The following is a 288,358-nucleotide window of genomic DNA, read 5'->3' as shown; positions in this document are numbered from 1 at the left end:
TCCCCATTTTTGCATAATGGACAAGCCACTTCAAAATATAAGTTTTTTTAATCAGTGACAACTACTGATAGGGATTCTGAGATTCCATGGCAATACTATTACCAGAATATAATAGGAATATAATTTTTTTTCCTAAAGAGTGAATTAAAAATAACTAACCTTATTTTTCAAAAGGAGGTAAAGACAAGTGATAGAAAGAAAATTATCTTCAGAGCCTTATTTGGCACACCATTAACAAGTATTCACAGTGAATCTAGGCAGTCAGTTTTGAATTGAAGGACATTTTTAAAAGGCTATCGTTTGAATGACAAAATGAGTTTTCAGCACTCCACCACCACCACCACACATCTTTCCCCCTGAATACTGGTATAGGTGTAGAAAGAGATGTTTTGAAGTGTAACTTAAGTTTATAAGAGACAAAAACCACATAACCTTAATTAGGTACAAGATTCTTAGTAAAAGAGGGAAAGAAAGGAAGAGACAAAAAGAGAGGGGGGAATGGGGAGGGAGGAAGAAAGAAAGGGGGAAAGAAAGAGAGAGAAAGAGGGGAAGGGAGGGACGGAGGACAGGAGGAAGGAAGAAGGAAGGAAGAAGAGAGAAGGAAGGTAGGTAAGAATGTGCATTTTCATCAGTTTCTCCAGGTGGTCTGTAGCACAGTACAGTGTGAGCAGCGCTGAGTTCCGGGGGCTGGCAGGGTCTCAGCTACACTGTCCTCCACAATAGGACCTGGTGCCCCAGCTGGAAGAAGAGGAGACAGCCCCGTCCAGACATCAGGCTCAGGAGGCAAGGATGTCAACAGAGCTCAGAGATGACACAGGCTCAGGGCCCAGACTAGGCACTGTGGCCATGTGGAAGGCCTGCCCGGAGGCACAGGCCTTGGGACTGCGGCTTGTGCCCAAGGATGTGGCTAGAAACCAATCCTAAATCCTTGCCACCCTGAGGACTCTGTGTCGTTACAAATCACCTCTGGAAGCCCCAGGTAGGTCAGTGGTAAAGAATCTGCCTGCAATGCAGAAGACATGGGTTCGATCCCTGGGTCAGGAAGATCCCCTGGAGAAGGAAATGGCAACCCACTCTAGTATTCTTACCTGGGAAATCCCGTGGACAGAGGAACCTGGTGGGCTACAGTCCATGGGGTCACAAAGAGTTGGACACGACTTAGAGACAGAGCACAAGCAGAAACAAACTCACACGATAGGGTTTTGTGAAGTTACTCTTGAAAGTGTCAGGTGAACTTTTAGAAATGAAAATAAAGCCAGTTGACAAAGGAAGCTTTGCTGAAGTAATAGAGATTTTAGGAAGGAGTGACTTAGAGGGTTCTAGACTACTTGGGAAGCAGACTGTCATCAAGGAATAGGTGACTCATTATCAAGGACAGATACGTACTGCCTACTTCAAGGGGCGCATCTACCAAAACACCTCAAACTCATGAAAGCCCATTAGTGAATGCCTTCTTCCACAGCTCCATGACAGGGAGACACCGTGAAGAACAACCAATAAGCCTTCCCTTCCTCCTGACAAAACAGGTGTGTGCTTAGTTGCTCAGTTGTGTCCAACTCTTTGCGACTCCATGGACTGTAGCCCACCAGGTTCTTCTGTCCATGGGATTCTCTGGGCAAGAACACTGGAATGGGTTGCCATGCCCTCCTCCAGGGGATCATTCTCACTCCAGCATTTCTGACATCCACCAAGATAAATAAACTGAAGTTCTATTAAACATGGAAGGATGTTGATATAGTCTAAACTCATTTGTTCTACAGAAAATATCAAATTCTCCCTTTTCTGAAGAGTCTTGGAGCCTCTCACCAAGAGAACACAAGCCCAAAGCCATGTATTCAGGAATTCTCTGAGCAGTGTAACTTCAGCTCCATTGCCAGAATCATCAAACCTGTGGAATGGGACATCTTTGGTTTGCCTTCGTCCAAGGTCAGGTCTCTCTTCATAGTTAGAAAAAGTGGCTTTTGCGTATTATAGAATGTTATGCAAGAGCTAGAATGGCTGGGATCTTAGAGCAAGATCCTTTGCAACAACCAGAGTGCACCGCAAGTTCTTGGAACCTGCTGCTCCCTTCATATTTGGCATTAACCAACTAATTGTCCTTGTCTAGACAAGTGCTATGGGCTGGGTAAACACTGAATTGCTACATAAAGCCTCTATTCATCCAGAGTGAAAATGTGTCAACATGTAGCCTCTAAAGTCCAAGAGGGGCCTTTGTTCAGAGAAAGGACTCTTCACAGTTCCTTTAGTTTTAAATTAAGATTTACTTATTAACATTACAAAATTTAAAGCCTAATCCCCTTACATTTTAAGTGCAACTTATGAGTCATGTTCTTTGATTTATAGTTCTGATAAGAATATTTTTATTCATTCTTTTATTATTTGATTAAGTCAAACTAAACAAGCTAAATTCCTTTTAATAATCATTCCCCTTTACCAGTTCCCCAAGTTCTTTAGTCATTTCCTTTAGTATTTTAACTACATTTGCAAATATCACATATTGACTGTTCTCTTCTAAGACTTCAAATGCCTGACAAAGTAAACTAAATAATCTTTACAAACAAAACAATTCATGAGCTAATTTAATACTAATTTAGTGAATCTCAAGTTATCCTAAAAATTTAAGAATGATTCATAAAATTAGCCAAATTATTATGTGTATCAATTTAAAATTATAAGTCTGAAATCAATAATCTGAGTAAATCTGAAAGCACATGGATGATATGTCAGATTCTTTAAGCATTACACTTAAAATAACAAATATAGTAGATTATCCCAATGATTACTTACTCCTATACTTTACACCAAAGTATTATTTGTGGGCTGGACAAATTTATTATATTTAAATTTAATACTAAAACTCAACATGGTTGGAAGGACACTTAGCTGCACAGAAGTGAAGTTGGAACATCCAGGCAAATTGAAGTGACTGCTGATCGTTAGACCTGAGACGGCTGCTTATCTTATGAATTCCAGGCAGGACACTACTTTGAGGATACTTACTTGCAGAGAGCAGCTTGTTCCCTGGGTTTATTTTACCTTTTTGTTTTTTCAGCTTTATTATTTTACAATTATTTTTAATTTGGATTATTAAAAAAAATTTTTTTAATTTATTTGGCTGCACCGGGTCTTAGTTGAGGCATGGAGGATCTTTGATTTTCGTTATGGCATGCAGGGTTTTTTTTAGTGTCAGCACCCAAACTCTTAGTTGCGGCATGTGCCATCTAGTTCCCTGACGAGGGATCAAACCCAGGCCCCTTGCATTGGAAGCATGGAGTCTTGGTCACCCAACCACCAGGGAAGACCTCTATTTTTATTTGTTATACCTTGATTTTGGTAGATGGAATTCTACAAACCATTTTCCACCCTCCTTTTGTTAACCCTAATTGAATTAAACTGACCCCTTTATTGCATGATTGAATTTACATTCTTTTAGATCTTTCTCAGACAACAGCTTTCCAGCCCCTTAATGTCATCTCATGGATCAGGAATTCTCTCAGTCCTCTGTCTAGCTCTGTGGCTACAAATCTGAAAGTCATAAAATGGTAAAATGTGACACAAATCATTTGTATACTCCAAACAGAATCTCTGAAAACCTGTAGGCAGGCTATTAGGCTAAGAGAGTTGATCTACACCATTTACTAGCTAAATGAACTTGGGATGTGTCACGGATTAATGGACAATAACAGATTAATGACCAATAACAATATTATTATGTTGTTAATAATAATAATAATTAATAACAATGTTGCTGCTGCTGCTGCGTCACTTCAGTCATGTCCGACTCTGTGTGACCCCATAGACGGCAGCCCACCAGGCTCCCCGTCCCTGGGATTCTCCAGGCAAGAACACTGGAGTGGGTTGCCATTTCCTTCTCCAATGCTTGAAAGTGAAAAGTGAAAGTGAAGTCGCTCAGTCGTGTCTGACCCTCAGCGACCCCATGGAATGTCCAATAACAATAATGGACAATAACAGATTAATGACCCAAAAGCCATTTGTATTCTTTCCCCTTGTCTTTTTTAAACTACAGAGGCTAAGATATTGCTTTCAGACTCTTTTGAAGATAACTGTGGTCATGAAAACAGTTCTTGTCAATGAAGAGAAAGTGGAATTTACAAGGAAGATATTCTGGGGGAAGTTTTTTGTTGTTGCTGCTATTACTAGCCAGAATGGTACTTTTTTTTTTTTTTTTTTTGCCAAAGATGAACCCATATTGACACATCATAATCACTCAAAAATCATAGTTTATCTTAACGTTTATTCTTGGTGTTATACATTCTACTAGTTTGGACAAATGTACAATGACTTATATCCATCATTATGATACCATACAGAGCAGTTTCACTGCTCCAGAAATCCTGTATGCTCTGCCTATTTACCTCCCCATCCTTACCCACCCAACCCTGGAAACCACTGATCTTTTTGCTGTCTTCATAGCTTTGCATTCTCTAGAATGTCTCATAGTTGCAGTCACACAGTATGCAGCCTTTTCAGATTGGTTTCTGTCACTAGTGATATGCACTTAAGATTCCTTCTCCCTGTCTTCTCATGGCTTGATAGCTCATTTCTTTTTCGCTCTAAGTAATATTCCATTCTCTGGATGTACAAAAGTTTATCCATCCACCTACTGAAGGATCTCTTGGTTCCAAGCTATGAGTAAAGCTATGAAAAATATCCTTGTGCAGGTTTTTGTGTGATACAAGTTTTCAGCTCCTTTGGTTACATACCAAAGAGCACCATTGCTAGATCATATGGTAAGAACATGTTTAGTTTTATAAGAAATCACCAAACTGTCTTCCAAAGTGGCTATACCATTTTGTATTCCCATGAGTGATATATGAGAATTCCTATTACTTCACATCCTCACCAGCATTTGATGTTGTCAGTGTTCTAGATTTTGGCCGTTGTAACAGTTGCATAATTACATACCATTGTTGTTTTGATTTGCACTTCCCTGATGATAATTCATTGTGAGGCATCTTTTCATATGTCTGTTAGCCATTTTTATACCTTCTTTGATAAGGTGTCTGTTAAGGTCTTTGGCCCATTTTTTTCAATTGGGTTATTTGTTTTCTTATTGTTGAGTTTAAAGAGTTAGTGTATTCTGGATAATAGTCTTTTATCCGGAGAAGGCAATGGCACCCCACTCCAGTACTCTTGCCTGGAAAATCCCATGGATGGAGGAGCCTGGTAGGCTGCAGTCCATGGGGTCACTAAGAGTCGGACACGACTTAGAGACTTCCCTTTCACTTTTCACTTTCATGCATTGGAGAAGGAAATTGCAACCCACTCCAGTGTGCTTGCCTGGAGAATCCCAGGGACAGGGAAGCTTGGTGGGCTGCCGTCTATGGGGTCACACAGAGTCGGACATGACTGAAGCGACTTAGCAGCAGCAGCAGCAGTCCTTTATCAGATGTGTCCTTTGTAAGTATTTTCTCCCAGTCTGTGTCTTATCTTCTCATTCTCCTAACATTTTTTAATGTTAATGAGGTCTAGCTTATCAATTATTTCTTTCATGGATTGTGCCTTTGGTATTCTTTCTTAAAAAGACATCACGTACCTCCAAATTATCTGGGTTTTCTCTTCCATATTATCATCTAGGAGTTTTCTAGTTTTGCATTTTACATTTAGGTCTATTATCCATTTTGAGTTAGTTTTTGCAAAAAATATAAAATTTGTGTTTAGACTCTTTTTTTTCTTGTGGGTGTCTACTTCCACCTTTTAAAAAGGTATTAAATTATATAAAATAATAATAGCTGTATTATTGAATTTGTAATATATATAGATATAAAATAATAATAGCACAAAGGGTGGGAAAGAAGGGCTACAGTTAAATAGGAGTGACATTGCTGTATCTCAGTGGAATAGTTAGTGTAAATCTATAATAGATTATGATAAGATGCATATGATAAGTCCTAGAGCAACTACTAAGAAAATAACTCAAAAAATTGTGAAAAAATTAAATAAATTAAAATCTTACAGTAGAAAATATTCACTTAATGCAAAAGAAAGCAGGAAAGGAAAAATAGAGGGACAAAAAAGGCTTAAGACATAAAGAAAACAAAAAGTGAAATGGCACACATAAATTCATCCATATCAGTGATAACATTAAATGTGACTGGATTAAATATAATCCAACCTAAAGGCAGAGATTATGAAACTAGGTTTACAAAACCAGATCCAACTTTTTGCTGCCTATAGCACACTTTAGATTCAAATGTGTTGAAAGTGAAAGACTGGAAAAAGATATATCAATGGGTCAAAGAAAATTCATCAGGGAAATAACAAAATTCAATGAGATGAATGAAAAAGAACTATGGAATAACTATGGAATGAAAATTCCTGTAGAGTAACAGGAATTCTTGTATATCACTCATGGGAATACAAAATGGTATGGCCATTTTGGAAGATAGTTTGGTCAATTCAGTTCAGTTGTTCAGTCATATCTGACTCTTTGCAACCCCATGGACTGTAGCACACCAGGCTTCCCTGTCCATCACCAACTTCTGGAGCTTGCTCAAACTTATGTCCATTGAGTCAGTGATGCCATCCAACCATCTTATCCTCTGTCATCCCCTTCTCCTCCTGCCTTTAATCTTTCCCAGCATCAGGGCCTTTTCCAATGAGTCAGTTCTTTGCATCAAGTGGCCAAAGTATTGGTGTTCCAGCTTCAGCATCAGTCTTTCCAATGAATATTCAGGACTGATTTCCTTTAGACTGACTGGTTGGATCTCCTTGCAGTCCAAGGGACCCTCAAGAGTCTTCTCCAACATCACAGTTCAAAAGCATCAGTTATTCAGTGCTCAGCTTTCTTTATAGTTAACATCAGGTTTCTTATAAAACTAAACTGTTCTTATATGATCTAACAATGGTACTCTTTGGTATCTTGAGTTGTGAAGCATAACTCAAGGGATGCTGCTAAAGAGTGCTTAGAGGGAAATTTACAGCTATAAATTCCTAGATTCAAAAAGAAGAAAAATCTCAAGTCATTATCTAAACTTCTACATTAAGACTCTGGAAAAAGAACAAACTAAATGCAAAACAAACTAATTAAAGAATAAAAATTAGAGCAAAAAAATGACGAAATAGAGAATAGAAAGGCAATAGAAGCAAAAGGCTGGTTATGTCTACAAAATTGACAAATCTTTAGCAAGATAGACCAATAAAAAAGTAAAGACTCAAATGATTAATACTAGAAGCAGAAATGAAAGGCGGGACAATACTACTAACCATAGAGAGATAAAATGGATTATAAAAAAAATATTATGAATGAGACTGAACATCAAATAAGATGAAATGGAAAATTTTCTAGAAAAATACAAACTACTAAGACTAACTCATGAAGTAATAGATAACCTGAATAGGCCTTTAACAAGTAAAAGATTAAATCAAAATTGCCCAGAAAGGATCCAGACCCTGACTTCACTGCTGAATTCTATCAATGAAAAACTGATACCAGTTCTTCATGAACTCTTCCCCAAAATTAATTACCTCCTTTGAACAATTATATTTTTTTCACTTTAAATGTGATAAATAACGTTATAATAAGCACCCTTATGCTTAAAGGATGAAAAGATCCTTATCATTTCTGATGCTTTTCTCAGGATAAAAATCTGCTGAGGAAATATTTTGTAATATTAACAATCTTATCTCTGAGTGGGGAAATTATGGGTAATTTTTATTTTTTCTACTTTTCTCTACTTTCTATACTGTATTATTTTTATAATCAGAAGAAAACTAAAGGACTTCCCTGGTGGTCCCCTGGCTAAGACTCTGAGCTCCCAATGCAGGGGACCCTGGCCAGTGACCTAGATACCACATGCCACAACTGAAAGATCCTGCGTGCTATAACTAAGACGCAGCACAGCCAAATAAATAGATATTTTATTTAAAAAAAGAAGAAAATTGAAAGTATAGCCTTTATATTACTTACATTTACATGGACTTGGAAAGAATTAGCTAGTTGAATACAGTATATATCCCAAAATAAATGATCCTAATAAGAAATGTTAAAGTCTTCCACTATTGATGTGAAGTAAGAATCTACATTAATGCAGAGAACACTGAAAGATACCAAAGCAGCAAATGAAAAAGGAAGCCATGATGATTAAGTTCCTGCTATGCCCCAGGTTCTGTGCTGAAAAAGAAAGTGAAAGTGAAGTCGCTCAGTCGTGTCCGACTCTTTGCAACCCCGTGTACTGCAGCCCACCAGGCTCCTCTGTCCATGGGATTCTCCAGGTAAGAATACTGGAGTGGGTTGCCATTTTCTTCTCCAGGGGATCTTCCTGACCAGGAATCGAACCCAGGTCTCCCACATTACAGGCAGACGCTTTAACCTCTGAGCCACCAGGTAGCCCAGGCTCTGTGCTGAGTGTCACAAAACATATGAATGTCTGATAAAAGGACCAACACCTAGCAGGAGCTTTTTACTTCAGCAATTTATAATTGAAATATAGAAAGAAAAATAAGAAACAAATAAAAATGTATACAAAACCATCTCAGATGGCACCTGGTTAGATTACATATTGCTTGAGGTCTTGAACAATACCTGATACTTCTTTGTATCTCCCATAGCACTTAGGAGGTGCTCAATCATGTTTATTGATGTTTTATCAAGTGTTTAATAGCACATAGGCTCAAAGTCTTCTACCAGCATAAAGATTGTAATGCACTGTGATGAAAAGAGACTTTAATATCATAATTCATTGTAACTGTAACATACTTATATAAATATATCCATGACCATTAATTATTTAATGATCCCATTGCATGTCAGTCTCTGGTAATGAAATGAGAAATTGCTCCACATTCCAAGGAATACCAGTGTATAAACACTGCTTCTATAAACGTCTCTAGATTTTTGTTCCATCTTCTGATTCTTCCAGAGACAGTCAGCAGGTTGTTATTCTCCCTAACAATTCTTTCATGTTGCCACTCTTCTTTCACTCGTACTTTGCTGTGTCTAGAATTCTCTCCACTTTGCTCCCTCTTCTTTGTTTCTCTTCTTTGACAGCAAGATGCTCAACAATCTTTAAATTTTGACTGAAGACTCCCCTCTCTCAAATCCTCCTACATTCTACCAAAGTATTCATTTCTCTTCTGGGCCTCCAAAGCATTTATTTATTACTTTTGTCCTCTTTTCATAAAAAAAAAAATAGCTATAGTACAACTATAATGGAAAGATCCCCTGGAGGAGGGCATGGCAACCTACTCCAGTATTCTTGCCTGGAGAATCCCACAGAGAAGCCTGGCAGGCTACAGTCCATGGGGCTGTCGAGTCGGACATGACTGAAGTGACTTAGCAAGCACAACTGTGAAGGAGGCATGAGGACTCAGAAGAGAGAGGCTCAAAGATCTTCTTTCAGCACAGTGTAAAGGAAGACACTATGCTTAAATAGTAAACTGAAAACAGCTAAAGATGGAGAGAGGAACTTCTCTGGAAGTCCAGTGGCTAAGACTCCAAGCTCCCAATGCAGGAAGCCCCAGATTGATCCCTGGACAGGGAACTAGATCCCACGTGCCACAACTAAGAGTTCACATGCTGCAACTAAGCCCCAACACAGCCAAACAAATATATAAAAAAGCAAGTATATAAACAAAAAGAAATTTTAATAAGTCAGATGGGGAGAATGAATTTTCTGCAATTTGGTATAAAGTCCTAATTACTTCCTTCTTAAAGACATTTCCAGTGCCGCCTTCTCACACAGAGAACAAGAAGCAGAAACTCATATTTCATCTTTGATCTAGGAAACATCTGTAACCCCAAACCACATTATACTAGGAAGGAAATCAGATGGAGGAATGATAAATAACTTAGCAGAACCCAGGGAGCGAAAATCTAAGTGCCTGCAGAGCTGATACTGGTTAGAAGCAAGCCAGTTTGACTCACAGGATATGCCAGTATGGCTCAGAAAGCGGAGACACCAGCTCCCTGAAAGACAAGGATATTAATAAGAAGCGTTAATAAGAAGAAGGTCATTGAGAAGTTTGTAAAAGGAAAAATTGGATGCTCACATCTTCATTCCCACCTGTCTCAGCCTGGGGATCATCCCTCTGGAGAAATTTGAACTAGAAAGGAGACTAACAAAGAGAATGGTCAGGTGAACAAGAGTAAAACCTGGATTATAAGCAAAAGTCTGCATATCAAAGCTTAAGAACCCTACCAGCACCTTCCTCCTGCCCCCATCATTTGCCCATTCTAAACCTGAGCATCCAGGCTTTTACTTTCCCCTAGGGAACTAGTAAAGGACAGGAGCCTGGAGTGCTGCAGCCCATGGGGTCACAACGAGTCAGACACAACTTAGTGACTGAACAACACCAAAGGGGACTAGAAGATTCTTCCCTGAAGAAACTGACCACACACACCAGAGGAAAATCCTTCAGCTGTTGACATAGGGAGTCCACAATGAGAAAGCATGCTGGCCTTGCCCCTACACCAGGATTTCTTAAGCACTGTTGACATATTGGACCAGATAATTCTTTGTTGGCGGTATGGGCAGGTAACAGGGGAGGCTGCTGTCAAATGTCCCTGGGTAGTCAGGGGGGTGGGCAAGGAGAAAGGCTGGTGGAGAAACTACTGGCCAACAATGAGGCTTATCAGTCTGCAAGCCACTCCCTGCACAGAGATCCGAATCTTCTTCCTAGGGTATCTCCAGTTCTTTGAGCATAGCCTCTGACACAAAAGATAGAGACCAAAACAAATCATCTTGTTGATGTTTAGTCACTCAGTAATGTCCAATTCTTTGTGAGCCCACGGACTGTAGCCCACCAAGTTCCTCTGTCCATGGGATTACCCAGGCAAGAGTACTGGAGCAGGCTGCTATGTCCTTCTCCAGGGGATCTTCCCAACCCAGGGATCAAACTCACATCTTCTGCTTGGCAGACGGTTTCTTCACCACCAAGCCATTTGGCCAGGAAAACCCAAAACAAATCATAAACTGTAATTAATATCCCCAGAGAGATAAGAGATGTTTCATATTTAAACAAGAATGATATGTTATATGAATGAACAGCAAATAAGAAAGAATTCCTTTTGTTTGGTTAGTGGTTTTTTTTTTTTTTTTTGGCTGCTCTGTGTGGCCAGAAGGATCTTAGTTCCCTGACCAGGGACTGAACTCCAAGTCCTCAGCAGTGAAAACATAAAGTCCCAACCACTGGACTGCCAAGGAATTCTCAGAAAGAACTCTTGAAAATAAAAATATCATTAAGAAATGTATTTAATTGATTAGAAATGTTAGAAGGAAAAGTTAAACAAATCTCACTAAAAATAAAAGAAGACAAAGATTGAGCATAAAACATAAGAATATTAGTGAACCAGTCATAGAAAACTGGTACCACATCTAACTAATAAGCATTCCAGGAGAAAAAGGAACACTAAGGGGGGAAGGTTATCAAATAATTTAAGACAATTGTCTAAACCTGAAGGACAAGAATTTCCAGATATTGGTGGCTAAATGCCTAGTAAAGTAGATTTTAAGAAAACACTCATATCAACTTCACTATATTGAATTGTAAGGGAAAAAAAGAAAATCCTAAAACCTTCCAGAGAAAGGAAAAACAGAGACATACAAAAGATTTGGAATCAAAATGACATCAACTTTTCTATAGCAGCATTAAAATAAGAACACAATGGATCAATGCATTTAAAAATCTTTTGGTAAATGATTTGTATCCCTGAATTTTATATCCAATTAAGTTATCAGTCAAGATATTTAGGATAGGTATGGCACAGAAAGATTAGTCATAGATTTTTTAAAAATTGAGTTGATTATCAACTGGAAAAATAGATAAGGAAAGGTAGTCTTAGTCTCTTTTTCTAATTCAGCATTGAATGATTTTACAGTCAAAGCAGGAAGACATTGAATATATAAGCAAAACAATGCTAAACTAAACTGAAAACCCTTGTGTTGTACAAAACTCCTGTGTTATACAAAACCAAGAGGATAGAGGGTAGAAAGGAAAAGGGTATAAGAAAGATAGAAATTCTCACCTGCCACACACACACACACACAGAAGTAACAGAGAGCTTCCGTCTGTGGTGATACGGTGGTTGTATGCTGAAAAGTTTACCTGGATAAAAGGTAAAACATCATCTTTTTAAAAGACTTAATCCCAGGTGGCACTAGAGGTAAAGAACCTGCCTGCCAAAACATTAGATACGAGAGATGTGGATTTGATCCCTGGGTTGGGAAGATCCCCTGGAGAAAGTCATGTCAACCCATGCCAGTATTCTTGCCTGGAGAATCCCATGGACAGGGGAGCCTAGTGGGCTACAGTCCATAGAGTTGCAAACAGTCAGACGTGACTTAAAGTGACTTAACATACATGCACATGAGCTGATAAAAGAATTCTCAGGCCAAGTTGAGACTTCAAAAGTCTACATCCCCCAGAGCATGGGTGAGCAGTAAATAAATCTTCACTCTCCTTCCCCCACAGATTGTGAGGAGAATCTCACAGGAGAATGGGCATATATCCCTCAGATTCCGGTGGGAAACAGGGCCCCTCAACTAAGTAATTAATGAGAATTAATAATTAGTCTGTTTATAGAGGTGTGAGCAGGGTTTAGGGAAACTAACAAAAGATGGGGAAGAGCCCTGGTGCTAGCAACTGCAGCCATCTGGTGCTAGCAACCTGTAGTCACGGAGGGCAGAGTTGCCAGAATCCAGAGAAAACAGTACTTGAAGAGGGTTGCCAGAGAACACAGCCAATCAGAGCCCCCCACAGGAAGGAGCAGGCCAGTGTCTCACTTTCTTGTCACCCTCTGATGCCCTACAGGTTTTTCTCTGTACAGTCCTGAGACTTCCACGCTGAGCGTTTAAAAAAAAATATTCATTTATTTGGCTGCATCAGATCTTAGGTGCGGCACATGGGACCTTTGTTGCGGTATGCAGGATCTTTGTTGTTGTTGTTCTGACATGTGGGATCTAATTCCCAGTTGTTCAGTCACTAAGTTATGTTTGACTCTTTGCGACCTCATGGACTGCATGCAGCACGCCAGGCTTAACTGTCCATCACCAACTCCCGGAGTTTGCTCAAACTCATTGTCCTTTGAGTCGGTGATGCCACCCAACCATCTTGTCCTCTGTTGTCCCCTTCTCCTCCTGCCTTCAATCTTTCCCAGCATCAGGGTCTTTCCAGTGAGCTGGCTCTTTGTATCAGGTGGCCAAAATATTGGTGCTTCAGCTTCAGCATCAGTCCTTTCAACGAATATTCAGGGTTGATTTCCTTTAGGATGGACTGTTTTGATCTCCTTGCAGTCCAACAGACTCTCAAGAACCTTCTCCAATACCACAGTTCATAAGCATCAATTTTTAGTGCTCAGTCTTCTTTATGGTCCAACTCTCACATCTGTTTATGACTACTGGAAAAACCATAGCTTTGACTATACAGACCTTTGCAAGCCAAGTCATGTCTCTAGGGATAGAAATGGGCCCCCTGTACTGGGAGCGCAGAGTCCTAGCCTCTGAACCAAAGGGAAGTTCACACTGTGAGCATTTTTAAGGCATATTCTGACCTCCAGTGAAGCAGGATTCTTTATTTCTCTGCGTCTGCATCCTGAAACCTTTTCTCTTGTACAGGCATACAGCTCACAGAAAAAGTTCTCTCTGGAGTCTGCTGTCTCCAGGTCCAGAATGAAATTCAGCACACCTTTTAACTTCAAACCTTATCATTCCTTTTGGGAAGTTACTACCTGAAACATGCTTGTAACATGCAGCTCTTTTGTAGAGAAGAGATCATTAATACATTGAAATTGAAAATGATCAGTTCTGGTTTTCAGATTTGTCCTTTTACCTAGAATTTCTTTGCTTATGGCTGATTCACTTTGCTGTGCAATAGAAACGAACACAACATTGTAAAGCAACTATACTCCAATAAAATTGATTAAAAATAGTAATAGTAAAAAATAAAGGTCATCCTCAAAAAAAAAGTGGTCTAACAATAGGCTGTCTACAAGAAACTCACCTCAAAACCTCAAATACAAGTACATAAATAGGTTGGAGGTAAAAGGAGGGGAAAGATGCTTATACCACATAAGAATTATTAAAAAAAAAAAAAAAAAAAAAGCAGTAGTAGCTACTTTAATATCAAGTAGATTTTGGAGAAAAGAAAATGCTTGAAGACAAAGAGAGACATTTTATAATGATAAAAGGATCAATCTTCCAGGAAGACATAATCATTCCAAATGTAACAGCACCAAAAACAGGGCATCAAAATACATAAAACAAAGTTATCCCAGTTGTCCTGTACCCACCCCAGGAAAGGGGCTGGATGCTGGTCTAGAATAACTTGTGTAATTACAGTGACTTTAGGCCAAAGTCTTATGTGCCTTATCACAGCTGCCATGCAGGGACCAGAAGACAAGTAAAGATACCACACTCGAGAGAGCTCCAAGGACCAGAGCCAAAGGTACATGTCTAGAGTAGTGGCCACAGGAAGAAAGGCTTTAGAGAAGGAAGTCAAAGACTCAGAGAGCTGGGAACATAGAGCATAGACCTGTAGGTTGACGGATACAAGCAGTCGCACGAGAGATTTCTTGCTATAGCCGAGCAAGTGCCATGCTCAGATTGCATGTTGCATGAAATCCATGGATACTTTTAAAGAGGCTAGGACACCGTTAAAGCTTGCATATTATTGAATTATGACATAAACTTTCCCTGAAATAATAAAAAAAAGTAATTAACATTGATTGAGCCCTTACTGTTGGTCAGGCAGTAGCAGCATACTTGCATTCTCATAATTTTCCCAGTGGCCCTATTGTATTAGGTTTTTAAAAAATATTTATTTGGATCCACTGGGTCTTAGTAGCAGCACACAGGATCTTCATTCACTGTGGTGTGTGGGTTCAGTATTTGTAGCCCATGGGCTTAGTTGCCCTGTGTCATGTGGGATCTTAGTTCCCTGACCAGGAGTCAAACCTGAGTCCCTGCATTGCAAGGTGGATTCTTATCTACTGGACCACTAGGGAAGTCTCCTGTATTAGTTTTTGCTGCTGCAACAATTTACCGCAACCTCGATTGCTTACAAGAACACAACTTTATTATCTTCCAGTTTTGTAGGTCAAAAGTGCAACACTAGAATAAATTTAAGGCATTGGCCAGGCTGTGTTCCTTCCTGTACACTCTTGGTAGGGTCCATTTTCTTTGCCTTGCCGAGCGTCTAGAGGCCACCCATATTCCTCGGTTTGTAGACCTCTACCTGTCTTCCAAGCTGTCAAAGGCCAACTCACAGTCCTTCTCACATCATATCACTCAGACCTCTTCTGCTTCACCCTTTCACTTACAAGGACACTTGTGATTATATTGGGTTCCCCCGGATAATCCAGAATAATTTCCCAATTTTAAGATCACCTGATTAGCAACTATAGTTCCATCTGCAACTGTAACTCCCCTTTACTGTGTAAGGTAACATCATCATAGGCTCCAAGCCTTAGGATATGGACATCTTCAGAGGCTATTATTCTGCCTACCATACCTATGAGGTGGGTTCTATAATTCACAATTTAACATCTGAGGCAATGATTTCCAAGCAGGGGTGATGTGCAATGTCTGGAGACATTTTTGATTGTCATGATTAGGGGGAACTTCTACTGGTCTCCAATGGGTAGATATGCAAATCATCTTACAATGCCTGGAATATTCCCCCACAATAAAGAGTTATCAAAATGGTAATGGCCACCACTGTTGAGAAACCCTGGTCGAAAGAAACTGAGGCTTGGAGAGCATAAGTATCTTCAGTTCAGTTCAGTTCAGTCGCTCAGTCGTGTCTGACTCTTTTCGACCCCATGAATTGCAGCACGCCAGCACAGCTAAGATTCAGAGCCATGATCTAAACCCAGGTCCACTGAGATGGTTAGATAGCATCACTGACACAACAAACATGAATCTGAGCAAACTCTGGGAGATAATGAAGGACAGAGGAACCTGGCATGCTGCAGTCCATGGGATCACAGAGTCAGACACCACTGAGCAACTGAACAACCAGCACCACCACCTGACTTTGAATCTCAGACACTTTCCACCTTTGCCACGTGCAGCACTATACCATCAATTGTCCTGTGACAAGCAAAGCTGAATGGCCCCTTCATGGATGTACTCATACACAATGAAAAGGGGACTTCTTTAGTCTCTCTCTCTTTTTCGATATTTATTTATTTGGCTGTGCCTGGACTTAGCTGTGGCATGAGGGATCTTCTGTTGAGGCATTTGTACTCTTAGTTGCAGCCTGTGGGATCCAGTTCGACCAGAGACTGAACCCTGGCCCCCTGCACTGGGAGCTCCAAGTCTTAGCCACTGGACCAGAAGGGAAGTCCCTCTTTAATCTCATAACTCTGAACACACAAATGTCCAGCGCAAAGTGACCAGTGCCTTGGTGAACTGGACAATGCAGTCTTGATTGTTAGTTGAAGCAGTGTAGTTGTTTTATGGAAACATTCACTGAATGTAATCCACTCAGGTCTTAGAGTAATAAAACCAATATGAGGCACAACATGCTTTCTCAGTGCTAGAGGCAGGAAAGGAATTGGTCCTGTAAGATGAAATATCACGTCAACCTTTTGCTTCTTTTTACCCATCTCCTCCCTTACCAGAATGTCAGTTGCTGACAACATTCAGAAATGTGTTTCTCTGAGGATAGATGGGCTTCCCAGGGGGCATTAATGATAAAGAACCTGCCCACCAATGCAGGAGACAGAAGAGACTCAGGTTTCATCCCTGGGTCAGGAAGATCCCCTGGAGTGGGGCATGGCAACCCACTCCAGTATTCATGCCTGAAGAATCCCCGTGGACAGAGGAGCCTGGCAGGCTATAGTTCATAGAGTCCCAAAGAGTCGGACACAACTGAAATGACTTAGCATGCATGCATGAGGATGGATGAATACCAGAGTCTGTGTGTTCTAAGTACACAGTAAGTGTATGTAAAGTCCTATCCCAGCATATTTATATAAATATACTATGTAAGAAAGTAATGTGTGATATTTATCATCCAACATGTGAAAAAAAAATCACATTAGCATAACATAACAAAAATTAGGTAGTCACAGATTTTCTAAATGATGACATATTTAACTTTTCATTAATCACATCATTAACAATCTGTTGCATTTGAACTTACCATTGCATAAGCCATGACATCATTAAATATACACTGAAAATAATTATGGCAAGATTATTATTTTCTACAGCCACATGTTCCCTGAAGAATTCATTTGAACCCAATTATGGCATTTCAACTGTACAAATATCAGCATGAATTGAAAAGACTTTAATTAGAGAACACCTTTAGCTTTCCTTGGGTAAACAGTTACATTCCAACATCAGTCACAGCAATTTACATAATTACATATTTGTGTACAAGGTTTAGTTGGTCTAAATTATTTAACAATTTCAATCAATTTTGCTGGCTTGTAGAGTTTCAAATGCAGATTATCACAGTACCACCAAATAAGAAAACATCAGCTAAATGTTATTTGACATGTATGTGAAGGAAGTTGCAAATCTTTAAGAAATGGTCGCTCATGATCTAGGCTCCTGAAAAATCAATCACCCTCTGCCTACCCTGAGTTGTACTAATTAGAAAATTAATCCATCTTCTAACTAGCTCCAAGAAGCTAGTCACTCAGCTCCCCAAATCAGGTCCAAGACCAACCCTCAGGTCTTCCAATTCCAAGTTCCTTGGTTTTATATCACATCTTCCTCAGTCCTGTTGACTGAGGGACTTACTCAGTGTCTGGCACAGAGTTAGTTATCTATTGAAATGAATTCTCAGTCTAATACTCACCACGCAAGTGTCTTGTTTTATGTGCAGAGCTGGTGTTCAGCTGAATTCCCAGGCTATCCGAACCTACATCCACAACCCCAGGTCCAGCCAGTAATGCAAGAGCTAAATGGAATTTACTGGACTTCTAGACCCTGCAGGGCTATAGACAATGTCCATTCTGATTGTTAGGTCTCCTTGCCATAACTACTGTTAGAGGCTATGAAAATCACCCTGGTTTATGTTAATAAGTTACTAACTTCTTCTCTCATCTTAAAAGGAGAGTGAAAATAATAATGGTTCTGTTCTTAGGATTGTGAGGATTATATGAGATCATTTGCATAACGTACTTACACAGTGCTTGGCATACAATAAACTCTTTAAAATGTTAACTATTAATATTTTGCTAGCAAAAAATTATTTTATTTAAATGACAGAAGCCAGTGCACAGCTATTTAGGATGCTCAAAATGCCCAGATTCAATATTCAAGATTTAAAACATTTAACATGTTAAATGATTTTTTTATATAATAAGAGTAAGAATAATTATAACTGTACAATTACTCTTGAGTAGAGAAGAAATCAAAGAAGGTGATGGCACCCCACTCCAGTACTCTTGCCTGGAAAATCCCATGGATGGAGGAGCCTGGTAGGCTGCAGTCCATGGGGTTGCTGAGAGTCAGACACGACTGAGCGACTTCACTTTCACTTTTCACTTTCATGCATTGGAGAAGGAAATGGCAACCCACTCCAGTGTTCTTGCCTGGAGAATCCCAGGGACGGGGGAGCCTGGTGGGCTGCTGTCTATGGGGTTGCACAGAGTCAGATACGACTGAAGTGACTTAGCAGCAGCAGCAGAGAAGAAATGGCAAACTACTCCAGTACGTTTGCTTGGAGAATCCCATGGACAGAAGAGCCTGGAGGGCTACAGTCCATGGTGTTGCAAAAAGTCAGACATGACTGAGGGACAGAGCGCAAAACCTTTACTAAATAATGTTGACAAAGTGCTTTCTTACACATTATTAAATTAATACCATGAACTAAAAAATAGTGGCTAGACTTAGATATCCTGTGTTAAAGATTACCTTCTCTTAGAAGAGGAGTTATATATGATTTTAATTTGAGGAACACTAAAGAAAGCTTTAGTGAGATTGATGATAAATAATAAATTTATATATGTTAAATTAACTGTAATACATTTTCTTTTATTTTAATAGCTGAGTCTAACTGGTCAATCTTAGGTTTTATAGAGGGGCTTCCCTGGTGGCTCAGACGATAATCTGCCTATAATGTGGAGACCCAGGTTCAATCCCTGAGTCGGGAAGATCCCTGGAGGAGGAAATGGCAACCCGCTCCAGTATTCTTGCCTTGAGAATTCCACGGACAGAGGAGCCAGGTAGGCTATAGTCCATGGGGTCACCAAGAGTCAGATATGACTGAAGTAAACACACACACGCATCAGTTCAGTGCAGTCGCTCGGACGTGTCCGACTCTTTGCGACCCCATGGACTGCAGCACGCCAGGCCTACTATCTATCACCAAGTCCCGGAGTTTACCCAAACTCATGTCCACGAGTCGGTGATGCCATCCAGCCATCTCATCCTCTGTCGTCCCCTTCTCCTCCTGCCCCCAATCCCTCCCAGCATCAGGGTCTTTTCCAATGAATCAACTCTTCGCATCAGGTGGCCAAAGTACTGGAGTTTCAGCTTCAGCATCAGTCCCTCCAATGAACACCCAGGACTGATCTCCTTTAGGATGGACTGGTTGGATCTTCTTGCAGTCCAAGGGACTCTCAAGAGTCTTTTTCAACACCACAGTTCAAAAGCATCAATTCTTTGGCACTGAGCTTAAAGAAGGCTTAATGCACAGTGTATTTCTCCAGTGCAAATGGCACAGTGTCTATATTCCATTACTGTAGTAAAGATAATAGCTTTATTTTTGCCAGCTCCTCCTTTAAAATGCCCTTACTTTTTGAACTGCTGATAACTCATGCTAAAGAGGTTTTCTATCATGCCTATAGCCCCAAAGGACTCTGGGCTTCTTAATACAATGTAAAATAGGACAGTGGGAAATAAATACAGAACAGAAGTCATTTAAAAAGAGCAGAAAAGTAAAGAATGCCAGACTTTGAAGAGTTAAATTTGGGCACTGGATTCATTTTACCAGCTTGGCAACTATGACAGAAGTTGGAAGCATCTTGTGTACACGATCTACATTTTCTGACCAAAAAAACCCAAACACATTTGTCTGCAAACACATACTTTCTGCAGCCCATCAGGCTCCTCTGTCCATGGGATTTCCCAGGCAAGGATACTGGAGCAGGGACCTCCCTGGTGGTCTGGTGATTAAGACTCTGCAAATAAATAAATAAATATTAAAAAAAAAAAAAAAAGAACACTGGACCAGGTTGCTGTTTCCTCCTCCAGGGTATCTTCCCAACCAAAGGATGGAATCTGAGTCTCCTGTGGCTCCTGACAGTGCTCCTTCTTTACCACAGAATCACCTGGGAAGCCCCCATTTAAAACCATAAGATTGACCAAAGTTAGACTCAAGTATTAAAATAAGAGAAAATATATTAGTTAATTTAACATATACAAATTTATTATTTATCATAATCACACTAGAATATAAATTTTAAGTAGAGTACAAATAATGATTTGTAATAACACCATGTTTATAAAACTTTATAGTGTACAAAAATATTTTCACAGACATTATTAACATCCATTAATTAAATCAACAAATATTTATTGGAAATTATATTTTAGGTATTTGTGCCTGGAGAGGACAGTATAAAATACAACATGGTTCTTATATTCTCAGAATTCACCATTTAGTGGACGAAGTTAATACATTAGAGAATTTATTAAGAAATAATTAATAAATTCCACTTGTGATAAGTGCCACGATGGGGCTTCCCTAGTAAAGAATTTGCCTGCAGGAGCACCCAGCTCTGATCCCTGGGTCAGGAAGATCCCCTGGAGAAGGGAATGGCTGCCCACACCAGTATTCTTGCTTGGAGAATTCCATGGATAGAGGAGCCTGGCAAGCTGCAGTCCATGGGGTTGCAAGGAGTTGGACACGAGTGACTAACACTTTCACACTTTCAAGTGTCATGGTGGAGTCTCCAGCAGGGAAACCTGACCTGTACTAGAGGTTTGCAGAAAGTTTCCCCGAGGAAGTGACAGGAAGGTTGAGACCTGAAGAATGAATGAGTCGGTGTTAGCAAAGAGGAGCATGAGCTCTAGAAGCCAGGGAAATAGCTGGGTAAGCATGCGAGTTTGGAAGGGGTGCCGACTGTCCTAGGAAGTGATGAGAGGACAGTAGGGTGGCCGGGCATCCAGGCCCCAGAGACAAGTCATGTAAGGCAAGAACAGGCCCGGAGACTAGTGCTCACAACATGCTGAGTTTGGAAGACTACCAGATCCTGAGAATTTGATCACAGGACCTCGTAAATTAATACAGACTGGCGGATAGTGCAGAGCCAAGCCAGGCTCTAATGACAGGTGGGTTCCCTGTGGTTTCATTTAGTCACATTAAGGAAAGCTGAATGTCCCATGTCACCCCAGCTGGCTACAGACCACAGCAGCTAACAGCTGTAGAAGAGTTACCTTGGCTCTCTGAGTATCTAAATGACCTCAGAGAGGAGACAGGGTATCGATGGTTAACAGTCAAGCTTTCTCACCTTAATTCCAATTCTGACTCACAGCTTTATGACTGTGGACAAACCTCTAGTTACTCTGAGCTTCTGCTCTTTTGTTTACAGAATGAAGATCATGTTTCCCTCACCTCATTATTGTGAGGATTAATAAAGGAGAGCACTTCACAATGATAAAATAAATGCTCAATGTTTATAGCTTTACGATTCTGACTTATGCCATGTTTTCCTTAGTGAAAGTCTTAAGTAATATTTTATTCTGAAAGGTTTTAGAATGCTTCAAAGGCAGCTTGGTGTAATAGAACACCTGAAGTCAAATGCCAGTCCTGGTGCTTTCTAGCTGGGTGACAATGTGAAGACTGAGCCTCAGTTTTTTCATCTGCTAATTGGGGGCAGTACTTTATACCTCTGTTGTTATTTTATGTGTTACATGATATAACACTGGTGACTCTGTGTAGTGCCTATTACATAGCACATCTGCAGTTAATGATTGTGCCCTTCTTCTAGCTCCAAGGAGAAAAAAAAATTTCTGTGCTGCATTTAAGAAGGCAGGATAGACTAGTGCTTCACAGACATCATGCATGCACAGGAAACACTTGGGGAATTTCTAAGATGCAGACTTTTATTTGGTAGGTCTCGGGCGATACCCAAGAATAAGCATTTCTATTGATAACAAGCTCCCAGATGATGCTGTGCCAGCTCGTGCATAGCCCACAGTGTAAATGTCAAGAGTCTAGAAGATCTTCCTAGTTTACTAACATCATCAAACTGCTATCCCCATCAGAATACATTAGCTAATACTGGGATGTATCCTGGTAGGTCTCCATGCTTCCTAAAAAAGAAAGTAACATTTTAGGACTTCCTATTGTTTGATTGTGATGGACAGGAAAGCCTGGCGTGCTGCAGTCCATGGGGTCTCAAAGAATCGGACTCGACTGAGCGGCTGAACTGATGATTGTTTGATTTCATTTACATGTCTTGCTCCAGAAGTAAGAAACATACGCCTACAAAATCTAAGATAAAAATATCGAGCAAGAATCACCCTTTTATTTTTTTAAAAAATGTTTTTTATATGGACCATTAAGCCTCTTTATCGAATCTGTTACAATATTGCTGCTGTTTTAGGTTCTGGTTTTCTGGTTGTGAGGCATGTGGGATCTTAGCTCCCCTACCAGGTATTGAACCCACGCCCTCTGTGTTGGAAGGCAAAGTCCACCAGGGAGTCCCAGAATCATTCTTAATATACAGGTTTCCTGGTCACTCATTTGGCAAGTCTCTCAGGAATGCTTCCCAGGTGGTTTCCCAATGGTAAAGAACCTGCCTACCAATGCAGCATATGCAGGTTTGATCCCTGGGATAGAAAGATCCCCTGGAGAAGGAAGTGGCAACTCATGCCAGTATTCTTGCCTGCAGAATTCCATGGACAGAGGAGACTGGTGGGCTACAGCCCAAGAGGTGCCAAAAGAGTCAGGCACAACTTAGCAACTATTATGGAAGCCAAGAAATTAAATATGGCAGAGAAGGCAACAAAGGACAAAATTCCTCTTCTTTTGTATTTTGGTAAAATATAGGTAACTTAAAATTTACCATTTTAATAATTTTAAAGTAGACTTTCCCTGGCATTCAGTATATTCACTTTACCATGCAGCCATCATCACTCTTTATCTCCAGAAGTTTTTTATCATCCCAAACAGAAACTGCACTCATGAAATAATAACTCCCCACGCTCCCTCTGTTAGCCCGGACAACCACTGTTCTACTTTCTGACTCCATAAATTTGACTATTTGGGGTTCCTCATAAAGGTGGAATCATACTATATTTATCTTTTTGTGTCTGGTAGCTCAGCTGGTCGGAGAAGGCAATGGCACCCCACTCCAGTACTCCTGCCTGGAAAATCCCATGGGCGGAGGAGCCTGGTAGACTGCAGTCCATGGGGTCGCTAAGAGTCAGACACGACTGAGTGACTTCACTTTCACTTTTCACTTTCATGCATTGGAGAAGGAAATGGCAACCCACTCCAGTGTTCTTGCCTGGAGAATCCCAAGGATGGCGGAGCCTGGTGGGCTGCCGTCTATGGGGTCTCACAGAGTCGGACACAACTGAAGCGACTTAGCAGCAGCAGTTCAGCTCGTAAAGAATCTGCCTGCAATATGGGAGACCTGGGTTGGGAAGATCCCCTGGAGAAGGGAACAGCTACCCACTCCAGTGGCTAGCTGAATTCTCTGGCCTGGAGAATTCCATGGACTATAGTCCATGGGGTTGCAAAGAATCAGACACAACTGAGTGACTCACTTTATTTCATTTATCATGAAGTCTAAGGTTCATCATGTTGTAGCGTGTATCAGAATTTTATTTCTCTTTAAAGCTGAATAGCATCCCATTTGCCTGTATGTATTTGCCACATTTTTGTGTATTCCTTTCACCCACTAATGAACTTTGGGGTTATTTCTACCTTTTGGCTATTGTGTATAATGTTGCTATGAGCACTGACGTACAGATATCTTTTTGAGTCCAGTTTTTAATTCTGATGGGTATATACCCAGAATGGAATTTCTGGGTCGTATAGTAATTCTATGTCTAATTTTCTGAGGAACCACCAGACCGTTTTCCACATTGGCTGCACCATTTTCCATCAGGAATGCCTGTCATATCTGAAAAGAAGAAAAATCATGTTTTTCAATAAGAAATCATTTTTTAAAAGGTGCCATGGGACCATAACTCCCTCCTAAAATGTACCACCTTTTAGAGTGTCTGATAAAATTGGAGCTGATTTTACTGAGCTATTATTTGCTGCATATTTTCCCCAAAACTTTATTTTCTTTTTGTTGCTCCTGATTCTTCAAAGGATATCCTTTTGACAAGGAAGAGAGTGTACTGTAGCAGAAAGAAAAAGGCATTTTCAGTGCTGTATCAGAAAGAACAGAGATTTGGGGCTGTATACTGTGGGTTCTAATCCTGACTCTGCCCTGACTCTGCCCCATCCTGCGTGTGTGATTTTTTAATGTCACATAGCCACTCTACACCAGTTTCCTCAAATGTAAACTAGAACAATAAAAATGCCTCCCCCAGGAAGTAGACGGCTTCCCTGGTGGCTCAGTGGTAAAGAATCTGCCTGCCAATGCAGGAGACACGGATTCCACCCCTAGATAGGGAAGATGCTCTGGAGGAGGAAATGGCAATCCACTCCAGTATTCTTGCATGGGAAATCCCATGGACAGAGGAGCCTGGTGGGCTGAAGTCCATGGGATCACAAAAGAGTCAGACACAACAACTAAACAATAACACTGATAAGGAGGCCAAATGAGATCAGGCATATCTTTGATTTTCATAGAAGAAACTGAACCCGAAGGCAACACCTCCCAACTCACACACCACAGAGTAACCTTCAGTAGAGCAACTCCCCTTCTATTTGTTTTACGTATTAGGTTTCCCTGTGAGACTGGCTGAAGGAATTAGCTCTAACAGAAATTGAAAACCATCAAAATATGTGGACCTTGCTTTCTCTCTCATTTTTTTCTTGTTAAGTACTTTTAACTGTTTTTGCTTTCTCCTGACATCTTCATACATGCCCATCTCCTCTCTCATGGAAAGAAAGTGGAACAAGGCAACTCTTCATTTAACCCCTCCTGCTTCCCCCAGATAATTTGCTGTTTTTCTATTTTCTTTCATTGCCAAATTTTCATAGACACTAATCCTACTTTCTGCTCCTATTTTTCTCCACTGATCTCCTTTTAGTCCCTTATTATATGAATTCTGGCCTGAGGACTCCACTGCAACTATGTACTTAAACTCAACCTCTCACTAAATTCCATTCCCATTCTCTTAGCAGCTTTTGAAATACTCCCCACTTTCTTCCTTGAAACCCCTTTCTTCCTGGTGTTAAGAGAAACAATGAAATTCTGGCGTACCCCCTTCTTTTCTGGCAGCTGCTTCCTGAACATCTCCAGTCCCAAGACAGTGGCGCGTCCCCAAGGAGCAGCTGTCGGCCGCCGGCTCCATCCCCCGCCCCAACCGTCCCTCTGAAATCTTGTCCATCTTCATGGCTTCAGCTCTCACGCTATGATGACCCAGTGTGTAACTAGGACCACTTCTCGCTCCAGTTCCCTGGCTTCAGTGACCTGTTGGACATTTCATGTCACATGTCTGGCCACCAGTGATATTAATTGAATCATGAACCTGGTCCTCAAGTGCCTCCCCCTCCAGACTTCCTATTTATCTTATGGCATCAGCAGTCTCACTGCTCTGAGATTTAACATCCCCCTCATGTGTGCATGCATGCTAAGTCACTTCAGTTGTGTCCGACTCTTTTGAGACGCTATGGAACTATAGCCCGCCAGGCTCCTCTGTCCATGGGATTTCCCAGGCAAGAATACTAGAGTGGGTTGTCTTGCCCTCCTCCAGGGGATCTTCCCAACCCAGGGATTGAACCCATGTCTCCTTCACTGTAAGTGAATTCTCTACCTCTGAGCTGCTGGGGAAGCCCCTAACACCCCTCTCATGCTTGATAATTCCTTGTCCTCATCTCTGTTCTCCCATATCTGATCAGCCACAAACTTCCATTGACTCTTATACCTCAGTGCCTTAGAAACATCTTCCTCCTTCTTCACTCTGTCCACTAACATTCTAGTCTAAAAGTTTACTCCTCGAAGAGGTCCTCGAAGACTTACCTTCAGTGTCTGTCTTCCATCAGCTCCTCCCATGCACCATTTCTCTACTTTTGTCGATCTCCTTTTCCAAACCTTTCATTTCTCCTTTCACCTCTAAAATACAGTCCACGCTCCTTAATCTGACTGTGTGCCTTCTATAATCTGACCTCAACTTACTTTTCCAAACTTCTTCTCTGTCTCCCTGAAGTTGTAACTTACTTTAGTAAAATATATACCCTCACAGAGTTCTAAGAAGAGAGAGAGCTGTAAGTTTATTTTGAATTAAGAAGCCTAACTGGTGTATTTGGCTACTGTGTAGGAGTCAGGGTCACGCTCAGGTCTGCCTTCTCTGAGTGTGAATAGAGGAGTTTCCTCCACTGGAAGTACAGGCAAGGAGAAGGTTATTTCTGATACTAAGAAAATTGCTAAGCCAGTGCCTCTTCCAAGAAAAGGATGGGGGAACGGCTTTACCCCCTTCCCCGATCTGCCCTAATTTTCATACGTCTTTCTGTAATGTATATGGACCTAAATGGTCACTTGAAGCCTCCTCAATCTTTTGCAAACATAGTCTCTAGTCTCCTCCCTCACCTCCATCGGGTGCAGATCAGAAGCCCCTGCCTTCTGAGATGTCCTGGAGCAATCGCTGAAGGTCTGTATAGAGATGGTTCCTGTGCTGGACATTTGCCTTGGCCAAATGACAACTAAATTAAATTTATTTTCAGGCTTAAAAATATAATAATTATATTATATTAGAAATAATTATATAATACTAGAAACTAAAAATTGATATCCTTTACCAATAGGACCAGTCCAATATTTTGACTCTCTGATCAATTATTAGGATGAATAAAGGACCCTACTGTGTATACAAAGCCAAAAGAACACTAGTTACGACAACTCACTTTTACTTTCCTGTTGACTGAGATATTTTGTATTCTATGTTGTCCTAAGTAAAAGCTCATTAAGTCTATATGAAAAACTATTTTAAGAGAATGGGAGAAATGGAGTGAATCCAATAAACAGGTAAAGAACTTGATACTGAAATTGATTTGTCAACAAATAAGAAAGAACATGGAAGTGTCTTCGTGTTGTGTAAGAGAGAAATTCTGTTATCTAAAGATATGTTGTAGAGCAACAAAGTTAAACTTCCACACTTTTCTTTTTTATGGCTTTATTGAGATATACTTTGTATATCAGTACCATAAAATTTACCCAAAGTTTATAGCTCAGTGGTTTTTAGTGTAGTCACATAGGTGTGCAACCATTGCCAGAATGTAATTATAAAACATTTCTGTGGGCTGGCAGAAGCCTGATACCCTAGCCCCTGACACCATTAATCTACTTTCTGTCTCTGATATGCCTCTTCTAGACATTTCTCATACATGGAATCATATGTTTTTAAGTTTCATCCATGTTATAGCTCATGTCAGTATCTTATTTCTTTTTATGGTTGAATAATGCTCCATTGTGTGGACATGCTACATTGTATTTATCCAGTTGATGGACATTTAGGTTGCTTCTACTTCTTGGCAATGATTAACAAAGCAGCTAAGAACATTCATTTTGGTGTAGACATAGGTTTTCATTTCTCTTATATGTACACCCTTGTAGAATTACCAGGTCATAAACTAACATATATTAAATGCTGTATGATATACATAAATATATATAAAGGATATATTAAAAAAACTGTACCTAAGATCTATTAAATATATTAACTCTATGTTTAATATTTTTAGGAACTGCTATTTTTCAAAATGGCTGCACTATTTTACATTCCCATCAGTAGTTACTAGGTTTCCAGTTTCTCTACATTCTTGCCAACACTCGTTATTGCCTGTCTTTTTTAACAGTCCTAGTGAGTTTAATGTAGTATCTCATTGTAGTTTTGAATCATCCTTATTTTTACAAGAGGAAACTGAAGTCTTGAATCTCATACTTTGTTTCCCAGCTAGTCATGGGCAAAATCGGATCTACAGAGCTGTGTTGTCTTGGAGAAAGGTATGAGAAAACACCTAGCTAATTGTTAGTCTTAGTTACTAGAAGGCAGCGATTTAGGAAAAGAAGCACGGAAAGACCATTAACATTTTTCTCTATGTTCATCTATTGTTAAAATGAGCATTTTAGGTATAAGTATTACTTTAATAATTAAAACTATAAGAAAACAAACATAGTCAAAGCTATGGTTTTTCTGTACATCATAGTCATGAACAGATGTGAAAGTTGGAATGTAAAGAAGGCTGAGTGCCAAAGAATTGATGCTTTTGAATTGTGGCACTTGAGAAAAATCTTGAGAGTCCCTTGGACTGCAAGGAGATCAACCTGCAAGGAGATCCTAAAGGAAATCAACTCTGAATATTCATTGGAAGGACTGATGCTGAAGCTGAAAGTCCAATACTTTGGCCACCTGATGCAAAGAGCTGACTTACTGGAAAAGACCCTCATGCTGGGAAAGATTGGAGGCAAAGGAGAAGGGAGTGACAGAGGATGGGATGGTTGGGTGGCATCACCAACTCAATGGACATGAGTTTGAGCAAACTCTGGGAGATAGTGAAGGACAGGGAAGCTTGGCATGCTTTCCTTGCAGTCCATGAGGTCTCAGAATTGGACACGACTTAGTGTCTAAACAGCACCAACATAAGAAAACAAAATGAGATAACCCATGACTTCTGATTTCCAGTTCTTTTAATTCTCTGGAGGTTTCAGTTAAAGTCTTTTTGTGCACAATATACATATATAAATCATATGATATTGAGATCAGATAATACATTTAATAATAGACACATATAAAAACTTACCTAAAATGCTGGCAAGGTCACATTTGGCCAATTAGAACCTGAGTATTCTGTGGCAAGTGTTAACACGGTGGCTAATGGTTTGCTGGAATATTTGAATGAAAGTGTTACACTGTTAGTATTTTCAGATTATGGAGCATTTGCCTGAAAGAAATTTGTATTTTGTGGGTGATTAAAACGCAGTAGGGAGACAATGGGTCATATTCTCCTCTCAATTCTTGAACACAGTCTAATAAACAGAAAAGACTCTTGACTTGATCAGCTCGAGTCAGCGCCAGGTTGTGCTGTTTGGCAGGCTGCCGCCATCCTTCTGGAGGCTGATCTTTCTGACCCGGTACAACAATCTCCAGAAAATCACTCATACTGGCTTAGCAGTTCACAAACTTCTGTTGAGTCATTCTTCCAACACAAAGAACACAATATGTGTGTTCACTCACTAGGTCATGTCCAATTCTGTAGCCCTGCAGGCTGCTCTGTCCATGGGATTTCCCAGGCAAGAATACTGATTGCCATTTCCTCCTCCAAGGGACCTTCCCGATGCAGGGATTGAAGACACATCTCCTGTATTGGCAGGCAGATTCTTTACCACTGAGCAACCAGGGAAAAACACAGCCGTTTTAATTAATTTCAAATACTTAATGGCAATAAAAACAACATGTGGATTAAATATAGCTCCTCAAGTGGATAAAATTTGTGAAAAAAAAATTTTAAATGAAGTCTAATGCAACTTCTGTATATCCTCTGGAAACTTTTTTGATATTTTTTATATATCCATGTTGTTTTAGGGTATGAAGAAAACATGACAGATGCAATCTGTTTCCCATCACTGGATTTTCTAAGTGCTTCGTTGTGCTCCTCCACAGTTTGAGTAAAACTGTCTAGTTGTGTTTTGTTTTTTAAGCAGAGTTCAAGCAAAAGAGAGAAGCAGCCAGAGCAGGATTCTAGCAGTGTCTCAACCCAGTTATTATCATTAATCAACTACATCCTACCTGTAAGATTCGTACTGGAGAACGAAAACCTGATAGTAAATACTCCAGAAAAAAATGGATTTAATTCCAGAATGAAAAGATAAAAATTGAAGCAGCGGTGGACGTAGAAGAGAGTTTCTTCAAGCCTTTCCCGCAACAGCATTACCCTTCATTATGAAGGTCAGTCAATCAGAAACCCAGAGTGAAGAGCACTGTTGAGGGCTCTGGGCAGGTATTTGGGAGATAGGATCAGAAACTCCCAGATCTCAGAAGGATAACAAGGAATGTAAATTCCAGAGGCAAGAATCTACCGCCAACAATGTGCCTTTGCTTGCCCCGGAAATTCAGACCTTTGGAACGAAGAGTAAGGATTAACTAATCATCCTAACAAGAATTTATAGAGGCAGCACCAAGAAAACTGGCTCCAGGACACTGTAATAATCTACGGCTTGACATGTCACTAACTCTAGTTTCACTTTCCAAGGAGCTGAATTTGTACATAAATTGGAGATGAAGAGTAGGCTCCCCTGGACAGAAGCCTGCTTATGAGGGTAGGAAAGACAATTCAATTCAATAATCCATTGAATACCTCAGGTATATGTTTTGGATTTGTGTCAATTTAGAGAAAATTCCTCTACTATAAATGGAAGAATTAAAAAAAAAAATTCTGGTGGCAAAAAACCCTTAAAAGTAAGTTTTAAAAAATGTTTAACATTAATATCCCTCCAACGTGCTGTGTTCAGTTGTGTCCGACTCTGCAACTCCATGAACTATAGCCCACCAGACTCCTCTGTCCTTGAAATTCTCCAGGCTAGAGTACTGGAGTAGGTTGCCGTTTCCTTCTCCGGGGGGTCTTCCTGACCCAGGGATCAAACCCACGTCTCCTGCATTGCAAGAAGATTCTTTACCATCTAAGCCACCAGGGAAACCCCTTCCCATATGTAATCTCATCTAAACCATCATATTCACTGACAGAAAATATGTTTTTATTTTTTGTAAAAGATATATCTTATTCCTTGCCTAGCTTATAGCACCTTGGCTATTTTTACCCTTTCTTACTAAGTTCCTTTTTATTTGACTAGCCTATTGTGTCAGATGCCATGGATCAACTTGACTCAGATCATCTCATTTCATTTAGATGCAGGTACAAGTTTTGTACAGATGAAAGCTTACTTAATTGGGGGCCCTTCTTTAAAGAAAAGGATAGAAAATTATGACTGTAAAAGTAGGTTAAAAGTTAGAATGATAATAGAAATTACAATAAGTTAAAAACATTCTAATGCTGATGAATACTGTAAATAATAAAAACTCAGAAAAATTACATGATATTTTTAATAATTAACTGCATAACATACTATTATCGTACTTTTCTTCTACTTGTTTTGGCTTAATGCTTTTCAGTATCTTCTTTATGCCAACAGCTATTTTGTAATAGCATCTTCTGTAAAGAAAATATAAAAGTAATTCAGTCTTTCTTGCAGTAGTTGATCAAAATTTGTTTCACATTTTGAGACTAGGGAATGTCTAGTCTAGAGACTAAGGGCTAGGGACTAGAGACTAGGGAATCTTCACAACCTCATACACAGACATACTTGCTGTTTTTGATACTGCTACAAGTTTGTGCCTTAAAATCTAAAGAATCTTGATCAATTCTGTTTCACACAATTCCCATCGCAAAAGAAAGACCTGTATGATGTGTTGATAATTGTATGTGCTACCTCATCATATATGTTCCAACTGGAAAGCCATGGTTTTGCCTAGACTTGGAGGCAAACTGAATCTTCCACTTGCGGATTTGTACACCTGATGACTGGAAGAATTTCCCATATGCTAGCTTAGGACATTTCAAACATGTTTCTCCACCACTTATACAATCTTGGTCAGAGGTGTGATAGGACCCATTCATGTTGTATAAACCTTGGCTTTGCAGCTTTATGTCATGGCGCCAGGTGGGTTACAAGCTTTTCTGGAAGCTGCTCCTTCACCAGGACACCTGGCTATAACTTAACTTGTCACAAAAATGACTGCAAACTACGTAAAGATACCCTCTGAGACTTTAACTGTATTACTAACTTGACTTCCGCTTACCAGGATCCTATACTATCCGTAGCTACTCTAACACACCACACAGGGACAAACCTTCACAGGGTAAGTCAAAGGAGCAAGAGAGTCCTGTTAACTGAGAGTAGCTTAAATATCTCTCATTTCACAAATTTTACAAAAACATGTGGCACATGAATACATTGCTTAATCCTTTCCCAAAGCCTTGGAAAGAGCTACACGAAGAGAAGACCTGAACCTTCAGCGTCCCCTACTTTAGTCCATCTACTCCCGAGTCCACTTTATCTCACGTATGGAATGCTCACCCTGTGAGCCACACATGGAAAGGCACATCACCACTCAGAAGTAAATCATGATTTAAAGGAAGTTAGTCTGCTTCTCTCGGAGAAGCCAATGGCAACCCACTGCAGTACTCTTGCCTGGAAAATCCCGTGGATGGAGGGGCCTGGTGGGCTGCAGTCCATGGGGTCGCTAGGAGTTGGACAGGACTGAGCGACTTCACTTTCACTTTTCACTTTCATACATTGGAGAAGGAAATGGCAACCCACTCCAGTGTTCTTGCCTGGAGAATCCCAGGGACAGGGGAGCCTGGTGGGCTGCCGTCTATGGGGTCACACAGAGTCGGACATGACTGAAGCAACTTAGCAGCAGCAGCAGCAGTCTGCTTCTCTGGAGGAAAAAAATTTCCTTCCTATATCATAGTAAATAAACTTTACAACTAATTGAAGCCATATTCCTCTGAGACTTCAGGGATTTCCAACAGAATTTTCTGGGGACAGTAAAGGGAAATTACCTACTTGAGAGAAGAACGAACGAATATTAATGGAAACAAAGCCCAGGTGCAATCAGGGAGAATCTTCTTCTGAGTGCCAGCTCAGTCATCCTGCCTGCAGCGCTGGCCCAGGGCTGTTATTACAGGTGTGTGACAGGCAAGGCGCCAGGTGGGGCCTGGAAGAAAAGAGGCCCCAACAGGGAAAATGGGAAATATGAAAGATGAACTGTGATATCTCTGGAGTTAATACCTGGGGCAGGTTTACCTGGCGCCCGAAAAGAAATCCAGAAGCAGACTCGGAGGCCATCCCAGCAGGTTGACACCACCAGAAGGAAAACAGGCAACGTTTAGAAAAGTGTTTTAGCTCCCTACAATAAAATTTTCCCCTCCGGATTAGATCAAGACTTATTTGTACCCGAAGGCAGGAGTGATGAGATGACTTCTTAGGGCATTCATCATCAATCTATGACATCATATGAAAGAAGGATGAAAATTTATTCTCAGAGAAAGATGAATGACAGACATGTAGATTTGAAAACTATCCTTTTAATGTTCTCTATAAATCGTATAGGCTATTATTAACCTTTCAGTATAACTTTCCCACTTGAGAAAACAGAAAAGAAGCAGTGAGATGGTTTTAAATGTGCCTTAAAAATACCATAGAAAAATCACCAAAACTTTATCTTCTAATGTATTTTCTTTAGGTTCTTCTCAATTAATTTTTCCATTTCTATTTGAATAGGAATCTAACAGATTTTTTCCAAGTATGCTTAATAATAGATAACATTTGAATTCATAAGAGACAATTAACCTAGGAAAACCAACACTTCTTTCACAGCAGTCTCTCTAGATAAAAATTACGTCTTTAATGATCCTTAGAACACTAAATTAGAAAAATCATGGGACTTCAACTGTACCTAATACTTTCATTTCCTAGGAGATTTGACCTCCTGGCAAGTTCAAGCTTTTTTTCCTTTTTATTTCTCCTTTGTAACTGTAACACTCTTGACAATTTTCTCACGTTCATTGTCCTGATGATGTCACATCTTCCATGGCAACGCTTTGTCAGTCTGTTGTAAATAAGCTACAAAATTCTTGTCTGCCTTTAAAAAAGTTTAATATGCTTCCTTAAAATGTCAGATATTATATCTATTTATTCTCCCACAAAATTGAATGAAATATTGGGGGCAGGATACCTTAAAATATGAGCAGAAGACAAAATTGAGGCCAAACTGGGAAGGTCAGATAACATGCTAGAGATTTCAGTAATCAGCGCTAAGATTATGTAATGACAATGCTCTCTTCTCCAGCCCTTCATACTTGATGTTTATGAACACCAGCTTAGTTAAATGTCAGCCACAGATGCAAACAGCAACAGTGGCTTTTGGAAAATGAGCTTTTAAATAATGCCATTATCTTAATAAAGGGGATCCGAAATTGCAGCTACATATATATTTATATGTATAGGTATTATAGGTATATGTATAGGTAAATATATATTTACCTATCAACAAGACTGGAGAGTAATGTAAAAATGGAAAGAATTGGAATGCTTCAGGGGCGAGAGTGTAATTTTTTTTTTTTTTTTGAAGAGAGGAAATTTAATATAATGAATACTGGAGTGGGTTGCCATGCCCTTCTTCTGGAGACCTTCCTGACCCAAGGATCGAACCCATGTTTCTTAACCTTTCCTGCCTTGGCAAGTGAGTTCTTTACCACTAGTGGCACCTGGGAAGCCCCAGTGAATAATTAACTGGGTACAAAGTAGTCAGTCGGGTAACTGGAAGGATAGGGAGAAAACTCTATGGTATGAAGACAGCGAATCGTGAAAGGACTTACCATCCCTGGTGCGAGAGAGTAATTTTTTTTCAAAAAAGTTTTAAATTTCATTGTTCACTCAGCATCTCCATAATGATGACTAGAATAAGGGACACACCAGTTGGTTAGTAAAAAAGAGTCTATAGTCTGGCTCTGCTGGCTGGAACTTCTCAGTGCTGGAGGCCAAAAAGACAGTAAGTGCTATCAAAAGAAAGACTAAATCTGAGAATTTATTTCCATACTTCAGTGTGAAGGAAGCAGTAACAGAAATCATTGTATTAGCATAACATCTCTCAAGACGAAGAGCTAGACATAAGCAGCTGAGTCCTCTCCTTCTGCCTGCTCCAGAGGTTTCTTTTCACTTGTTAGCTCTGAACGCTCTGCCCTCCTAGTGACAGTTTTCTGTGGCAGAGGCTGTGCTGTGTGCTGCGCTTAGTCACTCAGTCATGTCCAACTCTTTGTGACCCTTTTGGACTGTAGCCCGCCAGGCTCCTCTGTCTATGGGATTCTCCAGGCAAGAATACTGGAGTGGGTTGCCATTTTTTCCTCCAGGGGATTGTCCCAACCCAAGGATCGAAACTGTGACTCCGGTGTCTCATGACAGAGGCCGTATGGGCCTTAATTCCAAATTTTAGAGAGTCATCTGCAAACTCAAGGCTTTTGTGAGACTTGGTAGATTTACAAGAGAAGATGGACACCTGGTATATATGATTAACTTCCAGGGATAACTCTGTATAGCTTCAGTGCAAATGATGTGCATAAACTTATGTAAATTTCTGAATGGGTTCCCTGGTGGTAAAGAATCCACCTGCCAAGTAGGAGACACAGGTTCGATCCCTGGGGCAGGAAGATTCCCTGGTGAAGGAAATGGCAACCCTCTCCAGTATTCTTGCCTGGGAAATCCCGTGGACAGAGGAGTCTGGCGGGCTACAATCCATAAGGTCGCAAAAGAGTTGGATATGACTTAAGGACTAAATACACAAAACACTTTAGGGTAATTATCAGATGCTCCCCCAAAATACTAAACAGTAAGGAATTTGCTAGAATTAAAAAAATATGAATGTAAGCAAGTTTACAGGGAAAAAAGCTAGTAAATCTTAAATTCACTTTTTATTCAAATTAAGTCCTAATATTTGTCAATTTATAAAATGCATTTGTTATGGTTATAATGCATTTACACACTGTTTACAATATTATCTTTCCCCTAAATTTTTTTCATGTGTTGATTTGCATGAATCAACCTAATCTGTATACTTTTCCGTTTTAGTGATTATATAATCTATTGTATTGTAAGAGCATCATGTGTTTATCTTCTTATTGTTTTCAGTTTTCCACTATAGTTGAAAGTGCTAATATAAACACTTTTGTTTAAATATTGCCCCAACCTTTGAAGTTATTTCCTTGTAGCTTATTCTCCAGTATAGAATTATCAAGTCAAAAAAATATGCTTCTTCTCCAGTATAGAATTATCAGGTCAAAAAAATATGAGCAATGATAGGTATTGTAAGTTATATTTTCTCTGTGTGCTGGACACTGTTTTAGGTATTTCGGATATTACCAGATTTATCCTAAAGATGACCCTATGAGATAGTTATTATTTTTATTATATTTTACCTACAGGCAGACTGGACTGAAAAAACTTGAGTGACTTACCCATGGTAATAGAGAAAACAAGTGAAAAAATAGAAAAAAATAGAGCCAGAATTGAATCATTTCCACATGGCTCCAAAGACCATGCTTATTCCAAAACACTTAGCAGTTCTCAAATGTTGACCCCTTTCTACACTCTTAAAAAATCTTGCGTATTGTTACTCAAGTTAACTTGACTAATTGTGGTGATTGTTTTGCAATGAACCCAAATTCCCTGACCAAGTTGAATACCTTGAGACTATGCCCAAAGGTACTGTGGGTAGGTGGTGTGGGCTTGTGCATACAAGCTCGGAGATCAAACATGGCTGGACATGACCCCTGCCTCGCCTTAGGAAATAAATGCCACTCAGAGATGTGACCTGGTTGGAGTCCAAGATCACCAGATGTGAGGGGCAGATAAAGGGATGTTGTACATGTGAAACTAATATGATGTAACATGTCAATTATATCTCATTTTTTTTTTAATTATTGAAGGGGGAGAAAAAAAGAAAAAAAATTTCCAAATGGTGGAACATTTCATTATGTAATATTTAAAAAATACATCCATTATGCTTATGTGGATCTCTTTAGGATTAAATGTTATTTTCTTTCATGTCTCATAATGAAACAAGCTGACAATCACCCTTGATTTACACTACAGAACAGGATTAGTTTATATGGTATTGAGAAATTTTAAAAGCTTGAGTTAAGAAATGTAAAGGTTTTACTGCTATGTGGAAACATAAACATCTTAAATAAAAATAAACAGCTTATGACAAATATTCATGTAAATGCAGGCATATGTGTGTGTGTGTGCTCAGTTGTGACCCACTCTTTGCAACCCCATGGACTGTAGCCCACCAGGCTCCTCTGTCCATGGTATTTCCTGGGCAGGGATACTGGAGTGGGTTGCCATATCCTACTCCAGGGGGTCTTCCCCATTTGGGGATGGAACCCAAGTAAGTCTTTGGCATCTCCTCCATTAGCAGGCAGATTCTTTACCACTGTGTCACCTGGGAAGCCCACATATAGACATACGTCAGAGATATTGTGGGTTAGGGTTTCAGACCACCTTAGAAATAAAGTGACTATCACAGCAAAGCAAGTGACACAAATTTTTGGCTTCCCAGCACACATAAAAGTTATGTTTAAACTGTAATGTAGTGTATGAAGTGTGCAATAGCATTATGTCTAAAAAAACAAAGTACATACCCTAATTAGAAACACTTTATTGCTCAAGGATATATTGTATAATGCAGAGAATACAGCCAATATTTTATAACAACTATAACTTTTAAAAATTGCACCTTTAAATATTGCTCACCTGTAACATATAATTGTTGGTGTTGTTTAGTCGCTCAGTCGTGTTCAACTCTTTTGCGACCTCATGGACTGTAGCCTGCCAGGCTCCTCTGTCCCTGGGATTTCCTAGGCAAGAATGCTGGGGTGGGTTGCCATTTCTTTCTCCAGGGGATCTTCCTGCCCAGAGGTCAAACTCACATCTCCTGCACTGCAGGCAGATTCTTTACTGTGAGCCACTAGGGAAACCCCAACTTATATAATATTGTACATCAACTACACTTTAATATATATACTTATTGCTGAAAAATAAAAATACATTCATTAATATCACCATGGATCTCATTTTTAAAATTTTTACAGAGGAATTCCCTGACGATTCAACGGTTAGGACTTGGTGCTCTCACTGCCGCCACCCTGGGTTCACTCCCTGGTCAAGGAACTGAGATCCCACAAGTTGTGCAATGTGGCCAAAAAGAAAAAGAAAAAAAAAAAAATCTTTCAGGATTAGCTCATGATGGTGGACAAAATTTTTCAAAATTCTAATACTCACTTGAAAGTTTGAAATTTATCATTGACAACAAACACTGTCTGTTGTTTTCCTTGAAGAAAGATGGCCACTGGGCATGGCCACCACACAGGGTAGTAGACATTTGTTACTCTATTTTGTTGCCCAGCATCTGAATCCTCTTATAAATATAGGTGTTCTTTCATTTTATGAGTCTTTTGGAGAGGCAATCTTGCCACCTCCTATGAAAGTCAAGGAACAAGTACCCTGTGACCTTGAACCCTGCATATAATCTGGGAATAGCCAAATGTACATGCCTACCTGAGACTTTAGACCTTGAGCAAGTAACTTAAGATGAAGAGGTTGTATTGGCTTGTTAGTTCAGCGGCAGTGGAGTATAGTGATAAAAAAGGTGGTGGCATCCATGCCAAATGCTTCTGTCTAGCCTGTAGGTTACCCTGCCCATTTCCAGGCTCTGCTCCATTTTGTACATCTCCATCTCATCATTTGAAAAATTGTTTTTGTTGTCCTCTTTAAAATAGTCAAATTTGCTTGAAAAGAATCATGACTGATTCAGAAGTCTGAAATCTGACCTTTGCCCTCTGATATAGCAATTGCCTTGTACAGTGAAGATACTGACTATGGGGTACAAGGACACTTCAAGAGAAGAGAATTGCATGAGCAAAGGTGTTGGGGTGGGAAATTCACTCGTTTAATCTTTCAGTGTGTATTTGATGATTTTCCACTTTAGGTAAGACACCATTCGAGATACTGTGGATACAGTAGTGGACGACATGAGACATTAATAGTTGGTTAGGGAAAGGGAAAGGGGGTGAGAAAAAAGGGTTGAAATGACAATCATATTACAGAAATGAAATTGGCAAGGCTTTGTTACCGACTGGATCTAGACAGTGAGGATAGCGGAGGGTTTTGCACCCAAATGACCAGGAAGACAGTGGTGTCTTTAGCATGAGGAGAACAGAGGAAGAAAGTTGGGTGGGGAAGATGACCATTTCCACTGTAGATTTAGTGAGTTTAAGGTTAAAAGGGGCAACTTGATGCAGAAATCTCAGAGGCAGTCAGAAACAAGGGGCTGAAACTTGAGAGACCCATAGGACGGAAGATGGGAGTAGAGATTTTGGAGTCATGTTCATAGAGGTAAGAGACAGCAAAGCAGTGGAGAAATGGCCATGGTGGAGGGATACTTGTTGTCTGAGTGTGTGAGGATACCGTATAGACTGACAAGAGAAAAGGGTCCAGCAGAGATCTTTGCAGAACATCTGCATTTAGGAATCCAGAGAGATTATTTATGTACATAAATAAACATCGCATCATGCACAAATGGGAGTGCCTTAAGAGAAGCACCAGAGAAGGCAATGGCACCCCACTCCAGTACTCTTGCCTGGAAAATCCCATGGATAGAGGAGCCTGGTGGGCTGCAGTCCATGGGATCGCTAAGAGTCAGACACGACTGAGCGACTTCACTTTCACTTTTCACTTTCATGCATTGGAGAAGGAAACGGCAACCCACTCCAGTGTTCTTGCCTGGAGAATCCCAGGGACTGGGGAGCCTGGTGGGCTGCCGTCTATGGGGTCGCACAGAGTCGGACACGACTGAAATGACTTAGCAGTAGCAGTAAGAGAAGCACGGATGGTCGTACAGGACCTTGTAAGAGAGAGATTGCTTCCAGCTGAGAAGTTCAGGAAAGGCTTCATTGAAGATGGACATGTAAACTGTATCATCTGATACGTAGGATTCGTACTTGGGGAGCCTTCAAACTTCCAGCCACTGGGTGGGAGGGAATGGGTGCCCAGTTCAGAGGGAATATTGTGAGTGAAGATGTGGAGAAGAAAGGGCAAGGTGCTTGTGGGAAGAGCAGTCTAGAATACTAGAATGAGGACTCTGAGGGTACCAGTCACTCCAAAGTCCTGTGTCCTGTGAGTTTCACAGAAGCTGGAGCATTCTCTCCTCTCACTGACATTTCTAGTCACTTACTTTCCAGAACAATTGGTATTTTCTTTTCTGATAGCTTTTATTCATGCCTATGCAAAACATTTTTTATTTCTACTTCTTTGAGAATTTTCATCATTGCTGCATTTATTATAAGCCTGAAGAGTGTGATTTCCTTTAAACGTGATGGATGAGGAGGGGCATCTTAGTTTTATTTGGCAAGTGAAACTCTCCACAGATTAAGGAAAACATTCCTTCCAACTGAGGAAGACTTTCTCAGAGGAAGTCTTTCTTCATGAGGAAGACTTTCATGAAACTGAACTTTGTCTAACTTAAGAGCAACCTGTTTCTTGTGGCTTTGCTCCAGGGTTTTGTTTTTTTTTGACCTTTGGTTGTTTTTACTTTTGTTTTTGTTTTGGGAGGTGTTTTTTTGTTTTTTTTTTTGGTTTTTTTTTTTGGTAAAGTGCTCCTTTGGTTTAAAACTTTTATTAATATTTTGCTTGGCTTTACAAATAATTGGTTCCTTTGTCTTCCCACGTGTATGCGGACTGCAGTCTACTCGTGCTGACTTGTGGACTGTATGTTTTATCATAATTGCCAGTAGGGACATTTTGTTGTCGTTCAGAGGCTCAGTAGCGTCCAACTCTTTTGCAACTGCAGGGACTATAGCCTGCCAGGCTCCTTCTGTCCAAAGGATTTCCCAGGCAAGGATACTGGAGTGGCTTGCCATTTCCTTCTCCAGAGGATCTTCCCAACCCAGGGGTTGAACCCGCATCTCCTGTATTGTAGGTGGATTCTTTACCATTGAGCTACCAGAGAAGCCCAGTAGGGACATTGCAATTATAGTCTTTTGCCTGCTGGCAAATACATTTCATTTTCTAGAGTCAATGACCATTATTTCTAATTATATTCACTTATTCCCAAATGAACAGATGTCTCTTTAAAATTAGCAGAATTTTGAATACTGACTCCTTTTACTCTAAGAATTGTGAAGTTTTACTAATTCTTAGATAATATGAGATTTCTAAATACTATAAGTAGGATAATTATTTCTGTCGCATTTTAAAAATTGATACTGCTAACATATATAACATTTTGCTATACCTTATAACAACTTAATTATATAAGTTGCTTACCTAAAAAAATTAATCCTGAGATTTTTCAATAGCAATTTCATTCCTCAACTTTAGAGCTATTTTAGGATTTGAGCTATGAATAAGATGTTCTAAATGGATGTTAACTAGTTGATTCAGAAACTCCGGCTGGTATCTGCTCTCAAAAAGTTCGGGGGAGGAGGGATTCCCTGGTGGTCCAGTTGTTAGAAGTTTGCTGCCATGGGCCCAGGTTTGATCCCTGGTCAAGGAACTAAGACCCCACAAGCTGCATGGCATGGCCAAAAAAAAAAGTTCAGGGGATGTGAAAGAACCCCATGATTGTATGATATTTAACTTGCAAAGGGGATGGCATTTTTTAGGCTTAGATGGTTATCTATAAATTTGCTTTACATAAATTTGCATAACAACACCTCCAAAGATGCTCAAAGGCACCACCATCTTTCTTTTGGGCTTTTTAAAAAGCTGTTTAATCTGTCTCCTTGCTTCCACTTTTCATTTAGAAACCATCATCTACAGAGCAGCCAGAGAGATCTTTAAAACACATAAATCAGAGAATATCACCTCTCTGATTAAACAAAACAATAGAACATTCCAATGGCTTCCCATCACACTTAGAATAATATCCAAATCCTTAACCAGGCCTACACTGATGTGGTCTCATCTCCCTTCCCTGCTTCCCAATCACTGTGTTCCCTCTACATTGATTGGCCTTATTCATGTGCTAGGTGTTTATCCTGGTTCCCTCTATCAAGAAAGCTCTCTGTACTCACTAATCCTTGCCTAGCTTACTTCCTGACTTCATTCAAGGCTCAGTTCAAATATCATCTTTTCAAAGATGCCTTTCATAAGTCTCTTTATACCACTTTCTAATACATTCCCTATTTTATTTTTATTCACACACCTAAAACTAGCTTGTTATGTTGTGTTATGTATTTATTTATCACTCTTCTCCATTAGAATTTTCACTTCATTCAGACAGGACCTTTCTCTATCTTATTTTATCTCTATTGACCAGAGGAGGGCTTAACACAAAGTAGTCACCCAACCACTATTTAGTGAATAAACAAATGAATGAAAAAACTAGAACTGAAAACATTTTCAAGGACCCTTTATCCCACCCCAAATATTATAATTTTGATAAAAGCCCTGAATATTTATTTCCTAAAACTGCCACTCAAAGTCTCACAGACTGGGTGGCCAATGGTAAATTTTAAGTTATGCTGTATACACTGGGTGGCTTAAAACAGAAGAAATTTATTCTCTCACAGTTCTGGAGACCAGAAGTCCAGAGTCAAGGTGTCTGCAGAGCTGGTTCCATCTAGTGCTCTGAGGAAGAATCTGTTTCATGTCCCTGTCCTAGGATGTTCCATGTCGTCTACCTAGGAACTCCTGGTGACAGCCAGTGATCCTCGGCATCCTTGACTTGTGGAGGCATCTGTCCAGCCTCTGCCTCCATCTTCACACAGCCTTCTCCATGTACCTGTGTCTTTACATGACTATCTTCTTCTTCTTCTTAATTTTTATATATTTGTCTGCACCAGGTCTTAGATCCAGTATATGAGATCTTCAGTTTGTGGCATGTGGGATTCAGCTCCCCAGCCAGAGATAGAATCCTGGCCCCTGCAGTAGGAGTGCAGAGTTTGAGCCACTGGACCACCAGGGAAGTCCCAACACATGGCCGTTTTCTTATAAAAACAAATGGATTAAGGGCCCATCCTAATTCATTATGACCTCATTTTAATTTAAATTTCACAGTATCTGTGATGACCTCGGGGCTCCTGGGTGGTGCAGTGGTAAAAATCTGTCTGCTAGTGCAGGAGACACAGGAAACACAGATTTGATCCCAGGGTCGGGAAGATCCCTTGGAGGAAGAAATGGCAAGCCATTCCAGTAATCTTGCCTGGAATATTTCATGGACAGAGAAGCCTGGTGGGCTACAGTCTCTGGGGCCACACAGAGTTGGACATGACTGAGCATGTATTGACCTCATTTCCCAATAAGATCACATTTTTGAGTTATTGGAGGTTACGATTCAATGTATTTTTTGAGGGAGGGGGCAAAGAGGAGGGAGGAGCTGGAGAAACATTTTAGTTGGAGAAACATTTAGTAATTAATTTTCAATTCCACTTTAAAAGTTTGTGTGCCCAGTCCCTCAGTCGTGTCCACCTCTTTTGTGACCCCATGGACTGCAGCCTGCCAGCCTGCAGGAAGAGGCTTGCTGGGATTCCCCAGGCAAGAATACAGGAGCGGGTTGCCATTTCCTATTCCAGGAGATCTTCCCAACCCAGGGATTGAACCTGTGTCTCCTGTGTCTCCTCCACTGGCAGGCGGATTCTTTACCACTTGAGTCAACTGGGAAGCCCCCAAAGAGTTTGCTGTTCTGAATAACAGTCACTCCATTCAACATTTTACATTATTATTGTATGGGGTGTGAAGGAAAGGGACCTATTCTTTATAACTATTCTCCTTCAGAGATAGCAAGAGAGAATGGTAATATTTTAAAAAACAGAAAGTTAATCTCAGGGAGGCATACTCTTAAATATTTATATTGTAACTAGAGACCAAAATTTGTGCTTCACATTTGCCAGCGCTCCCACGTCCCTTAATTGAACAGATGGGTTTTATACTGTGCCCTTAAAAAAAAACAAAAAATACAAAAACCCCCAGCTAACTTGATTAGTTTTTTTTTTAATCTCAAGTGTGGACATGAACTTAGAAGAATAGGCCTTCTGTGAAACATCTCCTGCTCCAATTCAGGTACACAGAAGTTGAAGAACACAATTGTATTAGTTTCCTTAGGTTGCGATAAACTGTGTGACAAATTACCGTAAACTGGGTGACTGAGAAAAACAGAAACATATTCTTTCATAGTTTTGGGGGCTTGAAGTTCAAAATCAAGATGTTGGCAAAGCCGTGCTCCCTCTGAAGTCTCTGGAAGAAAATTTGTCTAATTCCTCTCTCTTAGCTTTTGGTGGTCGTGGGCAGTCCTCGATATTTCTTGGCTTGTAGACTTAACACTCCAATCTCCCATCTCTGTCTTCACATGTCTTTTTTCCCTGTGTTTACGTGGGCCTCCAAATCCTCCTCTTCTTATAAGGACACCAGTTGTCAGGAATCTAAGTCACTTCAGTCGTGTCCGACTCTGTGCGACCCCATAGACAGCAGCCCACCAAGCTCCCCCGTCCCTGAGATTCTCCAGGCAAGAACACTGGAGTGGGTTGCCATTTCCTTCTCCAATGCATGAAAGTGAAAAGTGAAAGTGAAGTCGCTCAGTCGTATCCGACTCTTTGCGACCCCATGGACTGCAGCCTACCAGGCTCCTCCATCCATGGGATTTTCCAGGCAAGAGTACTAGAGTGGGGTGCCATTGCCTTCTCCGTGTCAGGAATCAGGCCCACTCTAATTCTGTATGACCTTAACTTGATTACATATGCAAAGACTCTATTTCCAAATAAGGTCATGCATGCTAAGTTGCTTCAGTTCTGTTCAGTTCAGTTGCTCAGTCATGTCTGACTCTTTGCGAACCGAGGGACTGCAGCACGCCAGGCTTCCCTCTCCATCACCAACTCAAACTCGTGTCCATTGAGTTGGTGATGCCATTCAACCATCTCATCCTCTGTCATCCCCTTCTCCTCCCACCTTCAATCTTTCCCAGCATCAGGGTCTTTTCCAATGAGTCATTTCTTTGCATCAGGTGGCCAAAGAATTAGAGTTTCAGCTTCCGCAACCATCCTTCCAGTGAATATTCAGGACTGATTTCCTTTAGGATGGACTGGTTGGTTCTCCTTGCAGTCCAAGGGACTCTCAAGCGTCTTCTCCAACACCACAGTTCAAAAGCAATTCTTCAGCGCACAGTTTTCTTTACAGTCCAACTCTCACATCCATACAGGACTACTGGAAAACACCACAGCTTTGACTAGACAGACCTTTGTTGGCAAAGTAATGTCTCGGCTTTTTAATATGCTGTCTAGGTTGATCATAACTTTTCATCCAAGGAGCAAGCATCTTTTTAATTTCATGGCTACAGTCACCATCTGCAGTGATTTTGGAGACCCCCAAAATAAAATTTGTCACTGTTTCCATTGTTTCCCCATCTATTTGCCATGAAGTGATGGGACTGGATGCCATGATCTTAGTTTTCTGAATGTTGAGTTTTAAGCCAACTTTTTTACTCTTCTCTTTCACTTTCATCAAAAAGCTCTTTAGTTCTTCTTTGCTTTCTGCCGTAAGGGTGTTGTCATCTGCATATCTGAGGTTATTGATATTTCTCCCGGCAGTCTTGATTCCAGCTTGTGCTTTATCCAGCCCAGCATTTCTCATGATGTACTCTGCATATAAGTTAAATGAGCAGGGTGACAGTATACAGCCTTGACGTACTCCTTTTCCTATTTGGAACCAGTCTGTTGTTTTATCGGAGAAGGCAATGGCAACCACTCAAGTATTCTTGCCTGTAAAATCCCATGGACGAAGGAGCCTGGTAGGCTGCCGTCCATGGGGTCATGAAGAGTCAGACACGACTGAGCGACTTCCCTTTCACTTTTCACTTTCATGCATTGGAGAAGGAAATGGCAACCCACTCCAGTGTTCTTGCCTGGAGAATCCCACGGACAGTGGAGCCTGGTAGGCTGCCATCTATGGGGTCGAAAAGAGTTGGACACAACTGAAGCAACTTAGCAGCAGCAGCAGCTGTTGTTCTATGTCCAGTTCTAACTGTTGCTTCTTGACCTGCATATAGATTTCTCAAGAGGCAGGTCAGGTGGTCTGGTATTCGGTAAGTTACTTCAGTTGTGTCTAACACTTTGCTACCCCATGGACTGTAGCCTGCCAGTCTCCTCTGTCCACAAGCTTTCTCAGGCAAGAATACAGAGTGGGCTGCCATTTCCTCCTCCAGGGGATCTTCCCGACCCAGGGATCAAACCTGTGTCTCTTACATCTCCCACGTTGGCTGGCACGTTCTTTACCACTAGCGCCACCTGGGTAGCCCCAGGAAGGCCCTGGCCTGAGTTAGGGCTTCAACATCTCTTTAGGGGAACATAGTTGACTCACTATAATTATTTTAATTTTTAATGAGAAAAATAACACATAGTTTTTAGAGTTAAGTAGTTCTACTATATTATAATAAACCTAGGAGCATATTGTTCCATCTCAGTATTCTACCAGTTTCTGTTCTGCTGAGGCAAGAATGTTTACTGTTTTAAATTGCTCCTTAAATATTAAAATATTATTAAAAAAAATTGAAATATTTTAATATTTTAAATTTGCTCCTTATAGGCTTACCTGGTGGCTCAGACTATAAAGAATCTACCTGCAACGTAGGAGACCCTTGTTCCATCTCTGGGTCAGGAGGATCCCCTGGAGAAGGAAATGATTACCCACTCCATTATTCTTGACTGGAGAATCCGATGGACAGAGAAACCTGGCAGGGTTCATGGGGTCACAAAGAGCCAGACATGACTGAGCGACTGACAGGCACTTACAATATTTAGCTCCCTGTTATTAGCTCACATCTCAATTTTAGATATTGTCTATTAATATTCTACTATGAAAGATGAAAATTTATCTTTCTAATACCACCCAAATAAACACAATTCATCCCCTCCTATCCATCAGTATAGTTATAACACCATATTTTTGTTGTCAGTATTTAGGGCCTATATTATTGTGAATATGTAACTATTATTTATAGAGGAGCCATATAGTATATGATGATTAAATCTATATTCTCATACATTTTTTCCCTTGGTGTTAATAATTGTAGTTTTCTTTTGCTTAGTGTTCTATGTAGTATTAATAAACTTATTCCAGAACTCTGCCAGAGCTTCTCTCATTGTGTTCAGCCTCTTCAGGTCATCTCTTAGTTTCACTTTTATCTCAGAGCCCCCATACTCCCGCTCCTACATGGCCTGGTTTCTCTCTTGGCTTTCTCTTTGGGCTTCCCTGGTGGCTCAGATGGCAAAGAATCTGCCTGCAATGTGGGGAGACCCAGGTTTGATCCCTTGGTCAGGGAGATACCCTGGAGAAGGGCTTGACTACCCACTCCAGTATTCTTGCCTGGAGAATCCCGTGGACAGAGGAGCCTGGCGGGCTACAGACCATGGGGTCACAAAGAGTTGGACACGACTGAGCTACTAACACTTCACTTTCAACACTTTCTCATTGTTGAGATGGTCCTTTGTATGTGACCTGCTTTTATTTTCATTCCCTGGAAGATTTTAAAATTTTATTTTTGTCCCCATTATACAAAATGACACGATATACCTTGGTGTAGGTCTTTATCTGTTCTAGGCACAAATTTGGCTGCTTCCATCTGGAAATTCAGTTCAGGTAGATTTTCCTGAATTATTTCTTCCCTGTAATTTCCTCAATCATTTCTTCCTGACCATTTTTATTTTGGATGCTAAATATCCTGGACTGGGACTTCCATATTAATATCTTTTCTTACATTGTCTATGTCTTTTTTAAAAATGGTATTATTTTGGGCTGTGCTGGGTCTTTGTTGCTGCACTCAGGCTTTCTCTAGTTGTGGTGAGTGGGGGCTACTCTCTCCAGTTGTGCTGCTGAGGGCTTGCCCTTGCTGTGGCTTCCCTTGTTGTGGAGCACAGGCTCCAGGGGCACATAGGCTTTAGTCGTTTTGGCTTGTGGGCTCTAGAACCCGGGTTCATTAGCTGTGGCACACAGGCTCAGTTGCCCTATGGCACGTGGGATCCTCCCGGACCAGGGAGCGAATCAGTATCCCTTGTATTGCAAGGCAGATTCTTAATCACTGGACCACCAGGGAAGCCCCCATTATCCAAATCTTTAATTTTTTGTTTTACTTTTGGGAACCAGTGAAACTGTGAAGTTGCTCAGTCATGTCCAACTCTTTGCGACCCCATGGACTGTAGCCTACCAGGCTCCTCCATCCATGGAATTTTCCAGGCAAGAGTACTGGAGTGGGTTGCCATTTCCTTCTCCAGGGGATCTTCCTGACTCAGGGATCAAATCCAGGTCTCCCGATTTACAGGCAGACGCTTTACCGTCTGAGCCACCAGGGAAGCTACTTTTGGGAAGATATCTTCAAATTTAGTTTCTAAAACATCCATTAAATACTTAATTTTTCCTATCATAGTTTTTAATTTTAAAAATTATTCATTTTTCTTTTAGATCATATTTTTGTACATGATATCCAGTGATATTATTGGGGTTTTTTCTGGAAAAAGGAGTCTCTCTATTGTTTGTTTCCTCTTGTTTGTTTTTTCATTTTTCATTTCATTGTCTCTCATTTTATGGGACTTATTTACATTCTGATTGTGCTTGATTGTTCTTTCATATTTAAGAATGAGACACTGATATGCTATTTCTAACTCTACGTACACAGGAAGGATGATTTATCTTAGATTTATGTGCTGACCTACTTATTTGACTGGAAGACTCCAAACTGACCTGTAAAACTTTTGCCTTCGATAGGTTCACTTTTCTTTTTCTTTAAAAAAAAAAAAAAAAAAAAATTATTTATTTATTTTGGCTGCAGTGGATCTTAGTTGCAGCACTTGGGATCTTTAGCTGTGGCATGCGAACTCTTAGTTGCAGCATGTGGGATCTAGTTCCCTGACCAGGAGTCAAACCAAGTCCCCCTGCATTGGAACACATATTCTGAATCACTAGACCACCAGGGAAGTCCCAGATAGGTCCAGTTTTCTAAAAGAGGAATCTCCCAACCCCTTGCCTCAAAGATATAAACTCAGCTGTCAACAAGTAGGCAGAGTCTCATTTATCCCACCACTTTTCATGTGCCACTCTAACCCCACTCTCAGCTCTGCCTATGAACCCAAGTCCAGAGACTGGTTCAATTTATCTACAAAGGCTGAGATAGTTGGCTGTTATTATTATTGTATACAGATCATGATATACAGATCATGCTGACGGTTTATAACTACACTTTCCACTTCTTATAGGATTTTTTTAGAAAAATTTGGGTCATAGATTTTATTTTTCATTTATTGGCTGTACATGGACTTTCTCTACTACAGCTAGTGAGGGCTACTCTCTAGTTGCAGCGCACGGGCTTTTCAGTGCAGTGACTTCTCTTGTTGCAGAGCATGGGCTCTAGGGCTCACAGGCTTCAGTAGTTGCAGTGTGTGGGCTTAGTGGGACTTTATTTTTATTTTTTTAAATTATAAAAGTATGATAACACATTTACAGGAGACTTGCAAAATGCAGAACAAGGTTGCATATAGTTCCACTATATATTGAAATTATTTTTTAAGTAGATAAATTAAGATTTTTAGTTGGAGTCTCAAAATCAAGCTCTCAAAAATTAATAGAATGAATATACAGAGAAACAGAAGGATATAGTAGACCTGAAAAGCACTGTGAACCAATTCAACATAATTAAGATTTATACAATTTTCACACAACAGTAGGATATAATTTCTATTCAAGTTTCCATAGACTGTAAACTAGGAGACACTGGGACATATCCAGGGACATAAAACAAGGAAGGTGCACATAAATATAAGCTTGTGGGCTGATGGCCATCAGTCCTGTTACTACTATTAATACTTTGCCTCCTGTTTCTCAACTTTCATATAAAGCATCACGGGGAGCCCCCTATCTCCTACTGAGTGATAGAAGAAAAGTATTTTACTTGGGATTGACTTACAAGTAGTTCTACATTCTATGGTGCAGAAACGTGGATAGCTACAGCACTATGATCACTCTTTGGGGGTGGTCCTGAAGGTGGTGAAGAGAAATACTCCCAGTGGGAGAACTTGGGGCAGTGTACCTGGTTCTTTTTTTTTTTTCCCCCTGAAGAGAGAGAGAGCTAGATATACAGATCGTGCTGATGGACAATGTCTGACCAATAGGCTGTATGGTCTGAAATTTAGGAATATAATTAGACAATTGATTACAAAGAGGCCTGGGAAAGGGGGTATGCATATGTGGATGGACTGGATGAGCAGGGTGTGAATATATTTGTGTCTCATGGGCTTCCAAAGAGGAATCTCATCAGAGGATAAGCATAATAATCAGGTGGATGAGATGGTACATTCTGTGTGTCAGTCAGCCTTTTGCTTCATCCATCCCTGTTCCTGCCCAATAGACTCATGAACAACGTGACCGTGGTGGCAGGATGAGGGTTCGATGGGCGTTTAGCAGGATCGATTCCTACTCGACAAGGCCAATCTGGCTACAGCAACTGCTAAGTGCTCCAGTTGCCAACAGCAGAGTGTAAGACTAAGCTTTCATTTCCTGGAGGTATCACTGAGCCATCAAGTACATTGCACTGAGCCATTTCCATTATGGACGATGCAGTCTTTTTTTTTTTTTCTCCCTGAATAGATACTTATTCTGGAAATGAATTTCCTCCCCTGATGGCAATGCTTCTATCAATACTACCACATATGGACTTAACACAATTATGCTATTCCACACAGTATTACTTTTAACCAAGATAACTCACTTTACAGCAAATAAAGCAATGGGTTCATGCTCATAGAATTTAGTGGTCTTAATATGTTACCCTGAGGTAGCTGACTTAACAGGATGATCAAATGGCCTTTCTCTTTATTGTGATAAAATGTACAGTTTTAGCCATTTTAAAATGTACAGTGCAGTGGCAGTAAGCACAGTTACAATGCTCTGCAACTGCCACCACTGTCTAGCTCCAGAACTTTTTCATTACCCGGAAAGGAAACCCTATACCCATTAGTCAGTCTCCCCGTTCCTCCCTCTATCCAGCCCCTGGCAAGTACAAATTAGCTTTCTGTCTCCATGGTTTGCCTGTTCTGGATATCTCATATAAATGAAGTCGTACAATATTTAGCATTTCGTATCTGGCTTCCTTCACTTAGCATGTTTTAAGGTTCACTGGCATGGCCTTTTGAAGACTCAAAAATGGTTCCGACTGGGTGGCAGCACTTCCTGTGGCTAGGATAATATTCTCCAGGTCTTGGCATATGTTCTAAATCAAAATGTATATCCATGGTCCAGGAACCAAAGAGTGGGACTGGGAGTGGGAAGTTACTTTTAAGAAGTTGCTTTTACCCCTAGTGCAAAATTTTGCTTTCCATTCCCGCAACTTTGGGGTCTCCTGGTCCAGAGGTCTTCATTCTCAAGGAAGAATGTTTGCATCAGGGTACACAGCAAGAGTTGAATTAAACTGGAAGTTGAGACTGCCTCTTGGCCATTTGAGGATCCTGGTGCTAGTTAACCAACAGGCGAAGAAACCTCATACTACTGCCTGGGGTGACTGACCCTGACTACTAAGCAGATTTTGAGTTGTTGCTACACAATGGGAAACAGGAGGAATATGGCTGGAACGCAGGAGATTCTTTGCGGTGTCTCTTAGTATTTAGTACTCCAATGCTCTGTGTTATGGCAAGGGAAAACTACAACCCAAGAATACTTTTAGATAGAATTAGAACCTCTGGTGGCCAGATCCTTTAGGAATGAAGGTCTGCTGCTACTGCTGCTAAGTCACTTCAGTCGTGTCCGACTCTGTGCGACCCCATAGACGGCAGCCCACCAGGCTCCTCTGTCCCTGGGATTCTCCAGGCAAGAACACTGGAGTGGGTTGCCATTTCCTTCTCCAATGCATGAAAGGGAAAACTGAAAGTGAAGTCGCTCAGTCGTGTCTGACTCTTAGCGACCCCATGGACTGCAGCCTACCAGGCTCCTCTGCCCAAGGGATTTTCCAGGCAAGAGTACTGGAGTGGGGTGCCATTGCCTTCTCCGAGGAATGAAGGCCAGGAATCATTTTCAGCTGAGATTCTTGCTGAAGGCAAAGGGGATATGAGACAGGTAATGGGAGAAAATAGTTATACATAGTAATTATGATCATGTTGTCAGTTGCAGATACAAGGACTTTAAAAGTTCTGAGCTTTTTTCCTAATTTTGATATGAATTTGTGCATTTATTAACCAATTATTTTCTTTTACTCTTCTCTCATTCCCTTCAGTTCAGTTCAGTTGCTTAGTCATGTCCAACTCTTTGCAACCCCATGGACCACAGCATGCCAGGCCTCCCTGTCCATCACCAAATCCCGGAGTTTACCCAAACTAATATCCATTGAGTCGGTGATGCCATTCAACCATCTCATCCTCTGTCGTCCCTTTCTCCTCCTGCCTTCAATCTTTCCCAGCATCAGGGTCTTTTCAAATGAGTCAGCTCTTTGCATCAGGTGGCTGAAATATTGGTTTCAGCTTCAACATCAGTCCTTCCAATGAACACTCAGGACTGATTTCCCTTAGGATGGACTGGTTGGATCTTCTTGCAGTCCAAGGGACTCTCAAGAGTCTTCTCCAACACCACAGTTTAAAAGCATCAATTCTGTGCTCAGCTTTCTTTATAGTCCAACTCTCACATCCATACATGACTACTGGAAAAACCATAGCCTTGACTAGACGGACCTTTGTTGGTAAAGTAATGTCTCTGCTTTTTAATATGCTGTCTAGGTTGGTCATAACTTTTCTTCCAAGGAGTAAGTGTCTTTATTTCATGGCTGCAGTCACCATCTGCAGTGATTCTGGAGCCCCCCAAAATAAAGTCAGCCACTGTTTCCCCATCTATTTGCCATGAAGTGATGGACTGGATGCCATGATTTTAGTTTTCTGAATGTTGAGCTTTAAGCCAACTTTCTCACTCTCCTCTTTCACTTTCATCAAGAGGCTCTTTAGTTCTTCTTCACTTTCTGTCATAAGGGTGGTGTCATCTGCATATCTGAGGTTATTGATATTTCTCCCGGCAGTCTTGGTTCCAGCTTGTGCTTCATCCAGCCCAGCGTTTCTCATGATGTACTCTGCATAAAAATAAGCAGGGTGACCATATACAGCCTTGACATACTCCTTTTCCTATCTGGAACCAGTCTGTTGTTCCATGTCCAGTTCTAACTATTGCTTCCTGACCTGCATACAGATTTCCCAAGAGGCAAGACAGGTGGTCTGGTATTCCCATCTCTTTCAGAATTTTCCACAGTTTATTGTAATCCACAGTCAAAGGCTTTGGCATAGTCAACAAAGCAGAAATAGATGTTTTTCTGGAACTCTCTTGCTTTTTTGATGATCCAGCGGATGTTGGCAATTTGATATCTGGTTCCTCTGCCTTTTCTAAAACCAACTTGAACATCTGGAAGTTCATTGTTCATGTATTGCTGAAGCCTAGGTTGGAGAATTTTGAGCATTACTTTACTAGTGTGTGAGGTGAGTGCCTTACAGTGTGTTAACAGTAGGTAAACTTGTATCTTAGTATATAAGTTACAGAATAGCCAAGGTATACTGTAACTTGTCAAGAAGAGGAATTAAAATCACTCTAAGGTTCTGTCCTCTTTGAGGGAAGTAGGGAGTTGTTTTGGGTTAGATGAAAGTTACATTATATGGACAGAGGCATGATTTTGCTATCATTTTTATTTGAAAATTAAATATGATTAAAAGAGTGTGTATGGATGTCAAGTTGGTGAGTATTTGGAGTGGAGTGGTTTTGTACTCAGGAATTAGCTAAGCTGGAACTGGATTTCCCAGAATTCTCTTCCTTTTAGTTTTGGTTATAGTTGGCCACAGTAGAAATTTGCAAGAGAATTACAAAGTGGAAGTGAAGCAGCAGCCATTACACTTGAAAGATCTGTGCAGGGTCCCAGACACCACTGTGATTTGGCACATGACCTGCTAACTCTTCTCCCTGACAGCAGAGCCTGCAGCTCCTCCGGCTTCTCTGCCTCCTGGACCAGACACAGGTGTGGCCAATCACTCTCTCTCTCCCTTCCCTATTGGTTCTACTTTTCTGAAGAATACACTCTCCAATAGTCAAGAACACTGAAAACAGCTGAAGTTCTGGTCTCCAAAAAGCACATGGTGTGGTGGCAATGCATGGCTCTGAAATAGTACAGTACCGAGTTAAGTGGCACAAATGATTTATGGTCTCAAACCTGATTCCCCATCTATAGAACTGGGATCAAGTTTTTACTTATGTGGCTGTTGCATAGGGTTAAGTTAAACATTGTATGTAGACTATCTATCATGGTTCGAAGTGGGTGAATAGGAAATGTCAGCTCCCCTCTCTGAAGGGAGATCTGAGTTTTCTCAAATGACTTAATCAAACTTGAGTCTCTTAGATATTACTAAATATGACAGTTATTTTGGCATATACTGTCTGATATCACACCAATATTGCCTTCTGGGTGTTTAGATGAACACAGAATTCAGATGTTATTGGAGGTAAGTTCTGCCACTTATCTGTGGAAGATCTTAGGCAAGTTATGTTTCCCTCAGCCTCGTTTCAATTTAGAAACTATTGCCTCATGGGGTTTTCATCAGAAGTAAGCAAGAGAGTACTCAGCTTAATCACATGCGTATAGAGGGTGCTCAATGCATGTGTGAGATGTTGTGGGAGTAATTAGGGTTTCAAAGATGACTTGGGTTAGTCGTTGTGAAACAGACTGGGACCCGGGACTCTTTGATGCAATCCTTACACCTGAACAGAGGGCTCCTCCAGCAATAAATACAAAGAAACAATAAGGGGCTAGAAATAATACAGGTATGCATGCACAGCTGGGGCAAATTATGAACAAGAAGCGACAAAAAGACCAAAAACCCAACTGCCACTTCTGAGATGTGGGGAGCAAAAGCAGGGTACTGTGTATTATTTCTGCACACAACATCATCAAAGGGCTGGGTAGACTACCTAGGCCACCTCTCCAGCATGACCTCAGGACCCCTACCCTCACTCCATTTAAGGGACAGGCTCATGCCCCTCCCCCCTCTCCCCCAGGGAGCTAGCAAGGGGATCTGTTGCTAGTGTTCACTCCCTCCAGCAGTAGCATGAGGCCCAATAAAGCCTTACTTGAACTTTCCATCTGGCTCCTATCCAAGAGTCCAAGGACATGGGTTGGTAAAAGTTGCGCTCAAGGGAAGCTTCCACTTAGTGAAGACAAAAAAAAATCCATGAAACCACAGTGGAAGTGATGTCTTTTTGAACAGTAGAAAGCGGACAAGTTGAAAAATACCCGCAAAGACGTAGAAAGTATTAAGTGATACACAAGAAACAGATGCGTGGAAAGATAAAAGGTTTTGCAGACTTCTGTTGATTTATGGACTCATGAGCGTATGATATCTGATCTCATCCAAACGGGCTATGCAGTACGTTCAAAGACCTGCCACCTTGCCAGTGGCTGGTCATAGCACGTAAGGGGAAGGGTGGGTCCCCTGAGAGCAGAGCCCAAGCAATTTTGCCAACCGGGGAGAGCTGTTTTAGGCTGATGTCCCAGAGGCTGGAATGCACTTGAAACAAAGAGTTGCAGCTGAAAAGCTTTCATGGTTTGAGGAGAAACGTGACAAAATAAACCTGCAGTCTACAATTCGGGTCAAGAGTTTTCCTCCTGCCTTCTAAAAATCGAAGCCAAGAAAAAAAAACAAGTTTGGTAAAAGGGCGTGCAGTCTCTTTTCCCCCTTTGTCTTCTCATTTTCATTCTTCTCATTTTTTCCAGTGCATACTCTCACTTCTTCTTTCTCAGTCTCGGGTGTTTTCCCTCCAACCCATCGCCCCCTCCTCACGCCCGCTTATCTGGGCTCTGCTCTCCGCCCCTCCACCCGGGACGGCCCCGGGGCCCGCACCTGCCAGGGGAGCGCTCGACCCCGACCCTCCCGGGGTGCTGGCAGTGACGTAGAGGGGAGTCCGGTGGCCGCGCGGCCCGCCGACGTCACTGCCGCAGCGGTCCCCAACGAGCCCCAAGGATGGGAATTCAAGGAGGGAAACACGGCGGTGACCCCGCGGTCAGGGCTGAGCGCTGCGACTGGGCCGCGTGCTTGGGGTTTCCGAAGCGAAAAGGCCTGAATCGCGCCTCTCGCGTAGGCGGAGCCCACCCCACACTCTCAGCGCGCCCCAACGCTAGAGTTTAGCGATAAGGGGGAATATCCCCATACGGTGGGGCCTCGTGCGCACGCGCCTTGGCCAGGGTGGTGGAGTGCTGCAGGGCGAGGATGGGTCGGGGAGGAGGGCAGCGGGAGGGGATGGTGAGTGAGCCCCGAGGTGCGGCCCCGGGGGAGGGCGGCTCAACCTCACCACCGCTAACCCGGCTCCCTAGGCGCTGCGGCGGCGCGGGGCCTGCGGCGCGGCGTCGTGACGTCACGGTGGCGGCGGCCGTGGTTGGCGCAGGGTCCGCGGCTGCAAAGTGTGAATTACGCCGGGCTCGCGCCGGCGGCGGAGTGAAGTCAGGCTCCGGGGGAGGGGAGGGGAGGGGAGGGGGCAGGACCGCGGCCGGAGCTGGTGCCTGCATCCGAGCCCCGCGCGCGTAGGGTCTCGCTGCTGGCTCCAGCTGTGTGTTCTTGCACGGCTTTGCTGTTTTTGCTCCGCTCCTGCTCCGCTGCCCTCCCACCCCCCGCCCCGGACCCTCTCCTCTGGGCCGAACAGCCTGGGGACGCCGGGGTTCCCCCTCCGATTTGGCGGGTGCTGCCTTCGTTTGCACCCCGGGAGCCGGGCGCGAGCTGGTCTTCGTTAACTGTCGCCGCGGCCGCCGCAGCGCCTTCCCGCCGGTGTCCACGGCGGAGTGTTGGGGTGGGGGAGGCGTGAGCGCGGCTTCCCGGCCCGGGGTCGGCGCCCGCCCGCCCTGCCGCCGCCTCGGCCCGGCGCCCCCGAGCCGCGGCCCCTTCCCAGCGCAGGGGCCGGCGGCCGCGGCAGGGCGGGCGCCGCGCGGGGGCAGGGCGGGCGTATTCAATGGAAGTATGTTACCAGCTGCCGGTGCTGCCTCTGGACAGGCCGGTCCCCCAGCACGTCCTCAGCCGCCGAGGAGCCATCAGCTTCAGCTCCAGCTCCGCGCTCTTCGGCTGCCCCAATCCCCGGCAGCTCTCCCAGGTAAACGCCGCCGCCGGGGGCCCCACACTTGGGGGCTGCTCTTTTGTTTACCTCCTTCCACCTGGCTTCACCTCCGCGACCCCTACTCCCCAGTCCTCGTTGTTCACCCCCCCGACCAGCACTACCCGTTGTTTGGGGATGTCTAGGCTGACCCCCCTCGATTCGAGAGGCTTTTCTTTGATCCTCAGGACTCAAACCTCACCCCACCCCCCACCCCGGCCTGCTCGATGCTGGACCCGGGTGGGCTCTGGGAACCTCTTCGTACCCTCCCCAGGCGCGCCCCCCTCTGTGCTCAGCGGCTTAAGGGTCTGGAATGACTTAAGTCGTCTTCCTTTTCTCGACGTCTCAATCTGGAAGTTGGGCCTCTTTCTTTCTTGTGGTCCTGGGCACACCTGGCCACCCCGCACCCCTACACACCTGTGCTGGGTTTGCGCCTCCCGCGCTCCCCGCGGTGCTGGGATAGTCCTACAGTTCTCCGAACAATAGGCCGATTCTCGGTTGCTCGTCTCCCTACTTACTCGATTCTGTGGATGGACCCTAAGTGAGGTCGGAGAAACAAATATTCACAGTGCCTCCTTAAAGCTTCGGTTTCCGGAAAGTTGATAGCCAGGAATCAGTTTTATTTTTAATTTGATAAGAAGATTTTTAAGAGAAAAACTACTGATGGAGCACTCACAGGAAGACTTTGTTTTGAATGGTCCGGTACCAGTTGCTCCTGAGAATTTCGGTTTTTTGTTTTTTTTCCCCGTAGTGATGCTGTTGGCCCAGCCTCTTATTTCTGGCTGATTTTGATTGCCAGATTTAAAATAGGGAGGACAAAAGAATTTTGTTTACATTTGAACTGATTGCCCTCCATTTCTGCTGCCAGAACGTTACATGTTCACGATCACATTTTAAGTCATATATGTTTGTTTTTCCTGTTGATTAATATTAGCTTCTTTTATGGGAGCATATCTCCCCCCCCCCCCCCACAGGTATATTGTAAATAACTTGAACCCGGTCTGTATTTCTTTTTGTTTTTTACTGGTACAGTGGGTAGCACCGATAGAGATTTCTTAGAGAAGATGTGTCCAGTAAATATTTGTCATTTGCTTCTTTGCCTAAATAGTTTGGCGAGAGAGAGCAGAAGCCTATATTTGGGTTTCTCTGAATTGTTTTTATTTAAAATCAGACTTCTTTCACAGGATAAAGTGGTATGCTAAAGAGGTCAGAGTCAACTTGTAAAGATTACTGTAAGTGACATTTAAAAATAATGTTATGTAGTTATTTTGAAAGTTAGGTCCATGATCTGCCCTTACAGTACTGCTTAAAGCATTTTCAGGTTCCAAATTTTAAAAAATTGATACTAATGGATTAAAAAGGTTTTTAATGGTAGTAACTTTTTTTCCTTTCTCATATCAGTAGCACATGACTAATACTCATTTCCGGTTCAGTCTAAATGTTATAATGAAGGCAATCAGTTATCACTTGTAAAATTATAAAAGGTGAATAAGGTTAGTTGTGCTCCCCAAGGAGAAAATGAATGATATCAGAGATTCCAAGGGAATTAATACAAGTAAGGCTGACGCCAGGGGTTTTACCTGATGCCTTAATTAATCCTCAGAGACCAATTTTAAGCCCCATTCCTTCTTAATTCATTTCCTACCTTTACATATAAATGGGTAATGGAATTTTAAAATTGATTGTGGCAGATAAAGCAAATATTGGATAGTCAAACTGTAATGCCATGCCACGCTTAGTCGCTTAGTCGTCTTTGACTCTTTGGCATCCTTTGGCCAGGCTTCTCTGTTCGTAGGATTCTCCAGGCAACAATACTGGAGTGGGTTGCCATTTTCCTTCTCCAGGGGATCTTCCCAACCCAGGATCCAACCTTCGTCTCTTGCATTGCACGCCGATTGTTTTACCTTCTGAATCATTTGGGAAGATGACTATACTTACTCTTAAAACTTAAAAAAAAAAATTGTACCCCAAAGTGACGTGTACAGAAACTTCTGGTTCTCCTGAATTTTCAACTTAGTGATGGCCAACATTAAAATGACATTAAACTTACCATGGTGCTGAGTGGGTATGTTTATCATTTTCAAATTTTTTAATAATCATTTAATACTAAAACATACATCATAGTGATTTGTTTTGGGCCAATGGGAATTTGTAATAGACTGAAAAAGAGACACATCTTGGAACCTTAATCAGAGCTTCTAAAGTAAATATTTGGTTAAATCAAAAGCTTCGTTTACCCTTGCATCTTGAGTTTCTAAGTCTAGAGCTACAGGAATTATAAAAAGTTTAGGTGGTTTTGTAGTTTCATTGAAAAGACTTGAGGAAACCTGTTTTTTGTTTTTTTTCCTCCTTAGGTACTAAGTAGAAGTCATTTTAGAGTACTTCTATTTTAAAATATGTTCACAACTAGCAATCTTTTCATTTTTCAATTTTTACTTTAATATTGGAGCCCAGTTCATAGTAGGGACTTAGTAAATACTGGCTGAATGAGTGAATGGCTAATGAAGTTATCACTGACTGAGCCTCAGTTGAAAATAGGAAATCAACATAAAGACTTTCATCCAGGTCTAGCAGTAACTCATTTATCCAAAACTTGCTTTGGAGTTTGTAACGGTAGACTTTTTAACAGATTCAGGAAATCAGAAGACTCTGAGCAGCCAAAGGAGATTTGGAGATCCTCTGAGTTCTGACAAACTCCTTTTCCAAGTAACGGCACATTTGCAGGGGGCTTGGAGGCTTCTGGAGTCAGGTTTACACTGAGAGCGGCAGAGGTTGACAACTGATGCGCCATAAGCTCAAGACTGCAAGAAACACTCTTCAAAACCAGCAGCTTTTAAAAAGTTTGGCATCTTCAGTGTCTACAGCACAATCATGTTTTTGACATTAGTCAAAATAGTATTTAATAGAATCTTTTTAAAAGTTTAAAGATTGATACTGTTTAAAACAAACAAAACCTCCAGTTTGTGTTGGTGCTTAAATGGGCAAGCATGAGTTATCTGGAAAGTTCATTTATGTGGAGCACCAGCTCTCCCAAGGATGCCAAGTAAATGAGGCATTAACTTTTTGTTTTAAAACAGGTCATGTACTACTTTCTTGAATGGTTGATAATGAGATTTTTAAATTATTTGAAAAATAAGGATAATAGATTTTTTGTGTGTGTGTGGCCATTTTGGGGATTTTCGTTAGGTGAATTTAAACATTTCTCTCGCAGAATACCTTTGTTATTTGGAAAACAAAAATGTGAGACCAGAAATTATCTTGTTCACCACTGTGGCCACAGTGCTTTTCATAGGTAGGTGCTTATTAAGTGTGGAAGTTGAGTTAGTATATTGGTAGCATGCCAAAACACCACTGCTGCTGCTGCTGCTGCTAAGTCGCTTCAGTCGTGTCCAACTCTGTGTGACCCCATAGACGGCAGCCCACCAGGCTCCCCCATCCCTGGGATTCTCCAGGCAAGAACACTGGAGTGGGTTGCCATTTCCTCCTCCAATGCATGAAAGTGAAAAGTGAAAGTGAAGTCGCTCAGTCGTGTTCGACTCTTAGCGACCCCATGGACTGCAGCCTACCAGGCTCCTCTGTCCATGGGATTCTCCAGGCAAAAGTACTGGAGTGGGGTGCCATTCACGTGGGATTATTTCAATCAGATTTTGTATGCACTGGAAGAATCTTATTTGGGTGAGAAATCTGAGGTTTAGTTTTTTTTAAATGATCATAAGTCTATGGTGTGTATTATTGAACAAAATTTGGGGATCTAATGTGCAAACATGTTTTTAGTACTGTAATAAGCTAAATTTGATTTCTGATTTAGCATCTGTATCTTTTTTATAGACTTAATTTTTTTAGAGCAGTTCTATGTTCATGGCACAATTGAGTAGAATATGGAGAGATGTACCCCTCCCCTGTTACCAACATCTCCTACCTGTGAGATATTTTATCATTTGTTACAGTTGTAACATTTGTTACAACTGCTGAACCTACCTCTGCACATCATTATCACCCAGAGGTGCATCCTTTGCCATAGGGTTCATTATTGGTATCTTTTTTTTTTTAATACAGAAACTATTCCACAAATATTTACTGAACACCTTCTGTGAATGTGTTAGGTACTGAGAAAATGCAAAGAATTAGTTAAAAAAAAAATCATTTGTGAGCCTGCCAGCCTAACCAGGTTTTTCTTTTTGAAGCCTTGCCGTCCTTATTCATAAACATTTTTAACTTGTAGTCATAGTGTACATCTGTCATCCTTAGCAGTGTTCTTAGCATAGGAAAGATTATCAGAGTCCTGTGTGTGCCGGAACAGTTCAGAGCCCCTTGGAAAACAGTTGATTCCTCCTTGAAGAAGCTTACAGGATTTTGGTGAGGAAAATGGTATGGTTATATGTGATATACTTGTTTAGTGGCATTATCAAGGTGTCATGAGACTACAAGAGGGTAAGCTTCACTTGGTAGTTCCTTAGGCTAAGGTTAAGAAGATATTTCTAGGTAAATGGGTGCATGTAAGGGAGGAGGAGAGACATGACACAGCTAAGTAGATTAATAGACTATCAGAAGAAGTTTTTCTGATGATGGAAGTGTTTTCTGTAGTATCTAATAGTCACCAGTCATATATCAGGGCCTCCCAGGTGGTGCTAATGGTAAAGAATCCACCTGCCAATGCAGGAGCTGTGGGTTTGATCCCTATGTCGGGAATATCCCCTGGAGAAGGAAATGGCAACCCACTCCAGTATTCTTGCCTGGAAAATGCCAAAAGGAGCCTGGTGGACTATAGTCCATGGGATCACAAAGAGTTGGACATGACTGAGCAGCTGAGCACACGCACACAGCCATGTATATAGATAGCTGGATGAGCATTTGAAGTGTGGCTAGTTTTGACTGTGGGTTTGAATTTTCAGTTGAGTTTTGTTTAAATAGCTGCATGTGGCTATTGGCTCAGGTATTGGCAGATGTGGTGCGTAGTTGTAGTTAATGGTGGTTAGTGGTGATGCGATGTTGATCTGTCAGTAGCTCATTCTCTGGATGCTGAATGTAAGAGCTCCTTTCGGGCTGTTGCTGTTATCTGCAAAACTTCATTTAATACCTTCATGCAAGTTTGATCAGGTCTTTAGAGTGAAATCACTTGATTGGGTCAGGAGGTAGGAAAGCTTTTTGACTTTCTCGAATCTTCACTTTTATGGTTCAAAGATGAATGAGCATATCTCTTTCCAATTGTATAGTATGCAGTCGTGATACTATATGTTAGATAAACATTTAAAATATTTTATAAACACTTATGTAAATGCTTTATTGCTTCCGTAGATGTGCTGTGGTACACTGTTTGTTTTCACTTGCAGTAAGCAAGAGTACACTTTCTGATATGTTTTTGTACATTTGCATTTCCTCTTTTTGACATTTCCTTTGCTTCAGTTCAGTTCAGTCACTCAGTAGTGTCCAACTCTTTGTGACCCCGTAGACTGCAGCACACCAGGCTTCCCTGTCCATCACCAACTCCTGGAGCTTGCTCAAACTCATGTTCATCAAGTCAGTGATGCCATCCAACCATCTCATCCTCTGTCGTCTGCTTCTTCTCCCACCTTCAATCTTTCCCAGCATCAGGGTCTTTTCAGATAAGTCAGCTCTTCACATCAGGTGGCCAAAGTATCGGAGTTTCAGCTTCAGCATCAGTCCTTCCAATGAACACCCAGGATTGATCTCCTTTAGGATGGACTGGTTGGATCTTCTTGCAGTCCAAGGGACTCTCAAGAGTCTTCTCCAACACCACAGTTCAAAAGCATCAATTCTTCCGTGCTCAGCTTTCTTCACAGTCCAGCTCTCACATCCATACATGACTACTGGGAAAACCGTAGCTTTAATTAGATGGACCTTTGTTGGCAAAGTAATGTCTCTGCTTTTGAATATGCTGTCTAGGTTGGTCATAGCTTTTCTTCCAAGGAGGAAGCATCTTTTAATTTCATGGCTGCAGTCACAATCTGCAGTGATTTTGGAGCCCCCCCAAAATAAAGTCCCTCCTTTGCATATCCTGTGCTTATTTATGGCTGCTGTTATCTACCTAATAGATGGTAAAGGTGCACTGTTTCAAATGTTAGCGTAGCTGCAAGGCTCTTCACTAGCCTGTGTTCAGAAGCCAGTGGGGAGGATGGTGGAGGGGGCGGGGAGGGTCGTGTAGCCAGTGGTGAACCAGGGAGTGATTCTGTTTCTGAGACTTTCTTCCTGCCCAGTAGGCACTCCTTTGGTAGGAACCTTGGTTTCATTATTCTGTTTGCAGAAAGGATTCATAATTTGATTTAAATTCAGTGCTCCCATATTTGGGCTTTTACTTCAAAATAAATGTGTGTGTGTGTGTATTGCAAATACCTGCTCCCACATAATATTAATGTAAATTTATAGTGTATTTGGACTGTAGCTTTGATTGAAGATTAGGGTGTTGAAATTGCTGGTTTATACGTTGTCATCAGGAGCATGTGTCGTCTGTGGGATGTGAAAGGTTGAGAGGTTTTAGCCCTTTGTCCAGATTTTGTGGCTTTGTTGCATTGCCTAGAGTTCTGTCAGTTGTATATACTGGATACTCAAAAGTTCTTTTTTAAACACGGAAGCCCTGCTAGAGGTAAAATATTAAACCCTTTACAGGAGTTAGGAAGATCAGGGGGCTCACTTTAGGGGAAAACAGGGAGGGATGTGTGCCGTCCATTCATTTTGAAGCAGTTTGATAAGACTTCTGCTAACACTTCTTCCCTCCTCCTTCCCTCCTTCCCTTCATTCTTTTCAAAAAGGGGTAGAGCAGTTTTAGAGAATTGAATTCTTTTCTGAGGATGGATACAGAGACAAGCTCGGAAGAGGAGACCTGAAGAAAGGGAAATAGACAAAGTTTAGCTTGACTCAATTTTTGTCTAGAATCATTAATAGTTATAGAGACCTTAGGAAATTTTACATGATAAAGATCCCTCACTGCATGCAGATACTCTTAATAAATTTAATTTTTTTTTGTCTGTACTATAGACTGTGTATCACATTTGCTGTGTTTTTGTAAAATCTAATTTTTTTAGAAATCTCTTGACTCATTATCTTTTTTTCACTCCGTATCTTTAGTCAAAGTTTTCTGGACCTTCTTACATTCTCTTTGACCACTCCAGAAAACTTCAACAGTTAATTTTTATTCTTCTAATTAAAAAAGTCAAAACCTGTTTTATTATCGCTATACATTGTTCATATTTTATCATTTGAATTGAGAGAAATTGAGTGTTTATTCTCTTCCACATTTAAATGGTCTGTTCTTGCCTGAAATTAAGGTAAATTTTTACGTTGTTGACAAATACACCTTTCAAAAGATTATTCATGAATGAATGATACTTTTGTATGGTTGCATTTGGGTATAAATGTTCATGTGATCAGGGTATGGGGAAAGGAATAAAAATTATATTTGTAGATGAGCCTTCTAAGCATGCAGGGCTTCATTTTGGCTGCTGGCAGAAAGCCTTCTTAAGGGACCAGTGCCACTGATCTTGTGATGGACACGAATCTCTCCTGCTTCTAATTTTGAATGGGAATTTAGGATTCTTGCTCCATGCCTCCACCTGCTGGTAGGGATTGGCGCTTCGTTTTCAGAAGATGGCTAGAGGGAGAAGGCAAGGACAAAGGCAGGGAGGGCATAGTTTGGGAAAGAAAAATAGTTAATCAGATGGCTAAATTTTGGCCAAACCTACTCTATTTCTCAGAGTTTTGAGTAGACCAAACTCGGGCTCAAGACCATGTAAAGTACTCAGCAAACAGCACTTAATGAAGAGGCAGTAATCTCTCTTTAATATTAATTATAATTATTTGTTTTCACTTATTGAGTACCTCCTATGTGCCAGATACTATAATTGATGTTTTCAATCTTTATAAAAGATTACTTTATGAGATAATAGGCAGTACTCCCATTTTTACTGAGGAGTGAGTAAAAACTGAGCTTAGAGACGTTAGATCCCATTTTTACTAAGGAGTACATAGACTGAGTTTAGTACTTGCAGTTGCCTTGCCTGAAGCATCAGGCAAGATGTTGGAGAAGAGCCTTTGATGTTCCAGAGTCTTACTTTCAAACTGGTCTGCCTCATTGGTGAAGGCGAGTGGAATATAGTTAGACTTCTGGGTTTATGGGTTATAGATTTTGATGACTCACAGATCTGGATAAAGAAAACATTTGATGATTTGAGACAATTATTTGAAATGATAACCTTCACTATGGTCTTCTCAATTCATATCTGGAATATTTTGTCCTAGACGCCATGTTCTAGGGGGACAAGATTTAGCCAATTCATACTGTGAAGACAGTGACTAGGGTGGTGAGGTGATTTGAAGCTGTATTGTTTGATATGTGACGGAGGGAATGGAAGGCATTTAGTCTGGAGAAGAAAAGACTCAGGAAGGGGTGGGAATGGAGGTGGGTAGTGGCTGTTGAGATGTGATGGAGCATTGCTGTCTTCTAGTATTTGAGTGATTGCCATGTGAATGAGAAGAAAAGGATTAATTTAGATTTTGCTTTGGTTGTATGTTCTCAATTGCAGTGCCTTTTTCCTTGTGAGGTCAGTTGATAATATACAGGAGGAGACCCAAGCTTAAAGTTGTCTCTTGTCCAAGGCAACACAGCCAGGTATTGAAAATAAATTCACCTCTGGGTCATTCTGACCCTTAAAGCCCATGCATTCTCTTCTACTTCCTCTTTCTATCTGGGGAAAAAAAGATGTTACCTCAGAGGGTAGATAAGGACCAATAGATAGAAACAATAGAAATAGAAAGGGAGCTCTTGTATTTAACCATACTAGTAATAAAAGAAATGCTTGTTAAAAGAATGATACTGATTTTTGTTTTCACATTGACAGCTTTTTAAAAAGTAAGTGTATAGCTTGAAGATTGTACTCATGTAAGCTGCTAGTAGGAGTCTAAGTCATTTTAAGTTTTCTGAAAATTAATTTGACAATTGAATAAAATTAATACTTTTGCCTGATAATTTCCTTCTGGGAATCTGTACTGAGCAAATAACTAGAAATTTAGATAAAGATTAATGATCTTCAGGGATATTCATCATGTATTTATCACTGAAAAATTAAAAACCTAATTTAGAATTTGTTAAATTATAGTATTCTTCTGAGTATATGATATTCTTTACATTGTGTGACTACTAAAATGCATTGAATTTAAAGTATATATAGTATAGTTTGCAAATGGGTACATAAATTTTAGTATTTCCTGTTATTTCTGTATTACGAACCTACTTAAATAACTTGGAAGAATTTGAAGATTATTTAATTGCATGAAAAATTGCTTATAGCAACGTTAAGCTAGCAAACAAAACCTCGGCGTTTTAAAAAAATTTTTTGTTTAAAAATAAATCACAAAACATAAACATTCACACACATTGAATGCTTGCAAAAGAGGGCTGGGGGCGGGGGGTGTGGAGCCAGTATATATCCCAAAATGCTAATTGAAGCTATCTTTGGATGGTGAAATTATAAGTAACTTAACTTTTTGTTTAGAAGTTTATGTAATTTTACATGTTCTTTTAGCATGAATTTCCTTTTTAAAAATTTATTTTTAATTGAAGGATAGTTGCTTTACAATGTTGTGTTGGTTTCTGCCACATATCAACATGGATCAGCCATGGGTGTGTTTATGTCCCCTCTCTCTTGAACCTCCCTTCCAGGTACCTTCCACCTCCTACCCGGTCCCACCCCATCTAGGTCATCACAGAGCACAGGTTTGAAGTCCCTGCATCATAAAAATCTTTTTTTTAACTACAGTAATCCTAGAAAAAGTTAAATAAGTTGTATTTGGGCTGGATCTATGATCGAGATGTCCAGAGAAGGACACCTCATGAACACTGCCTCGTGAGATTATAAATTCCCAAAAGATACTTGGATGAAGTTCTTGTGTAGGGGTTTCACTCTTCTGGTTCCCACCGACTTCATGATTCTGTGATTCTTTGGTAACTCAGTTGTGTGATTGGCAGGTATATAGCTCTCTGGTAATGATAAAGTGGTTTCACTCTCCATGGGAGGTGTTGGGAAGTACATTTAAGTATAGTTATTGTTTTAAAGAAGAGCTATTTGATGACAGCCTGTGAAGAGATTTTGAGCAGTGGTAGTGGTGGAAGGAATAGAAAGGAGGAGTTAGATCCTAGGAACTGATTTAATTTAAGAGGTTAAAAACAAACCAACAAAAACTTTGCACCTTTTAAATTTGGGAGACCAAGTAGTTATATCACGAGGCTAGTTAACAAAAATACAAAAGAAGAGGCAGATTTTGTTTTTCTTCTTTTCCTCTTTTGTGTATGTGTGTGGAGGCCTGGGCAAGGGTGGTAGAGTGCATTTTATGTTCACATTAAATATGTCGAGTTCAAGTGTTTGGGGAGCCATCCAGGTGAGGATGTCCAATAGGCAGTATCTTAGGATGAAGGTTAAGACTAACAACATATTTTGACTTTTACCACGAAGGTTTTCAAACATTTTTTTGCTCACATCCCTTTGAAAAACTTGAAAAAACAAAAGACTGGCTCCCTTTTTACTCATCTAGAACTTTTCTCCCAAGTGTCAGTATTTGTAAATGATGTAGGTTTTGGTGTATTACTTTAACCGTGGTATGAGCAAGCTCTTAATTTCAAGTCAGAATTTTTATATTCCTGATTTTTCTCTTTGACCTCATTTCTATTTGATTGTTTCTGCTTATCCTTAAAATGCTTTCAAGTATAAAAGAATAACTATCAGTCACAGTATACTTTTCTACAACAAAAGCAAATCCATTCATTAATTTAACAGATGGAAATAGGAAGTATTTTAGCGGTGTCACCATTTCTTCTGAGTTCTATGCAAAAACAATTATAATTTAAAACATTTGAAATTTCCTGTGTTTGTAAGGCTATGTCAAATTTATTTTGGCTTGAGTTGTTGATACAGTGATAGCCAGTAGACATTCAAAATAACATGTGAGTTATAAAATTTATAAGTATTAAATAGTAAAAATTTAATGGAAAATGAATTTTATTTTAATCATTTTATTAATAGATTTTATCTATTTATAAATATTATTAGAAAAGATGAGGTTCTCCATTGATTTTCTTCTTACTTTAATAGTGGAAGTATTGAGAAGTCTCGTTTATAAATTTAGCAAATGGGCTTGATCCTCTTTCCATTTTCATGATAGTAGGAGCTGGTGACCCCTTGACTTGAAAAAAAAAAAAAAATTGATACACAGTCGGGAAAGCGATTAACTTTTTCAACATGAATGCTTTAAACTCTCCTTTGGGCTCCTCAGCTGTTGTCAGGCCCCAGCTACACAGGAAGTTTTAGGAAGTGTTGAGTTACCTCTGGTAGAAGAGGAGAGATTGAAAGGGGAGAGGAGGTAAATGAAAAGTGTCAGTAGAATGGTTCTAGAACATTGTACATTTGGAAGCTGAGAACCTAGAAATCGATGGCCTTGAAACTCTCCATGCCTAGGTGCTCCTCAGGATGCGTGTGCCTGACCCAGTGTGTTAGCCAATGTTTCCTGTATTTCACATTACCTTGTTGCTGTTTTGTATTGTTCTCCATAGGAATGCACAAGCTAATAATTTACTATATCGATAAGTTAGTCAGAAACGAGTTACTGGCATATAGTAGGTATTCAAAATGGTTTATTAAAATGGAATTATAGTCCTGGTTTGATGTATGGAGGAATGCACTACATTGTTAATGGAAAAATGAAGTGAGTTTGGAGGCAGATAGTCTACAAAAAACATTTTGCCCATTTCAGAGCTGAGAAGGTAAGCTTTCTGCTATAATATTTATGACCTGGAATCATAGAACATCAAAGTGAGAGGAGTCTGGGCGAGTCAGCCCCCCAGCATCTAGCTGAGTAACTGGAACCAAGGGGGTTAAGGACATGCTGGGCAATGTGAAGTCTCTTCAGCTGAACACCCTGATTTTGGCTATTCCATTTTTGCTTGAACACGTTTGGAATGAGAAGACTACTGCTTTTTAAGGCAGTCCATTGCAGTGTTAAAAGGTGTGATGGGTTGAATAGAGTCCACCAGAAATTCATGTCTATGTGGAAACTCAGAACGTGACCTTATTTGGAATGAGGATCTCTGTACATGCAGTCAAGATGAGGTCATATGGGTTAGAGCAGACTGGAGTCTAAGAAGAGGCAAGGACCCAGAGAGCCTCTGACACACAAGAAAGCAAGCCATGAAGAGCGAGCAGAGACTGGACTCATGGCAGCTACGGGCCAGGAACTCCAGTGCTGGCCGAGCCACATGGGAAACCACTACAGTGCTGGGAGGACTCCTCCCTCAAGCCTTCGTTTATTCAGAGGAGCACAGCCCTGCCCACACCTTGATTTTGGACTGCTAGCCTGCAGACTGAGAGTAAATATCTGTTGTTGTAAGCCACCGTGTTGGTGGTCCTTTACTAATACACACAGCTTTGAATGTTTTAAAATGTGTTTGTTCCTTCTTGCAATCGTCAGTTTATGGAGCACTTTTACTCTGCCAGGCATTTGGCTTGGTTTATCAAAAATAAATAAGACATGCTTCCTGCCTCCATTCTTAGAGTTCGTCCATCAGCAAAGACAGCTGTGTAAGGACATGATTGCGGTACTTGATTAGGATTGTGTGTGAAGTTCAGTGGTGGCACAGTGAAGCTGGGAGAACCAAGGAAGGTTTGACAAGAGACCTTTATGCTTGCTTAGAAAGAAAGAGCTGCAACTCCACCTGTGTGGGAGTTCCGCTCGATTCTGCCTCTGTGAGTGCTGTCATTCCTACTAGTTCAAGGTATGTAGTATCCTGTTGCTAGAATTCTCTCTGGCCAGATCTGTCAAAAAAAGTTTTTTTTTTTTTGGCTGCTCCATACGGCTTGCAGGATCTCCGTTCCCTGACCAGGGATTAAACCCAGGTCTCCACAGTGAAAGCATCGAATCCTAACCACTAGACCACCAGGGGACGTCTCGAAGTAATTTTAAAAATGCAACCAGATCATGCTACTCTGCTGAAAAATCCCTGTTTCATGGTTCTTGTCACAATGAAAATAAAATCCAAACTCCTTTTCATCATACAGCCCCATGGGATCTAATCCTTCCTAACCTCAGTCTTGTTTCCTTATGCAGTGGTCTTCTTGCTGTCTGTGAACATTGTCAGGTTTCTTCCCATCTTTGACCTTGCACCTGCTTTGCCCCCAGACCCAGGGTCTTCTGTGCCTCTTCTTCCTTCAAGTCTCAGCTCACCCTTAGCAGAGGAGCCTTCCCTGACCACCCTATTTAAAAAGCACCCCTCCCTCATCTGTTTCATTACCTTGTTTTATTTATGCACAGACCCACTAATTGGATTTGTCTATTTCTGTCTGGCTTCCACCCCGACCTTACTCTCCATCCCTGCCACCACAGAAAGTGTGGTCAGGAAGCACAAACCTTGTTCACACTATTCCCTGCTGTGTCCTTCCTATACAACACATAGGAAGTGTTCACTACAGAAGAAGGGAGACAAACTTCCTCTGTCAGAGTCATGCTCATCATGTCATATCATACGTCACCACAACTCTCTTTGGGATGAATCCCAAACCATATTCTTATATTGACAATTTCATTTTATAGTCAGAGACTTTTCCCTCCCCTGCCCCCCAAAGTTCCAACTTCATTTTTATACCCTTTCTGAGCTGCCCTCTGTGGTGTTGGAGCTATCTTAATCTAAGATTACATAATCTTTTTTAAGGATGTGTTGAGATTTAGAAAAATTACCCAGAGTAGCAAAGCTGTAAACAGTGTTTCTAGGATTTGGATTTAGATCTCCTTCTGAGAGTGCCTTTCTGATTGTGCTTCTCTGAGTTTTTTTCAGTGAGTGGGAAGGAAAAACCCAGAATTAAAATAGGCGCCCTGTCCATTTGGACTGGGAATAGCAAACACATTATAAGAGAGAGTTGGGTGATATTTGTTAAGAGGAATTCCAAAAAGTCACTTGAATTTTTTTTTGGACCAAAGTTAGTACACACTTGTTATAAAGAAAATAAGCATTGTCCATAGTCTACCATCCAGAGATAACTGCTGTTAACATTTTAGACATTTTTATCTCATGTTGCAGAAGTAAAAGAATGTGCTATACACAGCTTTCTCCACATTTGGGGTTTCCTTAGGTTGGTTTTTATAGAACTGGGATTACTGCTTCAAAGAGTGTGAACACTTGAATACAATTTTTACTTCTACATTGCTTTTCTAAAGCAACCATTTCAGTACTCTGGAGACTGACGAAAGGCCAATTGCATGAAACTTTGGAAAGTGTAATGCCGTTAAACTTGTTGGAGTGAGAAAAATGAAAATCTGTGGCATTCTTGATTGGAGCTCCTCCCATTTCACTCCACTGTGTCCTGGCTTGCTTGGCATGTGGTTCTGCCAGTAGGAAGCAGGGCATCCAGACTTCAGCTTGAAGAGGGTCAGCTCTCTGGAGTGATGGGTGATGTGCAGTGACGTCTTCTGTGGATGCGGATTTTCAGAAGTGTAGGGGAGGGCCGGTGGTGAGCTCAAAGAGCCTGGAACTGCAGTGCTGTTTGGGGTAAACATGTTGCTGGATAAGGTGGAGCATAAACCCGGGAAAGACCTGAGAAGATCCTGAAGTTATGTGCATGCACCTGGGAGATGTGAAAGGGCCCTGAGGAAAGGAAACCTGAGGCAAACGGGAACAGAGGCTGAACATCACATACGCTCCCCTACCCATGCACGTACCCGTCAGCAGGGAAGGGAACCTCACTGGCTTGAGGAGTTGAGCATAACCTCTGTCCTGTCACAGGCTGACCACGAAGTTATGCAAAGCTGCAGGCCCTGGGAAGTCAGGCTTGAAAATAAAAAGATCTATTTAAAACAAGACTGAGCAGAGACATCAGTGATGACATACCTCGGGGAGGCAGAGTTCACATATTTAGCCTAGGCATGATACCAGACAGAAAAGTAAAAAACAGCAACAATACCTATAAGGTTGAAAGAATCAGAGTCCAGAGTTGCTACATTATATAAAATCCCAAGGCTTAGCAGTAGCAAAATTACAAGCCATGGAAGAAAACAGAAAGAAAGTGTAACTAGTGCATAGGGGGGAAAAAATAGCAGCCCCAAAAATTGTGTCTGAATGTTCCCAAATGTTCGATTTAGTAGACTTCAACCATTGTAACTATGTTAAAAGAACCAAAGGAAACTGTATTTAAATAATTAAAGGAAAATATGATAATAGTAAATCAACAAATGGAGATTCTCCAACAAATGGAGTGTAAAAATTATTTAAAAAACAAACAAAAAACCCAAAAAGAAGCCTCTCCTTGATAGAATGTCAAGACCTATAACCTGAGTCCAGTCATGAGAAAATAGAGTGAAACTTGGGATCATGCTACATGAGCACCCGACCGGTACTCTTGAAAGCTGTCAAGGTCATCAGAAACAAAGAAGTTATTACAGATTAGAGGAGACTAAGGAGATCTAACCAGTCCATTCTGAAGGAGATCAGCCCTGGGATTTCTTTGGAAGGAATAATGCTAAAGCTGAAACTCCAGTACTCTGGCCACCTCATGCGAAGAGTTGACTCATTGGAAAAGACTCTGATGCTGGGAGGAATTGGGGGCAGGAGGAGAAGGGGACGACAGAGGATGAGATGGCTGGAAGGCATCACTGACTCGATGGACGTGAGTCTGAGTGAGCTCTGGGAGTTGGTGATGGACAGGGAGGCCTGGCGTGCTGCGATTCATGGGGTCGCAAAGAGTCGGATACGACTGAGCGACTGAACTGAAGGAGACATAATGGCTAAATGCAATATGGTGTTCTGCATTAGATCCTGTAACAGAAAAAAGACATTTGAGGGAAAACTGGTGAAATCTGAGTAAAGTCTACAGTTTTGAATCCATGTTACTTTCTTTTGATAAGTGTATCATGATTATGTAAGAGATTAACTTTAGGAGAAGCAAGGTGAAGCATATACAGGAACTCTCTGTACTGTCTTTGCAGCTTCTTTGCGAATAAATCTAGATGTATTCTAAAGTGAAACATTGAAATGGAAATTCTAGACTTGAAGACTACAATACCTGAAATGAAAAATTCACCAGAGGGGCTCAGCAGCAGTTTTGGGATGCTAGTAAAAAGAGTCAATGAATCTGAAGACAGACCAACAGATAGGAGTCGGTCTGAAAAAGAGAAAAATGTACAGAGCCTCAGACTCAAGCATAAAACATATGTGTAATGGGAATCTCAGAAGGAGAGAGAAAGGTGCAGAAAACAGCATTTTGGGAAACTTCCCAAATTTGATGAAGAGATTTACACATCCAGGAGCTCAGTGAATCTTGGTAAGATAATACAAAGAGACCTGTGCCTAGATGCAGCATAGACAATCTGTTGAAAGACAACAAGGAAACCGTGAGAGCAGCAAGACAAAAAGAATTCAGTTACCATCAGTGGCTGCCTTCTCCTCAGAAACTCTGGAGGCAGTGGGGTGACATGCCTGAAGGGCTGGGAGAAGAAAAGCTGCCTGTGAACAATTCTACATTTGGCAAAGCTATCATTCAGAAATGAGGGTGAAATAAATATGTTCCTATGCCGAGACTGAGAGAAATTTGTAGCAAGCAGACTGGCCTTAAAAGAAATATGAGAAGCTCTTAAGGTTGTCAGGAAGTGACACCAGATGGTAAATCATATCCACAGGATAAGATGAAGACACTGGAAATCTAAATATGAAGGTTAATATAAAAACTTTAAATACATGTTCCCCATTTCTTGACTTTTAAAGAAGGCATCAGATTAGATCTAAAAACAAGCTTAGTATCTGTAACATTTCACCCCCCAACCCTAGCTCCACCACGTTATAATTCATCTTCAGTTCAGTCAGTAATGTCTGACTCTGTGACCACATGGACTGCAGCACAGCAGGCCTCCCTGTCCATTACCAACTCCTGGAGTTCATTCAAACTCATGTCCATTGAGTCGGTGATGCCATCAAACCATCTCATCCCTCTGCTGTTCCCCTTCTCCTCCTGCCCCCAGTCCCTCCCAGCATCAGAGTCTTTTCCAGTGAGTCAACTCTTCACATGAGGTGGCCAAAGTATTGGAGTTTCAGCCTCAGCATCAGTCCTTCCGATGAACACCCAGGACTGGTCTCCTTTAGGATGGACTGGTTGGATCTCCTTGCAGTCCAAGGGACTCGCAAGAGTCTTTTCCAGCACCACAGTTCAAAAGCATCAATTCTTCAGTGCCTAGCTTTCTTCACAGTCCAACTCTCACATCCATACATGACCACTGGAAAAACCATAGCCTTGACTAGACAGACCTCTGTTGGTAAAGTAATGTCTCTGAATATACTATCTAGGTTGGTCATAGCTTTCCTTCCAAGGAGTAAGCGTCTTTTAATTTCATGGCTGCAATCACCATCTGCAGTGATTTTGGAGCCCAAAAAAATAAAGTCTGACACTGTTTCCCCATCTATTTCCCATGAGGTGATGGGACCAGATGCCATGATCTTAGTTTTCTGAATGTTGAGCTTTAAGCCAACTTTTCCACTCTCCTCTTTCACTTTCATCAAGAGGCTTTTTAGTTCCTCTTCACTTTCTGCCATAAGGGTGGTGTCATCTGCATATCTGAGGTTATTGATATTTTTCCTGGCAATCTTGATTCCAGCTGTACACAGATTGTTCCAAGCTGTTTGCCTTTTGGTCCTTACTATCTCAACTTTGCTGACAAAGGTCCATCTGGTCAAAGCTATGGTTTTTCCAGTGGTCATGTATGGGTGTAAGAGTTGGACTATAAAGAAAGCTGACCACCCAAGAATTGATGCTTTTGAACTGTGGTGTTGGAGAAGACTCTTGAGAGTACTTTGGACTGCAAGGAGATCCAACCAGTCCATCCTAAAGGAAGTCAGTCCTGAATATGAATTGGAAGGACTGATGTTGAAGCTGAAGCTCCATTTCTTTGGCCACTTGATGTGAAGAACTGACTCATTGGAAAAAGACCCTGATCCTGGGAAAGATTGAAGGCAGGAAGAGAAGGGGACAACAGAGGATAAGATGGTTGGATGGCATCACTGACTCGATGGATATGAGTTTGAGCAAGCTCTAGGAGTTGGTGATGGACAGGGAAGCCTGGCGTGCTGTAGTCCATGGAGACACAAAGAGTCGGACAATGACTGAGCAACTGAACTGGACTGATCTCAAAATTTTTGGTTTCAGGAGCACTTTCCTCTCTTAACAAAATTGGTAAAGAGGCTAAAGAGATTTTTTTTTAACTATGGGTTTTAGCTCTTGATTTTTTTTTTTTTTTTGTATTACAAAGTAGAAAAATTCAAATACTATTCATTTAACAATAACAGTAATAACCAATTGTGTGTTAACATAATTTTTTTTTGGGGGGGGGTGGGGCTTCCCTCATAGCTCAGTTGGTAAAGAATCTGCCTGCAATGCAGGAGATCCCAGTTTGATTCCTGGGTCAGGAAGATCCTTTGGGAAAGGGATAGGCTACCCACTCCAGTGTTCTTGGGCTTCCCGTGTGGCTCAGCTGGTAAAGAATCCGCCTGCAGTGTGGGAGACCTGTGTTCGATTCCTGGGTTGGGAAGATCCCCTGGAGGAGGTAAAGGCTACCCATTCCAGTATTCTGGCCTGGAGAATTCCATGGACTATATATAGTCCATGGAGTTGCAAAGAGTCGGAGACGACTGAGCGACTGAACTGAACTGGTCTCAGAATTTTTGGCTTCAGGACCATGCTAACAAAATTGGTGAAGATGCTAAAGAGCTTTTTTTAAATATGGATTTTATCTATTGATATTTTTTGCATTACAAAGTAGAAAAATTCAAATACTATTCATTTAAAAAATAACTAATACCAATTGTGTGTTAACAAAATGTTTTTTAATGAAAAAAAAATTCTGTATCTTCCAAAGCACAAAAATTAATGAGTGTCATTGACTTACACTTTTCAGATCTCATTAGTTTTTGCTTAATGGAAGACAGTCTGCTTGGAACTTGTTTCAGTGTGTTGCTTTGGCTGAAGTATATGAAGAAAATCCAGCCCCGCTAGTTGGAAAAGAGATGTATTATAGTCGCCTGTCCTTATAATGGTGGATATTTTTCTTTGATGTGATGCCAGAACTCAAGAAGTGGTAGTTTCTGAGAAGTTAGTTGCAATGTAGAATCTAAAACGTATTGGTGAATTTTTTGATTCATTGTTAAACTTCAAAGCTCATTGCTCCTGTTTAAAGGATAATGGAATAAAAAGTTTGCTGTCTGAAGTAATATATTTGGGGGGGGGAAAAAAACAACTATTAGGGTAATCAAGTGTTGTGTAAGAATATCTTTTGAAAGGCTTTTCATTAACTAGCTTTTGAGATTTCTAAATTTAATGGCTTCAGTAAGTTGGGACTTAGTTTAAACTCCTGGAAGCTGGAATCACAGATTTTTCTGTATTACTACTACGTACTTAATTTATACCTTAGTCACAGCATCATCCATGTGGCGCTAGTGGTAAAGAACCCTCTTGCCAGTGCATGAGACGTAAGAGACTTGGGTTTGATCCCTGGGTCTGAAAGATCCCCTGGAGGAGGGCATGGCAACCCACTCCTGTATTTTTGCCTGGAGAATCCCATGGACAGAGGAGCCTGGCTGGCTACAGTCCGTGGGGTCGCAAAGAGTCGAACACAACTGAGCAACTCAGCACCCCCACACAGCATGCCCATAGCGTCCTCATTACCATCATTACTGTAAAAGTAATGCTTCTTTGTGGTGAAACTTAAAAATTCAGAAGGGTATTGAATGCAGTTAAGGAAACCTCTCCTTCCCAGTTCCCCAGAGATAAGTAGTGTTTGTAGTTTCTTAAAGGTTTTTTTATTGCAACTTTGTTCACATATGCATCAGAGTACGTTTTATAGGTATATATATGGAAATCTTTTTTAAGCACATGAAATCATAATAAGCATTATTCTATAAATACATAAATCTTGAGCATCTTTGTATGAATATAGTCGGTATGTCATTCTCTTAGTGATTCCTTAGTGTGTGTGTTCAGTTCAGTTGCTCAGTTGTGTTCGACTCTTTGTGACCTCATGGACTGCAGCACGCCAGGCTTCCCTGTCCACCACCAGCTCCAGAGCTTACTGAAACTCATGTCCATCAAGCCAGTGATGCCGTCCAATCATCTTATCCTCATTGTCCCCTTCTCCTCCTGCCTTCAGTCTTTCCCAGCATCAGGGTCTTTTCCAGTGAATCAGTTATTTGCATCAGGTGGCCAGAGTATTGGAGTTTCAGCTTCAGCATCAGTTCTTCCAGTGAATATTCAGGACTGATTTCCTTTAGGATTCAGTGGTTTGATTTCCTTGCAGTCCAAGGGACTCTCAAGAGTCTTCTCCAACACCATAGTTCAAAAACATCAGTTCTTCAGTGCTCAGCTTTATGGTCCAACTCCCACATCCATACATGACTACTGGAAAAACCGTAGCTTTGACTAGATGAACCTTTGTCAGCAAAGTGTTGTCTCTGCTTCTTAATAAGCTGTCTAGGTTGGTCATAACTTTTCTTCCAAGGAGCAAGCATCTTTTAATTTCATGGCTGCAGTCACCATCTGCAGTGATTTTGGAGCCCCAAAAATAAAGTCTGTCACTGTTTCCATTGTTTCCCCATCTATTTGCCATGAAGTGATGGGTCTGGATGCCATGATCTTAGTGTTTTGGATGTTGAGCCAGCTTTTTCACTCTCCTCTTTCCCTTTCATCAAGATGCTCTTTAGGTCTTCTTCACTGTGTGCCATAAGGGTGTTGTCATCTGCATATCTGAGGTTTGATTCTAGCTTGTGCTTCATCCAGCCCAGCATTTCACATGATGTACTCTGCATATAAGTTAAATAAACAGGGTGACAATATATGGCCTTGACATACTCCTTTCCCATCTTGGAACCAGTCTGTTGTTCCATGTCCAGTTCTGACTGTTGCTTCTTGACCTGCATACAGATTTCTCAGGAGGCAGGTAAGGTGGTCTGGTATTCCCATCTCTTGAAGAATTTCCCCCAGTTTGTTGTGGTCCACATTGTCAAAGGCTTGGCGTAGTCAATAGAGCAGATATTTTTGTTGAACTCTCTTGCTTTTTCTATGATCCAACAGATGTTGGCAATTTGATCACTGTTTTTTATGCATAGATATCTAGTATCTGTTACTAGATTGATTATTGGAAAAAAAAATTTACCACTTTAAAAATTCATTCCCACTTAAATATTGCTCCTGGTCCATTATTAATATTTTTATTGGTCAAATACAATAAAATCAGTTGCAAACTGAAATTGCAAATCTTACAAAAAGTATGCAAGTTTTCATGAAATTCATGTGTGTGACATTAAAGAATTCAAAACTATTGACAGTCAACTGAAGGTGAAATATGATTACATACAATTATAGACATTTTTAAGGGAACCCAATTACAGTGACTTTTGATGCAAATAATTAGAGAGAGAATCTTAGGAAAAATGGATGAAGCCATTCAGTATTTTTGGAAAAGATGATCATCAGGATTTGAGGAAGAAAACATGAAGGATATATTACACATTTTTGTTGAAAAGGTTGCACTCAACAATAGTCAATACTTGATTCTTTTTTTATTCTTAGAATTTGTGCATAGTTAGAATTATAACCTAAATTTTGTTAAATATAACCTAAACTTGTTTTTATATTTTTTATTTGGGAAGTCAAAATCTTCAGTTCAGTTCAGTTCAGTCACTCAGTTGTGTCTGACTCTTTGCGACCCCATGAATCGCAGCACGCCAGGCCTCCCTGTCCATCACCAATGCCTGGAGTTCACTCAGACTCATGTCCATAGAGTCAGTGATGCCATCCAGCCATCTCATCCTCTGTCGTCCCCTTCTTCTCCTGCCCCCAATCCCTCCCAGCATCAGAGTCTTTTCCAATGAGTCAACTCTTTGCATGAGGTGGCCAGAGTACTGGAGTTTCAGCTTTAGCATCATTCCTTCCAAAGAAATCCCAGGGCTGATGTCCTTCACAATGGACTGGTTGGATCTCCTTGCAGTCCAAGGGTGCAGTCCAACACCACAGTTCAAAAGCATCAATTCTTCGGCGCTCAGCCTTCTTCACAGTCCAACTCTCACATCCATACATGACCACAGGAAAAACCATAGCCTTGACTAGACAGACCTTTGTTGGCAAAGTAATGTCTCTGCTTTTCAATATGCTCTCTAGGTTGGACATAACTTTCCTTCCAAGGAGTAAGCGTCTTTTAATTTCATGGCTGCAGTCACCATCTGCAGTGATTTTGGAGCCCAGAAAAATAAAGTCTGACACTGTTTCCCCATCTATTTCCCATGAAGTGATGGGACCGGATGCCATGATCTTCGTTTTCTGAATGTTGAGCTTCAAGCCAACTTTTTCACTCTCCACTTTCACTTTCATCAAGAGGCTTTTTAGTTCCTCTTCAGTTTCTGCCATAAGGGTGGTGTCATCTGCATATCTGAGGTTATTGATATTTCTCCCAGCAATCGTGATTCCAGCTTGTGCTTCTTCCAGTCCAGCGTTTCTCATGATGTACTCTGCATATAAGTTAAATAAGCAGGGTGACAATATACAGCCTTGACGTACTCCTTTTCCTATTTGGAACCAGTCTGTTGTCCCATGTCCAGCTCTGACTGTTGCTTCCTGACTTGCGTATAGGTTTCTCAAAAGGCAGGTCAGGTGGTCTGATATTCCTGTCTCTTTCAGAATTTCCCACAGTTTATTGTGATCCACACAGTCAAAGGCTTTGGCATAGTCAGTAAAGCAGAAGTAGATGTTTTTCTGGAACTCGCTTGCTTTTTTGATGATCCAGCGGATGTTGGCAATTTGATCTCTGGTTCCTCTGCCTTTTCTAAAACCAGCTTGAACATCACGAAGTTCACGATTCACATATTGCTGAAGCCTGGCTTGGAGAATTTTGAGCATTACTTTACTAGCATGTGAGATGAGTGCAATTGTGCGGTAGTTTGAGCATTCTTTGGCATTGCCTTTCTTTGGGATTGGAATGAAAACTGACCTTTTCCAGTCCTGTGGCCACTGCTGAGTTTTCCAAATTTGCTGGCATATTGAGTGCAGCACTTTCACGGCATCATCTTTCAGGATTTGAAATCACTCAACTGGAATTCCATCACCTCCACTAACTTTGTTCGTAGTGATGCTTTCTAAGGCCCACCTGACTTCACATTCCAGGTTGTCTGGCTCTAGGTCAGTGATCACACCATCGTGATTATCTGGGTTGTGAAGATCTTTTTTGTACAGTTCTTCTGTGTATTCTTGCCACCTCTTCTTGATATCTTCTGCGTCTGTTAGGTCCATACCATTTCTGTCCTTTATTGAGCCCATCTTAGAAATCAATTATCATTTTTTATATTTACAATGACATTTTGGTTCTTAGTTTCACTAAGTGATCTTTTCCCAGTGTCAGTCATCTCTGGAAAACTGGGAACTCATGAATTCATTGCATGAATATTCTTTAACTTTTATGTCCCTGTTGATTAAGATATTTAGGCTAGGAAATTTGCTGAGTCAGGAAGATCCCCTGGAGTGGAAAATGGCAACCTGCTCCAGTATTCTTGCTTGGGAAATCCCAGAGACTGCGAAGTCTGGCAAGCTACAGCCCACAGGGGCCACAAAGAGTTGACACAACTGAGCATTTACGTATGTACGATTCCCTGCCAGGCCAATGGTATCACTACCAGGGCCTGGGTTCAATCCCTGATTGGGGAACTAAGATCCTGCAAGCCACATGGTGTGGCCAAAAAAAAAAAAAAGATATTTAGGCTAATAGTACTTTTGTTTGTGTGTCTTTTTATAAACAGTGCTGCAGTGAATATCCTGTGCATGTGTTTTCACATTCCCATGTAAGTATATCCATGGTGTACATTTCTAGAAGGAGAAGAAGTAGGGTCAAAAGCTACATGCATTTACAATTCCGTTAGCTCCAAAAGGGTTGCATCAATTGACATTCTTACTGCAAAACTGTATACTTCACAGTGTGTTCCTTGTTCATATCTTTTCTTAAATTAACACAGTGAGAGTTTGTGCAGCGAGTTCAAATAGTGAAAGATGTGGTGTTAACTGAAATCTGTTTAGTTCCTAAGATTTGGATGGCCAGAGTAGGGACAGTCTGTACCGTGAGGGGGCCATTTGAAAACTGACTGGGCGGGCGCTGGTTCCTGAGTTAGATGAGAGTTTGAATAACGCAGAATACCTGCTGTTTCTTTCTTCTGTCATCGCCACACCCTCACTGGCACTGAGGTGTTATCATCAATGTTTTTAGTCCTCGACAATGTGCTGGGTTAAAAAGGTATCTACTTAGGTATGTTTTGCTTCTCTAGTTGTAAGTGATACTATGCACATTTTTATTTTAATGGCATTTATATTTTTAAATAACATGTAAAATGTCTTGTTGTATCATAAAAGTAGTGTCCCAACATTAGGGAAATAATTCTTCTTATAATGTTACTAGTATTTAATCTCTTTTGACTTTTTATGGTAATTCTTTGTGTGTGGTAATTTAGTGACGTCTATCATTTCACCTCTTTTTAAGGCTTCTGTCATACTTAGAGTCTTATCTGCTATGCCTCAAGATAACAGAGCTTTCTTGTATTCTTCCAGTCTTTTACATTGATAATTCTATTTCCACAGTTTGTTTTTCATGTTTTGATCTTTGCTCCTTCTAAAATTTATTGTGGTGTAAGAAAGCAGGCACAAATCTAGCTTTTTTCCTTTACTTACTATCCAGTTTCCCCTAAACCGTTTGTTAAATAGACAACTTTCCCCCCATGTATTTGAAATGCCACCTTTATCATGAGTGAAATTCTGGTATCTATTTGGTTTATTGCTGTACCCTATTCTCTTTGACTGAGTAGTCTGTTGATGTGCCAGGATTAAACTGTTGTGTTTATTATAGCTTAATAATACTTTAAAATATATGAGAGGACTCCTGTACCCTCTTTTTTCCCCTACCTGGTTGGGCATGCATGTTTATTATTCTAGAAGTATTTATCATTAGTCAAAAACTCCCCTCTCATACCCATAAAATATCCTATTGGTATGTTTTACTGGGATTGTTCGAGTTTGTTGTGTGGGCAAACTGCTCTTCTTAGAATTCATCCAAACAACATGGTTAGAGCAGTGCCTAACATAGAGTAAGGAGTCAGAAGAGATAAGCTGCTGGGTCTTCTTTTTTGCACCAACTCAGGAGGCTGACCTTTGTGGATTTCTTCGGCCGGCTGTCTCTTGCCCTGGCTTCTTGCTGGACGTGGGAGGGTTGGCAGCAGATGGGCGGTGGAGGAAGAAGAGGTTCAGGGTGTATTTCCCAGCCTCTCGCCTTCTTAGCGCTGTTTGTCTCCTGAAGGTTCACCTTCTACCTGGTGTTTCCTCCTATGGTGAGAGTCCTCACTGGGATCTAGAAGTAATAGCTTCCTGCTACTGCTAGCTTCTGAGAGCTTCACCACGCCCAGACCTTAGTAAATATTTCTTTCCTGAATTTCTTCTCAGTTACTCCTTGAAGTGTATCATCAGTTTCCTGCCTGGAGCCTGACTGATGAAACTGCTCTCCCATTCCAGTACTGAGCTTTGTTCCAGTACTGAGTCTCTCTATTCCAGTCTTTTCTGAGATGCCTAAATAGAGATGAAAATTTTCTTTGTCGAGTCGTTTATCATTTTTGTTGTTTATACCCAGGTTTACTTCTGTTAAGTTGCAGTTGTCATTGGAATCTTTTCTCTCGTTATGTTTTCTGTTTGTAAGTTGTTCAGTCGCTTAGTTGTGTCCGACTCTTTGTGACCCCATGGACTACAGCACGCCAGGCTTCCCGGTCCTTCACCATCTCCCAGAGTTTGTGCAAACTCATGTCCATTGAGTTGGTGATGTCATCCAACCATCTTATCCTCTGTCACCTGCTTCTCCTCCTGCCCTCAATCTTTCCCAGCATCAGGGACTTTTCCAGTGAGTCGGCTCTTCACATCAGGTGGCCAAAGTATTGGAGCTTCAGCACCAGTCCGTCCAGTGAGTATTCAGAGTTGATTTCCTTTGGGATTGACTGGTTTGATCTTGCTGTCTGAGTAGACAAACTATTGATTTTTGTATTAATTTTATCATCAGCTGCATACTGAATTTTCTTACTTTTTCTAATGGTTTTTCAGTACCTTGTTTATTTCATAATCACCTGCAAGTAATGCAGTATTTGCAAATAGTGATAATTTTGCCCTTTTATCTTTACTTCATTGGGAGTATTTATTTGGGAATGGTTGTTTCTTTTATTTGTAAGCATTTTGGGGCATCTATTTGAGATGCTTACGGTTTTTCACCTTTGAACCACTGATTTGGTAAATTATCCTAATAAGTGTTCTGAAATTAGCTGTTACATTCCTAGAATGATTCTTACTTGGTTAAGGTATATTATTCCTCTAATGGTCCTACTTGCTGGTATTTTGTTCAGGACTTTTGCAGCACTGTACAGGACATGATCTATAGCTTTCTCTCCCATCCAATACTGTGTTGTGGTAACAGTACCCTCCAGGCAAGAACACTGGAGTGGGTTGCCATTTCCTTCGGGATCCCAGGGACGGGGGAGCCTGGTGGGCTGCCGTCTATGGGGTCGCACAGAGTCGAACACGACTGAAGCAACTTAGCAGCAGCAGCAACAATACCCTATTGATAACATTCTTATATTTTTTGAGGCAAGTCAAACACAGCAAGGCCGCAGAGAAAAGAGATTTTTTAATACAAAGCTTTTTAAAGCAGTGAGGAAGTTAGCTTGTTACCAGGGAAACTAGCATCATACATTGTTAGTTATAACTGCTGTCCTTTGTATCAGAGTGGAACATAATACAGTTGTTACAAGACTTAAAATGTGTCTGTAATGAAGTGGTGACATATAATACCATCTTTCTCCTTTGTCTCAACCTGTGAAGAGAGATGGGAAGGTATTAGCCCCACTTGACAAATGCAAAGGTTTAGGTTCAGAGAGTTTTGCTGGTTGCCAGAGATCCTAGGGACAGTAAGGTTGACCTCTAGCAACCAAATCTTTGACACTCGACCTGTGCTCTTTTACTTCATTATCTTTAAGAATAGAATTAATGCAATTTCATGGGTCATATCACATGCATATTTCAAAATAGAGATTTTGGTTCAGATTTTATTTTCAAAAGATTATGTGACTTCAGCCAGTCTTCTTATAATGCATATTATAATTCAGTTTCTGCCGGCAACATCTTCTTGAGGTAGTGTCAGAGAACAGGGTTATGACTTTGTGCTATAGACAATAGCACAGAAGCACCCAGTTTAAAAACTGGAACTCTCTTCCTGCCTGCAGAGGATTATATAGGCTCTCCCTGGATACAAATGAAATAAAAAATAGTGCCTTCTCGTGTTCATGGACAAAAAACACTAAATTTCTTCCTTTTAAAAGGATGAGTTGTATTTTTCGTCATTACTAAGGTAATACATGTTCGTGATGGAAATTTTAGGGGGAAAATAATCAGGCAACAATAAAAGAATGATCTGTAATTCTACCACCCAGAGATGACAGCATGAACATATTGGTATCGAGCTGAGCTTTCCTGATAGCTCAGTTGGTAAAGAATATACCTGCAATGCAGGAGATACCGGTCTGATTCCTGGGTTGGAAAGATTTGCTGGAGAAGGGATAGGCTACCCACTCCAGTATTCTTGGGCTTCCCTTGTGGCTCACCTGGTTAAAGAATCGGTCTGCAATGCGGGACACCTGGGTTCGATCCCTGGGTTGGGAAGATCCCCTGGAGAAGGGAACGGCTACCCACTCCAGTATTCTGGCCTGGAGAATTCCATGGACTATAGTCCATGGGATTGCAAAGGATCAGATACAACTGAGGGACTTTCGCTTCACTCAACAATCCTATTATCTATCCAAATATATTCTTTCTTTCTGGCTTTTACTGTACATAATGTTTTATAATCTTTTAAAATTTATATTAGTAATTTTTCATTTGGAATATTTTATGGTAATATTTCAGATACTTGAGATTTTTTTCTGAATAGTCTTATTAGAAACTCAAGTATGTACAGTATTCTATTGGTAAACTTGGTAAATACTCATTTATAGCTTTATCATGGGAATAAAAAGGTTGATTTGATGAACAGAAAAATCTTAAATCGAGTTGTATCCAGAGGTGTGTTGGGAAGGGCTTAAAATGACGAGATCCCTGAGGAAAAAAGTAACCCTGAGTTGTGTCATTTGCCAGTTTCTGCCAGTGTACTTACCCTTACCATGGCTGATACGATGCTGTCGACATAAGGTCAGTGAACGAATTGTTGGGACAAATGCACAATTTGGTGCCTGGAGCTGATGCGCACAGGCTCCCTCTCACCACTCGTTATACAGCTAGTTCTTAGTTGCGGGTAGCCGAAAACTAATTCCAGTTTCTGCAAACAAAAGCCTCAGCAGGAAGACTCAAGAGTGGGTCCAGGTTTAGTTGATGGACCAGCTCGGTATCGCCATTACTGACCCAGGTGCTTTTTCTGTGTTTCTGTTTAACTCTCTTTGGTATGATGCTGTATCCCTGCTGTGGCTGCACAGTTCTCTGTATCCAGATAGGGCAACTTTGAGAGGAAGAAAGGGGCTGTCTTCCGTTTTGTATCATGTTAAGTGCAAAGAAGCCCATTGCGTGAAGCCTCCCACTGCAAACTTTGCATCACACCTGCCAACTTCACATGGCCATTTCTGACTTGGTCCCTGGCAAGAGAGATGGGCCCATCCTGATTTGGTGTGGACCAGTCAGAGCCCACTCTCCAGGTCTGAGGCTGCCCACACTCCTCTGATGCTCATGGCTGTCTACACACGTGAACAAAATGTTGCTTTAGGAAGGAAAGGAGGAGGGGTGGCTGTTGAATATACAGCCAACAGTGTTGTCTACACAGGGTTGTGGATGACACTTCCAATCACATTATCAGCTTCAGTATATATTTTTCTATTTTATTTTGATTGTGTAGTAAAAGTTTTCATTCATTAAGAAAAATTGTGAATATTAATAGTATTCTTCTTGGCTCATTCTACGAGGCCAATATTACCCTGATACCAGAACCCCACAAAGACAGTTGATCCTAATAACTTAGAATCAGAGACCTAATCTAGAAACTGAAACTTTCAAAATTAAAAGAAAACATAAGGTGAATCTTTATGACCTTGAATTTGAAGAGGATTCTTTGGTGTGAAAAACATGAGTAAGAAAAGAAAAAAATAGATAGATTGGATTTCATTAAAGTTGAGAACTTTTATACTTCAAGTACATTCTCAGGAAAGTGAAGACTACCCACATAATGGAAGAAAATAATTGCAAATCACATACCTAATAAGGAAGTCATATCTAGGATAGAAAAGGACCTCATACAACTCAATAATAAAAAGAAAGCGCAATTAAAAAATGGATCAAAGGTCTGAATAGTCATTTCTCCCAAGAAGATTTACAAATGGCCAATAAGGATATGGAAGATAGTCCAACATCTTTTCCACCAGGGAATAGAAGTCAAAACCACAATGGGACATGACTTAAAAAGTCAAGATAGTAAGTCTTAGCAAGGATATGGAGAAATCAGAACCCTCATACAGTACTGGTGGGAATGTGAAATGGTGCAGTCACTTGGAAAGCAGTTTGGCAGTTCCTCAAACCCTAAGTGTAGAGTTATGCTACCACCTGGCAGCTTCACTTCTAGGTGTACACCTAAGAGAAGGGAAACAGGGCCAAACAGAAATCTGTACATGAATGTTTATAACAGCATTATTAAATTGGTAGCCATAATAGCCCAAATGTTCATTAGCTGATAGACTAAAGTGTTATATCCAGTCGTGTCCGACTCTTTGTGACCCCATGGACTGCAGCATGCCAGGCTGTTCATCACCAACTTCCAGAGCTTACTCAAACTCATATCCATTGAGTTGGTGATGCCATCCAACCATCTCATCCCTCTGCCATTCCCTTCTCCTCCCACCTTCAGTCTTTGCCAGCATCAGGGTCTATTCCATGAGTCAGTTCTTTGCATCAGGTGGCCAAAGTATTGGAGTTTCAGCTTCAGCGTCAGTCCTTCCAATGAATATTCAGGACTGAGTTCCATAATGGACAAATATTATTCAATAATAAAAAAGATAAATTTGTGCTACGTGGTGCATCTTGGGTGAATCTTGAAAACATTCTGAGACAGAAAATAAGCCAGACTCATTGGGCATGATTCTATAAACTATTCAGGAAATGTATTTCAATCAGGATAAAAAGATATAGGTGGTTGCAGTGGGCTCGGGGAGGGAGAATGGGGAGTAACTTCTTACAGATCCGGGAATTCCTTTGGGGTGATGAAAATACTATTAACACTGGTGATGGGTGCATGAATTTGTCACTATAGTAAAAACCATTGCATTGTATATTCAAATGGGGGAATTACATGATTTGTGAGCTGTAGCTCAAGAAAGCTGTTAAAAATGTCAACAATGTTTTATTTAAAGCTTCCCTTGCAGTTTCAGAATATTTTAAAATTAATAATCTGGAATTTTGAAGGAAAAATATTCGGAAATGTTTGCTTCAGTGTAGATGTCAGTCATGATATCTAAAGTCCCGTCCATCTTGTTGGTCATAAAGTCAGTAAAGTACGCCACAGTCACACCAAGCATTAAAAATTACAATACACAACCCCGGTGTGTTCTTGCATGCTCATCTATTAGTATAAAACTGCTTCATTTTAATGACCGTATATGCTGAGCAGATGCATCTGAACTTTGCCTTGCATTTGTTTTTAGAGCTTAGTTGCTTTTGTAGATCTAGCACAGTTTTACATGAGGAACCACACATGGGAGCAAATGAGAAAAAAGAAGGTTAATTCAGACTTTGCTAATCAATAGTACATATATGAAACAGATACATAGAGATGCCAGAGGTGGGAGTGCTCAAAGAGTTAAAAATATTGAATGTTTGAATATGTGTATTTTTTGAGAAATGACTCACATACCATGAAATTCACTCTTCTGAAATATGCAGCATGTTTTTTCATATATCCACAAAGTTGTGGAATATTGCACACCTTCACTACTAATTTCTGAACACTTTTTATCACCTGAAAAAGAAACCAGAGTCACTTCTTACTCCCCTCCCCAGCCCCTGCAACTAGTCATCTACTTTCTGTGTGTATTTACATATGGAATATGTGCATTGTTTTTACTACAAATTTCAAGTAGTTAAAAGTATCCAGGAATTAAATCTTTTTGAAAATAGAACACTTATATTGTATACCACTCACTGTAAATGACTGTGGCTATATTCCATATTTCACTTTAATAGTTAACCAATCAGTCCATTATGGTAGCTTCCTTAAAGATTATTTCCTAGAAGTGGTATGACTCGTTAAAATGTTAGGTGTGGTTTAAAGCCTTCTAATAAACATTGCCAAACTACCCTCCAGAAAGTGTGTATTAATTTACACTCAGAAAGTAATGTAAGAATCACGTAAGTTGTGAAGTATACTAATGCCTTTCAGTTAACCGTTTACTTGTCAAATTTTGAAAATCGTTTTCTGCTCAACACTTTAGAAACTTTTCAGTGAACAGGAGTCATAATTTTTTATATCAGTTGTACTTGAAACATTGTCTTAAATTAGCAGTGCAACTATATAGTACAGTCTACTATTCCAAGTTCAAAATAAGAAATTCTCTAAATACATCTTATTAATCAGTTGCAGATTGCCTGAACTTTATACAACTGGCTCTTAATTGTTCATACAATAAATCTTTAAGCTGTATTAGCTATTTCAGTTCTTTCTAAATTTTTTTAAGATTCCTCAGTAAATCTTGAAATTTGGCTGACAAAAATTTCTGACTTTTACTTTTCTCTTTACACAACCACACATTGGAGGTGTTAAAACTGACATGACTTTCCCAAGTGGGAGGGAATGTATTCTAGATGAAGGAAGTGAGTTGGGTACAGGTGTGGCCGTGGCCATGTCCAGGCTCTGATCAGGAAAATATGAGCAGATTATTTGGAGCAAGTATAGGGTGAAAATGAGATAATGAGGTTAAATTTGTGCCATAAAAGACAAATATTAACTGGTTTTCTATGTCTTCTTGGTAATAAAAAAATATCCTCCTATAGGGTAGGGAAGGATGATAAGGTACTGTATATGCAGCTTGGAGAGAGAGAGGGTTAAATACTTGGTGTTCGTTGGAGTGTCCCCCTTTTAACCTTGATCCTGTGTGTTTTTCTTATCAGTTTTTCTCATATCACCTTTACCTCCTCAGTTTTATCGTTTGTTTTTTTTTTTTTTTAAAGTGATGTGGTGTATTGAAGGGGACATACCTCTTTTAGAAGTGGGTGTCTTTGGGGTAGGGGGAGGGGAGGGGCATGCGTACACACACACCTGACCTCATGGGCCTCTGACAGATAGTTCCCAAATGATTGTGGCAGATCCCAGGAGAATGTGGGGTTTTGGCAAGGGGTTCTTGAACCCACATGTATTTGAAATAGTAAATTTAAAAGCTCATATATTTGTTGTTTTTGTTTACTCTCTAAGTCGTGTCTGACTCTGTTCATGGGATTTCCCAGGCAAGAATACTGTAGAGTGATATGGGCTTCCCCAGTGGCTCAGTGGTAAAGAATCCACCTGCAGGAGACACGTGTTCCATCTCTGGATCAGGAAGATCCCCTGAAGGAGGAAATGGCAACCCACTCCACAGAGGAGTGGGCTACACAGTCCATGGGGTCACAAAAGCATCACGACGTAGCTATAAATTGTTTTGCCAATACAAGTAGATACACCTGTGATTAAATTCATTTAAAACAGCTGCAGTGAACATTGGGGTGCATATGTCTTTTTGGATTATTGTTTTCTTCAGGTATATGCCCAGGTGGGGATTGCTGGATCATATATATGGGGGCCCTATTTTTAGTTTTTTCAATACCCTCCATACTGTTCTTCTTAGTGGCTGTACCATTTTACATGCCCACCAACAGTGTAGCAGTTCCTTTTCCCTGCACCCTCTCCAGCATTTATTGTTTGCAGATTCTTTGATGATAGCCATCCTCACTGGTGTGAGGTGATACCTTACTGTAGCTTTGATTTGCATTTCTGTAATAGTTAGTGTGATGTTGAGTATCTTTCCATGTGCCTTTTAGCCACAGTTAGAAGGAAAGAAATGATAAAGGATTTTCCTGGCAGTCTAGTAGCTAACAGTCTGTGTTTCGTATGCAGAGGGTGTGAGTTTGATCCCTGGTCAGGAATCTAATGTCCTATATGCTGCATGGCATGGCTTTAAAAAAGAAAGAGACAAAATAATAGCAAAGATAATGAAACTAAAAGCTGGTTCTTTGAGAAGACAAACTGATAAACCCTTAGCCTGACTCATCAAGAAAAAACAGGACAGGACTCCAATCAGTAAAATTATAAATGAAAAAAGAGAAATTACAGTGGACAACACAGAAATACAAAGGATTGTAAGAGATGACTACAAGTAACTCTATGACAATAAAATGGACAGTCTAGTAGAAATGGGCAAATTCTTAGGTACAGCCTTCCAAGACTGAACCAGGAACAGATAGAAAATATAAATAGACCAATCACAAGTAGTGAGATTGAAATCGTGATTAAAAATCTTCCAACAAACAAAAGTCCAGGATCAGATGGCTTCACAGGCGACTTCTGTCAAGCCTTTAGAGAAGAGTTAATGCCTACCTTTCTTTTTTTTTTTTTTTTTTAAATATAACATTTATTGCTTGTAGATGGTTTGATACAGAACAGCGTTTCTTCTCATTTTGAATCTGGAAGTACTATACAACTGAATACAAAGAGGGAAGAGAAGTACCAAAACCGAACTTGTGATTCTCTGTTCATGTGGCATAAACCAGTTTTGTACACAACATGTAGCAGCAGTTTTTTAAGTTCCCTTTAGAAAAATATGAATTCTACACATTTATTATTGTTTCCTGTTTAATGCATGGGCTGAAATCACCAGGATCAACTTCCTTCTGGAGGAAAGAGAGGAACAGAGCGTGGAAAGAACAGTGAGACTTTCTGAAACAAATGGGCATCTGACTGCCACACAGCTTCCCCTAATGCCTACCTTTCTGAAACTCATCCCAGAAGTTGCAGAGGAAAGAATATACCCACGCTCATTTTGTGGGGCCACCATTACCGTAATAACCAAAGCCAGACAAAGATATCACAAAAAAAGAAAATTGCAGGCTACATCAGTAAACAAAGACACAAAAATCCTCAAAGTATTAATACTGGCAAACCGAATCCAGCAACGCATTAAAAGGATCACATACTGTGATCAAATAGGATTTATCCCAGGGATGCAAGGATTTTTCAGTATCCTCAAATCAATCAGTGTGATACAGTACGTCACCAAATGGAAGAATAGAAACAGAGGTGTTTAGAATATGACTTGTAGCAAAACTGGACAATAAGGTTTGAACCTGTGATCACATGATCCAAAGTCTCTGCTCTCCTGGTCCAGCTTTAAGAAGATACATGTTGGCACGAATTTCAAACTTAAGAGAATCCAAACTTTGAGGGAAATTAGATGAAAAATTTTTTTTTGCCTATGTGTTTTTGAAATTGTGCTAAAATACACCTAAGATAAAACTTATTATTTTAACCACTTTTAGATGTACAATTCAGTGATGTTGAGTATATTCACCAGTGTGGTGCAAACATCACCTCTCTCCCCATCTGCCCAGCTTTCTCTTTGGCCACACAGAGCTGGGTACCCATTAAACAGTGATTGCTGGTCCCCTCTTTCCCAGCTGCTAGGAACCTCTATTCTACTTTTTGTCTCTATGGATAAAATTCCTTTTTAGTGAGACAGTTTTTTTGATGTTAGATAGTATAAATTAAGTTTTCTGTTTCCTTTAGATTGTTGATGATGAATGCATTTCTTCAAGAAGTATGACATACTTTGTCATAAATTAAGAGTTATTTTTGCCATTTTAATTCTTTGTCTATTGTTTTTAGCCAAAACATTGTAATTACATGTGCTAAGTACAGAAGACTTTGTGTCCTTTTCATTGTATTAAATGTAAACAAATGTTATAGAAAGAGAAAATAGTTCTTTTTTCTGAACCTTATTACCAAATTGCTTTTTTAAAATACATTGTCGCAGTTCCTGCTACTTAAGGTAGCATCAGTTAGTCTTAACTGCCTTTGCAATTAAGTTCATCAAAATGGTAGCAAATGCAAAAGATGACAGTCTTTTCACTAGCCTGTGTACGTCTGTATTGTTCTCCAAGCTGATGCTGGTCAAATCACACCATGATTTGATGTGGTTTGACTCAGGCTGGGTTTTTTTGTTTTTTATTTTTAATTAATTATTTTTTTTTTATTGAAGGATAGTTGCTTTACAGAATTTTGTTGTGTTCTGTCAAACCTCAACCTGAATCAGCCATAGGTATACATATGATGTATTTACTCCTGCTCATTATATTCATTAGTAGTGGTTACTCAGAGGTGCTCTCTCTACTCTGGGCAGACCATGGACTTTACGCTTTTTGTGGTTGTTGTTCCATGTTCACAACTCAGGAGGTTGTGAGAAACCCAGAGTTCAGGCTCACGCACTTGACTTTGGCCTGGATGCTAGACACAGCTTCAGTACTCAGTACTCTGCCTCTCTTTGTGCCTTCCTGCCTTTACTTAGTTTTTGCCCAGATATTCTTTATTACCAGCTCATGAATTTATTTCTGTAGATATTTTCTAGCATTTTCCGTCGTGTCCAGTGATAGGATCCACTCTCTAAAGCAGTCCGTTGTTGAAGGTGGAAGTGGTCTCAGGCTTCAACCGATTCATTACTGCCACTGAGTAAATAATAATAGAAATTGGAACACAAGTTTTGTCTTAATTCACTTTTATTTATTCTTGGCTCCTTGTTCCAGATCAGTGTGTTACAGGACTGGATGGAAGAATTTTTAATATTATCTACTGTATCTCGCTTTCATTTTATGAAGGAACTAAGAGAGCCTGGATTGGAGGAAGGGTCTGAACCAAAAGTTCCTTCGCTAGCCTAGGAAGAAGCTATAAGCCCTGCCAGGGATGCAGTTAGAAATTTGTTGAGTGATGGCCTTCTTGTCATTTGCTTTTCGTATTACACTTAAAGATGTTTATTACTGGCTTTAATATGACATAGGTTTAAGAGGGAATGTGATTTGTATTCATGTGTGAAAGGAAAAAAAAAAAAAAAACAACTACATGGGGTGTTGCTGGTTATTTTGAATAGTTAACTATTTGCGAGTTTTGCCCTCCCAGGCCTTTCCTGTTTGTAAGTCTAAAGATTTTGGTGTTAACTGTCTTATCTTTTCTCCTTGAGTAATCTGGTGATTCACTGTGGCTCAGATGGTAAAGAATCCGTCTGCAATGTGGGAGACTTGGGTTGGGAAGATCCCTGGAGAAGGGAACGGCTACCCACTCCAGTTTTCTGGCCTGGAGAATTCCATGGACCCTATAGTCCATGGGGTTGCAAAGAGTCGGACACGACTGAGTGACTTTCACTTTCAGTCTTACCACATGGTCTTCTTTTGGGGGAAGCAATCATATCTATTATTATTTTTCTAACTTTTTCTTTTCCGTTGGAGTATAGCCAGTTAACAACGTTGTGATAGTTTCAGGTGAACAGCAAAGGGATTCAGCCATACATATACATGTATCCATTCTGGGGAAACAGTGGAAACAGTGTCAGACTTTAATTTTTGGGGCTCCAAAATCACTGCAGATGGTGACTGCAGCCATGAAATTAAAAGACACTTACTCCTCGGAAGAAAAGTTATGACCAACCTAGATAGCATATTGAAAAGCAGAGACATTACTTTGCCAACAAAGATCCGTCTGGTCAAGGCTATGGTTTTTCCAGTGGTCATGTATGGATGTGAGAGTTGGACTGTGAAGAAGGCTGAGCGCCAAAGAATTGATGCTTTTGAACTGTGGTGTTGGGGAAGACTCTTGAGAGTCCCTTGGACTGCAAGGAGATCCAACCAGTCCATTCTGAAGGAGATCAGCCCTGGGATTTCTTTGGAAGGAATGATGCTAAAGCTGAAACTCCAGTACTTTGGCCACCTCATGCGAAGAGTTGACTCATTGGAAAAGACTGTGATGCTGGGAGGGATTGGGGGCAGGAGGAGAAGGGGACGACAGAGGATGAGATGGGTGGATGGCATCACTGACTTGATGGACGTGAGTCTGAGTGAACTCTGGGAGTTGGTGATGGACAGGGAGGCCTGGCGTGCTGTGATTCATGGGGTTGCAAAGAATTGGACACGACTGAGCGACTGAACTGAGCTGAACTGATTTCTCCCCCAAACTCCTCTCCCATCCAGGCTGCCACAAAACATCGAGCAGCGTTCTATGTGCTATGTCGTAGGTCCTTGTTGTTTATCCATTTTAAATAATAGCAGTGTGTACATGTCCGTCCCCAGCTCCCTGACTGTTCCTTCCCCTCATCCTTACTCCTGGCAGCCATAAATTTGTTCTCTGTCTGACTCACCACATGGTCTTGAGTGATTACTCCCAGATCCCTTCTCTAGCTCAAGCCAAGCCAGACTCCTAGATGGACACTTCCATTCAGTTGTCCCTGGGGCACTGAGCCTTCTCCTGAAACACAGCAAATTAGTCCCCTGAATCATGTCACCTTTCTCCGTTCCCATGGATCATCCCTAATCTTGGCCATCATCTTATTCTGGATTAAGGCAGCAGCCTTCTTGCAGAGCTCCTGAAGACTGGTCTTCCACTGTATTAATGCCAGTGTTCCGTCCCCTGGCACCCAAGTTTTTTTTTTTTTTTTCCAAAATGTATTTTATGCATCCCTCTCCTAAAGCACACACATACTCTTAAATAGTGCTTCCCAGGTAGTGCTAGTGCAGGAGACTAAAGATACATGGGTTTGATCTCTGGATTGGGAAGATCCCCATTTTTTCTAGGCAAAAATGCTAGAGTGGGTTGCCATCTCCTACTCCAGGGGTTTCTTCCTGACCCAGGGATTGAACCTGAGTCTCCTGCATCGACAGGTGGATTCTTTACCACTGAGCCACCAGGGAAGCCCATTACACACTAGACCACAGTAAATAAACATAACTTTTTTATATACTGGGAAACAAAAGACTTTGGGTTGACTTGGTTTATTGTGGCATTTGCTTTATTGCAGTGATCTATAACTGAACATTTACTGTCTCCTTGGGATGCTTATATTATGAATAAAGCTATGAATATTCATGTTCAGGTCATTTTGGGGGCATATGGTTCATTTACAGAGAGTTCTGATTGCTTGACATCCGAACACTAGATATTGTCAACCTTTTTAATTTTAGCCATTTTTGTTGGGTGTTTAATGGTATCTTACGATTTTGATTTTCATTTCTCCAGTGATTAAACATGTTGAGCATCTTTTCATGTGTGTATCAGCTATTTATATATCTTCCCATTGTGAAGATATATATCTTCACATTATATATATCTTCCCATTGTGAACTTGTCTGTTCAAGTCATTAGCCTGTGTTTTAAATTGAATTATTTTTCATTAAGATGAGTTTTTAGTATAATATAATCTGGATCAAATCCTTGGTCAGATTTTTTATTACAAATATTTGAGTGGTTTGCTTTTTCATATCTTAACACTACCTTTGAAGGGAAGTTTTTAATTGTAATTAAGCATAACTAAAATTTTTGTAACTAGTATTTTTGTATCTGGAAATCTTCAGTTAACCCCAAATCTTGAATATATTCTCATACTTTTTCTTAGAAATTTTGTTTTAGTCTTTATGTTTAGATATAAAGATCTGCGTTGATTTTTTGTATAGCAAGAGATTGCATGTTGGGATTTTTTTCTTAAGTTTATATAGTTTTTCCGGTGCCATCTGTTGAAAAGATAGATACTTGCCCTTGAATTACTTTGGCACCTTTGTTGCTGCTGCTGCTGCTGCTAAGTCGCTTCAATCGTGTCCAACTCTGTGCGACCCCATAGATGGCAGCCCACCAGGCTCCCCCATCCCTGGGATTCTCCAGGCAAGAACACTGGAGTGGGTTGCCATTTCCTTCTCCAATGCATGAAAGTGAAAAGTGAAAGTGAAGTCGCTCAGTCGTGTCCGACTCTTAGCAACCCCATGGACTGCAGCCTACCAGGCTCCTTCGTCCATGGGATTTTCCAGGCAAGAGTACTGGAGTGGGGTGCCATTGCCTTCTCCACACCTTTGTTGAGTATTGATTAATCACACAAGTGTGAGTCTGTTTCTGAATTCTCTATTCAGTTCTGATGCTCTACATCTGCCTTTATGTAAAAGCCACATTGTCTGGTTTACTATAGTTTTAAAATAAAAGTCTTGAAATCAGGTAATGTAAGTCCTCCAATCTTTTTTATTCTTTTCAAAGATATTTTGGCCATCCTAGATCTTTTGTGTTTCCATATAGATTGTAGAATTTCTTCTTTAAAGAAAGCATGCTGGAATTTTAATTGGATTTATAGATTAACTTGAGAAAAATTGGAAACGATGTCAAGCCTTCCATAAACATATGTATTACTTTCCTAGGACTGCCAAGACAAAGTATTATAAACTGTATGACTGAAAGTAACAGAAATTTATTCTTGTAGTCAGAAATTAAGATGTCAGCAGGGGCATGCTCTCTCTGAAGGCTCTGGGAGAGGAATCCTTCCTTGTCTCCTCTAGCTTCGGGTGGTTGCCGGCCATCCTCTGCATTTCTTGGCTTGTAGAACCAGTACTCTATAATCTCTGCCTTCCTGTGCACATGATCTTCTCCTTTTGTATCTCCGTCCACATTTCTCTCTTTTTATGAGAACATGAGTTATATTGGCTATAGAGCCTGCTCTAACCCAACATACTGTTATTTTAACTTGATTACATATGCAAGGAACCAAGTAAAGTCACGCTTATGGGTACCAGGTTACGACCTTGGCAGATCTCTTGGGGAAAACACAGTTTAGTCTTATAACAACTTGATACATTTCTCCATTTATTTAGGTCTTTCAGTTCAGTTCAGTCACTCAGTTGTGTCCGACTCTTGGCGACCCCATGAATCGCAGCACGCCAGGCCTCCCTGTCCATCACCAACTCCCGGAGTTCACTCAGACTCACGTCCATCAAGTCAGTGATGCCATCCAGCCATCTCATCCTCTGTCGTCCCCTTCTCCTCCTGCCCCAATCCCTCCCAGCATCAGAGTCTTTTCCAATGAGTCAACTCTTCGCATAAGGTGGCCAAAGTACTGGAGTTTCAGCTTTAGCATCATTCCTTCCAAAGAAATCCCAGGGCTGATCTCCTTCAGAATGGACTGGTTGGATCTCCTTGCAGTCCAAGGGACTCTCAAGAGTCTTCTCCAACACCACAGTTCAAAAGCATCAATTCTTTGGCGCTCAGCCTTCTTCACAGTCCAACTCTCACATCCATATATGACCACTGGAAAAACCATAGCCTTGACTAGACGGACCTTTGTTGGCAAAGTAATGTCTCTGCTTTTCAATATGCTCTCTAGTTGGTCATAACTTTCCTTCCAAGGAGTAAGCGTCTTTTAATTTCATGGCTGCAGTCACCATCTGCAGTGATTTTGGAGCCCCAAAAAAATAAAGTCTGACACTGTTTCCACTGTTTCCCCATCTGTTTGCCATGAAGTGATGGGACCGGATGCCATGATCTTTGTTTTCTGAATGTTGAGCTTTAAGCCAACTTTATCACTCTCCACTTTCACTCTCATCAAGAGGCTTTTGAGTTCCTCTTCACTTTCTGCCATAAGGGTGGTGTCATCTGCATATCTGAGGTTATTGATATTTCTCCTGGCAATCTTGATTCCCTCTTGTGCTTCATCCAGCCCAGCGTTTCTCATGATGTACTCTGCATATAAGTTAAATAAGCGGGGTGACAATATACAGCCTTGACGGACTCCTTTTCCTATTTGGAACCAGTCTGTTGTTCCATGTCCAGTTCTAACTGTTGCTTCCTGACCTGCATACAGATTTCTCAAGAGGCAGGTCAGGTGGTCTGGTATTCCCATCTCTTTCAGAATTTTCCACAGTTTATTGTGATCCACATAGTCAAAGACTTTGGCATAGTCAATAAAGCAGAAGTAGATGTTTTTCTGAAACTCGCTTTAATTTCTCTCAAAAAGGTTTTATAATTTTCATTGTACAGATCTTGCTCATATTCTGTAAAGTTTGTCTTCAGGTATTTCATGTTTTTGGGTGCTATTGGAAATGCTATTTTTAAAATTCCATTTTTCAATAATTTTTTCTAATATATAGGAATGCAATTGACTTTTGCATATCAAATCTGTGTCCTGTAATGTTGCTATATTTTATGAATTTCAGTAGTTCTTTTGTAAAGTCTTTAGGATTTTCTATATAGATAATTATGTTGTCAAATAAAAGACAGTTTTTCTTCTTCCTTTCCAGTTTGGATGCCACATATTTCTTTTTCTTGCCTTAATGCATGGGCTCTGACTTTAAATACCCTATTAAAGATACAGAGCAGACATCCTTGCCTTGTTTATGATCTTAGGGCAAAAGCATTTAGTTTTTTTTATTTTTAAATAGGTGGCTGCAGGTTTTTTATAGATGTCCTTTGTCAGATGAGAGAGTGTCCTTCTATTCCTAGTAAAGAGTGTTTAGCATAAATTAGTGTTGAATTTTGTTACCAATTGAAATATTATATGATTTTTTAATTCTAATATGTTGAATTACATTTATTGTTTTTTTAACAATAAACCAATTTGAGTCCTGAGATAATAATATCCATTTAATCATAATGCATTTCCTTTCTATATATTATTGGATTTAATTTACAATTATTTTCTTACAGATCTTTGTGTCTTTCTTTATGAGCTATTTGGTCCATGATTTCCTTTTGTAATGTTTTTGTCTGGTTTGGGCATCAGTTGTTTTTCTTAGTAATTTTATTGTGATGTGTCTTGGTGTGTTTACACCCTGTTTTTATTTCTTTACCTAAAGCATCTCAGTTTATGCAAGTATTCCTTATATATTATCCTAGTGAGTTGGCTCTTTGCATCAAGTGGCCAAAGTATTAGAGCTTCAGCATCAGTTCTTCCAGTGAATATTCAGGGTTGATTGCCTTTAGGATTGACTGATTTGATGTCCTTGCTGTCCAAGGGACTCTCCAGAGTCTTCTCTAGCACTAAAAGTTTGAAAGCATCAGTTCTTCAGCACTCAGCTTTCTTTACAGTCCAACTCTCAAATCTGTACATGACTACTGGAAAAACCATAGCTTTTACTGTATGAACCTTTCTTGGCAAAGTGATGTCTCTGCTTCTTAATACACTAAGTTTGTCATATCCGTATGTGCTTTTAAAAATGTTACGTATGAATGCATCTTCAGTGTAATACTCAGAACTGAATTCAGTCTTATAAATGTGGCCTGTATTGAGAAGAGAGGAGCATCCTTGATTTGGATATTATTAATATCTGACTCTTAGAGGAAGGCATGGCATACCACTCCAGTATTCTTCCTGGAGAATCCCATGGATGGAGGAGCCTGGCGGGCTGCAGTCCATAGCATCACAAAGAGTCGGACACAACTAAAGCTACTGAACATAACCTCTGACCCTCAGTGCTTCCTAAGATTGCCTTTACTTACTGCCTCCTATTAGAGTTTAAATATTCTGACTTTTTTTTCCAAAGGAAACTGTTTTAAACTCTGTTTCCACTGTTATATATGCATGCAGTTTATCTTACATAAAAACACACACTCCATTCTCTTCAGATTATTTTGTAATTAAATGTGGTTTACTCTTTGTTTTATATGCAGATTTGATATACATTAGTCCGATCTGCTTCCGAATAAATAACAAAATGTCAGGGGACTCCCCTGGGGATTCAGTGGCTGAGACCTCAAGATCCCAATGCACGGGGCCCAGGTTTGATCCCTGTTTAGGGAGCTGGATCCCGCATGCTGCAGTGAAGACTGAAGATCCCTCGTGCTGCAGCTAAGACCCAGTGTAGCCAGATGAATATATAGATAAATGAAATTTTAAAAAGAGAGAGTGATGTACTCACAGCATGTATGGAAAAACCATGCCCTTAAAAAAAAAAAAAAAAAGAGTCGGATGTAGAGTTCTGTTAGGTACCTCTGGAATTCTTCTACTCGTTTCATATCCAGAACTTGAACTCTGGTTTGCTCAGTCAGCTAGGAATCAGCCTAACAGTGCTCTGCTTTCTTCTTACGGATGCATCCAGAGACTGTGCAGCCTTGTGGAAATTAAGGTGGCCAATGTCTGTGACATGCTCCTGGTCTTTTATACTAGCAACTTAAGTCCAAACTCGACAGTTGTAGGAGCCACACCATTGGGTTTTGTTTTTTTTCTTTTTCCTTCTGGTAATTGTGGCCATTTCTACTTTTCCATAATTTTTTTTCCAACAAAAGTTCTCACATTTATTACTGAGCCAAAGCATTAGTGCAGAAACACTGACAAAAAGAGAAAAAACATTTTCCCAATAAAACACATCCAGCTGTTACAATAGTAGCAATGTTTTCAGTGTAAGATGCAGTTGACCTTGACTCGAATTCCATACATGTGCCACCTGTTGTACGAGGCTTCCTATAGACCCAACTTGGTTCTCCTGCAGCGTCTTCTCTTGGAGTTGTACCTGATTTTAGTACCAGTTTTCGTTCAAATCCATTGGGGAATAGGACTATTCTGCTTTTGTCTTTTGGCCAGGAATCAGTTGATCCTGGAAATCTTGTGAGAAAATGTGGTGAGGAGCAGGATTCCCATAATTTTAAAAATATTTTGAAGAATGGTTCAATAAGCAAATCTCAGTTCTTTTCCTATCATAAGATGTAGTTTCCTGGACCGGAAGACTTCAATGTTTGTAAACTGTCAGGATGTTTTTATTACTTCCTTCATACTAGGACTAATCGTGTATTTGTTGCCATTAAATACTGAGACGACAGAAATATATAAAGCTTAATTCAGAGCACTAACAAAGGTCTTAACTGATAAAAGTCCCATGTCACCATAGTTTTAAAATAATTTTTGTTACTTATCAAGGCTGAATTTTTCATCAGTTTCATAGATCTTGAAATTCATAACGTTTAAAAAATAATCACCTCTAATATGAGGTTTTTAGTAGAAGAAATATCAGTAAAAAGAAAAAAAAAGCTCACCCTGATTTATTATTTGTTATTAAAATTGGCTGGAATTCAAAATGATAAGGGCACAGTTTGAAATTGTGACTATTGCATTCACATTTTTTCTACAATAAATTTGGTTATGGTTTCAACAGACACTACATTCGTATAAAGAACTCTGGGATAGACTATTCCTGTCAACATGATTCCAAAATTATAGACACTGATGTCAATGCAGATGAGGTTAGCCTAATTTGGTCAAGAGAAGGACATGCTGAGTCTCTGTATGGATAGCTAAAGGCTATTGCCAAGATTGACAGGTGTCCTGTGAGTGGCAAAGAGCCCCAGGGGTAAAATTTGTACTTGGATAACTTCTCTAAGACACAGTGATCGAAGTTGTACCTTTTCCTTCCATTGACTGTGCTCCTAAAATAGTGAGATTTGCTTTTAATACCCTGACTATTCAGATATTTTATAAGCCCCAGAAAGGTAAAGAATTTTATACCTTTTTTTTTCTTAAGGTATCAAATTCTGTTTTCAAGAGCTTAACTGTATCCTGTGCATGAATTTTCCTAGTATAGTCAAGTGACCCTTTTTTGTTACCCTGTCATGTTTCACTTAGGCTTTGAGACAGGTGAGAAATGTTAATATAAAAGAATACATTTGTTATTATTGTAAAAGAGGCAACTATTTAGGGGATAATACATTATATTTGGAGAGATTAATTTTTAAGATAATTTTCTAATAAGTAATATATCATAGATGAGTATTAATACAATTTGATAACAGCTTTTGTTTCTATTTCATCTTATTGAAATTTCTTTATTAAGAGAAGCTTTATAATTTGTCAAGATACATTAGTAGTAAGTATTTCATATCTCAAAATAAGAAAAAGTTTTAAAGCCATTAGATTCATGCCATTAAAGAAAGGTAAGTATACTAAGAAAAAACTGTATTGCCTGAGGTTTTTGTGAGATTTGAATGATGTACATGTGTCATCAGCAATGAAGGAGCTATGATTTTAGGCATAAACACAGTAGCTATTTCTATTGAAATTTTTTTTGACCATGTGGCAAGCCATGTGGGATGCTAGCTTCCTGACCAGGGATCGAACCTGCACCCCCTACACAGGAGGCACAGAACCTTAACCACTGGACCACCAGGGAAGTCCCTGCTGTTTCTATTCAAACAGGAAATTTCCTGACCTGGGAGGATTGTGTCTTGATTATCTCTGTATTTTAGCGTCAGATATGTAGTGGAAATTGAAGAAGGGGATGCTGGGGAACCATTGTAGGGAGCCAGCCTGTTGACTGGTGTGAAAAATTACCCTGGCCCTCCCAGGACTCAGAAAAGTGTCCCTGGGTGCTGGGCGGGCACCACACATGTTCCCCTCCTGGACCGTGTGGTTTCCTTTAAGCCCAGAATTGGGGTGTAGCTGGAGAGGTCAGGTCATTACCATGGTTAGGCCTTACTGATTTAATTTGGACTTGACACTTCATGGGAAATAGGTGGGGAAACAGTGGAAACAGTGTCAGACTTTATTTTTCTGGGCTCCAAAATCACTGCAGATGGTGATTGCAGCCATGAAATTAAAAGACGCTTACTCCTTGGAAGGAAAGTTATGACCAACCTAGATAGCATATTGAAAAGCAGAGATATTACTTTGCCAACAAAGATCCATCTAGTCAAGGCTATGGTTTTTCCAGTAGTCATGTATGGATGTGAGAGTTGGACTGTGAAGAAAGCTGAGCGCCAAAGAATTGATGCTTTGGAACTGTGGTGTTGGAGAAGACTCTTGAGAGTCCCTTGGACTGCAAGGAGATCCAACCAGTCCATTCTGAAGGAGATCAGCCCTGGGATTTCTTTGGAAGGAATGAAGCTAAAGCTGAAACTCCAGTACTTTGGCCACCTCATGCGAAGAGTTGACTCATTGGAAAAGACTGTGATGCTGGGAGGGATTGGGGGCAGGAGGAGAAGGGGACGACAGAGGATGAGATGGGTGGATGGCATCACTGACTTGATGGACGTGAGTCTGAGTGAACTCTGGGAGTTGGTGATGGACAGGGAGGCCTGGCATACGGCGATTCATGGGGTCGCAAAGAGTTGGACACGATTGAGCGACTGAACTGAACTGAAGTGTTTCTGAGAGCCTGCTCTGAGCAAGGTCTTGCACAGATGTCCGTTAACTCCTGTGAAGGGAGGCAAGTGAGGTGGTGACTTACCCAGGTTCACTCAACTCTTGCCAGCACAGCTGGGAAGCAAACCCAGGCTCTTGACTCCAGACCCAGTAAGTTTGGAGATGGTGCAATAATCTCAATGGAAGTTCCTTTCAATGAGAGAAGTTTTAGAACTGCCTTTCTTTTTCTCCCCTCTGTGTCTCAATTCTGATCTTCATCTTCCATTGTTCCATTCTTCCCTTTTACACAAGACGCAAGTGCAGATTGTTGACCTCACCGTTGACCTATAAGACATACATCAAAATGTTTAAATACTGCATCAAAAATAGCAGTATCGTGTTTGCTTCTTAGAACTCAGCTTTTTGAGCAGCTGATTGGCAGGGCAATGTGAGGATAAGAAGTGTTTCCGGGCTGAGCATGGAGGTAGCAGGCTCATTCGGTGTATGCTGCCCAGGCCAGCCCAGCAGGTAATGAATGATGACCACCAGCAGTTCTCCTGGGAACAGGACTGACTCCACTCAGCTGCTCTGTCCTTGTCCTGGGCATCCTTTGAATTTGCTGGCTGGAACCTTACTGCCCAAAGAGTAACCTGAGACCCTGACAGTCTCATGTCGCACCTAGTTTCATGACAGACTAAAAAAGTTGTCTCCGTGTGTGCAAGGATTAGCATCACAGCTTGTTCAGAAGAAAGAAGAGATATATATAAGGTGTAGTGAGAAATACATGGCCGTGTTTCATGTATAGCTTAAATTTAGAAAAATTTTGATTTGGACCTGTAATTTGAATTTATGCCTTGTTTTAACAGGTTGAGAATTAACTTTTTTTTTTTTTAATGCCCTCTTTGTATTGAGGATTGGATAATGAAAACAGCACTGGTATTTGAACTATTGGGGCTATTTTCAGATATTTTAGAACCATCATGTGGGTCCCATCACCAGGCAGATGACTCTGTCTCGCTGTGAGCCACGGTCCCTGAAGCAGTCCTGTCTTGAGTGTTTCCCAGCCTGTCTACCTCTCTCCCCTTCCCCGGCCCCAGCCAGAGCTGTGATCCCCTCTGCTGTGGTCTCCTGAGTGCTCACCCAGCCTTATCCCACCAAGTTGCACTTGACCAAAACCTTCGAAGTGTCCAGCAGGTTGGGATTAGCTTTTAGGATGAAGACAAAAGAATCTCCCCTCTGGCCATCCCATGACCTGCGTTCCAGCCTCATCTACTCTTCTTCCCGAATCTTCTGCTTGGTTTTGTCATGCATTGTCACGTCCACACAGATCATCTTCCCATCCTCTTCGCGTTCTTGCCCCTTCAGTTCAGCTCGGGGATATTTCAGGGCCCCTGGGGAAGAAGCTCCTCACTTCCTAACCAGGTCAGACCCAAACATCGTTGGCAATTCCCGCCTCAGCCCCACTGCACTTGTTTCAGTTGCAGCGTTGTGCTTATTTACAGTCTTTGATTCATGTAGATTCTGATTAAACTGAAAGCTTCAGGAGGGCAGGAGCCAGTGTCTGTTTCCACTTGAATACCCCTGGCATCTCACCAAGGGCCTGGTCCCTAATTGCTGCTTAAGAAATACTTGCATGAAAGTTTCATGAAAGGCTTTTCCTGTCATGCTGGCTGCTGTGAGAGATCACAGAGATGGACAAAGGCCCACTTTGCTGTCACTGAGCCCCCAACTCACAGCTGAGGGAAGAGTGAGACGTGGAGCACAGGTATTATCATAGATGCTGGATCACAGCTAGGGCTTGGAAGTAATGTACTTAAAATTGCTTGAAAACACCCAGATAGGCTGGCCTTTGTCAATAAATCCAGAATGCGTGAATTATAATGTTTATATAGCACAACATTGTCTATCAAAACCCCTAACATTCATAAAGTAATCCTAGCTCCAAAGGAAAGAAAAAGTTGGACACATTCAGTACTAAAAGTTGAAAAGGTAGAATAAAATGCGTTAATATTTTTAAACGCCAGGACAGTTCTGCCTGTGGAGCTGGTCTTTATGGAAGAAATGAGCACTTTTTTAATGCTGCCAGACATTTGGGGGAAAGTTATTTGAAAGCAGTGCTGATGTTAAGGCTGTGGACGAGCTTGGGGCCGCCAGAGACCTCGTTTGCCTACATTGTGTGGGACTGTTAGGTCGCCTGTCACGAAGGTTTTTCCCCTCCTCTTCCCCCGTCACCGACTCTCCCACCCCAGCCCTGGGCGCTGGCAGTAACCACGCGCCGGTAGGAAGGCCGGCTGGCGGCGCGTTCTCAGAGTCACGTGACCCTTGTTTGAAGGCAGCTGTGTGAGGTTCAGGGCGGGCATTCCCCTCTCTTCTGCTTCGGGACAGCTGGTTATTGTCAGGTCTGACGAGTCTCCCTTGCTCTTTGCTCGCTGGGCGTGGAGGGAGGTTATGCAGCAGGACTTTTGCTAGACCCAATGGGAATTACACTGATCTGGTGTCTGGCCTTGGTTCTCATCAAGTGGGTCGCCTCTAAGGTAGGCCATCTTTATTTTTAGGATGGTGACATGAATCTTTCGTTTATACATTGGTAGGAATGGACTGGTTAGTGGAGTTCCTTCTCCTTTTGCTCCAGTTTTTGTTTCTGATTACAAGAGCTCTGCGGTTTTACCTGTCAGCTGTCATTGTCATGTTATTACCATGTTACTATCTGTCATTTTCATTTTTCTCCCACCTGTTCCTCCTGAAGGGCTTTTTACAGATCGTTTCTTGGTATCGAAGTAACTTTGCTCAGGATCATGCCTTTAAAGAAGTCTTTTTTTTTTTTTTTTTTTATTTAACTAGTTAATGCCATGTCTATTTACTGTGCCAGGGTGATCAAGATGAAGTTATCCAAAAACTAGAGTGCCACTGGGCTGACAAACAGACTGAGGTCTTCATTGCCATTAAAAATCAAGTTTTTATGCTTAAAGAAGTTCAGCTTCTAAGGTTATGAAATTATTGAACAGTTTGGGCTTTTGGTGTACATATTTTAAACATTCTCTTCTGGAGTTACCAAATTTATGTTATTTATTTATAAATTCCAAGTATAATTACTGAGGATTTCTAAGCAATTGTAAACTTTTTAAAAAAACTAAATACCACTTTCTAGCCCGTTCTCACTTAAGGTCTTGTTGCTACTGAAATATATGCCTTAGTTATAGTGAAAAAAGTAAGATTATTGTATTATGTATCTGTTGATCTTTAATTTGGATTCCAAAGACCAGGCTTAAGAAATGCTTGATAGAATGCTAGTCATTTGGTATCTGATTGAGAGTGTAAAGTAGGAAATACTTAAGATTATACTATGTAAAATTATTTTGTCTGTACTTGTGTAAAAGTGATTATATCTTTAACCCACCATGCTTCTTCCTTTATTAAGAAAACTGAAAAGTATGAACATAAACTTAAAATGTTTAAGACCAATACCATTTGCTAGTAAGCAACACAAAAACTTCTGTAAAGTTAAACGTCTTTTTCAAGCGAGGTTTTAATCCCGGATAAGGTAGTGTTTTCACGTTTAAGCATACTGTTTTAGGCATAGTTGTGTCTTTCTTGAAGCAGTCGTATTTTCTTACTGAACATGATGGAAGAAATCTCTTAAAGAAAAACAATAGGCTCGATTTTTTTTAATCTTTGTCTTTTGTAAATTAATTTTGTCACACAGACACCAATTTACTCATTGTTTTTAGAGGATTAGCTTGCCAAGTTACTGAATGAAGGTCAAGTTAATGGATTAGTTGAATTGTAGATTTTTTTAGACACTTTTTACTTTGTTATAACAATCAAAAATTTTTTGAAGTTTTTAAGCAACAGACTGCTGTTGTTTTCAATGTGTGACTTTTAAAAGTATATAGCGAAGAACTGGAGGCTAGTGTTCAATGGATGGATGCGAGTCTTGGATAGGCACTCAGATAGGAACGCTTTTCTGGCTTATGTAAGATAAATTGCTGTTGTTTGGTCGCTAAGTTGTGTCCAACTCTTTGCAACGCCATGGAACTCAGCACGCCAGGCTTCCCTGTCCTTCACCAGCCCCCAGAGTTTGCTCAGATTCATGTCCATTGAGTCAGTGATGCCATCCAACCATCTCGTCTCATCACCTGTCACCCGATTCTCCTTTCCTCAGTCTTTCCCATCATCAGGGTCTTTTCTAATGAGTCGGCTCTTCCCATCCAGATGTAAGATGAAAACACTCTGAAAAAGCTCACTTTACTGCATCAGAGAAAGCTTTCAGAACTTTGGGCTTCTTCATCTTTTGTAGTGTGTTACCATTTTTTGTAATGTGACCCAGAAATGTATTCAGTGCTACTGTGTTTAGGCCCTGTGACAGAGCGTCTAATGACGGAGCGTATAAAACCTACCTCTAGAGGTCTTGTTCAGTAAAGAGAGATTTTGTCTGAAGGCACCTGGAGCGTTTACTGGCACAGAGTAGGAACGCAGCAAAGAGTTAATGTATCATTACTTTACCACGAAAGGGAAATACACATGCTTTTGCACGATAGGTTACTTGAGTGGGAAAGTTGAACAAGATAAAAACCATAGCACTTAAAATATCTTTCGTGCTTGTGCTCAGCCCCTCAGTTGTGTCCAACTCTTTGCAACCTCATGAACTGTAGCCCACCAGGCTCTTCTGTCCATGGGATTCTCCAGGCAAGAACACTGGGGTGGGTTGCCATTCCTTTCTCCAGGGGATCCTCCCAACTCAGGGATCAAACACACGTCTCCTGCATTGGCAGGCCAATTCTCTACCACTGAGCCACCTGGAAAGTCCCTTTAAAACACATTGTCCTTGGGAATTCGCTGGAAGTTCAGTGGTTAGGACTTCTCACTGTCACTGCTGGGGCCCTGGGTTCAATCCCTGGTCAGGGAACTAAAGTCCCACAAGGCTCGCAGCATTCCCCTCCCCCGACCCCCACCAAACCCCCCCCACCACCCGCCAAAAAAAAGCACACAACACAACATGTCTGTCTTTAAAAGTTACATCCTAACTAATATTAGGAACAACTTTTACGCCTTTTATCATCTACCTTCTAAGTCAGATCTTTTATGGAAGAGCAGTTCACCCTGATTCAAGGCAAGTGTCTTAGTCGGGCACTCAGAACTCCTGTTTTGTGGCTGTAGATTCTTTGGAACCTTACTGTTGAACTTGTTTGTGCTGCTGCTGTCAGTTTCTGATTAGCTCAGCCGCGCCCGTGTTTTGACCTATACTAGTTTGCTTTACAAGCTGTTCCCAGGATGGCTAAATTAGAAAAGTCACGAGGAGGAGCGTCTCAGTTATTTCCATTCACTGGTGAGGTGAGTGGGAATGTGGATGATAGCTCACAGTGTTTTATGACTGACAGCGTGACTTGGGGTTTTGGTTCAATTTGTCTTACTATCTTTATTAAAAATAGAATTTTACAACTATATGGCTTGTAAAATGATAATCTTTTAAAAAGGTATATGTTAAGCCTGAGCTGCAGTCTAGGTGTATAAAGCACACATAATTATTATTTTTTTAAGTTGGGCCTTCAGTAAATGTAGGTCTTTTTTTATTATTTATTTTTATTTATTTATTTTGACCGTGCTGCGTGGCATGTAGGGTGGGATCTTAGTTCTCCCCCACCCCCCACCCCCCAGAGATCAAAGCCATGCCCCCTGCAGTGAAAGCTGGGAGTCTTAACCACTGGATGGCCAGGGAGGTCCCTATAATTATTTTTTAAAATAACACTTAACATGGAAATCACATTTTTATAATTCATAATTTATAGTGCATTTTTCCAAAAGGAGTTCCTAGATTGCTTAGTGAAACAAATTTGATATTCATTTTAAGCTTCATCTGTGAGGCAAGTAAATGAGTAAATTATCAGTCAGAATGTATTCATTGATGGTTCACATTTTTAAGTCCATTCTTAAAAAAATTTCCTTTTGTCTCATTTAGATTTATTTCATAAGAGTTATGTCTTGTGGTTTAGGGTAGAATTTTAAGTATTTAAGGACCAGACTTACTTAAATTAGTAATAAATCAAATTAAATGAATACTTTGGACATCCTTAAGTAATTTGTTAAAATATATTTAAAATTAAGTTCTCCCCTTTTTGCCAAGTTTTAGAAATGATTAACTAAGACTCTACCATTTTAGTATCTAAACTGGTGCCTCTATAAATAAGTCGAAAGTGAATACCTTAAAATAAGTTTAGTATGTCATAGTTATGATCTAGATTATGTTCATTACCCAGTTTTTCTGAAGAAGGAAATAGCAACCCACTCCAGTATGCTTGCCTGGGAAATCCCCTAGACAGAGGAGCCTGGTGGCCTACAGTCCATGGGGACACAAAAGAGTTGGACACGACTTAGCCGCTAAACAAGTCAGTTTTTTGCTTACACTGTTTTAACAGCTGGTATTAGTCTTTCTCAGTCCTTAGAGTGATGAGATTTTACCTCTCTAATTAGTGGCTCTTTTGGTAAATACCCCTCCCTACACTTAAAAAAAAAAAAAAGGCAACTGGGTTTCCTGAAGAGGACTGTTAGAGATAACAGGTTACAATTTGTTTTAACAAGCTGTTTACTCAAGTTTTATTGGATACAAGTGGGTTGATAGGTACTGACCATGACAGGCTGTTACACAATCATACCTGTGGTTTCATGAATCTGATTTGGCCGGTAGGAATACTTATTTCCACCTGTGTGCCCTTCATACTACTAGATTTTCCTCTCTTATGGTGGTATTAAGGGGAGGCTTGAAATCTGATAAGCTAAATATCTTGGGGTGGGGATGTGAACAGCAGCTGTGAGTTGTACCTGTTAATACCAAGTGATTACAGTGACTGTTTGCTCCCGAATAAGTAGTTTATGATGAGACACTGCAGGAGGCTTAGGGTCTTCTGTTGGTGGAAGACACTTTAGCTTTATTAAGCATGATGCTGCCAGGGATGTGTTCTGTATGATTTAGTCCCTTAGAATTTGAGATCATCCACTTCTTTGTAGGTTTCTTTGTAGTAGATTCTTCCTGTATTTTTTATTTGATTTATTCTGTGAATATATAATAATTATGTGCAAACATGCTCAGTTGTATCTCTTTGAGACCCCATGAACTGTAGCCCGCCAGGCTCCTTTGTCCAGGGGATTTCCCAGGCAAGAACACGAGTTGGGTTGCCATTCCCTTCTCCAGGAGGTCGGAGGTCTTCCCAACCAGGGATCAAACCCAGATCTCCTGCATTGGCAGGTGAATTCTTGACCACTGAGTCACCTGAGAAGCCCACATGCTACAAAATTCAAAAGATATTCATTGGTAATTTCTCCTCCTACCTTTGTGTCCTTCAGCCTCCTTGGAGGCAGCCAGTGTCGAAAATTAGAATTTTATTTTTGCTTGTAACTTGTGTTCCTTTTATATTTCATGAACTGTTGGAGGTTTTTGCTTGCTTGTTTACATCTTCATTAAATCATACATGACTTTAATTGATGTTTTTCTCTTAAATAGTAGGGCTTCCCAGTGGCGCTAGTGGTAAAGAACCCACCTGCCAATGCGGGAGTCATAAGAGACGCTGGTTTGATCCCTGGGTTGGGAACATCCCCCGGAGAAGGGCATGGCAACCCACTCCAGTACTGCCTGGAGAATTCTGTGGACAGAGGAACCTGGCAGGCTACAGTCCATGGGGTGGAGAAAAGTCGGACACAGCTGAAGCAACTGAGCACGCATGCATTAAGGGGATAAAAACAATGATTTGGGGAGCTGTTCCCTTGGATCAGATGATAAAGAATCTGCCTGCAATGCAGGAGACCTGGGTTCGATACCTGGGTTGAGAAGATCTCCTGGAGTAGGGATGACAATCCCACTCCACTATTCTTGCCTGGAGAATCCCGTGGACAGAGGAGCCCGGTGTGTCTATGGGGTTGCAAGAAGTCGGACACCTCTGAGTGACAAGTACTTTGCATGCCAAATCCATGAGGGTTTTAAATGCAATAAAATTTCTCTATAATAGTAAAAAGCATGGTTATTTTTCCTTGAGATTTTTAGGTGTATGTTAAAGAGCTGTAAATTTCATGCCCAGTTTAGTGAGGACAGAATATCATTAATCTAATATGTAAAAATACCATCTCATTTCCTTAATATGTATTTCTTTCATTATTGAAGTCAAGCATCTTTTCTTGTGTTTATTATTTCTCTTCCTTGAGTAGTATATTTATGTCCTACTGTTTTTATACACTGTTATTCATTATTTGCTAACTGATTTGTGAGGCTTTTTTTTTATTCCTTTTTAGATTAGCAGGGAAAAATTAGCCCTTCGTCATAACTCTTCAACTTAATTTTCATTGAAAATTTGGGGTTTGTCTTTTGCCTATTTATGATATATTTTGCCATGCATAATTTAACTTTTTGTGGCCAAATTGATTTATTTTTCATGACTTCTGGACTTTATAGAACAATTAGGTCTTCCTATTTAAGATTTTTTTAGTGTCATTATTTAAATTAAAAAAAATTTTATTGACGTATAGTTATTTACAGTGTTGTGTTTATTTCAGATGTATAGCAAAGTGATTCATTATAGGTCCTTGTTGTTATTTCACATTTTTTAAAATACAGTCGTGTTTTCCTCTAATACTTTCATGCTTTTTTTTTTACATTAACATTTTTGTTCCATCTGTTATTTATTTTGGAGTAGATAGAAAGGAAATAATACAGCTTTATGTTTTCCAAATAGCAAATTAGATAATTAATATTTTCCCCACAGATTTTTAAATCCTTTAGCACAAATAAAATTACTGGATATTATTGGATTTGATTCTAGATTCTCTATTAAGAATTTGCTTGCCTGTTTATTCAGCTAATATTATTGATTTCTTTCAGTGTGCTAGGCACTATTCTAAATGTTGGGGTTTATTCTATATCCGGGGATACAGCATTGAACAAAGTCCCTGCCCTCACAGAGATTAGATTCTAGTAGGAGGCTTGGTTAATTTTATCTTCTAGATGTTTAATTTGTCTTCATCTCAGTTGTTGTTACTCATCAGTTTGCTCATCAAATTTATTCATCAACTTAATCTGTAAAAAATTATTCACTAACTTATTTACAATAAATGCACTCAGTCATCGATTTACCAGGTATTTATTTAGTATCTACTAAATAATAGTAGTTTTAGAGGCCAAGGAGACAGCGGTGAATAAGTCAGACAGGGTTCTAGCTCTTGTGGCGCTTTTGTTTTGGAACAAGGAAACGAGAATAGGTCGGCCAAGTGCTGCTCGGCGGGTGACGGTTAGGAGGACCTCTACCTTCAGGAGTAGTGAGGGGGCCTCTCAGATGACCTTAGGTTTGGTAGCCTGGGGATGGCTCTCTGAAGAGATGACGTTTCATCTGGAACCTGAGAGAGAGGAAAGAAATGGTGCTGCCGTGGTCCTGTACAGAACAGCACGTAGCACAGCTGTGTGTTTGGTGTGGTTGGGGGGATGCAGGCAGGCCAGGGTGGCTGGGTCTCTCTGGTAAAGAGAGAGTTGCGGTACAACCGAGGGGTAGGCAGGTCATGGAGAGCTTGGTCTGTGGACTCCATTCCAAGTATTCGGGGGCCATTAGAGGACTTCGAGCAGTAGCTGGAGGCAAGTTCACTCTTGCTTCTTGAGTGTGAAGGGTCTGGAGGTCAAGGGATGTAGCAGGAAAGCCAGGCAGCAGCCCATCAAGGAGCCCAGGTGAGAAATGCTGTTGTCTGAGACAGAACAAGGAAAGGAGCTTGAGGAAGGGAGACGGCGTGGAAGTGGAGTTGGCAGAACTTGCTGAGGGTGTTTCAGCGCTTACAAAGGTTTTGTTTTGTTTTTTCCTTTTAGTAATTATATTTAAAATATTTGCAATACTGGCTGTTTTTATAATAACTTTATTGATGTATAATTCACATACCATCCAATCCACCCATTTAAAATATATAATTCCCAATTCCATGATTTTCAGTGTATTCACAGAGTTGTTTAGTCATTACCATGGTTACTTTGAGAACGTTCTCATCATTGCAGATTGAAGCTCTGTACCCATTAGCATTCACTTCCATTTCCCACCACCGCTCCCAACTCTTGGCAGCCACCAGTCTATTTCTAATTCTGTGGATTTGCCTATTTGGGATATTTCACATAAATGCAACCGTAGGCTCTGCGGTCCCTCATGACGAGCTCCTTTCACTCGACATTGTGTTCAGGGTTCATCCGTGATGTAGCATGCATCAGAACCTCAGTCATTTCTGCAGCTGAGTGACACCGAATGATACATTGTATGGCTGTACCACAGTTTGTTTATAGTTCATCAGTTGGTGGATATTTGGATTGTTTCCACTTGGGGGCTGTTAGGAATAATGTTGCTTTTTATATCGGTTTATTTTTAAGCTCAAAATGTATTTTTAAATCTGTGCTCTTTCAATGGCACTCCATTTTTTTGGTGTAATAGATGCAGCGTCTTCTCACATTTCTTTGAGTACACTCATTAACTTTTTAAATTCTCTTATGTCTTGCTAGCTTCTGGGCCATTTGGTTTTTCATATTGTTCCATTGATTTCTAGCTAAAGGGTTTGTTCACATGTCTGATGATTCTCATTTTCTTATTCATTCGTGTTTAATTGAAGAGAATAGTGAGGTCATTGAACCGTGTCTCTCTGTCAGTTCTGGCTACCTCTGCAGCAGCTCTGTCCTCAGGTGGGCTTGTATGATCTCTGGACATTAAATTTCCATCTGCCTATCCACTTTGATGGTAATGCTTAATCACATTGTATTTGTCTGCATCACAGCTATAGATTTCAAGAGCAAATGCCATATTTTTTTTAATGGAAAATAAAGTTGAACATGTATTTCAGTTCAGTTCAGTCACTCAGTCATGACTGATTCTTTTCCACCCCCATGGACTGCAGCTCACCAGGCCTCCCTGTCCACCGCCAACTCCTGGAGTCCACCCAAACTCATGTCCATTGAGTCAGTGATGCCATCCAGCCATCTCATCCTCTCTTGTTCCCTTCTCCTCCCGCCTTCAATCTTTCCCAGCATCAGGGTCTTTTGAAATGAGTCAGTTCTTTGCATCAGGTGGCCAGAGTATTGGAGTTTAAGCTTCAGCATCAATTCTTCCAGTGAATATTCAGGACTGATTTCCTTTAGGATGGACTGGTTGGATCTCCTTGCAGTCCAAGGGACCCTCAAGAGTCTTCTCCAACACCACAGTTCAAAAGCATCAATTCTTTAGTGCTCACCTTTCCTTATAGTCCAACTCTCAAACCCATACATGACTACTGGAAAAACCATAGCTTTGACTAGACGGACCTTTGTTGGCAAAGTAATGTCTCTGCTTTTTAGTATGCTGTCTAGGTTGGTCATAACTTTCCTTCCAAGGAGCAAGCGTCTTTTAATTTTATGGCTGCAGAGTGAAGTAAGCCAGAAAGAAAAACACCAATACAGTATACTAACGCATATATATGGAATTTAGAAAGATGGTAACAATAACCCTGTGTACGAGACAGCAAAAGAGACACTGATGTATAGATCAGTCTTATGGACTCTGTGGGAGAGGGAGAGGGTGGGGAGATTTGGGAGAATGGCATTGAAACATGTATAATATCATGTATGAAACGAGTCGCCAGTCCAGGTTCGATGCATGATACTGGATGCTTGGGGCTGGTGCACTGGGACTGGATGCTTGGGGCTGGTGCACTGGGACGACCCAGAGGGAGGGTATGGGGATGGAGGAGGGAAGAGGGTTCAGGATGGGGAACACAGGTATACCCGTAGCGGATTCATTTCGATATTTGGCAAAACTAATACAATATTGTAAAGTTTAAAAATAAAATAAAATTAAAAAAAAATTTCATGGCTGCAGTCACCATCCGCAGTGATTTTGGAGCCCCCCAAAATAAAGTCAGCCACTGTTTCCACTATCTCCCCATCTATTTGCCGAGAAGTGATGGGACCAGATGTCATTATCTTAGTTTTCTGAATGTTGAGTTTTAAGCCAGCTTTTTCACTCTCCTCTTTCACTTTCATCAAGAGGCTCTTTAGTTCTTCTTCTCTTTCTGCCATAAAGGTGGTGTCATCTGCATATCTGAGATTATTGATCTTTCTCCCAGCAGTCTTGATTCCAGCTTGTGCTTCACCCAGCCCAGCGTTTCTCACGATGTACTCTGCATATAAGTTAAATAAGCAGGGTGACAATATACAGCCTTGATATACTCCTTTCCCTATTTGGGACCAGTCTGTTGTTCCATGTCCAGTTCTAACTGTTGCTTTCTGACCTGCGTACAAATTTCTCAAGAGGCAGGTCAGGTGTTCTGGTATTCCCATCTCTTTCAGAATTTTCCAGAGTTTGTTGTGGTCCACACAGTCAAAGGCATTGGCATAGTCAGTAAAGCAGAAGTAGATGTTTTTCTGGAACTCTCTTGCTTTTTCCATGATCCAGCGGATATTGGCAATTTGATGTCTGGTTCCTCTGCCTTTACTAAATCCAGCTTGAACATCTGGAAGTTCACGGTTCACATACTGTTGAAGCCTGGCTTGGAGAATTTTGAGCATTACTCTACTAGTGTGTGAGATGAGTGCAATTGTGCGGTAGTTTGAGCATTCTTTGGCATTGCCTTTCTTTGAGATTGGAATGAAAACTGACCTTTTCCAGTCCTGTGGCCACTGCTGAGTTTTCCAAATGTGCTGGCATATTGAGTGCAGCACTTTCACGGCATCATCTTTTAGGATTTGAAATAGCTCAACTGGAATTCCATCACCTCCACTAGCTTTGTTCGTAGTGATGCTTCCTAAGGCTCACTTGACTTCGCATTCCAGGAACATGGATTCGGTACCCAACAAATGCAAGTCAGATATACAGTTACACAAAATAAGCATTAAGATAAGCAAATACTTCACTGAGAGATTTTTGAAACATATTACTTGTGAGTATATCTTACTAATGGGCTTCCCTGATAGCTCAGTTGGTAAAGAATCCACCTGCAATGCAGCAGACCCCGGTTTGATTACTGGGTTGGGAAGATCTGCTAGAGAAGGGATAGGCTACCCACTCCAGTATTCTTAGGCTTTGCTTTTGGCTCAGCTGGAAAAGAATCCACCTGCAATGCAGGAGACCTGGTTTCCATCCCTGGTTTGGGAAGATCCCCTGGAGAAGGGAAAAGCTACCCACTCCAGTATCCTGGCCTGGAAAATTCCACGGACTATATAGTCCATGGGATTGCAAAAAGTCAGACAAGACTGAGCGGCTTTCATGTCTTACTAACATGAGAATGAAATCCAATGAATAGATATGCAATAGACACTGTAAACAGTGGGCCAAAATTGGAAACATACCAAAAAGAAAATATATACCTTGAAAAGTGAAACTCTTCCTCCACTTTTGGCCTGAACACAGAGGATTGAAACTACCTACCCTGATTTACCTACATTTGTTAGTCTGCTTGGACTACTCTAACATATGCCACTGAGGGGGTGGCTTAAACAACAGAAACTCAAGAGTGGGGAGGCAAGGTCAGAATTTATTGAGACGTTCTGGACGCTGGAAGTCTGAGACAAAGGTGTCAGCAGGACTGGCAAATACCATATTTAATTTCATTTTGTGTATCCCAACTTCTCTTGCACAGTGCATCACAGAAAATAACAAATACATATATGTTGAATTGAACTCAATATCACATACTAAATTGTCTGCATTAAAATGTGTGTGTTTTTTCTTCTAGAGGCGTGGAGCTATCTCCTATGACAGCTCGGATCAGACTGCACTGTACATTCGTATGCTAGGTAAGAATTCTTTATTTTGCATTTTGTTATCCAGTGGCTAAGTTGTGTCCAACTCTGCGACCCTATGAACTGCAGCATGGCAGGCTTCCCTGTCCTTCACTGTCTCCTGGAGTTTCTCAAATTCATGTGCATTGAGTCAGTGATGCTATCCAACCCTCTCATCCTCTGTCGCCCACCCACTTCTCCTGCCTTCAGTCTTTCCCAGCATCAGGGTCTTTTCCAGTGAGTTGGCTCTTTGCATAAGGTGGCCAAAGTATTGGAGCCTCAGGTTCAGCATCAGTCCTTCCAGTAATATTCATTCAGGATTGATTGCCTTTAGGATTGACTGGTTTGATGTGCTTTCTGTCCAAAGGACTCTCAAGAGTCTTCTCTAGCACCACAAATCAAAAAATCAAGTTTGCACTAGTATAAGTTAATTTTGTTATCTACTGTTATTCAGGACTGAGATATCTTTCATTAGGAAGCTTTTCATCACTGTTGCAGCATACCTGTCTGTAACTTTGAAGTTGAATCTAGAAACCAAAATTAATGTGATGTGAAAAAGAGGGGCATCTTAAGAGTTATAGGTAATTAAGAAATCTCTAGCTTTATAACTGAGACTCTGTTACTAGTACACAATTTTAAGATGCATCCTGATGATTCTTCATGAAAAGTCTTAGATTTGCAGAGTTGCTGAGTATTAAACAGATGTCCACGGTAACATGAAAAAAGACGAGACCACGAAAAATACCTGATCTCGAGTCCTGTCACTGGATGTGTTTGTTCTCACTTGGCTGGTGAGAAGGCCATGTGTCTTCTCCTAGTCTCTGTTCTTAAATCTTTACTGTATTACTCAAGTCCAGAGAGTAAATGAATTTGATGTGTGTGTGTATAGTTTTCTTTCTCGCTCCCTCTCTTTGCCAGATTTTTTCCCTTCATCCACACACTCCTTGATACCTTGTACTTCAGTTCATAATATTAAAAATGTACTATTAAGAGTCCAGGGACTTCCCTGGCGGTATAGTGGTTAAGATTCCGTGTTGCCAGTGCAGGGGGGATGTTAAGTTCAATCCCTGGTCGAGGAGCTAAGATGCCACATGCTACATGGAGTGGCCAAAATTTTTTCAGTAAATAAATAATCTATTTTAAAAAGAGTCCAATGGGCACCTTTACTCATCTTTTCTTACTGTCTTTTCTGGCTTAACTGTTCTCCTCATGCTCAGAATTCCTTGCTCATTTTCTGCAATATTGAGTCATCCTTATTCTTCACCTGCTTCTGGGGTGGCTTTCTTTCCCCCCCATTTCACTAACTCCTCCTCCTCCTCATAAGCCCACGTGTTCTCCAATGCCCCGTTTGTGTCATCTTCCCTTTTTTTCCCTCCTTAATTTACCTCATGTATCATATCTGCCTAGTTCCATTCTACTCTAGCACATATTTCGCCCAGGAATGTGGAGCCTTTTCTTCCTTACCACTCCATCTCTCTGCAGAGATGTCCGCATTCTGCTCTTCTTAAAACAAAGCTTAGACCCCTGTCTTCTTCACTCTGTAGAACATCTCCACATGGATGTGCCATGGGCACCTCACATTTAACAGATCTGTTGAAATATTTGTGTTCCCCAAGTCTGTGCATTTGATATTCTTTCACCATCTCTGAAAAAGGAACTTGAATTTTCTATTGTCAGATCAGGAACCTTGGCATCATTCATTTTTTCATTTTAAATTTATTTTTAATTGGAGAATAATTGCTTTACGGTGTTGTGTTGGATTCTGCTGAACGATCCAGGATTCAGCCATAAGTGTACATATAACCCCTCCCTCTAGAGCCTCCTCCCAGCCCCACCCCCAGCCCTCCAGGTTGTCAACGAACCGAGTCAAACCGCGCTCCCAGTGCGGCACAGCTGCTTCCCCCTAGCTGTCGGCTTCCCGCACGGTAGTGTAGATACGTCAGTGCTCCTCTCTGTGTGTTTTACCCTCTCCTCCCGTGCTGTGTCCGCAAGTCCATTCTGTACGTCTGCATCTCTGTTCCTGCCCTGTGACTAGGTTATTCAGTACCATTTTTCTAGATTCCATATATATGCGTTAACATTCAATATTTGTTTTTTCTTTCTGACGTAGTTCACTCTGTATGACAGATTCTAGGTTCATCGGCATCATTCTTGACTTGTTTCTCACTTAGTCTATGTCTCCTTCATCAGCAAACCCTCTTTACTGATGCCTTCAAAGTACCTCCAGAATTTCGCCACGCCAATGCTGTTTTCATCCCAGCCTAAACCACAGTTACTCAGTTTTTTATTGTTAGCTGTCGTCCCATTGTTGTACGTAAGATCTCCAGAACTTACTGTGCGTAATCGAAACGTTATTATCCTTGACTAGCATCTGCCCATAATCACTTCTCCGCAGGGCATAGCTGTTGTCTCGATGAATGCACTCATTCCTTAACTGGCCTCCCTGCGTCTGCCTGTGTCTCTACTTGACTCTCTAGTCTATACAACCAGTAAGCTTTTTCAGACCTAAGTTAAATCCATCTCGCTCCTCTGTTCTGAATCTTCCAGTAGTTTTCTACCTTAGAGTAACAGACAAAGCTATTATAATGGCCCATGAAGGTCCAATGTGATCTAGCCCAACTGTTTCTCTGACCCCACCTTCTGTCAGTTCCCTTCACTCATCTCACTCCAGCCATGCTGGCCTCTCTGCTTGATTCTGAACATGCCAAGCAAGCGCGCCTCGCAGGGTATCCATGCTTTCTCTTCCTTACGTCTAGAACCCTCTCTGCCCAGGTGGCCACGAGGCTCGCTGCTTCCCTGCCTTTAGGTCCCTGCTCGGATACTCTCTTTTCACTGAGGTCTCTGACCGCATCATGACTAGCTTCCCAATCAGCCACCCTCACCTCCCTCCCTTTTGATTTTTCCTTGCTTTCCTTTCTCCATTTTATTGTTACCGTCTTCCATAGACTGACATTATTGACGTGCTTTATTATTGGTCTCACTGCATGAAAGGACGCACTTCATGAAGACAGGGACTCAGTGTATTTTGCTCACTGCTGTATTTCCTGACGTGCAGCGAGCGTTCAGTAAACATTTGATCCAGAGTGAAGGCATTGCCACATGAGAGAAGTGATTAATCATTATAGGGTAGACTCACGTGAAGTGGCTGACAGGCCCCTTGAAATGAAGCATAAGCAGGAAGGCGTTCCAGGCAAGTGGAACTGTAAGCAGGTGTGGGCACTGAAGACTTAAAGGTTATGAACTTGGAGGCTGTGGAAGTGTAATGGGAAAGTTCCTACCTTTGGAGTCCACAGACTTAGGTTTAAATCTTGACTCTGCTTTATACCAGCTTTGTGGCCTGTGCGTGCTCTTTAACATCTAGAAATCTCCGTTACTGGATCTGAAAATGGGGGTTAAGATTCCTGTCTCTTGGGACTTGCCTGCTGGTCCAGTGGCTAAGACTCTGTACCCCCAATGTAGGGGGTTTGATCCCTGGTCAGGGAACTATTAATAGATCCCGCATGCTGCAACTGAGACCTATTGCAGCCAAATAAATAAATATTAAAAAGAAAAAGATTCCTGTCTCTCAGAGTTGGTTAGAGAATTAAATAAAAGGATGTCTTCAAAGCGCAGAAAGAGTACCTGGCACAAGACTGCGGTGGTTATGTTGCTGTGGGTCCAAGAGTCACATGGATACAAGACTCACATACTGAGCTTATCAGCAACAAAGTTTACAACCGAAGACCTTGACTATACCCACTTTCAGTGAGAAAAGAGACTGATCAAATTAAACGTCTCAGGCGAAATATTTAATGTTTTAATTTTCTATACCTTTCAAAAAATGTAAGCTGCTCAAGAATAGGTAATATATTTTCTATTTCTTTATATCCCATATAGCTTATAATATAGTGCTAGGCAGAGTAGACACTTGGTAAATATTTGCTTCTCACTGTGGCTTTTTTAAGTTTCCTGCTCAGGATTTTTTTAACTCTATGGGAGTAATAAGATATGAGTTTGGATTATCATATACTTGAGTCATCTTTCAGAAGGTGACTCTAAAATAGAGATTATAATTACTGTAGGGGAGATTTTAAAAAAAAGTAAATTGTTCATCTAGCCTTACAACTCAGTGCTGAAAATTTGTAAACCCCTTCAAATAAATCAGCTCTTAACTACCTATTCCATTTATATCGTTAGTAGGCCATTCCTTATGAGTATGATACCACTGAGACCTCTGTTGCGTGTGGGAGCTTCTTCCTAAATAACAGCCATCTCAGCTTTCGTTTTATCCCTGGTTCTGTTTAGGAGATGTACGTGTAAGGAGTCGAGCAGGATTTGAATCAGAAAGACGAGGTTCTCATCCATATATTGATTTTCGTATTTTTCACGGTAAGTGTTGGCAAATACACTATTTCTCTCAGATTTCCAGTAAACTTCGGGTCTTCATAAAATGATGTAATTTTCCAAGAGGGGAGAAAGGAATACAAGAAAAAACATGTTCAAAATGTTTTCAAAACATTAGGTCATGATAAATGACACTTTATTCCTAAATAATGTTCGTAAATGTTTAGAGGCAAGTAGAGTTGGAAATTATAAAAATATGAAAGCTGATAATAGTTTTTCTTCTTTCTAATTTAAATGTGAAATTACTTTGGTACATTCTTTTCTTTTTAAAAGCTGTATTTTCAAAACAGTTTGTTTTTGGAGGAGTTCCACTTTTGGTAACATTGGATAAATCATTTGTAGTAACACTCCAATTAAAAACATTAAGAAAACTGGACAAAATATAAAAGACTATGTATTTGAGTGTGTGATAGTATCATCGAGGCAGGGATGAGCCTGGCATTTCAGCTGACTTTTCCCCTTAGTGACATCTGCTGATGCTGGGAAAGTGAGTGAGAAACTGAGCAGAGATTTCGTTGGACACCCGAAGCTATAAAAACAAAAACATGTTTATAGCTCACCGAGGCTGGGGGATTGTCCTGGTAAACTCTCTAGGCTTAAGTTAGAAATTCCAAGAGCTGTGTGTTAGAAATAAATCCCAGCCTTAAAGTATCTCAGTCAATGATTAGATTAAGGTGATCTGTGATTTTTTTTGAGAATCTTTGCATTTATGTGCATGAGAGATAATGGTCTGTAGTTTTCTTTTTTATATATAATGTCTCTTTAGAGTGAGTTAGGAAGTGTTGCCTCTGCTTCTAGCCTCTGAAAGGGATTGTAAAGAATTGGTATAAATTTTTCCTTAAATAAATCACCAGTGAAACCCATCTAGGCCTCGTGTTTTCTGTTTTGGAAGGTTCCTGATTAATGATTCAGATTCTTTAGTATTAATAGATATAAGCCTTTTCAGATGAACCAATTCTTCTTCTCTGAGTTTTGCCAGAAGTTTACTGTGGGATTAACCTGGTCAGGCTCCTGGAGGTAAATCTCACAAGCTTCTTCCTGTACTCAGCCCATGCCTAGATTTCCCTGAAGCTTTTTCTGTCTCAGGGAACCCTCCAGAAGCTCACCAACTGTGTTCAGGTTCCTCTGCCCCAGCACTGGCTCTCAAGGAGGTTTCTGTTCGTGAGTCTCTGCGCCAGTAAGTCTCTGTTTGCCTGTCTTTCCAACCTTGGGGCAGTGAGTCGCCTGGTGTCCCCACCTCTTCAGCGGATCCTGGAGGAGTTGTTAACTTTTCAGTCTATTCAGCTTCTTGTGTGTTGTTAGGACAGAATGGCAAGTTCTCAGCTCCTTCTATGCAGTTCTGGAAACCAGAAATCCTATAATGTTATTTTTTAATGAAACTATACAGTAAGTATTTTGAATTTGTCTTCTAGTTCCTATCATGTAAAATATCACTGGGTATAATTCTCATAAACTAAAGCTCTTTGGGGCAGTTAATAATTTTAAGAGTGTAAAAGAGTTCTGGGATCAACATGTTGTAGAACGTTGCAGTTACCTCTCTAAAAACATGACGTCCTGAGGTTTTATAGCAAATTATTCAGAATCAAGACTGATTATTGGCTTCCCTGGTGGCTCAGATGGTAAAGAATCCACCTGCCAGTGCAGGAGACACAGATTAGATCCCTGGGTCAGGAAGATCCCCTGGAGAAGGAACTGACAACCCACTCCAATATTCTTGCCTGGAGAATTCCATGGACAGAGGAGCCCGGTGGGCTACAGTCCATGTGGTCACAAAGAGTTGGACACAACTTAGGGACTAAACAACAATTAGTTTCCCAGCTCTTTAAATTCTTTCAGATTAAAAAAAGGAATCATTCAGAGTTATTTCTGTGTAGAGCAAATACAGTATTCAAGAGGCACATATAATACTCTGTGTAAATATCTATAAAAAATCTTTGGAAACAGATATTAGTAAAAAGAATATGAATAGCATAAAAGAATACTCCAAGCTTAGCTGTTTTTTTTTGGAAAGGAAGAATACTTGTTCTTTGTAACAGTACATTAGAACTTGGTAACATTGGTTGCCTCCAGGGTGGTGGCTTGAGGACATGAGAAAGAAAATTTTTGTTGTACACCCTTTTGAATTTTGGTTCATGTGAACATATACCCATTGAAACGTTTAGATAAAATTCTTTGTAAATATTGTAATATAAAAAAATTGGCTCTGAGTAAGAATATCAGTAGGAGAAGGCAGTGGCACCCCACTCCAGTACTCTTGCCTGGAAAATCCCATGGGCGGAGGAGCCTGGTAGGCTGCAGTCCATGGGGTCGCAAAGAGTCGGACATGACTGAGCGACTTCACTTTCACTTTTCACTTTTGGTTCATGTGAACATATACCCATTGAAACGTTTAGATAAAATTCTTTGTAAATATTGTAATATAAAAAAATTGGCTCTGAGTAAGAATATCAGTAGGAGAAGGAAATGGCAACCCACTCCAGTGTTCTTGCCTGGAGAATCCCAGGGACGGGGGAGCCTGGTGGGCTGCCGTCTATGGGGTCGCACAGAGTCGGACATGACTGAAGCGACTTAGCAGCAGCAAGAATGTCAATAAAATGGTGAAGTCCACATATTGACCTAAAGAAAAATGCAGTTGCATTGTGAGTCCCTAGGCTACCCCTTGTCTTTAACTAAATTTAGGGAAATGGAGGATTTGAATATTATAATTGTTAAAAGATGTTGGAAATCTTAAACAGACATAATGGGGCTTTTTGGTGGGAGAGGAAAGTTAGAAATGGTCACATTGTTGGAAATAATCTTTCATGGAATTAAAATAGGATGTTTATCTTCTAAGTCACTATGAAACCAGGAGCAAAGAATATAAAATCTAAAGACAAAAATATGATCAAAGATATCAGTGATGGCAATAAAGGTAAATGGATGAAATAAATACTCCTTCTCAGAGATAAAGGTGCCCAGATTGGGTGAAACATGAAACCTAGTGACAAGAAGTGGTCAGAGGCAATGTGAGGCAGTCCCAGACTTGAGGAGGCTCCTCGGGTTTGGGGACCTGGGCCTGCACGCTGACCTCCTGATGTGGCACTTCTGTGGTCTGGCATCTCAGAGGAGTCCACACAGCTTCCGAGGATTGCAGATTCTCTTCCTGACCCCATCGTGACAAATGTCCTAGACTCTGGGCCACAGTTGAAAATTGTCACTGTGAAACTGATCCTGTAGTTATTGCAAAACAGGAGTGTCTCTCTAAGCCAAGATGATCATTTAATTTGGAGGGGTTTTTAAGATGGAGAAAAGTGAGTCATTCTTTCCTGCTGGTATAGTAGGCTCTATTTATCACACCACTCAGAATTCTGAAAAGAAAAAATTTTAATCTGGCGTAGTTTGTGAAGTGTGATCTTAAAAAGATTTCTTAGTACATGAGAAACAGTGTTTGGGTTTACCATATCAAGTGCATTCTCCTCTAGCTATTTAGCCTTTCAGGGAACAATTACAGGCTCCAAGTTAACAAGTGGAACCTCAATAATAATTTTATTACATAGATGTCACATAATCTGCTTTGAGTTTCTGTGGTTTGGATTATCCTTTGTCATAAATCATTATTTTTGCTTTCGTGAGGCCTGTAAATGGATTTTCACAATAGGATTTGCCATGAGCATTATTATGCAGTGAGTTCTGACTTTGAATCTTTCTAAAAGGGTATGCTACGCTATGCTATGCTATGCTAAGTCACTTCAGTCGTGTCCGACTCTGTGGGACCCCAGAGACGGCAGCCCACCAGGCTCCCCAGTCCCTGGGATTCTCCAGGCAAGAACACTGGAGTGGGCTGCCATTTCCTTCTCCAATGCATGAAAGTGAAAAGTGAAAGTGAAGTCTCTCAGTCATGTCCGACTCTTAGCGACCCCATGGATTGCAGCCTAACAGGCTCCTCCGTCCATGGGATTTTCCAAGCAAGAGTACTGGAGTGGGGTGCCATTGCCTTCTCTGCTAAAAGGGTATAAGGAGGCAAAAGAAGAAAATTAGCTGAACATGGAAGTACATCAAATACAGAAGCAGTGTTCAGCCTCACTCTTAAGACAAATTCCTATCAGATGTAGCAAGTTAAGCAAATGAGCCACTGAGGTGCTTGGTGATAGAAGCTCACATTATTACAAACTCTGCATCAGGAAATTTAAACGTGTTTTTTCCTCTTTGATTTCAACACTAGAAATGTGTGCAAAGGGAATAATCTTATACACATGTGAATGGAGGTGGGAAGACATTCATGTTGGTCTTATTTATAATAGGAGCATGTATTAATTAGGTTGTGGTGTTACTCACTGTATTTGAGGGTAAACACCAAAATGCTTAAAACCTACACTCAGATATTCAAAATAGAATCAGGTCACATACCACACAATGCACGTGTGCACACACACACACACACACACACACACACACAGTACAAAATGGTAAAGCAGGTGAAATAAAATGTTAACAATGGCAAATCTGAATAAAGAAGTATGTGATAAAAAGTATTCCTTGTATTATTTGGCTTTGTAACTTTTTGTGATATCCAAACAAAAAGCTTTAAAAGTATGGTAATTAAATTATGCATTTATTAAGAATCAGGGGTTTATTCTCAGAGTACAAATTTATTAACCAATATTAGATCAGATCTGTGGTTGTTTGTAAAGAAGGGAGAGAGTTCAGACTTTGGGAGGACATTTTGAAACTACCCTCTATTCGTGATTACAGAGGGTGGAGGGATTTTTATGACCATGAATCCTCTTTGCTAGAAGTATTTTCCCAAACACCTGATGTGTTGTAAACCTGCAGTCAGGGTTAGTCTGTTGCAGGTTCTGATCTGTTGAAGATCTGTTTGTTGCAGATTCTGCTTTAAAAGTTAAATCTTCCCTCAACTAATGGATGTATCCTACAGAAGCTTTCGTTCTTAACTAGGTTTTGTTATTGTTTGGGGGGTTTTGTTTGGTTGTTTGTGTCTTGGTCTCTAATGCTTTAAGTAGACGGTTCATGCTAGCTTCTTTGTGAACTTATCAGGTATTATTTTCTTGGTTCTGTGGGACAAGAAAACAAAAAATTTTCCCAGGTATCATCGCTCAGTAAAGAAATTTTATGAAGCCTTCTTTTACCTCTGTTTGTGTTCTTATTACTTACCTTACAGTGCAAAAGATAATGTATATCATACATATTTGCATAGTTTGAGAAAGGGATTTTTCATGTAAGGAAGTCATTGTTGACATTATTTTAGGATGCTCAGAAACATTCCTTGGGGTACTGTTGTGTACTAATATTTTCTTCTCTGGATGTTGGTGATTTAGCTGCCAAGTCGTGTCTGACTCTTGAGACCCTATGGACTGTAGCCACCAGGCTCCTCCGTCCATGGCAAGAATACTGGAGTGGGTTACCATCTCCTTCTCTAGGGGATCTTCCTGACCTAGGAATCAAGCCCAGGTCTCCTGCATTACAAGCAGATTCTTTACCAGCTGAGCTACAAGGCAAGCCCTCCATTTTTGCAGTTTAGACAGAACTTACATATCAGTGGGAATTATATGATGGGTTGTGTTTATCAAGAAATTTGGAAGATCTTAACTTATTAAAGATACTGCTGAAATTTTCAGATGCTCGCATTAGTCAGAAATTTTTATTCAGCCCAAAAAGAGCTGTAAGATTGCTTCCTGATGGAGAGCGGTTTCTGGTGATGCTATTTAAAAGTGTCGTAACAACCCATGAGTATTCACAGTATGCTGATCACTAATTACTTGTTTAGATAGCAAAGAGCTAACATTGGTGTTTCTTACTTAACCTCTTTGTCCCTTGTCTGTCCCCCAAAGCTATACATGGAATCCTGTAATGATGTTGAAATCTGTAGGATTATTAGCAGATAAAGCAGTTGACTCTTCTAATCGTGTGATCATTTTATAACATACACCTTTTTTTAACAGGCTTGGTGCACTTTCTCAATAGGCAATTGATCAGTTTCTGGCAAATATTTCAACTTGGGTGTTAGCATTGACACTTCTTTGACAGCTACTGAAAAACGTCAACATTCATCCCATTCTTACAAGATCCCCAACCTTCAGACCTGCTCTGTCTAGGAATTACTTCCACTTAGGTCCAGATTTCTGGTCCTCTGGCATTTATAAACTGATTCTTGATGTCCTTCATGCAACTAATTTGTAAACTGTGTAGTCTTCTTACCTTATGTTCTGAAGACTGACGGTTTTGAAGCATCTGATAATAATGAGCAATATGTACAATAAGAAAAATTGGGAGAAAAAAGTAATGGGGGGAGAGAAGAAGGCTGAGGAGAGAGAAAGTGATTGATTAGAGAGAGCAAGAGAGTGGCAAAGATGTTAGGCTGGTGGCTGAGTGGTGTGAACTGAAAAGGGCCCCTGAGCTGGGTCTCCCTAATGCAACTTTTTGCTCCTGAGCATCCCAGTGCCTCACCAGGCTTTCAAGAAGCCTCCCTCCTGTCAGCTTCCTTCTTTTGAGTAAGTTTGCTTTAGTGACCAGCTTTCTGTAGGCTGGATTAAGAGCCCCAAATATTCCTACAAATATTTTTCTGTGTCTAATTGACCATACACCTGGTCTCTTGAAATATAATATTTTGGACTCTTAAATTAGTTTGACTTCAGTTCAGTCACTCAGTCGTGTCCAACTCTTTGCGACCCCATGAATTGCAGCATGCCAGGCCTTCCTGTGCATCACCAGCTCTCGGAGCCTACTCAAACTCATGTCCATCGAGTCGGTGATGCCATCCAGCCATCTCATTGTCTGTCGTGCCATTCTCCTCCTGCCCCCAATTCCTTCTATCATCAGGGTCTTTTCCAATGAGTCAACTCTTTGCATGAGGTGGCCAAAGTATTGGAGTTTCAGCTTTAGCATCAGTCCTTCCAATGAACACCCAGGACTGACCTCCTTTAGAATGGACTGGTTGGATCTCCTTGGAGTCCAGTATTCTCTGACACCACAATTCAAAAGCATCAATTCTTCAGTGCTCAGCTTTCTTGACAGTCCAGCTCTCACATCCATACATGACCACTGGGAAAACCATAGCCTTGACTAGACAGACCTTTGTTGGCAAAGTAATGTCTCTGCTTTTGAATATGCTATCTAGGTTGGTCATAAAGGAGTAAGCGTCTTTTAATTTAGTGGCTGCAGTCACCATCTTTGGTGATTTTGGAGCCCCCCCAAAAATAAAGTCTGACACTGTTTCCACTGTTTCCGCATCTCGTTCCAATGAAGTGATGGGACCAGATGCCATGATCTTAGTTTTCTGAATGTCGAGCTTTAAGCCAACTTTTTCACTCTCCTCTTTCACTTTCATCAAGAGACTTTTTAGTCGCTCTTCACTTTCTGCCATAAGGGTGGTATCTTCTGCATATCTGAGGTTATTGATATTTCTCCCAGCAATCTTGATTCCAGCTTGTGCTTCTTCCAGCACAGCGTTTCTCATGATGTACTCTGCATAGAAGTTAAATAAGCAGGGTGACAATATACAGCCTTGACACACTCCTATTCCTATTTGGAACCAGTCTGTTGTTCCATGTCCAGGTCTAACTGTTGGACTTAATGGGTTCCATATTGAGTTTTTTCAAAATTCATGTTTGTTCTAAATTTAATGTCCCTACATTTAATATTCTTTTAGTTACACATTCTTTTTAGCTTCTATAATAACAAATTCTAATCTCTTTAAACATAAAATAATTATAATTCTGTTCCACATGTACACTTAGAAAATATAAGATCTTCCTTTGAAAGATTCTGACATGATTATTAAATAGTAACCGAAGCTGTCAGCTTGACAGTTCCCTCTTTTCATGGAATTCACCAAAGCTCATTGATGTCATCCAGACTGGAAGCCCTGGTCTCTCTGCCAACATTGGGCAAGATGTAATATAAGCAGTATGTTTCTTTCACGTCCACAGAAATGCAGTTTTCCGTTTTCTTTTAACTCCTGACGCATGGTAATGTTCCATTCTATGTAAATGTGTTTTGCCCATTATCTTGAGCCTTTATGTTCACTTTAGCACTTTATTCCACCCCATACCAAGGGAACCTTTCGAGGTATTTACATTGTAGCCTCAAAGGCTTTTAGTCTTACTCATCTTTTTGTTTCTGGTTTTTTGCAGCCTATGGCTCATTTTTGGTTGTTCATTGCCTCAGTCGTGTCCAACTCTGCGACCTCACTGACCTCAACATACCAGACTTCCCTTCATTTTCTCGCGGAGTTTGCTCAAACTCATGTCCACTGAGTCAATGATGCCATCCATCCGTCTCATCCTCTGTCACCCCCTTCTCCTTCTGCCTTCAGTCTTTACCAGCATCAGGGTCTTTTTCAATGAATCAGCTGTTTGCATCAGGTGGCCAAAGTATTAGAGCTCCAGCTTCAGCATCAGTCCTTCCAATGAAGATTGAGGGTTGATTTCCTTTAGGATTAACTGGTTTGATGTCCTTGCAGTCCAAGGGACTCTCAAGAGTATTCTCCAGCACCACAGTTTGAAAGCATCAGTTCTTCAGTGCTCAGTCTTCTTTATGGTTCATTATAAAGATTGAATATATTCTTGTTGCATCAAGTTGACTAAACTGGACATCTTCTACCAGTTAGACTTTATAAGGTCCCATTTGTATTTCTCTAAGTATGATCTGTATTAGCCGTAAACGGAATTCAGGCGGGCCAGTGCCCTTACGTTGAATCAGATGTCTCATGTTGTCTTTATTGTGATGATCCACAGTGGCAACAGACAAAACTCTCCTTAAATTTTGCCTTAGAGCCTCATGTGCATTTGGGTTGTTTTTTATCTTCCTAACAGGGCCCTGTTCGACTTGGGTACTTTTTTGATACTTAGTGATATGAACAGAAAGAACATCTGTTTCTGTGTTTATTTTGAGCTTAAAAGTTTATGTCATACTGATTTTATTGTCTTGGATTATCTAAGTCTTTAGTATACAGTAACTCCCACGCAAACTCATACCCTTCTTACCGCTTCTTCCCTTAAAGAACGGAAGTTGTTGCATGGTGTTTCCCTTAGCTATGACAAGGAAGCCTGGCTTTGCTGCAGTCCATGGAGTTCCAAAGAGTCAGACACGACTTAATGACTAAACAAGGACTTTGTTGTTGCTATATTGTTTTTCTTACTCTCTTTCATACTGTACTGCCTGGTCGTTACTTTCCTATTTACAAGGAAATAGGAAATTTGAAATTACATTTGAAATTTGAAATTACAAATATAGTTTCTCCTATTTCTTTTAACCAGTATTTGTTCGACCTGCAAAGATGACTGTTCCATCATTTGTAATTAAACTGAGGTTCAGTTTGGTAACTTAAATAACATTCCTGATGTCACAAAACTAGTAGAAGTGGCAGACCTAGGATTCAAACCCAGGTGTATGATTCCAGAGCTCGTGTGTTTATTTGCCTCGCTGCATTGCCGCTTAGTATCAGTACAGGCTGCTCCTTAAAGACCATTGCTCTCAGCACCTCACTGCTTTCCCCCCCCCTTTAGCCATGCATGCTGAATGTAAAAATTCTTTCAGGAAAACTTGAATTTAGATGTAACTAAATGTATTTATTTAGTATTTAACAGTAGGCTTCCTGATATGGCTCCTATTCTTTTTTAAGGAAAATTAAAGAGAGATTAGAACATCAGTTCAGTTCAGTTCAGTCGCTCAGTCGTGTCCGACTCTTTGCGACCCCATGAATTGCAGCACGCCAGGCCTCCCTGTGCATCACCAACTCCCGGAGTTCACTCAGACTCACGTCCATTGAGTCAGTGATGCCATCCAGCCATCTCATCTCTGTCGTCCCCTTCTCCTCCTGCCCCCAATCCCTCCCAGCATCAGAGTCTTTTCCAATGAGTCAACTCTTCACATGAGGTGGCCAGAGTACTGGAGTTTCAGCTTTAGCATCAGTCCTTCCAAAGAAATCCCAGGGCTGATCTCCTTCAGAACATAGAATGTCTTAATTTTTTTGCTCAATTATCATTCAGTATGACCTTGCTTTAGTCTAGAGTTAAAACCTTGCAGCACTGATTTTTAAAAAAAAAAAAATTTTTTAAACAATCTCCAAGGGGAACTCATGCTAACATGCATGTAAATGATTGTCATGGTGTTAAGGTAGCAGATAATAGTGACTGCAGGGCGCCCTCTTGTGGACGATTAAAGCAGGTAGTGATCAAGTCTCAAAATCCAAAAGCTTTTTCTGTGAAAAATCTCTTTCGTCTAATGACTAAATGCTGGTGATGTCTCTGCCGTGACAGAGAAGAGGGTCTGTGGGAGCCCTGGGCATGATACTGCTCAAGGTATGTCGATTTCCAGCCCGTCTGGTTCCCTAACCTATTGCCTAGATTTCTTTTTTCAGTCCGCTTTCTAGTCTGAAGGAGAAAAGCAAGAGAAAAACACGGCTTCTAAATTTACTGCTATCCCACGTTTCATTGCTGGCTCCAAGAAGCCAAGGGTGGGTGACTGGAAGTAACTCCCACGATCATTAAGTAACAAGGCTCATTTAGTTTGGGTGAAGGTTGATTAGTTTGTTTGTGGTCACACAGTGAGGTAATGTGATATTTTAAAAGAGAAGCAGCAGTGCCAACAGTTCTTAATAGTAACTTGATTAAGTCACTGAGCCCTGTCGGCTTTCTAAGCTGGACTGGAATGTAGGTAACCATGTAAACTAGAACAAGCCTAGGACTTAAATAGTCCTAGCCTGGTGGAAGCTGGGTTTTAATAAAGACACCTTTAATCTGTTGTCTGTTATGCTGTGAAATAAATAATGGCATGTCTCATGTCACAAAATGAGTTCATGAGAATATGGGCAATAGGGTCAGATTTTATGTAATGTGGTGTGGGGTGAGCTTTTTTAGTAATTGTCTGAATGGAAGTACTGGTTCTCATGATCACTCTTCTTTTAAAAATATATATATATAATATATATAATATATATTATATATATATATTTTTTTCTTCTTCTTCTTCTTCTTCTTCTTCTTCTGTGTTTGTTTTTGCCCACACCACACATGTGGCAAGCAGGATCTTAGCTCCCTGGCCAGGGATTGACCCCGTGACCCCTGCATTGGGAGCGTGCAGTCTTAGTCACTGGACCACCAGGGAAATCCCTGATCACTCTTTCTTGTCTGCAGTTCCCCGTGTGTCCTCTTTTTTCTATTCCTAAATGGTGCTGCTCATACCAACTCATTCAACTACGGTATCTTCGCCATAGTGGCCTCTACTTGCTTGTTTCAATATAGAAACTTTATCCTTACTTCTTACAGGGCATCAGTGTGTATCTGTGTGTGGAGGAAGGATAGGGTGGACGAAGCCAACCTGAAGAAACTAAAATTTTCCACCTTAAAATGACCTCATCATGCTTCATCCTTGATTTACAGTTACTGATTCCCTTTTCTTCCATCATCCTTTGGAAGCTATCCTAGGACAGTTCTGGAAATTTCTGAATCATTTTCTTTTAGAAAACCTGTTCTCCATTGAACTGTGCTGCTGTGTGCTTGTTCTACTTCTGAGGGTTTGTTCTAAGGGACTCAGGATGGGTGCCAAGATTTTGTCACAGGAATGGTTATTGCAGAATTGTTGGTAAGAAATGTGAAAGTTAGGAACAGCAAGAAGATTTAGTAAATGATGATGATTTCCATACTTTATATTTGGCTAGTAAAAATGATGGGACATGTAAATTCCATTTACTGACTTGAAGAGATATTCATGAATTTGTAAGTTAAAAAAACTGTGAACTGTATATAGGAAAGAGTTTATTGAAAACTACATTGCGGGCCAGACCATTGATAGCTGTTGTTCCTGGGCTGCTAAGCCTTTCCGTGCAGCTTGTCCCCATTTTCAAACCCAGGTTGAGGAGAGGAGAAGGCGTAGGGCAGCTGCTCCCAGAAAGGACCAGGAAAAACATTCCTTTTAAAAGAAAGTGACGGTGTGCCTCAAAATAACAGAGTAGGAAGCTCCAGGGGTTGATCTCTCCATCAAAACAACCACTTTAAAGGAGGGATGGGCAGAATTCACTATTTCAGGACTCCGGGCGCTGGCTGGACACTGACGAGAACTGCTTGCTGAGGGAGGGGCTGCTGCTCTTTGGCAGTTGGGCGGTGTGTTGGGCACAGACCCGTGATCGTCACTCACCCCTCGGCCCCTCAGCCTGTGGGAACGCTGTTCCGGTCATGGCTTGATGAAGCCAGGGTGGGCAGTGGGGATATAGTCCTCCAGAAATATGGAGTTGCGTCTTTAAGTCAGTCTGGCAGATTCCGAGGTATGGGCACTGATGTTTGCCTGGGTTTCATCCGTTTTCAGCTGCAGAGGCTTCGGCCAGCAGCATCTACCAGAAGAGTTAAGGAATCGGTACTGCTCTCACCCCCTGGCCTTTGGAACCAGACATTTGGGAAATCTGTGTTGGGTTACCAACTGACTTCAGCAATACTGTAATAGGAGCTTCAGTGACCACACACAGCAAGGAGTAAACAAAGTCAAATAGATATGCAAAGGCCAGTTTGGAAAAATCACAAAACAGTTGGCTTCAGCCCACAACAAGTAAAAATAAACAGTCCTGGAAGAGTGAGAGATTAGATTTCCAGTTCCCCAAGTATAATTCGCACAATGTCCGGTTCTCAGTGAAAAACTATAGAACATAAAAAGAAATTGGAAACTATGACCCATACATATGACAAAAGAACATCACAACAGCCACCCCGAGGATGCCCACACATGGGAACTGCTAATCAAAGAGGTTAACTCAACTGTCTTTAATGCTCAATGAGCTAAAGCAAACCAAGGGAGAGAATGAGAGGAAATCAGGAAGGCGCTGTGTGAACAAAATCTGAATCTCAATAAATAGGAATTATAAAAAAGAACCCAACAAGTTCTGGAGCTGATAAGTATGATAACTGAAATGAGAAATTCACTAGAGGGATTCAGCAGCAGATTTGAATGAGCAGAAGAATAGATCAGCAAACTTGAAGATAAGAACATTGAAATAATCCAGACTGAGAAGCAGAAAGGAAAAGGAATGAAGAAAAATTCCTTCCATAAGAAACCCGTTGAGGAATCCCCATGTGTACCACATGTGACTCATAGCAGGCCCAGCAGGAGAAAGAAGAGAGAGGGCAGAAAAAGCTGTTTGAATGGTGGACAACTTCCTGCAGCTGATGGAGACGTGGATATACACATCCAAGAAGCTCAGTGAACTCAAAGCAGGGTGAACCTGTGGCGCACCGGTGCCATCTGCAGATACATGGATAGACCTAGAGACTGCCATACGGAATGTAATTAAGTCAGAAAGAGAAAAACAAATACCGTATAATATCACTGAAATGTGGAATCTACAGAAATGGTACAGATGAGTTTATTTGCAAGACAGAAATAGAGACAGATGTAGAGAACAAAGTTATGGATGGAAGAGTGGAAGTGGGGGGATGAATTGGGAGTCTGGGATTGATATATATACACACACACACTATTGATGCTATGTATAAAGGGCTTCCCTGGTGGCTCACTAAAGAATCTGCCTGCAGTGTGGGAGACCCGGGTTTATTTCCTGGGTCGGGAAGAACCCTTGGAGAAGGGAATGGCACCCCATTCCAGTATTTGTGCCTGGAGAATTCCATGGACAGAGGAGCCTGGTGGGCTACAGTCCATGAGGCCGCCAAGAGTCGGACACAACTGAGTGACTAACACACTGTGTATAAAATAGGTAACTAATGAAAACCTATTGTATAGGTCAGGAACTCTACTCAATATTCTGTGGTGACCTAAATGGGAAGGAAATCTAAAAAAGAGGGGATATATGTGTGTATATAACTGATTCACTTTGCTGTACAGTAGAAACTAAACATAACATTGTAAAGCAACTATAATCTGATAAAAATAAGAAAACACAACAAAAAGCCAAATTGTTGAAACCCAAAGACAAAGATAACTGGGGAAGCCATGGTAAAAGGACCTGAATATTTAATTCCAGAGCTGAACTAAAATGAAAATGGGGGTTGGAATGAAAAGGAGCGGGGGAAAGCACTCTGACAACTAGAAGAGGGAAAGAAGAGGGGACATAGAATGTAATAACATAACATTAAAAGGTGACATCCAAGGTAGTAGACAAGACAAGTCATAGAAACGTAAGTATACTTAGTAAAACAGAGGTATTTTTTAATTTGTGGAGTTGTAGCAATGTCCTTCAGTAGAGGATTGGATAGATTATGGTCCATCCATATGGTGGAATACTTTTACAGACTCAAAATGAGGATGGTCTCTGTGTACTGATAGGGAAAGAGCTTTAAGAAAAATTTAAAGACAAGGTACAAAACAGAAGTATGATATGCTACCATTTATGTAAAAGAAGTAGAACCATGGTATATAACAGTGTTTCCATATGTTTGATCCAGAAACTCAGGAAGCATACCCACAAGACTTTTCAGGTAAAAAATGATCATTTTAGGGGAGAGTCTGGCAGTTGATCGGATCGGGAACGGGGTAGGGGTAAGGTTTTATCGCTGTGTTCTTTTCTCCCTCCCTCTTTCCCTCCTTGATTTTTATTTTTAAAACGTGAGTGCAGTATATTTGAAAAAACATCATGAAAAAAATATACCACTCCTTCTCCCAATCTGGTCCTATATTAAGTCTCAGGCAAAGCTTTGAGGTAGTTTGCATTGCCATCTCTGCAAAGCCTCATGGAATTTTCTATTCTTTTTAGAATGTAATCTTAGGTATAGGCTCCTTGCCCACTAGGTGAAGAAAATTCTTTTCACTGGATGATTTGCCATTTCATTTCGACAGCTACTCCGGCCTTTTTTAGATTGTATGTGAAATAATCCGTAATTGTTAGAGCTGCTTCTGTCATTAAGTGAAGGTCTTGTTTCTTACCCTGTTGTAAATGTTACTTGTGGGCCTAGTCTTGCTGGAAGGCATTGGGCTCCTATGACAAGTGAGCTTTTCCCCTTGAGCTAATATCTAATATTCATGCTCAATATGGTCAAAACAGAATTCTTGATAATGAGTCCCAACTTCAGGGCTCTGTAGGGAAAAAAGGACATGAATTATGGATAGTTTTCTGGTCCCCCTCCGCACCCCCCCCCCCCCCCCCGAGACATCAAGAAGGTGTGACTTGTGAGAAGTCACCTAGAAAATAGGAGTGAAGGCAGGGGAGAGGCTCAGCCGTGGTCTCAGAGCCCTGACTCCTGGATGGTGCCGCTGTCTACATTGATGGTGCAGATCCTAGCGTGGTGTTGCGTGCACTTAGCACAGTGAGGGTTGAACCCTTCACAGGAGGCTCATTCAATTTTTGACCTTATGTAATTATCCTCCCAAAGAGACTCTCAAGTTTACTTCAAGGATGGGTTAGTTTGGACATGTAATTTGGGAGCAGTGATCCTTCTATCAGTGTCTGGATGCAAAGTGATTGCCAGTGATGAAACTGTTACGTTCTCTGTGCAATTTAAGATACTGAATAGAAGGGAATGCTCATGAAGTCATACTTATGATCTTGAACTCTTTTAGATTACTGTTGCATAATCAATAGAATGTGTCTTTTGCAGCATTTTTTTAGAAGCTTTCTTAAATGTATTGGCTCTAATGTGTTAATTATATAGCATTTCTACATTGGTTTCTAGGGTTGTATTTGTAAAATGGGGATGTTAATCTTTGCCATCTTCACAGGATTGCTGTAATTACTAAACGGGATCACAGATGTGAACGTACTCTTGTAAAACTGTAAAGGGCCTTGTAAATACAGAGATGGCAGGACTAGTATTAACTAGATCTCATCTGGTCCCCATGTGTTCGTGTCATTCCACTTTGTCCCTTCCAGGTCCAGTCTTTTCTAGGAAGGGTCACATTAAATACTTGTATTTCTGTATGTTAGCTTTTCCCCCTATGTCTTTATTTTTGTACATACTTCCATCTAAATAAGGACAATTTTGAATGATGGTGTATGCAGAATTTTATCATAAACCGTTGATAAACCATATGGTGAAACAATAAACCATATGGTAGATTTGAAGTAAGAAATTTGTGAGTAATGCTGTGGATTTGTAAGCAGATCTGTGTTTTAAAATCTAGTTGTCACCCTGTGTTGGCTGTGTGACCTTATATATAGTCTCGTGCAGATTCAGTGTTTTCATGTATAAAGTAGAAGATAATAATAGTCATTTTTTGACACTGTAGAGGGCTAAATGAGATACTTTTTTTTAAGCACATGGAACATTTTCTGAACTTAAACTAACCTCATTCCTCAAACATACTAATTCTAGTTCAAACATAATCACTTGATATTTAATAGTGTTTCCACTTTGGTGCCAATCCTTTTTATGTAAGTCATGTTACTAAAGATCAAAAGGTAACACCACAATTGTTCTAGATACTCTTTATTTTAGATTCACTGAGATGGAAAATGAAAAAACCACATAACTGTGTGTTGTTTCTGGCTTACATGAGTATATGGGAACCTCAGGACTCATCAGTTACTTCACAAACAGTATGCACTTACTCAAGGAGGGCATAGCAGCCCACTCCAGTATTATTGCCTGGAGAACCCCATGGACAGAGGAGCTTGGTGGGCTACAGTCCATAGGGTCATAAAGAGTTAGACATGATTGAAGCAACTTAGCATATGCACACACATGCAGTTATTCATTCATTATGTTATGCATCCCTACATGGCACTATTATTAGGCTTTGAAATACAAAGATGAAAAAGTAGTTTGTGCCTGTATTGGAGGTCATCATTTGTTGAAGTAGACAGAGAAATAAGTAATTTTGTACAATATCAGAAGTGGTCTGACTGGTGTCTGCCCAGGTAGCCTTGAGAACCCAGAGGAGGTGCCCTCATCTCTCCTAGACGGCAGATGTGCATGTAGCTGTCCAGGTGTGCTTCCCAGGGAAGGTGTCACCGGAGTTGAGTCTGGAGAGAGCCAGCGCCTGGAAAATGAGGCCTTTTCATCGAGGATAAGGAGATGGAGTTTAGTTTGAAATGCTAATAGACCAATGAAAACTTTTATTTAGAGCAACATGAACAGGTTTGGAACTTGGAATAATTACCGAGAGGCATACCTACCTCTTAAGCAGCGGCTTCAAACATCAATTTTATCACCATCTTCACTGGCACCATTTCTTTGAAACCTGTTATATATCTGACCTGTGTGTATAGTATCTCATTTAATCCAACACTGTTTGAATTAGGTATCATTGCCGTTATTTTATAGCTGAGATAGCGCTGGGTAATAGCGGTTGATAGAAGACTTAGTGATGGGACACACACTAGAGAGTCTTTGATTGCCTGTCACTCGACCTTTGGAGAGTTAATGGAAGTTAAGATGAGAGATGCTGACTTGTTGATCCTTAGCCTTCATTTTCATGCTTTATATTGTGAACATTTTGCTGAACTTAGTTGGTTTCTAGACTTTGAAGACTTCATTCCCTACAAGATAGCTTTTAACCAAAGTCTGTTATTTTCGTCTGGCGCCCCAGAAACTTTGGTTCCGTCTCACACCGCAGGGAAACATGACGGTTAGACTCATGGAAAGAAGGCATGTCAGTATCCACACTGTGTTACTCTCCATTCTGTCTCCTTTTCCTCTAAATAAAGTTATCATAAAGGAATTTGAAATGACACCTCGTTAGGATTTGAGGTGCTTGAGTTCTAAGTCTCATATGTAACTGGGGCCCTGGTTTCTTAGTGTGAAGGATGATTTGAAACTAGGTTTTGTCCTCCTGCTCCATCATGTTTCTATAGTGTTTTGAAGCAATAGAGGGAGAGGTGATCAGTCTTGGAAGTTTAAAAAAAGAAAAAACTGATGATTAATCCAACCACACTCCTGATTATGTTTTTAAATGCTGATAAAATTGGTCATTTACCCCTTCATTCTTAGCTGTTTAATTGAAAGTCAAATAAAGTACCTCTTCTTTCCTAGAAATGTGGTATGACAGTTGATGAATTTTAAGAAATATTGGTATGTAACTAGAAGGTGCTCTTAATAGGTTATGTGCAGTTTTGACTTACTCTACTCACCTTTTTACTCCTTTTATTTCAGCTCAATCTGAAATTGAAGTTTCTGTGTCTGCACGGAATATCAGACGGTTACTAAGTTTCCAGCGGTATCTTAGATCTTCACGCTTTTTTCGTGGTACTACTGTTTCAAATTCTCTGAACATTTTAGATGATGATTATAATGGACAAGCCAAGGTGTGTATAGCTTTCTTCAAGAAAACATTGATTCTTACATAAGTTTAATGAAGCCTTGTTTCTCCCATATGATACTGATTTTATCTAGCCTTTTTTTGGTATGTGAAATCAGTTGAACTCAATTTTTATTATAGGTTTTCCCTTTAGAGCAGCTGTTCATCTTATGATAGGTTATTACAGAGCAGCAAGGAACTAAAATAATGAAAATGTTTTCGTGTATTATAGCATTACAACATTTATTGTAATAGCAAGTAGATCAGTGGAACATTAAACTGTAAGGTCACAAGGATCCTAATGCTGGAAAGAATATTATGGTTTGTCTGATGTAATTTCTCTATACTATAGTTAAGAAGGGACTCGGATGCTCTCTTCCAGTTGTTTAAAAGTAAACTCAGCACAGGAAGTCTCATGACTTTCAGTCACACTTTTCATGATCTCTTGTATAAGTGAGATATTTGGAAGATTTAAATGTTTTTTTAAATTCAGTGATTGTGAGCATTGTTTTTTTAATATAGTTTAAAAGAAATATCTTAATGAAGGTGGAAATTGGCTGAGGTTGTTTTTTACTAAATGAGGATTTTTTAATAATCTCACATTTCTAACGTTTGTAAAAGTATTCTTTGACTTAACACCTACGGGTTAGATGTAGGTTTGTGTAGATGGGGCCAGGGTACCAAGTCTACGATTACATTAAAGTGAAAACATTTGCTTCCCTGTTTGATAAAACAAATCGATGAAAAAGCACTCATACTTTCTTTAAATTTAAAAAAGTTCACAAGTTCTGCTTTTTCAAATGAGAATATTGGTCTGTGTGTCGTTGGTTGTTAGGACTATTATCATTTCTTCTGGTAATACCTAGTATTGCTTATTCTGATTTAGCCATATATGAATATATGACAGTGAACTTTGGGTTCAAAATACAAATTTTTTCTTGAAAATAAAGTCCACAAAATTTTCAGGTTACAAAGACATGGTGTAAAAGTATCTGTTTGATTTTTAGGGTTGTTGTGGGGCTTATTTGCTTGGCTGAAATAACCATCAACCTAAAAATTATGTAGTAAATGCTATGGACTATTCTATTAGGATATATAAGGAATATTAATAAATAAATTGGGAATGTGTTTTAAGAAGACAAATAACAAATAATTTAAGTGTAGTATATACTACAGGTGTCTGGTACCTGGATTCCAGAGTCTGATCGCCTCACTTAAGACCCAGCTCTGTGACTCTTGCTGAGCAAGTTACTGACTTTTTCCCTCTTTCCCCATCTGTAAATGAGGGTTGAAAACAATGCCTACATGATAGTGTTGGTGTGAATAGTAAGAATGTGTCAAAAATAAAGCATTTTTAATAGTACCTGGAATGTAGCAAGTATTCAACTATTGCAACTTTCATTAGATTTTTAAAATCTAGTTTCTAGACCATGCAATGTGTGAACTACACTTGTGTGATGGGTATTGGAATTCTTGACAGTTCATGAGAGCATAAGAATAAGTCAAAAGGAACACCAGCCTTACCTATACATTTATCAATTGAGAAAACATTAATTGTTTTTCAAATGGAGTTTATCCCTTTGGGCATATTTTGGAGTTGTTTGGAAAGGTCATGATTAAGGAGAGTGATAATTAGCATTTCTTAAGTCGACCACTTTCTGTTTTTGTTAGCTTCCTTATGGACTATCTACAAAAGACTGAGAAAGTTACTGAGAATAAATTACAGTAGGAATGTTTGGTTTTCATTTCAGTGTATGCTGGAAAAAGTTGGAAATTGGAATTTTGATATCTTTCTATTTGATAGACTAACAAATGGTAAGTGAAGACTTTGACTTACTCTCATGTATTCTCAGGATTGCTGCATTGATGGGATTGCCTGTTTTCATTTATTGAGTGTGGGCGCCCTCTGCTGGCTGAGGGAGCATCATATTGTTCCTTCTTCAGTGACTGATCTGTAAGCCTAGAGCATCCATCTAAAATTTTACTTTTTGATTATCACTCTTAGTAGTAATCAAAAGTAATCCCTGTCATCGTCACTTGGGTATCTCTAATTAAACCTACTTCTGTTAATAAGAGGCTTCTCAGCTGGTTCAGTTGGTAAAGAATTCACTTGCCGATGCAAGAGACGTGGTTTCAATCCCTGAATCAGGAAGATCCCTTGGAGGAGGGCATGGCAACCCACTCCAGTATTCTTGCCTGGAGAATCCCATGGACAGAGGAGCCTGGCGGGCTACAGTCCATGGGGTCACAGAGTCAGACACGACTGAGCACGTACTTCTATTCTTCTTTTCTCTTGCTATTAATAACCCAACCTGCACATTATTATCACGTGGTTCTTGATGTTTCCTTTTTGGGTTTTTTTGTGCTGTAGCCATGTACAATGACATCCTCCAATCTTATATTCCAGTTTTGATAGCCCGAGATGTGTGGTAGATTGACGCCCTTTTGAGAGATGGCTTTTCTTCTCACTCTGGTTCTCAGGCTCTCTTTCTCTGTTTTAATTTTGAGAGATGGTGTGTTATGATCAGCAGAGCGGGCCCTTCTGACACTGCTTCTCTCTGGCGGGGTGGGTAGGGGAGAGCTTGGAGCTAATCACTATCTATTGAAAGTTTGAGTACGTTGGGAAAAAAAAAGGTGATTCTGATTTGTTTACCTCTTTCTGAGTTCTGTTTTGCTTTGGCTAAAAGTGAAAAAAGTGTTAGCTGCTCAGTTGTGTCCGACTCTTTGTGACCCCATGGACTATAGCCCGCCAGGCTCCTCTGTCCAAGGGATTCTCCAGGCCAGAATACTACGGTGGGTAGCTATGCCTTCCTCCAGGGGATCACCCCAACCCAGGGATTGAACCCAGGTCTCCTGCATTGCAGGCAGATTCTTTACCAACTAAACCAAGGTTCATTTTTATTTATTATCTTTGGGCACAGGAACAGAATTCCCTTTGGGAATCATTTTTCCTTTTGTATAAAATTTTTGATGTAAAAAATTGGTGGTACCTATATAGTCCAACTAGACTTTGTCCCTTTTACCTTTTAAATAAATGAAGCAGAGTGGGAAGTTCACTGAGAGGAAGTTGTCACTGTTGAAAATGAAATACATATCTGGCTCGCTGCTATATTTTGAAACTACCTTTTTTTCCCCCTAATTTTACTTTGGAATGAAGTTCCTTTTTACAAGGAAGCCAAATATGGAAACCACACTATAGTCATCTTGAGAATAGCTTGGGCCCACACAATGGACAGATGGTGAAGGACAGGGAAGCCTGGTGTGCTGCAGTCCACGGGGTCACAGAGAGTCAGACACGGCTTAGTGACTGAACAATAACGAAGAAGCTTTTTAGTATCACATCATCGTTCCTCTGAGCTGTGTGGGCCAGGCATAGTGAGGACACCGTTGTGATCACGTTCTAGCTGTCTGTATCTGTCGACAGAAAAACTAGACCATCCCAGGCACAAGTGTGAGGACAGTAAAGGCCACCTCGGCAGCGGAACCTCCCTCCCACTTCCCCGCCTTCTGTTTTTCTTCTTCTCTCTTCCTGTTCTCTTTCTCTCTGCCCTCTGGTGACCAGTGTCTCTTCCCCTCGCAGGCCCCCACTCAGGCCTGTCCTCCTAGAAAGGACTCTGATCGCATCTATACAGCTGTCCCTCCATGCAGCCTTCCCTCTTTGAAAATATAGGTGCCTCAGCTTCTTCCGGATCTGGGAAACTCCCCTTTCCTAACGCAACACAAGTATTCCTTTAGTCCTTATCTCAGGATAAATATAGATATACAGTGCCCCCCTTAACACCTTCAAGGTCTAACCTCACATAACACTTAACAGCTCATAGCCTATTCTTAGTCCCCTGGACACTTTGTCACTCACAGAAATAGTTGATTGTTTTTCTCTAGATTTTATTTTTAAAAAGAATGTATCTTGCCAGCCAAGGGGCGTGGCGGTGGAAGTGGAATGAGGGTGGCCGTGTAAGATGCGCAGAAGTTCTAGTCACTGGTCCACGTGAGTTAACTTAGGTAGCACTTGGCTTGCCTGTAGGCTTCCCTGGTGGCTCAGATAGTAAAGAGTCTACCTGCAGTGCAGGAGACCCAGGTTTGATTCCTGGGTTGGGAAGATCCCCTGGAGAAGGGAATGGCTACCCACTCCAATATTCTTGCCTGGAGAATCCCATGGACAGAGGAGCCCGGTGGGTTCCAGTTCATGGGGTCGCAAAGAGTCAGACACTACTGAGCAACTAACACCGGCTCTTCTTTAATCATCTCACCCCTTTTTTGTGGAAAAGGTGGCCAAATGATTTCTTCTTAGAGTTGTTAGGGGTTAGTAGAAACCATCTGTGGTTAGCTACCCACTTGTTTTACAGATGGTGACCTATTAATACATACTCAGTTCACTACAGTCACCCAGAAGTTAAGGAATTTTATATAGGAAGAGATATTATTGGGAAACAAGTGGGCAGAAGAAAGTTCCTTTTTAACTTGCATTTTTTAGTTGGATCTGCTTTCCTTTCAAAGCTGCTTAGCCTGGAATGAATCCTGGATGATGCATGTACTTGGTATCTAAGTTTTTGCTTCTTGCTCATTGGGCTGGTGTGCCCTGTGTTTCTTCTGTGGTGATTTTTCGAGTGATACTGTGAGGAGGGCAGGGAAGAAGCTCTGAGTCCCACTACTCCTGGCTTGTCCACTACAAGGTGGAAAGTAGTTATATTCTGGTAGGATATATTTGGCTTCCCTGGTGGCTCAGACGATAAAGAATCTGCCAGCAATACAGGAGACCCAGGTTGGATCCCTGTGTCAGTAAGATCCGCTGGAGAAGGGAATGCCAACTCACTCTATTATTCTTGCCTTGCAGAGTCCCATGGACACAGGAGCCTGGCGAGCTACAGTCCATGGGGTGGCAAAGAGCCTGACATGACTGAGCGACTAACATACACACACAGACACACACACACACACACACACACACGGAATATATTAGATGTTGCTTTTTGCAGGAAGGAGTTAAGTTACATGAGATGCCAAGAAAGGGCTTGTCACCCCTGAAGGTCACGTGGCACACGAGGGCCCTCGTTGCTGGACCCGTGTTGTCGCCGTAGCCCAGTCCTTACATGTAGAGTCCCCATCCGGAAACCTGTTGAGAGCCATAATGCCGTAGGCAGGCCTGTCCTTTGGTATGTCTTTATATAGGGCAACTTTTCTCTAAGTTATAAATTTTCTTTTCCAAGAAAGTGTTTGTTTCCATTTTCATATCAAAGAATTTCTTCAGTGCCTGTTTCTTGTTGTAACATATCAACTAAGCATCACTTGCTTTGAAATAATAAATTTCATTGACTTGTATTCTTGCTCACTGGTATTAAGTCAGTTGGCATCTTGTGAACTGAAAATAAGAAAAAATGCTGGATGCAGTTTTTCATTCTAGTATGGGTGGTGCACTTTGACAGATTGGTTCTTGTCGGATTCCTCTGAGGTTCTTGGACGGACGACGTTAGCATGCCTTTCTTCCTGCCGTTTGCCTGAATTCCAGACGAGGGTATTTTACCATTGGATTGCAGCTTCCTTAAAACTTACTCTAGACCCTAGAGATCAATCATTTATTTCATTAGGTTTGGGAAACAATTTTGGGGAGAACCTATGATTACCTAAATATAGAGAATGAATATGCATCTTTTTTTTAATTGAAGTGTAATTGACATGTTAGCTTGAAGTATACAACGTAGTGATTTACTGTTTGTATACACTGTAAAATAATCACCACATGGGTCTAGTCACCACACATAAAAGTTACATCTTTTTATTATGATGAGAATTTTTAAGATCTGTTATCTTAGCAGCATTAAAGTATGCAGTACACTTTGTCCATCTCCCCACACCCTCACCTCTGGCAACCACTGATCTGTTCTCTGTATCTGTGAGCTCAGGACTTTGTTGTTTGGGTTTAGATTCCATGTAGAGGTGAGATCATATGGCATTTGTCTTTCTCTTTCACTTAGCACAGTTCCTCAAACTCCTTCCGTTTGTCACATGAGGCAAGATTTCCTGCTTCTTATGCCTGAGTAATAGCCCATTGCATACATATCACAGTTTCTTTATCCAGTCATCCATCTGTGGGCCCTTAGGTTGATGCCATGTCTTGGCTATTGTAAATAATGCTAGTGAAGATGGGGTACAAATATCTTTTTGAGATAGTGATTCCATTTCCTTCAGATATGTACCCCAAAGTAGAATTGCTCAATCATATGGTAGTTCTAGTTTAAATTTTTTAAGGAACCTCCATTGTTTTCCATAGTGACTACACCAGCTTAAGAATCCCACCAACAGTTCGCCAAAGGGTTCCCTTTTCTTCACACCCTCGCCAGCACTTGTTATCGCTTATCTTTTTGATAATAGCCATTCTGACAAGTGTAAGGTAATCCCTCATTGTGGTTTTAATTTGTGTTTCCCTGGTGATCAGTGAACAGCTTTTCATTTACCTATTGGCCACTTGTATGTCTTATTTGGAAAACCATTGATTCAGATCCTTTGATCATTTTTTAAAAATCAGATTTTTTTTTTTGATTATACGTTCTGAAACATCAGTGTATCTGTCCCAAGAAAAATTGGTTGTTACAGCAGTAAAAATAGGACCATAGCCCACTTCTTCATCTGATTCTAGACCACATGGGCTCATATTTGCACCAGTAGAGTGTTACCAAAATTTGAATACATTTTTTAAGTTTTCACTTCTTAAAGGTAGAAGATTTGAAATGGGTTTTTTTCTTTCTGTTTGAAGACGATAAGTGAGGTGGTGTTTAAGAGGGCTGTCTTGGCAGCCACATCCTTTCCCATGTTGCTCATGCAAACATTGTTCCATTTAATTTGCTTTTTTTCCTTAGCCATGGGCTTCTCAACAGTTATTGAGGCAGTTTGGATTAGGTTAGCCCAGTAGTCCTTTATCATTATTTGTAAATATTATTATTACAAATTTTCATTTAGAACTAGTTGGGTCTTATTTATATATATGTTTGTAAGAATCATAGATTTCTTTTGAGAATACAGAATCATGTGTTATGTTATTGTCTGAACGTTGGCAGTAATATATGAGCTTACACACCTTTAAATATAGAGTCTATTTAATTGTTAAATAATACAGCATTTGTAGTCAAGACGCTTTGCTCTGGGACACACCTGCAGTTAGGGGGATGGTTGCCAGGAGGTTTTAGGTGCTTTGGGAAATTGAATTAAACTTACTCAGTGTGGATAATTTTCAAAGTTTTCTATCAATTCTAATTATTTATCATCCATTTGTTTGGTTTTTGAAAAATAAAACCAAAAAAAAGTTTTTTCTTAGAATGGAAAAAAAGATGTGATATTTAAAATTCAAAACTGGTAAGATAAGATGTAAATTTTAGATAGACAACAAGTAGGACTTGGTACTCTTTATGTTGTGTATTCACACCCTTATTTGGAAGCACAGTGCAGTTGTGTTATTAATATCTTGTATTCCTACTAATGTCTCTTCTTCTTTCTTTTTAGGAAATAGTCTAGTAAGTTTAACCTTTCATTTATTTAGTCTCCATGGATTAATTGAGTACTTCCATTTAGATATGATGAAACTTCGTAGATTTTTAGGTAAGTGATTCTAACCTTACATTTAAGAGTCATATTTATACGGGAACTTGTTACCTTTTCTCTCGGTTATATCAGCTATGGCTTTAAAACTAACCACCCCAAAGTTAGTGTTTTGAAGCAACACACGTGTACGGAGCCCTGAGTCTGTGGGCTGCTGCTGGTCTGGCTGGGCTTGTTCGTGTCCCTGCCCGGGACACTGGATGAGCCGCATGGCAGCTTCACGGGCCTTGGCTGAGCCCTCCCCAGGGTCACTGGGCCTGACCCAGCTCAGCTCTATGTGGTCTACTGTTAAATTAAAGGGAGGCAGAGGAGTTTGGCACCATCAGAGAGTCACATTAAAAACAAAAAACAGGAACTTCCCTGGTGGTCCAGTGGCTAAGACTCAGTGCGCCCAATGCAGGAGGCCTGGGTTTGACCCCTGGTCAGGGAACTAGGTCCCGCATGCCGCAGCTAAGATCCAATGCAGCGAGATAAATAAAATAATTTTTTTTTGAAAAATTATTATTTTACAATGAGCCGAGCTTGTTCAAAGTGCGGTGGCCAGTTTTCAGGAGACCGCTGGTGTGTCCAGAGCTCGGGCTGGACGCTGGCACCTTCCCATCCACCACAACCCTATTGCCGGAGCTGGTCACAGGGGGGACTGCAACCCTGGGTGGGGAGCTGTGAGGGCCCAGTGCCATGGGTGGGGGCACCAGGGGCCTGGTGAGCTGGAGCCCCTTCACCCACAGTCTCCCATGTCAGCCACAACTTTCTCACAAAGACAACACAACTTTTGTCCTTTCCTCACTTCTTGAAGATTAAACCCTTAAATGATCAGGTATCTTCTCTTTTCCTGATCCCTGAAATCTCTTGACAGCAACCTCCAAGGATTATTTTGACTATGGTTTAATGTACAGAGTGATATTTAAGAGCACTCTGCCAGGAAATAAATTGGGGTCTTTCACTAAATAAATGTGTTAGAAGAAAATTAGCATAAGGATTCTTTCTTATTTTTTTAAGGAAGAAGAGAATATTTTCTTTCCTCTTAAGTAGCTAACTAAGAGAAGATATCTAGGACTTTTTGAAAGACTGCTAATGCATATTTATTTATAAATTGTATGTCTGTAATATGTACTAATACATAAATTATAAAAGCACATACAAACGTAGATATTAACGAGAGTATTTAAAAAGCTATTTTAAAGGATGGAATCAGAGTCAGTGGAAGGTTCCAGTGCTCTTCGCCCCTCACCTGTGTGTCCTAGTGTACCACTTTGGGGTTGGCTCACGGTACCGGGCACCACTGGGCGAGTGCAGGGCTGCTGGGGCCATGGTGCAGGTTTGATGGTGGTGGGTTTGGCTGGACCCCTCGTCCTTGTCTGCTTTTTCATGGTTAGCATAACTGACACTGAGCAGAGGAGGCAGGTTAACAGGTCATCCTTCCCGCACTCCTAAAAAACTAATTCCAGATCCAAAACTCACCTCACTGATAAAGCATCCTGGAATCCCCACACATTCCCCAACGTCTGTACTTGTATTGCATCAGAGATGTTTGTTCTCTAACGAATTCATCGTTCCTGTAACAGCACCTAGCACAATACGTATTTGTTGAATGAATTGTACTCCTTTTACTTAACTAAAATTCTTTTTAAAGTAAACGACAGTCAAAGGAGTTTGGCACAGTGAGATTGACATTTTAAAAGAGAAGAAGAAAAAAATAATTTTATAAATTTGACATGAATACCTTCTCGTTTTAAAAGTTTCAAACGAGAATAGTCACAGTGGTGGTCATGTGAGTTCTGAAGTGGTTATCATCTCTCTGAATTGAACAGTTAGCTGATAGCCACCTGAGTAGGGTAAGTGGGAAATACATAATTGTTGCAAGTTTTGCACTTGTAAGTGCGTCCTGTTTGCAATTAAATCGGGGGTCTTTTTTCCTTTGATGCAGTGATGATTCAAGAAGATTACCACAGTCAGAACCCTTACCACAATGCAGTCCACGCCGCTGACGTTACTCAGGCCATGCACTGTTACCTGAAAGAACCTAAGGTGAGGTGCCGGCGTTTACAGTCAGCCAGAGTCCTGAGCAGACTCTCTTGATTTAATTTCAAGCACTTCCTTAAGTTAGTGATTTTGTTGTTGTTTAGTCCCTCAGTCATGTCTGCCTCTTTGTGACCCCATGAGCTGTAGCCCAGCAGGCTCCTCTGTCCATGGAATTCTCCAGGCAGGAACACTGGAGTGGGTTGCCATTTCTTCCTCCAGGGGATCTTCCCGACCCAGGGATTGAACCCACCTCTCCTGCATTGGCAGGCGGATTTTTTTTTTTTAACCACTGAGCCACCTGGGAAGCCCTAAGTTGGTGATTTAATCAGACTCAGAAGCTTCCTTCTCAGGAATGAGATGTAGCAGGATCAAGTTTGCAAATGTGGCTGTATTTTTAATCACACTTTAAGCTAGAGAATCGAGGTGATTGTCGAGAGCAAGGCTGCAAAAGCCCAGGCGAGGGCCAAGCCATCCAGCTTCTCCACGCGAGTCATCTGGCGATTACACTGAGCTCCATGAGGACAGGGATGGCATTGGTGTTGTGTCCAGTGATGAATAGGGAGCTGTGGGACTGAAGTGGGAGACTTTACAGAACTGTCCTGGCTGTGGAGGGAGAACAAAGCAGACAAGACCAGCAACCCAGCTGCTGCCCGTGAGGGGCTGTTTCTGTAGCTGTGGGGCAGGAGAGAGGTGGGCAGTTGGTGAGGTCTTTGGAAATCAGAATGAGGAGGATGTGGTGTCTGGATGCCTTTGTGGGGGCTGAAGTAGGAAGAGGGGTGGGTGGATACCGCCCTGAGCAGCTGAGGGGCAAGTGGGAATCGCTGAGAGGGAGAGAAGGTAGAAGAGGGGAGAGGCCCCGGGAGAGGTGAGCTCCATTGTCGATGTGTGTGGTTATGCGTGTCCCTGCCATATCCGAGTGGAGGGATCTAGTGAAGAGGTGGATAGGAGTCTGCAGTAAAACAGAGAAGTCAGAGTTGGGGGTTATCAGCCATAAATGTAATGGAAGCCGTGTTTGCTCATGGACGTTTCCTGTTCTAGAGCTGGTGAAATTACATCCGCCCTCCCTTAGGCCTGCTTCTAGACTCCTCTCCCCTGGAGTCTTAGTTCCAGCTAGATGTTAGGAGGGAAGCAGGCTGACAGGGCCAGTTTGTGCCAGTTGATGCCAACTTCGAGAATATAGCCACGTGGGTGCCACTCTTCTGGTTTTTCAAGAGATCGTGGAATATGTGAAAATACCCCAATTAAAAAACACCAATTTTATTGTGGCATCATTCATATACAGTGATAAAATGGATATGTTTTATGCATGTACACCCAGCTGTCCCAATTTTTAAATTAAACTGTAAAAAAATACTCTGGAGGAAAAAGAAACAAACCTCTGGGCCAAGCCTAAAGTTTCTCTTTGACAGTCTTGTGGGAGAAATTGGTACTTCACCACCACACAGCCAGGGAAGTGGACCGATGGAACTAAGTGCTGCACTCCAGGGGACCTGAGCCGGTGCGGGGGGTAAACCTGGTCCACGGGCTGTGGGGGCCTCACCCTCCCACTGGCCACGCCCAGCTGGAAGCCAGGGCTGCGGAGCAGAGGGGAGCGATGCCAGGCACTGGAGGGGAGAGTGTGGGGGCGAATACGGATGCAGAGGCCGTCTTAACCCGTGCATGTCTGGCAGTGCTGACGTGAAACACTTTTTGCCAGTGTAGCCCTGATCATCCTTATTTTAAATACTTTTCACCATGAACATACTCAAAAAGATGGTTTATACTTTAGCTGTCATCTTAGTTACACTTGTTTCAAATGAAGCTGTGTAAAGGTGCGCCAGGTCCATGACCTCCCCACGGGCAAGGGAGTGCATCATAGCACGCCTCCCGCCAGGGGCGTGAGTGGACAGCACGTGGCGGGCGTGCCTTGGCCTGGACGGACGGCCAGAGAAACACGAGGGGAGGAGCCGTGGAGAGTCTCATTCAGGGCTGATTTAGAGCAGCTGTTGTCACGGTACAGTTCGTTGCAGACACGTCTGTAATCAGCTATTCCTCGCCACCGTCTAGCTTGCCAACTCTGTAACTCCTTGGGACGTCTTGCTGAGCTTAATTGCAGCTGCCACTCATGATCTGGATCATCCAGGTGTTAATCAACCTTTCCTCATTAAAACTAACCATTACCTGGCAACTTTATACAAGGTGAGTGCAAGCTCTTCCTCAAAGTTTAATATTCTTGTATTCTAGAAAATGGGTCACGTTTTAAAGGAGTAAAAGTAAATTGGTTCTCAATGTTAGAATTGTAACCAGCTTGATATTACTTAGAAATATTGCTTTATGTTCAGAAAAAGACTTACCCTTTGCTGATTCAGATCTGCCCTTTTTTTTTTTTTATAGAATACCTCAGTTCTGGAAAATCACCACTGGAGATCTGCAGTGGGGTTATTGAGAGAATCTGGTTTATTCTCACATATGCCATTAGAAAGCAGGTAGGTTAAGACTAAATTAATTAGTTATGAACTGTGGATATTAAGTTGGAAAAGCAATTATTTAAAGTTTTTAAGATTATGTTGTTATATTCAGGAATTCCACAATTTGGGGGTGAAAATGAAAGTCACTTAGCTGTGTCCAACTCTTTGCAATCCCATGGATAGCCCACCAGGCTCCTCTGTCCATGGGATTCTCCAGGCAAGAATACTGGAGTGGGTAGCCATTCCCTTCTCCAGGGGATCTTCCTGATCCAGGGATCGAACCCAGGTCTCCCACATTGCAGGTGGATTCTTTACTTTCTGAGCCACCAAGGAGGCCCCAGTTGGGGGGTAGATTATCTTATTTTACAAATTTGCATCAAAATTTTAGTCATTTACACCTATTCTGAAATAGTAGCATTTTTTTTTTCAGTGAATTTTTATGAAGGATCAATCCACAGATACTACAAAATGCACTCTGGATACACAGTGGCTCAGTCATGTTTACCACTTATTTATGTAAATAGAATTACATATTTCCATTTTATACTCTTGAATAAAACCTTAATGTAAAGGTAAATTGGATAGAAAGTAAACAATCTGTATAAGAAATGGATTCATTAAAATCTGTTTTAGGAAAAATAATGAAGAGAAAGAATGGAAAACCTAGTATTGTTTTTTTAGACATCAGTGTCATTTGATGTCAAGCAGACCATCTGAGTGGGACTTCCCAGGTGGCTCAGTGGCAAAGAACCCACCTGCCAATGCAGGAGACACAGGTTTGATCCCTGGGTCAGGAAGGTCCCCTGTAGAAGGAAATGGCAACCCACTCTAGTATTCTTGCCTGAAGAATTCCACAGAGGAGCCTCAGGGGCTATAGTCCATAGGCTCTCAAAGAGTTGGACACGACTGAATGACTGAACAACTAAGCGTGCGCGCGCACACGCGCACACACACACACCATTTGAAAAGCTAACAAAGAGCACTAACTTAGAGGAGCCCGATACGGTGGTATTGTCAACAGAATCTCGTCACTGGTCCACCAACAAAAGCTTTTAATGGTGTCTCATCCCGAGAAGGTGACCTGGGAAAACGATGTCAGTGGATATCAACTGCCTAATTCTAGAGAAAGGGGAACATAAAAATGTGTTAGGATGACAAGGTTTAAGTTACTGTCACTGCTCTTTCCTTTTTCTTTCCCTTTCTCAATTTAAAAGAACTTTATAAAACAACAGTTTTTGGTAATGATCATAAGAAAAAAGGTGGACTTTAAAAAAAATTTTTAAGTCTGTATTCATGGCTACCATTTGGAGTTTGACAATACTTCTGGTAAGTAAAATTGTTTCTTGTCGTCGTACAAATATATAAAAACTATTTAAACCACCATATACTAGCTGGTGTTAGTATATATAAATGCTCTTTCTCTTGAATAAGATGGATTAAATTGTTTGCTTTATTATTCCCTTTTTATCATGTGTTGTATTTGATGTTAATCCTGTTGAATTCTCATATTTATTTCAAATAAAAACTGAAAATCAGGAATACTACACAATTGTGTCCTCTTATGTCTTCTTTCTTTAGGGTTTTATTTAATATTCGATATTGTGAGCTTTTTAATCTATAATGATCAGCTCTTTACTGATCATTATACAAAGAAAACATTGGCGATGACCCATTGAAACAAAAGGAATTTTTGAACATTCTTCCTATTTGACTTGAGAAAGCTTTTTAGATGATATATTTGTTACCTGTATTAACATATTACATTTTCCCTTCCAGAAAATTTGAACAGTCTTACAGATAATTGATTCTTGAATTTGGCTCTGAAAATATAACTGAATCTAAACTTTATTACATTGCTTGGTGGAGCTTCATTAGCGTTTACTCAGACATATTTTCTCATGTCTGCAGGAGTCAGTAGTCGAATAGTCCGTTCCTCCTCCATCTGACCCTCCTCCTGCATCTCAGGCCCCAACAAAGAATCCAAAGTTGTTCCCTACATCACAGCAAAAAATTTTCTCAAGCAACATGTCAATTGTACATAGACTTTTTTTTTTAAGGCATATAATTCCACCTTAAGACCTTCCTTTCGGAGTGTTTGCCGAGTGGTATTTTCCTACAAGCTCTCTAGGTCTTGGTTTGACCATTGTAGTAGGTTTTTAAAAATGCATTCCTTTGCGGTAGGTTAAAAGTTGAATGGCAGAATATCTTAGAGCTCAGTAAAGCTTTCTGCATATTAAGATTAAGGGAAAAATAATTAAGAAGTAGCTATTCAACTGAAATCCTTGTGTTTCTCTGTCTGTTTCTGTACTTCCAGACAACAGATGGAGGCTCAGATAGGCGCTCTGATACTGGCCACAGACATCAGCCGCCAGAATGAATACTTGTCCTTGTTTCGGGCCCATCTGGACAAGGGCGATCTACATCTGGAAGATGCCAGGCATAGGCACTTGGTCTTACAGGTAAAATGTGGCCTGGAAAAATTCTATTTCTAGGGCAGATCGTTAGAATAAAAATGAAATATTCTCACGTAGTTCTCTGAGTGGTTAAATCTTGAGAGCAAGCTGTGGTCTGCCAAGCGTCGCACAAGGCTACACAGGAAAGGGCCATCACTTTTGTCTTTTTCACACTTGAGATTTCTAACAAAAACAGTGTTTACAAGATGTGGTACCAGTCAACAGTAGCAGCTTTTTTTTGTTGTTACGTTTTTTGGCTGTGCCGCATAGCACACGGGATCTTAGTTCCCTGACCAGGAATTGAACCTGTGCCCCCTGCATTGGATGCACAGAGTCTTAACCACTGGATGGCCAGGGAAGTCCCAAACAGCATTTTATTTTAACAAGTTCTCACATATGAAAAATGAGAAATGACTGACTGGTTTGTAGCTTTCTGATTAATATAGTTCTGTATTAGCTGTCTGGAATTATCAAGCATGTTCAGTTTGGTTAGCAGGCTTTCAGCACCTCTATAAAATGATTGCTGTAACTAACAGTATCATAAACTCAGTGTGAAAATGAAAGTCTCTCAGTTGTACCCCAACTCGTTTCATCCCCATGGACAGAGGAGTCCATCAGGCTTCCTCTGTCCATGGGATTCTCCAGGCAAGAACACTGGAGTGGTTGCCATTTCCTTCTCCAGGGGATCTTCCTGACCCAGGGATCAAGTCTGCTGCAGACTCGCGTCTGCTGCATTGGAGGCAGATTCTTTACCATCTGAGCCACCAGGAAAGCCCCAAACTCAGTGTAAAGGATAACAGATGTCCTGTTGCTACATTTTCTTTTTTAAGGTGTTCTTTCCCCCGCTATTAGAGTATATTTAAACTTGGTACATTTGAAATTTTACTTTTTTTCTTAAGATAGTTTCAATATTTTGCTTGCTAGATGGCTTTGAAGTGTGCCGATATTTGTAACCCGTGTCGGACCTGGGAATTAAGCAAGCAGTGGAGTGAAAAAGTAACAGAGGAATTCTTCCATCAAGGCAAGTTACAGTGTTGAGTGTTGAGTGATCACCTGTCCATTTCATTTTTTAGCATCATATGAATAAAATAACTTAGACAATTAAAGTACTTTGACAAAATAACGGCTAGACAGCTGTAGAGTCTGGCAGTAGGTGCCTGATAGTTTTGGTGACTGTTCACAATAGATGGATGTAGAACCAATAATACACAAATTGAGGACCTGTTTTGAAAAAATCAGCAGTTGTCTTTTGAAGTGATCTGATGTGTGTGCATTTATGAATAGACATAGAGCAAGTTTGGGAGTTTTGCTGTACAGAAAGATTGTCCCGCCCTTGCTCCATCCTTGTCCCATGTGAAGGGTATGGCCATAGAACATATTTTGTGAATTAAAGCCAGAAAGATAAAGATCTTCATTCCATGCGTCGTCCTTTTAGAAATCTTAAGTTTTAAACTAAAATGCTGTCACAGAATTACAATCCTGGGATAACATCTAGTTAAGTTTTCCACCCTCTCCATTTGAAATAGGTTATCAGCTTGGCAACCTTTTCTATGTGTGAATAACTTAAAATTTAAAAAAGAACTAATTTAGAAGGCGTCCTCTCATGAGGATTAAGTATGTTACATTTTTCCTAAGGAATTTACAGGTAAGATGAAGACTTTAATTATATTTTTAACCAATAAGGTATAGTCCACATAAAGAATTCTCTTTCTCTTTTTTAAATTTCTAGGAGATATAGAAAAAAAGTATCATTTGGGTGTGAGTCCACTCTGCGATCGTCAGACTGAATCAATTGCCAACATCCAGATTGGTAATTATACATACTCAGATATAACTGGTTTTTAAAATGCCATTCACTTTAATTTTGTCAGGAAGAGAGGTACATCTGAAGTATAAATATTAAAATGCTTATTTCTAATTTTTAAATAATAAATCTTATTCCTGGATTTTTTTTTGACCCTTATAATTTACTCTCATTTGATTTTAGTTGGTAAAAGCAGAGCAGGTCCAGTGGTTAAGAATCTGCCTTCCACTGCAGGGGACACAGATTTGATCCCTGGTTGGGAAAGATCCCATGCCCTGGGGTGCTAGGCCTGTGTGCCGCAACCACTGAAGCCCATGTGCCTAGAGCCCATGCTCTGCAACAACAGAAGTCAGTCACTGCAATGAGAAGCCTGCGCACAACTAGAGAAAGCCCGTGCACAGCAAAGAAGACCCAGCACAGCCAGAAATTAAATAGTTAAAAAGGAAGCAGAGCAGGTTGCAGTAACTTTCTGTTCTAAGATGGAAAGAATAGGAACTTCCCTGGTGGTCCAGTGGTTAAGAATCTGCCTGCCAATGTAGGGGACACAGGTTTGATCCCTGGTCCAGGAAGGCTTCCCTAGTGGCTCAGAGGTTCAAGTGTCTGCCTCCAATGCGGGAGACCCGGGTTTGATCCCTGGGTCAGGAAGATCCCCTGGAGAAGGAAATGGTAACCCACTCCAGTATTCTTGCCTGGAGAATCCCATGGACGGAGAAGCCTGGTAGGCTACAGTCCACGGGGTCGCAGTGAGTCGGACACGACTGAGCGACTTCACTCACTCACTCACTCACTCACCAGGAAGATCCCACATGTTGTGGGGCAACAGAGCCCATGCACCTGCTCTCTGCAACTAGAGGAAAGCCCATGTACAGCAATGAAGATCCAGTGCAGCACCCCCTTCCCCAGCTCCCAGACCCCAAAAAAAGAAACTCTGTCACTCTGGAGCCACTAGACCTGATTGCCAGTGAACACTCGCAACCTCGGGCTCTTCTGCGCCACCTGCTGGTTGAAGCTGACTCTGCAGCACTGCGCACAGGCCCCTGTAACCTGGCCTCAAGTCGTCTCCCCAGCACCCACCCTCTCATTTACCTTCAGCCACTTGGGACCCCACTGGGCTCCGCACAGCCACACCTGTGTGAAGGCAGGAGTCCCAGGCACGTGGGCTGTCCTGGGACAGTTAAGTAGACTCACAAATGGTTGGGCAGCTCCTGACTCACAGCCACTCAAGACAAGCGCTGCTGGGCTCCTCTTCTTCGTTTGCCCAGTTTATACAGTTAGCAGGTGTTGGTCTTTGTGACCTCAAATCCTAAGGGAAAGGGGGGCTTGGAAAGATTCTCCTTCTAGGGTAAGTCAGGGAACTGTTAGAATAAACTCAGTGCTAAGCAGCAGTTACCCGGAGCCAGCGTGGGGTCAGTAAGCAGAAGTCATGTTGCGTCGATAGGTTTTCTTCTGTGATAGGAGCCCTGGGTCTGTCGTGTGCTGGGTGAGAGTGAGGCACGTGACCCGGCGCCCTGTGGTGTCTGGGACAAGAATAGAGAGGGGCACGTGGACAGGGACAATTAAGTGGATTCAACAAGTGGTTGGACTGCTCATGAGTCCAGGGTGCCTCCCGGCTCTGTCTGTGGCCCCGGCCTGAGTACTGTTACTGGGTGCTTAAGACCTCAAAGAATCCCAGAGAACAAAGAGCGTGGAGAGACAGCTAGTCTGTTGGATGGGAGAAACAGGATGCAGATGCTCTCAGCCGGTTGGAACGGTGGGAGAATCAAAGAACAGGGATCCAGGCCTTCCAGTGGTTAAGAACTCGCCTGCCAATGCAACAGGAGAAGCCACTGCAATGAGAAGCCCGCACACCACAACTAAAGAAAAGCCTGCGCAGCGACGAAGACCCAGCACAGCCACAAATTTGTTTTTTAAAAAAAATTTTTTTAAAGGCTGAATGATACTCCATTTTAAAAAAGAAAATGGATCCTGTGAAACCGGTGGTAATAAAGTCCTACATTTGGGTACAAGACCCCAGCTGCTCATGACCTGACCGAGGCACCTAGAAAAAGATGGGGCTCCGGGCGCAGGTTCAGCCAGACTGGGGGTATGAGGGTGGCTGCTGCCAGAGGCTGAAATGCTCTCTCACTACAGTGGTGATGTTTTTCTCGTGTCCTGTCTCTCCTCACCAGAACATTCCTCGTGGCAGGCACATCTCGACTATTCACTGCTGAGCCCTGGCCAACCCAAAGCAGTGCTTGGCATAGAGTAGGTTCTCAGTTAACTCGTGTGGCAGAGATGGGAGACACGGAAGAAAGCTGTGTTTCCAGTATGGGCACTGCTACTTCAGAGACCAGAATCGGTACACTTAAAATTCAACCATCAGACCATATGTGACTTTTCTGATTAAAAGTAGTGGGTGCTAACTGCTTTGCTTCCATGACATTTAAAAATATATATATTATTTGGCTGCACAGGTCTTAATTGTAGGATCTTCAGTCTTTGTTACAACACGTGGGATCTTTACTTGCACCATGCAAACTGTTGTGGCGTGTGGGATCTACTGCCCTGACCAGGGCTCGGAGCCAGGCCTCCTGCGTTGGGAGCACGGACCAGCAGGGAAGTCCCACCACTGAGACTTTCTTGTTGGCTAAGTGGACCGTGTGTAGTTTGTGGTCCATAGAGTCTTTCCCTGAGAAGAAAGTTTTAGAGATGAAAAAAATTTTAAACTGTTAACAGTGATGGAATTTGAATGTATATTTTTGTGTCCTTGATCAAAAGTTTAGGAAGATGATGTTATATTTGCTTTTGTTAAGGTGTTTCCTAGGAGGCTTCTTCCACCCTGTGTAAGATACTGTGTAGTATTATTAAGTCAGATATAGTGTGGGCTCGAGTACTGTGTAACCCAGAGATGCAGGCTGTCCTGAAATCGCCTTTCCTTTTCTGACTCTGAATTAAGGGAGATCGGTGGTATGAGCTGTCCATAAAGTAGGCCTAGTACACTTCCATATTCACGTTAGTGATGGTTTAATCTTTGTTCTTCTTAGACTTGTACTTGGTGTTGTGTTGTTATGTAGTTGCTAAGTAGTGTCTGACTCTTCGTGACCCCATGGGCTGTAACATGCCAGGCTCCTCTGTCCGTGGGATTTCCCAGGCAAGGATACTGGAGCGGGTTGCCATTTCTTCCTTCAGGGGATCTTCCCAACCCAGGTCTCCTGCATTGGCAGGCAGATTGTTTATCACCAGGGAAGCCATGGTGTTGTGAGTTTTGGCTTTATAAATTCTGAGGTATCAGTACATAGAAGCCGCCCTATGCTCATGATCCCCTGACTGATGGCAGAGCTGCTGCACCTCGGTTCCGGTCTTGTCACCCGCAGCCCAGGAGACCCCCTTAGCTCTAGCAGTCTTGCGGGAACCAGCCCTCGGACCCACTGAGCTCTGCTGCAGGGCCACCGCAGTTTTGCTGAAACATTGATAGAAGGATGTGGTTGGTGCAGCTGAGAGGAATCATCAGCAGAGATGTGCTGCGTTTGTCAGCTCACCTTTACTTCAAGTTTCATTACGTTGCTTACATAGATTCTTCGAGAAGGTATGTAAATTTCACACACGTCTAGAAAAATAAGAGCTAGATAGTACTGGAATAGGGCTTAAGAGAGTAGACTCTGTATTGACATTTGAAAGTTTCAGAACACACACAGAGGCCTTTTCTCCTTGTTTCCTCAGGTTTTATGACCTATCTCGTGGAGCCTCTGTTCACGGAATGGGCCCGGTTCTCTAATACCAGGCTGTCCCAGACGATGCTCGGACACGTGGGTCTGAACAAAGCCAGCTGGAAGGGACTGCAGAGAGAGCAGCCCAGCAGCGAGGACGCTGATGCTGCGTTCGAGGAGTTGAGCTCACAGTTATTACCTCAGGAAAACCGGTTACCCTAACCCCCAGAACCAGTGGACAGATGCCTCCTAGAGGTGGTTAGAAATGTGAAACGGGGTCTTGAGGTGAGAACTTACTCTTGACTGCCAAGGGAAATGAATGATGCCAGCATTATTTATTTCCAAGATTTCCTCTGTTGGATCATTTGAACCCACTTGTTAAGGACAAGACCCGAACCTACAGCAATATGCATTTGGCTTTTCGTGGGAGACCTTGAAGAGGCAGCGCCTGGCAGGAGCAAAACGGAGGGAATAAGCGAGGAAGTTTTTGCAGGAAGGATTGCAGTGGCTTGTGTGCTCTTCAGAGCATCATCGTGAAGCTTGAACTGAAGCCTTCAGCAGAAATCTTCGGAATTTAACCAGCATGATGCAAACAGTGTCTATCTGTACCTTCCACTGATTCTGTCGGAGAAAATGGAAATGTGAAGTGCCCAGTGTCTGCACCTCTGGCAGGACTCAATGTTTACAAACCAACTCTTGAAATATTGGTTCTCAATTTGCCTTGGAGCATGATTGTGAAGGAACCACTAAGAATTCTGAAGATCAAACCTAGAACTGCAGCTCTTTCTCCCCCTCCCCTGGTTTGCCTTTTTTCCTTCGGATGCCACCAAAGCCTCCCATTTGCTCTGGTTTATTTCGTGCACTGGAGACTGAGCATTTATCATAGAGTGCCGCCGAGCTTTCACTCCAGTGCTGTTTGGCAATGCAATTTTTTTTTAACTTGGTTTTTAATTTGGGGCGGGCGGGGCAGAAGCCCAGTGTCCTAGCTGTGTGATGATTCCGCGGTGAAGACATTGCATGTTGTCTTCACTACTGTACACTTGACCTGCACATGCAAGAAAACAAAAAAAAGGTGGAATGTTTAAAACACCATAATCAGCTCAGGGTATTGCCAATCTGAAATAAAGTGGGATGGGCCAGTGCGTCCTTCAGAGCAAGGGTACTAAAGCCCCTCTCGCTGCAGGGAGTGAGAGGTGTGTCGTGTGTGTGTGGATGTGTGTTTGGGGCACGCTCGTGCATGTGTGACTGTGCATGTGTTTTATTTATCCACATGGCAAGGATCGGAGACGTCGGCTTTTATTTATTATTGTAGAATGTGACGTAGTGAGCAGCCACACGTGGGAGGGGAAGGGAGGTCGGCCGTGAGAGATGATGGCTCCAGACGCCAGATGCCTTAACTATGCACCAAGCTAAGTGACCAAACTTCTTGTTTTGATTTGAAAAAAAGTGCATTGTTTTCTCGTCCCTCCCTTTGACGAAACGTTCCCCTTCGACGGGCCTTTTGATGTGAACAGATGTTTTCTAGGACAAAAAAAAAAAATCTAAGGACTAATTTTAAATTTAACAAACATTCCACTTTTGTAATTTGTTTTAAATTGTTTCATGTATAGTAAGCACAACTGTAATCTAGTTTTAAGAGAAACCGGTGCTTTCTTTTAGTTCAATTGTATTTCCCTTGTTACTGTAAAAGACTGTTTATTAATTATGTTTACAGTTCGTCGCAACAGCCATTTTCTTGGGAGAAAGCTTGAGTGTAAAGCCATTTGTAAAAGGCTTTGCCAGACTCATTTTAATATGTGCCTGTTGCTGTTCACTTTTGATGAATAAAACCTATCTTTTCACATTTTTATCTTTGATATTTACCTTATAAGTCAGTCTGTGGGAAAGGATAAGGCAAAGTTACCAAGAAAACTAAGTGTCCACTTCTCGATCCTAGCCCTGGCTCACAGGACTTGCTCAGGTGTCGCTGGGTGCAGGCATCATCCTGTGAGCTCACCTGTCACCTGCACCTCACAGGTGAGATGCCAAGGCCCGGGGCATAGATGGCTGAGTCCTCACAGCCCAGAGAAGTCGGCTCTGAGCCCAGTCTCTGGTCTCCACAGCCCTTGTTCCCACAGTGGGAACCTCAGGCCCTCGTGCAGGTACCAGAATACCACTTGTGTTGGCCTTTTTAAAGTCAAGTAATAGGAAATGGCCACTTGATTCTGCTTGACTGGTTTCAGTGTAAGAAAGGCACCACTGGGCCTCTCCTCAGTCTCCCCAAACCCGTTTCATTGGAAGGGGTAAGTGTAAACTCTGAACGCAAACATACTGTCGTCATTTGCATAGAAGAGTGAAGACCAGTAGAAATACAGCATGAGCCAAGTAGGTGATTGTCAATTCTGGAGTGATCACATGTTTTTAAAAAAAGATGAAATTTATTCCAGCATGTCCAGAATATCATTTAGATATGTAGCCACAAAACGAGAAGAAAAATAGCCATTATTAAAAAGCGACTATTGAGATGTTTTACATTCTTTTCTCTGTTACCAAGTCTTTGCAATCTGGCGTGTCCTTGCCGCTTACAGCACATCTCAGTTTGGGCCAGCCGTGTCTCAGGTGCCCGGTCTCCACGTGTGGCTTGTGGCCACCACACTGGACCGCTGGGCGCTGAAGTCTGATGGAGGCGAATCTGACACACCCCGTGTGGTGAGGAAACTTGCGACTCACAGACCTAGTATGACAGCATGTGGAGAGCAGAACTGTCTCACGGCAAACTCACTGCAACCAAACTCACAGAAACTGATTGTTTTTTTCCCATTAGTAGTTTAATTTACAATGAGAAAGGTAACTGTCAATCATTCTTTCATGTTAGGCAGATCTCCTTGGGAAGCTAAATTACAATCAGCTGGTTACTTGCGCATGGATTCCGAGCCAGGGAAGCAAGGTCCCTCACGCATCCTATAAGGAGGCGCCGACTGATGCTCGTGCTTGGGTGGACCGTGGTTCCCCTGGATGAGGCTAGAGACTGAACCCAGGAGCTGCGTCTGCACACCCCTGGACGAGGCTAGAGACTAAGTCCCAGGAGCTGCGTCTGCACATCCGCTTGACTGGCATGTCTAGTAGGTATGTCAGACCCTCAGCCGCAGGCGGCCTGGGCTCCGCCTGCCAGGCTGTGCTTGCTGCTGCTTCTCTGACTTGTGTTTGATATTCAGAGGAATATCCTATTTCCATTCTCGAGGGGGAGACACCTGAGTGTGCTCCCGTTCCCTGCCTATGGGTAAGTAAACCCACGGCAAAGATACATGTTGTTACATATATGTGGGACAAGCCTTGACAGCCCTGCTTCATAGCACCTGTGTATTCTTTGAACATTGATTTTTCTAGAAAAATTTGAGGAAACAGTACAATAATTCAGAAAACTTGAGGAAATAGGAATTTAGAAGATCACATTTTTAAATAAGTATTATGGAAGAGAACACAAAGTTCATATGAATTTTTACGATAAAATGGGAGACTTCAAAGAATTGTCGAGCACTGTAGCAGCTTGCCGGGCCCTGGGGCAACCTTGAGTGCTGGGGGCAGCACCTCTGCTACAGGCTCAAGGTCCTCAGAACATTTTGGTAAGCCTTAGCTTAACAAAACCAAACAAGCTGGTTCCTGGTCAGTACTTGTATTCTGTCAATGCGGTGCTTTATAATCTTCTTAATATAAAAGTAAAAAATGTGTTTTTAAATTTATTTAATTGGAGGCTAATCACAGTACTGTAGTGGTTTTTGCCATATGTTGCCTGGTAATATATTTGTACTTTAGGTACAGGTTAGAGGTGCTAGTAACTTGGAAGATTCCTGTAATGGCCTCTCTTTCCAAAAAGCATTCTTAACTCTTAAAGGTTTCAACTTTAATTTTCACATCAGAGGTTCACAGTGTTTTCATGTGTACTGTTTTTTTAACGTGTAAATATTTTGTTTAAATCTTTTCCCAGTTAATATCTCCTTCTTGCGCCAGTGACCAATGGCTGATACGCATTCAGTACTGTTTTTAAATAAATGTGATATTAATCACCATGCTATCAGCATATATTTGAAATACATAGTTGTCCAGATGCGTGCAGGACTTAGCCTGAGCCATTCCTTGTTGGCTAAGGATTTGCAGGCAACCTGTGTCTTCTGGAAGGCCCCCGGTGGTCCCTGGTCTCCAGCGGGGGGTGGCCACTACTGGGAGTGGACACAGGCGCAAACAGCTGTCTCCTCCACCTTCTTGTCCCTCGTGCTCATCATTAGTGCAGTGGCTCAGTCGTGTCTGCCTCTGCAGCCCCGTGGGCTGCAGCACTCCCGGCTTCCCTGTCCTTCACCAACTCCCGGAGCTTCCTCAAACTCGTGTCCATTGGTGATGCCATCCAACCACCTCATCCTCTATCGTCCCCTTCTCCTCCTGCCCTCAGTCTTCCCCAGCATCAGCCTTTTCTGATGAGTCAGTCATGTGCTCAGCATAGGGACAGACTGGCATAAACTGTGCCATCAATGAATGTTGTTGAACAAATCATTATGAATAACCTGGTATTGTGTTTCCTTTCTAGCTGTCAGTCTTTCACTATGCACAGTTTTGTTGATACTAGTCTATGCTGCATTCTGTGCCTACAGCACCCGAGCTCCTGCTGGGTGCTGCACTGGATGTGGTAAAGCGTTCCAAGTGACAGAGCATGGCCCCTGATCTCAGAATGTTTGGGTGGCTGTGTGTGGAAAGCATCTGTTGTATGACATGGCAGGTTTCTGTCTTGTACAAAATGAATGGTTTCATTGGGTAATAATGAAAATGATACCATTTCTAGTAATTACTGAATGTTATTAACATCCATGACTTGTAAAATTAGTTTTCAAATTTGATTCTAAAATATGTCTTAGATGTTCGGTATGATACTTTTAGTAGAATTCTAGCTTTTATCACAGTATCTTTTTTTTTTTTTTTTTTTTAACTTTCATAGCGGTGTTAAATTGTCCTGAACCTATTTTAAAGTCTGGTAGGTTGTACGGGAAAGAGAACACCCATTTTTAATATTAGATTATTTTTTAGTTCTAATTTAAAAGTGAAGAAACATGTAAAATATCATGTATGAAACGAGTTGCCAGTCCAGGTTCGAAGCACAATACTGGATGCTTGGGGCTGGTGCACTGGGACGACCCAGAGGGATGGAATGGGGAGGGAGGAGGGAGGAGGGTTCAGGATGGGGAACACATGTATACCTGTGGCGGATTCATTTTGATATTTGGCAAAACTAATACAGTTATGTAAAGTTTAAAAATAAAATTTAAAAAAAAAAAAAGTGAAGCACAGCAAACTTACTAGGCTATTGCAAGCTTTACCAGTCCCATCAATAGTCTTATGAAGAAAGTGCATCTTCTATTATATTTAAGCTTTGCATTGAGATTTTTGAGCATAAATTTGAAGTGTCTCTTTATTGTTGAGCCATAAAGCAGTGGTCCCCAACCTTTTTGGCACCAGGGACCTGTTTCATGGAAGACAGTTTTTCCACGGACCGAGGGTGGTGGTGGTGGGGTTTCAGGATGATTCAAGGGCGTAACATTTACCGTGCACTTGATTATTACTACATCAGCTCCACCTCAGATCATCAGGTATTAGACCCCGGAGGTTGGGGACCCCTACTGTAAAGAATCAGGAGGGTGCATGATATCCCAAGGTGCTTTTTATCTTTTGAAGAAAGTATCATAAAGGAATATGATAAAATAACTAGCTGAACATTTGCAGAGTTTTAAAATTTCCATCTAAGAATCCTCACAGTACAGGGGTTAACTTTTTCCACTGTAGGGAACGGTCTCAGGTCACTGCGGGTTAACTGGACCTTTATATTGAGGATTCGTGTTCATGAGACAGACTAATCACTTAAGTGTAGCTTTTTGCTGCACCTGCTTCTTGCCACTCCTGCTTCTCTTGCAGCCTCTTCTCTACCTTGGAGTGTCTGCTTGGAAAGGCAGTAAACATTTTTAAAGCATTGTCTTTATGGCTAGACAGACTAGGTTTAGTCTTCTGTCACCTCATCTGTTGAGTGGCTTTCTAACCTGTAACATGTGTCTCAAAAAATGTACTGACACATAGTTCAGGCCGAGTCATTGTCCTTATTCATTTCCTCATCGTATTTTGTATAACTGCTCATGGGTACAGCTGTTCCTTGTGACCTGCTTACTTGAGCTCTGAGTACTGAATGCACCCCTCTCTCTCCAGGTTTCTTGTTCAAATTCCTGAGGGACAACCTGGACCAACTCAGGAAGGCTGATCCTGGGCCCCCGACCAGCCTCTGCCTTAGCAGGTGCTCCCCTTGCAGAGGGCCGTCTGCTCTAGGTCAAGGTCGAGGTTAGAGATGGCGACGGCCTCACGTGCTGTCCACCCTCACTGAACACCGGGTTACACAGCAACTTGCCGCTGCACCTGCGTCTCACCGTCTCTCGTCTTCGATAGCAGGCGTGGCTGGCCAATGAAGAGGGATGGCTCTTAAGCCACGTGAGTGGAAAGCTGTTCATACCTCTAGTAAAATCGCTGTTGTGAAGCGTGTCTTTCTCCCCCAGATTAAGGCTTTTGCCAGCATGGAAGAGAACAGTTGGGAAGCGCGGCACTGCCCTGTAGCAGCCACAGCTGTTTGGGATGGAATGGGAGGCACTATATGGATCATCTTAATTACCTTCTTGATCATGTCTAAATTCCACCCATGTTACTCTCTCAGCTTTGCGGGAAGGAGCTCTCTGACCTGTCAAAGAGGCTGGAGAACCTCCCAGGGAAAAGAAGTCTTGAGAAGCTCCAGCCAGAGGAACAGTAAGGTGTTCAGTCCTTACAAAGCAGACTAAGGACAGCAGTCTCAGAGGGAAATATCTAAGATTTCTGGATCCTTCCTTAGGTATGCTGTTTTTATTTCTTATCCTCAAGTGATTGCTCTGGTATCATTGAAGAACTAGCCTGCTTATAAGATTGATAAGGAAAAACTAAAATGAATGTTAAGAAACAGGCTCAGTGGAGTGGCACAGAATACTGACTCCAGGATGAGAAGAGGAGACAGGACTCAGGAGAGGCTGAAGATCATGGGGAAGACTGATGGTAACAGGCAGTAACAATAATACTGGCTAAAACTAAGTGCCTCCTCCTGCCTGGCGATCCCAGAGCTGTTGCTGCTGGGTTCACGCCTGAAAGTTTAAGCTTTCATCTGCCAGATCTAGTCCACAGAAAGAACTTATGTTTTCAGAGAAGTTACTAGACGATGGTTTTTCCAGCTATGAGTTTCCAGTAGTTGTTACCTCGTGTTTTCTTCCTTCCCCACCAAGATGCAGACTCACAGGAATTCACACAGCAAGAGGATAGGATGCTTCTGCAGAAGGGCCTGCGACTGGGCAGACACCCAGGACTGAAGACTGAGACCTACCCCTCCACCCTGGCCCGCACACAGGGACCTTGTCTCCTAGGAGAAAACTGTCTGCTGGGAACCTTGTGTAAAATAATGTAAGAACTTACTTAGTACTCTGCTATTCATAGAATGTGTTCAGAATGCTGCTTTAATCCTCATAATTTCCTGAACTGAGCATTATTCCCATTTTAAAAACAGATGTGCCTGGGCCAGGATCACATACACATATCGTGTTTTAACTCCCAAGTCCAGGGCTCTTTGACTCACATTATATATACAGTTGACTCCTGAACACGGGTTTGAACTGCGTGGGTCCACATATACTTGGACTTCTTTCAGTATTAACACAGTACCTGTATAGATTTTAAGTACGGAGAGAAGCTTGCATTTGACCAGAGGTCACAAAGTGTGGAATCAGAAACTAAAGGTTTGAGCCTTGATTCTTTCCCAGCTGTTCCAGGTTCCTACCCACGCTTGGGTGAGTTGTCAGTTCTTTTGCTGTTGAGGCAGAGATAGCAGTATGGCCTAGGGGAGGTGGAAAGAGAGGCCCAGAGGTAGGTTCTAGGCTCTAGAACCCTGAAGAAACTCACACACCTCTTTCTCTTTTAATGCTGAAGATGAATGAAAAAGGTGACACATTTTAAGCAGTATATTTCCACTTGGAAAATGCAGAAAGCAAATTATTCTAAAGTTGCATGTACAACACAGAAGAAGTTTACCTACTGTGGAAGAAAAAGCAAAAGCATTTATATAGGCATGATGGTCCAAGGAAAAGAAAAGTTGCTTTATTTCAAAACAGTAACTTCCTTATTTTGGAGCACTGGCTAAAAATTCAATTATTGATACAAATATAAATATTTCTTAGGAGGTCAAAATAAGTATATCAGGTGAATTTTTAAACGATAGAAAACAATTAGAAACAATGTATGTCAACAACATGTGTAAAATTAAGCCACAGTTCAAATTTAGTAAGCTAAACAGCCAAGCCATGAAAATTACCTCAACTAGTATTAGCTGCTATCGTTTAGAACATTGCACATCATTTCAATAACTTAAAAGTGAATGTATCTTCTTCATATCTCCTAATCGCCCTGGGAGATGGAACTTTTTCCCCCACTAGATTTAAATAATAAGTCCAACTATTTACTCATGGTAGGAGATTCTGGATAACTATAGCTGAGTTTAACAGAAATATAGAAAATCATGAAGATACATGAAGCATTTAGAAATGATGACTTCCTTTGAAGTCCCAAATGAGAAAGGAGGCTCTCCACTTCCTGACAGCACCTACAGGTTATGCTGCTACATGGTGGAACGCAGCAGAACAGCAGTCTGACTGACCCATGATAAGCAACTTACAGGAAATTCTGTGGCCTATTCAATGTTTAATAGACCAGTATTAAAAAAAAATTTTTAACTCCATTATGCTGACATTTCCAGAAGTGTTAACTTAGCAACAAGTCATCTTTATGATATGCCATTTTATTAAACTGAAAGAAAAAAAGATGGTACATTCTACTTTTACTTTAAAAGAGATTTAATTCAATAGTTTGATTGCTCACTATTGAAAACTACATTTTCTTCCTCAGAACTGGGCGGCACTGAGGTGGAAACAGTTTTCATGATCCTTGACTTCCCCTTAAAGGAAAGTATTACAGAATTTCAGCAGTGAACATCATCTGGTTCCTACTCAAACCCCATCTCCAAGAAAACGTGAGAGAGAATCTAAAAGTTCTGTTCAAGGCAAGAAGAAATTCCAAACTCAAACATTTTACTCTAACAATTTGGATATACCATCTGCTCCATCGCTGGGTAGGAATGATTACCAGCAGCCTTGTCACTGCCAGCGCTAAATCGTATATCCAAATACATGCACATAAAATATGTGTACAGATAAATTAGTGTTAATTAAAAACTCACATCTATAAAATATCCTTCCTTTGTTCTGAAATCTATGTACTTGTTTTCCAGACTGGAAACCTAAACATCTTGGCTACACATTAAAAACATGCTGGAATGTACATACGCTATGGAAACTTCAGAACTGACCTTCTCTTAAAAGCAAACAAACCTAGAGTGCTTTTGTTATAGCATCATCCTCTAATGAGACCTAAAAGGAGACCACTAAGTTCTAAATTCAGGTATTTACCAAACAGTGTTGATATCTACTAGCTGAACAGCCCTAATAAACGAACAGCTGAACTTCAGATAGTCTTTCTCAGCTCTTTGTCTATTAGGAAGTTGAAGCATTTTCAATTAAAGCCTTCATTTTTCCAGTAGACTTCAACATGTGTGGACCAAACTAGAAAAGAAACAAAAAAGATACAGGTTCATGTAACAGCAATGATAGCCCCCTCCCGACCATGGACCACAAGGTATGTTTATAACAACCTGTCAATTCATATCAACAGTGAGAAAGATAGCAAAATTACTCCCTATCAAACTGTAGTCAGCATCGCAAGACCCTAGCTTAGTCCAATTTTACTTCTTTTAATAAAAGAAGGAAGATACAGAGTTTCCTCTTCAATGTCTAGGGTTTCAAAGATGCTAGAATTTCTAGGATATCTACCTCTCTGGCATAGATAAACTCATCTCCCCAGTGACAGTAACCTGAGGCAAGTTAAAGTGAAGTCGCTCAGTCGTGTCCGACTCTTTGCGACCCCGTGGACTGTACAGCCTACCAGGCTCCTCAGTCCATGGAATTCTCCAGGCAAGAATACTGGAGTGGGCTGCCATTTCCTTCTCCAGAGGATCTTCCCAACCCAGGGACTGAACCCGGGTCTCCCGCATTGCAGTCAGACGCTTTACCATCTGAGCTACCTGAGGAAAGGGAAGGTCTAAATTAATATTGAAGAGCTTTCATTAAGTCTGCTCAGTCTCCACCAATGCAGGGCCCACAGCCTGCAAGGCCCTGGTCAGATTTCTTTCCCCTTTATAAGAATTTCAAAGGTGCCCTAAGAGAATGACCTTTCCTTTCTACATCACAACATTTACACTATCCTTAGATGTAAATTTTATTGTCATGAATTTCACTTCATTGTGCTTAAATATAAACAAACAGCATGGGAAATTTAACATAGGAGATACCCAGGGTTAGCTTTTACTTACAGAAGAGCATCAAGAGGGAAGCAGTCTAGCTGGCATTAAGGACTAACTCGTACAGCGCATCCTTTTGCATCTTGCAGATAACCAGCTGAGTGTCTTGTGCAGCAGTGGACTGGACCACAGGCTGCACTAAGGAGAGAGGTCTGCCCAGTACTCACCAACACTCTCTCGGAGGTGGCCTCTGATTCAGACTTTTGGATTCCTTTCTCAGCTTCACCTTGACTATCGCTTCGATACCGATAAGCAAACTTCTTTCTCAGCGCCTCTGCTATGAGGGCAGCAGGGTCAGCAGCATCTGCCGGCTTGGGCTTTGTGTCTTGTTCTGACCTTAGAGAAGTGACGAGAAATCAAGGGGGTGCTAGCAGCAGGGACACCCAATAGAGGCACTGACGCAGTGAGGTGGGAGCCCTGGATTTACGGCCTCACAAGACAGCACAAAGGTACCCAGGGAATAGCTCCTCTAAGGAGCAGAGACTGCAGGCTCCTTCAGAGCAGTCAGGGTTCCCCTCCTCCACAAGCCTGGTCCCTACCCTAGCAGGCACATAGCACAGCCTGAGGGGAGAATGACTGCACAGTAACAAGGCTTCAGAGGCAATGGGGGAGAAATGAGAGTGGCCTGCGGGTGTTTGTCCTGCTCTCTGTTAACTGCATACAAGAGCTCCTGGGGGCTTATCTTTTTTAAATTAAAAACTTAAGAGCTATTCCAGTAGTCATGCTATAAAACAAAGTTCTCAAGAAGCTTGGTGTATGTGTGTGCTCAGTCGTGTCCGACTGACTCTATGTGACCCTATGGTCTGTAGCCCGCCAGGCTCCTCTGTCCATGGGATTCTCCAGGCAAGAATACTGGAGTGGGTTGCCACTTCCTCCTCCAAAGCAGCTTAGCAGTTGCTTATAAAAGGCATAGGAAACCAAGGGAAGTGGGCGAGAAGGCAGATGTCTCCTCACCTTTTTACTGATCGCAGTTTCACGCTGTTCATGTCTTTTAGGATCTCCAGCATGTTGGGCAGGTCTGTTTTCTTTGGACTGTTCTTGACCAAGGTCTTCCCAGCAGAGGCGTTTCTCCGTCTTCGCTCTTTTATCAGATCAATAGCAGAAGTGCTCTGCTGGAGCCCCGGTGAGGGGAGGGGAGGCGGCGGCGGAGGGGGCGGCAACGGGGGCGCTGGCGGGACCGAGGGTGCTGCTGCGGCGGCAGGCCTGGTGGATTCTAAGTCACCTACAGAAATGAGGGGCAATCAGTTTAATCGTGGGGGTAAGAGGCAAATAAAATACTTTAAAAGTAGAGTTATGTTAAGGACTTGATACCTGAAAGCAGTAACCTTAAAAAGAATCTCAGTCACAAGTAAAAAGGAAGTTTCAGTTACTTGCTTGGAATCTAAATCCCTGAATTTCAGTCACGGTATCATTTAATCCGTCTCCAGATGGAAATGTTCCATTTAACTTAACAGGGTGCTTTTGTGATATCAAATGTTCAGGTCTGACTGCTTCACACTGTGCAGCTACTTCTAGCTGAAACAGCATCTGGACTGCACACAGAACTGCCTCCAGTAGGTAGTCTGACAGTTTAGTACTAGAGTAAACAGCTGTTGGATACCTCTGTGGTTCATTTTAAGTATATTTACATAGAAGGTAAGCATGAACTATGCTATGCTATGCTAAGTCACTTCAGTCATGTCCGACTCTGTGCGACCCCAGAGACGGCAGCCCACCAGGCTCCCCCGTCCCTGGGATTCTCCAGGCAAGAGTACTGGAGTGGGGTGTCATTTCCTTCTCCAATGCATGAAAGTGAAAAGAGAAAGTGAAGTCGCTCAGTCGTGTCCGACTCTAAGCGACCCCATGGACTGCAGCCTAACAGGCTCCTCCGTCCATGGGATTTTCCAGGCAAGAGTACTGGAGTGGGGTGCCATTGCCTTCTCCGAAGCATGAACTAGAGAATGTAAATTGACCAGAATGAGTTAAAAGAAGTTTTAGATTTACTGAAAAAATTGAGAGAGAAAAAAAATTATAGTTAATTCCCCAAAAGAATAAGTAACTAAGAGTTACAGCGGTTCTAAAATAAGGACCTAAAAATCCATCTTTCTGCAATAACTGGAGATTAGAGAGTTGTTTGGGCGCGAACTATATTAATTAGTTTATTCAAGGGAGTTGGGTTGTAAATAGAACATCTAACAGACTTGCCTAGTCTGCCAGAAGAGGGAGGTAAAGCCAAAAAGAAATGTATCAGTAACTTATAGGTTAAACAGAAAAGGGCAGGACTTTGGGTTTTCAAAAGTCACCTGTAGATTTCACTGAAGTAACACCAGGTGCCTGGAGTACATTCACCCTGCCCATCATGGCCTGACCCAGGTTTGAGGAGGTTTCCGTGTAGGTTACATTAAACTATAGGACCACAAGCTAAGTGACTCAGAGGTGGAATAACTATCCTTTACCCTTCAGAGCTGGCTTATACTGAATCTCGTCAAGACTCAGGAACACTAGGAAAACCACCACTGCTTGCCAGCAGATTAATAAACTAGGATTTCAAGGCTATGGTTTTTTCCTCCAAAGTGACAACGCAACAAAAATAAAAGCAACACTATTAGACCAGAGTCAGAGGCCCTGAATTCAGTTTCCACTCTGGGCAAGAGGGAGAGAAATGAATATTAAACAGCTACTTTGCACTAAAGATACTACATATAGTTTCTGCATTTACTCCCACAGTAACTCCACAGCATAAGTAACTTCTATCCCAGTTATAGAGCTTTATGCTTGCCTCAGGACACATAGGTAACTAAACACTCAACCCTGTCAGGGCTGCTTTGCAGTTACCTCCTCCAGTCTGATGTGAATGGTGCCATTATCACAAACAGTGAAGTTCCCACAGCAGACACATGAGCAGTGTTCACCTTTATCAGTGGATGTATATTTTGTGTTTCCAAAAATACACTCATCATCCTCTGACAGTATTAAGATTGTTCAAAACAAACGAAAACCACTTAAACTTGCCTGGGTCCTGTACCGGACCATGCAGGGGACAGGCCCCTAGTTTTCTAGCAAGCCCAACAGCTGTTATTAACTTCTTTTTAAATTTTTAATTGTAATATCATTTATTTATAATGTGTTTCAGTGTGTAGCATACTGATTGAGTTATATATATGTATGCATACTGGGGCTTCGCAGGTGGCTCAGTAGGTAAAGAATCCGCCTGCAGTGCAGGAGAAACAGGTTCGATCCTGGGTTGAGAAGATCCCCTGGAAGAGGACATGGTAACCCACTCCAGTATTCCTGCCTGGAGAATCCCATGGACAGAAAGGAACCTAGAGGGCTACAGTCCATGGGGTTGCAGAGAGTTGGACACGACTAAAGAGACAGAGCCCACAGATAATATATATTATATATATATAATTTTTTTCCCAAGTGAGTGGTATTCCCCCTGCCCCCTGCCCGCATTTGCTGGCTGACTGGAGGACTCACAGACCTGCACTGAGGTTCTGCTGTTCCTGGAGGGTCACGATCTTGGCAATCTGAGCTCTGAGGGCAGCAAGCTCACTTTCAAGGGCACAGATCTTCTGCAGCGCTTCCTCATTGGCCAGCGTCGAGGTCTGCAGCGGAGGCTCTTCTGGAGACAGGGTGGGTAAGGATGGCTGCCTGCTGTGGGGCTTCTCAAAGAAAGGAAGATCATCCTGAAGGGCTGGCCTTGACCGGACCTCTAACCTGCAAGGACAGAAGTTGGCTGTCACAGGCTTTGAGAGGGGCTATGAAAAATTGTCACTTCAAAGTTAATCAGAACACACCAGAAGAGAACATCTGAGAGCCACTTTTCAGGCTGACCTTACATAAAACCCCTGCTGTAAGTTTCAAGACAACAAAGCACTTGTCAACCTGAAGTAGATACACACCAGGCCAGCTTTCTTGTTGCTGTCATTCTTAATTTTTATCTCTACATTTTACATTCAAGCCCATACTATCAGGAGGCATCTTTGCTAACTCATGTTTTGTTTTGGTGGCCTGAACTAAGATGATGCAACTTTTAATGCTCTTAAAGATGGTAAACTAATTGGTTATAAATGACAACCAAAGCAGTAGTCCATTAACCCTTCCTTAAGGTCTTTTTTTCCACATTTCCATGTCAGTGTTTTCCATGTGTGATAAAATATACCAAACTATAAGACATATTGTAACAATATGAGCCAAACTACAGCATTAGACACTAAAAAGGGGTGGCGGTGGGGGGGGAATAATTGAACTCATGCAGTAATTACATAGATGGTCTCATTTTCACTTAAAGGTATTCCAATATGCACTGCACTGAAGCTCCATATGGAAGTCTTCTGGGGTTGAGAACAACATTCAGATTTCTTTTCAACTGTCAATTTGTGTATTTATCCATTTCCTCCTATTTTTCTACAATTAGGTTTTTCTGGCCTCTAAGCCCTTTTCTCTTTTTTCTTCCTCCTGCTTTACTGAGGAATCACTGACAAATATTATATGTATATAAATACTGTACAGCATGATAATCTGATCATGTGTACACTCTGAAATAATCGCCACACCCAAGTACATCCCAATTTCCCTCACAGTCTCATGTGGCCATGTGACTGTGAGTTTTGGCTAACCAGATTGTAAGCCACCTGGGAAAGCTGCTTGGAGGGCAATGACTTGGTTCCCCAAGAAAACAAGGCCTTTCATCTCTAGCCCCACCGGTTATTCCTCCTCTCCTGAGAGCCGTGAGCCACCAAGCCCAGAAGCTAATGCTGATGGGAAAGCCACAGCTGAGGATGCCCAAGAGCCTGGCGGGTGTTCCTGGGCACACAGTGGAGCCACTGGCAGCTTCAGACTGTCCACTCGGGGGTTTCTGACTTGAGAGGAAAATAAACTTCCATCACCATTATTTTGGACTTCTCTGTTAAATGTAGTCAAAATCCTCTTGTAACATTCACCAACATTATATCCTATTTTAAAATAGTTCCTTTAACTGAATATTGCTGTTTTTTGCTTGAGAAATGAAACAATTCATTCTTCCTTGTGTTTGAATGAGTAAATTCTTGGACCTTTAGCATTTGGTATTTTGCACTAAATTCAGGTGGTTTTCTTCATACCTAATCTTGATTATACCCTGTTAAACTATCACATATACAGGATGGTTGCAAATTGTTTTTTATAGTATTTTTTACAATATTATTAAAAATATTTGGAGAATAAATGTTCTAGTTACTACCTAGCCCTACTTTAGCTTACCTAGTAATCAACTTTAATAATACTAACCTTGTACACTTTCATTTGGCATATTTTGGGGGTAGGGAAATATATTTGGCTTGCAAAAAGCTTTAATTACCATTTCCTTTCTAAGCCCTACACTGGAAAGAAACAGGTGATAAAATGTTTAAAAAAGTAATGATGATTGCTAAGTCACTTCAGTTGTGTCCGACTCTGTGCGACCCCAGAGACGGCAGCCCACCAGGCTCCGCCGTCCCCGGGACTCTCCAGGCAAGAACACTGGAGTGGGTTGCCATTTCCTTCTCCAATGCATGAAAGTGAAAAGTGAAAGTGAAGTCGCTCAGTCATGTCCAACTCCTAGTGACCCCCATGGACCGCAGCCCACCAGGCTCCTCTGTCCATGGGATTTTCCAGGCAAGAGTACTGGAGTGGGGTGCCATAAACAAACATAAAAAATTTAAAAGAAACAATACCAATGCTCTGATAAAATACATTAATAGGTTCTTTGAAAGATTATAGAGATTAGATGCAAGCATTCTAATCAACCTGCAATAAAGAAAATAATTTTGACATTAAATTTTAAAAAAATCATTGTGGCTTTTTGTTGACAGGAAAATTCTGATTTCTACCTACCTTTCATAAAGAAGGCCAGATTTTGTTAACCATCTCTATACAGTAAATTACAAGAAGATACAAATTATTCTGTCTACTGAGTGAAGTTTTTTAGGGGGAGGATACTTAGAGTAATTTCATTTAATCAGTACAATGTCAAATACTCTAATACACTTCAACTATATTCTTGACAACTCGTTAATGTTTTTAATAAAACATTTTAAAACAGTGTTTTAAAATTTAAAATACTATTTTAAAAATACTACTTCTTGAAATAACTAAGGAAACCATTGATAGGTAGGATATTGGCAAAGATATAATTTTAGTCTTGAGAACAGATGTGAGTAAAACATAGAAATCTCAAATATACTATTAAAGTATCATTCTTGTTCAAAACAACAGTGGAGAAATAGGGAAGACTAGGAATAGAGACTGTGAGTTTAAAGCAGGAAATCAGAAGCAGAGTGTTCTCAGAACAGAGGACAGACAGCCCTGGCACAGGCATCGGGGCGGCATACCCGAAGGGGTGCAAGTGGATGAAAGTGGAACAGGAGAGAGAGCGTGCCTGCAGGGGAAGACTCAGGTCTACCCTTGACCATCTCCCATGAAAGTTATATTCTGCTTTGTTTATTAAAATTTACCTAAATGAATGAACATTTTATTGGGAGTGGAAGTGAGGATGATGGTTTGTTTTCACATTATGTATGAGTGCAGAGATTTCATCAAGTCTGTATCATAATAGCAAATAGAGATAAATTTTGAATGCCAGAATCTTGAGTACTACACTAAGCAAAAAAATGTTGTAATAGCTTTTTTCAGGAACTAGTAGTCACTTTAGTAGTGAATATACCCTCCTAGATCACAGGACCCAAAAGTATTACATGCTTTTCAGTTTGTTTGAAAATGTTAGCATTCAAGTAAGCCAATCGTCAAATCCCATGAACATTTCAATACCCAGAACTGGAACCAGGTAACATGACAATTTGGATTAAGAGAGCAACTACAAGGCAAAACAGTTTCCTTTATGATATCTTCTGGGCAAGATACCGTCAGAGAGAATTAAATACTGAACAGCAAAGGACAGTGTTTAAGAAAAACAATTAAGCATCTACCTCTCCCAGTAAAATTTCTACAGATGAATTTAATCCTTCTGTTTCTCATCTACTAGAACTAAGGGTAAGCACTTATTAATCTTGAAAACCAGTGTGGCAGGCTGAAAGAAAAAAAGTTTAGGACCTTTAGGAAGAATATTTAAGTAACAGTGTCAGATCATCTATGTTTTATGTGTCTATACTATTTTTATAACTTTGGTATACTCTCTACATTTATATTGTGAAATACTGTCGACAGCTATAGATTCGGACAAAGTAATTCTAGGAAATGTGGAAGTTTAAGTGTGGATTTTTAGACGCTAAAAAAAGTAAATAATCCTGAAATGATCATATCCTCTTGAAGACACAGGAAGATTCGACATACAGAGAAGCCTGAAAACCAAAGACATAAAAAAGAAAAAGTTACTCTGTAATATTCTTGTTTATGAAAAACCTTAGGTTTTATGAAAATTCTGACAAGTCCCTGACTTTAAAATTATAAACACACACACCTTTTTCCTACAGATATGTTTTATAAGACAGTCGACAAATAACTCATTCTCAGAACCAATCTGTTTTGCCATCCTTCAGAAGAGAAGGCTATTAAGAAATACCAAGGAAAAAGTAATTCAAACTAAGAAACTAAGGGCTTTTTAAGCTCTACTAATCAAAGAAAATTCTCAATTAAATATAATGTACCTCTAGGATCCTTTCCCCTTATCTAGCAGTGAAAGCTCAGAATCTGAGATTTTTTCAAATTAACCCAGTGGTATTCCCCAGGTGACTTTACTGAGCCTCCCTCACTATTTTGAGAGAACAGTATAGAAAAGTACAAAAACATACTCTTCTGTCAACAGGATACAGCGGGTAGGGTGGGGAAGCTGACATTTTAGTTCACTGAAAACACACAGTTGGGTAGAAAGAAAACATTATTTTCCAAGTGAGCATATAGTTGGAAGACAACTGGACCTATCTAAAAAAAAAGGCAACTGGACCAGGGAAATTATTTCAAAGGAAGTAATCCATGAAAGGACTTACAGTGGAGGACAGGCATGACTACTGTGGGGCTACAGACAGATGACTGTTTAGTTCAGTCGCTCAGTTGTGTCTGACTCTTTGCGAGACCGTGACCCACAGCTCGCCAGGCCTCCCTGTTCATCACCAACTCCCAGAGTTCACCCAAACCCATGTCCATTGAGTTGGTGATGCCACCCAACCATCTCATCCTCTGTCGTCCCCTTCTCCTCCTGCCCTCAATATTTCCCAGCATCAGGGTCTTTTCCAATGAGTCAGCTCTTCGCATCAGGTGGCCAAAGTATTGGAGTTTCAGCTTCAACATCAGTCCTTCCTATGAACACCCAGGACTGATCTCCTTTAGGATGGACTGGTTGGATCTCCTTGCAGTCCTGGGGACTCTCAAGAGTCTTCTCCAACACCACAGTTCAAAAGCATCAATTCTTCAGCACTCAGCTTGCTTTATAGTCCAGCTCTCACATCGATACATGACTACTGGAAAAACCATAGCCTTGACTAGACGGACCTTTGTTGGCAAAGTAATGTCTCTGCTTTTCAATATGCTATCTAGGCTGGTCATAACTTTCCTTCCAAGGAATAAGCGTCTTTTAATTTCATGGCTGCAATCACCATCTGCAGTGATTTTGGAGCCCAGAAAAATAAAGTCAGCCACTGTTTCCCCATCTATTTGCCATGAAGTGATGGGACCAGATACCATGATCTTGGTTTTCTGAATGTTGAGCTTTAAGCCAACTTTTTCACTCTCCTCTTTCACTTTCATCAAGAGGCTTTTGAGTTCTTCACTTTCTGCCATACAGATGGTATCATCTGCATATCTGAGGTTACTGTTTCTCCTGGCAATCTTGATTCCAGCTTGTGTTTCTTCCAGCCCAGCGTTTCTCATGATGTACTCTGCATATAAGTTAAATAAGCAGGGTGACAATATACAGCCCTGACATACTCCTTTTCCTATTTGGAACCAGTCTGTTGTTCTATGTCCAGTTCTAACTTGCTTCCTGACCTGAGTACAGGTTTCTCAAGAGGCAGGTCAGGTGGTCTGGTATTCCCATCTCATTCAGAATTTTCCATAGTTTGTGGTGATCCACACAGTCAAAAGCTCTGGCATAGTCAATAAAGCAGAAATAGATGTTTTTCTGGAACTCTTTTGCTTTTTCCATGATCCAGCAGATGTTGGCAATTTGATCTCTGGTTCCTCTGCCTTTTCTAAAACCAGCATGAACATTTGGAAGTTCATGGTTCACATATTGCTGAAGCCTGGCTTGGAGAATTGTGAGCATTACTTTACTAGCGTGTGAGATGCATGCAATTGTGCGGTAGTTTGAGCATTCTTTGGCATTGCCTTTTTTAGGATTGGAATGAAAAGTGACGTTTTCCAGTCCTGTGGCCACTGCTGAGTTTTCCAAATTTGCTGACATACTGAGTGCAGCACTTGCACAGCATCATCTTTTAGGATCTAAAATAGCTCAACTGGAATTCCATCACCTCCACTAGCTTTGTTCATAGTGATGCTTTGTAAGGCCCACTTGACTTCACATTCCAGGATATCTGGCTCTAGGTGAGTGATCACACCATCGTGATTATCTGGGTTGTGAAGATCTTTTTTGTACAGTTCTTCTGTGTATTCTTGCCACCTCTTCTTGATATCTTCTGCTTCTGTTCGGTCCATACCATTTCTGTCCTTTATTGTGCCCATCTTTGCATGAAAAGTTCCCTTGCTATCTCTAATTTTCTTGAAGATATCGCTAGTCTTTCCCATTCTATTGTTTTCCTCTATTTCTTTGCATTGATTGCTGAGGAAGGCCTTCTTATCTCTCCTTGCTATTCTTTGGAACTCTGCATTCAGATGCGCGTATCTTTCCTTTTCTCTTTTGCTTTTTGCTTCTGTTCTTACTAGACAGATGACTTCTTCTCACTAGACAGATGACTAGTGGGATTTTATCACCTATTCTTGATTCTATTCAACAAAATCCTCTTGTATTTTAAAAGCTAGATCTTCCTGTAAGTGATATTTAGCAGAAATTACCCTTGACCACAGTACTTTATTGATATACATTAATTAATAGTTAATGACTAGTACCAAATAATTTCATATTGTTCATGAACAGTATGAAAAGGCAAAAAGATGACACTAGAAGATGAACCCTCCAGGTAGGTAGATGGCCAATATTCTACTGGGAAAGAGCAGAGAAATAGCTCCAGAAAGAAGGAAGTGGCAGGCCCAAAGCAGAAACAACACTCAGGTGTGGATGTGTCTGGTGGTATAAAAGTCAAGTCCTATGCTATAAAGAATAATACTGCATAGAAACCTGGAATGTTAGGTCCATGAATCAAGGTAAATTGGACATGGTCAAGCAGGAGATAGCAAGAGTGAACATCGACCTTTTAGGAATCAGTGAACAAAAATGGACAGGAATGAGTGAATTTAATTCAGATGACCATTGTATCTACTACTGTGGGGGCAAGAATCCCCTAGAAGGGACACAGTACCCCCAAAGTCAACAAGAGAGTCTGAAATGCAGTACTTAGGCACAATCTCAAAATACAATAGAATGATCTCGGTTCGTTTCCAAGACAAACCATCCAACATCACAGTAATCCAAGTCTATGTCCCAACCACTAATGTTGAAGTTGTTGAAGTATGTAGATCTATGAAGATCTACAAGACCTTCTAGAAAAATGGAAGTGTTGGTCACTCAGTCACGTTCAACTCTTTGTGACCCAATGACTGTAGCCCACCGGGCTCCCGTCCATAGAATTCTTGAGGCAAGTATAGTGGAGTCGGTTGCCATTCCCTTCTTCAGTGGATCTTCTCAACCCAGGGAAACCTGGGTCTCCCACTTTGCAGGCAGATTCTTTACCATCTGAGCCACCAGGGAAGCCCCGGTACAAGACCTTCTAGAACTAACATAAAAAAAGATGTCCTTTTCATCATAGGGGATTGGAATGCAAAAGTAGTAAGTCAAGGAATACCTGGAGTAACAGGCAAGTTTGGTCTTAAAGTATACATTTAAGCAGGGCAAAGGTTAACAGTTTTGCCAAGAGATATGCACTGGTCATAGCAAACACCCTTTTCCAACAACACAAGAGATGATTCTACAGACAGACATCACTGGATAGTCAACACCAAAATCTGATCATATTTTTTGCAGTGGAAGATGGAGAACCACTATCCAGTTAGCAAAAACAAGACATGGAGCTGACTGTGACTCAGATCATCAGCTCCTTATTGAAAAATTCAGGCTTATATTGAAGTAAGTAAGTAAAACTACGAGGCTATTCAGGTGTGACCTAAATCAAATCCCTTATGATTATACAATGGAGGTGATGAACAGATTCAAGGGATTAGATCTCATTGAGTGCCTGAAGAACTATGGACGGATGTTTGTAACACTGTACAGGAGGTGGTGACCAAAACCATCCCCAAGAAAAAGAAATGCACAAAGGCAAAGTGGTTGTCTGAGGAGGCCTTAAAAATAGCTGAGAAAAGAAGCAAAAACCAAAGGAGAAAGGGAAAGATACACCCAACTGAATGCAGAATTCCAGAGAATAGCAAGGGGAGATAAGAAAGCCTTCTTCTTAACAAAGCAAAGAAATAGAGGAAAACAATAGAATGGGAAAGACTAGTGATCTCTTCAAGAAAATTAGAGATAGCAAGGGAACTTTTCATGCAAAGATGGTCACAATAAAGGACAGAAATGGTATGGACCTAACAGAAGCACAAGATATCAAGAAGAGGTGGCAAGAATACACAGAAGAACTATACAATGAATATCTTAATGACCCAGATAGCCACGACGGTGTGGTCACTCACCTAGAGCCAAACATCCTGGAATGTGAAGTCAAGTGGGCCTGAGGAAGCATTACTACAAACAAAGCTAGTAGAGGTGATGGAATTTCAGCTGAGCTATTTAAAATTCTATAAGATGATGCTGTTGAAGTGCTGCACTCAATATGACAGTAAATTTGGGAAATTCAGCAGTGGCCACAGGACTGGAAAAGGTCAGTTTTCATTCCAATCCCAAAGAAAGGCAATGCCAAAGAATATTGAAACTAGTGCACAATTGTACTCATTTCACATGCTAGCAAAGTAATGCTCAAAATCTTCCTGGTCAGGCTCCAAAAGTATGTGAACCTAGAACTTCCAGATGTGTAAGCTGGTTTTAGAAAAGGCAGAGGAACCAGAGATCAAATTGCCAACATCCATTGTATCGTAGAAAAAGCAACGGAATTCCAAAAAAAGACCTACTACTGTTTCATTGACTATGCTAAAGTCTTTGACTGTGTAGACCACAACAAACAGGAAAATTCTTAAAGAGATGGGAATACGAGACCACCTTTCCTGCCTCCTGAGAAACCTGTATGCATGTTGAGAAGCAACAGTTAGAACCCAACATGAAACAACGGACTGGTTCAAAATTGGGAAAGGAATATGTCAAGGCTGTATATTGTCACCCTGCTTTTTTAACTTATATACAGAGTACATCATGTGAAATGCGGTGCTGGATGAAGCACAAGCTGGAATTGAGATTGCCGGGAGAAATATAACGACCTCAGATATGCCGATGACACCACTCTAATGGGAGAAAGCGGAGAAACTAAGAGCTTCAGTGAAGAGTAACTAAGAGCTTCTTGATGAAGTTGAAAGAGAAGAGTGAAAAAGTTGGCTTAAAACTCAACATTCAAAAAATGAAGATCATGGCATCCAATCTCATCACTTCATGGCAAATAGATGGGGAAAATGTGGTAACAGTGACAGACTATTTTCTTGGGCTCCAAAATCACTGCAGATGGTGACTGCAGCCACAAAATTAAAAGATGCTTGCTCCTTCAAAGAAAAGCTATGACAAACCTAGACAGCATATTAAAAAACCAGAGATAACACTTTGCCAACAAAGGTCCATCTAGTCAAAGCTGTGGTTTTTCCAGTAGTCATGTACGGATGTGAGAGTTGGACCATAAAGGCGGAGCGCCAAAGAATTGATGCTTTCGAATCATGGTGCTGCACTCTAGAGAGTCTGTTGAACAGCAAGGAGATCAAACCAGTCAATCCTGAAGAAAATAAACCTTGAATATTCACTGGAAAGACTGATGCTGAAGCTCCAATACTCTGGTCACCTGATGCAAAGAGCCAACTCATTAGAAAAGACTCTAATGCTGGGAAAGATTGAAGACAGGAGGAGAAAGGGACGACAGAGGACAAGATGGTTGGATGGCATCACCAACTTGATGAACCTGAGTTTGAGCAAACGCTGGGGAAGAGTGAAGGACAGGGAACTGGCCCTGCCTCAGTTCATGGGGTCACAAAGAGTTGGACACGCTTAGCAATTGAATAACAACCAAATAATTAAGATGGGAATGAATAACATCTGCTGTCCGTTGTGCTGTGAGTGGGAAACTACCTTGCTCTGAACCATTATGTCTCCTGGGCTACATTCTCACTATGGAGCTTCAGAGCAAGCCAGCCTGCTTGCCTGCCTTTGGAGTCTTGTTACCCCACTATCATCCTCTGAGGTCAGGATTCTTCCCCAATACTGCTTTAAAAAGAACAGCACATTCCATTTTATACTTGGTATCGTTAGCCAAAGTCTTCAGTCTCACTTTATTCACTATTTTTATGTCAGGTTTTTGTAAATATGTTCCTCTTAGTCACTGGATTAAAAACATTCTGGTAATGTATTAAGAAGAGCTACCTCAAATACTTTCAAATCCTGTGAATTTATAATTTTTTATTTAATACATACTTAGTTTGATACAAATGTGGGCAATCAGATACAACTGGAAATTAACATATTAATAAAGAATGAACAAACTGAAATTAACCTTGAAACATTTAGATATTCCTTACATAACATTCGACTCCAGGGAGAAAACATGCAAAGGATGGGACCAACAAGGGCTTAATTTCCAAAATGTACAAATAGCTCAACAACTCAACAACAAAAACATAAGGCAATTAAAAAACAAGCAGAAGGGACTTCCCTGGTGGTCCCTGGCTAAGACCCCATGCTCCCAACTCAGGGGACCTGGGTTCGATCCCTGGTCAAGGAACTAAATCCCACGTGCTGCAACTAATCCCTGGCTATTATATAAAATTTAAAAAAAGGGGGGGGGGTGGGGAGCAGAAGATCTACGTAGACATTTCTTCAAAGAGGACAGACAGACGGCCAACAGGCACATGGAAAGTGTTCAACATTGCTTATTGTTTATCATTGGAGAAATGCAAACCAAAACTACAATGAGATACCATCTCACTTGGGTCAAAATGGCCATCATTAAAAAAAGTACAAATAACAAATGCTGGCAAGGGTGTGGAGAAAAGGGAACCCTCCTGCACTGTTGTTGGAAATGTAAATTGGTGCAGCTACTATGGAAAATGATATGGAAGGTTCCTTAAAAAACTAAAAATAGTTACCATATAATCCAGCAATCCTACTCACGGGCATATATCCAGACAAAACTATAAGCCAAAAAGATACATGTACCTCAATGTTCATAGCAGCACTATTTACAATAGCTACATGAAAACAATGTAAATGCCAACAGACAAATGGATAAAGAAGATGTGGTACATATATACAATGGAATCCTACTCAGCCATCAAAAAAAATGATATAATGCCACTTGCAGCGACGTGAATGGACCTGCAGATTATCATACTAGGTGAGGGAAGTCAGAAAGACAAATATATGATACCACTTAAACACTGAATCTGAAAGATGACACAAATGAACTTATCTATGAAACAGAAACAGAGAACACACCTGCAGTTGTCAGGTGGGAGAGGGATTAAGGAAGGAATGGAGTGAGAATTTGGAATTAGCAGATGGCAACCATTATACATATATAGGATGACTTCCCTGGTGGCTCAGACAGTAAAAAGCGTCTGCCTACAATGTGGGAGACCCGGGTTGGACCCCTGGGTCAGGAAGATCCCCTGGAGAAGGAGATGGCAACCCACTCCAGTACTCTTGCCTGGAAAAATCCCATGGGTGGAGGAGCCTGGTAGGCTACAGTCCACGGGGTCGCAAAGAGTCAGACACAACAGTGATTTCACTTCACTTCATACCTAGGATGAATAAACAACAAGGTCCTACTGTATACCACAGGGAACTGTATTCAATATCCTGGTACTAACCATAATGAAAAAGAATATAAAAAACAATGTATGTATATGTATAACTGAATCACTTCATTGTATAGCAGAAGCTGGACAGCAAAGAGATCAAACCAGTCAATCCTAAAGGAAATCAACCCTGAATATTCACTGGAAGGACTGACTGCTGAAGTTCAAACTCCAATACTTCGGCCACCTGATGGAAAGAGCCGATTCACTGGAAAAGACCCTGATGCTGGGAAAGACTGAAGGCAAAAGAAGAGGGTGGCAGAGGATGAGATGGTTAGATAGCATCACCAACTCAGTGGACTTGGTTTGAGCACGACAGGGAAGCCTGGTGTCTGCAGTCAATGCGATTATAAAGAGTTGAACGTGACTCTGAATGAACAACAATTAAAAAATAAAATTTACAACTGCTCTACTCCAAAAGCAATCAGAAACTTGATAACAATGCCTATGATGTCTGTGAGAAGCCACAGCGATTATAGTCTTTAATTTCATCACACAGAGAACAAATGTTATGCTGTGTGTCTATGTCCAAAGACCACACAGTCTCCAGAAAGTATTACTATGAAAGAGAACAACTTAATTATCTGAGAAAAGACTATCAGTTATATTGACTCTAAGAATCTCAATGCTTCTTATAAAAATGAAGATTTCTTTTCAATTATGAGGCTATTCTTCTAATTCAAAGGGAAATGAAAATGTGTAGACAGAGAAAAAAGACTTGTATAGTACGTGTCACTGTGCTATAAGTTTTCTCATGTTGTCTTTCAAAATTCTCTCAATGTAGGTATTAGCACTTTCAATTTAGAGGTGAAAAACTCAAGTTCAAATTATTTAGAAAAAAAAATTCAATTATACAACAACTCACGCTTATGCCAGTTTCCCAGAGAGAAAATACCATAACACTGTAACCAACTGTTAAAGAAATGCCATCAACATAAATTTCAAGGGAGAAATAATTATATATTGAACAGCTTTGACTTTCATATAAATGTGAGAGGCAGAGAAACACTCAAATGGCTATATATGAATCTTAGAGGTACTCTATTTCATGTTTTTAAGTTAAGTTATAAGTTTAAGCTATAAAGCTCCCATAGAAATGCAGTTAATATCAAAGTGACAGATGAAAAAAGACTCAAACGGCCTGGTGAAAGGATCAGCGTTAAGTAATTGTCAAGACAAAGTAAAATTCCATCAGCTCTCATCCTTCTATTTTGTCCTACTAATTAAAATACATTCTATGGTAAATTTGCTATTTCATCAATCTGTAAAAAACACTTGATCTGGTATATGAAACTGACCAAATAGAGCTTCCTCAAAGCTCCCTTCTGTGGGAAGATGGTGAGACTTTGTCAGCCTATTTATTAGGATATCAGCTTCCTGATAGCTCAGTTAGTAAAGAATCCACCTGCAATGCAGGAAACCCCAGTTCGATTCCTGGGTCAGGAAGAGCCCCTGGAGACGGGATAAGCTACCCACTCCAGTATTCTGGCCTGGAGAATTGCATGGACTGTATAGTCCATGGGGTTGCAAAGATCTGGACACAACTGAGTGAGTTTCTTTTCAGCCACAGGAAAATAGCAATACCTTCCCCCAGACATCTAGATTTATACACATGAAGCGCCAATACTTTGGCCACCTGATACAAAGAGCTGACTCTAGAAAAGACCCTGATGCTAGGAAAGATTGAAGGCAGGAAAAGGGGACAACAGAGGATGAGATGGTTGGATGGCATCACCAACTCAATGGACATGAGTTTGAAGAAGCTCTGGGAGATGGTGAAGGACAGGAAAACCTGGCGTGCTGCAGTCCATGGGGTTGCAAAGAGTCGGACACGACTGAGAGACTGAAAACAGTAACAACGATAGTTAGTCACAACTGATGCAAAAAGTGATACAGCACCACACTGCAAAAGAAAGCCCACCCACTTCCTAGTCACGTGGGCCATGTCGCTAACCTTGGAAGTCTGGGACCACTTCCCACCTGTGTGTCTACTTCCTCCTCCAGGCAGATCCAACTGGATCGTCTGTTTCCTTCTCACTTTGTTCACAATTAGATGATCTTTGCCTAGAACACTTCCAGGCACCTTTTCCAAGATCCTTTAGCCAGTTTCTTGCAACGTCACAGACAAAATCCATTATCCAGATCCATTATACCAACTCAATTACTCTATAACCACAATCCCCATAATAGCTACCCTATAATGTCACATCAAGTACAAACATGACATTTGTGTTAAAAGCCCTTTAGAGACTTATCTTGAGGAAGATGGAACAAATGAACCTTTCACTATTCTTCATCCTCACTACAACTAAAATCTCTGGATATCATATATACAACAAATGTAAGATGACTCTCAGGTGGAGAGAAGGCATACGGGGTGGGACCTGAAATCAAGAAAAAAAAAATAGGAGTGAGTTCCCTGAGTTTTCCTTCTGCCTTATATACGGTAGACTGGGTGCTCAAGTAACCCAGACATGCCAAGGTAACCCAGAAATGCCAAGAGATTCAGGGAAGAAAAAAAAAAGCCCCAACAAAAGCCTACTCTTTAGCCAAAGCACCAAGAAAGGGGCAGCCTCCCATGATAGATAACTTATAAATAAAACAGTGGCTCTGCTCAAGGCAAACATCACAGGAAACACTGTAGCCCTACCTCCACCACGCCACAAAGACTTAACTTGCCTCCTTTTCAGGCTGCAATGAGGTGCCTGAATCCCTACAAGGGAGTGTTGGAGAAAGCCAGGACTTACCCCACCTCCCTGTGGGTGCATGTGTACTAAGTCGCTTCAGTCTCTTTGCAACCCCATGGACTGTAGCCCGCCAGGCTCCTCTGTCCATGGGATTCTCCAGGCAAGAACACTGGAATGGACTGCCATGCCCTTCTCCAGGGGATCTTCCCGACCAGGGATCAAACCCTTGTCTCTTATGTCTCCTGCACTAGCAGGCAGGTTCTTTACCACTAGTGCCACCTGGGAAGCCTTTTTGTATAGTGAAAGGCATTTCCTCTATCAGACAATCCTTCTGTGTACACATCATCCAGAGGGCCATTTCTATTCACCTTCAAGGATGAACAAGCAATGTGTGGGTGTGTGCTAAGTTGCTTCAGTCATGTCCAACTCTGTGTAGCCCTATGAGCTGTAACCTTCCAGGCTTCTCTGTCTATGGGATTCTCCAGGCAAGGACACTGGAGTGGGTTGCCATGCCCTTCTCCAGAGGATCTTCCCGACCCAGGGATTGAACCCATGTCCCTTAGGTCTCCTGCACTGGCAGGCAGGTTCTTCACTGCGAGCACCACCTAGGAAGCCCTGTAGGGTAGTGGAGACAATTTGGGGAGCCCAGAATTACACCTCATCCAGCAGTAATGAGGCATCCTCCCATCTGCGAGGATTGTGTTCCAGGTGGCTTCCTGAAGAGCTGGAGCACCCACCGCTGCTGGGTGAAAATAAGGACCACTGCCCTCAGGGTGAATGGAGGCTGAGTGGGAAACCTGGATTCTACTCCCACTTGGGAGTAACAAAGTGGCACCCACGCTTCCCTTGCTATTAGTGAAAGCTATTAGTAAAAGAAAAAGTTTAAATGATCCAAGGTCTCAGATACTCAAAATATCTGGATTTCAATAAAATCACTTCTCATGACAATAACCAGAAAGAACACAAATTGAATGAAAAAAGACAAATGACAGATGCCAACTCTGAGATGACAAGAGATGTGAGAACTATCTGACTGCTTTTAAAGCAGCTGCAATAAAAATGCTTCAGTGAGCATTCACCAGCACTCTTGAAACAAATGAAAAAAAAAAGTCTCAGCAAAAAAAAAGGGGGGGGAGCTAAATAAAAATTTTAAAGCTAAAAACCACAATGCATAGGATCAAAAGCAGAATGAAGAAGACAGAGGGAATTAACAGTGAATTTAGAGATAGAACAATAGAAATTATCTAATCAGGAAAACAAAAAATGAACCAACTAGGAAAAAAACATGGAGCAGAGTCTCAGTGACCTGCAACAACAGAAGATCTAACATTTGTATCATCTGGGTCCTAAGAGGAGAGCAGTAAAAAAGGCAAGGCTGAAAAAGTACTCAAAAAAATAATGGCAGGACTTCCCTGGTGGTGCAGTGGGCAAGAATCTGCCTGCCAACGCAGGGGACACAGGGTTGGTCCCTGGTCTGGGGAGACTCCACATGCTGCAGGGCAACTGAAGCCTGTGCACCACAACCACTGCGCCCTCACTCCAGAGCCCGCAGGCCGCAACTACCGAGCCTGTATGCTGCAGCTACAGACGCCTGCATGTTCTTCAGCCCACACACCACAGCTACAGAGCCTGCGCTCTAGAGCCGCAACAAGAGAAACCACCGCGATGAGAGGAGCCCACGCACCACGATGAAGAGTAGCCCCCACGTGCCACAACTAGAGAAAGACCACACAAAGCAATGAACACGTAGCACAGCAAGAAGTAAATATTAAAAGTGAAAGTTGCTCAGTTGTGTCTGACTCTTTGTGACCCCATGGACTGTAGAGTCCTTGGAATTCTCCAAGCCAGAATACTATAATGGGTAACCATTCCCTTCTTCAAGGGATCTTCCTAACCCAGGGATCGAACCCAGGTTTCCCACATTGCAGGGGGATTCTTTACTAACTGAAACACCAGGGAAGCCCAAGAATACTGGAGTGGGTAGCCTATCCCTTCTCCAGTGGATTTTCCTGACCCAGGAATCAAACCAGGGTCTCCTGCGTTACAGGCGGATTCTTTACCAGCTGAGCTACCAGGGAAGCCCCATTAAAAGTAATAATGGCAAAAGAATTGTAAATGACCTAATATTCCTTTTCTGGAGAAGGGGAAGAGAGGTGACATGCTCTTATAGTAAGGCACATCTCACTATTTTATACGTGAATTTGAATTGTGCAACTTTAGTAAAAAGAATAAGGATATCTTTACATAGTATTTCCCCACCACTAAACACAGATAAATTAGAACTATTTCTCAGTCTTGATAACTTACATGCTTTATTTAAATTAGGATACAGTTTGGTTTGCCAGCTCCCCAAATGATTAGGAGCTCTTGAAAAAAATCAGTTTATCAGTTAAATAAAACTGTCCATTTTAGAGGAGGTTGTTTCATGAACATGCCCTCAGACATTGTTTAAGGCCTTTGTCAGAAAGTATTCTCAAAAGTGTAAGACAAAATTTTTTTAAATTTAAATTTGTGTTAATTTTTTAAACCAAGATAAATAAAAGAAAATTTTAAAGCAACTAGAGAAAAGTTTTTCCCTAATAGGAATGAGGTCCTATTTGAAGGACAGAGGTTTTCTCAACTGAAACCATGGACGCTTGAAGAAAATGGCACATTTTTCAAGTACTAAAAGAAAATTCTATGAAATTCTAACCTTATATCCAGCAAAAGCATATACTTCAAGACTGGGAAAATCAATAATTCTCAAATTAATAAAAACTAAAAGAATTTATTGCAAGCAGAATCTATCCAAAAAGAATGGCTCAAAGAAATTCTCTAAACAGAAACAAAGCAATAAAAAAAGAACTCTGCATCAGACAGAAAAACACAAGAATTTAAATTCTCCTCTTGAGAAAATAAACTATTAATTTCAAATATTATATTATATTGTCCTATGTCATTCAATGTGTCTGCAGAGTTTTTTAAGAAATTATGCTGCTAAGTCACTTCAGTCATGTCCGACTCTGTGCGACCCCATAGACGGCAGCCCACCAGGCTCCCCTGTCCCTGGGATTCTCCAGGCAAGAACGCTGGAGTGGGTTGCCATTTCCTTCTCCAATGCATGAAAGTGAAAAGTGAAAGTGAAGTCACTCAGTCTTGTCCGACTCTTTGCAACCCCATGGATTGCAGCCCACCAGGCTCCTCCACCCATAGGATTTTCCAGGCAAGAGTACTGGAGTGGGGTGCCATTGCCTTCTCCATTAAGAAATTATAAGACCTAACATAATAATTTTATGTGTGCTCAGTTGCTCTGTCATGCTACCCCATGAACTGTAGCCCTCCAGGCTTCTTTGTCCATGGAGTTTTCCAGGCAAGAATTCTGGAGCAGGTTGCCATTTCCCACTCTATGGTATCTTCCTCACCCAGGGATTGACCCTGTGTTTCTTGAGTTTCCTGCATTGCAGGTGGATTCTTTACCACTGTGCCAAAATAATAATTACATAAATGTAAATAGTTTATATACAAAAATTAAAAGACAGATTGGCAGAATAAATTTAAAAATAGTCTATAAGATTCAAAGGTAATTATATAGGCAGGATGAAAGTCAAAAGAAAAAGATGTATTATGCAAACATCAACCAAAAAAAACCAGTTGTGACTATATTTCATTACATGGACTTAAGAGCAAAGAAAATTACCAGGGGCAGAGAGTAACATTACATAAGAGTAAGAAGATAAAAAACACAGCAATCCTAAATATGTATGCACCAAACAATAAAATTCCAAAATATGGAAACCAAAAGCTGATAGAACAGAAAGGAGAAATCCACAAATACCACTGGAGACTTCAATACCTCCTCCACAGTAACTGTTAGCATAAACAGAAAATCAAGAAGCAACAGAAGAATTTAGCAACACTATCAACCAACAGGATCTATTTGACATTTATAGCACATTCCATTAACAACAGTACACATTCTTTTCTAATGCTCATGCAACATAAACCAAAATGACCTATATCTTGGACCATTAAAAAAATTCTCAACAAATTTTTAAAGGGATGAAAATAAAACTGACCCTTGAACACCACAGGATTTAGGGGTTCCAACCCTCACCAAAGTCCAAAATCTCACATAAATTAGAGTCTGCCCTCCATATCTGTAGTTCCTTTGCATATACAGTGCCTCAGATTCTGTAGACAAGCACCCTTGGATTGTACAGGACTATACTACTTACAATGGAAAAAATCTGTATACAAATAGCCCCCCACAGTCCAAACCTGTGTTATTCAAGGGACAACTGGATACAGTTGTGTCCTCTAATCACAACAGAATCAAACCAGAACTCAGTAACTGAAAAATAGCAAAATTTCCAACATTTGGAAACTGAACAACAAACTTCTAACTTCAACAGTTAAAAGAGGTTGTCTCAAGGGAAATAAAAAAAAATACAATGAACTGGATTACAATATAATTACAACATACCAAAACTTGTGGGATGCAGATAAAAGCAGTGTTGAGAAGTTTACAGCACTAAATGCTTACATTAGAAAAAAGAAAGTTTCAATAATATCAACTCTCACCTAAAAAACCGAGGGAGAAAAGGCAAAATAAACTCAAAGCAAGCAGAAGGAAGAAAATAATAAATAGGAGCAGAAATCAGTAAAATTGAAAAAAAAAGAAAAATCAATAAAAGTGAGGTCTTGTTCTTTGAAAAGATTAATACATGGACAAATATTTTAAAAAGAGAACACATAAATTACTAATATCAGGAATGAAACAGGGGGCAGATTTATAGAGACCTCACAGGTAAAAATACAATCTACTATATCTCTTCCAATATGAAATTCATAAAATAGTCACATAACTTTATTAAGGAACTTGAACTCATAATTTTAAAACTCACCAAAACTTAACTGCACCTATGGCCAATTAATCTATGTCAAAAGAGGCAAGACTATAAAATGGAGGAAAGACAAGTCTCTTCAGTAAATGCTGCTGGGAAAGTGGACAGCCACATGTAGAAGAATGAAATTAAACATTCTTTAACATCATACACACAGAAATAAACTCAAAATGGATTAAAGACCTAACTTTAAGACCAGATAGGCAGAAGACCCTTTGACATAAATCACAGCAGTATCTTTTTCAATTTGTCTCCCAGAGTAATGGAAATAAAAACAAAAATAAACAAATGGGACCTAAACAAATTAAACTCAAAAGCATTTGCACAACAAAGTACACCATAAACAAAATGAGAAAAACAAACCACAGAATGGTATAAAATATTTGCAAATGATGCAACCACCATGGGATTAGTCACCAAAATTTACATACAACTCATACAGCTCAATATTAAAAAATTTAAAAATGCACAGAAGACCTAAAAAGACATTTCTCCAAAGAAGACATACCGATAGCCAAGGAGCACATGAAAGATGATCAACACCACTAATTATTAGAGACATGCAAATCAAACTACAATAAAATAAGACCTCACACCAGTCAAAATGGTCCTCATCAAAAAATACACAAAACATAAAATGCTGGAGAAGGTGTGGAGAAAAGGGGTCCCTCCTACACTGTTGGTGGGAATGTAAACTGGCACAGTCACTATAGAGAACAGTATGGAGGTTCCCTAAAACCTAAAACCGGAACTACCATATGACCCAGCGGCCCCCTTTTGGGCATGTATCTGGAGAAAAACATGGTTTGAAAGGATACATCCACCCAGTGTTCACGGCACCACTGTTTACAATAAGCCAAGACATGGAAACTCTAATTGTCCATCCACAGATGGATGGACAAAGAAGATATGGTAAATATATAAAATGGAATATTGCTCAGAAAGAATGAAATAATGCCATCTGCAGCAACACAGATGGACCTGGAGATTATCAGACTAAGTCAGTCAGAGAAAGACATATATCACAGATATCGCTTATATGCACAATCTAACATGCCTTTCCATGAAAAAAAATCAATCAATCAATGTCACCAAAAAGAAATCTCCAGATCCAGATGGCTCACAGGATAACTCTTCTAAATGTTTAAAGAATTAATGCCAGTTCTACACAATCTCTTCAGAAAATAGATAAGCTTCATTTTTTGAAGCTTGTTATTACCCTAATACGAAAACCAAAGGATCAGAGACTTAAAACATAAAACTATAAGCTTGAAAAAACAAAAAAACAGGAGAAAATCTGAAGGATCTTAACACTAGGTACAGATTTCTTATACTGACACCAAAAGTATGATCCATAAAAGGAAAAAGGAACGAATTAAAATTTTAAAGTTTTGTTCTGTTCAAGACTGTTAACAGAGGAAAAGACAAGCTTTAACTTGTCCCACTTTACTTGTGCTACTTGCCCTACATTTGGGAGAAAATGTTTATAAACCACATATCTGAAAAATGACTCATATCTAGCATATACAAAGAACTCTCAAAAGAAAACCCAATTAGAAACTGGGAAAAAGACATGAAGAGACGTTCTATTCAAAAGAATATGAAGAGAGCAAACACATGAAAAATGTTCATCATGAGCCATTAAGGAAATACAAATTAAAATCCTGAGATGCACAATATACACCTATTAGAATGGCAAAAAATAAAAAAGGAAAAAAGAGTGAAAACATCAAATGGGGAGAAAGCACAGAAACTGGCTGGTGAGAATGTAATGATTCAGCCAGTTTCTTAAAAAAATAAACACGCAACCACCTTGTGACTCACGTGAAGCAACAGCTCCACTCACGGGCATTTATCCCAGAAAAAGGAAAAATCATGCTGGTTCAAAATCCTGTGCATTTATATTAACTTCACTTAGAGAAGCCAAGAACTGGAATCAATCCAGATATCCATCAGCCAGTGCATGGTTACACAAACTGTGGTCCCTCCATACCAAGGAATGCTATTAAGCACTAAAAAAAAAAGAAAAGAAAGAACTGCTGTTACACATAGCAATCTGGGTGCATCACTAGACATTATGCTTAGTGAGAAAAGCCAGTCCCAAAAGATTGTATACTGTATGACTTGATTTATACAATTATCTTGAAATGACAAAACTGTGAAAATGGAAAATAGGTACATGGTTGCCATTAATTAAGGAGGGGTTGGAGATGTGAGGGAAGTGACTGTGGCTGTAACAGGGAGCCAACGTGAGGGATTCTCGTAATACAGAAATATTCTGCATCTTGACTACTGCAGAGTCAGTATCCTGGCTATGATAATGCACCATGCTTTGTAGGACATGTATGGAGAATGCTTCTGTACCCTTATCACGTCTGTGCTTCTGTACTTCTTATAACTGCATGTGAAGAATCTGTGCTGCTGCTGCTGCTGCTAAGTTGCTTCAGTCGTGCCCGACTCTGTGCGACCCCATAGACAGCATCCCACCAGGCTCTTCTGTCCATGGGATTCTCCAGGCAAGAATACCGGAGTGGGTTGCCATTTCCTTCTCCAATGCATGCATGGATGCTAAGTCGCTTCAGTCGTGTCCGACTCTGTACGACCCTATGGACAGCAGCCCACCAGGCCCCTCTGTCCATGGGATTCTCTAGGCAAGAATACTGGAGTCGGTTGCCATTTCCTTCTCCAGAAGAATCTATAATTATCTCAAAATTAAAAGTTTAGTCAAAAAATAAACATCTTAAAAAAGAAAGCCTCTTTACCTGCTAATCCTGTAATAACCTGGTCTGTTCATCTAATGTTGTGGCCCCTCCCCTACCTATCATTCAAATTAAATTCCTTCTTTGCTACTGAATTATTTGGTCCTTATTTTACTCAACAAATATCATTCAAATAAAATTACTCTTGCTAAAGTCATCTTTCAACTACAAAACAAAATGGAAACCGGCTAGTGTTTTGGTTTACTCGCCTCTAAGTATTTGACACTGATGGCAGCTTACTCCACTTCTCTGAAGCTCTCCTACCTCTCCTTCCATGACAACACTCTCTGTTGGTTTTCCTCCTGCCTTTTGAGCTGCCTCTGGGGGGTAGGGAAGTCCCCTCTTTCTTTTTCCCTTATTTACTTCCAAGCATTTCTTGTCTTATATATGCTCCTTGAGTATTCTAGGTATCAGCCATTCCATCCCCATGTCCTTATCAATATCTAACTACATAAACAACCTCCACAGCAAGTGTCCCACAGGACACTCAAGCACAGTGTAGTCCACACTGGACTACCTCCTATTCCTGTCCACCAAAAAGAAATCTGTTTTCTTATATTCTTATTAACTGTTACCCCCATTCTCATAATATCCTACTCAGAAACCTAGGACTTTTCCTAGACTCTTCCTTTCTCAACCCCAATACCTAAAAAGTTTGAGTCCTTTAAATTCTTCTGAACATCCTTTTGGTCCTTTTTCTCATGTGTTCTGTCAGTTTCTTATTTAGTCAAACTTATCATCTCTTATTTAGCCTATTTCCTGGCCTGGCTCCCCTCCACTGTTTATACTGTTTACAGGAAATTTTAACTAAAATACAAATTTGGTAATATTACAATGGTGCTTCAACTTTTTCCAAGGCTCCACATTGCTTTCAAGAAAAAGTATAAATTTCTTACCCTAATATGTATGACGTTTAAACCTCAACCTACTTTCCATATTCATCTCCTACAGCTTACCCTTCTCTGCTACTCTCTAGCCTCACAGAGCCATTTGGAGTTTCCTGAACATGCCACGTGGGCTCCTGATGAGTACCTTTAATCATGTTTCCTTTCCCTGTAATACAGCCTTCCCAGTTGGATGGCTCCTATTGCACCTCAGCACTCAGCTCTGGCATCCCCTCCCTGAGAAGCCCCGCTGAACCTCCCATCCCCAGTGGCCTACTGTATTTATTTAGTAGTCTTTCCAGTATTGCTATTATTGATTTCTTTTTGTAATCTCCTCTAGCAAATATTTCCAAGTATTCCTGGAAAGCCACGACTGTGTCTTACTTTATCTCTGTATCCTTGATATCTAATTAGAATGAAGAGTTGAATAAGTGTTTATTAGATTGAACAGAAGTCAATAATTGATTCAGGCTCTATGAAATCAATGAAAGCATTTCTCTTACACTATCTCCTTTGAATCAAAACTCATCCTGACTATACATACAAATCTTCTAATATGATCCACCTGCTACCTGCTAAGTCACTTCAGTCGTGTCCGACTCTGTGCGACCCCATAGATGGTAGCCCACCAGGCTCCCCCATCCCTGGGATTCTCCAGGCAAGAACACTGGAGTGGGTTGCCATTTCCTTCTCCAATGCATGAATGTGAAAAGTGAAAATGAAGTCGCTCAGTCGTGTCCGACTCTTCACGACCCCATGGACTGCAGCCTACCAGGCTCCTCCGCCCATGGGATTTTCCAGGCAAGAGTACTGGAGTGGGGTGCCACTGCCTTCTCCGAATATGATCCACAGTGATGCCTTTGCTCTAATAAGACCATTATATTTACTCTACTTATCTAAACACATTTATGATAAGGTCTCTCTGGTTTCATTTTAGAATGTAAACTTCTGAAGGGCAAGGAATTCTCTAATTCTTAAGGACCTAGAACAGTTATATGTCTCTAAGAACTTTACAAATGCTAGCTGAGTCCTTAAAATGAACAGAAAAGATGACAACCCACAGCACCCCCTACTCCGAAAAAAAAGGACAAAAAAGAGAACTGAATCACTAGAGATCATATTAGGCTAATAAAAGGAAATACTGCAGGGACTTCCCCGGTGGTCCAGTGGCTGGGACTCTGTGCTTCCACTGTAGGGGACCTGGGTTTGATCGCTGGGCAAGGAATGCAGATAATACCACTCTTAATGGCAGAAAGTAAAGCGGAACTAAAGAACCTCTTGACGGTGAAAGAGGAGAGTGAAAAAAGCTGGCTTGAAACGCAACATTAAAAAAACTAAGATCATGGGATCCAGTTCCATCACTTCATGGCAAATAAAAGGGGAAAAAGTGGAAGAAGTCATAGATTTTATCCTCTTGGGCTCCAAAATCACTATGGATGGTGACTGCAGCCATGAAATTAGAAGACTTTTGCTCCTTGGGAGGAAAGTTATGACAAACCTAGACAGCATACTAAAAAGCAGAGACATCACTTTGCGGACAATGGTCTGTCTTAGTCAAAGCTATGGTTTTTCCAGTAGTAATGTATGGATGTGAGAACTGGACCATAAAGATGGCTGAGCACTGAAGAACTGATACTTTCAAACTGTGGTGCTGGAGAAGACTCATGAGAGTCCCTTGGGGATCAAGGAGATTAAACCAGTCAATTCTAAAGGAAATCAACCCTGAATATTCATTGGGAAGACTGGTGCTGAGGTTGAAGCTCCAATACTTTGCCCTGATGCGAAGAGCGGACTCACTGGAAAAGACCCTGATGCTGGGAAAGATTAAAGGCAAAAGGAGAAGGGGGCAGCAGAGAAATGAGATGGTTAGACAGCATCACCGACTCAGTGGACATGAATCTGAGCAAACTCTGGGAGACAGTGAAGGACAGAGGAGCCTGGTGTGCTCTGTCACAAAGAGCTGGACATGAGTTAGGGACTGAACAACAACAAGAGGGAACTATGAATAGACTCCACATGCTGCAAATAAGTGTTCAAATACCACAAATAAAAGATCCGTGTGCTGCAACTAAAACAAGTTTTAAAAAAGTTTTAAGTTTAAAAATAAGGAAATACTCATCTTAAAATAATGAATACTGCATCTCAGGCTTATTAGCCACCCAAACTAACCTTTGTCTTGTTGAACACTCTCCTTCTTCTTCAGCTACCCATCCCACATCAGCAAAAGATACCACTGCATCCTCTCCCGAGGGGCTAGAGCTCCATTCTGTTGTAGGGCTGGTCAGCTGTAAGTTACAAATATGGAAAATTCTTCATCTGGCACCAAATGGTAGCATGAAACATTTAATTACCTAAAGGAAAAGCTTCAGCTCTAGCATTACAAACACACAGGCAGTTTCTCACATTTCCACTGAAGGTCTCCACAAAAGGGACCTTTATTTATGTCATACTGTTGTTTAATAATATATGCAATCTCTGAATTAGAATTTAACTTATTCAATTTTTATTTTACAGGTCAAATGAGACTAAAAAAAAAAATACCTCTGTTCATCTTCAAACATTAAGAAAATTTTTAGAATCAATTCTTTTCTGAAGAGATGTAGTAAAAAGTAGAGGAACAAGAATAAACAAGCGACCTTGCTTTGTGCTAATCTGGCAATATTTTTTAATGGATATTGCTGTTATAACAATGAAAATACATTTTTAAATGTCATTAAATCTCTTGATTTTTAAATAAAAGTATTAACTATACTAAAGAACTGAAAATACAAATAGCAGTAGACTTCCCTACCGAACCTTAAACACAGAGATGAAGGAACAGAATATTCTGAAATAACTATAACAAAGAAAAAGCATGCACATTATGTAATTTACCTTCAAAACATGGTAAAAGAACTTAAAATTTTGTAATATGAATAGCCTCAAAGGCAGAAGGCCAATGAATAGTAATTTTAGAATAGTTATCAGATTAACATAGTATTTCCTATAGGCTTTAAATAAAGAAAATGCAGACTTTTTAATTTACCTTGAAAAAACTGGAAAAAGAATTAAATTTAATTTTTGTTATGGAATAATGCCTCAAAGCCAAAAGGCCAACGAATAATAATTTAAAAGTAGTTATCAGATTAATATGATACTTCCTATAGGGTTTAAATAAAAAAGAATATGCGGACTTAATTGAAGTAAAAAGCTTAAAAAGCCAGAGAGAGAGATTTAAATATTTACATGTTTATCAGAAAGTCTCTACTGTAACCCATTCTTAGTTTGAACCTTCTTACTATCATTGCAGAAGAAGCTTTTGGAAGCTACACTGAATTAATACTTCTTCCTCAATTGTAAAATATACCATACAAACACATAATACTAATATGGTTAAAAATTTTAAATACCTTTCTTTAGGTGTTAGTTCATGAAGATCAGTTTGGTTACGTAATTCTTTGTTTAGAAAATAAATTTTGTTCTAATATCGTTACTAGTTGGTAGGAAGAAAGGTATATTTATGATAAATCGAGTTTTGACCTGAAGACTTCTTCCCTCCCCATAAAGGTTTAAAAAATTGCTGCTTTCGTCTCAGATAGTTTTGTTCATAAAAGGAAGCAAAATGATACTTTTCTAAGAATACTCAAAAATATAAGTTTTGTGACAGCTTGTCAGAGTATTTTATAATGTAAAGATCATACAATACTTCTCAATTTTACATCTGTAATACTTCATATATTAAACATGAAATGATGCTTTTTGCACACTTTTTAAAAAAAGATTATTCCATCGACTTAGTTTGTAATCTTACTAAACATTGATTAAATGTAATCACTGAAATAATATCATGTCTACAACATGTACTCAATGAAATGAAAATGTCAATGACAATGTCAAGCACCAACTCCAGAATTAATAATATCTGTATCATTTCTAGTTGACATCCTGCCCCACAAAATAAAGCAGTTTAAATATTTAAGTTACATATCTAGATTATAACAGTGATTTATGCCACCAAAAAAGCCTAACAAAGTCCCTGGGGAAACCAAACTCATACTAAAAAATAAAACTGAAAAAACAGTAATACTAATCTTTTTTTAAAAGGCCTCTTCCGCTGTTGCTAAAATGTGCATTCAGTAGCATAAGCGTGAAATGATGAGGGCAATTCACTCAGTAAAGTGCTAGTGCAGGTGAGGTCCGCATAGGCACGGGGTCTGAGGACACGGACTTCTAGCAAGTGTGATGTAGACGCCACTACTGACATGCATGGATGACTGATGGGAAGTTTGAAAAGTAAAGGTCAACTTACTGACGGTTCCAGCAAGGTCCTGTCCTATCACAGCTATTGTTAGTAGGGGGAAAAACAAAACAACAACAGTGAAGGGATAGAAAAATGTTCTTTTTCAAAATCAAGGGGATTATAAAATTTAAAATTAGTGTTTATCAGTATCCAAAGTCTTTTCAGAAAGTATGAAAAGCATTTCATTCAGAGCAAGATTTAGTAGCACTGTATTTTTTACTAATCTTAAGAAATTCAAATCAACATTTGATACAATTTAAATTATCCAAGATTCAATTATATTTCAAGAATTTTACCAAAGTAACTTTAGGTGATTTAAAACATTCTGATAATGTAAAACTATACTAAAGAAACTGATTTATTAAATAAAATACATAAAAGAAAAATATAAAGTATTGAAACGCTTAAAATATTAGAAGAACTCAGCATGTCCTCATGGGACTTTTCATAAAATAAACACACTGGTCCCAGGAACCAGGATTCTCTGTTTCTTGCCAAAAACGGTGTAACAGTAAATATACTCAGTCTATTTTACCACCAGTTGTTTATAGCTAAATGCAAAACATGTATTCTTCAAAGCAATACTGTAAAATATTGATAACATCTAGCTTTTTTATTTATAGACTTAATTATTTCTCTTTTTCTACCAATTCCTGTCATAGTTAAAATATTAAAAGCAGAATTTCTACATTTTAATATAGTGACACCAACAGGTCACAGGGCATGCCTGTGAAGAACAACACACACCCGAGCTGAGATGTGGGCACTAACACTGCTGAGTAATGTGGTCACTTAAAAAAACACTGAGCATTTATTAACACTTTCTATTCATGACACACCTAGAATGGGGGAGGGAGGAAGGTGAGGGAAAATAGGGAGAAGGAAAAAAGACCTGAAAGTCGAGAGTGAGAGAAATGTGTTTATCTCTCAAAATAACCCAGGAAGGTAAGTAACAGTATCCCCAGTGGAGAAACAAGTCTCTAAGAAGTCAATTACTGAGAAAGAATGAAATATCATAAACGTTATTTACAGAGCTGGGCTTCAAATTACTATGCCAGGCTACCAAATTTATACACATAACACGTGTAATCTTGATTCAGTTATCCTTAACAGCCATTTTATAGCAAAAATATTAATATCAAGAAATGGACATCACACACAGTATGACATTTCATGCTAGCATACTGCAGATTATCAGAAAGTATTGGATAATGCTGAAGGGCAGGTCCCTGCTAGTCATGGCCTGATAAAAAGTCGTTCACTGGAGAAGGGAATGGCAAACCACTTCAGTATTCTTGCCTTGAGAACCCCATGAACAGTATGAAAAGGCAAAAAGATAGCACACTGAAAGATGAGCCCCCCAGGTCGGCAGGTGTCCAAATATGCTACTAAGGAAGAACAGAGAAATAGCTCCAGAAAGAATAAAGAGGCTGAGCCAAAGCAGAATGATGCCCAGTTGTGGATGTGTCTGGTGGTGAAAGTAAAGTCCAATGCTGTAAAGAATAATATTGCATAGGAACCTGGACTGTTACGTTCATGAATCAAGATAAAATGGATGGGAATGGGCAAATTTAATACAGATGACCATTATATGTACTACTGTGGGCAAGAATCCCTTAGAAGCAATGGAGTAGCCCTCAAAGTCAACAAAAGAGTCCGAAATGAAGTACTTGGGTGCAATCTGAAAATGACAGAATGATCTTGGTTCATTTCCCATGGCAAACTATTCAACATCACAATAATCCAAGTCTATGCCCCAACCAATAAAGATGAAGAAGTTGAAGTTGAATGATTCTATGAAGATCTACAAAGGTTCCTAGAACAAACACCAAAAAAAGATGTCCTTTTCATCACAGGAGATTGAAATGCAAAAGTAGGAAATCAAGAGATACCTGGAGTAACAGGAAAGTTTGGCCTTAGATACAAAATGAAGCAGGGCATAGGCTAACAGAGTTTTGCCAAGAGAATCCAATGGTCATAACGAACACCCTCTTTCAACAACACAGGAGATGACTCTATACATGGACATCACCAGATAGTCAATACTGAAATCAGACTGATTATATTCCTTGTAGCCGAACATGGAGAAGCACTATACAGTCAGCAAACACAAGACCTGGAGCTGACTGTGGGTCAGATCATCAGCTCCTTATTGCAAAATTCAAGCTCAAATTGAACAAAGTAGAGAAAACCACTGGCCTTCAGGCATGACCTAAACTAAATCCCTTATGATTATCCAGTGGAAGTGATGAATCGATTCAAGGGACTAGATCTGGTAAATCTAAATTTGGAAGACTCAACAGTGACCACAGGACTGGAAAAGGTCAGTTTTTATTCCAATCCCAAAGAAAGGCAACGTCAAAGAATGTTCAAACTACCGCACAATTGTGCTCATTTCACACGCTAGCAAAGTAATGCTCAAAATCCTCCAGGTCAGACTTCAACAGTATGTGAACCTAGAACTTCCAGATGCATAAGCTGGATTTAGAAAAGGCACAGTAACCAGAGATCAAATTGCCAACATCCATTGGATCATTGAAAAAGCAAGAGAATTCCAGAAAAACATCTACTTCTGCTTCATTGACTACACTATAGCCTTTGACTATGTGAATCACAACAAACTGTGGAAAATTCTTAAAGAGATGGGAATACCACACCACCTTTCCTGCCTCCTGAGAAACCTGTATACAGGTCAAGAAGCAACAGTTAGAACCAGACGTAACAGACTGGTTCCAAATTGGGAAAGGAAGATGCCAAGACTGCATATTGTCACACTGCTTATTTAACTTAAATGCAGAGTATATCATACAAAATGCAGGGCTGGATGAAGACCAAGCTGGAATCATGATTCCTGGGAGAAGTATCAACAACCTCAGATATGCAGATGGTACCACATTAACGGGGCTTCCCTTGTGGCTCAGCTGGTAAACAATCCGCCTGCAATGCGGGAGACCTGGGTTCAATCCCTGGGTTGGGAAGATCCTCTGGAGAAGGGAAAGGCTACCCACTCTAGTATTCTGGCCTAGAGAATTCCATGGACAGTCCACGGGGTCGCAAAGAGTCAGACACGACTGAGTGACTTTCACTTTCACCACTGTAACGGCAGACAGCAAAAGGAACTAAAGAGCCTCTTGATGACGGTGAAAGAGGAGAGTGAAAAAGCTGGCTTAAAAGTCAACATTCCAGAAAAACAAAATTCATGCCATCTGGTCCCATCACTTCATGGCAAATAGATGGGGGGATAAAAGTAGAAATAGTGACAGATTTCATTTTCTTGGGCTCCAAAATTACTGCAGATGGTCACTGCAGCCACAAGATTAAAAGATGCTTGCTCCTTGGAAGAAAAGCTATGACAAACCTAGACAGTGTATTAAAAAGCAGAGACATTACTTTGCTGACAAAGGTCCATATAGTCAAAGTTATGGTTTTTCCAGTAGTCATGTATGGAAGTGAGAGTGGTACCATAAAGTAGACTGAGTACCAAAGAATTAATGCTTTCAAACTGTGGTGCTGGAGAAGACTCTTGAGAGTCCCTTGGACAGCAAGGAGATCAAATCTGTCCATCCTGAAGGAAATCAACCCTGAATATTCACTGGAAGGATTGTTGCTGAAGCTGAAACTCCAATACTTTGGCCACCTGCTGGGAAGAGCTGACCCACTGGAAAAGACCCTGATGCTGGGAAAGATTGAAGGCAGGAGGAGAAGTGGGTGACCGAGGTGAGATGGTTGGATGGTGTCACCTACTCAATGGGTATGAGTTTGAGCAAACTCCAGGAGATAGTGAAGGACAGGGAAGCCTGGCATACTGCAGTTCATGGGGTCACAAAGAGTCGAACATGATTTAGTGACTGAACACCACCAGCAACAACAAACTGGGGAAAAGTTAAGAGATTAACAAGGATTCTTAGTATGAATCCAGGTACTTATCCTCAGAAGGCTCAGACATCAAAGACCATGATATACACTGTGTCTCCCACCTCACCTGTTCCTGACAGAGGGGCCTGGTCTCGGTCCCTCACACAGTAACTTCAGTCTTGCCTCAGGACCTCTGCACTTACTGTTCTCAGGCAGTACCGCTCCCACCTTCATTCCTTTCCTCAGCTATCTGCAGGGCTGGCTCTTGCTAACCTTTAGTTATTCCTCCTGGACCACCTGTTAGTCTTCCCATGCTACACTAATTTTTCCTTCAGGGCACTCAGTATAAATGGTAATTGTACATTTATTAGCTTATTTCCTTGTTTAATATCTCTCCTCTGAACTATATCCCGGTAAGGGTGAAGATCATGACTGGCTCATCACTGACCAACAATACCTAACATAATACATGGATCTCACGTTTATTTGCTAAATGCCATGTGGCAGGTGGTTGTTTTCCTTCCAGACTTAGTGACAGTGTGAGAATTGTAGTGAGAATCTTATCATTACTTGTTTAGTTACAGAACATTCCCTTCTCCACCAATTCCAACAATCACTCTTAGCCATCCCAGAAACTAGCCTGGGGCAGGGTTTCCACAGGAAAAAAAGAGGTAGTCCAGGTAAAATTACCCAGAGCAGTTGCAGAGCAGGGATTCAAACTCCTATAGCACAGGACCAAGTCCCCACCCATCCCTTTATCTCATAGCATACAAGATCACTTTTTTGTTGCCTTAGGTTTTTAAAATGTAGTATTTATTTATTACCCCCAATAAGCCACACTTAAATTCCATGTGTTAAACTCATAAAATTTTAAATTTATAAAAATGACCCTAAAGGTGCTTTAGTGACTACTTTCATATTTGCCAACAGATAGGCATGTTACTACTTTAAACTTTCTTCAGCAAAATGTGAAAACACAACCTGTAAATGAAGTCCTCAACCCCGGTGCAAAAGCTCCTGAACAGGTTTTAAAACAAATGTATGAAAGAAAGTTAAATATATGAATTCAGATTTAGTAAGCTTTGAATGACATCTATATTCTTTATAAGCCCTGTTAAGTATGTTTCATTTTTTAAAGCTCCTGGTAATTTACATATGCACCTAGTATTGAGAACCACTGTAAATCAAAACCTCTGAACTCCATTCCAACAAACAATACAGCCAAAATATAATGAGTGCTTTTACATGCTTTTTTACATTATCTCATTTTTATTCCCAGCACAATATTCCCTGTGACCATTAACTGGATTCAGGTGTAAATAAACATGTTGATCTATGTTCTGATCTGTGACCCTATAAATATACAGAAATCAAATTTGTAAAATCAGAGAGTTCACTTAGTGAGCCAAATAAGTTTAATTTGCTATTCTGCTGTAAGGTGGCAATAACGATAAAATCCCACCACTGGCACACTTTTATTGTGCACTAATTATGTACCAGTTATGATACTCAGAGTTAGATATCCTAACCCTCACATCACAAAGGAACATTCCTGTCTTGCCCCTGGTTTATGTGAGTCTTACTTGTCCAGATAATGGGTCAGCTGACAACAGTGAAGAGATGGTGTGATCTAGAAGGAACATACTGAGGCCTAAGAGCTCAGAGGTGAGAACTGTTGTGAGGGTGACACGGTTGAGGTGCTACCTGTGAGTGTGGGTACAAGGGAAGGAACAGAAGTGAAAGCCAACAAGAGCAGAGGAAGTAAAGAAAATACGAAACTGTGTTTCCAAAGATGCTGAAATCACCCAGGACAACAAAGAACTGGCTTTAACTACTCCTTCTGAATTGATCCATGAATGCTTCACTCTCATGTTTAATCTATTTCAATTTCTGTCTCCCAAATAGGGCCCCATAATGGGGTCTACTCTCCTTGGGTTTAATAGTGGCTTCCCAGTTTCAGACTTCCTATAGTCATGTTGGAGTCCTAGACAGTCCAAACATATTCCATATCAATCAAACCCCCAATGAGCCAGAAATATAGCAAAAATGATTGTCAATTTTATTACTCTAAACTGCATCCCTTATATTTTTCAAAGATTCTCCATTTTTAAAATTTCTGATAGACTTAGTAAAAACAAAACAAAAATACCAGAGGATACAGAGGAAAAATACCAAATTATCTAACTAGCAGATAAAACACTTTAAGATTGATTTTGAATCTGAAAGCAGCATGCTACAAAGCTGCCTAGAAGTAAAAAATCTCACTTTAAACAAATGTCTTGTTTTCTACTACTCTCTCAAGTAGGTCACCAGTATTTCTCATACCTTATTCCTCTCTCCTTATGTTAATCTCTTTTCAAATGTAGCTCCTGTACTAAACCTAAAATTCTTTTTCTGCTCAGACCCTCCTAAGTAATAACATTGAGAAAGAGGCTCCTTCCAAGAAAATGAACTTGGCCCTAGTACCTCAGTCCACTGACTGTCAAGGCAGATTTGGGCTGCCACCAGAAAATGCTAGATTATCTTCATTGCTTTCATTCACATCTAGCTAGGTGAACACAAATGCTGAAGCAAGTTCTCCTGCAACTAGGTTAAGCAGATTGATAAATAGAATTTAAATGGAACAGTGCAATCAGAAGAAAGTAAGTCTTGGTTAACACAATAGTTATTTGAAGGAAATTGGCAAATAAAGCAATCAGCAATTGGTGTCTAACTGAACTGAATTCTCAGATATTGTGCTTGACAGAATTACTACCATAGGTTTCTCCATTTTAATTTTTTTAATTTGATAAAATTTATCATTTTGTATCATTTGATAAAAATTACTTCTGGAAAGTTCCAATTCGTCAATGTCTAGATTCACACACAAGGGTTTTGCCAGTCAATCTGCTAGTGGGCACAACAGTGACCAACCTTGTTAGTCAATTTGAACAAATGCTAATTTCTACAACTTACTGAGGAACAGACTGTTAACTGTCTCTACAAAGAGAAGTACTTTTTAAGTAAGACATCCTATCTAGTAAGTGCACAAGAGCGTTTTTGAATTATGAATTAAATATATATCTTCCACATTTCACATGCTAATCTATTATTTAAAATTGGCATAAATATCTGCTGAACTTTATATTACACTTAAATGTTGAACTGAAAGGTTTTGTCTTATTACTGTTGTACAGAATTACTGAAAAACAAGAACAAAGCTATGTGATACATGTCTAACACTAAAACAACAGTAAGGAACAAAAGCCCAGATCAAAAAAATACGACCTTTATATCCAAGCAAAGAGGTGAGTGGCTCCTGATTTGGTGCTAGAAGACAATTTTCAAGGTCACCTGGGAATTAACTGATTGGCTTACTATATGCTTCTAAGTCTTCAAATATGTATTCTTAAGGATAAATGTCTTGAAGAGCTTAAATAATCACTTCACAGAGGAACTAAAATTAGAAAGACTTTACTGTGGTTTTTATCCTCTTATTTTATTGATAGTGGCATCAATGGGAGGAGAGGTTCAAAAAGTACTTTTAAAGCTGCCTTGCCTATTTACATTACCAATGAACATATTAATATAAAATCTGAAGTATATAAAATACATTACCTGAAACTGAACTCTTGGACACTGGATCAGAGATAAATTGGTACCAATTTTCCTTACAATACTCCGAGATGACCCATATGGCTTCCCAGACCAAAGAACCTGAGGAAGTAGGAAAGACCAAAAGTTCAATGACAAGACTTACAGAACTGTTCATACAAAAGCATCGGACAATTAACTGCATGACAAGCTGACACATTATGGAATCAGAATGCTCTATGTTACAGGAAATGAGCTAACATTTTTCAATTAAAAATGTAATAATATATACAGCAGGCTGTTATTAATGCAGTAAAGCTTAATGTAAGGTATCATATAAAAATGTAAAGAACAATTAGTGGGAGTTGCTTAGAGGTTCAACCCCTGGTCAGGGATCTGATCCCACAAGCTGGCGTGCCCCCACCCCAAAAAAAGAACTACAAGTAATTGTAAAATAATATTATATTTGGAATAAAACTCTCATCTATCTTCATTAGGCTTCCATACTATTCTGCAAAGGAAGCTATTTTATCTCCTCTGCTTTATTTTTAGAATTTTATATATGTATAAGTCTCTCAAAACTACAAGCTGCTTTTGTTACAACAGGCTTTCAAAACAAATGCAAATCAGTACAAAGTTCAGAATCTGAATTTGTACCATGCACGATGCTTCATTTTGTTTGCTTATACAAGAAGGCCTGCCCAAGGGTGAGTGGGGGCCAAAATCCAGTTGTACTACATTTTCCCATGAGGCCCTGTCTAGGGGGAAAGGTACCTTTTCCTAATTTATACAAAGGTACTAAATAGGCTACTGATAACCCTAATGAGCAGAACTTTTCAGATGAAATCATAATACAGAGGACATTAAGCTATTCTTAAAGCAAAAACAAACATAAACCTCCAAAGCAAAAAGCAAACAAAAAATGCATGTTAAATGTTAAATCATTACAACATGTACCTTGAAACTTCGCCCCAAGTATATGCTCTTTCCTTAAAGAGAAAAACTATCCATCTGTTTTCAGTGCTATACCTGAAAGCCTGGACAGAAGAGGTAAAGAGAGGTAGTATGCTATTAAAAGCAATTTTAAAAGACAAGAGGGAGAATGATGTGACTATTTACTTAATTCATTCAACTTAAATATTCAATTATATTCTAACATAAATAATGTATTCTGAGCCATGGACACTGACCCCTTTTTAAAGTCACTCCATGCCCATTCTAATATGAAGAATGGAATTACAGTTTGACCAAGCAGTGTTCGTGTAAAGAGCCATGGCTTCCACACATAATCCTAACCAGACCTCTAGACCATTCTAAAAGCATGCATAACTTGTAAAATGAACAGAGAAGCAGTCTGATCTCTTATATATTTTAGCAATCAAATCCAATTTAAGGTTAACAGTATGAGTCAATTTGAGGATCATGGGGTATATATACCTCTGGCATCTGCCCCAGCCCATGTAACTGTCACCATCAATATGTTCAAAGTTTCAGAAAAATAACAAGGACCCTGTGTGCAGCTCAGGGAACTATATTCAATATCCTGCAATAACCTATAATGAAAAAGAATCTGAAAAAGAACAGATATTTTCCTATATATGTTTAACTGAATCACCATGCTGTACATGTGAAGCTCACACAACACTGCGGATTAAACTATACCTCAATAGTTTTTTTTTAATGCATTAAAAACAATGTTCAACGTTTCACTGATGATTTTACCTGGGCGAGTTCCAGAAAGTACTAATAGCCTAACACGTCAACCAACAAAAATTATATTAACTCCTGCTTTAGAGACACAAACATTTTTTAAGAAATAGAAAAGGATGATACAGATTGGAAAATTGGTCAGTGGAAAGACATCAATACTGAAATAAGAACATTAAACAAAGGATACAAGAGAGGAAGCTATGTGAAGCTTAGAAGAGAATTACGTGGAGTTGAGGAAAGGAAATTATCCACACCAATGATCATACAGAGGATCATCACATGAATAGTATTAATAACACATGAGAACTAAGAGCAGGAAAATCACCTGACCAGAGGAAAAAGGGAAGAATCACAGACTTACAAACTCAACATAAGAGGCCAAGAAAAAATAAGGACAAGTAATTCTAAAATGGACAGTATTCAAACTCTTTACCTTATACACGTTAACAGACATGGATCTTTAAAGAAAAAAAATCCATAGGGCAATAGTAACTATACCAGTCAACCATTTCTGGTGTCTTCTATTTAGCCACAAGTGAAAACTCTCCTATGATGTACAAGTAGACACTATTTATGCATCATAATGTGACAGTTACACAGCCTGATGTGAAATCTTTCGTCCCTCCAGTAAGCAAAGATCTTAACTGCAGATGGAGAGGACAAAAAAGCTCACAAAGAAAAGTTCAGAAAGGACTTGCCAAGGTCAGGAACTAAGATTTCTGCCAGCTTTTAGCTTTCCTTGGTATGCATGTTTCAGGACTACGTTTCAACTACTATCTTCCCATCTGCTTAATACCAGAAGGAAAGACTTAGCAGGTACCTTCCACAAAAGAAGGTGGCCAATGACTCAGTTTTTACTTGTAAGGAATAAGTAGACTATTTAGGATTTTTGTACAAAGTTAAGGAAAGTAAAAGAACAGATTGCTTTACATGATTATTTTTTTAAGTATACATAGTGGACTAACATAATGTGGTTCTTCTCTTACTTGTGGACTGCATAGCATTTAGCACCAAAAAATATGAAGCAAGGGTCTAAATGAGCTAGTGACTGGGATATTCAGAAAGAGGAGGAGCCGTAAACTTTACTGGATTGAAGAAAAAGTTAGAGGAAGGAGCAGCTAACTTCCAGGAACTCCAAAACTAGGTCTGACTATTTTTTTCTATTCAGTCCTCATGGAGGGGGCGAAGTTGTAAATGGCTGTGAAGAAATAATGAACAGATGGTATGGAAAGTCACCATCTGTGCGCAATGGGAGGCTGCACGGCCCAAGCGCATCTCCTGTCCTAACTGGTTGCTGAACTGGCTTGTCAGGATACTTGTTTGGAGAAGAAAAGGCTTCCTCTAAAGATAAACTGTCATTAATATTTTCAGATGTTAGAGAGAGGTCAGGGAGAAAACTGTCATTACTAGACAATTCCATTTCATTAAGAAACAAGAATTCAATTCCATTAAGGAATAATTAAATGAATGTAATTATTAAATTAAAAAACTGTTTTGCTTTATTCATAAGAACTACTGATAAATAATGTAAGAATGAATCGGGAGAGGGGGTGTTTGCGTATCTGAGTCTGGTAATGACAGCCCATAACATGGAGCAACAGAGTTTGAAAGTGATGACAGCAAGGCAGGAGGATGACAACAGGAAGCTATCTGTTCTTTTTCAGCGTGCCATGCTATTGTCACAGTGCTGAAGTGTGAGGCTGGAATCCGAAGCTGTCATCTGTCTCATTGTGACGACTGCTCTCAAGCTTTATATGTTAATTCGTTCCTTTAGACTAGTTTAATCTGTATTTCTATTTGAGAGTCACCACTTAGCAAGAGAAAGTATAAACCCAATTCTAAATACATTTTTTTTTTCTCTAGAAAAACTATGTAATACTAACCCAAGGTTCTTATTCTGAGGTTCCCACATCCCTGAAATTATATGCAAAATTGTGTGCATACACAACATTTTTCTGGGAAGAAGGGCCATACTATTAATCAAATTTTTAGGGAGTCTAGGACCCAACAAGGTATAAATTCTTAATTCCAAGGGAACCAGAGTGTGTGTTGGGGAGAAAGAAGTAAAGATATGAAGATGAAATTCAGTAACAATTTTGAACTCCCCAACTGAAGATAACCCTTGCCTCAGTTCTCTTCCTCCTTATCTAAACTCCTAGCCACATTCACAGGCTTCCTCCAAAGCACAAGAGGAAAACAAGAGTACAATTGTTAAGTATTACTGGAAATACATTACTAATTCAAATTAGATATTTGCTATAACTTTTCAACGTAAAATACTGAGATTAACCAGAATCACATTAGATTCATGGCTTGCTTTCTCTAGTTTAAAAACATTTTTACTTAAGGGCAAAAATATAGTAATAATACACTGAGGAGAAAGTTTGGACAAATGTGAGTACAGCAGACCCCTGAACAACACTGAGGTTGGGGGCACCAAGCACTGCCCCACTTCCCCAACAAAATCCACAAGGAACTTTACAGTTGCCCCCATATCCACAGTTTCACATCCCCGGATTCAACCAACCATGGATCCTGGAGTACTGTAGTACGGACTGCTGAGAAACAGCTGCATATCAATGGATGTGAGCAGTTTAAGTACACATTGTTCAAGGGTCAGCTGTATATAGTTTTAAAGTCAAACAAATGTTGAGGCCAAATGGAAGGCAATGAAGAGAAAACAGAGGCCTCAGCAACATGTAGGACTGGCTTTAAAAGCCAAGATTAAAATAAATTAAAAAAATAAAAGTAGGCACTACCACTTATTGTCTGTATAAAGCTGGCAAGTCATTGATCCCTCTATATTTCCCTTTCCTCATCTATAAAATGGGGACCTCATGCCTATGAGCATTAAATGAGAGAAAAGATTTAAGTATGTATTATTTAATAAATACTGTCATCTTCCCCTATTATAAGAGGTAGTAAAGTACACTAAAAAAAGGATTTTGGAATCAGAATTGGATTCATTTTATAGCTCGGCCACTTATTAGTCAGGTAACTTTAGACAACTCAGTTAAACACTCTTGAACTTCAGGTTCCTCATCTGTTTAAAAAACAAATCATTGTCCTAGTGAACACAGATAATATGCCTAAAAGAACTGGGTATACTAAGCCAATGAATGATAGCTATTATGATGGCGCTGATTTGTGTGATAAAATACAAATAGGTTATCATCACCAAAAATAAAATCCTGATCTCACTTGCACTTTTTTTTAGGCAGATAAAAATATGTAAAGGATGAAAGCAGTTTTTGTTCTTGAATACATTCAAACACAGTACTGAGTTCATTTGTATATCAAACCAGTGAGAAATACATATTTTATCACTGAAAAATGGAACTAAAAAGTGGGCTTTTTTTTTTTTTTTTTACTTTTCAGACTACTCCTAGGTAGCAGGCTGAGAGATCCAGGAAACAAAGATAGAAAATAACTCCAAAGGGTCATACTGCTTCATGTTAGAAGAAAATTTATTTTTATATAGACTCAGTTAACTGGTTAAAGGTGATGATCATATGTTACATAAAAAAAAAATGGTATTTCCATCTGCCATTAGTAAAAAGAGCTGCCAGTTTTTATTACAATATTGGGAGCAAATGAATGCTCTCTTACCTGGTCCATTCTTTGATGAAAGGCACCTGTTTTAGAGTTCAAAATGAATAAAGCTAAATAAGCAAATTAAACTAAGTAAAGCATGTTATCTGTTCCTGAAACAAAATTCTGCACTTTGGCCTCAATCAGCCCTGGTCACATTGCCCGACTTCGGGCGGGGGCAGGAGGATGACAGAGCAAAATGGTAGGAAGTTCACCATCACTGACTATACCTACGCTCCATACAAGCCACTGGCAGGCATTGTGCATACCCTGCCATTTAACCCACAGGCTCACTGTGCAGCAGCAGTTCTTCCCATCTGTACTCTGCAGATGAAGAAAGTAACTGGCAGAAATACATTTCAGACCGAGGTGTGTGTGCGTCCAAGACCTATATGATCTTTCCACTAAACTACACTTCTTACTAAAACTGCAAATGAAAAGGAATCACAAACTGTAAAGCTTCACGCTGGGGGACTCATTAGCAACAAAAGCTTCCTGACTTTCCGAATGGAAAAGAAATTCTCTTGCTGTCAGTACTGAAATGTTCATCTGCCCCAGGTAGCCAAATAGTGGTAAGGGGCAAACAACAAAGGTGGTATAGCGGCCCTAAGTGAAATGTGAAATGTGAGAAGATGTAACTGAAAAAGACCAAAGTATTAACTTTACAAACCATTTTCCCATTGCTTATCCTCAAGATGATAATCTCAAAATTATGCAACTATAAAAAAGGGTAATTTTATTTGGTTCTTTGCTTTTTATCTCCATAGAAAACAGATTTAACTTTGGGAGCTTGGGGGAATACAAGTTCAACCTTCTCAACATAAAGAGACACAAAATAAAACCAAAACATAAAAGCAATGCAATTAAAAGTATACTCAAATTATGTAACTTGCCTATATCTTTTAAGAAAACAGCTTAATTCCATGTCACCAATAACACCACATTTGAAAATGATATGTATTCCACAAAATATGCTTGGTACAACTATTGTTCTAATAACTTTACACTGGGTCTGAAAAAAAATTATATATCAGTAGAATATATTTTTTAAATGTTAAAATTAGAGCATCTTTGGCATAGAATAACCATATTACACTAATTTTTTCTTTGTATTTGTAGGTGTATTTTAGCAGACATGACTTATATTGTAAACAGTTGTGTGATAAACCACATTATAAAAGCATTCAATATTTCAATATTAACAGTTCTACAACACTGAGTTGTCAAGCATTAGTCAAACATTTTATTCAGTGGTTTATATATATATATATGTATTTAAGCCTTTTCCTCACTAGTAACAAATTCATTGCTTTTAACAGTCACATGAATATTGGGTAAATTTTCGATGTAACCCATCCCATAGGATGCTGGATAAAGATTCACTTCCATGATTTATACAGCAAGCAAATTAAACAGCACATATGTTGGCCATACATAGATTCATTTTTCCCAGAAAAAAATTATCAACGTCTGGATTTTAAAAATGAATTTTGAGCACTCACCGATTGCATGCTTCCAACCTGTTGAAAAATCATCCTAATTAGGCGTTTAATCCAGCCAAGCATTTAGATGGCAAAGTCTCTCCAAATTTGCCTTTCAAGTACTTCAGGCATACATAGCAGCACATGGTCCATAAAGCACGCTGAAATTTGAAAATGCAAATACTAAAGTGAAATTATTATTATTTAGAATCTTTACTGTCTACAACACGTCTCACAAAGTCAGTCTAGTCTACAACATCTTAAATCTTTGTATGTGTGTGTAAATTAAAAAAATTTTTTGCTTGAGATCAGCTTTATATAAACTAGTATTACAATTGTTTTTCTAACTATTTTTTAACTTTTCCATTCAGGGTTCTACGTTGAAAGTGATGAAAACCTATTGTGGCTGACTTAAGCAGAAAATATATTTATGGAAAGACACCCAGTAGATAACAATCTTAGAAGAAACTTAGAGGCTACACAACCAGCAAAGACATCCAAAATCACAGCAAAAGTGTCTTGGGAGACACGTCCGCAGTTGCTACTGTGACTACTGACGGAACAGAAGCTACCAGGTCCCCCTTCTCTGTCTCACTGGCTCCTGAGCTGCTCTCCTACTAGTGGCATTTGTTTGGTCAAATCTACCTGGCTACAGGGTTTCCCAGGTGGTGCAGTGGTAAAGAATCTGCCTGGCAGGAGACATGGGTTCAATCCCTGGGTCAGCAAGATCCCCTGGAGTCAGAAATGGCAACCCACTCCAGTATTCTTTCTTGCCTGGGAAATTCCATGGACAGAGGAGCCTGGCAGGCTAGAATCCATGAGGTCACAGAGTTGGACATGACTGAGAGACTGAGCACGCACCTGGCTATAGTGAGAAGCAGATTCTACCTTCCACCAAAATCATAAAGAATTCCATAAATATAAGGCAGGACTTCAGATGCCAGAAGGTCAAAAAAAAAAAAAAAGACAAAGTTCTTCCACACTCACTGGCGCTATGACCCTGCTACTCATCCTCCTCCTTTCCCCATCAATATACTGACACAATTATGAACTTATGTGGCATAAACCAGTTTACTGGAAGGGCTGGTCTCCAAAGTGACAAGGACTGTACACCAGACTATAAAGCAATGTGTTTTCTTCTCAAGGAAGCCTTTAAAAAAACTGTACTTTGTGATATATTTGATTCACATTCTGATAGAAGTTTATGCTCTTGTGGACCAGAAATAAAGTTTGTGGCCTACACTTTGAGAAGAACTTGATGAACAATTATAAAGAATGGAGGGGGGTGGGGTAGAATAAAGATGCCATAAATATGCCAGACTCTAGGTGAAACGTGAACTAGAAAGAGACCAGCTCTAATGACAGATCAAAGTATGTAATGAAAGAGAAAGCACTAACAGGAACATATAATTTACTGGTAACTAAGAAGCGGTCACAACTACAACAGTGGTGAGATATTAATATATTTTAATATTACCAGCATCTATAATTGCTTATAAGAATGAATACTCTGAGAGGTAATGGAAATAAAAAGTACAGAGGGCCAAAAATAATGGAGATGACTGGCCAAAAAAAAAAAAACTGATCAGAGAAAAAGGATGGTTTTATGTAGGATTTGAAAACCTATCACCATTTTCTGGTTTTTTTTGTTTTTTGTTTTTTGTTTTTTTTGGCCATGCCTCAAGGCTTGTGGGATCTTAGTTCCCTAACCAGGGATTTTGAACTCGAGTCCTCAGCAGTAAAGCGCCAAGTCCTAACCACTGGATGGCCAGGGAATTCCCCTTACCGCTTTTTTAGAAACTGAGCTATAACTTACACAGAAAAGTGCACAAATTTTAAGTGTGTCCAGGTATAAACCTGTAGAACCTCCATCCAAACCAAAATATAAAACACTTAAAGAATGCCAAGAGCTCCTGTGAGCCTCCACCCAGTCAATATCCACGCTTCATCCATCTAAATAGTACTCTAACTTTTGCAATCTATCACATCTGCAGGCTGTACGTACTTTTTTGGGTCTGACTTCTTTCACTCGAACGTTGCCTGCGAGATTCATTCCCATGATTTGGGAATCACAGTTCTTTTTCACTGATGTGCAGTATTTTGCTATGATACTCTACCACAATTTACTTACCCAATTTACTAGGGGTTTTTGTTTGTTTTATTTTGTTGAAGTATATAGTTAACTTATAATGTTGTGTTACACAATTTACTGTTTGTGAACATTTGGGTTGTTTCCATTTTTAGCTGCTACAAATAAAGTTGCTGAAAGAATTCATGCACATAACATAGCAAGGTACACATAAAAACTAATTTCTCTTGAGTTTATACCCAGGAGTAAGATTGCTAGATCATAATATATACAGATACATAGCTAAATCTTTAATAGAAACTAACTTTTCTGAGGTTGTTATACCAATGACACTCTCAAAAGCAGATAGATAAAAGAGCTCTAGCTGTTCAACAATCCCTCGTATTGTCAATGGTCAATACTTGGTACTGTCAGTCTTTTTAATTTTAGTAGGGGGTTCTTCACAGGTTTGGGGGGCATATTTTGATACCTTCCATTGAGAAGTTTTTTTGCTCATTTTTTAAGTGCCAAGTTTTTTAAAAATTATTCTTGTGAGGAAGAGAGTTTGCACTAGAGATAAAGATTAGGAAGCATGGCTTAGAAAAGGCAACCTAAGAGTGAATGGGCTAACTCATACAGAGTAAGAAATGAAGCCAGGATAGAAATCTCAGGAAATACCTGAAGATCAAGCAAAGGTCAGTGGAAAAAAATATTCAAAAGAGGTAATGAAAAATGTAAGAGATATTGTCACCAAAAAAATAAAAGGAATTTTCAGTAAGGGGAATGTTCAACAAGGACGTTAAACAGAAAACATAGAAGAGAGGTCACATAGCTGGGGGCCTCCTCCAGCTACCCTTTACTCCAGACCCCTCCACTGTGCTCCCTGGAAGCCTGTTTGAATGAAGGTAAGTGTTTTCTCCCTCACCGAACTGAAACTCGGCTCTCCCTGTAGAATGTTGTGTCAAAGGGTCCAGTACTTGCTTATGCTCGCTCACTTTACATCCAGGCTGTTTCCAATCACTGCTCTTTGTGGTGGTGGTGGTAGTGGTTTAGTTGCTCAGTCATGTCCAACTCTTTGCGACCCCAAGGACTGCAGCGCGCCAGGCTTCCCTGTCCTTCACCATCTCCCAGAGTTTGTTCAAACTCATGTCTATTGAGTCGGTGATGCTATCCAACCATCTCTGAACTACTGCTGTTAAGTTCTTTTCAAAACTCTCCCTCAAAGGCAAAACTAAAGAGACAACAGAACAGATCAGGGGTCACCAGGGACTGTCAGTGGAGGAACAACAACTCCACTGTAACAACTGTAACAGAGCACAAGGCAAGCTTTGGAAAAAGGGACATACTCCATATCTTGATTGTGGTGGTGGTTACATGACTGTGTTCAAAGAAATCTACCAAAAGGAGTGAATTTTGCTGTGTGCAAATCGTACCTTCATTTAAGAAACAAGCAAAAGCAGCTCTCCTTAGGAAGCACTGCTTGACCACCCTCTGTTCCTCATGAGAACTGACTTAAGGGCGCTTGAGCATTCCCCATCATTCAACTCTGAGTCCTGAGTCCTCTCTTCTCCAAGCCCTTCCCTAAATGGAACTCTTCACTGTGGACTCATCAGCACTAGTACATCATAAACACATATTCTTGCCACTGCTGAGTGGTTATAATATTTACAATAATGCATCCAATACACCACTGTTTGAGTCTATTTACATAAAGATCTAAGACAGGTAAAACTAAAAGCAAGCTAATCACACATTATGAATTCTTTTTCAGAGTTTTTTTTTTCTAATTGTTGTGGAGACAGAGGTAGTGACTGATGGTAGGCCTGACTAAGGGATTTCAGTGGATGCTGGCCAAGCTGTGTTTCTCGACCGACAGACAGTTGGATGTGCTCACTCTGGGAATGCTTATCAAGATGCTGCACACTTACATACTTATCGTAATGTAAGTTATGCCTCAAATAAAAGTTTTAAAAACACATATAGCTTTTGATTAAATTATGTAACTTTCAGGAATTTTTTGCAGAAATAAAAGCATTACACATAGAGAACATATAAAGGTATTTTCTGCAGTGCTTCTTCTATTCACAAAACTAGGATCAATTTTAAATGTTCATCAATAAAACACCTGTTAATTACACTATATGCATATTACAAAGCTTTATGCATCTATTAAAAGTGAGTTACAGTCTATGTAATGACTTGATAGTATGATACAGGAGAGTAATATACTATGATTTCATTTCTGTAAAAGACAAAAATCTTCAACCTTTTCATTTATAGAAAGATGTACATCAAACTATTGAGAGAGATTGGTTCGAGATGGCAGAGCAGAAGGACGTGTCCTCATCACCTGCAAGAGCACGGATATAGCTGTTGAACAACTGTTGACAGAGGAGCTGGAACCAACCAAAAAAAGGATACCCCGCGTTCAAAGACAAAGGAGAAGCTGCAACAAAACAGGAGCAGGGGCACAACCATGATAAAATCAAATCCCATACCCACCAGGTGAGTGACTCACAAAACGAGTGAACCATAACACCAAAGAAGTTCTCCCCCTGACGTGAAGGTTCTGAGCCTCACATCAGGCTTCCCAGCCAGGAGATCTGACAAAGGGACTGGAAATCCCCGGGGTACCTGACCTTGAAGGCCAGCAGGATTTGACTGTGGGACTTCTACACGACTGGGGTAAACAGAGACTCCACTCTTGGAGGGCACACACAAAATCTTGTGTGTACCAGGACCCAGGGGAAAGGAGCAGTGACCCACAGGAGACCGAACCAGACCCACCTGCTGTGCTGAAGGGTCTCCTGCAGAAATGTGAGGTGGCAGCGGCCCACAGCAGGGACAGAGGCACTGGCAGGAGCAGTTCTAGGACGTGCCCATTGGCATGAGCCCTCTTGTGGTCGCCACTAGCCCTATCACAGAGCCTATAGACTCTAGGGCTGGGTTGCTTCAGGCCAAACGAACAGGGAGGGAGTGCAGCCCCACCCTCCAGCAGACAATTGGATTCAAGTTTTATTGAGAGTCCCAGGCAGGATAATCACCAAGGAGGAACACACCAAGACACAGTAATTAAACTGACAAAAACTAAAGACAAAGATAGAATATTAGAAGGAACAAGGAAAAAATGACAAATAACATATTAATACAAGGGAACTCCCTTAAGGTTATCAGCTGATTTGTCAACAAAAACTCTACAAGCCAGAAGGGAATGGCACAGTATATTCAAAATGATGAAAGGGAAGAAACTACAACCAAGAATACTCTATCCAGCAAGACTCATTCAGATTTGATGAAGAAATCAAAAGCTTCACACACAAGCAAAAGTTAAGAGAATTCAGCACCACCCAACCAGCTTTACATCATCAGGCTATTAAAATTGGCCAGAGCAAGGAGAATTTTTTCTTTGTACAGTTTGTGCTGCTTAGAACAATGCTACAAAGCATGTTTTACTTTTCATTTAAAAACAAAATCTAGAAGTTACAAAATCCAAATATCACAGCTTTCACTCAGACACTCCTTGCACCATATGGAGACCTTCAGTCTCCCTCCCCTGAACTTGCGGTCATCCTAGTCAATCCCTTCCCACCTTCACTGTCTTCCACCTCATGCAGCCCCACATCTGAACCACTGCTTTCTAGTATTTTCAGTCCCTTTTTCTACTGTTTTGTTTCTTCAGCAAGCCAGAACTTGGTAAATACACCAGCCTACACTTACGAAATTGGGCTGTAGGAAAATGACTAAATCTCGTATCTTAAAGTTGCTACAAATGTACTACCTCTAGTTTCAACTAGGCCTTCCCTGGTAGCTTGGCTAGTAAAGAATCCACCTGCAATGCAGGAGACTCTGGTTCAATTCCTGGTTGAGGAAGATCCCCTGGAGAAGGGATAGGCTATCCACTCCAGTATTCACGGGCTTCCCTGGTGGCTCAGACAGTAAAGAATTCACTGGCAATGTGGGAGACCTGGGTTCGATCCCTGGGTCGGGAAGATCCCCTGGAGGAGGGCATGGCTACACATGCCAGTAATCTTGCCTGGAGAATTCCATGAACAGAGGAGCCTGGAGGGCTACAGTTCACGGGGTCACAAAGAGTCGGCCATGACTCAGGGACGCAGTGAGGGCAGTCTTACTTTCCTGCTCTTCCCCTCCTCCATTCTCCAGGGCAGCTATTTCTAGCATTCTCCATGCTCCCCAAATCTCTCTAATTCTAGCTCCGTCATTTCTCAGATGACCAGACTTACTATTCAAATAAGAAAAGTCATCTGACAGGAAATCCCTCAATGACTTCACACTCCACAGGCCGCAAGCGCAGCATCTCTGTATCCACACCTGTTCTGTCCCCCTAAACCTGTTCGCCCACTCTCTCCTGTCCCTCCTTCCAACCAAGTGCTCAAGATCATACCCACCCCTCCACTCACAGGTCTCATGACATCAGCTATACCCTGTATTGCGTGGATTCTTTTCCCTGTTAATGGCAATCACATGCTACCTTCCTGTTTCTCCCCTTTTCTTTCAAACCAAAGAAAGCAAAAACTGAACATGTTAATTTTCCTCCTAAATGTGTTCCCTACCTCAGACAATGGCACCCCAGTAGTTCTTTCTTTCTGTTTCATTTCCTACAAGCAAGTTCTATTTCCCTTCTAAATATATCAAATTCCATTTCTGCTGCTCCTCCTGCTCTTCTGAGTCTGTATATTGTAAAAAATCTAACAAGATTACGTGCACCAGCCTTTCCCCTGATTCTGCTATCCCTTTCTATCCATTATCAATACAAAGTACTTATGACTTGAGCTGTTTCCCTATCCTCTGCATTTTTCATAATCTAATCTTTGATCCAGTCCCATAGATAATCTTAGAAATTCAACATGCTTCCTGGACTAGGCTAGCTCCTACCAATCTTTTGTTTCAGTTTAGCTCTCACCTCCTCCAAAAGGGTTTTCCTGATCAACCAGTATTAGGGCCCTCCTGTGTGTATTCTCCTACACAGCACATTAAAACAATGTATCTAAACTGCCTATCTCCTCCACAGCACTTTAATCACCTAAAGTGCAAAGACTAGCTTACTCATCATAAGACCCCAGCACTCGGCAAACTATATAGAATACAACAGTTGCTCAGTTAATACTTGAATATTAAAGGAAAGGCATCTAAGCCCCAAGCCAGTGCCTTTTCTATACTGTCTCAATTGTAAACAGATATCTTAAGAGGAATTTTACTTCTATTTATATGTGAACTAGGCTAATTTCAGACAAATTCTCCTCCTGCTGAGTACAAGTAAACTAGTGGAACAAAAAAAAAAAAATTTTTTTAAATTAATTATTTGAAAGCATCAGAGAACTATCAAGGCAGAGAAATATCACCACGCCAACAGTTGGTGCTTTGATAAGAGTAGCAAAAAGAACTGACCTCTAAATGAGATTTACTGAGGAGAGAAAAGGCACACGTTACCAGTAACAGGAATGAAAAAGGGGACATCACTATAGCTCTTAAAGGCATACAGAAAATCATAAAAGGCAAAACAAACCCGTAGTGTAAGGTGTTACCATGGTGGTAACCTTTGCATGGGATGGGTAACAGGAGCAAGGCAGCAAAAGGAGTTTTCCAGAGGGTGGGCAACTTTCTAGTTCTTAATCTGGGTGGTCACTGCATGGATGTTTGCTTTGTAATCATATATTGAGCTGTATTATTTATGTTTATCCATCTTCCTGTGTTACACTGTGTGTTACACTTCACAATAAAAAAGGTTTAAAGAAGATGGCCAAGAATCAGGCTGCACTTTGTTTTGATTGGTTTGTTTCGTTTGGTTCTATGTGTGTGGGTAAAATTTGACTTCTAGAATTATATGATGATAGTATAGGCTTATAATCTAATCCATCTAGACTAGACATAGAAATACAATGCAGTACTATAGCGGGGTTGGGGGGAGGATGAGAGCTGGTAGAAGAGAAAATCAAAACTGAATGAGAAATAGATAAACACTGAAAACAGGCTTTCTTTTCCCTCCACAAATACTACAAAAATATATAGTAGCACACAGGTACACCAATTAAAAGTGAAGTGAAAGTGAAAAATCACTCAGTCTTGTCTGACTCTTTGCAACTCCATGGACTGTACAGTTCAGTTGCTCAGTCGTGTCCAACTATTTGCGACCCCATGAACCGCAGCATGCCTGGCCTCCCTGTCTATCACCAACTCCTGGAGTCCACCCAAACCCACGTCCATTGAGTCGGTGATGCCATCCAACCATCTCATCCTCTGTCATCCCCTTCTCCTCCTGCCCTCAATCTTTCCTAGCATCAGGGTTTTTTCTAATGAGTCAGCTCTTCACATCAGGTGGCCAAAGTATTGGAGTTTCAGCTTCAACATCAGTCCTTCCAATGAACACCCAGGACTGATCTCCTTTAGGATGGGTTGGATCTCCTCGCAGTCCAAGGGACCCTCAAGAGTCTTCTCCAACACCACACTTCAAAAACATCAATTCATTGGCACTCAGCTTTCTTTATAGTCCAACTCTCACATCCATACATGACCACTGGAAAAACCATAGGCTTGACTAGACGGACCTTTGTTGTCAAAGTAATGTCTCTTCTTTTTAATATGCTGCCTAGGTTGGTCATAACTTTCCTTCCAAGGAGTAAGCATCTTTTAATTTCATGGCTGCAATCACCATTTGCAGTGATTTTGGAGCCCAGAAAAAAAAAGTCAGCCACTGTTTCCCCATCTATTTTCCATGAAGTGATGGAATTCTCCAGGCCAGAATAATGGAGTGGGTAGCCTTTCCCTTATCCAGGGGATCTTCCCGACCCAGGGATCAAATCCAGGTCTCCCACATTGCAGGTAGATTCTTTACCAGCTGAGCCACAAGGGAAGCCCAAGAATACTGAAGTGGGTAACCTATCTCTTCTCTAGCGGATCTTCCCAACCCAGGAATGGAACCAGGGTCTCCTGCAATACAGGGGGATTCTTTACCAACTGAGCTATTAGGGAAGCCCACAATCAAATCAAATAAAATTGTTTCAACTAATGCAGTGTATGTTTTTGAGATAGTTATGACTTTTAAAAAACTTATTAGCAATAGCTTCACAAGAAACCTGCTAGCAGGGATAACAAAGTTGTAAATTTAAAATGCTACAAACTTTAAAAGCTACAATAGTACATGGAGTTTATTTTTATAAGATCTTTGTGAACTATTCACAGAAATGGCCACTTAATTATCTTTACAATGTAACAGAAGAGTGTGACCTCTTTATACTGGGAGTCTAAAAAGATTAACAGAACATTCTTAGTTATTCCATTGGCTAAATTACTGGAATAATGTTTCCTTTTTTTCAGAAAACTTACTAAGAAGTCAGGTAAACCAAATCAGTGCACCCCAAAGGACAATCTACATTCTGGGTACAAACAATGATGCAAAAGAAAAACAAGGGCCATGAAGTAAAAAACAAAAACTTAATCACCTTAAAATTACTGTCCTTTATTTTTATGGGAATTCCTTGGCAGTCCAAAGGTTAGAACTCTGTTTTCACTGTCGTGCCCTCAGTTCAATCCCTGGTTGGCGAACTAGGATCCCGCAAGTTATGCAGGGCACCACCCCCCCCAAAAAAAGTTACTGTCCTTTGAGAACATATCCTTCTTATGTTTCTAGTGTGAAAATGTTTTTTCTTTTAGGACATGGGGACAGTAGATGAATGTTATTTGCTTTTTTTTTTTTTAATGTGTATTGAGCTTCCCTGGTGGCTCAGAGGTAAAGAATCACCTGCCAGTGCAGGAGACAAAGGTTCGATCCCTGGTTTGGGAAGATCCCACATACCACAGAGCAATTAAGCCTGTGCACCACAACTACTAAGCCAGCACTTGGGCGCCCAGGAGCCACAACTACTGAGCCCACTTGCCACAACTGAAGCCTGTGTGCCCTAGAGCCTGAGCTCCACAAGGACAGAAGCCACTGCAATGAGAAGCCCGAGTACCACAATGAAGAGGAGCCCTCTTCCACTTGCTGCAATGAGAGAAAAGCATGCCCAGCAACCCAGCACAGCCAAAATTAAATAACTAAATATTTTTAAATTAAAAAATATATAAAATGCTTGTGTGTGCATGTTAATTCACTTCAGTCATGTCTGACTCTTTGCAATCCTATGGACTGCAGCCCACCAGGCTCCTCTGTCCATGAATTCTCCAGGCAAGAACACTGGAGTGGGTTAGCATGCCCTCCTCCAGGGGATATTCCCAACTTGGGATCAAACCTGTATCTCTTGTCTCCTGCATTTGCAGGAGGGTTCTTTACCACTAGAGACACCTGGGAAGCCCCGCCCCCCCCCAAAATGTTTATTTACCGTAATAAAAAGTTGTCTACCATATGTCAACAACCTACCCTACTTTTTAGAAATTAAACTTGAAATTCAAGTCTAGTGACCACAGCTATAGATTTCACATCAGTCTGGGCTGAGACTTTAAATCAGAACACTTTACCACACTATTAAGTAATGACATAGTATTCGACCTATGCGTATGGAATTTACTGGCTGTATTTTAGAACTAATATTCTATACTAGTCATACAACATTAAATATACTGCTACATTCCCAGTACCCAACACAGAATCTGACATAGTAAGTTTAACTTTTTTCAGTCCACAATAAATCTCATGACCTGTACTACATCTCTCAACAACAAACTATTTAGATAAGAAGCCTAAGAACATTACCTAATTAAAACTTGATGAAAGTTCTTTCAAATTAAAAGAGCTTTAGATATGAAACTAAACTTTTGAGGGACATTTTCACTACATTTTTAGAGGATGACTTTCTCTCCTTATGTTATAAAAGAGGTTAGAGGTAATTGTATGTTTCCATTTGAATTAAAGATGTGTCATTTTCATGTAACTCTGAGATATAATCCTATTGTGAATGACACAGGAATTTCCTTAAAGTGTTATTTTAAGCATTCCCATGCAAATGAACTAAGTATTCTGGCATCAGTTTTAAAACAATCTTTTGAAAAGACTGCCCAAGTATCTTAAGTGGTCCTGGACACCGGAAAAAACACTCACATTACTTGGAAGTCAGTAATACTTTTCACTAATTAAAATTGCTTCCTTGGACCAAGCAAATTGATGAGAATTCATTATAAAGGTGATTTTGATAAGCTGTGTAATAATTACTGTCCTCTACATATTATGTATATATAAAATTGCCTTATGGAAAAAGTCAATAAATCATACTTTTTAAATTAAAGGTGTTTAGTTTTGTTTTTTTTTTTTCAAATTAACAGTATTTTTTACTTTTTATTGAAATATAGTTAATTTACAATGTTGTGTCAGTTTCAAAACAGATGTTGCATTTTTAAAAGCTAGTAAGGGTAGCTGCGACCCCATAGACTGTAGCTCACCAGGCTCCTCTGTCTATGGAATTCTCTAGGCAAGAATATTGGAGTGGGTTGCCATTCCCTTCTCCAGGGGATCTTCCCAATCTAGGGATTAAACCCAAGTCTCCTGCCTTGCAGACAGGTTCTTTACCACTGCGCCATGAGGGAAGCCTAGTTACTGAAGTACTAGTTGTAGAAGAGAAACTCTAGAAGCAAACTAAATGTCCATCAATAAGTAAATAGTTAAATTCAACATACCCATTCTAAGTTTATGGCCATTAAAACAAAAGAAAGGATGTCTGATAAACATCTAAATGACTAACATATATGTGATTCTGTTTTAAAAAATAAAGCATAGAAATGGTGGTGAAACATTTTATGCACATGCATATACAGAAGAAGAGATCTGAAAAGATACCAAAGCTTAACATTGTCTGTGTCTGAGGCGAGGTGATGGAATTCTCCACCTTTCTTCTGTATCATTACATAGTGAGATTATAGTGCCACATTTTGTTGCTTAAACTAAGTGGTGAAATTTGTATCAACAGTATACAATAAACATATAAAAGAAAAGATGAACAGTTGAGTTGTCAACAATTCAAAAAGTAGCCATACACTAATAATACTCATCACCAAGATTACCCAAGAAAACAAAGGAGTAGAAACTGAAGTTTACCTGGACTTTAGAACCTACTGCACCACACTGTCTCTTACTATTTTACAGACTATTTTTTTCCTCTATTTCTTTCCTTATGTCCATAAATTCACCAGTTAAACCAAAGTCTATTTCCTTTATATGTGTGTGCTTAGTCACTCAGCATATTACGGCAGCCCCTGAAAATTAATACACTGTGAGTCTTGCTTCATTGCCTGACTCATTTAGAGCATGAACTCCCCCTCCCTGCACAGCACTAGACAGAATGTGTATCAGCCTTCCCTGTGCCATTTTGTATTGCCTTGAGTTCCTTCTTCCTGAAATTGAACAGGGCTCATGGATATTTGTTGTTGTTGAGTTACTTTAAGTCGTGTCCAACTCTTTGCAGCCCCAGGATCTGTAGCCCACCAATCTCGTTTGTCCTTCAGTTTTCCAGGCAAGAATACTGAAGTGGGTTACCACTTCCTACTCCAGGGGATCCTCCCAACCCAGACATCAAACCCACATCTCTTTCATTGCCAGGTGGATTCTTTGCCGCTCGAGAGACCTGGAAAGCCCATTTCTTTTATATTCACCAGGTCAAATCACTAATTGTTTCCATGTCTCAGGTGAAGCCATTTTTGACAGAGCCAGCTCATTATATTCCTAGGAGACTGTGATCATGTCACTTCTTTGCTCAAAATTCAAATTTCTTAAATTTGGCACTCAAGTTCCTTCATGTGTGAATTTAACCTTACTTTTAGACTTCTGAATTACTCCCCTACAGTAGGAATCCTAAACTCCAACTCAGCAAGTCTTCTCTACTGTCCTCTGAATAAGCCCAGGTCTCTCTCTCTCTCTCTCTCTCTTGTCCTTACTCTAAAACTATCGGGTTGGCCAAAAAGTTCATTTGGGTTTTTCCAAAAACCCAGAACAAAGTTTTCAGCCAACTCAATACTTGGATGAGGATAAGAAATAGTGTAAAACTGAGAACATGAGGGGTACATATTAAAGTATCCAGTATATATAGCCAGTATATGCTAACTGCCAAAAGAGATAGAGACTATTCCTTGATATATTTTTTTCCCTTTTCATTTCCCCTTTAACTGACCATATCTATAGAAAAAATTTTTAATTTTATTTATTGCATACTTTGCTCATATCTTTAAAACCAACTGTTCAGTTCAGTCGCTCAGTCGTGTCCGACTCTTTGCGACCCCATGAATCGCAGCACGCCAGGCCTCCCTGTCCATCACCAACTCCTGGAGTTTACTCAAACTCATGTCCATCAGGTCGGTGATGCCATCCAGCCATCTCATCCTCCGTCGTCCCTTTCTCCTCCTGCCCCCAATCCCTCCCAGCATCAGAGTCTTTTCCAATGAGTCAACTCTTCGCATGAGGTGGCCAAAGTACTGGAGTTTCAGCTTTAGCATCATTCCTTCCAAAGAAATCCCAGGGCTGATCTCCTTCAGAATGGACTGGTTGGATCTCCTTGCAGTCCAAGGGACTCTCAAAACCAATTGTGTTAACCTTTTATTGTTTCAAAGGGACAAAAAATACCTATCTTACTATTGTATTCAAAATATCCAGGTGTGTTTTTCCCATTATGGATTTGTAGCCCAACAGAAATTTCCACAGCAGTTAGGTTTACTCCACAATTCTTGGGACATTCAATTATGGTTAAAAGAGCAAGAATTTTGCAGTGACCTGGATCAGCAAGCTAAATTACAGCCCCCTGCTTCATACATTGAGCTTCCCAGGTGGCTCAGCAGTAAAGAATCCTCCTGGGTTCCATCCCTGGAGAAGGAAATGGTAACCCACTCCAGTATCCTTACCTGTGAAAACTCACAGAGGAGTCTGGCGGGCTACATACAGTCCATGGGGTCGCAAAAGAGTTGGACACAACTTAGGGACTAAACATCAACGACAAGCCCCTTACATCAGCCTGACCTCAGGCAAACTGCTTAACCTCTCTAAACCTCTTTTCCTGCTCACCTGTAAAATGGGACAATACCCATCAATACGTCATACAGCTGTTGTAAAAGTTAATGAACTAACAGCTGAAAACACTTTCACAATGCTTCATACACATCAAGGACTCGGTAAATATAAAATTATCAATACTAAAACAAAATTTATTAAATAAAAATCAAATATTACTACCACTCAAATGCAGTAAAGCTACAGACAAAACTAGATTATTTGGCACCTTTGTTTTCAGTGATTTCGAAAGCCTGAGCACCAGGTAATGAGACGGCACCGTTGGAAAATTGCCCACATTCTCCTAACGCAAAATGCATTAGCGCCGTCTACGCCTTAAAGCTTGCCTTATTTTACTCAATCTCTCTGGGAAGAAGCACATGATTGTTAAAGGATGACTACTGATCCTAAGAAATAAGTAAGAGAGATACAGTGATATGTCTCAGATACACGTCAAAATAATCTGTGGAGAGGGACAAGCCTAGCCATTTATTGATACTTGTTGAAACTGGGTGATGGGTACACCGAGTTCTTTACGCTAGTCTCTAGACCAGGTTTCCATAATATAACGTGTTTTTAAATGTTAAAAGGTCGATTCTTTCCCTTCCACCCCTACCTTTGGGACTAATGCAAGTCCTGGTCAAGAACACACAGTGGGAAAGTCCAAGGAGGCGAAAAGTGAAAACCGTAAAAAGCCGGTCAGCTGAGCTGGTTAAGCCACCGAGCCGCTCGGGAGGTGTGCTGCCCTCTCCTGACGCCCGAGGCCTGGTGGGGAGGTGCGCCCGCCGATCCCGGGGGACGCGCCGCCAAGGGCCTTCCGGACACCGGACCGAAGACGGATGAAGGCAGGGGGCAGCCGTGGGGGTGACTGGGCGGGTGGGGGAGCCCCAGCCTTCGGGGCTAGTCGGCCGAAGTCCCTCCGCTCCGCCGAAGCTCCAGCCCCACCCAAACCCTCAGCCACCCGGCGGCCCCAGAACCTCTCCCATCAGCCGCGGCGCAGGCACCCAACCGGCCGGCGGAACTCGCCCTCCTCCCGGCAACTCCGAACCGTGCTCCTTCAGCTCCCACGCTGACTGTCACCAGGGCTCCCCACCACCACCAGGCCCGGGGGCACCTCCTTGACTCCCAAGCCAACCGCTCTCCAGAGCCGCCAGCCCCACTTTACCTCGGCCGCGCGGCAGCCAGGAGCCTGCTCCGGCAACTCAGGCTTGAAGCTAGGCTGTCCCGGGGCGTTGCAGACAATCACTCAGTCTCCGCCCCGAGCACCGGCCAGCCTGACCAATCAGCGTCTAACCCGAAGGCGGGCACTGAGAGCCCGGAGCGGAAGGCGAGGTGAGGCGGGAGGCGCTTGGGGAGGCTTTTCGCAGTGTGCGCACGCGCGGGGCTCGACCAGCATGTGCGCTTTCTCGTGAACCTGGCTTTTTGTCTTCATTTCTTGCGCTGCGAAGTGCTTTGTAAACTTCAAGCTCAAGGTGTGTAGGAAGACCCACATTCTGATTGTGGCCACAAATGTGGATGACCTTGAAAGAAGCTGTGAATCTTAAGCCCTTATTAAGCTAACAGATGTTGAGCTCTTTCTTATCGCGCTGTAGGGACGTGTCCTCACCCAGCCTATGTTGTGCCTTCATATCTTGGGTGCGTTTGTCTTTAGGGGAAGTGAGGGTGTGGGGTTATACAAAGTGCCTGATGGATGAGGATTTTACTGTCTTCAGTTCCAGCATCTTAGTCTGATTCGTTGGGACAGGTGTGTTTTCAGTAGTTGAATATCCTAGGACACTGGATTTCAAATCATTGTCATGAAAATAGCATTATATTTATAGCTAACAATATATTAAGCTTGGTAACCTGTGTAGGACTGATAAAAGATTCATTTGTAGAATGAGAAAGCTGTCTATTTCTGTATGAGCTTTCAAGAGGCTGTTGGTGATTAGCTGTTTCTCTTACCCTCCCATTGTAATTGACCCCAGAGGTCAGTCATCAGAGCTTTGATGTTCTTATCACGGGTGCCTGAGTCTCTCCCTGGCAAGGGCTTCGCTCCTTCAACAAGAGCATCAATTCACTTACTCAACAAGGGATTGTTGGGGGTCCACTGTGACAGTACAAAGATTTTTAAAAGCTTTGAACCACGCCCTCAGTGAGCCTACAGGCTAACTACACACTTAACTTATGTAACCAGATATTATAATGGAGGCATGGAAGGGGCCTGGAAGACCTACCTAAACCTGCCCTGGGTTCTCGGGGAGACCAACAGAGAGGACTGAATGCTTGAGCTGGGACCTGACCTGATGAAAGAGCAGGAGCACCTGAGCTAAAGGGGCAGGGGGCAAGCTTTGCACCGTTTCTGACAGCGTTCACCTGTTTCCTCTAAGATCGTTCCAGGGTGAATTTAGTGCTAAGCTAATACATTTTGAGGGTTTCCTTGGTGGCCCAGTTGTAAAGCATACACCTGCCAATGCAGGGGATGCGGGTTTGATTCCTGAGTGGGGAAGTTCCCCTGGAGATAGGAATGGGAACCCACTCCAGTATTCTTGCCTGGAAAATCCTAAGGACAGAGGAGCCTGACGGACTACACGGGGTTGCAAAAGAGTTGGACATGACTTAGCGACTAAACAACAATGACAAATGAAGCTTCTGCCGAAATCCCGTGACTTGCACTGGCTCTTTTCAAGGCCCAAGCAGGGCATCTAGCACTGAGTTCACATGATCATATGTACTTTCAACTCTTTCAAAGGAAGATGTCTTAAAGACCTCCTCAATGGGGATTGGTTAAGACTTTTTTCCATTCCAATTTCCTTTCATTCACTCTTGGCTTCATCCTAGATACAGTGCAGTGGCTCTGGGCATTTAGGGAATCTGGGTGAGGGAAAAAGATGAATTTGAGTCACTTCCCTGATAAGTTATTGCTGACTCTCCCGGTGTTGGAATGTTTTCCGGGAAAGCTCCTAACCATTCTTTATTCTGTCTCATAAATGGATGTGTCCGGTGGGACCTGCCATTAGAAGTATGTAGCTGATGGAAGACAAAGAGGGTTTGAAGTGTGCTCAGCCAGAAGCTAATTCTAGGGGGAAATGCTGCAGTCATCACATTTTCAAAATTATAAGCAGAGTGCTTTATTTTTTGTTTTTAATCAACTTTATTTTGGAATAACTTTAGATTTACAGAAAGGTTACAAAGATAGTACAAAAAGTTTCTGTGTGCTCCTCACCCAGTTTTTCCTAAGGCTAACATCTTACATTATCATAAAATATTTATAAAACTGAGGAGCCAACACTGGTACAAATTCCAGACTTATTTCAGATTTTACTAACTCTTTTTCTGTCCCAGAATTCAATCCAAAGTGCCACATTACGTTTAGTTGTCATGTCTTTTTAGGCTCCCCCGTCTGTTTCTCAATCTTTCCTTGTTTTTCATAACCTTGCTATGACCATGACAGTTTTGAGGAATCTGGTCAGATATTTTTTAAAATGTTCCTCAATCTGAATTTGTTGATTGTTTCTTTCTTTTTTTTTAACCTTGTGATTAGACTGGGATTATAAGCTTTGGGAAAAATATCATATGGATTAGATGCTCTTCACATCATATCATATGAGGGGTCCATGATGACTGAATTATGCTGATGTTAAATTAACCCTGACCACCTAGACTGCAGTAGTATTTGCTAGTGTCAACACTGTAAAGTAGCATTTCCCACCCCCCCCCACCCCCCGACCTTTCCGTATTGTCTGGAAGTAAGTCACAAAATCCAGCCCACACTGAAGGAGAGTAGGAGATTAAGCTTCACCTCCTGCAGTAGAATATTATCGGGAATTATGTTATCGGAAATTTTTCTGTAAAGAAGATTCATCTCTTCCTCCTTCCCCCACTTATTTATATCCAATCATTTATTATAAATATGCATATATATATTTATTTTATACTTCAGTTTATATTTTAGATTATGATTTTAATTTTGTTGTTCAAATTTTTCCATCTTGACCATTGGAACCTTTGGGGTTGGCTCATGTGTCCTTTTTGTTTTTTGATCATCATCTTTTTTCTTGAACTACAAGAAGCTCCAGGCTGATCTTGTATTTTTCCTGCCCCAGCATTAGAGTTGCCATTTCTCCCTTTCTTCAAGGAGTCCTGGAATGGTATTTAGGAACCAAAATCTAGATACTGGATGTACTTGTTGCCTCGAGGTATCACTGATATTAGCTTCTCTTAGTGGACATATATTACTGCCTTATTTTTTAATTCTTTGTTTACCTCTCTGTGATAGGCAACCTCTAAGTTGGCCTCCAAAGATTCCTGTCTGGTATTCATGCTGTTGTGTCATTTCCTCTCCTTGAGTGTGGGGTTGGACCTAGTGACTTCCTTCTAATGAATAGACTACAGCAAGAGTGATATGATATCCCTTCCAAGATTAGGTTACAAAAGGACTGTGACTTGCTTGCTGTCTCTTGATCTCTCCTTTGGTCACTCTGAGAAACCAGCTGCCATAACGTGAGCTGCTCTATGAAGAGGTCCACGTGGCAAGAAACTGAGGAAGGCCTCTGACCACCTGTACAACAGCCTGTAAGAAACTGAATCCTCTAACAGCCACATGAGAGAACTTGGAAAAAGATCCTCTCCACCTTGAGCCTTGATATGACTGCAGCCCCACTGACACCTTGATTGCAGCTTCATGAAAAACCCTGAGCCAGAAACATCCAGCTCAGCCACACATGGGTTCTTCATGCATAGAAACTACAAGATAAATGATTATTGTGTTAAGTTGCTATGTTTTGAGTAATTTGTTAGAAAGCAATAGATAACTAATACAATTTCTGACTCTTCATAAGATCAGTTCAGTTCAGTTCAGTCGCTCAGTCGTGTCCAACTCTTTGCGACCCCATAAATCGCAGCACGCCAGGCCTCCCTGTCCATCACCATCTCCCGGAGTTCACTCAAACTCACGTCCATCGAGTTGGTGATGCCATCCAGCCATCTCATCCTCTGTCGTCCCCTTCACCTCTTGTCTCCAATCCCTCCCAGCATCAGAGTCTTTTCCAATGAGTCAACTCTTCCCATGAGGTGCCCAAAGTACTGGAGTTTCAGCTTCAGCATCATTCCTTCCAAAGAAATCCCAGGGCTGATCTCCTTCAGAATGGACTGGTTGGATCTCCTTGCAGTCCAAGGGATTCTCAGGAGTCAACTCCAACACCACAGTTCAAAAGCATGTTCTTCAGCACTCAGCCTTCTTCACAGTGCAACTCTCACATCCACACATGACCACTGGAAAAACCATAGCCTTGACTAGACGGATCTTTGTTGGCAAAGTAATGTCTCTGCTTTTAAATATGCTATCTAGGTTGGTCATAACTTTCCTTTCAAGGAGTAGGCGTCTTTTAATTTCATGGCTGCAGTCACCATCTGCAGTGATTTTGGAGCCCAGAAAAATAAAGTCTGACACTGTTTCCCCATCTATTTCCCATGAAGTGATGGGACTGGATGCCATGATCTTCGTTTTCTGAATGTTGAGCTTTAAGCCAACTTTTTCACTTTCCACTTTCACTTTCATCAAGAGGCTTTTTAGTTCCTCTTCACTTTCTGCCATAAGGGTGGTGTCATCTGCATATCTGAGGTTATTGATATTTCTCCGGGCAATCTTGATTCCAGCTTGTGTTTCTTCCAGCCCATAAGATCAGTGGTTCTTAAATTTCACTGTGGAATTTTTTTTTTTTTTTGGCACATGGGATTTTAGTTCTCAGACCAGAGCTCAAACCCATGCCACCCGCTGTAGAAGTTTGGACAGTTAGTAATACCGGACTGCCAGGGAATTCCCAGGAATTTGTTTTAAAATATACCCAAGCTCCTTTCCAGATTCTTATGTGATTGCTCTGTATAACTAAGTTTAAAACTGTAGAAGGTTACAGGGCAATCCATTTGGGGATTTTAGAAGAAAATACACTTCTCTTTTTAGTCTCTAATCCTGGAATTCTTGACTCAAACAAATGGCTTTGCTTTCTTGGCAGAATCCAGAATAACTGAAATTTCATCTGCTAGTTGAAATATTTATTGAATAGAGGAGGAAAAAAAAAAAGAGTTCATTCTTACCCAATGTGCAGCCTTGAAAAAATACCTTGACCTTTACATCTGGAGATTCTTAACAGGAAATTAAAGGATTATAATGCCATTATTAAGGCAAGGAGATTTATCCTTATTAAGTGTATGTTAGGGAATAAAAAGATGACCAAGGCCAGTTGTGGGCCAGTTTCCATGTAGAGATTTAACAAGAAGTTAGGTTCCTATGTATTCATATTGGTTGATGGTAAGGCAGAATTCTGTTGTATTGATAGAAAGACTATGGGCTTCTAAGTCAGACAGACCTATATTCAAATATGCTCCTGCCACTACCAGCTATGCAGCGTTGGACAAGCCAGCCAGCCTCAGTGGGTCTCAATTTCTTGACAGTGGGGAAAAGAGTCACCTTCAAAGGGTAGTCCTGAGGACTAATTGTGTAACGTTTGTAAAATACTAAGGGCAGGGCTTCTCTGGTGGTCTAGGGATGAAGAATCCACCTTGCAATGCCAGAAACACCGGTTGGATCACTGATCTGGGAATATCTCACTTGCCGTGGAGCAACTAAACCCATGTGTCACAACTACAGAGCCCGCATGCCTGGAGCCCTCACTCTGCGACTAACTAAGCCACCGACATGAGAAGCCCACGTGCTGCAGCTAGAGAGTAGCCCTCACTTACTGCAATTAGAGCAAGCCTTCATGCAGCAACGAAGACCCTGTGCAGCCAAAAATACATACATAAATAAACAAGACCCTTTCTCTAGTTTTCCTTTTTTGACAGCTCTGATTGCCTGTCTATAAAAAAATATATCACACTGAAATGGGCCTCAAGAGTTCCTGACTTTAGAATCGAAGAAAACCTAGCTGGTAAAAGACCACTGGGTAAGGCAGTGAAGTACCCATGATAGGAACACTTAAAAGATAAAGGGCAGCTGGATGTGCTTAGAAGTGCAGCTACAGGACAGCTGCCTAAGGATAATTGATGGGATAGCATTATCTCACAAGAAGGAAGAGTTGAAAGTTGCAGGTTAATGCCAGATAGTTCAGTACTCTTAGCTTCAAGGCTCTGGTTACCATAAAAGGCAGATATTGTTAATGGAGAATAATGTTTAAAACAGCTTCCATCATGTAAATCTCAGTACAAGTGAATGTGTTTTACCATGGTGCCCAAGGAAGAATTACTAAGCTATTCTGATTTAATCATATATTTTTGGATATATTTTGTTGTTCTGAGCCTTGAAACTATTTTATTTCTCTCAGATCAGTGTACAAACCGATCTGATATATGGTATGTCCTAAAAGATGTGTATCCAAATAGATCAAAAAGTTACTGCCTTCCAGAGACTGTGATTGTGATATTCCCTTCTCTAAACCAGATTTGGGATAGACACTGACCCACAGAGCTCTTTTTTTTTGTATTTAAATCATGCTTTGTTTTAAAAATTGTAATTATGGAAAATGTTGAACGTGCACAAAAGTAAAAAGCCTAGTACAATGAATCCTCAAATATTTACCACACAGCTTCCCACTCCTATTGGTTTCATTTATACTCTTTCCTGGCCTCTTTGATTCTTTTTTCTTTTTTGGAGGTGATGCCAGAGAATGAATCACAAGGCCTGATACAAGCAAACTCTTTGATTCTTTTGAAGCTAATCTCAGCCATGTCATTTCAACCATAAATATTTCCATGAATATCACTAAATGATAAGGAGTCTTTATTTTATTTTTATTTATTTTTGTTATTTATTTATATTTTTGGTCACACCATGTGGCTTATGGAATCTTAGTACCCCGAAAAGGGATAGAGCCAGGCCCCCGGCACTGAAAGCACTGGGCAAGTGTCTTTTTAAAAACATATCTGTACTATTATCGAGGCTTCCCCAGTGGCTCAATGGTAAAGAATCTGCCTGCAATGGAGAAGACACCGGTTCAATGACTGGATCAGGAAGAAGCCCTAGAGAAGGAAATGGCAACCCACTCTAGTATTCTTGCCTGGAAAATCCTGTGGGCAGAGGAGCCTGGAGGGCTACAGTCCATGGAGTCAAAAAGAGTTGGACATGACAAAGCGACTAACACACACATCTATCTCCTTTTATTTTCTGTAAACTGCTGATTAGATACAAAGGCTTGATCTGATTCAGGTTCATTTTTTTGGCCAGAATACTTCATTTGTGGCTGTGTACACTTGCATCAGAAGCTACATAATGTTCATGTGCTTCTTTTTTGAAACATTAACATTTTGAAACATTGATTATCACTGCCTGGATCCATGATGTCATTATAGTTTGCAAAAGGGTGATGACTGCTTCCCACATGGCTCAGTGGTAAAGAATCCACCTGTAATATAGGAGCCTAGGAGCCATGGGTTTGATTCCCAGGTCGTGAAGATCACCTGGAGAAGAAAATATCAACTCACTGCAGTATTCTTGCCTGGGAAATCTGGCAGACAGAAGAGCCTGACAGGTGAGAGTCTGCTGCTACTGCTACTGCTAAGTCACTTCAGTTGTGTCCGACTCTGTGAAACCCAATAGACGGCAGCCCACCAGGCTCCCCTGTCCCTGGGATTCTCCAGGCAAGAACACTGGAGTGGCTTGCCATTTCCTTCTCCAATGCATGAAAGTGAAAAGTGAAAGTGAAGTCACTCAGTCGTATCCAACTCTTAGTGACCCCATGGACTGCAGCGTACCAGTCTCCTCCATCCATGGGATTTTCCAGGCAAGAGTACTGGAGTGGGGTGCCATTGCCTTCTCCAAGGTGAGAGTCTACGGGGTTGTAAAAGAGTTGGACACAACTTAGCGACTAAACAACAATGATGATGTGTTACCATCCCGTTTCATTTATTAACTAATTGGTTACCTTGAGGCATGTTTATAAAGAAAGGCAGATTGATGCTTGTTTCTTAATATCTACCATTTTGCAGACTAATTATCTCGCATCAGCTATTTTGTTACCCTGAAGTGTAGCACGTTTCAGAAAGGCAGGTTTAATGCTTGGCTTGATTTAATGCTTGTTTTAATTCTCTATATAATGTAGTTTTCAGAAAAATGATTTGGTTTCTTCAAATTTTCCAAAAGTGACTGATGATGTTTCTTTTTGTTTTTTCCCCCCAGTATTCAAGTACTCCTGGGACTTCTCAGGTGGTACAGTGGCTTACTCTGTGCTTCCAGTGCTGGGGACGTGGATTTGATCCTTGATCCAATGGGGAACCTGCATGCCACAGGCCATAGCCAAAACAAAACAAAAACAACAAACCAACCTCCCCCTCAAAACAAGCACTCCTGAATTTTTTGACCATAAATTAGCTTTTATTAGATCTTTTGTAGATAGTATATTTTTTAAGAGAGACATGGGACTAAATGTACATTTATGGAATGTCTTCTAGATACTGGTCTAGATGCACTGATGCATTCACTTCTACTATTTTATCTGATTTCAATAGCAATTTTGGAAAGCAGGTGCCATGACCTTTGTTTTTTAGAAGAGACTGAGGCTCTCAGCAGCAAGGTGAGGAGTACAAAATCATACAGCCAGCACGTGGTCAAACTCAGATTTGTCTGAACCACTTGGCATCCTGTAGCTTTTTTGAATGAGGTTGTACAGACACTGAGCCACTCAGTGGGGCTCACTGGTTGCCCCACCAGCCTCCAGCCTCTTATATGTCCTCAGAAAGTTTGGTGACCTCCAGTTTGTTGCTCTCATACTTAAAAAAGTAGTTCCCTGGAACTGCTAAATACCCCTCTGCCTTTTAACCTAAAACATTTTTTTTTTCCAGGAACTTAAACTGATTTTTAGTTTTTAAAAATTTTTATTGGAGTATAGTTGATTTACAGTGTTGTATTATGTTTAGGTGTGCAGTCCAACACATAGATTTTTCTTTGTGGTTGTTCAGTTGCTCGGTCGTGTCTGACTCTTTATGACCCCAAGGACTGCAGCATGCCAGGCTTCCCTGTCCTTCACCATCTCCTGAAGTTTGCTCAAACTCATGTCCATTGAGTTGGTGATGCCATTCAACCATCTCATGCTTTGTTGCTCCCTTCTCTTCCACTTTATTACAATATGATTTTACTTACTGCAAATTTGTCATGTTATATGTAAAACTATACTTAACACCTGCCCCCAGTAAAGTTCAGTTCAGTTCAGTTCAGTTCAGTCAATCAGTTGTGTCCGACTCTTTGCGACCCCATGAATCGCAGCACGCCAGGCCTCCCTGTCCATCATCAACTCCTGGAGTTCACTCAGACTCACGTCCATCGAATCAGTGATGCCATCCAGCCATCTCATCCTCTGTCGTCCCCTTCTCCTCCTGCCCCCAATCCCTCCCAGCATCAGAATCTTTTCCAGTGAGTCAACTCTTCGCATGAGGTGGCCAAAGTACTGGAGTTTCAGCTTTAGCATCATTCCCTCCAAAGAAATCCCAGGGCTGATCTCCTTCAGAATGGACTGGTTGGATCTCCTTGCAGTCCAAGGGACTCTCAGGAGTCTTCTCCAACACCACAGTTCAAAAGCATCAATTCTTCGGCACTCAGCTTTCTTCACAGTCCAACTCTCACATCCATACATGACCACAGGAAAAACCATAGCCTTGACTAGACGGACCTTTGTTGGCAAAGTAATGTCTCTGCTTTTCAATATGCTATCTAGGTTGGTCATAACTTTCCTTCCAAGGAGTAGGCGTCTTTTAATTTCATGGCTGCAGTTACCATCTGCAGTGATTTTGAAGCCCCCCAAAAATAAAGTCTGACACTATTTCCACTGTTTCCCCATCTATTTCCCATGAAATCATGGGACCAGAAGCCATGATCTTCGTTTTCTGAATGTTGAGCTTTAAGCCAACTATATTATTATTTTTGGCTGTACCGTGCGGTTTGTGGGATGCAAGTTTCCTGACCAGGGATCAAAACCAGGCCCCGCTGCAGTGTACGCGCAGAGTCCTTACCCCTGGACCGCCAGGGAATTCTGAAAATATGTATTATTTTTTGTAACAGATTTTTCTAGATTGAGTTCTAAAAGGCTGTGATAACTTACATTTTCACAGCAATATCTGAGAGTACTCTTCTTATCCATTATCTCCATCAGCATCTTTGTGTCATTTTGATTTTTGCTAGTCTGATCAGCATCAAGTGATTATTATCATTGTTAAATTAATTTCCTTTCCCTTATTAAAAGTGGATTTCAATGTCTTTTTATGTTTATTGGCCACATGGATTTTCTGATTAAATACCAATTTACATTCTTTACCCAGTTTCTTTAAAACATTTTTTTATTGGAGGATAGTTGATTTACAATGTTGTGTTAGTTTTAGGTGTACAGCAGAACAAATCAATTATACATATATCCCTTCTTTTTTACATTCTTTGCCCATGTAGGTCATTACAGAGTATTGAGTAGTTTCCTGTGCTATACATTATGTCATTATTAGTTATCTATTTTATATATAGTAGTGTTTATGTGTCAATCCCAATCTTCCAATTTATCCTTCCCTGACACCCAATTTCAATAGGGTTGTTAACGCCCTTCTTGACAATTGGTAATCAGTTTTTGAATATTACTCTCTGTTTGCTCACCAAGTTACTCCCAAATCTCTTACCTATTGACCTTGCTTATATATCTTTTTTCCATACAAAAAAGTTTTCAAGTCAAATATGTCCATTTTTTATTCTTCTTGTAAACTTCTTGATTTCCATTCTTGTTTAAGGTCTCCCCCTACTTGTTCATTGTAGTCTCCAAGATTTTCCTAAAGGATTTTTAATATTTCATTTTTTACATTTGAGTTTTAAATCCATCTGGAATTTAATTCTTTGGTAAATGATATATGGCTAACTCTTTTATGTTCATACAATTTATATTTCAGTGCTTCTATTTATTTATCATCCTTTAAACTTTTCTATTTTGACATGTTTTTAAGTCTTATATAGTAGTTTGATAGTGTGTGTATAGAATTTATAAATAAATCATATACATATATCAGAGCTATGTGCTCAAAAAAAAATAGTGCTTGATCAAAACGTTTTGGAAACCACTGCATTCGACCTTGAGCTCTTTGAGAGGAGTGATTGTCCTCATCTTTGAATCCATTGCTTAGATTGTCTCTGGCACGTTGTATGTGTTCCAAAATGGTTGTTAATGAATCGAATGAATAAAACTGCCATTGTGTGATTCATGTCTTAAGCAACACAGCCATTGAGAAACCTGACATTCCGGCTGTGTCCTGTGGCAAGACATCTGAAGTTAAACACAAGCTATGACTCACAATGGCAGGTATTATAACTTCACTGGTGTTGAGTTCATTTTTAGCATGGGGACATAAATTCTTAAAATCTCAAAAGACATTCCTGTGGCTTATAGGATTATAGGTGCTTATGAAACTAGTAATCATTTTTTGTGAATATGTTCCCTGCCTTTTAACGTCAGTCACTTGCTCTCCGTAATGGCAGTTTGCTGGGAAGAATTGGTCTTTCAATACTATGAAATCAGAAGTATGATTTAAATTCAGTTAAAGACTCTATTAAACATTTTATTCTGGATGGTGCTAAAAACCTATGTTATCAATTACTAGTTGGGAATACCCCAGATGTCTTTTCCCTTCCAAATATGCAAATTAATCTAGCAAAAACAGCAAGTTTATTTTCATGGGTTATTGTTTTTAATAACAATACCGAGTGAAATTTCATCTACTCAATCAATGGGCTATGTTTAATCTGACTGCTGTTTGGACATATGTTTCTCACATCTTTCTACATTTACAATTCCTTTCCCCCCTATTTCTTTCTTTTTCCTTTCTAGCTGTTAATTGGTCTGGTTGATTGTTACAAATGAGGCTGGTGCTTCTACCGCCTGACATTATACATCATTTTTTGTTTCCTTTCTATTTTAGACTCAGTATTCACTTACTGGGGCTTCCCAGGTGGCGCTAGTGGTAAAGAGCCTGCTGCCAGTGCAGGAGACATAAGAGACTTGGGTTCAATCCCTGGTTGGGAAGATCCTCTGGAGTAGGAAATGGCAACCCATTCCAATATTCTTGACTGGAAAATTCTGTGGGTAGAGATGCCTGGGAGGTTACGGTCCATGGGGCCGCAAAGAGTCAGACACCACTGAGCACAATAACATAACAACGTTTACTTACTACCACCCCACTCCAGTACTCTTGCCTGGAAAATCCCACGGACGGAGGAGCCTGGTAGGCTGCAGTCCATGGGGTCGCTAAGAGTCGTACACGACTGAGCGACTTCACTTTCACTTTTCACTTTCATGCATTGGAGAAGGAAATGGCAACCCACTCCAGTGTTCTTGCCTGGAGAATCCCAGGGACGGGGGAGCCTGGTGGGCTGCCGTCTATGGGGTCGCACAGAGTCGGACACGACTGAAGCGACTTAGCAGCAGCAGCAGCAGCAACCACTCCCTCTTGTGACTTTGGGAAGCAGAAAGCAGCCAAACATGTTTTTGTATTTTTGATATAGGTCAAATGGTGTGAAAGAGACCTTTTCTACTCAACCTTGCTCCTTTTGCTCAAATTAATTAGGAGGAAAAGAAGAATAACCAAGGATGCGAGCATGCGTGTTGTCGCTTCAGTTGTATCTGACTCTTTGGAATCCTATGGACTGTAGTCCACCGGGCTCCTTTGTCTATTGGATTCTCCAGGCAGGACTACTGGGGTGGATTGCCATGCCCTCCTCCAGGAGATCTTTACCACCCAGGGATCGAACTTGCATCTCTTATGTCTCCTGCATTGGCAGGCATGTTCTTTACCACTAGTGCCATCTGGGAGGCCCTAACCAAAGATAAGAGAAGGCAAAAAAATTTGAGCAGAAGTATCTATTTTGCTTTTAAATTTACGTATAGACGAATTAAATTTTGGAGGCGTTAGCAGAGACTATAGCTTGGGATATTTATTTTCATTCATACTTTCTCCATTAGCCGCCTGTCAAATTCCTTTGAACTTTAATATATTTAGTACGTGGCAGAATGAAACTGTGAAAGAGAATTCAGAATTTATTCAATGACGTTATTGAGTGCAATGCAATCATTATATTCAGACTGGCCTGTGGGATTTAAATTATGCTTAGAGAAATATTTAAAAATATAAAATCTATTTCTAGACAAAAATGTCAGTGATCGCCATGAATTAAACAAGTATTTAAATTGTTACTTTGATAAACTAAATAGAAAAAAGTTTAGAAAAATACTTTCTCAAGAATTGGAGGAAATTATCTCATCATTTGTCTCTTTTTCCTTACCACCGCCCCCTCCCCCCAAAATCGTTCCAAAAAGAAGCTTCCATTTTAAACAAAAAAACCCCTGTCCTTTGCAACTCTCGCGCTGCTAAGAAGAAAGTGCAAATGTTCTTAGGCAAAAACAAAAAAATTTGAAAAGATTCGAATTAAGACCCACAGAAGCGAATGAAGTATTACAAAACTGCTTTATTGGAACTGAATGAGTAGTCTGATAAGTAAAGCTCAATTTGAATTGCTGAAGGAAGGGACTGAGAGGTTCCTCAAGCGCCGGAACTCTGGGAATTGTAGTCGGGAAACTGCGAGGGTTTCTCCTGGGGAATGTTTCTTGGCTTAGCGCTTAATAGACGGAGAGTCGTTTGGGCCAATTCACTCTTTCCGGGTTCTCATTGGATCCTCAGGTTTAACACTTTGGGTATTTCCCTTGGTCACCAATGAACGCTTTAGCCTAAGAAGACAGTTTCTGATTGGATATTTTATCCTCGCTTTGGAATGGCCTCAGCCAATGGGAGGGCAGAACCGGCGGAGGTGGTTGGGTCATGAGGGAGAGCCTGTAGAGCCTTTCCCCGCCAGCGTCCTCGCTTCTAGGCTTCAGAAGTCAGCTTGGTCGTTTGTCGTCGCTGACCCTGTCACGCGCCTCTGGGTTCCTCTACCTCATCGTCGATGTGGCCCTAATGGTGCGGCAAGCCGTGGATTCCTAGAGCGCTGGAGTGGTATGTAGTGTCTGGGGAAGGCAGACAAAGCGGTGGGGCCGGGAAGGCCGCAGAATGCGGGCCCCTGCACCCAGGCGGCGAATCTTCCTGGGTGGGGGTGCTCTGCCCACGTTCAGGTCAGTCAGGACCCAGCAGTGCGTCCCTTCAGGCTCTGTAAAGTGTCGTGCTCCCACGACACTTTCCCAGTGAAAATGATAGCTTTGTTCACTTCCTCTCCGTCTGCACGCCAGTTTCTACAAACCCTAGTTTAATTATTATGACTATTTGACCGTAGCAGCATTAATGGGTGTCTTCGTCACTTCATCTCTCCAGGTAATTCTTTGGGAACTTTGCATTAGTTTTGTGCCCACGCTTGTCTATTAGGGGCAGAAAGAAGGAGGTGGTTGTGTTCGGCTTCATTCAGGCGAGCCCAGCGTTCATTTCTCTGTATTTTAAAAGCTGTTCTTGGGGGCACTTGTGCATACAAGCAGCTCCTTTCGTGTGTGTACCCTAACACTTGACCTTATAGAATCCCCACAGAATCAAATATTATTCTTGTTTGGTAATTGCTGGTACTCATCACCATGCCAAGTTCTTATTTTCTTTGAACCTGACAACCACTCAGGATTATTATGAGAGGAAGCTGAGGCTCAAAGGTAGTAACCCAGCCTCTCGAATAGTTAGTTAGGTGGTAGCAGACGCAAAGCCAGATCTGATGTCAATGTCTAGGTTATTAAAAAAAAAACAAAACTTAGCTGAATGTGGATTTAGGGTGTGGGTGTGTTTCTTCCACAGTTCTGTGTATTTATATTTAACTTTGCATATGAGAGTCAAATACATCGTCCAGTTGAGTGGTACACCTTGGCTGAAAGAAAAGACAGTCTTTCAGGCAGCTGCCTAGCTACAGGTGCTTCACATTATCACCTAATTCCTGTTTTTTTTTTTTTTTTTGTGGTTCCCTGACTAGAAGGATAGAACTGACCTGGGAGAAATACAGATCTCAGGCCTCACCCCACCTACTGAATTGGCTTTTTTAAACATGGGGATCAGAGTGCTTGTTAAAGTTTGGAGTGCATTCATTGTCTTATGATGATTTGTTTGTCCTAATTGAACAAAATGAGAGAAAGGAAAAGGTATGCCTTGTGTCATTTCCTACCTGTTCCTGGGCAGATCCTAATTTATGCCATCTCTTTATCAATGGACTGATACGGTTGAAAGTCTTAACTCTTCTGATTTTTTTGTTCATCTCAAAGGAACAGGGGAGGCTCACTGAAACTGAATCATTCCCACTGAGTGGTTCTCTAAGTACTCTTTAGATGAGAATGGAGGGTTCAGGTTCCAAGGCCAGTGTTGTACACCAAAGGCCATCACCCAGCATATTTGGTTCTTAAATGTGGTTCCTGGACCTTTGGTCCAATGGTTGGTTCTGCAGTTTTGGTTTTTGGATGCGGTTTGTGCTGGTGACAGCACATAAAGCTCATTCCTAAGCTGATTTGTAAACAGGGATGTTCATGCTGTTGATAATAGAAGCACCTAAGAGGCAAACTCTTTAATCTTATGTGTATTCAGTCTATAGCTTTAAAAAAAAAAGAAATTATTTTTTAAATTGCCGAAGTAACTGTATTTTCATTTTGAGAAAACTATCTGCCAAGTACTGTCCTGTTAAGGCCTTGTTTTCTCTGAGTCTTATATTTTGTATCTGCTTGCAAGCTTCAGAAATTTACCTTCTCAAATTTTTTTCTGGGGTATGATATTTTAAAATATGTTAAGAGTTAAAGATCCTTAGCACTGGTTTAAAGTTGCTTAGAAGTTATGCCAGTACTATTTTTTGAATAACTGTATTTTTTAAAATTGATTTTTGACTCATTGTAACTTAAAACCATTATTTTTGTTGAGCATTTAGGGTGTGCTGAGTACTCTGAGCCTTTTAGTGTGTACTGTTATTTCATTTGGACAATATAGCATTTAAGAACTGTTGTGATTAATTTTCATTTTACATATGAAGAAACTGAGACAAAGAGTTTAAGTGATCAGCCTAAAATCACATTTAACAATGGGTGGAGCCTGGGTATTGACTCACATAGAACCTTCGATTGGGTGTATAAACAGCTTTCTTGGGAGCAATATCTCTTGACCACCACCCCTCCGGCCCCTGCTATGGCTTTACTTTATATCTTTGTGTATTTCAAAACTTTCGAAGGCTATGGCTGTTTATTACTTTCCCTCTTCCCACCCCCGCCGGTCCCCAAATAACTTTAGTAGGCTTTCTGGAGTTACAGAATAATTTTGTTCCCAGCCCACCTCCTCCACTGGCATTGTTTTTGGAATTAGCATTAAACTAACTCATTAATTTGTGGTAAGTATTTACACCTTTATATTCCTCCTAATAAGAAATATACTGTGTAATTTGGTTAATGGAAGTTCCTATTTTTAACTTTCTGGATCTGTGAAGATTATTCCTTGATATATTGTATTTTGGCTTGTATGTTTATCGTGTTACATTACCTAGAAATCTTGTTTACTTTTGTGGGAAAAAAAGGTATGCTGGGTTTCAAAGGAAGGTATGGGAAGTGGAAAGACCTGACCAGTTTAGGAGATAGTTATTGTTCAGTTGCTCAGTCGTGTCCGACTCTGACCCCATGGACTGCAGCACACCAGGCTTGCCTGTCCTTCACTATCTCCCAGAGTTTGCTCAAACTTGTGTCCTTTGAGTCAGTGATACTATCCAACCATCTCATCCTCTGTCACCCCCTTCTCCTCCTGCCTTCAGTCTTTCCCAGCATCAGGGACTTTTCCAGTGATTTGGCTCTTGGTGGCCAAACTATAGGAGTTTCAGCTTCAGCAACAGTGCTTCCATTGAACATTCAGGATTGATTTTCTTTAGGATTGACTGGTTTGATCTCCATGTTGTCCAAGGGACTCTCAAGAGTCTTCTCCAGTGCCATAGTTTGAAAGCATCAATTCTTTGGTGCTTAGCCTACTTTATGGTTCAGTTTTCACATCTGTACATGACTACTGGAAAAACGATAGCTTTGACTAGATGTACCTTTGTTGACAAAGTGATGTCTCTGTTTTTTAATACGCTGTCTTGATTTGTTATAGATTTCCTCCCAAGGAGCAAGAGTCTTAATTTCATGGCTGCAGTCACTGTCCACAGTGAATTTGGAGCCCAAGAAAATAAAGTGTGTCTCTGTTTCCATTGTTTCCCTATCTGTTTGCCATGAAATGTTGGGACTGGATGGCATGATCTTAGTTTTTGAATGTTTTGAGCCAGCTTTTTCACTCTCCTCTTTCACCTTCATCAAGAAGCTCTTTTAGTTCCTCTTTGCTCTCTGCCATTAATATGGTACCATCTGCATATCTGAGGTTATTGATATTTCTCCAGGCAGTCATGATTCCAGCTTGGTTTTCATCAAGCAGAGATAAGATTTTAGCTCAGTTCTATACTAAGTAGCTTTTGTCACCTGGGGCAAATTATTTAAATTCTCAGAGACTGTTTCCTTATCTATCAAATGAATGACCTCACCTCAGATTCTGTTTCATTCTTCTTAGTATGGTCCACCCAGGGATGGACAGTTGTGCTTGGATTTGGTTCAGATTCACCCTGATCTCCCAGGGCTTCCCTTGGGGCTCAGCTGGTAAGGAATCTGCCTGCAATGCAGGAGCCCAGGGTTCAAAACCTGGGCTGGGAAGATCCCCTGGAGAAGGAAATGGCAACCCATTCCAGTATTCTTGCCTGGAGAATCCCATGGATGGAGGAGCCTGGCAGGCTACAGTCTATGGGGTCGAAAAGAGTTGGACACGACTGAGCGACTTTCACTTTGACTCTGATCTCCCAAATGGCACTGTTCTGAGGCACAGGGCAAGGTACCCTTCTTGGTTTCTGTGTTTATGATCTTCTTTGACTCTCTTCTTTCCTTAGAGGATTTTATCTGCTGTAATCTTAGTAAGCTTGGTTTTGTTCACAGATGAATTAGAAAACAAGCTGTCAGCTACCAGCTTTTCCCTGAGACATTTAGGCTCCAGTAGTATCCTAGAGGAAGAAAACACTGGCAGTGTTACACTCTGCAAAGTGTTTTCAGTTGCTGTTTTGTCTGACTCTTTGTGACCCCATGGATTGCAGCATGCCAGGGCCTGGAAAATCCCATGGGCGGAGGAGCCTTGTAGGCTGCAGTCCATGGGGTCCCGAATAGTCGGACACGACTGAGTGACTTGACTTTCACTTTTCACTTTCATGCATTGGAGAAGGAAATGGCAACCCACTCCAGTGTTCTTGCCTGGAGAATCCCAGGGACGGGGGAGCCTGGTGGGCTGCCGTCTATGGGGTCGCACAGAGTCGGACATGACTGAAGCGACTTAGCAGCAGCAGCAGGCTCCTCTGCAACTATCTCCCTGAGTTTGCTGAAATTCATGTCCATTGAGTTGGTGATGCCATCCAACTGGGTCATCTGCTGTTCCCTTCTCTTGCTCTCAGCCTTTGCCAGCATCAGGGTCTTTTCCAATGAATCGGCTCTTCACATCAGGTGGCCGAAGTATTGGAGCTTCAGCATCAGCAGCTGTCCTTGCAGTGAATATTCAGGTTGATTTTCTTTAGAGTTGACTGGTTTGATCTCCTTGCAGTCCAAGGGACTCTAAAGAGTCTTCTCTAGCACCAGAGTTTGAAAGCATTAGTTCTGCGGTGCTCCTTGAGAAGTGTAGCGAGGGTTATAAACTTGAACTGTAAAGATCTTATTGTGACTTTGATGTTAAAATATATATTGCTAAAAAAGAATTTATTGGAATCATGAAGATGATATATGTTCTTTAAACATTGTGCACACATAAATAACTTTTTTTAAGTTAGCCTTTCTTATGTTCATTTGACTGTTCCCAGACTGTGGAATTTCTAGTTCTTAAGTTTTTTGTATGGTTTAGATACATCTATTTCTTTCTGAAGGTGTTGTGATTCTGATGGTTTAATAAATGCTGTAAAACAGCTCAGTAGCCTAGAAATAATTTTGCTAACCATTTCTATAGAACTTAAGAAGATTTTTGTCCACGTGTATGGCATAGAAGATGAATTCGTCGTCCTCCACCATGAATGAGGAACCTGATGCTCTCTCTGTAGTTAACCAGCTCCGAGACCTAGCTGCAGATCCTTTAAACCGACGAGCCATTGTCCAGGATCAGGGATGTCTGCCCGGCCTTATTTTATTTATGGACCATCCCAACCCCCCTGTCGTCCACTCAGCTTTGCTCGTAAGTTGCCTATGGTAATTTTACTCTCAGTATATAATTTTGCAGTTAAAGAAAATTTGGAAAAATAGCAGATGACATGGTAAGAAGTTAAAAGTGTAGAGCAGATACTAGTGTGACTATATTTCTGTATGTGCAAACATATGAATGTGTATAGTCCTCTTATACAAATGGTAAGATACAATATTGGTTTTACTCTTGGCACAAGTGGTAGCATAGTACCTGCATGGAATGTTCTGCAACTTCCTTTTTTCAAGGAAGAGGAAGAAATCTTAAGGACTATATCAATACAGAAAGACACTCAAAGAGGCACTCATGTTTTGTTTTTGTTTTGTAACAACTTTAAGATTAAATCACAGACCTTGCAGTTTACCTACTTAGAGTGTACAGTGTGGTGGGTTTTAGTGTATTCGTAGTTGCAGCCATCACCACAATTAATTCTAGAATGTTTCCATCTTGTTGGAAAGAGGCTCTACTTTTTCTCTATTGCTCCTCAGCCCCCACGCCCTTTCCCTAAACAGCCACGACTTTCTGTTGTTTTCTATTTGCAGATGTCTCTGGCAAAAGTGTATATATTTTGTATATAAATAGAATCATATAATATGTGGTCTTTGTGACTTGTTTCTTTCACTGAGCATAATGTTTTCAGGGTTCATCCACATTGTACTGTGTGTCAATACTTCATTCATTTTTTTTTTTTTTAAGTTTTCCCATTTTTTAAAATCAGCTTTTGGCTGCACTGGTCTTTCTTTGCTGAGCATGGACTCTCTCTAGTTGCAGCAGGTGGGGGCCCCTCTCTAGTAGCAAGGTCTGGAGGGGAGTGCCAGAACTGCCGTCCCTGTGGAGTCGGGGCACACCACCTTGCCAGATGGATGTACTTACCAAATCAGAAACTCTGAATCTCCTTTTTCAGGACTTTTTATAGAGCTCAATTTCCATCCTCCCCCTACCTTCCAGATCATTGTGTGTGTGCTAAGTCGCCTCACTTGTGTGACACAACTATAGACTATAGCCCACCAGGCTCCTCTGTCCATGGGATTCTCCAGGCAAGAATCCTGGAGTGGGTTGCCATGCCCTTCTCCAGGAGATCTTCCTGATCTAGGGATCAAACCCGTGTCTCTTACGCCTCCTGCATTGGCAGGTGGGTTCTTTACCACTAGTGCCACCTGGGAAGCCCAGGTTGGTGGGTGGGGCTGAAAGCTGCCACCCTCTAGTCATTTGGTCTTTCTAGTGACTGGTCCCAGCCTGAGGCCATCAAGGGGCCCCAGCTTCCTTTACTTCTTCCACATAAACTCAACCAAGTGTAGTCTAAGGATCTCCTCAAACTCCTGTCGGAAAATTCCAAGGCTTTTAGGAGCTCTGTGCCAGGAACTAGATAAAGACCAAATGTATATTTTTAAATTACGTTGTTCTACCCTAACCTCCCCAACTCTGCTCTCTGCCTGCCTAACTGGGAAAGACCACCGGCTTTCACTGGAATCCCCTCTCCTAGTGCAAGTAAAAATCAGGTAAAAGGAGTTATAGGAAAGATAGGAGATTGCAGTCAGAGCCAGGTTGCTGGGCTTGTGATTTCACGGATGGTACCATTCCTGGTGATGACCAGGCACTTTGGAGATGTTGTGGAGAGGACCGGTAGGAAATGTGAAGGTCAGTGGAGTGACAGGGCCCTTTTGGATGGTGTAGTCCACAGAGGTATTCCCCTGCGACTCAGGTACTGAACTCTGCAGCACATGATGAGAGAGGAGGTCTGTAGAACAGCCCAGTCCCCCAAGAATCAGCACTTGAAGGAAATGTGCAAAAATGTACTTCAAATCTTAAGAGAGAAGCATCCTAGAAAAGTGAAATTCACAAAATAGAAATCCGTGAGAGTGAGTTCATGTTTGGCTTTTCAGTTAAAAGCAGAAAAAAAAAAGACATTTTAAAAGTGAATTATAAAGCTAGAAACCACCCATTCCATAAAGGGGGTTGTATGTTTTGTCCCTCTTGGTAGTTTCTTTTAATTAATATGTAAAAAGCACCTAGGGAAATGATGGCTACTGGGACTGCTTTCTGAAATTAATTAATGGAATTTAGTTCCTTGTATCTTTGTTAGGATGAAGTGAAAATAAAACCAGAACATTCTGATTTTGACCTTAAAGATAAGTTGGGAACCTTTGTTTCTAAGAGCAGATTCAGCTCCATCAGCTCAGAATTATTTTTTTTCCCCTAGAGTACTGCTCTGATGATCACATTTAAAGAAGAGTTTCCAAACACTTGAAAACCAATTGCTTCTAAAAACAAAAACCTATTTTTCACTTTCTTTCCTCTTGCAGTCAGTGAGCACAGGGTTTCACTTTGAATTGTCTGGACATGTGAATTAACTTATTCCTGTTTTTGCTGTAGGCTCTTCGATACTTGGCAGAGTGCCGTGCCAACCGAGAAAAGATGAAAGGAGAGCTGGGAATGATGTTAAGCTTGCAAAATGTTATACAGAAGTAAGTACAGTAGGCAGTGTCTCCTAGGGGGGTAGAGAAGTGGATCGTGTTATTTTACTGAAATTGATATTCTAAAATGAAGGCATAGCTTTGTAGGTTATATGGGTTATATGTCAAAAACTGTTCCATGGGCAGTGTTCTGTTTATTGTTAAACATGGATATTAACAGTAGTCTTTATGAAAATGCTTAGATTTTATTTAAAATGTTGATAACACATTGTGCTTATGAATTTTATTTCTTCTAAGAAGAGAAAATCCTATCTTGTATGAGGTTTTGTGAAGTATTTATTGATTTGCTAGTAGAGCAACACAGTGACATTTGAAAATATTTGAAATAGGCAAATATTTGAAAATATGCAGTGTTATAGTACATAATTCTTTTGTTACTCCATCTAAGTCTTACTCAAAAGAACCTTGATCTGTATCATGACTGAAGGGGCTTTAGGTGAGACTTTCCTTAGCATCATTGAGAGGTCTCTTAGAGATTGAGAACCATTAAATCTTTTTTTTAACTTATTTGGCTGCACCAGGTCTTAGTTGTGGCACGTAAACCCTTCAGTTGTGGTAATGTGAACGCTCTTGTTTGTGGCATATGAGATCTAGTTTCCTGACTAGGGATTGAACCCTGGCCCCCTGCACTGGGGTGTGGAGTCTTAGCCACTGGACCTCCAGAGAATTCTCAGAGCCATTTAATTTGAATTTTAGCAGATGGGTGTTTTTTTAAGTATACCTTTCATCTTACAAAGATTTTCATATTCATCATCTTATTTTGCTATCTGAAGTGTGTTAGATAAATTTTATGGGTAAGAAAATTACAGAGAGGTCAAGTTTTCTATCTGTAGGCCTTCAGCTGTGTTGCCTCTGGGGATGTCCGGTTCTCAGGCCTCACCGATTTCCTTGTAAAAGGATAGAAATTGAAGTGTTTTGATACTTCTACTGTGTCTGAAAGCAAAAAAACTATGTTTTCTGAGGCTTTATCTTAGTTTACTTTGTATTTTGATCTTACCTAAGACATGATTGTCTTTAAGTTGCAGTTTCTTTGGCTTGAGCGTTCACGAAATTTCTGTAATGCTCACAAAATATCTGTAATTCCCAAACACTATTAAATTATATCAGTGGCGAATCTTCCAAACTGACTTCCAAGAAACTATTTTTTTCCTTAGTGTTCTTGGCTTCTAGATAAATTTTATTTTATTAATAGTTTTGGTTTTAATCGAGCTACACTGATAGGCCCCTTGATCTTTGATAATGACAAGTTAGATCCTGAAGGGTTTTTTTTTTTTTTTTAAATCCAGGTGATCAGTTAGAAATAAATATTAGAAAATATTGACTGGGATTAATTTTATTAATCATTGCCCTTGATTTGAGGTCAGAGTGCTTGAGGATTCAGTGGGATATCTGTGTAGAAATGCTCTGTAAATTCTAAAGTGTTATATAAATATGAGGTTGCATTATTCTTGTTCCTAGTGGGCTTTAATGCCATATAATTAATTATTTTTAACTGGCATACTCTTTGTGAAACAGTGAAAGGATTAAGTGTAATACGAATGCTTCTGTACGATTATTTTATTCACATGATGAACTTAAGATTGTGTATTCTTTTAACAGATTTGTTTATTGAAGCTGAAAATACATGGTACAAATTTTAAAAATGTAAGAAATGAAAATTTCTGTTTATTAAAATATACTTCAAATTTGAATTTTAGAGCAAGTTTTAGAGGCACCATAGATTTAACCTATAACAGTTTCTTAGCTTGGTTGGCTAAGGTTGTGATACGTATATATGTATGTGTGTATATGTAAATGAGAGATCCATCTATAACATAGTAGGGAGACTATTAGTGTATATTTTCTTATAAACATTTATTTGGCTTCATCGAGTCTTAGTTTGTGGCCTGCAGGATCTTTAGTGAACTCTTACTTGCAGAAAGTGGGATCTAGTTCCCTGACCGGGGATCAGTATCTGGGAGTGCTGAGTCTTAGCACTTAGTCTTAGCTGGACCACCAGGGAAGTCCCTACTAGTGTCTTTATTGGAGAAGAGTTGTGCCAGCTCAGGTCGTTATCTTGCAGTATCTTCTGGGAGGAGAAGGGGGTGACAGAGAATTAGATGGTTGGATGGCATCATCAGCTGAATGGATGTGAGTTTGTGCAAACTTCGGGAGCTGGTGAAGGACAGGCAAGTGTGCTGCAGTCCACAGGGTGGCAGAGTCAGATATGATTGAGCGACTAAACAACAACAAATCATCTGGGAGGGAGATCTTGAGATGGAGTTAGAACTGGAAGAGCTTACTATGAGATAGGGTCTGTAAAGATAGAAGGGAATGAAGAAGGATCGGACTGTTTTCTTTAGATTACAACACAGACCTGACCTCTGTTAAAGGAAAGTGAAGAGGAAACTGAATGGGACAAGGAGAGTGTCAGACTGCAGTGCAGATCTGACAGAAAACTCTGGAGGGAGGTGCAAAGCCAGGGTCACCCTGTAGATGAGTCTTGCACTGGGCAGAACTGGCCAGGCCCTAGTGCACCCACTGCTTGGGTCTCCCCGGGAGGGGTCAGGCCTTGGACTGTGTGGTGTGCCAGATCTCAGGGCCACTGTTACTGGCGGCTCTACCACTCTGCTTTGTACAGCCGAAGGGTCGGTTCCTTAAAGGGAGATCCAAGTTGTGTCTTCATGGTTGCTACAAGCAGCTTCCATTTTTAATACAAATAAAGTATACTTTTTTGGACAGTGTGGTGATCGTTGCTGGCTCCTTCAATAGTAAATCGAATGCACATTCATTGCATACTCCATTATAATTTGGTCCTATACCTCTCAAAAGTGGAAATACAACCTAATAATTTTTATATATGTTTTTCAGCTCCTTTGGCCAGTGGAGATCACAGATTTGAAGGTTGCCTTTTGGAGAAGGCAATGGCAACCCACTCCAGTACTCTTGCCTAGAAAATTCCATGGATGGAGGAGCCTGGTGGGCTACAGTCCATGGAGTCGCAAAGAGTCAGACACGACTGAGCGACTTCACTTCACTTTAAAGCTTTTTAAAAGTCACCTCTGTTTACTGAAATAATCATTTTAGAAGTTTATCAGTGAATGTTATCAGAAGGCTGATAAACTGTGTGTTTTGGCCTGTCAACATGTAAGGCTGTGAAGTATTAGAATCAGGTTTTGGTTCAGCATGTTTCACTGTGTTGTAAACTATCTCATGGCTTGGACATGATTCTCTCTTTTTTTAAAGAAATTGAATTGCTCTGGCTTTTTATTTTCTCATGTACTTTTTTCTTTTGGGTACTTGTGTTAAATATTCTTAAGAAATCAAAATGAAAAGTTTTTATCATATAGAGCAGGGTAAGTTTTATATATACATAATTATTTCTGTCCCAGGGCTTTCTCTAGTTGTGGTGTGTGCAGGCTTCCCACTGTGGAGCACCAGCTCTAGGCATCGGAGCTTCGGTAGTTGCAATCATGGGCTTGTGGGGCTGGTTGCTCCGGGGCATGTGGAATCTATTCAGAGCAGGGATTGAAACTCTGTTCCTTACATTGGTAGGTGGATTCTTAACCACTGGACCACCAGGGAAGCTCACTCTCCCATTCTTACATAGATCACCTTGGTGAGCCATAGCACAGGAACACATATAATACAGATATCCTAATTGTTTTCATTGATGTGGCTGCTCTGTGACATCCAGGCAGTCAGGGTGGAATTCAGATCAGTTTCTCTCTGTTGAGCAATACTGAGTTAGGAGGAGATTGAGCTGTGATTCTGTGAATCTGTGCAACTTAGGAAGTGGCAGAAGGATCTCCTCATATCCCACTAAGACCCTGCAGAACAGAGATCTTTTGTGGCAAGCTGCTACTTCATAATTGACTGAAGAGGAATCCTCTCTTAAGTGATCAAAGTGAAAACCAGAAATCAGAAGAAGGTGGGGAGAGTAGAGGTTGTTCTTACCATGAGAATCAGGGAGGAATGTTTTATAAAATAGAGAAAATTATGCATCTTACAATTTCTGTCCTTTAATCACCAAATTATATTTTGCTACAGAATTTTGTGGAAGTTTTAACATGTTACTCAAAAGCAGGTTTGACTTGTGTTTAGGTCACTTTGGCGCTTAGAGATCAGCAGTTGGATTGACTTCAGTCATTGTTGTGTTCAGTTCTTCAGTTGTGAAGAGAATTGTAAGTTCTCTGTCACTCAAAATGAATCTGGTATTGTGTTCTAATTTTAATTCTCCATAAATGAAAACTCATCGTTAGTGGTTAGAACCTGTTTACATTTTATTTTTATTTTTTTAATTAAAAATCATTTTTACATTTTATTTTTAACCCTGAATCTCTGTGAAGAAAATTTTCAGAATATCAGTTTAGGGGAACATCTAAATTCAGTTTAAAACATTTGTTAATTAGTATTTCAGGAGTAATACTTCTTCTGATAAGAAGATGCATTTTATAAAAGCATGTGTGAATATCTCACATGAAATATGCTATAAATAAGTCACTTTAATAAAATGTGGCATTTCAACTTCATAGTATCTCATTTCATCTGGAGAACTTCCTAAAATTCTAGATTTTGAAACAGTGCCATAGTAATGGTGGTAATGGTCCTTCTTGCTAAAATCTTGGATGAAAAATACATGCTTCATTTCTTTATGCTTTTTCTTGTGTTTTCTTTCTTTTTTTTTTAAATATTATTTTAAAAAATTGAACAGGACAGTTGAACGAGATTCATGGCTCACTTTTTGTTTTCTTGTGATTTTTGAAAATGCTGCTCCATTTTGCCTTGATTTTTATGTTACTTGTATAGAACAGAGGTTGGCAAATTTTTCCTAAAAAAAGAAAAACAAACCAGATAGTGGTTATTTTAGGCTTCGTTGGGCTCACAGTCTGTGTTGAGGTACTCACCTCTGCCCTTGTGAGTCAAAACAGCCAGAGATGATACATAAATGATGGGCTGTTGCCTTAGGGTTGTAGTTTTCCTGCCTTTCGACTTCATTGTTACTAAACAGAGCTGTTGACTTTCTTCTTAGAAGCCTTAAGTTAGGATTGTTTCTGCATCGAAATAAGATAGAGGATGGTTTTCTGAGTTGCATAAATATTACAAGAACACTTTTTCTTAGTGAGCAACACAGGAAAAAAAAAGTAAAACCAACTCCTAAAGGAAAAGTTGTGAAGTTTTTCCAAAGATGATAGCAAGCCTTCTAATACTGAAATAGTATTTTCATTGCTTTCATGAAGTATATGAAAGTCTTATCTGGCTTTTATAGGTAATATAAAATGTTATTTGCAGCATCAAATCATCTGAATTGCTGTTTATGATCAATAAGGAAATATATCCAAAATGAACATTATTTTTGATATATAATAAAGATCAGAGTTCACCTTTCAGTGTTTTATGAGTAACATTTTGAGCGTTTTCAATATAGATAACTGTTTAGAAAAAGTGGTGAAGGATCAGTATATTTCATTATGGAATAGTAGATTACTGAGAGCAGAATTCCAATTATTTGAAGAGTTTTTCAAGATGGTCTTTTTCTTGGATGTCAGATTTTAAAGACTGAAGAACTAAACCCAGGGCATTAATCAGCTCTTTCAGTTTTCACTTGTCTAAAAGATTAGGGCAATTAATACTTGTTTAATTATACAGTCTTTCTTACATTTATGGCCAAATGTACCACATAAATCTAGACTTCTTGTACTTGAATGTTTTAAATCATAGTATTTGAATAGTAATTTTTTTTAAAGACTAAATTACTTACTTCCAAATCTGTAGATGATCTTGACTTCTTTCTGGTTTTAAAAGCATTTTTTAAAAATAAGGGGAAAAAAGGAAATTATTTATAATTTATTGAACAGCAACATACATATAGATATTTGTGATACTTTATATAGTGCCCAGATCAAGAAGTAACTTAATTTTTACTTCATTTTTGCTTATATACTTTTGCAGAGTTCATTTTGCCTAAGACAAAATTTTACTCCGTTTTAAGAGTGTCTCTTAAACTGTGTCTCTTCAGGCTGTGTCTGAAGAAACAGTAACTGTTTTATAGGAAGCGCAGCAATAAAATTAGTCCTATGAGGTATACTTTGAACATGCTTTGAAACAAAGTGAGACCATCATGTGGATTTTACTATATTATTATTTTTTTTTAATCTTTTGCTTTTAAGTAGATAGAAATTGAAAAATCTTCCAGAAAGGAATTTATTACTGTATGAAAATGATGAAACTTGGAACTATGAAATAAAGGAAGTTAAAAATAGTGGTGTTGGGAGTACTTATGTTATATCAGCTTCTCAAAGGGGTTAGTAGACTATTTGTTTAAGAACTAGTGCTGTCTAGTTCTAGTTCCTATTCTGCAGAACAGAAAGATAATAATTTGATATTAGTCTTTTAATGGTTTGGTCACTACTGGTTGGTTAGGAAGCACTAAGTTCTAGAATAGTGTGTGTTTAAAAAGTTTTATGAGAAACATCATTAGATAATCTCCTATTACATGTCATGATGATTCTTTTATTTGATGTAAATGTGTTAAAAACAGTATTCATAGTAGAGAGGAAAGACTTTTTAAAAAAAATTTTAAATTCATGGTGCTTCTTACCCATGTCCTCGTACTTTTTACAATTTCTGGTTGGCTGGTATTCAAAATACCTCACAACTGCAGTGACCTGTGAAACAGCAATATGAAAAGTGCTGAGACATCTCCTAAAAAAATAGTCCTGAGACATCTCCTAAAAAAATAGTCCTTTTGATAGCTTCCTGGAATACAAAGCCAAAATCATTCAAGGTAATTGATCTCTGTGGTCAACAGTAGCCCAGAAAAACACTTGGTATGGTAAGTTGGGGGCCCAGAAAACTGCCAGAGAAGCACCCCAGGAGTTGATGGTCTGTGTAGCTGGAGTGTGTACAGTCTGAATATCAGGAATGAAGTATTCTCGCTTATCCAGTAAACAAATGGATTACGCAGAATTTTGTTAGGTTCTGTGGAAGGGATGGAGAGAATATTCCCTGTTCTTGAAGAGAAATGGAACATTTTGATCAGTAGTGTTAAGTACAAGCATAGTACTTTGAATGCAGAGGAATGAATATGGGTGTTGGGGTGAGGAGGCTTCATAAAGAAGACTGTGGTTGAGCTGAGCCGTCAAGGATACAGTCAAGGTGAAGCTTTTCTGGCTGATGTTGGTAAAGCTGAAAGGGGACAGATTGTAAAATCCTTGGGATGCATGTTACAGGGTTTGAAGTGAAGTGAAATGAAAGTTGCTCAGTTGTGTCTGAGTCTTTGTGACCCCATGGTCTATATATAGTCCATGGAATTCTCCAAGCCAGAATACTGAAGTGGGTAGCCTTTCCCTTCTCCAGGGGATCTTCCCAACCCAGGGATCGAACCCAGGTCTCCTGCATTACAGGTGGATTCTTCACCAGCTGAGCCACAAGGGAAGACCCCCTAATTGAGCCCAGGTATAGGTGAAATGAGGATTATTTTCTTAGTTATGTGTACTTATTGTTTATTCAATTAAACTAATAAGAACCATTAAACCTGTGCTTCCAGTTATGGTAACCACTTGCAATGTTTGGCTATTTAATTAAAAGTAAATAAAATTGTTTAGTTTTGCTTGCCACATTTCAAGTCCTCAGTAACCACAAGTGGTGAGTGGACATTTCTATCAATGTCAAAAGTTTTGTTGGACAGAACGGCACTAGACATTTATGTGAGGAACCATAGTAGGATTGAAAATTTTATGAAAACTATTGCCTGAGTTGTGGTTTAATGATATGTACTTGCTTTGCAAAAGGTACATAAAAACGTAAATTGAGAAATGGTGTTTGTTTTTACTCACAAATCCCTGTATTGAAATAACTAATATAAATGACCCTCTCCTATTTTGCTTTTTCCTTTTGGATTTTTATGTGTTACATTTTTTTGGAAGTTAAACTGAGTGTTGAATGTTAGTGTTAATCCAGGGACATGTTATATCCTGATTTTTTTTTTTTAGTTGATTTCCTGTTTAATTAATGATTTCTTTAAATGTGCTTTTATACCACTCTAGTGATGAGTTTTAAATATTGATGAACCATGGGTTTGAATTGAAATTAGAAGACTATTATAGACTAGATGCTTTTTTTTGCATTATTGATTATTCTGGGATTCAGCAGTATTTCTTTCAGATTGAACAAAGCATCAGAATGAAGAAAACAAGGTTTTGCAAAGTTGAGGAATAAAATTACAGAATCAGTAGAAGTGACAAGACTACTTTGCCAATTTACATGTTTCTTTTCAAGGTCTACAACTCCAGGGGAAACAAAACTGCTAGCCTCTGAAATCTATGACATTCTTCAATCTTCCAATATGGCAGATGGGGATAGTTTCAATGAAGTGAATTCACGTCGAAGGAAAGCTCAGTTTTTTCTGGGAACTACAAACAAACGTGCCAAAACAGTGGTTTTGCATATAGATGGTCTTGATGATACGGTAAGAATTGTATAAACACATGATTCATAACTGGTTACCTCAGTATCATCTGCTAACAATCTTCAAGAATAAGTCCCAATACCAGTATTTTATTCTGAAAATGAGGGGCGTTTTCTGCTTAAGGGGTCAATTAATCAAATATGTATGCCCAATGACTTCAAAATATGTGAAGCAAAAACTGACAAAAATGCAAGGAGAAATAACCAAGCTCCAACTAGAGCTGGAGATTTGAATACTACTCTCCCAATGAATAAAACAAGTATACAGAGAATCATTAGGAACATTCAGTTCAGTTCAGTCGCTCAGTCGTGTCCTACTCTTTGCGACCCCATGAATCGCAGCACGCCAGGCCTCCCTGTCCATCACCAACTCCCGGAGTTGACTCAAACTCATGTCTATCGAGTCGGTGATGCCATCCAACCATCTCATTCTCTCATCCCCTTCTCCTCCTGCCCCCAATCCCTCCCAGCATCAGAGTCTTTTCCAATGAGTCAGCTCTTTGCATGAGGTGGCCAAAGTACTGGAGTTTCAGCTTTAGCATCATTCCTTCCAAAGAAATCCCAGGGCTGATCTCCTTCAGAATGGACTGGTTGGATCTCCTTGCAGTCCAAGGGACTCTCGAGAGTCTTCTCCAACACCACAGTTCAAAAGCATCAATTCTTCAGCGCTCAGCCTTCTTCACAGTCCAACTCTCACATCCATACATGATCACTGGAAAAACCATAGCCTTGACTAGATGGACCTTTGTTGGCAAAGTAATGTCTCTGCTTTTCAATATGCTATCTAGGTTAGTCATAACTTTCCTTCCAAGGAGTAAACGTCTTTTAATTTCATGGCTGCAATCACCATCTGCAGTGATTTTGGAGCCCCCCAAAATAAAGTCTGACACTGTTTCCACTGTTTCCCCATCTAGTTCCCATGAAGTGATGGGACCGGATGCCATGATCTTCGTTTTCTGAATGTTGAGCTTTAAGCCAACTTTTTCACTCTCCTCTTTCACTTTCATCAAGAGGCTTTTGAGTTCCTCTTCACTTTCTGCCATAAGAGTGGTGTCATCTGCATATCTGAGGTTATTGATATTTCTCCCGGCAATCTTGATTCCAGCTTGTGCTTCTTCCAGCCCAGAGTTTCTCATGATGTACTCTGCATATAAGTTAAATAAGCAGGGTGACAATATACAGCCTTGATGTACTCCTTTTCCTATTTGGAACCAGTCTGTTGTTCCATGTCCAGTTCTAACTGTTGCTTCCTGACCTGCATATAGGTTTCTCAAGAGGCAGGTCAGGTGATCTGGTATTCCCATTTCTTTCAGAATTTTCCACAGTTTATTGTGATCCATACAGTCAAAGGCTTTGGCATAGTCAATAAAGCAGAAATAGATGTTTTTCTGGAACTCTCTTGCTTTTTCCATGATCCAGTGGATGTTGGCAATGATCTCTGGTTCCTCTGCCTTTTCTAAAACCAGCTTGAACATCTGGAAGTTCACAGTTCACGTATTGCTGAAGCCCGGCTTGGAGAATTTTGAGCATTACTTTACTTATGTGTGAGATGAATGCATTTAGGAACATAGAAGACTCAAATAACTCAAATAACAACCAACTTAACGTAATTGGTATTTATAGAAAACCCTACTCAGCAGCAAGATAGTATTTCTTCTTCTCATGTGCACATGAAACAGTGATGAAAACAGTCCATATTGTGTCCCACAAAACAAGTCTTAAAAGAATTAGAACCAAGCAAAGTATATTCCTTGCTCACAACGAAAAGCAAGTTAGAAGTCAATCACAGGAAGATATTTGGAAAATCCCCCAATATTTTAGAAATTTAACATGTTTCTAAAATAATCCATGGGTCAATGAATAAATGAAAGGAGAAACTCGGAAGTATTTTGAACTAAATAAAAATGAAAATGCAGTGTCAGAATTTGAGGGAAGCAGCTAAAGCAGAGTTTAGAAAGGAAATCATTAGCACCAGATGAATATTATATACAAAAAGGAAAAGGCCTCAGTGACTGAAGCTTCTACCTTAAGAAACTAGAAAAAGAGCAAAGTAAATCCAAAGTAAGCAGAAGAAACAAAAAAAGCAGAAATCATTGAAATGGAAAACCATAGAGAAAAATCAGTGAAACCAAAAGCCGATCTTTGACATGATCAATTAAATTGATAAACCTCACTTCTTATCATGAATAAAAGAGGTCACAAATTTATCAATATCAGAAGTGAAGGAACATTGCTATAGATCCTTTAATATAGACATTGAAAGGAAAATAAGTGAATATTTTGAATAACTTTATGTCAATAAATTTGATAATACAGATGAAACAGGAAGATTTCTTGAAAGATGGATTGCCAAAGCTCACTTAAAAAGAGATGGATAACCTAAATGAATAGCTCTGTGTCTATCAAAGAAATTGACTTTGCAGTTAAAAACCTTCCTATAAAGACATTCTGGTCTCAATGTCTTCATTGGTGAATTCTATTAATACCAGACGTTTAAGGAAAAAGTAATACTAGTTATACAGTTTTTTAAAGTACTGTATAGTAGTTGTACACTGTTGATTTTTCTCAACTCCTTCTACCTTGTCGGCTTTTAATATTAGGTACTCAAGGTTTCTTTTAATTGTAGTGTGTATCTTCTATTTGTGTCTATTTTTCACATGGACAGGCACTCTAGTTGGACCTTGCTTTTCAAATTTTACTTCTAAAAATTTCTACCTTTGATCAGGAGTGCTGGGGTCATTCACCATTCATATGATTATTGATGTGTGTTTGTGTGTGTGTTAATCACTTCAGTCACCTCAGTCGTATCCAACTCTTTGCACCCCTTTGGACTGTAGCCCAGCAGCTCCTCTGTCCGTGGGATTCTCCAGACAAGAATACTGGAGTGGGTTGCCATGCCCTCCTCCATGGGATCTTCCCGACCCAGGGATTGAACCGATGTCTCTTAGGTCTCCTGCATTGGTAGGCAGGTTCTTTACCGCTAGTACCACCTGGGAAGCCTGATTATTGCCGTTAGCACTCACTCCTCCTGGCCCCTGGTAATCACTGATCTACTTCTGTGTCTATGGATTTTCCTCTCCTGGACATTTCATGTAACTGGAATCATACAGGATGTGGCCTTTCATGTCAAGCTTTCTGTTAGTGTGATGTTGTTGGGGTTCATCCCTGTTGTATCTCAGTGCATCATTCCTCTTTAGAATATTCCATTGTAAGGGTGTATGGCATTTTGTTTATTAATTCATCAATTGATGGAAATTTGGCTTATTTCCACCTTTTGTCTTTGTGAATGATTCTGCTGTGAACGTTGATGTACGAGTTTTTGTGTCAATGAATGTTTTCAATTCTCTTGGGTATGTTCCTAAGGGTAGAATTGCTGGATAATATGGGAGCTTTATGTTTAGCTTTTTGAGCAACTGCCAGACTGTTTTCCACGATGGCTGCTCCATTTTACACTCTCTCATCAGCAATGTATGAGGAATCCAGTTTCTCCACATCCTTGCCAACATTTATTTTCCATTGTTTAAAAAAAGCTATTCCAAGGGGTGTGAAGTGGTATTTTATTGTGCTTTTGATTTGCATTTCCCTAATAACAATGGTGCTATCTTTTCGTGTGCCTATTGGCTGGTTTTAGTGGTTGACTATACCACTAAGTAGTGTTTAGTGTTTATTGTATGCATCTTTATTATAGATTTTCTCTTTTGGAAAAATGTTCATTCTTTGCCCAATTTAAAAAAAAATTTGTCTTTCTATTTTTGATTTCTGTTAATATCATGTATTATTACATCAGGTTTATTTTTGTATATTGAACCAACACTCTTCATTCCTAATTGAATGAAGTTCCTCATTGGTCATGGTGCAAAATCTTTTTAATATGGTTCTAGAGTCAGTTTGCTGGTGTTTTGTTGAGGTATTTTGCATCTGTATTCATAGAGGATATTGGTTTGTAGTCTTTTTTTTTTTTTTTTTTTTTTCTATGTGCTGTCTTTGTCTGGTTTTGGTATCAGTGCTATCCTGGCTTCATAAAATGAGTTGGGAAATGTCTGGATGAGTTTGTGAAGGGTTGGTGTTGATCTTTAAACATTTGGTAGAATTCACCAGTAAAGCCATGTGGTTCTGGGCTTTTCTTTGTGGAAAATGTTCTGATTATACATTCAGTCTCTTTAATTGTTCTGTAGTCCATTCATATTTTCTTGTCACTTTACAGGTTTTTTTTTTTTTTTAGATTTTTAAGGAATCTATCGTTTTGTTGAGGTTATCTAATGTGTTAGGCATACAGTTGTTCATATTGTTTACATATCCTTTTTTTGGTAAAGTTGGTCATAATTTATCCTCTTTTATTCCTGTTTTTAGTAATTTGAGTCTTCTTTCTTTTCTTGGTCAGTCTAGCTAAAGTTTTATCAAGCTTTGTTACTCTTTGTGAAGAACCAACTTGTGATTTCATTGATTTTTCTCTCTCTCCCCTCCCATTCTCTATTTCTTTTTTCCCCTACTCTAATCTTTATATTTCTTTCCTCTGTTTGCTTTGGGTTTAATTTGCTCTTCTCTTGTTTCCTAGAATGGAATATTAAGTAATCGGTTTGCGATTTTCTTTTATTTTAATGTCATAGCTATAAATTTCTCTCTAGGCACTGCTACTGTCTCTGCATCCCCTCATATTTGGTATGTGGTGTTTCATATTATTCATCTGAAAGTATTTTCTAATTTATTTGGTGATTTCTTGTTTGACCCATTGGTTATTTAGGAGTTTAATTTCCATATGTTTCTGAATTTTTCAAATTTCCTTCTAACAGAAGGCCCATGTCTACCCCTTCTGCAAAGACCCTCAAGTTTTCCTAAACTTAACTAAAATACCACCCTTTATGTGCCTTCAAATATGCGACTGTAGAATTGAAATAGGGATGTTTACTTTCCCTGTTCCTTCCTTTCCCCCGAGTTAATAGTTCATTGTTTGGTTTATTGCCATTCATTATTTTGCACATTTTAATAACAGTTTGCCTTTACTTTTTCAGTCCCGGAGAAACCTGTGTGAAGAGGCCTTGTTAAAAATTAAAGGCGTTATTAGCTTTACTTTTCAAATGGCTGTTCAGAGATGTGTGGTGCGAATCCGTTCAGATCTTAAAGCAGAGGTTGGTATCTCAAATGGCTAAATACTCTTGAGGTTATGGGCAAACACATCCATGTTCAAAAGTGTTGTCTTTTTATCCTGGCCTAGGCTTTGGCATCAGCAATAGCATCAACCAAGGTTATGAAGGCTCAGCAAGTTGTGAAGAGCGAAAGTGGAGAAGAGGTAAAAGCTCTCTTTAGTTTGCTTTCTGCTTGACTCTTTCTCGAGTATTCCTTGGGGCTGGCAGATGGCTAGTATTTCTAGACAAATAGCTGCTGAGCATGTAGGAATGTGGCAGAGTCAGATTATCTTGGTGTTTCTTGGTTAACAGTTAATACTTCTAGAAATATGGAGAGAGATTTTGTAGATTTCCGACTATTCTTGATCTCAGTGGAGGTGTCTTGATGATTGTATGTGGAAGGAAAGGATGTGTGGTTTCTTGCATTGGTTTTTAAATACTTTCTAAACTTAATTGATTTTGCCAATCTAAAAAAATTACGATTCAGTCCCATCATTGGGCAAGTATATACAGTGAAAATCTTTGCCTCTTGCTACTTTTCACTAGCTTTGTGATAAGGGAAAAGATTCTTTAGTTCACTTGAGTTCCCCACAAAAGGAGGTTCATTGACCCTTTAGGGGCCCACTGCAGCCAGATACTTGTTTTTGTCATCTTGAAATTGACAGAAGTGTTAATCACTCAGTCGTGTCTGACTCTTTGCAACCCCATGAACTGTATAGCCCCCCAGGCTCCTCTGTCCATGGGATTCTCCAGGAAGGAATACTGGAGTGGGTAGGCATTCCCTTTTGCAGGGGATTTTCCCAACCCAGGGATCGAACCCGAGTCTCCTGCATCTCCTGCACTGCAGACAGATTCTTTACCATCTGAGACACCACAGAAGTCTTAACATTTATTCCTGGAGCCTCAGGAGAAAAGCGTGAGAATTTCACGTGCAGTTCTTCCTTCTGTGCCTACATAGTGCTCTTTAATTGGACTTACCTTCAGACAACAAGAAGATACTTTTTAAAGGAATGTAGCCTCTGAGAATATGGTGATGAGAGCGAGAAGTAAAGTTGACTTTCAGTGTGTGACATGCACTTCCATCAGTTAGGTTGATTTTGTAATAACTCTTCACGTGTTCTCTGTATCAGATGCTGGTCCCATTCCAGGACACACCTGTGGAGGTAGAACAGAACACGGAGCTGCCTGACTACCTGCCTGAGGATGAGAGTCCCACAAAGGAGCAGGACAAGGCGGTGTCCCGGGTGGGCTCCCACCCAGAGGGTGGAGCTAGCTGGCTGAGCACAGCTGCAAACTTTTTATCCAGGTCATTCTACTGGTGACTTCCCTTTGGGGCTCAAGGACTGTATAAGCGAACAAGGGGCCAGTTTTCCATTGTCGTGGTGAACTGTCAAGTGCAATTTGCAATAAGTTATCATGAAAAGTTTCTAGATCCCATGATTGAGAATGCTGCATTTTACATTCTACTGGACATTTTACCCCACTAAGTGGTAAAAGGGACAGAGGCGACAGGTGGAGTTGCTTTGTTGATGAAGGTATTTTGGTTTTATTGTCCTTTGTTTAATTGCCTCACTTCTTTAAAAAAAAAAAAAAAAGGGTCCACTGTTAAACCAAACATGTATTTGTGCAGCTTTACATTTTATTTGACATGAAGCACGTGATTAGGAAAACTCGTTTTCTCAAGCTTCAGGACCTAGAAGAGAATTTTTTTTTTCTTTTTAGCTCAAGTTGTGCATGAAGTACTGAACACTTTTCTCTGCCTTTTCTCGTGAAAGATACTTGCTTTGGTACTCTTCACTGAAAGTGGAAAGCATTTCTCGTTATTCCCCTTTTGTGCCTTTTTTTAATTTTGCCAACCATGTTTATGGACAAGACGTTACCAATGACATTTTGTGAATCAAAACATATTCTTTGGAATGTAGCAGTCCCCCTTAGACTACAACTCTATGAAAACTTTGCAATCTTACTTGTTACAAGTTTTTAAAGGTTAACACAAAATCAGTCAAGAAGGGAACATGTGTATCAGCAAAGTGTTAGTGGAGACTATTTGAATGGGACCAAACGTGGTTCTAGTTGAGTACTTCCTGTTCAGTCTGGTTTATATCAGCTCTTGAGAATGATGTCCACCCTAATATTGGGAGTGACTATGAATGGTTTCTAGGCCTTACTTTGTGATTACACACTATCCCCTCCTAGGGGGGAAAAAAAATTAGCGAAGAACTGACAGACTTGAAAAAAGAAAAATGGAATGCCTATAATGCCATAGTGCTACTTGGTAGAGTCCAACCTTAAAACATGACTTGTTTGGCAGATGCCTGTTCAGTAGGTATTTCCTTATATTGCCTTTTGTGAGCTTATTATGAACATGCAGTTTCTATTGAATGAAAAGAAAAAAGACTCCAGTTACTGCTTATAAAGAAATAAAGCCAGCATTTGTCTGTCCACTAGGTTCTTATGTTCAGCCAGGAGAAAAAAAAAAAAAAAACAGCACTTCAGTGAAGGTAAGATAAATAAATACAAATATATATACATATATATATTTTTGGTAGATAAGAGCTAATTACATATATGTAACGCTTTAATAAATTTCTGAAAATACTTGGCAACTAAAAATTTTCTTTGGGAAAGCCCACTGACTCCAGATAAATTTTAATGCTAATATGATTAAAAACTGAAGGGGGAATAGGAGGAAACTGAAACTTTTTTCATCCACGTTATAGAGCTGCTATTTTACTACTTGGAGAATGTGATGTGAAAATTGGACCCTGGAGGGTGTCCTTGCATTTTCATTGCTTCTCTTTCAGAGAAAAAACTAAAAGCATCCAGTGTCACTGGAGAAAAAACTGTAAAATAGTTCACCAACAAAAATCTTGAGTTTAGGGATATTGTGACCTTATGGAGGGAGCGGTGTTGAGGCTGTGGAGAGTGATTACTTTTTTCATCTGGGCTCTGAGTTCAGGTGATGCACACAACTGAAAATATAAGCTTTCAGGGCATGTATTGCTCTAAATGCATATTACATCTTGCTGCCAGACCAGATGTGTTTAAAAAAAACAAAACAAAACAAAACAACAAAACCACCTCCTTTCTATAGCCATTGAAACAAAGTTTACTGTTCTAACCAGTTTGTATTTTATTTTGCATTGCCACACATCTGCTTATTTAAGAAACAACATCCCTTCGGTAGTAATGGTTCAGCACAAGTAGGTATTACAGCTTGATGTGTGTGTTCTAATTCTCAGTGTTCTTTGATTCCAGGTCTTATAGAGCAGTTAAGGCAACTGTAATGGCATTTTTTGGAAATATATTGTAAAATAATAAAAGGTGACATAATTAAAATTGAATGGATGTTGCATTTGTGTGGTATAAGCATTACTGATGACTCCAAAGCCTGTTTGTATTCACAATGCCTGGCACCTTCTCCTAGCGCTCTGCAGGTGTGTTACCTGACTAATTCCTGGGCATCTTCCATTCATCTCCTTCTTAGCAGCACACCTGCCTTTTCCTCCGTTTGGATCAGTGCTCCTGTCATATATGCATTGTAGCGTGTGTCACATTAGATTAAAATGGTATGTACCAGTGTCTCTCCCCTTTGAGAACCAAGAACGTCCATAGAGGTACCTGGCTAGTATTTAGTGCTCAAATATTTATTTAAGAGTGAACAAAGAACTTCTCAAATCAGTAAAACTAAATGGAAGGTACTGTTTAACTCATTGGGCAAACAGGAAAAACGCCAGGCTGTATTTTTTTTCTTTTCTGGCTCTTTGCTTCTGACAGATTAATGTTAGGCACATTCCTTCATTGTATTATTTGGTTTTTAATTTTTAATCGGGAGAGGAGTGTAATGCTTTGTTGAATGAAGTTAAAATGAACGCATCTTGATTTTTGTATTCTTACAGAATTATTCTAGGAGAATGTTAAATATAATAGTGATACAAGTATAAGATGAAATTGTTGTTGTTTAGTCAGTAAGTCATGTCCAACTCTTTGCTACCCCATGGACTATAGCCCACCAGGCTCCTCTGTCCGTGGGATTTCCCAGACGAAAAACTGGAGTGGGTAGCTATTTCCTTCCCCCGCGGATCTTCCCAACCCAGGGATTGAACCCGTGTCTCCTGCAGTGCAGGCAGATTCTTTATTGCTGAGCCACCAGGTTAACATGATTCTTTTCTTGTCCTTGATTCTCAAGTGAGACACCATACATTTTTAAAATTTTTAAAACATTTCTAACTTTAAAAATTTTAATTGGAGGATAATTGCTTTTCAGTGTTGTGTTTCAACAAAGTGAATCAGCTATAAGTATCCATATATTCCCTTCCTTTTGATTCTCCTCTCAACACTATACCTTTCTGATCACACTTTACGTGACTTTTTTTTTTTTTTGAGGCTAAATCCTCAGCTGTTTTTGTCTAAATGTTGTCCCTTGAAGAACTCACCTCTTGTCTCCATGTCCCTTTGTGTGGATACCTTCTCAGTCTCCCTTTATCATCACCTGAGACTCCCCTCTCTTTTGCTGTCTCTATACAGTCTGAGAATTTTTATCCCTCTTAGAACTGAGCTCACGGTAGGCATGCAGTCAGTTTCACAGAAACTAGTCCTGTGCCAGACACTGTACTCAGTGCTTTACAGATATTTGCTCATTTAATCCTTAACATGTATGAGGCAGGTAGTTAAGTCTCCATGTTATAGATGGGTGAAGAGGAGACAGAAACTGAGTCTTAGTTTTAGTTGTAAACTAATAACTCATTAGTCCCGGGTCACAGAACTTGTAATCAGTGAAGCTGGGACTAGACCGGGTGGTCTGGCTCCCGGGCTCCGCCTCTCATGGGCAGTCTGTGTCCTGGGGCCCCTGCTGAGCCCTCTCTTCTCCCACTGTTCAAATCAGACCCTCCTCCAGTCTCGAGTCCAGTGACTTGAGTGTCTCTTAGCACAGATCACTTTCAAAGCTCATGCTTCCTCTTGTCCTGCCGCCTTCTTAAACCAAGCCCAAGCCCACACTGAAGCTTAGCTCTGTGCCTCCTCATTACCACTGGCTTCTGTGCCAGCCTGTTTCCTGAGGTTCTTTTCTAATTGATTCTCTTCTGACAAGGACTTCCAATGTGAAAATGTAAGTGGTATAAGTACCCATTTTCTCATGTTGAAATATTCCAGGTGGGACAATAGTTTATTAGGGCACATTAAAAATAATTCTTAATGTGTAGTCTGCAAACGAATATTCCAGTTATACTTTCAGTAGAAAAAGGAATCTTGTGATTGGTGGAAAAAGGAAAATTTTAGCTTAAGATAAAGACAATAGAAGACTGGTAGGTAAGAAAGTGGCATATAATGAATTTAAAATGATAGTAGGAAATGAAAGAAGATGGAGAAAGAGGTGATACATGGAAACTCAGGTCATCCTGACATCACCAATGAATGAAAAAATAGTGAAACCCGTAAGGCAGACTGAAAGAGCTGATCTAGAAGGCAGGATTCATTTTTAGGAGATACATTTTATGGGAAAAATAATTATTACCTCTCAGTACAGAAGCAGCAGCAGTAAAGAAACTCAGAGGAAAAGTGTACTGCTTTAAGGAAATTTGTATGTAAAAATAAAGCTTTGTAAAACAGAGTTTCCTAGTTTTTAATGTATCAAGTTCCTCAAGTCATAGGTTGATTTGTTTTTCAAATTAGATTCTCTTAACACATGGAATTAAAGCAAGATGTACTTACGAGGGGTCTTCCTTGGTGGCTCAAATGGTAAATAATCTGCCTGCAATGCCTGAGACCTGGGTTTGATCCATGGGTTGGGAAGATCCCTTGGAGGAGGGCATGGCAACCCATTCCAATCAATATTCTTGCCTGGAAAATCCCCACTGGCAGAGGAGCCTGGAGGGCTACAGTCCATGGGGTTGCAGAGAGTCAGACATGACTGGGCAACTAAGCACGTGTGCGTACACACCCACCCACACCCAACCCCCAACCCCCCCCCCCCCCCCCAATACAGGCGATGGCAGAGACTGGTTTGATCCCTGAGTCAGGAGGATCCTCTGGATGAGGAGGGCATGCTAACCCACTACAATACTCTTGCCTGGAGAATCCCACAGACAGAGGAACCTGGTGGGTTATAGTCCATGGGGTCGCAAAGAGTCCAACACTGAAAGGATTTAGCATGCACCCATGTACTTAGGAGAAATCCAAGTGTTTCGAGTCCCTTGAGAGTCAAATTCAGTAGAAAACTAGTGTAAGGACAGTAAACAACAGACACTTCTGGATGTAGATACATGTAGTACTTGATAATAAGGACTACTAGTCTTATTTAACTTCCTGTGGACACAGTGTATAGTGAAACTCAGAGATGACAACCTTCAGGAATGTTTTCTTGCTCTGTGATTGGATAGTAAGTAGCAAGTGTACTCGAAATTAGTGTTTTCACCTTAATTCACAAAATTAAGATCCTGATCACCAAGTTATGATACAGGAAGAGATAGACCGGCTTTTTCCCTTCAGTATACTGTTCCCTCACTTGGTAAAGAGTCTGCTTGAAATGCAGGAGACCTGGGTTCGGTCCTTGGATTGGGCAAGATCCCCTGGAGGAGGGCATGGCAACCCACTCCAGTATTCTTGCCTGGAGAATCCCTATGGACAGAGGAGCCTGGCGGGCTACAGTCCAGGGGGTTGCAAAGAGTTGGACACGACTGAGTGACTAAGCACACATAGCATTCCCTAGTGTTGTCAGAGCAGAACAGATGGTTTGTCACCTCCATAAGTTATGTTAGAAATATAACCTTAATATTAGAGGGGACAAAAAGATACTTTCCTCTTCATGTATAGTGTTCTGGTTGGTGAAACTCAGTAGAGATGTTGAATCTTAAGTTGAGACTGAAATGTTATTGGTGGAGGCCAGATAAAACAAGACTTTGCAGGCCCTTTGATTTAGTTCCTGAGTATCCTTTCCTCTCATAATGCAAGTAGTTTAGTTCCTTTTAAGTATTTGTACATTAATAAACTAAAAATGGCTTCCTACATGGTACAGTGGTAAAGAATCCACCTGTCAGTGCAGGATACACAAGAGTCTCGGGTTTGATACTTGGGTTGGGAAGATCCCCTGGAGCAGGAAATGGCAACCTACTCCAGTCTTCTTGCCTGGGAAATCCCATGGACAGAGGAGCCTGGTGGACTACAATCCATGGGGTTTTAAAGAATCATGACTGACTAAACACACAAATTTAAAATAGCTACCATTTATTATGCTTCACCGTTGGTATTAATAATTGCTTGTGTTTGGTATTCATTCAATCTTAACAATTCTATGAGGTCTGTTAAAAGTGGACTTTACATGTGAAAAGAACTGAAGCACAAGTTTGATTATTTGCCTAAGGTGAGGTTACCTAGGCCACAATGTGGAGAATGGGCCTGGGAGAAGAATGGCTTCAAGGAGACCAGATTATAAGGGTGTTATTACAGTTGCAGTGAGGGAAGATGGTGGCTTGCACTCGGGTAAGTAGCAGTGGGCATGGAGAGAGGTGACATGGAGAGTCTTTAATGCATTATCACAGAAGGACTTGGTGATTCCTTTTGAGGGGAGACTTCCAGCACCCTCAGTAGCTGCACTAATGGGCTTGTTGGACACTGAGCTGGAAGATGCTGTCAGACACTGATGCTGGAAGAATAGGGTTGTGGGTGAAGATGTTGATGAAGGATCTAGGGATATGTGTTTTAGGATAGGAGAAACTGAGATGTTTAAATGTTAGTGGGATGGATTTGAGAGAGAAGATATAGAAAAGAGACATTTAATGTAGAATGAGGAGTAGTAATCCAGAGTGGACTGGAAGGACTGGCCTCTGATAGATGAACTCTTTTGAGTCTCTAAGGCTGAACAGAGACTTGCTAGGTTGGCCTGTTAGGAAATTTCTTACATTCCTATTCTTAAATTCCTAGTGGACTAAGGTGGCAAGTTGAATTAGTTTTATCTTAAGGATATTTAAAATTAACCAGAATGAAGGCAGTTATACGCCAGTTATCCCATGGACAGAGGAGCCTGGCAGACTACAGTCCATGGGGTCGCAAAGAGACACAACTGAGCGCATGCACACACACATATGCCAATAAAAAATAAATACAATAGTAAAAAATTAACCAGAATGAGACTGTGCTCAGTCTCAATCTTCTAGTCACTCATGTTTCTTACGTTAGCATGGATGAGTTTATTTCCATGGAAGATCATCAGACTCCCAGATTACCATCTGCTTTCTCTGATCCTTTCATTTGATCCTTGCATCTAGTTTAGTGGGTCTCAACCCTGTCTGTCCCCACCTGAGACACTTGAACCAGTCTCGGGATGGGGTAAGGGCGAGGGTGTTTTTTTAACAACTTTGGGCTGATGCTAATAATACACAGCCAGGATTGAAGACCATGACTTAACTCTTGTACTTTCAAGATCTAAAGGTCTTGTGAGAACTGTTACTTATTTCTCGGTTCAGGAAAGCCCCTTTCCTTCAACCAACTGGTTTAGAAACTGCTTAAATTGAAGTTCTGAGCAAAAGCTTATATATAGGCTTGGCCAAAAGCTTTGGGTTTCTCCGGAAGATGCAATGGAAAAGCCTGAATGAACTTTGTGGCCAATCCAATACAAAACGTTTGATTGTTGAGTATCTTTGCAGTTTTATTAATTACTCAGTTTTGTATGGTTTTAGTGTACTCATTTTGCCCTTGGGCTTATTTTTAATGTTTTTTTTAATATTCTTTACAGACTTCAAGTTTTTTAACCTTAAAATTCTTTTTTATTTGAGCCCCCAATAACATTACCTCTTTTAAAATATTTCGACAACACATATACCCTCAAATGTTTGGATTCTCCAGATAGCTAGAATCTAGGGCATGATCCAAGTAAAAAGATATTAAAAGGGTAAGAATATAATTCAAAATTTTCTCAAGGTTCTGCTGGGGAGAAGGTTTATAATTAATCAGTTGAATATTTAAAATGGACATAAACAGAGCTAGCAACTATTCAAAAGCATAAATGTTTTAGGATGAAAAAAGCTTTTGATAGTTGTAATAAGCTTGAATTGTTATTTGGTACATGTTATAAATCACAGCTTCTATTATTATATAAACTTCTATTATGTTGGTTTGTGAGTCTTGGTTAATGGGTGTCACACACTTCCTGTATATTTATAAATTCTGCAAATTAAAAATATTAATTCACAACTCTAGAAGCAAAAATGTCATCAATATAAAGGCAGCTATTTTACATGACTTTTTAGCAAGCTATGGCTGTTATTTTTCTTTACCTGTTTCTAAGGAAAGCATAGTGTGTTTTTATAAGTGGGTTCATGTGTAACATCTATTAGTACTTACTGCAGAGGAATGGTATTGACTGTTTAATTTCAGTTGTCTACATTTTCAGAACAATGAAGACATATGAAGACTATAAAATAGAAATAGCCCCCATTAGAAATAGTTGAACATTTATTGTATCATTTGCTCTACAGAAGCAATCTCATTATTAAAGTAAATATTGCCAGTTTATGTGCATATTGTAGATTCAGGGGTCTATATGTACATTATAACTTGTAACTATCAAGTACACAAATGTAATGGATATTCTGGATTATTTTCAATACAGTTTTGTATAAAACAAAGATTCTGTGCCTGTGTGCTAAGGAGTGGTTTCAGTTTCAACTGAAGATTTGAAAGTTTTCTTATAAACTTTTACCTCCCTCTTTTTTGGCAGATGAACTATTCAAGAGAAAGGATGAAAGCAGATTGATTCTCCACCTACTTTTTAGATTTCAGATTCACCTGTGTTTTAATAGTTGCCTCCATGCAGTCTTATTCAGTTAAGATTTTCTAGTTTGTAGTTCTTATAATTGTACCAGGGCTCTGCAGTGTAATATATTTGTGAGATGTGCGTGCATAACAATTTCCAAAAGTACATCTAAAACTAACATATAAATGTGCTCTATAAAATCAATGGTGGTGGTTTAGTCACCAAGCCATGTCCAACTCTTGTGACCCCATGGAATGTAGCCTGCCAGGCTCCTCTGTCCATGAGGCTCTCCAGACAAGAATACTGGAGTGGATTGCCATTTCCTTCTCTAGGGGATCTTTCCAACCCAGGAATTGAACCTGGGTTTCCTGTATTGCAGGCAGATTCTTTACTACCTGAGCTATGAGGAATTAATTTAATGGTTTAGTAAATCTGATTTTCTTTTTTAAAAAAAATTTCATATGATACGTGAAGTTTATAAATAGAGGTACCCTGATTTTCCATTATATTTTTATTCTTTCAAGTTAAGAAGTCCAAGTCTTGTGTGGTGATTGGGGTGGTATGGGGGACACAGGAAGAGAGAAAGGTATAATTCCTGAATTTTGAGTTCTGACTCAGAACCCTTCTTTAACTTAAATGAACACAATTATCTACAGGAATAAAAAATACTCGTTATGCCTATTCAGTATCACAGGGATGTATTACTCCAAAATTAAGCCAGCTCAATAGTGAAGAAGTCAGCAAGTCAAATTAAGAGTTATAGAAAAATGTCTCAGCTATATCTTACCTTGAATACATCTAGTCTTCTAAAAACCTCTTCCAAAGAACTGGCTACTTTGCCAGCTTGGTCCAGGGCTGCTGTAACATCCATCATAGTGGTTTTTGGAAGGGAAACAGCAGAGTGGTATAGGGTTTTCAGAATACTTGGGGGCATGTTCGTGATTAATGCCCACACTTTGTTGTGATCATAGTAATGGAATGAACTGTTGGCACTTAGGGGCTTCCCAGGTGGCTCAGTAGTAAAGAATCTGCTTGCCAATGCAAGGAGACATAGGAGACAGGAGTTTGATCCCTGGGTTGGGAAGATCCCCTGGAGGAGAGCATGGCAACCCACTCCAGTATTCTTGCCTGGAGAATCCTATGGACAGAGGAGACTGGTGGGCTACAGTCCATGGGTTTGCAGAGTCAGACACGACTGAGCATGCACACGCTGGCACTTAGTGTGCTGGAGCCAGGGATGCTAAACATCTTCCACTGCTTAGCAAAGGCCCGAGGTGAAAACCATCAATGCAACCCTGAGTATTCATTGGAAGGACTGATGCTGAAGCTGAAGCTCCAAAACTTTGGCCACTTGATGCGAAGAGCCAACTCATTGGAAAAGACCCTGATGCTAGGAAAGATTGAGGGCAAGAAGAGAAGAGGGTGACAGAAGATGAGATGGTTAGATAGTATCACCAACTCAATGGACGTGAGTTGGAGCAAACTCCAGAAGATGGTAAAGGAAGGGAAGCCTGGCGTGTTGCAGTCCATGGGGTCGTGAAGAGTCAGACACGACTTAGTGACTGAACAACAACAATAACTTCAGGGATCAGAGGTGGTGGATGGTAATGAAATGACCCAGTCAGCTTTCAGCTTGGGTTATTCAAAGCTAAAAAGCCCTGACATAACAGATGACAATGTGTCAGCATACTAGTACCATTAGTAATGCTGATAGAGCTTAAAAATAATCCATTTTCCTTTAGGTTTACCTGGGCATATTTCTTACTTGCAATCTGAGCAGAGCAATACCAGAAACTGGTCCCAAGAATGGGATATGAAGCACCACGTTGAGCCCTTTATTATAGCATCAGTGTCTTCACGAACACAGGGGACTCCCATCAGAGGCACATTCAAGTTTTATACATCCAACTGTATGTACTGGGCCAGAGAGAAAGGTTGAGAACTGAAGTCATGCAGTCGCTTGTGCCTACCATTTCTCTTTGTACTCCCGAGACAGGGTTCAAAGGGAGATAGTAATCCACAACTCCCTAAATTGGTCATAGATTCTTTGTGTCTTGTAGTGTGAGCTTCTCACGGTGCAGAGTGTGATTCTAGTGTTTAAAGATAAGTATTTTTTACACAAGATGGCCTCATATGCAAGCCAAGTACTTCATCTGGTGCTCACCCAAAGAATGAGCCATCTGTTTGAACACTGAAGGGAAAATTGGCTGTGTTGGACACATTGAGTCTGCCTCCAACATGGTCTGTAAATGTTGTGTACTGTATCTTTTAAAGGTGACTTTGATTTCCAAGCATAATTCTGACTCCATGAGGTTTTTTTTTTCTTGTGTATATATCTGTGCATGAGATACAACTCCATCATAAATGCTGTTATCTTTCCAATTTTCCTCTGTTACTGGATAACATATTTGCAATAGTTCTTTATCTTCCAACATATATGGAGACCTTTTTAAAAAGTCTTTTCATTCAAGGAATTAAAATAATGACCTGAATATAAAGCTGGGTTTTGAGCAAATATCTTTAGTTTATGTGTGCACGCATGCTCAGTTGTGTCCGACTCTTTTGCAACCCCACGGACTGTAGCCCGCCAGGCTCCTCTGTCCATGGGATTTCCCAGGCAAGAATACTGGGGCGAGTTGCCATTTCCTCCTCTAAGGGATCTTCCCAACCCAGGGTTCAAACCTGGGTCCCCTGTGTCTTTTGTACTGCCAGGTGGATTCTTTACCACTGAGCCACCTGGGAAAGCCCTTTCTTTGGTTTATATGGAGTTGTAAATGACCCACACAAAGTCGAGATTATTATACAGTTTTATCAAATTGCATCTTTAGTGAAATAAGCCCCAGTCACAGCAACATCTTGATAGGATTGTCCTCTGTTCGGTCCAGTACATGATGTGGTGGTTGACTAGGGTTAGATGATGATGCATTACACCAGAGCTTTTTTTTTTTTCTATAAAGCACCGAATAGTAAATTTTTTGTAAAAGACCAAAAAAGGCTTTGAAGGCCTTAAAGTCTGTTGCAACTACTTGATCCTGCAGTTGTACCAAGAAAGCAGCTACAGACCACAAGAAAACAAGTGAATGAGGCTGCATCACCATAAGACTATTTTTACAAAGAAACGACAGGCTGGATTGGATGCACTGGATTCTCTGAGCTAGAAAATGATGCCCAAGGCAGTGTTTCTCATATGTGATTCCCATATCAGCAGCCCTGACATCAGTGCAAACTGTTAGCAGTGCAAATTCTAGACCCCCTCCTCCCTCTCAGTCATAGCTACTGAGTTAGAAGCTAAGGCTGAGGTCCAGCAATGAGGGTTTTAACCAGTTCTCCAAGAGTTCTGACACATGCACACTGAAGTTTGCGAATCACAGCTCTAAAGATCTAGACTCCTGGGACCTCCCTGGTGGTCCAGTGGTTAACAGTCTGCTTGGGGGACACGGGTTGGATCCCTGGTGTGGGAAGCTCCCACGTGCTGTGAAGCAACTAAGCCCGTGCACCACAACTGCTGAAGCCTGTGCACCTAGAGAATGGCGAACAAGAGACACCACTGCAATGAGAAGCCTGTGCACGGCAACTAGAGAGGAGCCCTCGCTTGCCACAACTAAGAAAGCCTGCACAGCAATGAAGACCTAGCACAGCCAAAAATAAATAAAATTGTACATGTGAGTGAGTGATAATCCCTCAGTCGTGTTTGACTCTTTGCAACCCCATGGAATGTAGCCTGCTAGGCTCCTTTGTCCATGGAATTCTCCAGGCAAGAATATTGGAGTAGGTTGCCATTTTCCTTCTCCAGGGGGATCGTCCCAGCCCAGGAATTGAACCTGAGTCTCAGATTCTTTACCATCTGAGCCACCAGGGAAGCCTACTATTAAGAGACATTTCTAAGTATAAAGACAGGTCAACTTAAAAAGTATCAGCAGATAAAATGCTTAACTTTATCTTATAATCTATAGATAATACATTAGAATATGTAATGAATCCATACACCTTTTCCAAAGGAATACCCAAGGTAGAAGTAGCATTAAAGTTACAAATGATTATCATCAATCAGATGAAATAATTTAGATGAAGCTTATCTTTCTCAAAGAGATGGGGACCAGGCAAGATTTTATATATTTAAAAGATCTGGATCCTTAAGGCGAAACCTAAAACTACGCCAAGAAGATGTTTTTGGTGGTGTTAGCCCTGCTGCACAATACAGTAAAGTGATTTGAGCACTGAAATAACTGTGAGTACTCTGTTGAGTCAGAAAGTAGTTTTATACTTCTAGTAAGAAGATATTTGTTTTTCAATTGATGAAGTTGTCTTTTCTGTCTAATATGTTGGAGTGTTTTCTAAATTTCTCTTGAGAATTTTCCCTTAAATTTGAGACCAGTTTTCCTTTGTGTTATCATCATATAGTACAGTTTACTGTGGTGGGATTCAGTTTAGAGCAAAACCTAATAATGATGATCCCTTAGTTCTCTGACCAGGGATCTAACCCTGGGCCCTGGCATTGAGAGTGCCGAGTCCTAATCACTGGACTGCCAGGGAAGTCGCAGCTGCTTTATTTCTGATTGATGTATCAGCTTGGCCTCCACCCCTGATTCTACAGTTTGGTCACGTGGACTAGAGCTGTGCTGACTGTGATGGGGCCTTGCATCACAGTCCTCTCTTGCTGTGGGCTTACTATGGAAGAGTGGCTCAGGAAACTGATTCATCATCCTCTCATGGTCAGGCACTCCTCCTGTCTCTGTGGCCTCACCAGACAGTTCTGTGGTGAACATTACATTTCTGATTCTAGATTCTGTGTCCTATAATCACAGTGACCGTCCTGTTTCACTAATTAATTTTTAGTGTGGCTTGTAGATGGTGCTCATGAAACATGTGAAATGTGACAGGCTTACAATCCATAAAGAAGCCGGAGTAAAAGCATCATTCTCTAGATGGTTAACTCTGTTTGGGCCTTGGCACCAGGTTGATCTGAGGGCCCTGAAAGACTCACTCGGCTAACTCAGTCCTATTCTGTTATGTCTGACACTATGTGGCAGCTTGGGTCATATCCACTGTCCATAGTGGGTCAAATATTGGATCAAAAACATCCCCTGAGTGTCTGCTTTCCCAGCATAAACTTTGGAGGCAACATCCTCTCAATGTGTAACATCTCACTGAGGGACTTCCCTGGTGGTCAAGTGCCTAAGACTCTGAGCTCCCAAGGCAGGGGGTCCGAGTTCCATCCCAGGTCAGGGAACTAGATCCCACATGCTGCAAGAGTTCAGATCCCATGTGCTGCAACTAAAGACCCAGCACAGCCAAATAAATAGATACTAAAAAAAGAGAAACATTACATTGATTACAGTCTCAGAGTTGAGTGTTGTTTTTTTTTTTTTTTAAATGTAGTTCCTTTTGTCACCCAGTTGCTTCTGTGTTCATCAGTGTAGCTCTTCCTAGGTTGCCCTTTTGGTCTTCAGACAACTCTGATCTTGGGAAAGCTTCTGTCTTGTTGCTTTGGCTTCTGCTTCTCTGTTGCATCTACGGGTGTGCTCAATCGCTCGTGTCCAACTCTCTGTGATCCACTTCTTAACACATTTTAATGTCTTGGTCTAGCCACATGGCTGCTAGTTCTAAAAATTTTAATTGGAAGATAATTGCTGCACAGTGTTGTGTTAGCTTCTGCTGTACAACAGTGTGAATCAGCAGTAAGTATACCTATATCCCCTCCCTCTTACCCCACCTCCCTAGGTCCCAGAGCACTGAGCTGAGCTCCCTCCCTGTTTGAAATTTCTTTTCACTCTACTCTGGGCTAGTCTCATTGTTTTCAGATTCTATGGTTTGGTTTTTGTTTTTTTCATAAGGGTGTGTGTCAAAGGAGTCATTGCATCTCTATATAAAACTTTAAATTTTTCCTTATGTTTGATTCTGCTGCTCTGAATGGTATCTTACTTTCAATTATATTTTCTAATTGGTGAGTGTTGTTGTTGTTCTGGAGTTCCTCAGTCGTGTCTGACTCTTTTTTGATCCCATGGATTGGGATTTTCTAGGCAAGAATACTGGAGTTGGTTGCTATTTCCTTTCTCCAGGGAATTTTCCTGACCCAGGGATCAAACCTGGGTCTCTCGCCTGACTTTCCTGTATTGCAGATGGATTCTTTACGGCTGAGTCACCCGGTGAGTGTAGAATAACACTATTGATAAATTTATCTTTTATCTAAGAGCTGTGCTCAATTCTCTTATTATTTTTAGAGTTGACTGATTTGAAGATTAAATCACCTGTGAATAATCAGCTTATCTTTTTCCTTCCACTTCTTATCTTTAAAAAATCTTACTGCCTTGGTCTGGATGCCCAGTACTGAATAATACAGATCCATACCATTTTTTTCCTTTCAATTTTTAAGATATTGTCTTACATTATTCAGGTACCCTGTTGAGAAATCTAGTATTACTTTGAATTCTATTCTTTTGTAGGGAACCTGTTTTTACCCACTAGAATCTTTAGGATCTTCACTTTTTCCTTAGAATTTTGCAACTCGATAAGGATATATCCTGGTATAAATTTCTTTCTATTTATCATACCATGGCTTTCAGCCTGAAGACTTATGTCTCTCTCTCTCTCTTTTTTTGGCTATGTGTGGGGTCTTAGTTCCCTGACTGGGAATTGAACCTGGGCCCCATGCAGTGTCCTAACCACTGGACTCCCAGGAAATTCCCACGACTTATGTCTTTTTAACTCTAAAATTTTTCTTACTTTAGTTGGCTCTTTCTCCCTCGCTCCCTGAATTCCTCTTTGGCTACCATCAGACTTAGTTTAGTTTGCATTCTCCAACTTTTTTCTCATATTTTCCACTGCTTCACCTTTTTGGTTTACACTGCAATTTTTTTCAACTTTCTCTTCTAGGTCTCTGTAAAATTTTTATTTAAATCATAGTTTTGAGTTTTAAGAATCCTTCTGGTTCTCTGTCCCCTTTTCAGAGCATCATGCCTCAGTTATTGTCTCAGATATTCCTAAGTGTACTAATTGTATCACATTCTTTTATTGAAAATGATAGATTTAAACTGAATAAGGATAGAGGTATTAATAACATACTGCTCACAAAACTAGAAAGTTCAGTGATAGGCTTACTTTAGATGTAGATTAGTTTGATATGGGAGCTTATATGATTCAGCTCAACAGAACAAAATAGGTTAAGCCAAAGGTGAGGAGTCTTAGGCATAAAACATAAATATTTTCTGCAATCATATAGTTTAGAAAAGTTGGGAAGTTTTGAATATGAAGGGGCAAAAGGCAGATGAGTATTTTATTAAAACAAAGAGTAATGAATTAGGGACTGGCCTGTAGGTATTATAAAAATTGTCCATCCTGGAACTTACCTGGTGGTCCAGTAGTTAAGACTTCCTGCTCCCAATGCAGGGGGCATGGGTGCCATCCCTGGTCGGGGATCTAAGATCCCTCATGCTGTGGTCAAAAAAATAAAATAAAGAATTTGCTATTAGAGCTGATGGCGGGGAGCAGAGAAAGAAGTTCTTAATGACAAAAAATATCTCTGTATTGATGCCTAAAATGTCATCAATTTTGTTAAAACAGAAAAATGTTGCTGGGTGGGTTCAGAAGATTAAAAACTATTAATCATTTACATTTTAGTGGAATTGTCCTAATCCACTGTCCTAATCCATAAATTGTCCAGTTTTCCTATTTCTAGATGGGATCAGCCCATACTTACGTATATAGAGGAACATGGATTGTTACTGGGGAGACAAGGCAGGATTTTCCCAACATGACATCAAGGACGTCTTGAGAGGAGGATGTCCTAAGTAAAGGAGGATTTGAAGAAAGGGAAGTGAGAGGAACATGAACAAGTACTCCATTACTTTGATGTAATTTTACCCTTTTCTCCCAGAGACTGAATCTCTGCTCGATTCTCTCTCCCCCTCTCTGCTTATTCTTTTAAAGTAACAAGTAAAGGAAAGAAGGATTCTTGGCAGTAAATAACTAGCTTCAGTAATTTATGTCAATTTCTACCCTCTATCTGTGGCTTTGCAGGTGGCTCTAGTGGTAAATAACCTGCCTGCCAATGCAGAAGACATAAGAGTCTCAGGTTCAATTCCTGGGTCGGGAAGATCCCCTGGAGGAGGGTGTGGCAATCCACTCCAGTATTCTTGCCTGGAGAATTCCATGGACAGAGGAGCCTGGTGGGCTACAGTCCGAGGGGTTGCAAAGAGTCAGACATGACTGAGCAACTAACACATTTAACAGATATTGTGTAGGTTTTAAAGTTAACCAAGAGCTAGTGCAGACAGTTCTGGTCTGTTTGTTTAAAATAAATCTCTCCACCTGATACACACACCTGCTGAGGGATGAGACCAGGTTCTGTGGGAGGCAGAAGAGAGGCATGAGGTCTGTGCGTCCTCTGGATTCCTGCCTACATCACCTGTGTACCACCTCCTCCCTCTACACCAGCGGTCCCCAATCTTTTTGGCACCAGGGACTGGTTTCGTGGAAGACAATTTTTCCATGGACCTTGGCGGGGAGATGATTTCAGGATGATTCAAATGCATTACATTTATTGTGCATGTTGTTATTATTCCACCAGCTCCACCTCAGATAAGGCGTTAGGTCTTGGAGGTTGGAGACCCCAGGCCTAGACGATGAGCCTGTTCTCTGTCTTCCTGGTGGCAGGCGTGGTGCCTGTATGCAGTGGTGCTTACTAAGTATCCAAACTACTGAACTGAATCATTCTCCCTGACGTTCAATTTTCTCTGTAATTACAACCGTAATGTAATTTGCCTTACTTTTTCTCCCCATAATATTTGGAAAGCTTGTTACTCAGTGTATTTCCTCTGCTATTTTATATTAATAATTTAGAAATATTAGCTTTATGTTGAAAAGGAATTACCAGTTTCCTTTCTCTCTAGTGGAGATGTCAATTTTTTTTCGCCTTGGGGAAGGGAAAGATTAGGGTTGCTGTATACAATTCCTGATGCCCATTAGAAATTTGAATTTCAGATAAACAATGGATATATTTGTAATACTGGTATGTCCCAATTGCTTGTTTTTTTTTTTTTTTTCTTCTAACTTCCAACTTTTTATTTTGTATTGGAATATAGTCAGTTAACAATGTTGTGGTAGTTTCAGGTGAACAGTGAAGGGACTCAGCCATACACATAACCTGTGTCTATTCTCCCCCAAAGCCCCCTCCCATCCGGGCTGGCATGTAACACTGGGTAGAGTTCCATGTGTTGTACAATAGGGCCTTGGTTCTCCATTTTGAATACAGCAGTGTGTACATGACTTTCCCAAAGTCCTTAACTACCTCTTCCCCATGGCAACCATGAGTTCATTTTCTAAGTTTGTGAGTCTCTTTCTGTTTTGTAAGTAAGTTCATTTGTATCACTGCTTTTTAGATTCCACATATAAGGGATGTCATATATTTCTCCTTCTTTGTCTGACTTACTTCATCCCCAATTGCTTCTTTTGTTAATCTGAAATTTTAATTTAATAGGGTGTCTTTTTTGTCTCTGCTTAATTTAGTAACCCCAGGCTCTCCTTCTGGTCAATCTAACTTTATATCTTGAAGGCCCAAAAGAAGATTCTAGAGAACCTAAATGGGAAATAGCATTTCAGAGGCCAGGGCCTGACTCAGAAGCTATGTTCTATCAGTCAACACCCTTTTCTTCTCACACAACCATCTACGTTACAACCAGAGGTAAACAGATACCCAACTAAGAGCAGATATTACTACCCTGCTTCCCCTCCTTTTACTGTCGTTATTGTGCACAGAGCCCCAACCTGCTGAAAGGTGCTCTTCTGGCAGTGAGTGCAGAAATACAAATATTTAATATTAATATAAATTAATGTATAGGGGCTTCCCAGGTGGTCCAGTGGTTAAGAATCTGCCTGCCAATGCAGGGGACACAGATTCCTGGTCTGGGAAGATCCCACAAGCTGTGAGGCAACTAAGCCTGTGTACCACAACTGCTGAGCCTGTGTTCCAGAGCTGCAGCTACTGAAGCCTGCACGCCCTAGAGCCCCTGCTTCACAACAAGACAAGCCACCGCAGTGAGACGCCTAGGACCCACAACGAGAGTAGCCTCCACTGGCCACAACCAGAGAAAAGCTCACATGCAGCAACAAAGACCCAGTGTGGCCAAAAATACAAATAAATAAATAAGTGAAAAAGAATATACAGCTCAGGAGCAGTCAGATGGCAGAGGTGCACAGCTCAAGGTGTGGGGAGAGGGTGCAACCTTCATGTGTCTGTCCCAGCATCTCCACGTGTTCACCAACATGGAAGCTCTCCAAACCCTGTCCTTCTGGGTTTTTATGGAGGCTTCACTATATAGGTCATTGAATATGTCATTGATGAAATCACTGGCCATTGGCAACGGATTCAACCACCAGTCCCTTACCCGGTTGGTTCCCTTGGCAACCAGCCCCCATCCTTAGGTGCAGCCCCAAAGTCACCTCATTAACGTAACAAAAGTCACCCTGATCACTCAGGAAATTCCACGAGTTTTAGGAGCTCTTTACCAGGAAGGGGGCTTTCCTGGTAACTCAGAAGATAAAGAATCTGCCTGCAATGCAGGAGACTCAGGTTTGATTGCTGAGTGGGGAAGATCCCCTGGAGAAGGAAAGGATTACAATCCATGGGGTTGCAAAGAGTCAGACATGACTGAGCGACTAACACTTTGACTTTCTTTTGCCAGGAAGGAGATGAAGACCAAATATATATTTGTTGTTATAAATGACACGTCACAATACTGTTTTCCTCCTTTCCTGCACTCATGTGTCCCTCCTCCAGGTTTTATGGAGGGGGAACAGTTCTGTAGTTATCCTACTCCTCATTCACAGAGTAGAAATCAGGCTTTGGGTACTTCTGGTGGGTATTCCTAACTCTATGGCAGTCACACCACCAGGAAGTTCACAGGTCCTCCCGGAGGTTCAAGCCCTTGGCTTTGAGATAGCTGGTGTTTGCAGATGTTGGGGGAAGGTGCTCAGAGAGCTCAGGCTCTGAATTCCCACTGTCTAAGACCACAAGTTAATTCTTTTTTTTTTTTTAAGATTTTTTTTTTTTTTGATGTGGACCATTTTAATAATCTGGAATGAATATGTTACAATATTGCCTCTGTTTTATGGGTTTTTTTTGTTTCTTGGCCAGGAGGCATGTGGAATCTTAGCTTCCTCACCAGGGATCGAACCCTCACCCCCTGCACTGGAGGTAAAGTCTTAACCACTGGGCCGCCAGGGAGGTCCCCTCAGGTTAATTCCTGCTCTGTGTCTTGGAGTCATTTCCCAATGGCATGTGCGTTTGGAGGAACTGGAACTGGACCTTAGGCTAAAATGCCATGGATATTATCTTTTTAGACAGTAGATTTTACTTCCCCCCCCCTAAATTTTAGTATTAGGTGGTAGAAATAATGCTAACAGTGTATATTAATAACTCATTTTTAAAGGGATCATCACCTTAACAGAGGATATTTATAATGTATTTTTTATAGTAATTACTGCCTGTGAAAGTGTTAGTCACTCAATCACGTCCGATTCTTTGCAACCAGGCAAGAATACAGGAATGGTAGCCATTCCCTTCTCCAGTGAATCTTCTAGACCCAGGGATTGAACCTGGGTCTCCCAAATTGCAGGTGTATTCTTTATCGTCTAGCCACCAGGGAAGCCCCAGTTATTGCCTCAGTTCAGTTCAGTCACTCAGTCGTGTCTGACTCTTTGGGACCCCATGAATTGCAGCATGCCAGGCCTCCCTGTCCATCACCATCTCCCGGAGTTCACTCAAACTCACATCCGTCGAGTCGGTGATGCCATCCAGCCATCTCATCCTCTGTCATCCCTTTCTCCTCCTGTCCCCAATCCCTCCCAGCATCAGAGTCTTTTCCAATGAGTCAACTCTTCGCATGAGGTGGCCAAAGTACTGGAATTTCAGCTTTAGCATCATTCCTTCCAAAGAACACCCAGGACTGATCTCCTTTAGAATGGACTGGTTGGATCTCCTTGCAGTCCAAGGGACTCTCAAGAGTCTTCTCCAACACCACACTTCAAAAGCATCAATTCTTCGGCGCTCAGCTTTCTTCACAGTCCAACTCTCACATCCATACATGAATACTGGAAAAACCGTAGCCTTGACTAGATGGACCTTTGTTGGCAAAGTAATGTCTCTGCTTTTCAATATGCTACCTAGGTTGGTCATAACTTTCCTTCCAAGGAGTAAGCGTCTTTTAATTTCATGGCTGCAATCACCATCTGCAGTGACTTTGGAGCCCCCCAAAAATAAAGTCTGACATTGTTTCCCATGAAGTGATGGGACCTAAGCAGTGGCAAAAAGTATTTTGTTTCCGTAACAAGGTAACAACATTTAAAACCTAAAAGAAGTTAATATTAACCTGGTTCTTAGAAAGAGGTTTAATTAGAAATAGTATTCTATATACACTGTTATGTTTGGTCTGTCAACTATATGAATTTAAATAACCAATAAGTCTTTTCATATCTGATATAATCTGGGAAAATTTGCCTGCTCCTGAGCTTTGACTGCATTACCTAGATAATCCACGAGATGGCAGCAGAGAAATGTTCATTTAAATTTATCATTCAGAGAGCTTGTTTTAAGTGTTTTTTAATAAACTATAGACAAATCATTGTAATTTGGTCCTTTCTAAACAAAGACTAGCTAGTGAGAGCTTTAGAGTGATTCCTCAGGTCTTTTATGAAAGATATAATAAAAGTTTTATTTTCTTTCTCTTTCTTATAGTCATTTATCATATTTTGCTATGAGAGTCACATCTAAATGCCAATCAGAGTATATGCTGGTCTGTGTGTTTCCATCACAGCATTCCAACTAGTCATCTTAGGGAATCTGAGACCAACAGACTGTAGAATCTTACTTAGTGTGTTCTTTGTGGAAATTTATAATGTACTTGTACTATCACTTAGGAACAAGCAAGAAAGTGAAAGTGGTTTTCAGGCTGAGGCCTGAGCTTGTCTGGAGAAGTATGTGGTGGGTAGATTAAGAAAAGAGGGAGCCCAAGGGGAAAAGGATATTTATATACACACTTCAGTTTTCACCTAAATTTATACTATCTTACATTTTTGGCTTCATTTTTGCTTATTTGTTTCAATGGGTAATTGGACTTTTGAGTCAGAAAGAAAAAGAAGTTGTTTTCCTGTGAATGACCTCAGTTTTCTAGTTCTAGGTTCATGCATTTCTTATAAAGTGATACAAGGTGTAAGTTTGTTCTACAGATATAATAGGAAGTTAACCATCATCACTGTGGATCATTTTTTTTGAATTTCATTATGCCCAAAGCTTGGTGAACTTCATACACACGAATATGTTTTTGTTTACAGAAATAATAGATGCTTGCTGCAAACTTTTAAAGCAGACAGGAATATATGACATAGAAAATGAAGTCTCCCATAATCCTTTGAGGTAGTTTGTTAATATCCACCTAGGTATTTTTCTAGAAAACATGTGCATTTTAAATGAAATAAGATCATACAACACTGATGTTCAGGTGCATGCTCAGCCGTATCTGACTCTTTGAGAACCCATGGACTGTCAACCGCCAGGCTCCTCTGTCCATGGAATTTTCCAGGCAAGAATACTGGAGTGGGTTGCCATTTCTTCCTCTAGGGGATCTTCTCAACCTGGAGATCCAACCCGAATCTCCTGCACTGGCAGGCAGATTCTTTACCACCGACCCACCTGGGAAGCCCGTGATAAAACATAAACAGGTAAAACTGCTGAATGTGCACTTCTGCACTGTAGAGGCTGTGCTTCGTATGTTCTG

At 40.5% G+C, this 288,358-nt stretch overlaps 3 protein-coding genes across 11 annotated transcripts; 2 read left to right on the top strand and 1 right to left on the bottom strand.

Moving 5' to 3' along the window:
• Positions 1-56,194: 56,194 nt before the first annotated feature.
• Positions 56,195-167,311, top strand: PDE7A (phosphodiesterase 7A). 5 transcript variants are annotated; one of them, XR_008702161.1, is made up of 17 exons: positions 56,195-56,791; positions 116,697-116,757; positions 121,027-121,110; positions 139,152-139,303; positions 141,048-141,111; positions 146,791-146,886; positions 148,814-148,914; positions 150,955-151,086; positions 151,282-151,373; positions 153,670-153,814; positions 154,733-154,829; positions 155,538-155,618; positions 162,153-162,403; positions 165,518-165,793; positions 166,014-166,184; positions 166,606-166,780; positions 167,047-167,311. XR_008702161.1 is itself a non-coding variant. In XM_055546117.1 (13 exons), exons 1-13 carry the CDS (start codon positions 56,654-56,656, stop codon positions 162,242-162,244), a joined length of 1,335 nt encoding a protein of 444 aa, XP_055402092.1. In that variant the 5' UTR covers positions 56,195-56,653; the 3' UTR covers positions 162,245-164,050. The 5 variants fall into 5 exon arrangements, 3 of the variants coding, with proteins under 3 accessions (XP_055402092.1, XP_055402090.1, XP_055402091.1); XR_008702160.1 differs by having other exon boundaries at positions 166,606-167,311; XM_055546117.1 differs by lacking the exons at positions 165,518-165,793; positions 166,014-166,184; positions 166,606-166,780; positions 167,047-167,311 and having other exon boundaries at positions 162,153-164,050.
• Positions 167,312-167,447: 136 nt separating this feature from the next.
• On the bottom strand, positions 167,448-229,896 carry MTFR1 (mitochondrial fission regulator 1). Of its 2 annotated transcripts, none has more exons than XR_008702162.1 (8): positions 229,757-229,896; positions 214,568-214,707; positions 207,789-207,887; positions 198,227-198,342; positions 173,245-173,480; positions 170,736-171,003; positions 169,949-170,112; positions 167,448-168,987 (listed from the first exon to the last, which is right to left on the bottom strand). XR_008702162.1 is itself a non-coding variant. In XM_055546118.1 (8 exons), the coding sequence occupies exons 2-8, from the start codon at positions 214,628-214,630 to the stop codon at positions 168,919-168,921; spliced, it is 1,020 nt and encodes a 339-aa protein (XP_055402093.1). In that variant the 5' UTR covers positions 214,631-214,707; positions 229,757-229,896; the 3' UTR covers positions 167,448-168,918. The 2 variants fall into 2 exon arrangements, 1 of the variants encoding a protein (XP_055402093.1); XM_055546118.1 differs by having other exon boundaries at positions 169,949-170,117.
• On the top strand, positions 229,806-268,180 carry ARMC1 (armadillo repeat containing 1). 4 transcript variants are annotated; one of them, XM_055546120.1, is made up of 7 exons: positions 229,806-229,923; positions 248,569-248,790; positions 251,170-251,261; positions 259,530-259,719; positions 264,728-264,844; positions 264,931-265,005; positions 265,972-268,180. In XM_055546120.1, exons 2-7 carry the CDS (start codon positions 248,608-248,610, stop codon positions 266,161-266,163), a joined length of 849 nt encoding a protein of 282 aa, XP_055402095.1. In that variant the 5' UTR covers positions 229,806-229,923; positions 248,569-248,607; the 3' UTR covers positions 266,164-268,180. The 4 variants fall into 4 exon arrangements, with proteins under 4 accessions (XP_055402095.1, XP_055402094.1, XP_055402097.1 ...); XM_055546119.1 differs by lacking the exon at positions 229,806-229,923 and adding an exon at positions 243,357-243,573; XM_055546122.1 differs by lacking the exon at positions 229,806-229,923 and adding an exon at positions 244,539-244,685.
• The last annotated feature ends 20,178 nt before the right edge of the window (positions 268,181-288,358 follow it).

Source organism: Bubalus kerabau, chromosome 14 (genome assembly GCF_029407905.1).
Source record: "Bubalus kerabau isolate K-KA32 ecotype Philippines breed swamp buffalo chromosome 14, PCC_UOA_SB_1v2, whole genome shotgun sequence".
Taxonomy (NCBI): domain Eukaryota; kingdom Metazoa; phylum Chordata; class Mammalia; order Artiodactyla; family Bovidae; genus Bubalus; species Bubalus kerabau.
Note: the sequence above shows the minus strand (reverse complement) of the source record. Positions and strands in the feature narration are given on the sequence as shown.

Bases quoted from the DNA above. Each gene is read 5' to 3' on its own strand.
- PDE7A (XM_055546115.1), top strand. From the start codon at position 56,654: ATGGAAGTATGTTACCAGCTGCCGGTGCTGCCTCTGGACAGGCCGGTC. The intron at 151,087-151,281 runs GTGAGTGCAAGC...TTTTTTTTATAG, and splicing joins ACCTGGCAACTTTATACAAG to AATACCTCAGTTCTGGAAAA. The intron at 154,830-155,537 runs GCAAGTTACAGT...TTAAATTTCTAG, and splicing joins AGAGGAATTCTTCCATCAAG to GAGATATAGAAAAAAAGTAT.
- MTFR1 (XM_055546118.1), bottom strand. From the start codon at position 214,630: ATGCTTGGCTGGATTAAACGCCTAATTAGGATGATTTTTCAACAGGTT. The intron at 198,343-207,788 runs GTAATGTATTTT...TGTAACTTACAG, and splicing joins GTCCAAGAGTTCAGTTTCAG to CTGACCAGCCCTACAACAGA. The intron at 170,118-170,735 runs GTGAGGAGACAT...CACTTCTCTAAG, and splicing joins AAACTGCGATCAGTAAAAAG to GTCAGAACAAGACACAAAGC.
- ARMC1 (XM_055546120.1), top strand. From the start codon at position 248,608: ATGAATTCGTCGTCCTCCACCATGAATGAGGAACCTGATGCTCTCTCT. The intron at 248,791-251,169 runs GTAAGTTGCCTA...TTTTTGCTGTAG, and splicing joins TCGTCCACTCAGCTTTGCTC to GCTCTTCGATACTTGGCAGA. The intron at 264,845-264,930 runs GTTGGTATCTCA...ATCCTGGCCTAG, and splicing joins GTTCAGATCTTAAAGCAGAG to GCTTTGGCATCAGCAATAGC.